The sequence below is a fragment of the Dermacentor variabilis genome, chromosome 8 (genome assembly GCF_050947875.1).
Source record: "Dermacentor variabilis isolate Ectoservices chromosome 8, ASM5094787v1, whole genome shotgun sequence".
NCBI lineage: Eukaryota > Metazoa > Arthropoda > Arachnida > Ixodida > Ixodidae > Dermacentor > Dermacentor variabilis.
Genome location: NC_134575.1, coordinates 66591879 through 66874996, shown reverse-complemented (window position 1 = coordinate 66874996; position 283118 = coordinate 66591879). Strand labels below are relative to the sequence as shown.

Here is a 283118-nt window from a genome sequence, read left to right as displayed (position 1 = left end):
TGCTTTGCTGGTTTCGAACTGATATAGTTCTAAAGATCGTGTGATATTTTCTTTACTTATTAAATAGACAAAAACATGGAAGCATTGATATCAGTTAGTTTGTGCACAATTTCTGGCACATGCGAGTATATCTCTTAATTAAAAAATACATATATTACTTGTTTTGACAGTGCGTAGCGTTCAAGAATTCGTTTGCAGCATCTTTGACAATGGCAATAGACTTATTATTCATTATTTTTTTACCCGTCTTGCTTCTTCTCTCAGCAAAACTATTATTCTACACCTAACTTAACGGGAAGCTTTAGCTCCTACATGGTAAATCAACTATCCTTTCTTCTTACAACCACTGGACCGTAATTCATGAGTTATGTGGAACTCAAGAGAAACAGTTAAAATTAGATTTGGAGGAAGCGAATTTTTATTTAGCTTCCACTTTCTTAAATTCTAAAAAAATTCAAAATTTAAAGAAGCAATATTCGAAGTATACGACTCTGTACCTCAGCAACTAAAAACGATATCGGAATTCTGTAAGCTGCACCTAATATTTCATTTCATGAGGAGAAAAATGATATATCATATGGCACCCTGAAATACACCACTAACTCGTGAATATGGAATTCGCAGAATCTTTACAGGCATTGTAACAACTTAAGTTATAAATTCATGTACCTAGTTTGCGCGATTGAGATTCTCCAAGGGATGTAGTTTAGAGGGATGCGATATCAGTTTTTATCCCAACTAACGCATTTGTAAACTTCCTACTTCTATTCTTCTTTCAGATTCGCCGATTTCCGATAATTCGTGTCAATAATACAATGGCCTAAATCAAAATTATTATTGCAGCGATCACTGTGATCTAACGCTCTCTATTGAATCCAACAATTCTCATTCATATCGGTTAAACGGTTCAGCGATTTTCTCATAGAATCATTTATGCGTTTTACATGTATTGGAGCAGCCGGCATCGAAGAAGGGCCCTAGCTAAAGCTTCCTCTTATTAAATCACATCGGTTCTTAGGAAACACACGAAACATAACGCTGACCATACGGAAGCCCGCGGCCGCCGTCGCGCACAAGAGAAAAAACAACGAAGAAAGGGAACCCAGCGGAAGCTTTGCAGGAGCTGTTATCTCGGCCAGACATCTCACCCGGAATGCCGACGAGCGGTCTGGCAAGGTGTCTAGCAAAATCGTCGATTCATTCCAAGTCGAGCGAGTAGCAGGCTGCCTTCAAGATAAGGCTGATACATAAGCGCGATCGTTTCCAAGTGCCGAGGTCAACCAGCAGTCTCAGGGTGCGCTTCTTTTTATTACGCTTTCTTTAGTTGTGCGTCATGGGTACGTCACGGCGCGAATTTCAAATCTTTAAGTCATCGTGAGGCTTATAGCGCGTGAAAAAGACAAGGACGAAAGTGAGACGTGACACACACAGGGGCTGTCTTACCAACAAGCCCAAATCGCTGCTTGACAGCAAATCTTTAAGGTCGATACGCCACGTGGTGGCGAAAAGAGAAAATAAACGCATGTCCAGAATTCCTGGTTATGTATGCGCATCTCACTGGCTGGCAAGCTAGTGCCGTCTGGTGTCACATTTCAAAATTAGCCCCCTACTTCCGGTAAGTATGCTTCCGCTGTCCCGCGCCAACAATCGAAAGCGATAACATTGAGAGCTTCAGACGAGATCAGCGGCTCAAGATAGCAGAGAATTTGCAGCCACAAAGCGGTAGGCTTCGCACCTAGATTAACAGAGCGTTTCTTTTTTTAAAGACGCACAGCGTAGAGTACTGTATAGATAACGACTAAATGCTAGCATTCGATACATATATTAACGCCAAGTTAGCTCACGCAGGCTAGCTAACTGTCGCGGCCACGATTCATTCGAACGTAATTCCATCAGCAACAGTAATCGTCATCATCATACCCGCCGGCTGCAACGCACAGTGACCCGCCGCTTTGGAACAGTTTTGGAAAAAGCGCTGAAGCGGCTTCGAAGAAAGTACAACGACTCTTTGAGTACGTCGGTGTTCGTTTACTTCGTGCGCTAAGGAATGGGCGGTAAGTGGTCTGCATTTGAGTCATCGCGTGCGTCTGCACCAGCAGTGCTGCCTACCTAGAAGTTCCGTGTCGCCTTTGTTGTTCTTTTCTTGTCTGTCTCTTTTTCTGTTGTTTTGTTGCGAGAACAATCATTTGGGCACTCCAGGCGCATTCCTACCGTCGGCGTGTATAGCCATGACATTCACTTAAAGGCCAAGGTAAAATCGACGCCGCGTGCCATATGCTGTACGTGAGAGTGAAAGCGTGCGAGGGTGACTCGCCCATCGAGGCTCGATCTCGCGCACACAATGGCGGGAAGCGGGGAGGAAGCGCGCCGTCTTCCGTCGCGTGCAAGGCTCCGGGGGAGGATAGGGAAAGGGGGGGTTCTACTCCGGGCGGCCCGAGCGTGTTTCTATTTACGCCCAAGCCCAGTAGTGGACCGCTGCGCCGCCCGCACGTACCACCTTTCTAGGTACTTTTTCGCCGAAGCGCCACGGCACGCGCCCTAGAACCTTCAAGGCATTTGGTTTTGCATTCCTGGCTGTGCCTGGGCGCGCAGTCTACTCGTGTGAGCCCGCATTTGCATAGTTTAGGCGGTGTAGGTAAGTTTTAATTTTAAACGCCTAAGCATTTGTATGCTTAACCAGCGGGAAAACCGTCCCTTCTGCCGTCCCGTAATAAGACGGCCGCTTTCTAGATAGCGCGCGCAGCAGCGTGCGAATTTGCCTTTGCGCTGCCTCCCGCTTCAACGCCAACAAAGTGGGGAAAACGCAGTGCTGACGGCGCTCTCGGCAAACGCCACCTCTGCCACTTTCGCAGATCGCTTTCAAGTTACGAGCGCGCGCCTCTTCAACACTAAAGCCGAGACCACACGTAAGCTCGCGTCCGCGTGCCTAGCGCCTGCCGCGCCTCGCGAGTAATGGAGGTTTGCACCCACAAATACGCGCAACAGCGCGCGCCCACTGTGCTCACGCTTTGGCAGGCGCCGCGTCGTACCTTGTTATCGACAGTGTTTCAAATGCTTCGATATCTATAAACGTACTTGTTATATTTTTATAACTGTTAGATCAGCGCAAAAAGGAAAGAAACATTTTCTTGCCTGATGCAAATCTGCTTCACTGAGAGTTGAACGTTCCGCGCCGTAGCTGCGTTGCCAGGCGCGCCGACGCAAGGTAACTCAAGCGCGCGATAACAGAGAGGAGCTGTTCCCCGAGATCACGCCGCATTTCGACGCGTGCGAGCCATGCGGCACCGTCTGCGCATGCGTGGGCGCGTGAACGTGAGCTTGCGCGCGTCCGCAAGCGTACGTGTTGTCTGGGCTTAAAAGTAAGCTGCGAGAACACATCGCGCTATGAGCAGTCGGTGCTCTTTGTGGGCATCGCAGGTCACTTGCAAGCTGCGCCCGCGTGGCAGTGCCATAAGAAGCCGCCGCTTGAGTACGTTCACGGTTGAATAATGGTTCAACGCGGATGGATAAGGCGCTAAAGAGCGATAACGGCTTGCAATGATCGGCACGTCATCAGCGCACCTGGCGGGCCCACCTGCAGTAATTTGCGTGCGTTGTCAATGCTCCTTGCATTGCCGTCGGCACCAGTTCCTGTCGCCACTGAGCTATCGTTAGTACTGGCCTAATCAAGTTTCATACGTTACTTGTGTGCTTCATTGCATGAAACGACGTTCTGTTAACAAATTAGCTGGAACGCCAATGCATTTCTCCGCAAAGTTCGGGAATCTATATCTCAAAACTGGTGTCATCTTGAAAAGTCATTCCAAGAGGGTCCGCCTTGCGAACTCCAAGGCTATTGTTTGTAAATTGCAATATGAGCCATATTATAATTAGTTAAAAACAGGGAATGTTTATTAATTAGTCAATTTTGAATCTCAATTTTTTTGTGCAAGTATTGTCCGCCGCTTCGAGTAGAACAGTACAATTCGAGTAGAATTATGATATTTGCCACAGGCAACGTTTAAAGATTTTTGAGTGTTCGCTGAAATACCTTGTATGTTTAAAAAAACGCAGTCTTAGTAGTAATAAACAAATACTCTAATACCGCTTATTTCGTCTATGAACCCAGTTGCGGAAATTTCGACCTCAGAGTTCCATAATCCTCAGCCGGAACTTCAAGACGACTCATTGAGCCTGATAAGCAAGAAACTTTTAACACAACTGTCTAATCTTAAACGTTGATATGCAAAAAAGGAAAACATGATTTTTAAAAATGGGGATACGGAAACATTACGTCTCGGACGTCACGCTTCCGACACATCGGGCAGGCAGGTGCTTGAATGGTGTCCTACTTATGAAAGCAGCAAATATAGTTGTGGTTCACAACTTCTCGAGACTTCTTACACTGAACACAAAGTAACCTCTTCACGATGACGCACAAAATAAGGGGAAAAGATCGTCCGCACCAAGCATGAAATCTAGGATTTTACATTCTTGAAGGCATGTAAAAGTTGCACATAGACCGCAGTTATTATTTTATTAGACCAATTCTTTGCTTTGTGTACGACCGACGACCGGCAACATGAAATTAGCGCAACATTTTATTTTGATACTTTATTTCTTGACAAAAATATTAAACCGATAAACACATCTTGATCTGCCATGCAGTTGCAAGATGCACACATTACGCTTGTAACCTGCAGAGGAAGGGTGATTTAACTGTTCATATGACATAACTATGAAACGCAAACTCATATTAGCAAATGCACAGGCATGTTCAAAACAGTAAGCGTATGCAAAGCGCCTCTGCAATTGTAATTCCATACAGCAGCCGTCATATTCGATGCCGGTGCATAACTCGCTGCTTGACAATTCAGAGTTCGTAGATATAAGAACCGTTTCAGATTCGCATCGTGCTCGAAAACCGCAACAGGAGACATAAAATCAGACTTATAATCACACATTTCAATACATGAGCAAAAACAGTTCAGTCTTAGGGCTAAACCCCATGAGAGCGATTTAATGCGCGACGGCGACGAGCGACGGCTTCTAGCGACAAACGGGCCGTCGCTTGAACTGATCGCTCGGTTCTAGAATTCTAGAAGTCGTCGCTCGTCTGCCAGAAGTGCTGTGAGCGACTAGCCAACAGCCGGAACTGGATGTACATCACTCAAACACTAGCGATTGTCGTGCGGAACAAACAAACGATTGAATTTTTTATACGTGCAAGGATAAGAACCTACTGCAAGACCTTCGGAAATATTTCATGCTACCGTTTACAGTAAAATCAACTTGAATTACTAAAGCACGCGTCACGCTTGTTTCGACGCGTATTTGCAGCCCTCATAGCGGCAAAATCGGGGAGACGTCGCTCAAATTTGTCGCTCGCACGGTGTACGACTTGTAGGGAGGAGCGAACGTGACAGCCGCCTCCATCACATCGCTTGTCGCTGACACGCGCCAGATCGCTAATATGTGGGTTATACTTTATTCAGTATAAAACGCGGATTCCTCATGCGCTTTCAGTAAGTTCATGATAACGCGCCTAACTGACCTCTTACAGCATGCAGCTGATTGTGTGCGGCGAAGTTTCTAACTAGCTCTGGCGCTGCACGTAACTTCAGTGGTCGCGATTACCCATTGGCGAAAGACACCGTCAAGCGCGCGGCTTATTTATAACGAAAGCATGCCGCCAGCGAAATGACTCCTTCTGTTATGTGACAGGAGCTTTAAAAAGATTATCAAGCATGCACAAACTAGGCCCACAGGAAGTTCTTCTGAATAAACGCTCGCCTTGTGGTGTGTGTGTGTGTGTGTGTGTGTGTGTGTGTGTGTGTGTGTGTGTGTGTGTGTGTGTGTGTGTGTGTGTGTGTGTGTGTGTGTGTGTGTGTGTGTGTGTGTGTGTGTGTGGAAACTTTATTTGACAGGAAGATATATTAAAGAGGGGTGATCGGAACCCCCCGTCCACGCGCGGCTGTTACCCCAACATAGCGGCAAGTGATAAAATCACATGCAGTTATCGCGACGACTGGTTTTTTCGATTGACATCGAGAGACGCAGCGCGCTTGCCAAGTCCGTTGTCAATCGCGTCGGCTAAGCGCCGCGAAGACTTCCTGGCGATAGCATGTCATATACACAGAATGTGCACCTAACTTAAAATTCAGTTACCGTGGAGGATTTGTTGTATCGAACGAATGACGAACGGCACACGATCTCCCTTGGAGAGCCTTCGTTACAGCTCGCTGGAGATCACCTTTCTCCTGTGCTGTGCTGTTCCGCAATGTTGAGGGCGTGCGCGGTGGAGCAACTCCGAGTGAAAAAGTAGAACGCTCACTACGCGTTCCTGTGAACTGTAGCTGCCTGTTCTCTTAGAATCAAAACGATGTGTTCTTTGCTCAGCGTGCGTGAGTAATACATTGCCATGTTCGGGGCCAGCCATCTACAGTTGAAGCAGAAGATTACACCACGTTTTGTTCTCCATTGCCGCAAGAGTTAAGCGGGCATTCTGCTCTCTCTCAGAAGGGCAGAGTGAAAAGCGCATTTCACTCTCTCCTTGGTGATGGAGTGAACAATGCATTTCACTCCACTCGGCATTTTGCGACAGTAAAACAACGCTTTGAAGAGTAAATCGGCCGCTTCACTCCTGTGATACCCTTCCTAGTTTTTAGTGTAATACAAGATTTTTGTCGCGATTTCATGTTTTCTTAAGCGAAACACTGGTGTTCTCCCTGCCAATTTTTGCTTTTCGGTCGACATTCACTTTAGGTCAACTTGAGCATCGAAGCCTGCGAAAACAAGCTTACCACCGCACAAGGCTCCTTCATTCCACGTTCAAATCTACGATAATCACACAGTAAGCACGATGTACAAAGAGGGCAGGTCGTACTCGTCTGTTATAAGGATTTTTCACACCAATCTGTAATAATAAGCAAGGAAACGTTGCGTTTCAAAATCACGTTGCCTAAGGAGTCCTCAAAAGCACTAAGTCATTTCTATTGCACTTTTATTCAGGTTCAGCGAAGGAACCGCCAATCTTTGCTTCTTAACGGAAAGACATTTGATGACCATCAATTTCAGGCTTTCACGAGCTTATTATGAACATATTTGCCTCCCGTTGGCGAGACGTTGAAAATCGTACTATAGTAGCGGTGTAACTTCTAAAATCGCGGGAAGCTCCTGTGAGTTTGCAAATGGGGCAGCACTGTTGAGCCACAGGTGCAGGCACTGCCTGGATGAGAAGCTCCAGAGAAGGTGGCCTACGTGAAACCAAAGCCGTTATATTTTCTTTGCGGTTACGCTCTGGAGTGAGCCAATTCCTAATGTTCCTGTTCAGTTCTGGATCGAGCAAAACTTTTTTTTTTGCAGTTTTAGATTTTCGGTTCAGTTTCGGTTTTATATCCGGACTTAGATACGGAGGGTATGAATGCCCTACAAGCAAGCCCGTGCATGTATTATAATTCCACAGCACGCATTACGGAATTAAAGTTCTGTGCAGCACAAATCAGATGAAGTTTCATGTTATCCATTTCCAGAACACTCTTTACAATTTAAATATATTTCCAAACATTTCTGTTCTACAAATCTTGCATTGAATTAATGCAACATTATATGATCGCACCCCGCGGATAAACACTCTAACCGCTAGGGTCTCCGCCCTCCACCCCCGCACTCGCATATAAAAATAAAGAGCAACAGAAAATAAATACATCGTCTTCAGTGTGGGAACGGACTATGTACTGTTGCATAAGTGATTTAAAAACCGTAGGAATAGCTGAAGTCAACTGATCGGGTTTTTTTTTCTTTTTTCGCTTGCAGTTGAGTACTAGCTACGCTTATTTTTTCCCCACAGTCACAAAATATTTATCATAGAGGACAGCGTTTACTCGGAACTTTCGGTGGGCCTGGTTGATCCATACTTGACAATTTTTCTAAAGCGCAAAAAACACACGGCACAAAAAGTCACACAGGACAGGAGCTTTAAAAAGATTATCAAGCATGCACAAACTAGGCCCACAGGAAGTTCTTCTGAATAAACGCTCGCCTTGTGGTGTGTGTGTGTGTGTGTGTGTGTGTGTGTGTGTGTGTGTGTGTGTGTGTGTGTGTGTGTGTGTGTGTGTGTGTGTGTGTGTGTGTGTGTGTGTGTGTGTGTGTGTGTGTGTGTGGAAACTTTATTTGACAGGAAGATATATTAAAGAGGGGTGATCGGAACCCCCCGTCCACGCGCGGCTGTTACCCCAACATAACTCCGTCATTTAAAAAAAAATGAGTTTTAGCGCCGCTGTCCTGCACCTGGAAAGTATGTCGCGTGCGTCTGCCAGTTTGGTGACTTTCGTTCTGGAACTATTTTACGAGAATGACAGCCCCCACATTGGTCTCGGCACTCGCGAACATGCGCAAGCACCTGGGAAAGTACGCAAGTACTTCGCACCAAACCACGCTGCCGCCGCGCCGCCCTTATCGCCGCCGTTTTCGCAGATATCGGGAACACGTCGACACGTTCCGGCGAACGATAAAGAATACGGCCGTAGTTGAGCCCTTGCACTGCAGCCTGTAGAGCTGCAGGCACAACTCGAATACGGGAAAGGACCGGAAGTATATGCGCATCGCCTTCCAGCGCAGCACTCCTAGATTTTTTCGACTTCGCCCTAGTGGAGATGCTGTTCACCGAGTGCCATTGAGTTACTGTAGCGTTACCGCAAACACTAAGGCGCATTGAGATCCTTATATCTATATGACCAAAGGGCATCAGTAGAAGGCGTACCACAGCGGCCGCCCCCGCTCGTTCACTGCGCTGCACTTGGAACACTTTTGGATAGCGCTGGAGCTAAAGAATGGGTGGTAAGTGGCCAACGATGCTTTTCATTAGGCTTTTGCGTCGGCGCACCAGCGGTGCTACCGAATGAAAAGTTGCGGGGTCTCGGGCTTCGGGCCTCGCTATGGCCGCACGCCCGAGCATGCATTCTGAAAGCGGAGCCCAGTCGTCCGCATGCTTGTCAAATGGAAACGATGACAGGTAACTGTAATTAATAACGCGATAGTTTGGCCTATTGTTGATTGTTAGGCATACTGAAATAGAGAACGAAATCATTTATTGAGTACACACACGCACACAGACACACACCAATAATTTTGAGCACAAGTTCTTAAAAAGTAATTAGGTAATGTCAACAAATGTCATTAAAAGGATATTACAATTTCGCTGAACCATCATTTGAATACTCAATTTCAAACGTAACTGATTTATTAAACTGTCTTGAACATTAACTTTGAAAGACCAATGAAATATACTTGAAGCAATGTTTAACGTCATAATCGAGAGCCTCTTGAAGTTTTGTTGAAGCTACGCTGAACGTCAGTATTGAAAGAATGTTAAATGTCCACTGAAATATGTTCTCCGTTTTCCTCGATAGTGTTGTAATTGAACGAAACTTTTCATTGAAATATTCAGTTATGGCTTGTCGTTTAGCTGAACCACTGATGTCTTATTGATACGGCCGTAACGCATTAAAGGCCAGGGGGCAAATTTAATTGAAGTTGCTTTCGTACTGCAGGTCCTGGAAAGGTCACAGAGCATGTCGGCGTATATTTTGCCTAGAGCGTGCATTCACTCTCAATTGAAAAACATGATCTTGCGACAGTCTATATTAAACCATACTTTAGATTTGCTAGCAGAAGTGTTAGGATGGTTTTATCAGTTAACAAAGCAAAGTCAATGTTCCCTCTCGAAATAAACAGCGCAAAATCGACGCCGACAAACACATAACGACAGGACGAGCCCTTGTTGCATTCCGCTCCCTTTGGAAATCGGCCGCTGCAGCTGCCCTAGAACCTGCGAATATGGTAGGTTTGTGCTCACTAAGACGCTACCATAATAAAGTAGGTGATGGAATATACTGTATATATGCTCTAGCCAAGCCATTCAGTTGGTTCTCGCATTCGGCTTAAAAATTTTAGTAGTATAGCATTTACCATTTTAATACCTGAAGCTTCTTTGGCGAGCTCCCCAGCCCGGTCACGCGAAAATTGTAATTCCTTGTATCTGCACAGAAATGCGTAATTTGCAGACATTTAATCTTTATGATAGTGTAAATGTAGATAATTAGTAGCTTTTAAGCGATAATGAAATTTACGGGTGCGCCCATTTGAAATATGGGGTTTTCGGACAAGTTGAATTTGGATATGGGCAAACTTGAAATCTATAGGGCGCGCCAACTTGAAATCTTGGAGTTGGCCAATTTAAATTTTGGGATGGGCCAAATTGAAATTTTGCGGTAGACCGACGTATATTTAGGGTTAGGTCAACTAAAATTTGCGTGTGGGCAAACTTGAAATGTTGGGGTGGCCGATGTCAAACTGAACGTTGCTAGGCGTCCTTCCAGTTATTAACACCTCGCGGGCAAGCGAGCACGTTGAGCGTACGCTTGGGCGCTTTCATTTGGCCTCACCAAGGCGCAGTCAGAACAGAACGGCACCGCGGAGTGGCGTTGCCGCACCGGCGTGGGAGCCGGTGTAGCCGGCGTGGAAGCGGAGTAAAATTTCAACCAGCGGGTTTACATCTCTCCAATGCCTCCTTCATACTGCCTTGGATGCCTGCTGCATTACACGTGTTTGCGCAGGTTTCGTAGCGCGCGCGTGTGTGTCTGTGCGTGGACGTTTCATTCGAAGGACATGTACACGATGTACACGCTTTGATCTGCCCTTAAAGGGCCCCTCACCAGGCCCCATAACAAGCTTTGGTCATACGCAGAAGGTTGTCACATGTTCTCTAGGGAGCGTTATGCCGCAAATTTGTTTTCAAATCGGCTCAATAATAGCCGAGATAGAAATATTTCAGTGCCGCGAGCCCATGATTTCATCAGAGCTGGCTCCACTGCTAAGCTAGACGCTCTCTCCACTCGCCCCGTCTAGCCTCCGTAAGCGAAATTCCTTCCCTGCGTTCCTCCATACCGGACCTCGAGGATCGCGTGACGCATACGTCACAGGACCCGTCTTCATTTTCTTTCTCCTCACTTTCTTTTTTTTTTGTGGCGCTACGCACTTCCGCTGACATCGCCACGCGCGAGCTGTTGTCTCGTTCGCGCAGCGCACGATTTTGCGCGCTGTGCACAAGGACATATGACTAGTGGTATAATTCAATGCTACACGAATACTAAGGCCGAACAAGCGGATCGTACTGCATGATCACGCGCTGGAGCATGGTAGAAAATGGCATGGTTTCAATACCTGCGCACGTGACTGCACGACCGTGGGAACAAGCAGACGAAGCGGAAGTACATCTCTCTTGCTTCAGCGCGAAGTAAAACAAAAAACACGCCGACATTCCGTTTGCGCGTTTTATTATTTCTCTAAACTTGAATTCGTCCATTCAAATAACAGATCACAAAAATAACAGATGGTGCTTTGAATAATTCTCGAAGTCGCGTGCCACCGTGAGCGACGTCACACTGCGGATCCGACTACGTAGGCGCAGGGACGCGAGTACGTCACCGTCCGGCCTGGAGCGCAGCGGCCGCGAAAAGGGAACATGGCATTAGGATTGAAATTTCATCTTTTCGCGGCGCGTAGCGGTGTATTTCTTTGCAAACACTGTCGTTGGCGCGCATTGTATGCTCTGCGCCTGTCAGCTCAATATGGCCAGACCTGGTGAGGGGCCCTTTGAGAGTACCTGTGCGGTTGATGACTGCTTTCGTGGCTGCAATGCGGCGAAAGGGCAGCGTCTGCTTAGCCATTCAGGTGACGCGGAGCACTTAATGAGAAGCGACATCGTATGTGCCGCCGGAAAAATCTTCGGCACATACGATGCGTGTTGGCTAAATTCATTTTTTGAGTTTCCCACAAAATATCTGCTACAAATCCGTGCTATCTCTGTTGGCGACCGCGGACTTGCATCGGCACTGTGGGGAAATGTACAAAATATATGACCGCGTAGCACGATTACGACATACGTACACAACTTTAACTAGTACGTCCCCTGCAATATGGTATGGACAGCAGCGTAAATAGCTCCGGGATATTTTAAGTGGTCAAGAGACAGAATTTGAGAGCACTAGTATGATTTCTGCTTCAGCAATGCCGGCGCGACTAAGGCGGGGGCGTGTATCATCCAGTAACTCGATAAATAGGTGCAGTGGTGATTCAGGAATGAACTCCGGCCATGTTCAATGCATCGTACACATTTTCAGTTTCAAGGCACGCATATGAACTCCGATTACTGCCAGCGCATGCATCAGAAGTTGTTCCCATTCTTGAGGGGCGCACACAAACGAAACACGAGAAAGAAGACACAACAAGCACTAGTCTAACTGAATGTTTCTGTTTGAAAGAAAAAGAGATTACCCAGTAATCATGAAATTAACTTGTATTACATGTAAAAATCATACACTCACGAGTGATCAATAAACGACACTTTTAGTTTGCCAGTTTACTTATTTTGTTCGGCGCATCGCCATAATCTCTCTTCTCGTCTGCATTCTCCCTACCATTTCCTTGGGACTCAGTAGAACTTCACTGCTGACATCCACCCTTTCGTGTTTACAGTGCTGTTGTGGCCAATACTAATTTCTAGTCTGCCGAAGAGGCGCCATCGCAAACGAGAGACATTCCGCGCGCAGCGTGAGCTAAATGCCAGCGCGACCTTACACCCATAGAGAAAAGTACACCCGTAGGTAGCGTTATGATTGGGGGCTCAATCCCATCGCTCGTAATCAGTTACCAAGATTGGAGGCGGGCATGAATTAGAAGGTACCTAGCGCATGCCGTCGTCCAACTTATCCACGCTGAGAACGTTGTTGAAGGGAAGGACTGCTTCTCATCGAGAACCAGTTCGACCAGTCTTCGTAAACAAGTCGCCTCTCTGCGCGAGGGATTACACTCACACTCACTCACACTCACTCACACTCACTCACACTCACTCACACTCACTCACACTCACTCACACTCACTCACACTCACACTCACTCACACTCACTCACTCACACTCACTCACACTCACTCACACTCACTCACACTCACACTCACTCACACTCACTCACACTCACTCACACTCACTCACACTCACACACACACACACACACACACACACACACACACACACACACACACACACACACACACACACACACACACACACACACACACACACACACACACACACATTCTTTGCGCGAGGTTCACGGTCTTCAACCGACGTCAGACGGACTTCGTAGAACTCGGGGCTTAGTTCAGGAAAGGCGCCTTTTATTCCCCGTAGCGCAGCCGGTTGCCCATTGTCTTGCGTTTTGAGCGGCGCGTTGGAAGTGGCCTCTGAAGACGTTCCCTCGGCAACTCCCCCGCTCGTAGCAGATCGGGTCGGTCGTGGCGGGTTCAGTCACAAAGCCTGCTTCGTCGAACTCATCTTGGCTCCAGCGACGGAGAGTCGACGGTGCGCGTATTGTTCTCCACACACAGTCGACTTAGTGACGCCGTGGCTAGAGGTTTACGGTGGCGTTCTGGGAAAGTTGGGCGCCGCTGTCGCAACTGGCTGGCAAAACTTGCACCTCAGCTGGGACGTTCTTAACAGTAGCGAAATCTTTCAGCCAGTGGATAAACGGATAAACGTGCACGCGCTTGCGAGAGCGACAGCGAGGGTGACAGTGCATCGCGACGATGCACTCTCCCCTCATGCAACGCCTCACCGGCTACTGCGGCAGCTGGTGTTCCCTTTCGACCGCTCTGCTCCGTCGAGCAGTGCTCGTGTCCGGCATTCCGGCTCAAATGTTACGATTGCATTGAAGGCGCCGGATCAGGCGAAAAACTGACAATCGTCTACGAAAGCCTCGGCATGCTTGCCACCGGAAAGGCCATGGGTAGACGCCCATAAGCTAGGAAAAGCAAGTAAGCAAAACTAAGCAAAAACGAAGTCAAAGACGAGCGAAACGATTCTTACGCATTTGTAGACAATACTTGGAATTTCTGTACCTTTTTCGTAATAAAGCAGATTTCCATACGCGGCTGTTATTGGCTAATAGCTGACGTCAAAAAAGAACCCCGCAGGGATCCGTGATCTCACCGATCCTTTTCAACATTGCAATGATTGGGATAGCCCGGAAGCTGGAAGAGATCGACGGCATACATCACGCCATTTATGCCGACGATATCACCATCTGGACAAACCAAGGCTCGCTCAGCCAAAAAGAACTACAAGCCGCAGCAACATGCGTGGAAGAATGTTAGGGAAAGAGGCCTCGCCTGCTCGACGGAGAAGTCAGAGCTCCTGCGAGTCAGAAGGGGAAAACGCTCGGAAGAACAAATCAGCATCACCCTAGAAAGACAAAAAATACCAGAAAAAGAAGCCGCCAGGATTCTGGGAATGTGGGTGCAGAGCAATCAACGCTGCACACACACCATTAACCTACTCAAGCAAGCGACGACACAGGTGGCACGTATGATCACCCGCGTCTCGCAATAAAGAAGCGGCATGAAGGAGGAAGATAGTCAAGTTGGTTAAGAGCCTCATAATCAGCCGGATTACGTACGCCCTCCCATATTACAACACAAACAAAGGCGAACGGGACCCGGCCGACGCCATCATGAGGAAATACTACTTCAAATTGGCAATTGATGGCTATATTTGGTCATGCATTACCGAAGAATATGCAAAACTGTTCAAGCTGAAACTGACATTTTCAATAATCAAGCAGCAAGCCCTTCTCCGCGATTCTATGAAAAGAAAATTTTGTTGAAAACCGTGGCACTTAACAAAGCACTGGGTTTTTTGCAACCTCGAATTCAGCCCGCCCGATGCTATTAGTCCACGCTTCTCTTCTTTGTGCGTTGAGCTCGCTGGGGGTCAACAAACTATTGCACTTTTGCCGGAAAGGGGAAGTATCGATTGTTATAGCAAATAAGTAACTACCGATACGAAATAAGGACGTGAATTTTATGGGCCGTATAAGCTTGTAAACATTCGCCTACCCACTAAATTAACAAGCACGGTGTCACATGCTCACAGGTAAACATGAACACATCTCGCCCCATGACCGCGGAAACTCGCTGTCAAAACGCTGGAGTGAGTGATTACGGCAGCAGTACCGAGCGAATTGATCTTCGTTCATCTTTCGCTTCAACGCAAACGAAATGTCAAAAGCACAGGGCATACGGAGCTACCGGCACTACGTGCCCTTTGCAAGCGTCGCAGATCGCTTGCAATGCAATGAGGCCCGCGCGGGCGCGCACTTTGCCTACGTCACACATGGCTTTCAAGATGCGGCGCCCGCACAACCACGCCTAAGCAGCAGACACCCGCGAAGAATGCCCCCCCCCTTCCCACGCCTCACCCCCGTGCCTCGCACGCGACAGGAGAGGGCGCGCTTCCGATTGACCTTCCTCGCTCGCACACGTGACATTGAGCCGCGTTCGCCGGCTCAACCTCGCACGCTTTCATCCGCGCATACAGTATACGGCGCGTGGGGACAATTTTATCGCCCTTGGACTTTATACGGAACCTCACGGCGACGGCGACACAGGCGGTAGAAATGCGCTGGAGTGTCCATATAATTGTTGTCACAATAAAAACACTTTCGCCCCCGCCTTGTCGGTTGCGGCAACCGAAGGCTCAGCACTGCATCACAATGTTCTCGTCCCTAACACATTTGATTTGTTACACTAATGCACTCAATAGAGAGATTTAGATTAGAGGAAGTGGCTTGCATACGCATGAACAAGGGGCAGCGGTACTGCGCATGCGCACACTCAAACGTAAGGGTCTGCACATGTGCAGTACCATGGCCTCTAGTTGCGTACCCAAGCCGCTTGCGTCCCCTAACCTAAAACTCTCTAATCAATCTGTTTGCGCGTACTATCGTAGCACTGTGTCAGATATGCCGGTGAAATCGCGCTGGGAAGAAAATAATATACAAAAGCGAAACGGTGTGCTTTCACACGGCACGGATTAGCCAATGGGGGAGTGGAGGCGGCTGGAGGCGACAAGGAGGAAACGCCGGTGAGAGCGATGTGGCGGAAATATCTGTTAATAGCGCTACTTACGAAAGATTAAGGGGCTTTAATCCCCAACGTAGCTAAGTGCCATCTGCCGAGCATGTGGGGAGACCCAAGAATGCGTGGTGGATGCCATAGGCCAATGTGCTGGGGTGTCGCCAACTCACCTTGAGGACACAACTTTTCGACAAGCGTTAGACTTCAAGGCCCACGACAGCATCGCGATGTCCACGGTTGTGGCGACAACCAAAGAGAGACTACATCAGTGGTACTGTCTGACCCGACAGGTCAGATTCGGAGATGCTAGAGAGAAGAGTGCGGTCCTCGGTTTTCTTCTAATTTTCAGTTTTCTTTCAATTTTTTTTTATGTACTGGCTAGGCTGGAAAACTTGCGCCCACCCAATACAAAGGGGAAAGCATCATCATCATCATACCCTGCTCCACTTCTACAGTGGCAAACCATGCTAAAGCCCACAAAGATTTCCCGCTGCATCTACTCTCGAATTTGGGGTGGTAAGCGAAGGGGAGGGGTATATATCTCCTCATTGTCGCTGCTACTGTTAATTTCCTTTAATTTCTCCCCTCATCTCAAATAAATTTGTCATAGCAACAAGAAGCCCATATATGTTCATTTTACATGGCTGGCACTTCAGCCTCCTAGGGCCTATAACTATTGTCATCCTATGCAGCACCGATGGTGCCTTGTGAAACGCGCAGTGAGATCAGTATAAACAAATGTCGCGCACCAAATGCCTGAGTGTTCAGTGTTCAGTATTGCGTGTTTTTCGTGACTTTGGCTTCCATAAAACAGAGCGTTGCCTTGATAAACTTGTTTTCCCTTTGGTATCGTTTCTAGAATACTGCTATCAGTGTGGAACCAGGAGCAAGTCGTGCATTCAATGCCGCCAGCTGTACTGCCGAGAAGTTTCGACGCAGACTGATGAAAGCCGTTCAGAGGTAACCCACTTAAGGTGACACACAGAAGCAACACGTTAAATTAAGGTGAACGCGTCAACAATTAATTTATTGCGTCAACGTGGCCAAAGTTCCTCTTTTACCAACATCGTCGCTGGAACATTTAGTCCGCATTATGGCTGTAAATGACGTTCTGTAATTTTAGTGATGATTATACTTCAGTTCCGGCAAGCGCTGAAGTAAATAATACAAACATAACTTTGGTGTGCGGAAAAATGGCGTAAACGTACAAGATTGACGCCGCTACTGTGAAAACATGGCAGGAGGTCCCAGGATGGTAACATGTCCTCATTGTTCTTGTGGTCAATTGTAATCAACCTAATGACAAAAAAAGGTTAAGGATGGTGCACTTCAATCTTAGTAATACCCGGGTCACACGGAAACCCGCGAACTCCTTTAGGATAAGCGAGACCCCGCAGGGGCGTCTGCGTCAGCAGGCGTTTGGTGTGTTGCGACACCACGTACCCGAGCACACGAGGGTTGGACCCTCCCGCGTGTAGCCGTGCGCGGCTTAGCCGTGTCTGGGGAAAGGGGGATCCTGGAGGTTGAGCCGATGCTGGGTGTTTGGACCTTTAAGGCCCCCCGGCGGAGGCAACACACCTCTTTGGCCTCTGCTTCACATAGACGGCACCCCCGGACTGACCCACCCGGGGGAAATCGGTAGTTGCCTTTTCCTGTCTCTCTCTCCCTACAACCTTCGTCTTTTCCTTACTTTCCACCTTTCCTGTTTTTTTCTAGCTTCCTTTGATTCCAATTTTTTCAGGCAGCAAGGGTTAACCTTGTGTGAGTAGCCAACCTTGGTTATGTCATATTTGGTTATAGTGGTAATGTACAGCTGGCGTTAGCATGCCGTGTTTCACAGGTCCTGCAGCGTCCCCTTGTAGGACTCTACGGTGGGTGGCTGGCGTTACTGCCGAAATATCACATATATTTATGGAGAGCTCCTTTCCTCAACTCCCTGATCGCCCTGAGAAAAGAGGGCGCACCGATGAAGTTTTTCAGTTTTTCGGACACCAAGTCCACAACTTCCCACGTTTCCACGTATTTCACTCTGAAAACCCAGGCAAACTAGTTCGAACCGTCTCACCATTTCTTGTTTCGAAGTCGTTAACTGAAATGTTTGGTCCAGGATATAAGGTGTCGAAGATGGCAAGCGGTGATCTCCTCTTGGAGCTCCGCGATCAGAAGCAGTATGAGAAACTGCCAAAACTAGTGTCATTTGGGGAAACCCAAGTAATCGTAACCCCCCACCGTACTATGAATACCACCCATGGCGTAGTCTCAGATGATGATCTTTCGTAGTTAACTGAAGCGGAACTCTTGAAGGCTTCAGTGAACGGAATGGGATCAGTGTTAAAAGAATTAAGATGAGGCGAGATGGTAAAGAAATCCAAACGAAGCACTTGATAATTACCTTCGGTTCAAGTATCCTGCCCGAGTCAATCGAGGCAGGGTATATTAAGCTCCGCGTTAGGCCATATGTGCCGAACCCCCTGAGATGTTTCAAATGCCAACGTTTCGGCCACAGCTCGCAGAGCTTCCGAGGCCGCCAAACCTGTGCGAAATGCAGTGCCCACGAACACACCTCTGAAGCTTTTGAGAACTCTCTCCACTGCGTGAACTGTGATGGGGAACACGCCGCATACTCGCGGTCCTGTCCATCATGCGAAAAAGAAATATTCACAATCGAAGTTAAGGAAAACATATCGTTCAAAGAGGCACGCAGGCGGGTAGCATACCTGCCAAAGAAAAGCTTTGCCGAAGTGGCGCGTCAGGGGGCAGCGTCACAACGGCCTCCGGCGGCTGTCCGACCCACAAACCGTGAGTCGGCAGTTACGCCGTCTGCCCCCACGGTGGTTGCAGCTAGCGCTGCTCCGCCAACCGAGCAGAAGGGACCATCGACCCCGAAGGTGGGCGCAGCTGAGGCTGCCCCAACCTCCCCGGCCTCTTCCAGCGCTAGCAACAGCCGGCGCAGCCAAATCCCTCAGGGAGCCCCATCCACCTCCGGGCTAGTGGGCGCAGGGGTCTTGCCCTCCAAGGCGGGACTCTCTCTGAAAACTTCTCGCTCGCAAGAGCACGTGTCAGGAGCTTCACTACAGGCAATGGACACTACACCTGTCCTCAAGGCGCACCAAACGCCTAAGGAGCGGCGAGGCTCCCCGAACGCTCCAGAAAGGGCAAAACCCCGGTTACAGGGCCTCGAAAGAGCTCTGTAATAATTCCGTTTCCGTACACACAGCACCAATTTACTATTAAAATGGATACACAAATTATTCAATGGAATGTCAGAGGTCTTCTTAGCAACTTCGATGATGTGCAAGAACTCATCCACAAACACAATCCAAAAGTGCTGTGTCTGCAGGAAACAAAAATGACAACACACAAACTTTCTTCGACAGTATACTTTTCGCAAAGATCGCGATGACGCAATCGCATCATCGGGTGGTGTTGCAATTATAATTCAAAAGAACATAGCGTGTCAACATTTACAGCTACGAACGGCCCTTGAAGCAGTGGCGGTTCGAGTTGTTTCGCTAAACAAACTAACCACTATTTGCTCGCTTTATATACCCCCCCCCCCCATTACAAACTTAGCAAACATGAATTCCAGTCCTTTACAGATGAATTGCCAGAACCTTATATTGTTCTTGGCGATTTCAATGCACACAACTACCTGTGGGGCGACCCTCGTATAGATGCGCGAGGACGACTTGTTGAACAATTCCTTTTCTCTTCTGGTACGTGCATTCTGAATAAGAAAGAACCCACATATTACTGTCTTGCCAACAAAACCTTTTCTTCAATCGATCTCAGCATAGTTTCTCCTTCTATTCTGCCTGAACTCGAGTGGGAAGTTACAAACGATCCTTACGGAAGCGACCACTTCCCCATACTGCTACGAACATCTAAAGAAAACTAATATCCACCACAGGCTCCTAAGTGGAAGATTGATACAGTTGACTGGGGGAAATTCCGAACTCTCAGTAGTATTTCATGGGATGACATGTCCTCGTTAGGAATTGGTGCTGCTGTGGAATATTTTACAGCCTTCATAATAGAGGCCGCAACTAAATGTATATCACAAGTAAATGGCTTGGCATGCAAACGGCGTGTCCCGTGGTGGAACGACGACTGTAGGATCGCTCGTAAGAAACAGAACAAAGCGTGGGGGTTGCTACGCGCCTCTCCCACTGCGGAGAATCTGTTCAACATTAAGAAAGTGAAATCGCAAGGCAGGCGAACACGCTGACAGGCTAGAAGCGAGAGTTGGCAGAAGTTTTTATCCGGTATCAACTCGTATACAGATGTGGCCAAAGTCTGGAGCAGGGTTAATAGGATAAAAGGGCGACAAACATATTCACTTCCTTTGGTAAACACACAAGGTGAAACACTGAAAGATTAGGCAGACTCACTTGGGGAACACTTTGAGAGCGTGTCGAGTTGAAACCATTATTCGCAATCCTTTTGAAATACAAACAAATAGAAGAATGTAAGCCAATAACACGAAAATCCAGACAGAATGAACCTTATAACCGGCCTTTCAGTATTGCTGAGTTGAGAGCTGCCTTGAACACATGCAAAAGCACTGCACCGGGACCTGATAGTCATGTATGACATGATCAGAGGCTTGCATACTGACACCAAACTTACACTACTCACACTTTTCACCGCTCTTTGGGCTACGGGATACCTCCCATCCACATGGAAAGAAGCGATTGTGGTCCCTGTTCTTAAGCAGGCTAAAGACCCTTCCTTGGCGGCAAGTTACCGTCCGATAGCTCTTACAAATTGTCTTTGTAAGCTTTTTGAAAAAATGGTTAACCGGAGACTTGTACATTTCCTTGAACTCAACAATATGCTCGATCCCTTTCAGTGTGGCTTCAGAGTAGGGCGGTCCACAACCGATCACCTTGTGCGCATTGAGGGAAACATTCGCGACGCCTTCCTACATAAACAATATTTCCTATCCGTATTCCTCGATATGGAGAAGGCGTACGACACAACGTGGCGCTATGGAATCTTGAGAGACTTGTCGGGAATTGGCATCCGTGGCAATATGCTCGTCCTTATAGAAAGCTATTTGTCCAACCGTACATTCCGCGTGAAAGTCGGCAATGTATTGTCGCGACCTTTTATACAGGAAACTGGTGTACCTCAAGGAGGTGTACTTAGCTGCACGCTCTTCATCGTGAAAATGAACACCCTTCGGGCTTCGTTACCGCCAGCCATTTTTTATTCTGTTTACGTAGACGACATACAGATAGGTTTCAAATCCTGCAACCTCACAGTATGTGAGAGGCAAGTACAACAGGGCTTGAACAAAGTGTCCAAATGGGCAGAAGAAAACGGATTTAAAGTGAACCCCAACAAGAGTTCTTGCGTGCTTTTCATGAGAAACAAAGGGCTCATTGCAGAACCCAGTATCGAAATGTATGGTCAGCGAATTCCTGTGAACAAAGAACACAAGTTCTTAGGCATCATACTTGATTATAAATTAAGTTTTATTCCACACATAAAGAACCTCAAGGTCAAATGCTTAAAAACAATGAACTTACTTAAAGTGTTATCCCACACAACACGGGGCAGCGACAGGAAATGTTTAATGAATCTTTACAAGAGCCTCATCCGATCACGGTTGGACTACGGTGCCGTGATCTATCATTCTGCAGCCCCGAGCGCGCTAAAGATGCTAGATCCCGTCCACCATCTAGGAATCCGACTGGCCACTGGAGCTTTCAGAACAAGTCCCATTGAAAGTTTATATGCAGAATCAAATGAGTGGTCACTTCATCTGCAGAGAACATACATCAGCCAAACATATTTTCTGAAAGTCCACTCTAATCCTGAACATCCGTGTTTTAATACCATTAACGATATGACATATGCTACACTTTTTCATAATCGTGCTTCCGTAAGACAGCCTTTCTCGCTGCGTGTGAGGCAGCTTAGTGATGAAATGCATGTCCCACCCCTCGAGCTCCGCCTAATGCATCCAGCCAAGCTGCTACCTCCTTGGGAGTGGCAGCTGATACAATGCGATATATCTTTCGTGCAAGTCACAAAGCATGCTCCAGAGATTGAAATCCAAATGTATTTCCGGGAACTCCAATACAAGTACTCCTGCACGGAGTTCTACACAGATGCATCGAAGTCATGCGACGGGGTGTCCTATGCAGCCGTCGGTCCGTCCTTCTCGGAATCCGAGGTACTGCATCCGGAAACAAGTATCTTTACGGCTGAGGCCTACGCACTGTTGTCAGCTGTAAAACATACAAATAAATCAAAACTCCAGAAATCAGTTATATATACGGACTCCCTTAGTGTTGTGAAGGCCTTGATGTCATTCTGTAACCACAAAAATACGGTAATTAATGAACTCTACTCTGTCCTGTGCAAAGCATATATATCTAACCAACACGTGATTATATGCTGGGTGCCTTGACGTAATGGCATCGAGGGTAACGTTCTAGCGGACCAGATGGCCACATCAATTTCATTGCATGCAGTTAATCCTACTGCTTCGGTCCCTGTCACAGACCTGAAGCCTTTCTTAAGAAGAAAACTGCGAAACTACTGGCAACGCTTGTGGGACCTGGAAACAAATAGTAAGCTGCATGTAATAAAGCCACAATTAGGTTTCTGGCCTCCTGTAACAAATTCACGCCGGACAGATGTCCTATTCTGTCGTCTAAGAATAGGACACACATTTGGCACACATAATTTTTTACTTACGGGAAACGAGCCTCCAACCTGTGGTAGATGCGGGGAGAGGCTGACCGTCCTCCACGCCCTCCTGAAGTGTCGGGCAGCCGAATCTGAGAGAAGGAAACCTTTTTCTCTAGCATACCGGCAGCACATCCCCCTACATCCCGTAATGCTACTCGGCCCAGTACCTTTATTTGACACCAACGCAGTCCTAAGTTTTCTGAAAGATGTCTTGCATGTTGTTAGCCCCACATGTTCGTAGCGGGTCCTCTCTTCAGAGGATGCCGCTGTGATAGCTCTTTCGTATAGCACATACCTCTAGGCCTTTGTTTCAAGGGCTCTGACGAGGTAGCAGTGCTCCAAGTAATTTTACCATCTTATATATTTTCTATTTTGCATAATTCTTCTACGATGGATTTTAATGTTCATAGTATTCATTAGTCATCGCCATAATTTTATAGCACGTAGATTTTACGCACTTTACAGCGACTATGTTTAGGCCCCTTTACAGCGAAGTCTCATCTTCATCGCAGAAATCATCATTCCACCGCGAAATCACTAACACCGTCTTGGCGCTCTTTGGCCATATCTGGCCCTTGCGCCACTAAACCACACACATTCATTCATTCAGGATGAGCGAGCGCCAGACTTCGTAAGGGAGTTTGACTTCAAGAAAGTCGCGGTCGTGGCACACGGCCAAAAACTGGATGACGCTTAAGCGTCGCCTTCAAGAGTGGAACGCGATAGCGTTATCGCACCCCGTTCGCACCGCCCACTCATTCGCTCGGCATGCTCTTGAGTCGGCCCCAATGCGTTCAAACGAGACGAAAGGGAGAAGCGGGCGAGTGGCGCGCCACCCGTCGGGGCTGCGCCGTACATTTCGAGGAGGGGGTCTTCTGTGTTTGCCGCAAGATGGCTGTGTGTGTGCGCCAAGCGCAGAAGAAATATAGCGGAAACGTACTTCGCTACTCGTTTAACTGCGACGTCTGTAATTTACATGCTCATAATTACCGATATACACCACAGTATAACTTGCTACAGCACGTTTCTAAGACAACACCGCATTCACCAGAGGCACTTTTGTCGCGCTTTGAACCATCGAACTCATGGCTGCGCTGTAGCGTCTCCGCATCACACTCCGGACACTCTGGTTCGATTCCCGCCCAGCCCATCTTGCAAGTTGTTTTTATTTATAAATTGCATTCCGGGATTTTTCGCTTACGGCGAACGCCGCCGACACCGGCTTTTCTGCGACACGATATCTGTAACGCTGTGGCGTTAATACAGAGCTATTAAAAGAAGCCGCCAGAGGCGCGTTCGGCGGTGTTTGGTTTTTGTACGAGTGCGAAAATGTAGCTTCTAATTACGCTCTCAGCTATTATTGGGGGCGAGAACTTACGGAGTCGCCATCTGTCGGAAGCGCCCCCCTTGCGTAGTACGAGGGATCACGCGGCGCGCTCCTGACAGGTTTCGCTTACGGCGCTCAATAAAAACAACATGCGGCAGCCCTCCTGGACATATATGTAGGTACTGTCAAAACGAGGGAAGTTTTTACTGTCGAAATAATAATCTTGGGCAAACTGAAAGGACATAATGGTTCACAGACGCTATCTCTTCACCGAATACGTACAGAGAACGCCAATGCGCGCGGTCGCCGCGATGGGGTCTCCCGAACTGATTTCTTGCGTGAAAGCTAGGCAAACGCTGTGAGAAAACCATGTGAAGTATGTTCTTATAGTGGAGGAGGAGGAGGAGGAAAGAGAAAAGTAGAAGGCAGGGAGGCTAACCAGAATAACGTCCGGTTGGCTACCCTACACCGGGGGAATGGGAAAGGGGAAAACAAAGATAACAGGGAGAGAGAGGAGGGAAGGAAAGAAGGAAACTGCGGCAAGTTCGCTGACGCGTGTGGTTTTATAGAAATTGCAATAATAGTCACAGATGGTCGCACAAACCCGTCGTTCTTAAACACAAAAGCGCCTTCCCCGCTTTATGGGCCGACAGGCGATGGGGGCGGTGTTCCAGCAGCACCTGCACAGAAAGCGGCCGATTGTCCAGTTTTTGGAAGGCTTTGGCAAGTTCTTGTCTCTCTAGGGCATATCTTCAATGGCACAGCACGTGGTCGATGTTTTTTTCGGTGCCACAGACCTCACATGCTGCTCTGTCAGTCACTCCAATTAATGTAGAGTATGCCTTTGTGAAGGCAACTCCTAACCAAAGGCGACAGAGAAGCGTAGCTTCACGTCGAGGAAGTCCGAGTGGAGGTCGGAGTTGCAGGGAGGGGTTTAGTCGATGAAGTCGTGTAAGTCGTAAGTTTGGCGAGTTCCACTCGGTCACTGTGAGACTGCGTGCCAGGTGTCGAAGCTGCCTTGCAGCGTCAGTCCTCGAAAGTGGAATTCGAACGCTGTGCTCTTCTTGATGTGCTGTGCGAGCAGCGTTATCGGCGGAATCATTGCCACTGATTCCACAGTGGCCAGGTACCCATTGAAAAACGACCTCGTGGCCTTTTTGTTGGACATCATGGTAAAGTTTCACGACTTCGCATGTCAATTGCTCATGACATCCGTGTCGGAGAACTGACAGCGTGCACTGTAATGCCTGTTTTGAATCACAGAACACAGCCCATTTTCCAGGTCTTTCAGGATCAATGAATTCCAGCGCTCGACGCAGGGCCGTTAGTTCTGCCGCCGTTGAGGTCGTGACATGCGATGTCTTGAACCGCAGTGTCATTCCTCGCGTTGGTATAACCACGGCACCACCAGAACTGCACGGCGTAGTCGATCCATCGATATAGATGTGCACGTGGTTGCTGTACTTTTCATGCAGAAGAAGTAAGCTCAGCTGTTTTAGAGCAGGGGCCGGTAGATCTGTCTTCTGTAGTCCTGCAATCATTATATGTACTTGTGGACGGCTCATACACCACGGAGGAAACGCTGGCTCGGCCGCAGGTGCGTACCCTGAAGTAAACGATGCACGATGTGCACTGACAATACCGCTAAATGTTGAGCAGGGCCTTGCAACAGTGAGGCTCGCCAAGTGGTGGGAAGGGGTCCTAGCATAATCCCCGAGATGCATACGTATTGTCTCAACGGTAATGTGCGTCGTGATTGTGTAATCCTGCGCAAGGGCAATGGTTTCAGCCGTTGATGCACTGCGTGGTAAGCCAAGACATATCTTAAAGGCTTGGGCTTGAATACTCTGAATCGTACGCAGGTTAGTCTTGCAGGCGCTAGATATTGCAGGCAGGCTGTATCGCAGGAATCCAACGAACGACGGCATGTACAACTGTAACATAACGTGTATAGATACTCCCCAACTTTTTCCTGCAAAACCTGAACAGGTGACAGATAGCAGTCAGCCGCTTTTTCACGTAACTGACGTGCGGAGTCCAAGACAGGTCTCTGTCAATTACGACTCCCAAGAACCTGTGACTTCTGCTGTATGGTATAAGTTGTGCGTTAATAGATACGCCGTAACCAGACATTGGCTTCCTCGTGAATGCCACCATTGCGCACTTTCCGCATGAAATTTCAAGTCCTTGTTCACGAAGGTAGCAAGATGCCATTGTGGCTGCCTTCTGAAGCCGAGCGCGAAGCTGAAGTCGTGTCACACCTGATGCCCAAATTCAGATGTCGTCCGCATAGATGGAAACACGTACGGTGCTTGGCGGGTTGTAAACTAATCCACTGAGGGTGAGATTGAAAAGAGTCTGGCTAAGCACTCCGCCTTGAGGGACTCCTCGGCTACCGTAATGCTCGGATGTCGGGCCATTTTCTGTGTGCACGTAGAATGGTCTTTTCTGTAAGTAGTTGCACACCCACATATACATCATACCACCAAGTCCGACGGCTTCTCACGTGCTAAGGATGGCTTCATGGGTGACATTATCATAAGCTCCTTCAACGTCTAGAAAGAGAGCAGCAGATAGTCGCTTACAGGCCTTTTGGTGTTGCACAAATGTTATCAAGTCAACAGCGCTGTCTGTTGACGAACGGCCCCGTCTGAATCCGGCCATAGCATGTGGATAGATTTCATAGTACTCTAAGTACCATTCCAGACGTGTTAAAATCATTCTTTCCGTTGTTTTTCCGACACAGCTGGCAAGCGCGATCGGACGGTAGGAGGAAATGTCCAAAAGCGACTTGCCAGCTTTGAGAAGTGGAATGAGGCGACTTGACTTCCACTCTTGCGGAACCGTACCCGTCTTCCAGGAGTCGTTGTACAAGAGCAAGAGTGCCTTCCAAGCTTGGTCTCCTAGGTTACACAGGGAACGGTATGTAATACCGTCAGGTCCTGGCGCTGAAGAACGCCTGCACAAAGCCAACGCAGCTTCTAGTTCTTCCATAGAAAGAGGGCATTCCATGCGGGGATCGCGTGAGAACAGTGGGTGGTCGAGCGTTCCCGTACCCGTCCCATCGGAATTTTCCTCGCCAGCAATATTTCTGCAGAAAGAGTCAGCGACGTCAATACCTCTACATTGTAGATAAAGTACCAGAGCTTTAAACGGGTGGCCCTGACCAAAGGTTGTGCGAAGGCCACGAAGTCCTCCATATAAGCGACAAAGGTTTTCGCGGATCCAGGGACTCGCAAAAGGATGTCCATTGTCGCGAAGCCAGCTTGTTCATGTGACGCTGTATTTTCTTTTGTGTTCGTCTAGCCAATCTCAAATCATGATTGGATTTCGTGCGTCTATATCTTCGCTCCGCACGACTGCGAATTGCTCGAAGTTTTGCTAGTTCGATGTCGAAATCGGTGCGGGAAGAACTCCTCGAAAGCAAATGCGTGGTTGTTTGTATGGCATCCTTTATCGCGCCCTGTAGGTTATAAGAGGTGCCGTCACGACAACAGTCTTCCATTATTATTTTGTATTTAGGCCAATCGGTGCACTGGACGGTTCTGGAGAACTTGGAGCTGTCAAACCTTCGATTTTCAAATAGGTTGGGACGTGGTCGCTACCCCGTGTTTCTAAATCGGAAAACCAGTGCACGTTTCTCGAAAGCGACCGTGAAACGAAGGTTAGGTCCAAGCAGCTGCTATACGCTGATCCACGCAGATACGTAGGGCTACCATCATTTGTCAAGCAAAGGAGGAGGAGACAAAGGAGAGGAAAGACAGGGAGGTTAGCCAGTGTAAGTACCGGCTGGCTACCCTGTGCTGGGGAAAGGGGTAAAGGGAATAAAAGGAGAAAGAAGAAGAGGGAAAAAAATGGAAAAAGAAAGAGAAAATTCACACAGTAGCGCGAAACTACGCGCTACAACGTTCAAAGGCGGTCGCACAATTCGCAGTTCCTTAAAAACTTCTACAGAGCCCTTAAGGCCTTCAGTGCCGAAGCCCGTCTGGACCAATGTCCTAGAGCTTTTTCCTCTGTAAAGGGGCGATTGTCCAGTTTTGCGAGAGCGGTCACGAGCACTTTTCTTCGCACTGCGTAACGGGGACAGTCACATAGGAGGTGTTGAATCGTCTCCTCGCAGCCGCAGGTGTCACAAGTAGGGCTGTCGGCCACGCCAATGCGGAATGAATATGAGTTCGTGAATGCCACGCCGAGCCACAGGCGGCACAGAAGTGTTGCTTCCGCTCGTGGCAACCCTGGTGGTAGGCGGAGTTGCAGACGTGGATCCAATTTGTGGAGACGTGCGTTCGTGAAATCACTGGTGTTCCACAGATTCTGCGTAAGCTCGCGGGCGAGGGAGCGAAGACTTGTGGCTGCGTCTGTTCTTGACAGCGGTATGGGTATAATCTGGGCACCATCATGAGCCGACCGGGCAGCGTCATCCGCACTGTCATTTCCTGAAATTCCACAGTGTCCCGGTATCCACTGGTAGATGATGCTGTGTCCCTTGTTGATTGCGTGATGGTGGAGCAGTCGGATGTCTGCGACTAGGTGCTCATTTGGTCCATGGTTGAAAGGAGACATCAGACACTGAAGAGCTGCCTTGGAGTCACATAAGATGGACCATGAATGTGATGATTTGTGAACTATAAACTCCAGAGCAGCACGGATAGCTGCGAGTTCTGCAGCCGTCGATGACGTAATGTGAGATGTCTTGAACTTGAGGGTGACGCACTCTGCGGGAATCACCACTGCTCCAGCAGAACTATTAGAGGATACAGAACCGTCTGTGTAAACATGGATGCGTCCTCTGTGCTGTTCATGTAGCACTGAAAGCACGGTTTGTTTGAGGGCGAAAGTGGACATCTCCGTTTTCCTTTTGATACCGGGAATAGCAAGAAGAGCCTGGAGTGGATGGAGGCACCACAGCGGTTGAGGTGGTCGTGCTGCAGGCGTGAAGTTTGATGGTAAAATTCCATGGTTGGCGGCAATAATCTTGCTAAACGCTGAACGAGGTCGAGCGGCAGGAAGGGAGGCGAGATGACGCGATGGAAGGCGGGCGAAGTGCCTGATATGCATCCTTAAAGTGTCGACTTGAAGATACGTGTTGATGGGGTGGTCATGCGCGATGGCTATTGTTGCAGCCGTGGACGCACATCTGGGAAGACCAAGGCAAATTCGCAGAGCTTGCGCTTGTACAGATTGGAGGGCACGGAGGTTGGTCTTGCCGGTCCCACCCAGTACAGGTAAGCTATAGCGCAGGAGACCGAGGAACAGTGCGTTATAGAGTTGGAGCATCGCACTCACAGACGCACCCCATGACTTGCCCGCAAGAAATCTGAGCACGTGGGTTATCATGACTAATTTCCTTTTTAGGTAGGATATTTGAGGACTCCAGGAAAGGTCGCGATCTATTATCACTCCTAGAAACCGGTGCGTCTTCTCGTAGGCAATTGGCTGTCCATTAATTCTTATAACGTACGGTTTCATTGCTTTACGCGTGAAAGCGACTATAGAGCACTTCTCGCAGGACAGCTCCAGACCTCGTGCTCGAAGATAACCTGATGTTAGTGTGGCCGCTTTTTGAAGTCTGGCGCGCACCTGAGGACGCGTCGCTCCTGATGACCAAATGCATATATCGTCTGCATAGATCGACACATGGACGGATTCCGGAAGGGTATGGACCAGGTCGATGAGCACCAGGTTAAATAGAGTGGGGCTCAAAACTCCGCCTTGTGGTACGCCTCGGTACGTGTTGCGTTGTGATGACGCACCGTCCTCTGTTTGCACAAAGAATGACCTGTCCTTCAAGAAGCTGGATATCCACCGAAAAACAAGGCCGCCTAGGCCGACCTCACCCAAGGCGTCCAGGATGGCTTGATGGGTTACGTTGTCATATGCGCCTTTGACATCCAGGAACATCGCCGCTGACAGTCTCGTGAGGCTTTTTTCGTGCTGAACAGACGAGACAAGATCTATAACGTTGTCTATAGAAGAGCGTCCGCGTCGAAAGCCTGCCATAGCGTCAGGATATAACCGGTAGTGTTCTAGATACCACTATAGACGCGTCAGCACCATCCTCTCCATCACCTTTCCTAGACAACTGGCCAGAGCAATGGGACGATAAGACGCCACATCTAGGGGTGATTTACCTGGCTTGAGCAAAGGCACAAGGCGGCTGGACTTCCATGCAGCCGGAACTTCTCCATCACGCCATGAATTATTGTACACGTCTAGAAGTGCATGCCGGGCTGTGTGGCCGAGGTTTCCAAGAGCTGCGTATGTCACCCCGTCAGGCCCAGGCGATGAGGAACGTCTGCACGCTGCCAACGCCGCCTGCAACTCCTCGATGGAAAACAGATTGTCCATACGAGAATCCCGCGAGATTGGAACATCACGGGGATCACGTATAGCAAACGATGGCGGTAAACCAGCAACTTTGAAACAGAAGTCCTCCGCTACGTCGATCTCTCTGCGACCTTGGTAGAGAGCCAGGCATTTGAAGGGGTGGCGTTGTTGCGGTGATGTTCGAAGACCACGCACTGTTCTCCATATATGTGACAGGGGTTTACGTGGATCAAGGGTATCACAGAAGGTCTTCCATCTTAGAGACTGCAGGGAGTTAATCCGACGCTGGATCTTCTTCTGTATGCGTCTCGCCTCCCGTAGGTCGTAGATGGACTTGGTGCGCCTGTACCTTCTTTCCGCGCGACGGCGGATTGCTCGAAGCCGCTCCAATTCAGCTTCGAATTCAGAAAATTTAGGAATAGGCCTGAAAGATCTTGTTGCTTCTTGAGCAGCAGCGTTAATTAGCTTCTCGATGTTGCCAGGCAGACAGTCCTGGATCTCTTGGCAATTCTTCTCCATGAGCAATGTGTATTTAGGCCAGTCGATGTGATGAAGAACTGTAGTAGAGTGTGACTTGCGTATGCCGTCGATTTTGACATATGTTGGAACGTGGTCACTACCATGCGTTTCGTTGTCCGTGAACCATTTCACACTGGCACTGAGGCATCTTGAAACAAATGTCAAGTCCAGGCAGCTGCTGTATGTCAATCCCCGCAGAAAAGTGGGACTGCCATCATTTAGGCAGCAGAGCTCATGGTCCGACGCGAAGGATAGTACACGTCTGCCTCGACAGTCCATCTTTAAGCTTCCCCATAGCGGATGATGCGCATTGAAGTCGCCGGTAATAACCCATGGTCCAGGTGTCGCTGTTAAAATTGCACCCAGTCGTGCGTTGTCAAATCGACTATTAGGTGAAATGTAGGCACCTATGAGCGTGAGTGCGACGTTCTTGCATTTTATAGTCAAACACACATACTGATTGTCGTCATCAGGTGCCACTGGGTGTAAAACATATGTGAAATCGCATCTGATATAAACAATGACTTTGCTGCGGTCGGTACAGGTGGCAGACATGAAAGCTGCATATCCTGATAGGCGGATGGCGCTCTCAACGTTGGGTTCACAAATGACGATGATTGGAAATTTGTTCTTAAAAACAAACGGACGAAAGTCCGAAATACGCGATTTAATGCCTCTGACATTCCATTGGAAGATAGACGCTTCCTTGACCTCTTTAAGGAACGAATGTAGAGGAGCAGCCATGGTGCTTCTCAAGACCGGACAGTACCGGATACAGGGCATCCAGTATTTGAAGTGCGCCTCGAGCCGCCGGAGTGTGTATGGCGGTCAGCAGTGCTCGTAGCGTGTTCATAAGGGCCCTTATCATGGTGACAACTTGTTTGTCGTTGTCTTGGTTGCTGCCAGAAGGTGAAGCATGATTCGGCGAGCGTGCTACATCTTGTCGCTCCGCTGGTGGATCTAGCCGTGGCAATGGCGGCCACTCCTCGCTTGAGGCAATGATATGGGAGACATTCTGCTGAGGAATCTCATTGCTGCTATTGCTAGTTGTATGCAGAAGTTGCTGGACTGTCAGTGGACGCGGTGCATCCTTAGCAATAGCAGTGGGTTTCCTAGATCTCCGGCGACGTGAACGTCGACGTCGCACCTTAGCGGCAGCCTCCCTGTGCGAGGAACCATCCCTGACCATTTGCCTCAAGACTTTCGCCTCATTTTTCACATGTGGGCAATTCTTCGATGTTGCATCGTGAGAGCCCCGACAATTTGCGCACTTTTGGTTTTCTGCACGACAGGCGTCGGAGCTGTGCGGGCCAGAGCACCGTGAGCATACGGCAGCGTTTGTGTAAACCGCACTAACGTGCCCTATCCTTTGACACTTCCTGCACTGAAGCGGCTTTGGCACAAAAGGCCGTACAATGTGTCGGAAGTGACCGACCTTGACGTGGGACGGTAGGCTGTCTCCTTTGAAAGTTAACTTGACACACTGCGAGTTTCCCAGGCGGCGGGCTTGCAATATGGCAATTCCCTCTGTCGCCGGCTTGATGAGTATATGCAGGTCAGCATCGCTTATGGAATTATCTACGTCATACACAACGCCGGCCGTAGAGTCATGATGGTCTTGTTTATAGCAGCGTACGTTGATGCTATCCAGCACCTTAACGTTGCTCAGAATGTCTAGCGCGCTGCGGTTTGTGACATCTATAGCGAGGATGTTCTTACGGCCGTTGATCCTTATATCTTTGATCTGACCCGGAACAAGTGCCTCGAGCGATACAGATGTGGCTTGGCGGTTGATCCGGTTCAGATTGTCGCTAGCAGCCACAGGCACATATAAAATGGTGAGGTCTGATGGCTTTCGCGTCGGGATCACAGTTGCCTTACTTGTGGAAGGAGACGTCCTGACGAGCCTTCTCTTTGCTTTGTGCTTCGCTACGGGCACGAAATCGCTGTCATCCGAGGTTTCATCACTGGTCCCTGAGTAGATCACAGTGTCCTCGCTGTAGGTGTCACTCGGGCGACTAGACCGCTTTCTCGGTGCGGTCGCTGTTGACGTAGAGGGACCAGGAACCTCTCCAGGCGACTCCACGTCCATCGCCGTAGTTAAGGGAGTGGCGTCTCCCACAAAGTAGCTTTAAATTCTCAGAGACAAAAAGGCAGCGTTCCACACAGGACACTTCGTCGTCGTCGTCCTCGTCAAGCAATCTTCAAGCAAAATTCGTGTTCAGAGGCAAAGGACACCAATGTTCTGCCTCTAGAGTTAAGTTTGGAGCTTCCCCATAGTTAATGGTGGGCGTTAATGTCACCAGTGAGCACCCACGGCTGTGGAGTCGACGTCAAAATTCCCCGTAGGCGCTCACAATCTAGACGGCTTGCTGGAGATGAATAGGCTCTAAGAATTGTAAACGTGAGCGTTTTCTTCTTCACTGTTAAGCAAACGTATTGATTTGCTTCGTCAGGAGGCACTCGGTGATGTACATAAGTCAAGCCACGGCGTATAAACACAGCAACCTTGCTGCACTCTCCGTGGGTACACTCATACCCGGACAGTCTGATGGGAGCTGACAGGTTGGGCTCGCAAATCACGATAATGGGGAACTGGTGCGTCAAGACAAACTGTCTAAAGTCGGACATGCGTGACTTAAGCCCTCTGGAGTTCCACTGAAACACTGATGCATTCTTGACTTCCTCTTGAAACGACGGCATCTCTCGGGCCGTGGTTTTACCCTAGAGCCGCAAGCACCGGACTCAAGGTGTCCTGCACCTGCAGTGCGCTCTGTGCCGACGGGGTTTTCACGCTGCTCAGTAGAATGCGCATGGCGTCCATAAGTGACTTCAGCATCACTATGACTTGGCGATCCTCATTTGTCGTCCCATCCGCCGTTCGTGAGGTCATTGAGGGTGGCGGAATTTGATGTGACTCCGAGGCAGGTTGTGCTCGTGGAAGTGTAGGCCACTTTTCAGGAGGTGCGCGACTTGCCCCTTTTTTCGTTTTCGCAGTGTCTGTCTTTGTGGAAGTCGGCGTTGATACGGTAGCCGCTTTGCCGGAAAATGGTGTATATCTTTCAGTAGACGTAACTCTTCGTGCTTCTCTTCGGTGCCTATGTCGTCGTCGCCTGAGAGTAGCGGCAGCCTCTTTGTGTGTTGAATGGTCCCGTACCATACGTTTGAGTACTGCTCGCTCGTTCCGCACCCGCGGGCAATCATTGGATGAGGCCTCATGAGTACCATGGCAGTTAGGGCACATTAACACAGTTGCGCGGCAGGCATCTGCTGAATGAGATTCGGCGCACCGTGGGCACACGAGGTTATTCCTACAGACACCTTTTACGTGTCCCATCTTGCAGCATTTGTAGCATTGCAGGGGCTTTGGTATGTATGGGCGGACTGGATGGCGGACGTGGCCAACTTTGACATGTGAGGGAAGGCTGTCTCCATCAAACCACAGCTTCAGGCAACGGGTGTTGCCAAGTCTTGTGATGTGCGGAATAAGAGTGCCTTCTGTAGTTGGCTTTATTAATATAGGTAAGTCGTCGGTTGGTATAGAAATATCGACATCATAAATGACGCCGATAGTCCCATTGCAGCCAGTAGGTATCATGGATCGCACTTGTACTTTGTCGATCTCCGTTACGTGCCGCAGGCTTTGCAGTGCACTACGGTGTAGAACATCTACTGCAAGGATATTCTTCCGTGCGTTTATTCTCACGTCCTTCATCTCATTTGGCGCGATTCCCTCAAGAAACGCAGAAAGGACTTGCCTGTTTAGGAGTCGCAGATTTGACAGTGGGTCCACAAGTATGAAGAGCATAGTGTGCGGCCAGCGCTGTTGTGTTGTCTTCACGGTGGAGACACTTGGCGACGATGACCTCCGTAGCACTCTTCTTTTTGTGGTTCGGCTCATGGCAAGCTTGAAATCGTCGTCCGACGAGTTGACGCTGGTCGAGTACAACTCGGTTGCCTCACTGTCCGTGTCACTTGACGCATTTCCACGTTTCCTGGACTGATGGCTTGGGTCTAGGAAGGTCTTCGAGGGCTGCTTCGTCCATTGCCACAACACGGGAGCGGCAGCTCCCAGAGTTTGGAAAGAAACAAAGCGAGACAAAGGTACAAGCGTTCTATGATAGAAACACTTCGTCGGCGTGCCCTTCTTATAGTGGGCTGTCTGTATAACTAAATGGAGGATAACAGAATGAGGCCTCAATGCAGCGATCGCACGGGTTCGCGGTGACCGACTGCGCGCCTGCATCCATGCATGTGCGCGTAGAATATTTCCCTTTCGCTGCGAGCACATTTTCGCATCGTGCCGTGAACTTTAGGCAGCAGCATATGAGCATTTGACAGCCCACAAGCAACCAGTGTTGCGTGGAAACTATCAGAGCTGCTCAAAAATAATTTCGTTACAACTACGGACTTCTACACCTATCAGGACGACTTGGTATATCCCGTCGCGATCATTGAATCTTTCTTTTTTCTAAGGTCTTGGACGTTTAAATACCATTATTTCTCAAGGTGCCTCGCACTGTATGTTTGTCGGTCTTCTCAGCGAGCATTATGACGCAGCTAGCGACCAGGCAGAAAAAAATTTGTATATTTAACTTTCCCGCTATGACCACATCAGCACTGCGGCACACGTACACTCATCACCGTTTTGTTCATTGGTTTACGGCGGTTTACAAGCTATATTGTATTAACATTATCTATGTACTCTAGTAGTGCAATTTGCCGGCAGTCGTTTCGTCGTTTCAAAAAACTCAACCAGAAAAGTCCGGTCGGCACAGTTCTTATATTGATTTAAACAATAAGTTATATATTAGTATGGCTCCCATGCACGGGTAACGGCTGCTCTTTTTCACGTAGTTAATAAACGAAGTAGAATAAACACTACTAATTAAGGTTTTATAAGTTCTTGCACTGATTAATATAAATGAGCAAACATCACTTGTTTTGTTGCGCTCTAGCTAACATTTCGGACTGAGAAAGTCATTTTTGTATGCATACCGCTGCTGCAGAATTATGCTAGCTAATATTGTGTAGCGAGATATGAAACTAAATCTAACACCTTGCAGGGTATCACTGCAACAAAACAAAATCAAGCAGTAGAAAACGTAACGGAACTAAGATATATGTGTCTTCCTCGAAAGGACAAACAGCTCTCAGGCAGCGAGCGAATACGCTGCTCTTCAGTGAAGTTTCCCAGCTGACGTCACACGCGAGAGTGCAGCACTCATACTTCTCGTGGTGATCGCTGCATCTGTCGCTGCGAAATTAGGCGACGTCGTCGCACATCGTCTTTGCGCCACTCGTTATTATTATTATTTTTTTTTTGCAGGTCTCGTTGTCCAAGTCTCTCGAGTCCGGCGACCTTGCTGATGTGGAGTTCTATGTTGAATGCGGGCATTTCCCAGGCCTGCGTGAAACCTTCAAGGCGCATAAGATGATCCTGGCTTTACAGAGTGAAGTGTTCAAGGCCATGTTTTATGGCGACTTCGCCAAGGAGGACCGCATAGTCATCACTGACTTGCACCCAGAGGGTTTCCGTGGCCTCTTGCGGTAAAGTTCCCTCTTCTTTGTTGTACTTCTTTGCTTGAGAGCAGAAGTCTACATATCCCGATCCAGGGCCAAATCTGACCAGCGGACTTCTTCTGATTGGCCAACCAAGTACTGCTGCTCTGGTAATGGTGGCCATCCTGTAGTGGAGCTTATTCACCGTGAGACAGTCGCATAGCATGGGTGCTGTAACTTAAAGCTATTCTAATCAGTTTCTATTCCATTTTCTTCATTACACTTCCACAATTGGTCCAGGATTTCAGGGCAACGCCCGCTTCACCAGCTTGCCACGAGACGTCGCGAAAACCACGAAAACTTATTTTGCCTCATTTAGCCGAACAAAGGAAAACACTTCTTTACGGTTCTACGCCATTGTGACAATTAGCCTTCCGCAATTGGTGGAAATGTTTTCGGCCCACAACTAGTTTGTTTGTCGCGACATCACAAAACCGGCTAAGGTCACGACGTCACTAAAGGTGAATATATTCTGAACAAGACTTTTCGTAAAATAGCCAGGCACTGTCCCTTTCCGAAAAGAATACGTGATGGTTGTTCGCTGATCGCTCTGGCCCTGCGTACTCGGAGCTTCTGGCAAGAATCAGTTTCCTTGCGCATAGCAAAATTTTTCGCGTGCCAGTGCAACGCTGCCGAGCCTTTTCGACACGCATACAACTTAGCTCTGAAGTGCGGCTCCGTGCTGCTCGCTGTCGCGGCGTGCTGGCTGCCCGCTGCTGGGTGACGGCCGACGATTTTTCGAGATCAACGTATCGCAATCAAGCTTGTTGAGTGCGTTCTTCTGCACGCTTCCGTCATTTCTTGAAAACATCAGGCTTGTGAGTTGAGCAGATTTTTTCACAAATTAATTTCGTTCGTTCTCTCGAAAAAGCTGTCTTTCCTGCTCCTCAGCTATTCGCCACATTGCGTTATGACGTAAAACGAGGTTTACGCAGAGCATGCTGGGGATGAATGGCAGACGGCAAGGCCGAGGAGTGAGCTAGTGTTTGGCGTGAGAAATCGCTGTCGCGAAAAGTTTCATCCTGTGTGGACGAGCAAGAGATGGGAGGCGAGGGGTGTCGGTTGCTGCACCAACTTCAGTCCTCGCCATCTGCTCACATAGTAGAACGGACGCAGTCGCTAAACGAGTGAATCAGTCTTGCCACTTTTCGCTCGCAGTTCTCATTCAACGGGAAGGGAGCGGGATTGGAAAAAGGTGACGTGAGAAGGCAAGTAGACGCTACTACTATAGAAAGGACAGTGGTTGCTGGGAAACGGGGTAAATTCAAGTTAAAGATGGGGTGCGCTACGTTTCTGATATTTCTGAAAAATAAACACGATGCAAATATGTCAAGTGGACAGCTTACACAGGGCGTGCAGGAAAGGTGCTGCATTAATTGAAGCACACCACACGGTCTACTCGACACCACGGAAGTGTCGGAACGTCAGATCAAGACCTCTGTGCCGACCGCGGTAGCTTTGCGGCTATGTCATTGCTCGAAGTCGCGAATTTGATCCCGACCGTGGCAGCTGCATTTCGATGGGGTCCGAATAAAAAACGCTCATACACTTAGATTTACGGACGCGCTAAAGCACACCATGGTGTCAAAATTAATGCGGAGTCCACCACTACGGTGTGCCTCATAATCGGACTGTAGTTTTGGCACGTACAACCCCAAATTCAATTAGTTTAATGCTTCTGCCACGATGCGATGTGTCATGTGAGGTAATGACAATACTCAACCCTATCAGAGGTTAAAATATGGCGCACTACAATGCGTCAAGCAAACACCTCTCCCTGTGTGTTCTGCGCACTACGCAGACAAACAGCAGGGGCGCGCGCAAGGTAACCTTTAACGTTGCTCCAAACTTTCGCGTTGGACTGAACGTTGAAAAAAATGAAACATTCGCCGTCAACATCACCGCTAATTATCGTTAGTCAAAGCAAACAGCACAGAAAGCTTTGCTTACATCGATTCCCACATTGCGTGGGATCTGCGTAATTTTTCTTTCGATCCTACTACCTGATGTTCTCGTCGATGGGCTTGATGGATTCCTGGCCCAAGCGCCACATCGAGCCGCAACGCTTCCAAGTGCGTCGGTATGGGCGCCCGTGTCCTTACTGACAGGCAATTAGATTCGCAGAGCGGATGGATGACTAAGTGGTGGTGTCCCGCAAGGGTGGGTGGCTTACCGGGTCTTTTTGAGAGTAGGCAGTGTTGTCCCGGCGGTTTTCTGTGCGAAAAGCTGCGGCTTAGAAGGGTCATGGCCTCCCAAATCGTTTGACTTCACTTGCAATTTTGTGGCCTCGGCTATTACATCCGAGGCGCGAACTAGCCGGTTAACGCAAGCAGACCGACCAACGAAGTGCAGCCCATTTTTAAATACATTTAGAACCACTGCAACCATTTTTATCTTATTGCGGCCGTTAGCGCGGTACTTCAACCGCTTATTCAATCACAAGCGCGAAGGTAATTGCTTGTGATGGGAAATTTTCTATGATAAATCGTTCTGGTTTAACAAGGCCGTCCTTTGTAAGTGATGCTGGTCGCATACATCTGCCCCCAAATTATAAGACATCAAAATTGTCATTTTGTTTCATACCGCCTATTTTGGGTCAGATTTTCTGCTCTCTTGGGGAGATAGGCTTAAATTTGGGGGCAAGGGAAGGGGCGGCCGCCCCCGAAGAGAAACAATTGCATATTCATTTAGCCACGTCATACTTAAGCATGCGATGAAAACCTTAAAAAAGGTCACAGTTGCGCCCTAAATACAACACATTCAACAACACACTCATATGCAACACAACACATTCATATGTGTTGTACTCATATGTGTTGTTGTATTCATATGTGTTCATATGTACAACACATTCATATGGTTCAGATATATTCACTTTTTGCAAGCGGGGGTGTTTAATCCAGCAATCTACAAAACAATCATTAATGGCTTCCGCATGTGGACGCAAATGTCAGTTTGTCGACAACGGCACGGAACAGCCCTTTTTTCCAACCAGGTTTTGACACCAAGAGTTGCTGAACGTATTTTAAAGAAAAAGTTTCCATCCATGGAGTAATGTGGATTGCAGGGTTGCCGTGTTATTGTGGGACATTCTCCAAATGACACTTGAAAATTATTTAGACATCACACCATACGCTTTTCGTTCCCTACCTTGAAAGGTCCCGGTGACCCATCACATGACATGCCCACATTACTTGGCCTGCATAGCCTTTGGCCCAGTAGAATGTGCGACAGGCCCGCTGAACCACCGCGAAAAACTCGGTCGTTTCTCCAGTAATCCGTTGCCTACGTTCGTAGTGTGTACGCTGCACAAGAAACAGCGCAGGACTAGATGTCTTTATTGGACGCTTGCGCGTGCATGCCCAACTTTTGAATGCGTTTCCAGTCTCCTTAAATTTCTGCAGCGCTTTGTTTTTCTTCCGAAAAATTCTGCACCCATGTAATGAAGAAAAGAAGATGGCTGTTTAGCTCAGTGGGTAAGACATTGGGCTCCTGAGAGTGGGCTCGTAGGTTCGAAACTCACCACAGCCGACAATTTTCTTTTTAACGAATTTAGGTTTGTGCCCGCCGTTGTTAGCCCCACCAAGGAATAGTATGTTAGGTATGAATGCAGTAGACCATAGTAAATTTGAAGCTTAACATTCCATAAAATGTAATACCTTAGTCTATTTAAAATGCCGATTATTAAGGAAATATCTTTTTTTATCGCGTCAGTGTTGGAGGACCAAGAGAGATGTCCGTGAAATTGGGCTCCTCAGAATTTTATTGTAGTCGACTGCTGAATCTCGCCGTCCTGGAACTAAATTGGTTTGTATGGAGTGTTTGTTACTCCTTTAGGTTTGAAAAGCAGGTACTTCGTTTTAGCGATGTCTAACTGAAGTTTGTTTGCATTTAACCACATATTTAACTCACCCATCCACACATTAGCTTCTTTTTACAGTTCACATGCCTTTGAACCTGGGAAAATTAGATTTGTGTCATCAGCATAGAATACTATCTTCTTATGTCCCTCAATATTTGCAACATCATTAATGAAACACGGGAATAAGACAGGTCCAAGGATGGGTCCATGTGGGACATCATATACTCAATGAATTCAACTTGAGATTGTATATTATTTAGAGTAGTGTACTGCTTTCTGAAAGCTAGGTAACATTGTATCAGTTGCAACGTGGTACCGCGAATACCGTAGTACGGAAGTTTCCGTAAAAACCGGTCGCCATGTATGTTGCCATATGTCTTCCTGAAACCCAGAAATATCCCTAGTGTATATATTTCGTTTTCAACTTCGTCTAGAATGTATCCTTTAATACGAAGTAAAGCGGTCTCTGTAGATTTCTATTTGCAGAACCCATACTTCTATTTTGCAATTATGCTGTTTGTCGTTAAGACCCGATATTCTCTTGTTTATTTTGTTCGGTTATTTTTACAAATACAGAAAAGACATATATTCTCCTGTAGTTGTTGAGCTTGTCAAACGATGCGCCTTTATAAATCGCAGACACGCTAGCAAGTTTAATTTGATCGGGAGAGATGTTTAAACTTAGTATCAAATTATAAATGTGCGTCAGAGGTGTAGCTATGGGGAACCAGCGCTGGAGTTTTCACGGCGCCTGCAGCGCCGCCCTGGCGGTCAGAACGTCACAATGCAGCTTCCCCCGCGGACGAAAATTGCGTTGCGTGCCCTTAAAGTCGAAGGAAAACAAAAGGGCGCCGACGATACTGTTGCGTATACAAGTGCCACAACTAAGTTGGGATGAGGGAGGATGTATCCTTCTGCGTCTTTCCATCTAAACCCTACGAACAAGAACGGAGGCGCCGTTGGATCCAAGCAGTCAGACGAGCGGAGTAAGCTCCCGTCTTGTCGCCCTGTCAAGCGGTGTCGGGCTGGTTTCTAAATCAAATTTTGCGTGTATCCTTGGTTTATTCGATAGTGAAGACAGTCAGCCATGGCAGACAGTACCAAACAGCAGAATCTGCTGTCGGTATTTCGTCGGAAACAAAATGAGCAATAGCATGCACCATCCGGCATATGTACCATTTTTCCTTCGCAATGCCACCGCCAAGCCCCTTCCAACGCCACCGCACCAAGTGAACGATACGAAAGGTAAAAATTATCCATTCATTGCCAAGAATTATGTAGGAGGGAAGCTGCCTTGTAATACGAGTTGTATGCGCATAGTGCCGGCGCACGCGCGACTAAGCCACCTATGTGTTTATAAATATGCGCATACGGATGAGGACTCGGCGCTGAGATGCATCCGGCAAATTAATGTAATTAGTGCTAAATGTAGCCAGAATTGTTACGGATCAAGCAGCCGAGCACTCAAACCTTTGCTTGCGCGAGTCAGCTGATGCGATAAAGCTTTCTTCTCCATTGACTGCTGTGGCGAAGTAACATCAGAATTTTTTATGTCTGGCCAGAGAAATATGGAATATCTTCAGGCCAACTAATACTTCCGAAACCATAGCGCAGCACGACCGGAGCCATAACTGCTAGATTTGCGAGGCAGGCAGCCACGCAAGCATGGCATCGATACACGACGCAACCGTTAAAGAAACACACGTGCTCGCCGCGACGCACTGTGAAAAATGTATAAAGCTTAAAACGCTTCTTTCGTCATTTCTTCACTTGATGGCGCTAGCTTCTTTACAAAAACTCCACTTGAAGCGGCGCGAAAACGGAAACATACGAACTATAATACGGCTGCGTATGCGTGTGTCGTCTGGTTGTGTGGCTGGAATATGCTGCGTTTCGTCGCCAGGGCGGCGTGCAACGCACTTTTTTGGACGCGCCGCCTATCCAGCGCTGGTTCCCCATACTATGACTCGTGGCTCTTAACGGCGTCCCCCGCAGGGGCGTCTGCGCAAGCAGGCGTTTGGTGTGTTGCGACACCACGTACCCGAGCACACGAGGGTTGGACCCTCCCGCGTGTAGCCGTGCGTGGCTTAGCCGTGTCTGGGGAAAAGGGGATCCTGGGGGTTGAGCCGATGCTGGGTGTTCGGACCTTTAAGGCCCCCCGGCGGAGGCAACACACCTCTTCGGCCTCGGCTTCACATAGACGGCACCTCCAGACTGACCCACCTGGAGGACATCGGCAGTCGCCTTTTCCTGTCTCTCCCTCTTCGAATCTTCGTCTTTATCTCCCACTTTTTGATCTTTCCTGTCTCCTTCTCTCTTCTTATTACTTCTTTTCTCCTGGCGGCAAGGGTTAACCCTGTGTGGCTATCCAACCTTGGGTACACCATATTCGGTTATAGTGACGGCGTACGACTGGCGTCGTGCAGACTTGCATGCAAGCTCTGCCGCGTCCCCTTGTTGGGCTCCGTGGTGGGCGGTCGGCGCTGTTGCCGAATTTTTATATATTTCATGGAAACTTCTTTCCCTTCCCTTGCTGATCGCCCTCAGAAACGAGGGCGCACCGAAGATGTCTTCAAGTTTTTTGGACGCCAAACCCAGAATTTTCCCCGGTTCCACGTCATTCACTCTGAAAAGCCAAACAAAGCAGTGCGAAACATATCACCATTCCTTGTCTCAAAGTCCTTGACTGATGTTTTTGGACCAGGTTACAAGGTGTCCAGGATGGCAAGCGGTGAGCTCCTCTTGGAGCTCCGCGACCAGAAGCAATATGAGCAACTACAGAAATTAGTGTCATTCGGGGAGACCCACATAACAGTAACGCCACACCGTACAATGAACACCACCCGTGGTGTTGTGTCAGATGATGATTTGCTTGAGCTGACTGAAGCGGAACTCCTGGAGGGCTTCAGCGAACAAAATGTGATCAACGTCAGAAGAATTAAGATCAGGCGGGATGGTAAAGAGATTCAGACGAAGCACCTAATAATTACTTTTGGATCAAGTATCTTGCCCGAGTCAATCGAGGCCGGGTACATCAAGCTCCGCGTTAGGCCGTACGTGCCAAACCCACTGCGTTGTTTCAAATGCCAACGCTTCGGTCACAGCTCGCAGAGCTGCCGAGGCCGCCAAACTTGTGCCAAATGTAGTGCCCAAGAACACACCTCTGAAACATGCGAAAACGCTCCACACTGCGTGAACTGTGATGGCGAGCACGCCGCGTACTCGCGGTCGTGCCCCTCCTGGAAGAAGGAAAAAGAAATAGTAACGATCAAAGTGAAAGAGAATATATCGTTCAAAGAGGCACGAAGGCGGGTAGCATACCTGCCAAAGAAAACCTTTGCCGAAGTGGCGCGTCAGGGGGCAGCGTCACAACGGCCTCCGGCGGCTGTCCGACCCACAAGCCGTGAGTCGGCAGCAACGCCATCTGCCCCCGCGGCGGTTGCAGCTAGCGCTGCTCCGTCAACACAGCAGACGGGGCCACCGACCCCGAAGGTGGGCGCAGCCGAGGCTGCCCCAACCTCCCCAGCCCCTTCCAGCGCTGGCAACGGCCGGCGCAGCGAAATCCCTCAGGGAGCCCCATCGACCTCCGGGCTGGTGGGCGCAGGGGTCTTGCCCTCCAAGGCGGGACCCTCGCTGGTAATTTCCCGCTCGCAAGAGCACGTGTCCGGCGCCTCACAAGAGGCAATGGACACTACACCTATCCCCAAGGCGCACCAAGCGCCTAAGGAGCAGCGAGGCTCACTCGAACGCTCCAGAAAGGGCAGAACCCCTGTTACAGGGCCTCGAAAGAGCTCTGTAACCTAAGGCATCACCTGTTTCCATACACACAGCACTTTTAACCTTCAATATGGATACACAAATTATTCAATGGAACGTTAGAGGTCTTCTTAGGAACCTTGATGACGTGCAAGAGCTTATCCAAAAACACAATCCAAAAGTGCTGTGTCTACAGGAAACACACTTAAAACCACAACACACTAACTTTCTCCGACCTTATGTTAAGTTCCGCAAAGACCGCGATGATGCTGTCGTATCATCAGGCGGTGTTGCCATTTTTATTCATAAAAGTATTTCCTGTCAACTTTTGCAGCTACAAACGCCTCTCGAAGCAGTGGCGGTTCGAGCTGTACTCCTAAACAAACTCATTACCATTAGCTCTCTTTACATACCCCCACATTACAAATTAACGAAGCATGAGTTCCAATCCTTTATAGATCAATTGCCAGAACCTTATGTTGTTCTTGGCGATTTCAATGCGCACAGCTCTCTATGGGGCGACTCTCGTGTAGATGCGCGAGGTCGTCTTATTGAACAGTTCCTTTTTTGTTCTGGTGCGTGCCTTCTGAATAACAAGAATCCCACATATTACTGTCTTGCAAACAACACCTTTTCTTCAATTGATCTGAGCATGGTTTCCCCGTCCATACTGCCTGAACTCGAATGGGAAGTTACGAATAATCCTTACGGAAGCGACCATTTCCCCATACTATTAAGAACACTTAAAGAAGACGAATATCCACCACAGGCTCCTAGGTGGAAGATTGAGACAGCAGACTGGGAGAAATTCCGAAACTTAACTAGTATATCATGGGATGACATGTCCTCGTTAGGAATTGATGCTGCTGTGGAGTATGTTACAGCGTTCATAATAGATGCCGCATCTAAATGCATATCTGAAGGAAGTGGTTTGGCATGCAGACGGCGTGTCCCGTGGTGGAACAACGAATGTAGGATTGCTCGTAAGAAACAGAACAAAGCGTGGGGGTTGCTACGCGCCGCCCCCACTGCAGAGAACCTTATCAACTTTAAGAAAGTAAAATCTCAAGGCAGGAGAACCCGCAGGCAGGCCAGAAGAGAAAGTTGGCAGAACTTTTTATCAAGTATTAACTCGTTTACAGATGAGGCGAAAGTTTGGAACCGCGTAAATAGAATTAGAGGGCGACAAACATATTCACTCCCTCTTGTAAACACACAGGGTGATATGCTGCAAGACCAGGCAGACTCACTTGGGGAGCACTTTCAGAGCGTGTCAAGTTCAACAAATTATTCAGAATCCTTCCTCAAATACAAACAAATAGAAGAATGTAAGCCACTAATAGGAAAATGTCGAAAGAATGAACCATACAACTGTCCATTTAGTATTGCCGAGTTCAGAGCTGCCTTGAGATCATGCAAGAACTCCGCACCGGGTTCTGACAAAATCATGTATGAAATGATCAAAAACCTACACAATGACACCCAAGTTACACTACTCACAATTTTTAACACTATTTGGGCTGCAGGATACTTTCCAACTGCATGGAAAGAAGCAATTGTGGTCCCTGTTTTGAAGCAGGGGAAAGACCCATCCATGGCGGCAAGCTATCGTCCGATAGCTCTTACAAGCTGCCTGTGTAAGGTTTTTGAAAAAATGATAAATCGGCGTCTCATCCATTTCCTTGAACAAAACAAAATGCTTGATCCCTATCAGTGTGGCTTCCGAGAAGGGCGCTGCACAACCGACCATCTTGTACGTATTGAAGGACATATTCGTGACGCGTTTGTACACAAACAGTTCTTCTTATCGATATTCCTCGATATGGAGAAGGCGTACGATACGACCTGGCGCTACGGAATCTTGAGAGATTTGTCAGAAATGGGCATTCATGGTAATATGCTAAACGTAATAAAAAGCTACTTGTCCAATCGCACCTTCCGGGTAAAAGTTGGCAATGTGCTCTCACGTCCTTTTACACAAGAAACTGGTGTACCCCAGGGTGGCGTGCTCAGTTGCACACTCTTTATTGTTAAGATGACAACACTTCGTGCTTCCTTACCACCGGCCATTCTGTATTCTGTCTATGTGGACGACATTCAAATAGGTTTCAAGTCCTGTAACCTCGCAGTCTGTGAGAGACAGGTACAGCATGGTTTGAACAAGGTGTCAGGGTGGGCAGAGAAAAATGGATTTAAAATCAATCCTCACAAGAGTTCTTGTGTGTTGTTTACAAGAAAGAGATGCCTGGTTCCGGACCCTTCCTTAGAACTGTGTGGACAACGGATACCTGTAAACAAAGAGCACAAATTTCTAGGTGTTATACTTGACAATAGACTCACTTTCGTCCCACACATTAAACATCTGAAAGAAAAGTGTCTGAAAACAATGAACCTAATGAAACTTCTATCCCAGACTACGTGGGGTAGTGACAGGAAGTGCCTAATGAATCTCTATAAGAGCCTAATCCGGTCACGATTAGATTATGGTGCCGTGATATATAACTCTGCCGCCCCGAGTGCGCTAAAGATGCTAGACCCTGTTCACCATCTAGGTATCCGTTTAGCCACAGGCGCTTTCAGAACAAGCCCGATTGAAAGCCTATATGCCGAATCCAATGAATGGTCTCTCTACCTACAGAGGTCATACATCAGCTTTACATATCTCCTTAAAGTACACTCTAATCCTGAACATCCATGTTTTGATACCGTTACCGATATGAGGTGCGCTACACTTTTCAGCAATCGCCCCTCCATAAGACAGCCTTTCTCGCTGCGTGTGAAGGAGCTTAGCGATGAAATCCATGTCCCACTCCTCGAGCATCGCTTAATGCACCTAACCAATCTCTTACCTCCTTGGGAGTGGCAGGTTATACAATGTGACATATCCTTTATAAAAATTACAAAGCACGCTCCTGAGGCTGAAATCAGAATGCATTTCCTAGAGCTGCAGTACAAATACTCCTGCGCAGAGTACTACACAGACGCTTCGAAGTCAAATGCCGGGGTATCCTATGCAGCCGTCGGCCCATCCTTCTCGGAATCCGATGTACTGCATCCGGAAACCAGCATTTTTACGGCCGAGGTCTACGCATTAGTCTCTGCTGTGAAGCATATTAGAAGATCAAAACTTCCAAAAGCAGCGATCTATACAGACTCTCTAAGCGTCGTGAAGGCCCTAATGTCACTCTACAAACATAAAAATCCCGTATTCAATGAACTGTACTCGGTATTGTGTAAAGCGTACACATCTAACCAGAACATTATAATATGCTGGGTACCTGGCCACAGTGGTATCGAGGGCAATGTACTGGCTGATCAAATGGCCACATCACTCACATCACTAAACACTTCTTCTGCAGTTGCTGTCCCGGTCACAGATCTGAAGCCTTTCTTGCGTAAGAAACTGCGACAACACTGGCAACGCATGTGGAACTCAGAAATAAACAATAAACTGCACGTTATAAAGCCACAGCTAGGTTTTTGGCCCTTCCCATCAAAATCACGGCGAACAGATGTCCTATTTTGCCGCCTCAGAATAGGGCACACATTTGGTACACACAATTTTCTTCTTACTGGAAACGAACCGCCAACCTGTGGTCGATGTGGTGAGAGGCTGACCGTCCTCCACGTCCTCTTGGAGTGTCGCGAAGCCGAACCTGAAAGAAAGAAGCATTTTCCTCTTGCATATCGTCATTGCATACCTCTTCACCCAGCTATGTTTCTTGGTAAGGAACCGCTTTTTAACACCAAGGCAGTCCTCGACTTCTTAAAGGATGTAGTTCTACATGTTATAAGCCCAATAAATTCGTAGAGCATCCTCGCTCCAGAGGATGCTGCTGCGATAATTGTTCTGAATAGCACATGCCTCCAGGCCCTTGTGTTTTCAAGGGCCATATGGAGGCAGTAGTGCTCTAGCATTTCTTATAATCTGCTATATTTTACCTATCGTACCATTCTTTTTAAATGCATCTAAATGTTCATAGTACAAGTCATACGTCATCGCCATAATTTTATTGTACAGATTTTACGCACTTTATTGCGTATATTTTAAGGCCCCTTTACAGCCACGTCACACCAACCTCATAGTAATCATAAGTACATTGCAAACCCATTAGCACAGACATGGCGCTCTTTGGCCATACCTGGCCCTTGCGCCAAAAAAACCCCATACATCATCATCATTAACGGCGTCGGCTTGACGCCATCTGGGTCGCATGCACAGTTATCCTTTAATGACAAAATTAAATTTTCTACTTCATGCTGCTCATTCGGAAACAGGAAAATGCAGCACGGACAGTCTGTGAGTCTATAGTTCTGGCAAAGCGTTTGCAAGTTGTCATTTCTAAACCCACCTAGAGTTAGAAAGTACTTATTGAAAGTATCTGCGATTTCTACGTCCCTCATGCCTGGCTTTTGGAACTTGATTCATCTTGTCACTGCCTATCATTCCCCTCTCCACGAAAAAGCAAAGCCTAGATAACTGTCATTTTCTCCATTTTGTATCCTTTAAAATGTGATAGCGTCTTTCTGCTCTAAGCTTTGCACTTTCTCTCGAGCTTTTTTTCTAGCTGCACTCCTCTCCGGTTTCTCTCTCCGACTGTATATGGGAACTCTGTCGCTCAATTATGCCTTATTGCTCCATTGTGGCTTCTTATGAACCTGTTTACCCTGTGTTTCCTTGCTCTTGTCTTCATTCAATTATCCCATAACTGTTGTTCGTATATAGTTGCTATTCCGTGTTTCTTTTGTTTCTCTGCGTGTTAGTATTTAGACCTCTGCGGTTGTTCCTGGGCACATGAAAGGAAGATTTATTTATTTATTTATTTATTTATTTATTTATCATTCACGCAAGGCAGGTACTTCTACAGCGGCCACCTGGATGTGGCAAACGTGCACCAGGCCGCCTGCACCCGCACCGCTGCCTCCAAGTACCTCCTCCCGGAGCTGGAGCGGAGATGCATCGAATTCGTGCACCGCTGCATGAGACTCGACGATGTGTGTCCTTTCCTGGACTACGTTCTGACCATGGGCGAAATATATCTAGACGCTCCCGCCGGTGACCTCATCCGCAAGCAGAGTGCCGACGTGCTTTCCTCTTCAAAGTTCAAGTCCTCCACCGAGGCCACCGTGAAGTACGTGCTCGAACACGTTGCCAATGTCTCGGAGGAATCGGTGCTAAACGCCGTCTACGCCTGGACACGTCAGCAGTGCTCCAAGCGATCCTCGGGTAACGGTATCCCGGCTAATGTCTTTCGGTCCGTCATGATGCCACTGTTCCCCCAACTGCGGTTTCTCGCGCTGACGGCGACGCAGTTCGTAGAAGGTCCCAGCACGTGGGGAATCTTTACCGACGCCGAAGCACGGGCCATTCTTAGCAATATCGTCAAAGATCGCTCGATGCCTATGCCAAAGGGATTCTGCGAGATCCGCGAGCCCCGCGTGGTGAAAATCAAATCAAATCATACCAAATCAGATGAGATTCAGTTTTGCCGTACAAAGCATGGGGGGAGGCACCAAATCAGATGAGATTCATCTTTTCCGTAAAAAAACATGGAGGGAGGCCTGAACTAAAAGTGAGAACTAGTTCACCTTACGAAGGTACAGGCCCCCGTTTACATGACAGGCATCCATGGTGACCAGGGAAAAAATGCACTTAGTAATACAATTCATTCGTAATCTATCGGGCAGCGCATTAACTAGCGATAGCAGCGCAGAAACTCTTTTCTGTCCTCGTCTTTTACGCAAAAGGTTGCGTTCGTGTCCTACCCAACATGCCGGAACAGTCGCCACCTTCGATACCCATATTCCAGAAGACAGGGCATTCGCACATCACATATTTTACGCGGTTTCACTCGATCGCCTCACACAACACTGCCAGTGCGTCTGTTGTTTCCGTCTACCTCTCTGCTTCATTTTTCTTTTTTTTTTTTGCACTCTAAAGCGTATATATGATGTACCTTTGCGCAGCAACGCGTTTCCCCGAAACTTTGTCGCAGGTGTCTTTTTTTCCTTCTCTTGTGTGCAAGTTACACATCTGTAACGTTTCATCTCTTTGGAGAGTTAGAACGTATTGTTGCACATATAATTTGAAGAGCTCGAAACGTCTCTTTATTGCATATGTCTAATACAGTGCCGTGTATGACGCATATAATTTTAGGTTGCGCATAGGAAACAATGGTGTCAGAAAAGCTTTGATACTTCGAGTGATAATTACCTGCCGGTCAACAAATCGCCGACCAGCGCACTTGGAGCTACATGTTGTCAAGGGAAACACTAGCATAGCGAGTATATTTTTACGCCAACCGACGCAATGACTCTTTTCTCGGAACAGGATCGAGCGCCGGGAGACGTTCTCCAGAAAGGCAAAAAAATAAATAATAAATAAAAAATAAAGTTTAATGAACTTGTATGATGCACTGTACTGTTTTTCTATTAACATGCCCTCATTAGGTTCCCATTATGGATGAGTAAACGTCCTGAATAATGCGTTACGGTGACACAGTAACTTATCCGAACAGTGACGGAAATTGTCTTTGAGGGTACGGATAAAGGCGTATCTTTCACAGGGACTGCACTGGCGGATAAGGTTAATCAGCATTTCTTACAATGTGGCGTGTCTGATGCGTTTGACGCTGATAGGCCAACTTACAGGTCTTATATTCCATGCAGTATGAGCAGGTCGGTATTTCTTGCACCAACAGTTCAGGCTGAAATAAGTGACGTATTTCTAAAGCTAAAGAATTCCACAGCATGTCGTGTGGATGGCGCAAAGGCAGAACCGATAAAAGCTGTGGTGCTGCATATTTGTAAAGCAATGTCCCACACATGCAATTTAATTTTGTGTACTAGCGCATTCCCCGATGAATGAAAGATTACACGCGCATCGGTATAGATTTTGAAGGGGGAGACAGGAATGACGTGAACAACTACAGGCAGATTTCATTCTCCCAATCTTTTCCAAAGTAGTAGAGCAGGTCATTAACCAAAGAATATTAAATTTCCGCACCCAAAATATGATTATAACAGAAAAGCAATACGGTTTCCTAAAACACCGATGTACTGAAATGGGGTTGCTGCACATCAGAGAAAAAATAAGCAACTTTGAGGACAAGCTGTACAGAATAGGAATATTTATTAACTTTAAGATGGCATTCGATTCCACTAAACACGATATCTCGTTACAAAGGTTAAATGAGTACGGCCTTAGGGGAACAGCTCTTAACGTTATTACAAATTATTTAGCCAACCGTACAGTACACATACATTTGTCATTCCACATCAGCAATGGGTGAAATCAGATACCGTGTTTCGCAGGGGTACATCCTAGGGCCACTTCATTTTTTGTTATACATTAATGACGTCAAAAACGTGCCTCTGACACCTGACATAATCATGTATGCTGATGACACTAATATCCTTTTTTTCTGGTGGAAACTTGATTACTCTCGAGCAAGAAGCGAATATTTTGCTTAATAATCTTTCAGACTGGCTTAGAGCAAATAAGTTGGAAATGAACACTAAAAGGACAAAATACATTAATGTTTCGGCCTCGTAACAAGAGTATTGATGATGTCTTAGTATTACAATTCCGTGATGAATTCATTATGCGTTCTACGTCCCAGAGGTTTCTTGGTGTTACGTTTGAAAAAAATTTAAACTGGTCGAGTCATGTCGGCAACATTAAAACCAGCATTGCAAGATCCATCGGTGTTATTAATAAATTAAAACATATATTACCTTCAAGAATAAGAAACTATTATACTATAGCCTTGTGCATTCGCGCCTCCAATATTTTTTTATCTGTCTGGTGTGCCACGACGAAAACTAACATCCATAGTTTACTTATCTTGCAGAAACACATGATTCGTCTAATTGAGAATGGAGCCTATAGAAGGCCGCTCCGCTCCGCTTTTCAAGAATTGCATTTTAACAATAGAAAACGTTATTAACAAAAAATAACCATTGCAATATTTGAAGAGTTAAGACGAAATGAAAGCGCCTTTCTTAGACCATACCTCCCGAATGAACATAAATACAACACAAGCGAATAAGCTTACAACAAGGGCAAGATTCGTACAAATTACGGCATGTAAAAGTAGGCATTCATAGTTGCTGATTTTCTGAATCATCACCCTGGCTTACTCACTATAATAAATGAATCACCGTCCCTAAACACTTTTAAAAAAGTCAACATGTATTTGTTGTCGCTTGAGGTATGACTGTTCATTCTTTTGTACACAAATCGCATTCAATATTTCTGTTACGTATTTCTAATGCTTTTCATTTTTTTGTGTATGTATCCACGTTGTGTATCATGCTTACCTTGAGTGCTTGAGTGTTTTATGCACTGGGAACGGGTCGGGGAAAGGAACTGACACTTAGTCAGGCATTCGTGCCTTTTCGTCAGCCTCCTTGAATGATTCTTTGTATTTTTTTTCTGTCAAAGTAAGCATTCCTTGAGTATAATGAAAAAAGCAGCCGGAATTCTACATTATGTCGGTTTCCGCTCTGTTACCTAAGGTCAAGCCACACGAAGTCTCTCAAAGGTAAATTCACATGAGCAGATGCGTGGGCGTCAAGGAAAAGTTACAAAATTCGTGGCTTTAGTTTAACAGTAGTGAAAGACAATGGCACCGCACGGGCAAGTGACGTGACCTCCTTTTGAACCAACCAGCTCCCCACTAGCCCAAGATCGCACGACACGCAGGTAAGTGAGAAAAGCTGACAGTCACTTTAGCGTACGCTAAAGAGGATGAACGCGAAATCCTGCCCGCTCACGAGACATTACTAAGTATGGACAGCTGGGCTAGTTGGTTGTGATTAGCATTATGAACCATCGATCCAGCGCACAAATGAACAAGGACGAGAAGAGAAAGACAACACGAACGCCAGACTTCAACTGAATTTTTATTCATGGAAAACAGGGCTTTATGTACACAGGGGGAGGGAGGGGGGCTGCTAATGCGCGCTGGTCATTTAGCCGACCACATTCGCCGTTGCTCGCACAAGCCAGCATGCAAGGCGTTTTTCGAACGAACACGTGAGTTGCGCAAATATAGCAATCCGAAAAACCGGGAAATTTTTGAAGCATTTTGTATCTCCAATGAAAACGATTACTGTGTCAGTGCTCCTTCTGTTGTACTCGGGAAAAAAGAACTTGATTATCTCCGGGAAAACGGGTGTGTCGAATCAGCTAGGTAGGGCGGGAGATGAGCAAGATTGCACTGAGTGTTGTAAACAAGAGTGGGAAAGGTTTTCTTAACCTTTTTTCACTTTTTGCTTTTATTCCTTTCTTCTTTTGGCTTGACACTTCTGATGACTGTTGCCTGAACCAAGGAAATATTTTTGGGTGGTCCTGCGCACTAGCAGCACCCCCTCCCTCCCCCTGTGTACATAAAGCCCTGTTTTCCATGAATAAAAATGCAGTTGAAGTCTGGCGTTCGTGTTGTCTTTCTCTTCTCGTCCTTGTTCATTTGTGCGCTGGAACGATGTTTCATTATGCTAATCACGAGACATTACATTACCTGACATTTTCATTTTAATGCGTAAAACTTCCTATTACTTGTTTTCTCCCACCAAAGGTCACGGGTTCGAGTGCCCTAATTAACTATGACATAATTAATTGTTCCTTCATTACCGTTGCCGTAATTAACACCAATAGTAGTGGCTTCGACTCGCAACCTTCAAGTTGGAATTCAACTTAGAGAGGTCGCCGGTTCGCCCATATCTCCAGTGGTTTCGGCTCCCACCAAGGGTCGTGGGTTCGAGTGTCTTAACCATTTATGCCCTGGGTCTATTAACTCTTTCCTTGGTATTAATGTTTATCTTCTAGAATTAAACGTGTGTCTGCTAGCCAGCGCCACCACTCGCGGCCTTGACGGCGGATATGGAACAGCCTGTATCCTGCAGGCTTTCCGTGTACGTGACTTTATGGGTGTAGGTAACGGGTTAATAAATCCACACATGCTATCTGAAGGCATAAATGCTACCAGATTCGAGACCTCATTATGTAATGAACAAAGGAAACCGGAGGCCCGATTTGTATTCGTCACGTCATAAGAAGCCAAGAAATAATGGAATTTTCGCAGTAACTTTTCAGGCGTCTTTGTGGTCGCGCTTCCACCTTGCCTGGAAGGGGAGAAGGTGGCGCATTCGTATTAGTGTGCGGTTAGAAAATCCGAGAGGCGGCTTGCACGAACGTTTAATCATGGCAATAATGACTTTACTAACGCGTTATTAACGTCGTTATATCGCCAAGAGTTTATGAAAAATATTGGGAGGGAAACTTGACTTAAGGGCAACTCCGGCGATTTTTTGACCATGTCAAGGTAATGGAACATTTAGGTTCCCGAGACCCCCCTGTCACGCCTGATAGTAGAATTGTTCCGCACATTCGAAAATATAATTAAATAAGCAAAAGAAGCGCAACACGAAACCTGACCAAGCAGCCGAACGAGCCCCTTCGTGTGACGTCATGAGTGTCCCCAGCGGAGAAGGAAGGCCTGTCTCGCCCGGCGGGTGAACGAAACCAGCAAAGAGAAGACGCTCAGCTGATCCGTCACCGCGTCGGACCTTCGGGTGACAATGTCAGCTGTACCAGCTCTTCGGATCTGTCAAATATTGATAATTATGATTCTGACGAATTCAGTAGCCACGAATCGCCGTTCACATTCGACCCGCCACCACGAGAGCCAGCGCCCATGCGCTACATATCGTGCTGCAACATAAGACCGAGGGTAGCCCTAAGCACTGGTTTTATACGTGCTGCTTGCTATTTCAGGTGTTTCGACCCTTCTCATGGAAGCGCTTCCCATGCTCACGGTAAGATGTGGAGTCTGACTTGCCGCATTTGTATCCCGCAAGGCCGCTGACAGCCCAAAGTACCGATCGGTGCATTTGTTTACATACGAAAGTACATCCACTAATCGCCGTTCGCTTGAGATGCATAATACTAGCTGCTCATCGTTGACATCAATTAATGTCAGACCATATCAAAAGAGGCAGATTTTGTGCATGTAAGCACCGTTGCATTACTCTGAATCGCATTGATATGAGCGACCACACATCTTCGAAAACAATTAGAGGGAGACCGCTGTACGGGAGCATTGTTATGCTGCCTATTTATCATTCTTCATATTGTCTTCATGTACACAATATGTTCCATAAGGTAGACACAGATGAGGACTTTGCGTATATGATCGTTCATTTAGAGAACACGTAATTTCATCTCGGAAACGCCGATACCAGTATTGACGCCGCTGGCAGCTGAACGAGGCGGCTCTTTACGCTGCTGTATAAAAGGGCCCTACTCTTGCTGCCCATTTGGGATACGAGGCAAACAGTGCGCATCGGAAGCTAAATAACTAGTCTGCATGACAATACGTGAAAATACACCCATGTTCATAGTCGCACTTAATTTAGGGCAGGGCCGGTGACTGCGACTGGCAGCTTTCCGTCGAAAGCGGCAACGTACCGATGTCGATACTGCTCCGTGTCGTCGCTTCTCGCTTTTTTATGTGTACTTTGCGCATTTGAATCCTTTTCTCGATTCGCATAGTCAAAACTTATCTGCACAAGGAGTTTTCTTCTTCCTGATGGCTTAATTAGCTTCAGGTCAGTCGCTCAGATCGGCCAGCAGCAGACGCATGCACTACGCGGCTGTGACATATAGGCTTAACCTCCGCTGAACGGGATCGGCATCTGCTCAAACTGTGTGCGCGGATGGTGAGGGCTGAAGTTGGTGCCGCCAACAACGCAACACCACTGTCCTTCAATCGCCTGCCCGTCTACAGGGAACGCAACTTCTCGCGACAGCAACTTCTCACGCCATGCACTAGCTCACAATAGTCGACTCCTCGACGCTCTCGTCGCTGTCGTCTGCATGATCCCGGCATGCTCTGCATGGAATACTCCTGACGTCATGCACAAGGTGGCCTGTAACTGAGGAAGACGTAAGTTGGAGTGTTCGAGGCAATTTAATTTATTTGCAAAAATTTGTGCCACTCTCAAACCTGCTTTTTTGAGGACATGAGAGAAGTGTTCAGAGAAACTACGTACCCGGCGAATTTAATCGATATGCGTTCATATCGAAAAATCGCCGGAGTTGCACTTTCAAAAGGTCGCCTCTTGATGACAATATTGTGGAACTCGGCCAACAAATTTAGAACGAACCAGCCATATTGCAGAGTAAGAATTAAATTTAAATGATGCTTTGCCGTGTAATAAAATGGTACAGTTTTGCCGCGAAGGCGAAGCACCGATTGCGATAGCAAATTCGCTTACTAACTAAATTAACAATCATAGAATGTGTAAGCGCGACTGAACGAGGACGTAGGAAGAAATACACACAGCGCTGCCTTTGTGTTTGCTTCTTTACACGTCCTTGTTCAGTCGGGCTTACACGTTCTATCATGAATTCAAACGAACTAGCCCGCCAGCGTGTTTTACCTAAATTAACAAGCACAGTGTTACGCGTGCACAGGCATACATAAACACATATTTCTCGATGACCGCGGATACTCGCTATCAAAAGACTGGAGTGAAGAACTGCGGCAGCACCAGCGAGCTAATTGACCTTCGTTCAGATGTCCCTTCAACACGAACGAAATGTCCAAAACACAGCGCTTACGAAGCTACCGGCCCTACGCGCACTCTGCAAACATCGCGGATTGCTTTGATGATGAGGCCTGTGCACTCGCACATTTTGGCCACGTCACCGATCATTTTCAAGACACTGGAGCGGTGGCAACTCGTCCCTACGGCGTCCGCCAAAGGCGTCTACTACCGCATCCCCCATTCGCATGGCCAACGCCGTAGCATACTCCACTCTCTACGGAGCAGCGGGCGAGGTGGACCTCGAGGCACCCAAACAGCCGACGGTAAAGAACGCCCCTCCTCCCTCGCCTGAGGCCCCAGCCACGCGCGCCACAGGAGAGGATACGCATTCGGGACGCCTTCCTCGCTCGCGCACGCGAGGTGGTCCACCGTTCGCCAGCTCACCGTCACACGCTTTCACTTTTGGTGACGAGTGACCACGTAGACCGGTAAAGTCTCGAGTTCTCCCAGGAGAGGAAGAACCGACACTCGATCTCTTGGAGTAGCATTCTCTTTTTTAGTCTCCTTCGGAACGCTAGCCCGTGCCGGAGCGTGCCAGCCGCTCGTGCCTCGTGTAAACGCGAGCGTCTACGTCATCCTCGTGCGACGCCGATGCTGCTGCCGCTACAGAGGGCTCCCCCCCTAGAGAGGAGGAAAGTTCGACGAACGATGGAAAGTCCATGTGACGCGGCGTGTCTTGGCGTTGGTCTGGGGTGTCACGTACGCAGGCGGCGGCGAAGGATGCAGCAGGGTCGCGTCGCATATTGGTGGAGCTGATGGCGCGGGTGCTTCGATGTAGGCGCGTTTGAGACGTTCCAGGGCAATTATGTCTGATCGGCCGTTGACATTCACGACAAACGTCGCCGGACGGCGCTCTAGAACACAATATGGCCCGGAGTAGTGTGGCTGCAAAGGCTTCCGCACGGCACAGTTACGCACGAAAACGTGGGTAGCAGAGGTGATTGCGGGAGAAAGGTACGGGGACCTTGCTTCTTGTGAACGTGTAGGCACGGGGCGTATCTAGCTGAATAAAGCTTGCAGTTCGGCAACGTAGTCGGCAGGTGATGGCATAGGGGTTTTGGTGGTGGCGACAAAGAAATCGCACGGAAGGCGTAGGTGAGTGCCGTAAACTAGCTCAGCACAGGAGCAACCTAGGTCGCTCTTGAGGGCGGCTCTGATGCCAAGTAAGACGAGGGCCACATGCAGGACCCACTTCTCCGGCGATTCATGTGCCATAAGGGAGGCCTTGAGATGCCGGCGAAATCGTTCAACTAGTCCATTGGACTTCGGGTGGTAAGCAGTTGTGCGAAAACGTGTCGTTCCGAGTAGTTTGAGTAGCTCGTTGAAGAGTGCTGAGTCAAACTGCCGACCGCGATCTGTGATTATTGTGGATGGGCAGCCGAACCTTGCGGTCCACGTAGACACGAAAGCTGCTGCACCAGTGGGCGCTGAGATGTCAGCTATAGGTGTAGCTTCTGGCCACCGTGTATAGCGGTCGGTGCATGTCAGTATGCAGCAGTAACCTTTCGAAGGTGGGAGAGGGCCGACGAGGTCCAGGTATACGGTGTCAAAACGAGCATCTGGTGGAAGAAAAGACTTGGCAGGCAGAATGCGGGTGACGCTCGGTGTTCGACCGTTGACACGACAAACAGCAGCGAACCCAATCGCGAACTTGCGCGTTTAGCCGAGGCCAAACGAAACGACTGGAAAGAAGCTTCTGTGTCGCGCGTATGCTAGGGTGCGACAGGTTGTGCACGGATTCGAATATACGTCTGCGAAGGGATGCCGGAATGTATGGTCTGGGTGTGTCGTTAGAAGTGTCGCAGAAGACGGACGTACCATTTGGTGTCACAACGACGTCTTCCAATTTCAGGGACGTTGACGAATTCTGGAGTGTACGAAGTTCTTGTCGTCACGCTGTTGACTGGCGAGTAAGTCGGCCTCGATGATGAAAGGTTCCGATGTAAACGTGGAAACGACATTGACACGACTCAGAACGTCGGCTGTAACGTTGTCGGTGCCCTTGATGTGGCGGAACGTTGTTGTAAACTCGGAGATGTAGGAAAGGTGTCGAATCTCGCGGGGCGAGTAACAGGACGCCGAACGATTCGTTGCGTGCATAAGGGGCTTGTGGTCAGTCAAGACAGTGAATGCACGGCCTTCTAGGAAATGGCGAAAATGTTTGATAGCCAGGTAAACAGCGAGTAATTCACGGCCGAACACGCTGTAGCAGGACCGCGCAGGCTTCAGTTTCTTGGAGAAAAAAAGCGAGTGGATGCCACGCATTGGTCGATGAATTGCTGCAGAACAGCACCAACGACGGTGTTTGAAGCGTCTGTCATGATGGCAGTGAGTGCGGCTGGCTTTGGGTGTCTAAGCAGCGTGACGTCGGCGAGGGCAGACTTGGCTCTTGTTTAAAGCGATGGTGGCCTCTTCAGTCCACTGAAGCGCTTGTTTGCGTTTGTTTACCAGGAGAGCGTCTAGCGGAGCCATAAGTCGTGCGCACTCGGGAATGAATCGGCGGAAGAAATTGACGAATCCGAGAAAGTGGCGAAGCTTGGTGTGTGTGGTCGGTCGGGGAAGGTTTTCGATGACGAGAATCTTGGACGGCAGAGGTCGAGTTCGGGAACTCGAGTTCGGGTTGACCGAATTCACTCTTGGCGGCGTTGATGACAATTCCTTTACTGGCAAGGCGTGAAAACAACAACCGCAAGTGGTGAAGATGTTCTTCTGCCGAAGAGCTTGCGGCGAGAAGGTCGTCAATGTATGCAAAAACGAAAGACAATCCTCGGGCGACGGAATCGATGAAACGCTGAAAGGATTGGCCCGCGTTCCATAAACCGAAAGGCATACGGAGAAATTCGAAAAGACCGAAGGGTGTGGTGAGGGCGGTCTTGGTAATCTCTTCTTCAGCGACCGGTAGTTGATGGTAGGCGCGAACGAGATCGATCTTAGAAAAGATCGTCGCACCGTGCAACGCTACCGTGAAGTCCTGAATGTTCGGTAGAGGGTAGCGATCAGGAACTGTGACGTTGTTTAGTGTCCGGTAATCGCCGCATGAGCGCCAGTCGCCCGTCTTCTTAGGCACCATGTGAAGTGGTGATGCCCTGTTACTGGAGGAAGGGCGGATGATGCCAAGTTGCAGCATGCGTTCGAACTCCGCGCGAGCGATCTTGAGTTTCTCCGGGGACAAACGCCGTGGTCGGAAATAGACCGATGGGCCGGAGGTGACGATGTGATGGCACACGTCATGTTGCACCGGTTGCGTCCAGTTCGGCAGGCGCGTCAAAGCGGGAAACTCGCGTAGGAGCGCGGCGAAAGGTTCGTTCAACATGGCAGAAATAGGCACTATGGGCGATGTGGCTTATGATGAGACGCCGGGAACGGATAGCTGGGTCACGAAGTCGATGAGACGGCGTCGTTGGATGTCCACAAGGAGTCCGTAGTTATGCAAGAAGTCTGCTCCAATGACTGCACGACGCACGTCTTCAACCAGGAAAATCCAGCGGACGGCTCGTCGAAGGCCAAGGTTTAGCATGACGGAACGTGACCAGAAAACTGAAATCCTGGTGCCGTTGGCGGCTTGCAAAAACGACACAGGTGTCGCTTTTCGGTCGGAGTGCTGGGCGGGGAGAATGCTGGCGTCAGCACCTGTGTCGACTAAGAATCGTTGTCCCGTAACTCTGTCCGTCACGTAGAAAAGGCGACTTGTGTGTTGGGCCGGACCACTCGTCGCCGTTAGAGGTCGGCCGGCCTGTTTCCCTGCCAAGCGCAGGGACGCCGACAGGGACGAGCGTCGTTTCCTAAACGGCGGTGGTGGTAGTAGCAAACGCCAGGCGTTATAGTTGAGGTTTCATTGCGGGTGCCCGTGCGTCTTGATCTGCTGGAACTATGGCTGCGTGGGCGACGAGATGTGCGGCGATGTTCCGCTCCAAAGATGATACGTTCCAGGCGCTCACACAAGGAGTCGAGCGGAGATTGCACTGCGGAAGAGCAGGGAAGAGTTGGCAGAGCGGTTGTATTGTCACCCGGAGACGGTGACGTGGCTGCGATGGTTGGGGTTGCTACTTCCATGACTTTGTCGGCCAAAGCGGCAAGTCCGGAAACGTCCATGGTAGAGGCTGTCGCCAGAACCATCTGCACGTTTGGCGGGAGTCGTTGCAAAAACAATTCGCGCAACAGCGTGACGCCGATGGATCTCGCGTTGTCTCCGAGCAGCTGGCTCATTCGGCGAAGAAGTTGACGAGGGCGTCGGTCGCCGAGTTCTTCAGCGGACAGAAGCTGCTGGATGCGAGAACGCTGTGAAGCTGCTGTGCGCTGTAGCAGTGCTGCCTTGAGATCGGCATAGGCGGCGGCAGACAATGGGGAGCTCTACAAATCTGCTACTTCGTCAATGGCGGTGGGGGAGAGCGCTGCGACGGCGTAATGGAACTTCGAGGCTTGAGAGCGGATACTAGCCACTTGAAATTGCGCTTCGCCCTGAAGAAACCACGCCGAAGGATGCTGGTCCCAGTACTGTGGTAGGTGGACAGCGATGGCGGAGCAGGAGGGCTCACCGCGTTCCTCGGAAGGGTTCTGGCCTTGAGCTCTCGTAGCGTTGGTCTGGTCCGTGGTCGTCTCTACCACAGGAGCGTATGGCAGTATCACGTCCGGGTCACCAAACTGTGGGGACGACCACGTAGACCGATAAAGTCTCGGGCTTTCGCAGGAGAGGAAGAACCGACACTCGATCTCTTAGAGTAGCATTCTCTTTTTTAATCTCCTTCGGAACGCTAGCCCGTGCCGGAGCATGCCAGCCGGTCGTGCCTCGTGTAGACGCGAGCGTCTACGTCATCTTCGTGCGACGCCGATGCTGCTGCCACTACAAACTTACACGGAACCTCATGGAGGCGACGGCGGGGGCATAAATGCGCCTGGAGTGTCCATCTAATTGTTATCGCAATTATAAGCGCTGACGGAGCGGTCCATCGTTAGCGTGGTAGCGGTTTGCCTGCTTGCACCTAATAAAGCCGCCGATTGCTTAAAAACAATTAAATTATGGGGTTTTACGTGCCAAAGCAACATTCTGATTATGAGGAACGCGGTAGTGGGGGACTCCGGAAATTTCGACCACCTGGGGTTCTTTGACGTGCACATAAATCTTAGTACACGGGTGTTTTCGCATTTCGCCCCCATCGAAAAGCGGCCGCCGTGGCCAGGATTCGATCCTGTAACCTCGTGCTTAGCAGCCCAATACCATAGCCACTAAGCAACCACGACGGGTATTGCTTCAAAGCGATTGTCTTGGCTGTGTGTGTATAATATGACGGACTTATTATATGCGTTTGCGCTCGTCGTACGGTAACGTATCGCTCATGTTTACCATGCAACATGCGTTCTACGCACTCTACCCGTACATCGGACTTCTCCGGGTGCAATGAAACAATCGCGCACCTTCTTTAACAGTGCTCTCGTTTGAACCCGCAAAGAACAGTCCTCTCAGCCACCCTAGACAAACTGGACAAGCGCCCGATGACAGAAAACAAGATCCTTGAAAACTGGCCTACGCGAACATCAGCGCGATCGACTATGAAGGCGCTGTTGCGGTATTTAAAAGACACTGGACTTTCTGACAGATTGTGACTTCACTGTGTGACGCGGGATTGTACGGTGACACTGCCTAACACTAGGAACGCCTTTGCGGGCTGCGTGGCAGTGCCCACGGAAACAGTTTGTGTGTACGTGCGTGTGTGTGTGTTCTTTTTTCTTCTTTTTTTTAAATCCTTCTTTCTCACCTATCGCATCCTCTTGCCCCTCCCCCAGTACAGGGTAGCCAAACGGAGATAATCTCTAGTTAACCTCCCTGTTTTTCCTTTGCCTCTCTCTCTCTCTCTACCCGTACAAGGAACAACAATTCCCCAATTGTTGACTACCGTGCGTTGTCATCTGATGAGCATTGATGCGTTGACGCTGAGGCTCTGAAGCTCGTCTTGTTGAAACTATAACTTTCACGTAAGCGCGGTGCTCGTAAGTATACCAGCGTAGTGTGTTGTATAAGTGTTGGATGTCGGAAACGTAGAATGCTTTCTCACGACACGCACACCACTTTACGTTTAGGTGTCTAATTGGTGGATGTCTGATTTTCATTTCATTAATTACTTCTCACCACCTTGCTGGTTTCCGCAGAACTATTACGTCAAACTCTTGCCTTTGCTTCGAGTTGACAAATATTCGTCTTCGTCCTGCGATCTGCTAGGTGCCTGGTTAGCTGAAATGGTAGAATGGCTGCCCCGGAAACGCGGTGGTCCCGGGTTCGAAACCCGGACCAGGACGAACTTTAACTTCGAGGCTTTTCTTTCGAGGAAGCCATATGGGCTTCCTTTGTAGCAATTGCTACGAACGGGCGGATGTCTGATTTTCCCTTTATTAATTTACGTGTGTAATGTTCGCGTAAGAAAATTGTGTATACGGCTCTAAATTGTGCATACTACTCCAAATAGAAACGTTTCTTTACCAGATTCCTGGCTCTGCCTTTTCGTGGGCTATGAAGGTGGCATAGCCAAGACCACACATGTTGCTTGAATGAGTGCCTGGTATAAATCACTCTTTCTGCTAAACTGCTCTTTCGTTCTCGGTCAAATTCGAAACAAAGAAGGCATTTTGTGGTGCATGGATTTCAGTGCAACATTTGGATGCACTACAGAGTGCATGCACTAAGCTCGACCGCGACGTTGCGCAGCGGTGCCTCGGCTCCGCTCACCACCAAAATACAGGCGGAACGCGAGGTATGCACGGCTCTTCTGATAAAGCCGCTGGCTCGTTTGCACTCATATTTCGTAGTGGACACATTCTAATACCGCGATTGAGTGTATTGCGTTCCTGCAGGCGACCGCTTACTACAGCGCCTAGCAGAACGTGTAGAATTTTCTATAACGGAACAGTGGCACCATCTGGCGAAGGCGAAAACATAGGCTACGTTTCTGTTTTTTTAAACCACCTTGGGGGAAATAAAGCCTGCGCCATGTTTTGCCATTATAACGAAAGACGGCACTGTCACTCCATTACCGCAGTTTAAACACTTTGTATTTAACAAATAAGTAGTCAACGTGTATTCCGACTTGAAATTATGGGGTTTTACGTGCCAACACCACTTTCTGATTATGAGGCACACCGTAGTGGAGGACTGCGGAAATTTAGACCGCATTGGAGTTATTTAACGTGCACCTAAATCTAAATGCAAGGGTGTTTTCGCATTTCGCCCCCATTTAAATGCGGCCGCCGTGCACGGGATCCGATCCCGAGACCTCGTGCTCAGCAGCCCAACACCATCGCCACTGAGCAACCACGGCGGGTGCGTATTCCGATTTAACCTGAACGAGACAAGAAATAGCGTGTATAGACTAAACCTCGGGCGCGACGTGACACTGCGCGGCCTCGGCCCCGGTCGCCAGATTTCTATAGGCAACAACACTTAGCTATTTTCATTAGATTGCTCAGTTCTTTTGTTATGGGGTTGTCAATAATATTCTAACCTCCACAGCCTCCTTTACTTTCATTCATCCCTTTCATCACTTTATCTATATATACATTAATTTTTGCACGAGCACCATTTCCTGCCGCTGCACTTATTCTCTATTTCAGAGAGACGATAGCTAGTCTTAGTGACCTCCAGCGGAACAGATAATCCCCTCCCTCCCCCGTCGTCCAGGCTCCTTCCCCATAAAGAGGAACCTACAGTGAAATGTCATCCGGCTGGCACCCACGGTGCTACCTTACATTCCTCCACCAACGTTCAGTAGCGCATCCTCTTTCTCATTTCTACACCCTCGCCGCTAACACACCCTCCATCACTACCTCACCCATCCGCCTTACCCTCTCTCTCTCCTATATAAGAGCCGTACCAATATATATTGTGCCGAAGAAAGCATATGCAACCTTGTAGAAGACAAATACACTTTTCCGAACACTGGCTCCTGCTTTCTTATTGTTCTCGTTTACCCAATCGTCTTGAAATTCCATCTTCCGCCGGAACACTCACACTGCGCGTAACTTTGACAGACTGCGTGAATGTACCTCCTTTTTATTCATCTTTCTTTCCTTGATTTTTTCTAGCCACTTTTTTACCCACCCAGTACAAGGCAGCCAACCGCATGTGTCCTGTGGCTGACCTGCATCTCTTTTCTGTCTCTCTCTCTCTGTGTAAACAGAGTTTTTACATTGTCCCGCAATGCAGGTACTTCTAGAGTGGCCGCCTCGATGTGGCGAACGTGCACCAAGCCGCCTGCACCCGCACCGCAGCCGCTAAGTACCTAATCCCAAAGCTGGAAGAAAGATGCCTCGCCTTCGTGAACAGCTGCATGAAGCTCGATGACGTATGTCCTTTCCTGGACTACGTTCTGACTATGGGCGAAGAAGATCCCCCCGCCCGCGCCAGAGCCCTGATCCGCGAGAACAGTTCCGTCGTGATTTCCTCTACGAGGTTCAAGTCCTCCACCTTAGACACCGTGAGATACGTCCTTCGTCACGCGACGAATGTGTCCGAGTCATCGGTGATACAAGCTGTGCATTCATGGGCCCTGCAGCAGTGGCTGACGCCATCTTCGGAAGACGGTGAACCGGCCAATGTTCGGGCCCTCATGCTACCACTGTTCTCCGAACTGCGCTTCCTAGCGCTTACAGCGACAGAGTTCGTCGAAGGGCCCAACGCGTGGGGAATCCTCACTGACGCCGAAGCGCGGGCCATCCTGAGCAACATCGTCAAAAAGCGCTCGATGCCCATGCCAGATGGATTTTGCAAAGTCCGGACTGGCCGCGTTTAGACTTGACAATCCCGGACTGTACAGATTCCCCATGACGTACTCGCAGTTCCGTTGTTACAAGACTCACCTGAGGACGGCACTGTTGGCGCTTTGCTTTAAACGGGACTGTGAATGATAAAGGTTTTTCTTGACTTAAATGATAACTAAAAATGATGTTCAGATATCTTTCAAAGCCGATACCCGTGTTCCAGCGGTAAAGAAGAAGATCGCGCATTGCATTGCGTTTTCTGCGTAGCTTAATTCGACAGCCTTCGCAGAACGCTGTCACTCGTTCTGTTGTTTTCGTGTGCCTCTAAATTTCTTACGGTAATACGTATGTATGTACCAGCAAAGCGTGTTGCTTCTCTTAAGTTCCATTGATTCCCAGGGTACATCGAAATACATAGACTCAGCTACGCTTCGACTTTACACGAACGCGTATATGTTTTAGTGCACAGCTATCTTATCGCGGTATCAAGTATGATTTGCCGCAAAATTTCAGTTATGTTTTGACATCGCCCGCTTTTCTCTGATCTCCTTAACATTTCTACTTTCACAGAGGTTAACCTTTTATTTTAGTCTGGTAAAAGCGCTTATCTGGATAAATTGCCCATATTTTCTCTCATATGTTGCCTTCAGGTTATACGCGTCTAACATTTTCCCTCCAAACAGGAGTACACCCCAAGTCGCACTTGCAATTTTAACTGACCATGCGGTCGAATATCTTCGACACACAGCCGAAGATGACGTAGAGACTGTTTACTTCTGCATAGGGATCACATGAGTTAAAGGAGTAGGCAGTGCTAAGTCGCGACGCTTGAATAAATAAATCCGGTTAATAACCATTGTGTCTAAACGTGCATTGGAATGCACAGAAAACATTCAACTATACGAATTTTTTACGATACTGAGAAGGATTCATGTCAGCCGAGATCCGTATTTCTTAAGAGACCACATCAGCATCACGGAAATCACGTCATCACGTCCCTGCCGTGTAGAGGTACGAGCGAAAGAGCCGGAAATCCGGGAAGCGAAACTACGGGGACCGAAACCCCGGAGGCGATACTTAAGGAAGCGTGACTGCATGGTCTGTGTGACTAATAAGGAACAGCGGCGCACCTCATAGGTTGGCGCTAGTTAGCAAAAGCGGGAGTGGTGCGTGGGTGGAGGGGCTTTAGTCTCAGAGTCTGTATGGAGCGAAATGCCTTGCGGTAGTTACCCGACAATATTGCGTTTTTTATGACAATAATACTGCATATCATCTGTCTATGGGATTAGTACTTTATTCATTACGAAGGAGCCGCATGATGGACAGAAATGCCTCGCCAACTCGCTCGAATTGGTCCATCTGTCCAGAAGAAGCTGCTCACGTGCGTAGTGGGGTTAAAACCTTTGACCCCGCTCTTGAGTGGATTTCGCATCTAAACGCTCGTACTTGTTTGTCCGCTTTTCGAATTATCATTACACTGCGTAGCCTGTGTGCGTTTGTTTTTCGTGTGTGTTTCTAAATGTAATGTAAATAATGTTTCCTTCACATTACTCATTTTTCCATGCAATCAAGCAAAAAAATTGCGCGGTGGCTCGACTTCCCAGTTGCACATGGCTTCCTTAGCATGGGCTAAAATATGTCTCAGTGAAATCATCATTGTGAGTCGTCGATGTCGACAAAAGTCTTCGTCAGAGTAAGAGATTGGTGGACAGGCGGATAGAAAAGGCAAACGTAATTGCGAGCAGTTAGCTGCCGTTGCAGTAAAACTATGGTCCTTCAGTGGGGCTTTTCGTCTGATCATGAACCTTCCACGTAACACTATGGGAGAACATCATATAGCGCCCGCAATGGACACGCCACGGCGCTGGCGCAAATAGAAGGAAATAGCAAGAGCTTGGTGGCGCAACCCACCACCCCGTTCCAAAGGAAACGCTCATAACGTCCGTCCGTCCGTCCATCCATCCATCCATCCATCCATCCACCCGGTACGCTGCAGCGATTGCGCGAAGGCCGACCGCTGGCTGTATCGAAGTGTGAATATCGTCGACACAGCGTGCAAGTCGCCGCCCTGTTTCTGTACAGTGTTCAGAAATTTAAACGCAAACAATTTCGAAACCACTAGAACGTATAGTTCCGTTTCCAGGTTCAACTGCGTTCGTAACAGCGGCTTAATTCATAATCCATATTGCTCACTTGGACTAGTCTAGCGTTAGAAACCGACTACAGAGCAAGTTCACGTCTCACTTTTATGTAATTGCGCGTAAGCAAACCTGAGCTTCAAACTAGGAAAGCTAACCAACTGATTATTAAACAAATTACTAAAATTACCCAATTACCATAATTACTACTAATTATTACTAAGTCATTGTACATTATTACTAATTAACCACTAATACTAAACTCACAAAGCTAAGCAACAGACTGACTAATAGTATGGTTGCTTACTGAACTACTTATCGAACTAATAACTAACTAACCTGACTTACTAATTATTCTAACTACATTAAAGGGACACTAAATGAAATTATTAACTCAAGCTTATGTGATAGATTAATGCTGAAGAACGTCTAAGGCGTTAATATTATCGCGAACAAAGCTTTAGTAACATAAATTAAGGTAAATAGAGGACACAATTAGAGATTCCTCGGGATGTTCAAGTACTAACCCGATGACGAAACACTCCAAACATTTTTATTTCACTATACTACTCACCCACTCGCAATAAAAAGAACACTGTATTACATTAAAAGACGAAAAATATGCTATTTATTCATTTATTTATTCATTTACCTCACAGGCTCCCGAAGGAGTATTGCGTGAGGGGAGGATACAGGGAATTAGCAAAAAAAAAAAAAGGAGTAAAAAGAAATTATACATTGTTAGCGAGTAAACATGAAAGAACAAATATCTAACAATATAAATAACGGGATAAATGAAACAAACGACTGTGTGAAGTAACAAAAAGGAGTACCAAGAAATTGTACAAATGGTAGCAGGTGAAAGTGAAAGAACAAGTCTGTAATAGTGTTAAAGCAATTCAAAACAAAAAGAAAAACCTATACAACTTCGTTACGAGTATTTACTTAGGTGCGCAGTATGGTTTAGTTGTGACGAATTATGGAAATAATATGCAAAAGCGTGCTTTGAAGGATACTGGGTCAACAATGTCAACTATGTCGTTTGGTAGGTTATTAGAATATTGAATGGCACGTGGTAACGCGGAAGAATTGAAAGCATGTGTTCGGCCAAAGATACGCTGGAAACTGAGATAATTATGCAAACGCCGAGATGTACGAGATGGACGAGTGAGCGGCAGAGTGGACGGGCGCGTGCTATGGATCATCTTGTGAAATAGACAAAGCAATCCTATGGTTCTTCGTGATTCAAAAGATGAGAGAGATAAAGATGACTTAATGCTAGTCACGCTAGAGTCGCGGTGATAATCTCTGACAATGAAGCGGGCGGCGCGGTTTTGGACCGATTCGAGAGATGCGATTAAGCAAGCTTGGCGAGGCGACCAGATGGGGGCTGCAAATTCCAGTTTTGGCCTTACAAAAGTCTGATAAGCGATTTGTCTGGTGAGGACAGGAGCATCACGAAGGTTGCGTTTAAGATTGCCGAGCGTACGCGAAGCTTTAGCAGTTATTTTTTCGATGTGCGCAGACCATGACAGGTTAGGTGTAAGGAGAATGCCGAGGTACTTGTATGAGTTGGTGCGTGTGACGGGGTTGTTATCAAGTGAGTAATGGAAAGCGGAAAATGTCTTTTTGCGGGTGAATGTTATTAGTTTGCATTTATGAGTGTTTAGAGTCATTTGCCAAGAAGAGCACCAGTTAGTAATACGGTCAAGATCTCGTTGGAGAGCGACGTGATCGGAAGGTGAGCAGATTTCACGATAGATCACATAATCGTCTGCGAACAAGCGAATGGATGATGTTATTTCGGATGGAAGGTCGTTAATATAGATCAGAAAAAGTAATGGTCCTAGTACGCTTCCTTGTGGGACACCAGATATTACATCGCTGATACTGGAAATAAAGTTATCGACGACGGGGAATTGCTTACGGAATGACAAGAAATTTCTTATCCAAGATACTGTTAGGGAATCGATGTTTAAGCATGGGAGTTTAGCTATGAGACGGCAATGAGCAACGCGATCGAAAGCCTTAGCGAAGTCTATGAAAATGGAATCTGTTTGTATGCCCTTATCCATGTTTAGGAAAATATCCGCAGTCAATTCGAATAGTTGCGTTTCACATGATAGTCCTTTTCAAAAAACCATGCGGATGTTTAAAGAAGAACTTGTTAGTTTCCGAGTGATTTGCTACGTTTGAAAAGATTATGTGTTCTAGTAACTTACCGGGAACGCTTGTTAGTGATATTGGGCGGTAATTGTTAACAGCGCTTTTATCGCCAGATTTAAAGAAAGGTATAACTTTACCGACCTTCCAGTCATACGGAACTTCCCCTGTTGAGAGGGACTGTTGAAACAAGCAGGAAAGGACTGTGCTAGAGGAAACTATAGTATATTTTAAGATTTTTGAGTTTATACCGTCCATGTCGGAAGAAGTTGACATCTTGAGGTTGTTGATCAGCTCAGCAACACCAGTGGTTGTTATATTGATGTATACCATGTATGTACAATCGAGTTCGATGGGTGTTCGTATATTTGAATGGTCTTCCTTTGTAAATACGGACGTGAAGTAATTGTTAAAGATAGATGCTGAAAGCTCTCGTGCAATCGGCAAGCCATAGCTATCAAGTAGTTGTGAAATGTCGGAATCTTTAACGGGAGAGATCGTTTTCCGAAATTTTTTTTGGGTTGTTTTGAAGCAGTGATTGCAGATCGCAAGAGAAATACTTTTGCTTGGCTTGACGCAGGGCATTACAGTATAGGCTGCATCACAAGACTTGTGTTTGCTCCAAGACGCAGGTGTGTCAACACGTTTGGCCGTCCTGTAAAGACGCTTCTTTTTATTCTTTAGAGTAAGAAGAGCTTTAGTGAACCATGGTTTCGATGAGCTAACGCGAAATGAAACCTTTGGTATATGCTCATGTGCTAATTCCGTTAACTTTTCTTTGTACAGGCACCAATTCTCGTTCACTGTCCGCTCAGAAAAGGGTTGCTAAGAATGAGGACGTGAAGCTTTCCATACCATTGTTTATAGCGCTGACGTTTGCTCTTTTGTAATCAAATGCTTGTTTAGTTTTCAGGTGACGTGAGCGTGAAGGTGTATGAACTGTGAATTGTAACAACCGGTGGTCACTGAACCCATCCGTAAAAGTGATAGCGTTAACCCTCTCGGGCGCGGATGATAGAACAAGATCTAAAATATTGTTGATACGAGTAGGCTGGTTTATTAATTGCACAAGTGAAAAATCAAGTGTTAGTTGAACGAACTCACAAGATGCACGTGATTGGCCTCGCAAGTTTTGCCAGTCAATGTCTGGAAAGTTAAAGTCACCAAGAAGAAAAATATCAGCTTTGTTATATTTGGATCGAATAGACGTAATGTTATCGTGTAATTCGGAAAGGAAATTGTAGGAGCTATCGGGTGGTCTGTAGCATAAACCATAAATTGTATTCGATTGGGGAAATGTTACGCTGACCCACAGAATTTTGAGACTGGATGACATCGGCACAAGAAATGACGGGATATGTTTTTTTTTTTTTTTTATGGCGAGCAATACCCCACCACCTCTTCTGTCGTCCCCATCTCTGCGATAGATAGTGTAAACATTAGAATCAGGTAGAACTTCGCCATCCGTAATTTCAGAGCTGAGCCAAGTTTCCGTAAGTGCTAATACATCACATTCGCAGTCGTCTAAGTATGACGAAACTTCATTGCGTTTAGGAAGAATGCTACGAATGTTAGTTAATGATATAGATAGGTGCGAGGGCACGATAGGCTCGTGTAGTGGATTGCGGTTTTTCCTAAAGGCACGTGTTCCCAGCCTAGGTCTTTGCTATCTGGGTAGGTGGATTACAGCGGCGGACGCTGCATCGTATGTGTACACATTGTTATCGATTCTTAGTTTATCGAGGGTTAGCTTAAATTGCGCGTTTTTGGTTTTTGCGAAGTCAATCAGTTTGCGCCGAGCGATACGGGTTTGCAAAGAAAAATCCTCACGATTAGCTACTTTTCTAGTTCTATTCAATCTTTAGAAAAGAGAAGAACTCGTTGACGTCACCCTTGATAATGACGCCGGCGGCCGAAAGGTTTCGTTCAGTCCCCTCTGTGCCACCCACGCTTTCACCTTTCAATAGTTTCATTATCGCGTCTTGCGACGCTGGTTTTGACGGCTCGCGAAACTCACATTAACCGCATTTATTAATTAAACCGCATAAACCGCAGAAGGCCACGTCCGTGTGGTTTCGGGGGATTCCGGAACGGTCCACGCCATTTGACCAAGAGCAGCTGTAGCGGTGAATCCAACGCTCTGTCTGGACTCGGTTTCTCCATGGCGGCGCGTTTGCGTTTTTCGCAGAATACCATATTGCCATCTGTCGGGCGCCGTTTTACTTACAGACGGCAGTAAAGAGCAGTGATTGCGAATGCAACGTCACCAATCCCCGCTCGGGGGGCGGGTGATTTGAATTGCACTAAAGGTATGCGGAACTATCACACGCAATTTTCTCGTAAACTGTCTTAGCACGAAACAAGCGCTGCGAGGTTTCTGGAGGGGTATTTTAAGTCTACGTCGACTTAGCATTTGCCTTTGATGTCATTCAACTAACTAAATTCCATGATAAATATCGTAAGAAGCTAAAGTAATGAACGTAGCTCAGCCAATGAAGTAGTTGCATTATAATAACTAAGTAATACTCCAACTAAACTAACTAAATAAGCTAGCTAACGAAACTAACAAACTGATGAAATTAGCAAACATAACCAACTAAATAAATAAGGTAGCTAACGAAACTAATAAACTGATGAAATTAGCAAATCTTTTCAACTGATTAACTAAGTTATCTAACTGAAATAACAAAATTATTCACTAATAACCTACCTAACTGCAATTATTAAACAAATATAATTACATTCCTAACTAATATCTAACACACTGCACTAGCTAACCAAATATACCTGACTTATCCAACTAGCTAGCTAGACAAAGTGGAAATAGAGTCAGCCGAACGAAGCAGTTTGTGCATGGAAGGCTACTAAGTAGGAGGCGGTCGACGTCAATCATAAAACAGTGCCGCGTCTAATTTAAACACAAACGCATCGCACATATAAATTATTTTGCCAGAAGTTCCCGATGCATGTTCACTCTACATACCTGGTGAAATAAATATGGGAGCGGCGCGTTTCCTCCTGAAAGATTTGCATCATTGCGTAGGTCGGCCATATGCAGCTGCAGATTGTTCCCCTTTTACTTATGCCAGCGCCTCAGGTGCAACCTTCTCTCCCCCAGTGAAACTTTCAACTTTCAGGGAAGTTTCATGGTCAGATGAAAAGTATTACGGACCGTGGTAAAACTGACAAGGCAGCTGTGTATAGATAGAGTTGGTGCACTTCTGTGAATTATAACAATGTGCACCGACATCGTAAGCACCATTCCTTTTGCGTGCGTGTGTGTGTGCTTGCCAGAACCTGTTTTACTCTGCCTTGCTGAGCTGTCTTAACCTTTTAGTGAACAAATACCATTAATAAATACTATTTCTGCAGGTTTTTACGAATGTGTCAGAGCGGTGGCCCTAAAAATGAATTAGGATATGAAACAGATTTTTTTTGTGTGTAAATATCGCGCTATCTCCACAGGAGTTTACTTCACCTTCTCTAAGTCAGGAGAACATTTAGAGCAGAATGTCACAGTCGTAGGTTAAGCAGATACATTTTAAAGCATTTTATGGTAATGAAGCGAGCGCTGTCCTTGAGTGCAAATTTAAACGAAGCTGACAGGCTGCAAGTCGATAGATGGCGCTTGACATTCTCAACATAATTTCGAGTACATCGAGATTTACAAGTAAGGCAAGAAATCACGAGAGAATATCTTTACGATAACACAAAGGGCACTACTGTTTTGTTATTGGAGACCTGAGCTGGCAGCCTGATGACGAAAACATTGCCGGAGTCATTATTCGCAACAATGTGAGGCATGCGTCTGCTGCAGCGAAATTCCGGAAAAGATTCAGCAAATCGCACGGGGATGCCAAAATACGGCATTCGTATTCGCCCAGCAAGACCCGTTGGGAACGTCCATTTTCTATAAACGCTGTGATTCAAAGCAATTGGAAGCACTAACTGCTCGGCGGACGAGATAATCAAAAGACGTTTAGAGTACTGATGTAATAAAAGCAGTAGGGAAGAGATCGAAGAACAGGGCCGTTCCAGCCATATATAGTCCTACAGTATAGGCATAGAGGTTTCAATAAAGAGAGAAAAGATTGAGGCTGCGATCGGGGTAGTAAAACCTGATTAGCTCAGCAGGCTAGGGGACTTTATCGCCGCGCCGTTTCGAAGGCGATGCCAATAGAAGTAATCACCATGATCATGAAATTCTAGTGAGCCTTATTTGCTGGTCGCTTTTTCCTTTTGTTACGTTTCCGATCAAGAGACTGAGTGACGCGCACATGATGCAAATGGGAAGATCACTGTTATCATCACAATCTTCTATTATTGGTTTGAAACTAATTGACATCACCACATGTTTTTTTTTGAAACGTTGCAGTTCCCGTTATCGGAATTTTTCGAATCTGGCAACCTTGCGGACGTGGAGGTCTCTGTCGAGTCCTGCTTTTTCCCAGGTCAGCGTGAAATTCTTAAGGCGCACAAGATGATCCTGGCTTTACAAAATGACGTGTTCAAGGTCATGTTTTATGTTGCCTTCGCCAATAAGGACCGTATAGAGCGCCCGTGATGTCGTCGTCTTTCGTGTCTGTGTTGTTTTTTGGCGCAAAATCTTTTCAGTATGCAAGATCACCAACTAGCCCAGCAGTTAACTCTCCTAAACCGTATAGTCATCACCGACTTGCACCCGGAGGGCGTCCGAGGCCTCTTGCGGTAAAGATTCCTTCTCCTCGCTGTATACTTCACCGCTTTTAGATAATAATATTAGGTCTTTCTTCTAATCACCCAGGTGCTTATTTAGATCAGTGTTTCCACTTACATTTAGGCGACTTCACCAAGGAGGACCGTATGGTCATCACCGACCTGCACCCGGAGGGCCTCTTGTGGTAAAGATTCCAAGCGGGCCGGCGGGCAGTTAAGCAGGCAGGTATCATAAGAATGCTGAACACATTATAATAACAGTAAAGAATCAAATCAAAGCAGAAAAGTTCCTATAATTCAAAGGGTGGCGCAACACTGTTCGAAGCGCCACGTGAGAATGTTGAAAGGAAGATTTTTTGCGAGTAAATTTGCCGACGGTTTTTGTGTAGTGTGTTTAGATATCGCGGAAGCCGTAGGGCATATTTTGCCTTCCTGTCGCAGTATCCATTCAGAGATCAATAAGGAAGTAGTGACCTTGCCTGAGACAAGGGGTTTCAGGGGTAGCAAAGGAAACCTTAATGAACCGGCGGTAAGCAGTAAAGAGTTTTAGTTAACTTTAACGTAATAATGGGGTGAAGGGAAATAGCATTTCCGTTCCGCAAACGAACTTTTCAGGAAGCGACTTTTAATATTGCGTGATAGCATACTTTCCGTGTAGTATGCTATTCAACTATGCTTTAAATTGCGCATACAAAGTGCACATAAATGATTTTATCGGTTCGCCAAGCCTTGCGTGTGCGTTTGGGGCGAAATCAGTCCATCGCCCCCGAGATCTCCTGGTCTCAGAAACTTTATGCCCTCGCACATATCTCTCGACTTTGCCTATAGGTGGCGCAGCCATCCCCGAAGTTTTTGTCGTTAGGCCTCGGCGCGTTCAGAACAACAATCGATCTCGAAAAATTCGAGAGGTAATCGATATTACTTTGTTGTCGAAGTGGCTGCGACTAAGCGAAAGCCGTCTACACAGCCACTTGCTACCAACGAAGGGATTTCTACAAAAGCAATGCCAAATTCACTTCGAAGTGAGCGGCCGAACCGCCGCCGTGTTTTTACATAAACTACGTAAATCGCCAAAAGACGGTAAGCGTGCGTATGCTAAACCCTGAGTCGTTTAGCGTACTACGCATGGGCACTTTACTGCTGATTTTCCGCTAAGCCCGTTATTACGCCAGTAACGCCAAACTAAAACTGTCTAATACTAAATGACTGGATTATTGTTGGCGTAAGAGCAAGGAGCATAAAAAATAGCGCTTACAGAACGAATTTATTTCATTGTCAATGGTTTGTGAACGCGAGCCATAAGCCCCAAAAACTGAAAATGGGCTCAGAAGAAAGGTAAGACATTGCTGGCATCCGCTACCACCCTGTTTCAAAGGGAACGCGTATAATACCCATTCGTCCATCGATCCATGCTGCCGACATGTGGTACCTGTTTTCACTAGCGATGACAGCACGTTAAAACTATACCTAGTTCACTCTGGCTAGAAAGTTGGTCTCGGGGCGCAGATCTGAGCAGATGTCTGTATGAATAGCATTTGTTGTATGCGTGTTCTAATGGGTGTGAGCTATTTGTCTAGGCAGCACCCACAGTCAGTAAAGCCGGGGAGTGTTCACAAAAAAAAGAAAGGTTTCCTTTAAAAAATATGGTATACTATTTCATGAGTGCCAGTGACCGGCGCTGTTGCCTACCTTTTTACACAATGAAGCAAGTGGCACTTAAACCCCACAAAAACAAACATATATATATGCCTTCAAGCGTGTCAGTTAAGCGTGCCTTCAAGATTGTGTGACGTTATGGACACACTCTTCCGTTATGTCCTGTTACGTTTCGCCTACTACGCGCGGTATAGCCGGCGCGGATGCAACGGACGCCGGGGCTTTGTTCAAAGCGGCAGACATTTTGGCCCGTTCGGCGCCGCCGCTACGCCTCCCCGCCAAGCGCGTCCAGGCATGTTCCAATGCCACGCGTCTTCGTGTGCGTGTGTGTGTGTGTGTGCATGTTGGTGCCCACGCTTGTCGAAGCGCGGCAGCCGGGGAGAGGAGCTCCCCCAACTGTGAAGCGAGGAGGTCTGACCGCCGCCGGCCCGGCGGATGCGTCACCTACGCGTCCCAACGTTCCCGAGCGGCGCCGGCCCGGCGGATGCGCCACCTACTCATCCCAACGTTCCCGAGCGGCGCCGGCCCGGCGGATGCGCCACCTACTCATCCCAACGTGCCCGAGCGGCGAAGTCACGTGCGCGTCTATAGAGGCGTTCCTTCTTGCCCTCAACTGCGAGAGTATAAAAGCAGCTGCCCCCGGACGCCAAGAGGAGAGGCTCCGATTTCTTCAGTTGAGTTACGTGCTCTCCCGTCTCTCCACTTCGGTCGACCTGACCGCCCGCTCTTTAACGATGCTAAAATAAACAAGTTGTTCTGTTACCAGTCGACTCATGCTTTGCTCGGACCTTCGGATGCTTCCAGTTGTGCCCAGGCCGCCAGGCCAACGCTACCCTTGGGGCTTGCGACCCAGGTGCAACAACGGGCGTCAGCGCTGAGTTCCCAACAACTGTCTGCCAGCGGTGAGATCGCGACAACGGAGGCCAGCAGCGAAGATATGCAGTTGACTGTATGCTGAGCAGCACAACGGCCATCCGGGAGCAGTGCAACGAGCCCTGTGTGATGACTGGTTGCCTGCAGCGGAACGACTGCGCTGAATTCTTGACTGCGAGGTTTGGTGAGTGCGGGACTTTCTTCTTCTGAGTTTTGCCAGGCTTTTGTTAGTGTCAGAAACAGAGCTGGTAATTGTGGTTGTCGTTGCTGCCGGGTTAGTTTGCGGCAAGACAATAGTAGGCAGTAGAGAAAGCAGCATTCAGAACAGCCATGGATTTGAAGTCGTTGCGCAAACCGAAATTGCTGGAGGTTGCAAGAGAGTTGGGTCTGGATGTCTCAGACAAACTCAGAAAACCAGAACTGCTAAGGGCTATTCTTGAGTTAGAAGCTGAGGATGACGAGCTGCCGGAATGCCTTGAGACCATTGAGGAGAGGGAGACTGCAAAAAGACAGGAGCGCGAACTTAAAGAGCAAAAAGAGAAACAGGAGCGCGAACTTAAAGAACAAAAAGAGAAAGAAAAAGAAGAGCGCGACCACGCTTTGGAAATGAAGCGTCTCGAGGTAGAGATGGAACGCGCTCGTAATGGAAGTCAGGCACACGGTGCAGGACAACGAGTATTGTTCAAAATGACTGATCTGATGCGGCCGTTTAAGCTTGGAGAGGACATTGGTTTGTTCCTGGTTAACTTTGAGCGAACGTGCGAGAAGCAGGGGTTCTCTCGGGAAACGTGGCCACAGCGCTTGCTCACTTTGTTACCCGGCGAGGCGGCCGACGTAGTCGCTCGCTTGAATAGAGAGGAGGCAGAGGATTTCGACAAAGTGAAATCGAGTCTGCTAAAAAAGTACAGGCTGTCAGCGGAGGCGTTCCGTCGGAAGTTTCGGGAAAATGAGAAAGGCAAAAGTGAGTCATATACAGAGTTTGCCTACAGGCTTATGTCAAACATGCAGGAGTGGCTCAAAGAAGAGAAAGCGTTTGGTGACCACGAGAAAGTTCTGCAGTGTTTCGGGCTGGAACAGTTTTATAGTCGGTTACCCGAGAACGTGCGGTACTGGGTCTTGGATAGGCCAGACGTTAGTACAGTGGCTAAAGCCGCCGAGCTAGCCGAGGAGTTTGTGACGCGTCGGGCTCGCGGAGCTAAGGACGGTCAAAAGGGTGAATTTGGCTCCAAGTTTGAGAGGCCAAAGTTCACACCCATGAGAGCAAAGGGGAACACACGTAGTGCGGATGCGAGTGAAAGCAGTCCGACCGAACCTAAGGAGACGGCGGCAGCCGAAGCCGAACGCAGAAAGCGGTTCGAGACGAGGCAAGCGCGCGTGTGTTATACGTGCCAGAAGCCGGGTCACTTTTCGGCGCAGTGTCCGGAAACAAAACCAAAAGTTGTGTTTTTGTCATTATGCAGCACTGACGAGAACATGAAGCTTCTCGAGCCTTACATGCGAGACCTCCTCGTGAACCGGAAAGAGTGCCGAGTGCTTCGCGATTCCGCAGCTACAATGGATGTAGTTCACCCCTCTTACGTAGAACCCCATATGTTCACGGGCGAGTGCGCATGGATCAAGCAAGCCGTGGAAGCTCATAGCGTGTGTCTGCCCGTAGCAAAAGTGCTTATTGAAGGACCTTTCGGAGCGCTTGAGACGGAGGCCGCAGTGTCATCTATGCTGCCCCCCCCCCAGTACCCGTACCTATTTTCGAACAGGTCCGATCACCTCCTGCGGGAGAAGGGGCTTTTGTTTGGTGAGGCTAGCGTTCAGGCCTTAACCAGATCGAAGGTTCGGGAGCTCGCTGCAACGGCGGTAGTTGCGGCGCCGACGTTGTCGAACAATGAGAAAGGGTCAGAGGCGCAGCAAGCTGATATTCAGAGCACGCCCGAACTGAATAAAATTGAGCCTGTAGCGTTGAAGGCGCCAGATACTGGAGAGGAAATGCCCGATAAGGGAAAGTTAGAAGAGCTATCTGCAGATTTGCTCATCGCGCCTACGTCAGACGGACTTGATAGGTTGCTAAAAGTCAGCCGGTCGGCTTTGATAGCCGAGCAAAAGATGGATGGCAGCCTAGAAAACATACGCTGCATTGTCAAGGAAGGTATCGCCAAGAAAAATGCTCGCTTGATGGAAAGAGGTGGGGTCCTGTACCGGAAGTATCTAGACCGCAGGGGAGTGGAATTCGATCAGCTGATCGTGCCTCAATGCTATCGTCAGGATCTGTTGCGCTTGTCGCACGGGGGTTCGTGGTCCGGACACCTAGGAGTTAAGAAAACTAAGGACCGTCTCTTGCAAGAGTACTATTGGCCAGGGTGTTTTCGGGACGCAGACCATTTCGTGAAGACATGTGACACCTGTCAGCGGGTGGGCAAACCAGGGGACAAATCGAGGGCGCCGTTGAGATTGGTACCTATCATTACGGAGCCTTTTAGACGGCTCGTTATTGATACAGTGGGACCTCTGCCGGTAACAGCCACGGGGTACAGACACATTTTGACTGTGATCTGCCCAGCGACAAAGTTCCCTGAAGCAGTGCCGCTTAAAGAACTCAGCTCAGTTGAAATAGTCAATGCACTACTGTCCATATTTGCGCGAGTTGGTTTTCCTGCGGAAATCCAATCAGATCAGGGCACAGTGTTTACTAGCGCTTTGACGACAACTTTTCTCGAAAGGTGTGGGGTAAAGCTGTTACACAGCTCAGTGTACCACCCACAGTCGAATTCCGTTGAGAAGCTCCACTCCGTCATGAAGCGCGTGTTGAGAGCATTGTGTTTTGAACATCAAACTGACTGGGAGCTGTGTCTGCCAGGGGTGATGTTTGCATTACGGACCGCGCCGCATGCGGCTACGGGGTTTTCGCCAGCTGAGCTGGTGTACGGTCGCTCGCTGCGATCTCCGCTCCGCATGCTTCGAGAATCGTGGGAAGGCAGGGGCGACGACCCAGTCGTGGTGGAGTACGTGCTTAAGCTCCTCGAACGCTTAAGAAGGGCACAGGAGTTGTCAGGTGAAGCAATGGCAAAGGCCCAGCAGAGGGCCAAGGTTTATTATGATCGGACAGCCAGGGCCCGTCGTTTTGAGGTAGGCGATGAGGTCATGATATTGCGCACATCGCTACAAAAGAAACTAGACGTGCAGTGGGAGGGCCCAGCACGAATTGTTCAAAAACTGTCGGACGTCAACTACGTGGTGAGTCTGCCAGGAAAGCGGAAAGCACAGCAAGTTTACCACTGTAATCTGCTCAAACCTTATAGACAAAGGGAAGCAGTGGTGTGCATGATGGTAAACGTTCCCGAAGAGCTTCCGGTCGAGCTTCCGGGACTAGGCTCAGTGACGAACAGGAAAGACACCGATCAGGTCATTAGTGACTTAGTCAGTGGAGCATCGCTGTCGCCTGAGCAGAAAACCGAACTACACCAGCTCTTACAAGAGTTTCAAGGTCTGTTCTCTGAGAGGCCTGGTAGGACTTCTGTCCTTACTCATGATATAGAACTTACCTCACCAGAGCCAGTACGATCCAAGGCGTATCGGGTGTCACCCCGCCAGCACGATATTATGGAGGCTGAGGTAAAGAAAATGCTACAGCTCGGTGTTATTGAGGCAGGTGAGAGTGATTATACCTCCCCTTTGATTTTAGTTGAGGTACCGGGCAAGGAACCTCGTCCTTGCGTCGACTACCGCAGGCTTAATTCCATCACTAAGGATCAAATTTATCCGATCCCTAACATCGAGGAGCGCCTTGAGAAAGTTAGTAGCGCTCAGTTTATTTCCACCCTAGATCTTGTCAGGGGTTATTGGCAGGTTCCACTTACAGAAGAGGCTAGTAGGTATGCGGCGTTCATTTCACCAATGGGAACATTCCGTCCTAAAGTGTTGAGTTTTGGTTTGAAGAACGCGCCATACTGCTTTTCAAGCCTCATGGATAAAGTGTTGCGGGGACAGCAAGAATTCGCTTTACCGTATTTAGACGACGTAGCGATATTCTCCGCATCCTGGTCTGAGCATATGGCACACTTGCGGGCAGTGCTAACCCGCCTGCGCGAAGCGGGCTTGACAGTCAAGGCTCCTAAGTGCCAGTTAGCACAGGCCGAGGTTGTCTACCTCGGTCACGTGATTGGTCAGGGTCGTCGCCGCCCCTCTGAAATAAAGGTGGCCGCTGTGCGAGACTTCCCGCAACCGCGCACGAAGACCGATATTCGGTCGTTCTTAGGTGTCGCCGGCTACTATCAGAGGTACATCCCCAGGTACTCTGATATCGCGGCTCCCCTGACGGATGCTCTAAGAAAGACAGAGCCGCAAACAGTCGTCTGGGACGAGACAAAGGAAAGAGCTTTTAGCGCCCTAAAGAGTACCCTAACAAGCCAGCCTGTGCTACGATCGCCAGACTATACAAAAGGGTTCGTTGTTCAGTGCGATGCTAGTGAGCGAGGCATGGGCGTTGTACTGTGCCAACGGGAAAATGGAGAAGTAGAACACCCCGTCCTGTATGCTAGTCGTAAGCTGACCAGTCGTGAGCAGGCGTATAGCGCCACCGAGAAAGAGTGTGCGTGTCTCGTGTGGGCCGTTCAGAAATTGTCATGCTATCTAGCCGGCTCGAGGTTTATCATTGAGACGGATCACTGCCCTCTCCAATGGCTGCAGACCATCTCTCCCAAAAATGGCCGCCTCCTGCGCTGGAGCCTCGCTTTGCAACAATATTCCTTTGAGGTGCGTTACAAAAAGGGGAGTCTCAACGGTAACGCCGATGGCTTAAGTCGAAGCCCCTAACGTAGGAATCAGCCTCAAAATTGTTTGTTACTGATGTTTTTCTTCCTGAGGCAGGATTTTTAACATATTGCTTTTGTGTAGTGTTTCAAAGTGATGATGTGCTTTCTAGTGCAATTTTCCAATTTGTGGACGCGTTCTGAGTGCTGCTAGACTACTGTAAGGAACTAGGCAGTGGTATAGAAGGGGAAAGAGCCTGGCAGGGCTTAGTGAGGGTTGTGCCGTGCTTGCTGACTGAGCGGTTGAGTTTCGGCGTAGTTCTAACGCTTGCCGGGAACGAGAACAAAAATGTGAACTCTCCCGAAGTCACTTTGCAGTGTCCTGTGTGAACCTGAACGAGAGAACGAGGCCTTCTCTGTGCGCTGCGCTCGAGAAACGTCGAGGGACGCCCGACTTCGGTTATGAGCATCATCGAGCGACATCCCTCCGGACAGCGGATGCAGTCCCCTGACCTTCGGGATCTCCTTCCCCCGGCGGGGCGGTCTGTTACGTTTCGCCTACGACGCGCGGTATAGCCGGCGCGGATGCAACGGACGCCGGGGCTTCGTTCAAAGCGGCAGACATTTTGGCCCGTTCGGCGCCGCCGCTACGCCTCCCCGCCAAGCGCGTCGAGGCATGTTCCAATGCCACGTGTCTTCGTGTGCGTGTGTGTGTGTGTGTGCATGTTGGTGCCCACGCTTGTCGAAGCGCGGCAGCCGGGGAGAGGAGCTCCCCCAACTGTGAAGCGAGGAGGTCTGACCGGCGCCGGCCCGGCGGATGCGTCACCTACGCGTCCCAACGTCCCCGAGCGGCGCCGGCCCGGCGGATGCGCCACCTACTCATCCCAACGTTCCCGAGCGGCGCCGGCCCGGCGGATGCGCCACCTACTCATCCCAACGTGCCCGAGCGGCGCCGGCCCGGCGGATGCGCCACCTACTCATCCCAACGTGCCCGAGCGGCGAAGTCACGTGCGCGTCTATAGAGGCGTTCCTTCTTGCCCTCAACTGCGAGAGTATAAAAGCAGCTGCCCCCGGACGCCAAGAGGAGAGGCTCCGATTTCTTCAGTTGAGTTACGTGCTCTCCCGTCTCTCCACTTCGGTCGACCTGACCGCCCGCTCTTTTACGATGCTAAAATAAACAAGTTGTTCTGTTACCAGTCGACTCATGCTTTGCTCGGACCTTCGGATGCTTCTAGTTGTGCCCAGGCCGCCAGGCCAACGCTACCCTTGGGGCTTGCGACCCAGGTGCAACAACGGGCGTCAGCGCTGAGTTCCCAACAGTCCTTGTATGTTATTGCAGTAGGGCCAAACGTTCTTTCTGCGAAGCAGTCAGTTCGGGATTTATTGCGGCCGTTAAGGCAGCGGTCGCATCATGATCATCCGTTGTGGTAGGCAAAGGCGGTGGTTCGGTGTGAATGGGTACTGGCGAAATAGTTTCAGTGTCAGTAAAGCAAGTCACAGCGGTGCCCTGGGACAGCACAACTGGAGAAGTTCAGCGATCAACACTCTGCCGTCGTGAAACCGCACCCGGCTAGGAACAATGCTAAGCCCACCAGATATGCAGTAACCACTCGGTGCACAGAACACATCACCATTGTGAATGGTGTCGGAAGTCAGCGTTAGAATATGCTCATTGCCCGGGCGAATGGAACAGTCGGTAGATGTGTCGAAACGCAGGCTGCGAGCATCTACATCGGACGGAGATTCAGTCTCCGTGATATGAATAATTCGCTGATGGCAAGATAGTAAAGCTGATGCTGAGGACAGGAAGACCATCCAAAAATCATTGCATCGGTACGCAAAAACAGCATGGCAAACTCAATGTGTTGGAGGATGCTATCAATGAAAACACATGCAGTGCAAACAACGGAGGACTGAATAAAAACTAAATTAGCGCAACGAAAGGAGGGCCATTATATGGTGTCTTCACCTTACACAAGCGAGAACACAAGTCAGTACTAATAACGGGTAGCGATAGATATACCCGTGTCAACCAAGGTGTCGGTCCGTACACCTTCAACACACAGAAGTACCTGCCGCCCTCAGAAATTTCGGAGCACGGAAAATGAGAGTGAAATGTATGTCAAGAATGTGATGATTGTATGGAGAAGTATCAACTCTACCTGTCGGTTGAAGGACTCGTGCCTAGGCAACGAGGAAATTTAGGTTTTACTCGGATCGCGTGTTTCGACAACTTTTGAGGGAGGGGCTACAGTTGACGGACGCTCTGCAGGAGGTTCACGTTGTCCAAAGCATGCAGCTTTCCCTCCTGGAGCTGCACTATTTAGGTTTCCGCCGGTGATCGGAGGTCGAAGTAGCCGGTGGAAGAGGGGAAGAGGAGCACCGTATCGGTGAAGGGGAGCGACGATGCGGGAAACGCAATGAACCGGTAGCGTTGAATTCCTGCGGCGATAGGGAACGTCGTGGATAATTGTACGAGCGCCGACGTTGTGGTACAGGGCCAGAAAACTAATCCCTTTCAAATCCGTCATAGCGACGCCTTTCATCTTGTTGACGGCGTTGGTAAAAACTTGAAATGTGGCCACGGATGCCACAATACTTGCAAACTGGTCGAGGTGGGATCCAGGCGTTGTATGATTGAAGCGGTGGTGGTCCTGCTGTGACAGGATTCAGGGAACCGTGCATTGCAGGTGCCTGTAGTGAGGGTGGCACTATAGTGGTAAGTTGAGCGTAAGCTGGTGTAGGTATGGGTGTGGGCTTGGGACTTGCGGGCAGGTCACGGCAACTATTTCTTCCCTCGCGATATGGCGTAGGCCGCCACCAGGAGGCGCTATATGGACCTCAGGAGGGATTGACAAAACTTGCGTGTGCAGTTCCTCTCGGATGCTAGAGCGAATCAGTGCACCTAGCTCGCTATCGTTGGACGTCCTGAAATCAGATGTGTCAAGGTGTAAGCGGATCATGTGAAGCTCATCGAGGCGCTGACAGGTACTCATGATGTCTTCGATGGTAGTGGTGTTCTGCGTTACTAGTGAATTAAATGCCACAGTCCCAATACCCTTGAGCATTGAATCTGGCGTAGGTGGTGTTTAAACGTGATCCAGTTAACGAAATTGAGCTCATGGTTCTAAAACCAAGTTTTTGCGACGCCGGTTAGATAGGATGCGACGTGCGTAAGTTTTGCAGATTCATCCCAGTAGGTAAAGGCATGAGCTCGTACTGTTCCAAGCAGTCTTCAACGTCTACACCACGAAGTCCAGCAAACACCGGTGGATTGTTCGGAGGGGTGGGTGGCGACCGTCCAAGAAGGGGTTTCCGCCGGAACAGGCAAGGCGGATGTCGCGGCCCTAGCCTGCTTGTCGTGCGACATGGTCGAGTGTAGCTTGTTGATAAGGCGTCCCGAGCGGAGCTTCAGGGATGTAGTGTAGCTGAAGCTGGAGAGAGAGCGCGAGCGAGAGGATTCAGGAACGGGACAGCATACAACACCACTTATGAGACAACGTCAGACTCTATTCTCCCGAGCGAGAGCCCCATGAAACAGGCCGAAAACGGTGATGAATATGTACAGAAGGGAAGAAGCAGCGTATAAATTATGCTAGTATATATATATATATATATATATATATATATATATATATATATATATATATATATATATATATATATATATATATATATATATATATATATATATATATATATATATATATATATGCCTGTGTGTGTTACTACGTTACATCATATGCAGAGGGGCGCTTACAATGGTGTTAGCACAACGTTATTTGTACGAGATGTTTTAGAGCGCAGCTCTTAAAGGGCCCTCGCCAGGCCACATAGCAAATTTTCGTTATACGCTAGAAGTTATGTGCACTCTAGGGAGCGCTATGCCGCAAGAAGATTTGAAATTGTCTCATTAGTAGCCGAGATAGAAATACTTCAGTGCCGCGAGCGTAGATAATGGATCTACGTGAATAAAATAGTGGTAACCAGCAAAACAATAACAAACAACAAAAAGACAGTGCTCCTTCGTACAAGTTGAAAAGCCTGTATTTATTTAAAGACCGTCTTCCAGCAATCGTGTGGCGAGAAAAGCGGGACCACACCGGGCAGGCGCAGCAAACACAATTCGATATAATGCTGCCGTTAACCACTGTACAAGGCTCCCTGCTAGGCGTTTCGGCTAGCTGCATTTGTTATTGGCTCAAAACATCGAAAATATTTTTCTAACATCCTTGCTATGAAATACCATACGTCTTTTTCGGTGCAAAATAAATATGATAATATGAAAATACGCTTAGCTCTCTTAAAATTAAAAATGCCACTTCACGTTGCATCTCTACTTAGAGGTGAAGCGTTAAAGCTATGTAATCTGCAGCCAAATATAATAATTATAATTAAGAGGACACGGTTGCAAAAAATGGCGTCAACCTTTTTGACAGTATTGAAAGTATACGTATTAAACAGAGACGTTGAGCTCCTAAATGTACATGTGCAGACTGTATCTCTCCCAGAGCTGTGCATTAAAGGCACCTAATCTTCAGTTAAGAACGAGGGACAGAGCAAATGACAGCAATTATGCCAAGATTAACGATTCTACACGATGAACAAAAATAACCATAACTTCTAAAGAAGTACAAATGTTCCAGGGATATACAGAAAGCGGGAGCTATTCAAGGACAACTGAACTTTCGCGGCAAATGTAATGCAAGCTGTAAGGTAGCCCTGCAGTGTGTACTAAAAAGCTACGCCTTTGTGCGAATACAATTCGAAACACAGTCTATGCATTTCGGTGTAGGCTGGCAATGGATCAACGGAAATTTTAGGAAGGCGCGTTGTTGCGCAGAGAAAAAATTTATGACGTACACGCACTACAGCAAAGCAAGAGGCAGAGGCAAACAACAGAGGCACTGGCTACGTCCTGTGAAGTCGCCGAATGAAACTACGCAGGGATCGTAACGTTATCTGCTGGAATACGGGTATCGACTGTGAGGTTATAATAATAAAATAATTGTTGCCTTAACTTCAATCCACATTTAGGGTCGTCCAGTCAAAGAGGTATCTAGCGCAGGCTGGTTTAAATCAGCCCGTGCCGTTACAAACACTGCTGTCCGCAAGTACGTTTTACAATAACGATGCTACGAGCACGTCATGCGGTATCTCCTGGAGCTCAAGATCGTGCACAGGTCTACCCTCGAGCCGTGCGGATCTCACAGAACCCTTTCGGCATCGCCATTGAGCCTTCTTTGACGATGTTGCTCAAAACTGCCCTTGCTTCGGCGTCTGTGAAGATTCCCCACGTGTTAGGACCGTCGACGAATTCCTTCGCCGTCAGCGCGAGGAACCGTAGCTCGGGGAATAGTGGGCGCATGACCGCACGAAAATCGACCGGTTCGCCTTCAAGCCCGTGACGTTCATGGCGTAGACGTATGCTGTACGAACGCTCAGCGCGCGTGAGGCAGTGCTGCCCCCAACCGTGCACTGCTTTTAGCACTGATGCCTCGGGAACATTGGCAGCGTGCTTGAGAACATATCTCACGGTCTCCTCGGTGCAAGTCATAAATGTCGCGGAGGAGAGCACCCTGATGCTGTCTTTGACGATGAGGATTGTGGCGGGGGTGGCCAAGGCTTCATCGCCCATGGTCAGAACGTAGTCCAGGAAAGCACACACCTCATCGGTAACCATGCGTTCGTTAATGAACGCGAGGCATCTCTCCTGGAGCTGGGTGTCGAGGTATTTGGCAGCAGCAGTACGGGTACAGGCGGCCTGGTACGCGGTTTGTACATCCAAACGGCAGCTGTAGAAGTACCTGCGTTGCATGAAAATGAAAGCACATTGTTTAGAGAGGTATAAGAGAAATATGTTGAGAAAGTTAACGAGATGATCTCAGGTTGGCTAGCCTGCAGTGCAGAAAGCAAAATGGGTAGGAAATATGAAAAGAGACAAAATTCACCAACGATTACGATACTCGCTTATGGGAAATTTGAGCGTGCCAAGGCAAAACGCGCGGTCGAGACAACGGAACAACGCGAAGAACGCCTAGCGAAAAGATCGCCAAGAAGCTCAACGCCGTGCTGTGGCCTCCCAACAACAGCGGCACGATCAAGACAGTGTCACAGACGATCCCAAGACTTGTCGGTGCACCGTACCTTTACGCTACGTATATCCTGGCATAGCTGAGCTAAGCTACTGCCAATTTTTCGCTATGCGCAATGAAACTTATTCTTGCCAGATGCTACGAGTACGCGGCGCCGGAGCGATCAGTGAACAACCATCTTCTATTCTGTTCGGAAAGGGGCAGTGCCCGGCTATTCTACGAAAAGTCTTGTTCAGCATATATTCATAATTAGTGACGTCGTGACCTTAACGCGGTTTCGTGATGTCGCGACAGACGAACTAGTTGTGTACCGAAAACATTTCCACCAATTGCGGAAGGCTAATTGTCACAATGGCGTAGAACCGTAAACAAGTGTTTGCCTTTGTTCGGCCTAATGAGGCAAAATAAGTGTGCGCGTTATTTTGAGGTGGGGAGTTTTCGCGCTTTTCGCGACGTCTCGTGGCAAACTAGTGAAGCGGGCGTTGCCCCGAAATTGTTTGACCAATCGTGGGAGGCTAACGAAGAAAATGGAATATGAATTGATTATAGAATAGCGTTAAGTTGCAGCATCCATGCTATGCGGCCGCCTCGCGGTGAGTAAGCTCTATTACAGGATGGCCACCATTAGCAGAGCAGCGGTACTTGGTTGGACAATCAGAAGATGTCCGCTGGTCGGATTCGGCCCTGGATCGGGATTTGTAGACTTGTGCTCTCAAGCAAAGAAGTACAACAAAGAAGAGGGAACTTTACCGCAAAAGGCCACGGACGCCCTCTGGGTGCAAGTCAGTGATGATTATGCGGTCCTCCTTGGCGAAGTCGCCGTAAAATATGGCCTTGAACGCGTCACTCTGTAAAGCCAGGATCATCTTATGCGCCTTGAAGGTTTCACGCTGGCCAGGGAAATATTCGCATTCAACATAGAACTCCACATCAGCAAGGTCACCGGACTCGAGAGACTTGGATAACGAGAGCTGCAAAATAAAACAAGAAAAAAAAACCGAGAGGAGTAAAGAGGACGTCCAGAGACGTCGCCTAATTTCGCAGCGATAGATGAAGCAATCACCTCGAGAAGTATGAGTGGTGCACTCTCGCGTGTGACGTCAGCCGGGAAACTTCGCTGAAAGACAGCGTATTCGTTCGCTGCCTGAGAGCTGTTTAACCTTTCGAGGAAGACACCTAGCTTAGTTCCGTTACGTTTTCTACTGCTTGATTTTGTTTTGTTGCAGTGATACCCTGCAGGATGTTAGATTTAGTTTCATATGTCACTATAAAATATTAGCTAGTATAATTCTGCAGCAGCGGTATGCATACAAAAATGACTTTCTCAGTGCAAATTATTAGTTGGAGCGCAACAAAACAAGTGATGCTTGTTCATTTATATTAACCAGTGCAAGAATTTATAAACCCTTAATTAGTAGGCTTTATTCTACTTCATTTATTAACTGCGTGAAAAAGAGCAGCCGTTACCTGTACATGGGAGCCATACTAAAATATATCTTTTTATTTCAATAAATATAAAAGATGTGCCGACCGGACTTCACTGATTGAGTTTTTGTAACGACTAGACGAGTGCCGGCAATTTGTACTACTAGAGTGCGTTGATAATTGTAATGCAATATAGCTTGTAAACCTCCAAAAACCAGTGAACAAAACAGTGATGAGTAGAGTTGTGCCGCAGTGCTGCTGTTGACATGGCGGGGAAGATTAAATATAATTATTTTTTCCACCAGGCCGATAGCTGCGTCATATTAACACTTTGCACTTCACTGAAGGACAAATTCCGCTTCTTCTACCATAATCAAGTAACTTTATTCCGGCGGCGACCGCGTATACCGGAGCTGAGTGCGGCCGCAGAGTCTTCAATGTGATCTGCGATGAATACAGAGTCTAGATGCGCCTAGGGCTGATAGCTCGGTGTGCGCTGTGTGGTCGCCGCATTCTTAGCATTGACGAGAGAGGCGGCACGAAGGACAATCCGCTCAATGTTGCTGCCGCTCTTCCTCACGCCAATGTTTTGACAGCGAGTGTCCGCGGTCATGTGTGAGATGTGTTTACCTTTGCTTGCGCGCGCGTGACACCATGCTTGTTCATTTACTTAGCAAGAGAACGTTTACGAGCTTTTACGGCCGATAACGCTACTATCCTTACTTCGTATAGGTTTCTAATAATTTTCTATCGCAATAGATGCTTCGCCTTTCCGGCGAAACTGGCACATTTTGTTCTACGGACCTCAGAGGTCCCAACCTCCCTGGCGCTACTTCCCTGCTTCAAATCAGAGGTCCTCCCCTTCCTTACTACACGACCTGTGACTCTAATACCACGTGATATCGATGCACTGCGTCGGCTGTGATAGATATCTTAGCAATTTGGGCCCCTATACCGCCTCCCGGCGCATCCGTTCCCACTCCGCAGCTCTACCGCCGCTTCCACAACTACTCCTCCTCATCCCAAGCAAATTGTGACGCTTCGCGTTCTGCATTTTTCTAGGTCATTGCTACGCCTCTCCTCTTCCGCGGTGACTTTTGACATACTTCGCATGGTGTCTTGCGTCGAAACGAACCGCGAAGACCCTCAACTGTCACAGGCAATGCTATTGCAATATAATTTGCAAGTGCTTTACGTTTATTAAGTCGGGAGCTTCAGTTCAGATGCTGAAAGCTTCGCTAATTGATTACTGCCGCTACAAAAGATGCTTACAGAACCAGGAAAAACGAACGAACAAATAGATAATGGTCGGATATAAATACGAGCGCTGTTCCTGCTTATGTCCTGGTGTTCCCCAGCGCTTTAACCATGTCTCATTTCGGTCAAATGGCAACGATGCTCTGATATGCTGGCTACATCTGATCAAGAACTCCTCCTGTTAGTGCTATGTACCTCATGCTTGGTAGCTGACGCCCGCCGTCACGATCAGCACCAACTCCTTTGTCACTGTAACATGCGAGGAATCTAGAAGCTATACCACTTGCCTTTCCTATCTTCATGGCCTTCTTCCCCATGGGCTTTCTCATGATTTATCGCTGGGCTTCAATATTGTCGCGTTTTTCTTTTCTTTCCTCCGAATACGTCCGTAGTAAGATAGCGCCGAAAAATCCAAAATGGGTTTTTATAGATAATATATATAAAGCCGGAATTGGCAACGAAGAAATAAAACCTTAACTTTTGCCAGTGGAGAGTCAATAGACTAAGATTAGGTTAAAATAGATGCAAATTTTAACATTTCTCAACACAATGCTATAGATTGTCTAAACGAAGATGATGAGATAAAACCAATAAATTATCACTGCCCAATAAAGAAAGAAAATATATATACGTAATCGTCCGCATATCTGCATTTTATACCCCTGTCACACGGGCACCAGCAAATTCCGTTTAACTCCGTCGTCTTTATCTCGAGGGAGATCTGCTCGGTGCCAACGGTAGTCCATTCGCTAAGGAAGTTTAATGGAGATTTCGGTCAGGGGAGATCGCCGATCTCCCTCGGCGGCTGACGCGAGTACTCTCGTACCCATACTGGTCGTTGTAAAACAGTGAATTTACATATTATTTGCATTAAAACTAATCTTGCGCGTATTTATAACATTTCTATTAAATTAAACCGCATTTCTGCAACGGTTATACTTGCTGCTGCCAAACACTCTCGACTTCGGTCGCTTGGCCCTACGTTTTTCTCGTCTTTCACGGTCACTCAGTCCAGATCACAGACCCCGACTCACTCTGGTAGCTTTCAAATATCATATCCCCAGTGGACTTTCTCTTCTTTTAATCTTTCCGTCCCCTTTCCCAGTGTAGGGTAGCCAACCGGGCTCAGCTTTGGTTCGTCTCCCTACCTTTCATTTATCATTTGCTCTCTCTCTCTCTCTCTCTCTCCGTCTTTCAGGGCGTTTTCATGAACCCGACAGACGCGGGTGGAGTCGGCTTGTTGGGCTGGAATATGCCTGTCCAGTTCGTGTAAACACCTGCTGGTTGGACCGAACAAGCGTCGAGTCGAGCTCAGTTATCCCGCATAGGCTAGAATGATCCAGCTTGACGAGTTTCTAGTGTGCACACGCAGACGGATCCCGTCCGCCATAGGCCCGCCGGCGCCGAGACTTGGGCAGGATCATTTTGACGTCGTGATTTAGGCACCAGCAGCGGGAATAGTATCCGGACACGGCCAAGACATGCGCTGCACAGTGCAACCTCATCGGGGCGATGGAACAAATAAAGACGACAGCGGGAACCAGAAGCACAGTTTGAACACGATTATGTCTCGGCTCGACGCTGTGTGCCGTCGTTGTCCAGACTCGTCAGGAGCGAGGTCATGTAAACGCGGCCACGTCGGGTTCGATCAGCCCTATGTCTCGATCCTTTCGCGTCGAGTTCATGTAAACGTAGCCTTTGTCGTGCTAGCCGTGCAGTTGTCGCTGTGGTCACTGATGACGGACCCCGACACAGTACACAAAATAAAAGGAAACCTCAAGAGGCCAACGTGCACGAAATGTGTTTTGAGTATATATAGTTTGCAGTGGTTCGGGTCACAGATCGCAGAGCCTACTCGCCAGGCCACAAAGAAACGCACGGATAAGTACAGGGTGGCTGGCGTCGCTGTCAGCACTTCTATGTTTAGCGAGCGCCCTTTTACTCTTGACGAGTTGTATGTTTTTGCTTCAAATATATTAAATAATATGTGTTTAACAAAACACCACCGAACGCGCGTCTGTCGGCTTCCTTTAATGACTCGGTATTGGCCGTGTGACACGACCCCAACTTCTTTGAAGTCAAACTCCCTTAGGAAGTCTGGCGCTCGCTTATCCTAAAGAAGCTCGCGGGTGCCCGTGTGACACGGGTATTACTCACATTTAAATGCATCCTCGTTAATCTTTTTTGTCATTAGGATGATAACATTTTACCACTTAACCATAGCGGGCATGTTACCATCCTGGGACCTCGTGCCATGTTTTCACAGTAGCGGCCTCAATAATCTTGTACGTTTGTGCCATTTTTCCGCTCACCAAAGTTCTGTTTGTATTATTTACTTGAGCGCTTGCCGCAGCTGAACTATAATCACTAAAGCTACAGGTCATTTACAGCCATAATGCGTACTGAATATTCCAGCGATGATATTGGTAAAAGAGGTACCTTGGGCATGTTGACGCACTAACTTAATTGTTTACGCGTTCACCTTAATTTAACGTGTTGCTTTTGTCTGTCAAATTAAACGGCTTACCTCTGAACAACTTTCATCAGTCTGCGTCGAAACTTCTCGGCAGTACTTGTGGCGGCATCGAGTGCACGGCTTCCCCCTGGTTGCACACCGATAGCAGGATTCTAGAAAGGATACCAAAGGGAAAACAAATTTATCAAAGCAACGTTCTATTTTAAGGAAACCATAGACACGAAAAACACGCAATACTGAACACTGAACACTCAGGCATTTGGTGCGCGGCGTTTGAATATACTGATGTCACCGCGAGTTTAAAAAAAATTAAATTATGGGGTTTTATGTGCCAAAACCACTTTCTGATTATGAGGCACACCGTAGTGGAGGACTCCGGAAATTTCGACCACCTGGGGTTCTTTAACGTGCACCTAAATCTAAGTACACGGGTGTTTTTCGCCCCCATCGAAATGCGGCCGCCGTGGCCGAGATTCGATCCCGCGATCTCGTGCTCAGCAGCCTAACACCATAGCCACCGAGCAACCACTGCGGGTACCGCGAGTTTCACTAGGCACCACTGGTGCTGCATATGATGGCAATTGTATAGCTGCTAGGGGGCTGAAATGCCACCCATTCAAAATGAACATCTTGTTGTTGCTGTGACAAATTCAGTTGAGATGAGAGCAGAAATAAAGAAATTCACAGCAGGAGTGACAATGAGGAGATATATACCCCTCCCCTTCGCTTCGCTGACTCCCCCCCCCCCCCTCAATTCGAGAGCAGATGCAGCGGGAAATCTTTGTGTGCTTTAGCATGGGTTGTCACTGTACAAATGGAATAGGGGATGACGACGAGGATGATGATGATGATGTGGCTTTCTCCTTTGTATCGGGTGGGCTGAAGCTTTGCACCCTAGCCAGTACATAGAAAAAATTGAAAGAAAACTGAAGTGAAGAAGGGAATGGACATGGGGCACGCTCTCAACGCGGATAACTTGTGAGTCAGTGACACTGGGGACCGCACTCTTCTCTCTAGCGTCTCCGAAGCTGGCCTGCCGGGTCAGCCAGTAACACTGGCGTAGTTTCTTTGGTTGTCGCCACTACCGTGGACGCCGCGACGCTGTCGTAGGCCTCGAAGCCTATCGCTTGTGGAAGAATGGTGTCCTCAAGGCGAGTTGGCGACACCCCAGCACATTGGTCTATGGCATGCATCACGCATTCTTGGGTCTCCCCACATGCTCGGCAGATGGCACTTCGCTACGTTGGGGATTAAAGCCCCTTAATATTTCAAAAGTAGCGCCATTATTAGATCTTAACGCCATCGCGCTCTCACCGGCCTTTCCTCCTCGCCGCCTCCTGTCGGCCCAGCCTCCTCCGCTCACCCATTGACTAATCCGTGCGGTGTGGAAGCACACCGTTGCGCTTTTATATATTATTTTCTTCCCAGCGCACTTCAACCGCCATTTCCGACCCAGTGCGATGAGAGTACGCGCAAACGGATTGATTAGAGAGCTTTAGGTTAGGGGACGCAAGCGGCTTGCGTACGCGAGAACTAGAGGCCATGGCACTGAGCATGCGCAGACCCCTACGTCTGGGTGTGCCCATACGCAGTACCGTTACCCCTTGTTCTTGCGTACGCAAGCCACTTTCACTAATCTAAAACTCTCTATTGAGTGCGTTCGAGTAACAAATCAAGTTTTTTTTTTCATTTATTTACCCTAAAGGCCCAGCTTGGGCATTACATAGGAGGGGGGGGGGAGAACAATTGATAATTGATACACAATATACAACGATATACGATATTTACGAAGGTTTCATGAAGTGCTTGTTTGAATATAATATGGTCAGTTATTTCAGCTATATTACTTGGGAGATGATTCCATTCCGAAATGGCTAAGCGCAGACATGAAAACTGCAATAGTTTAGTACGTGCAAATGGCTGTTCGACCTTAAGTTCGTGATCAATTCGTGAGAATTTCCTTTTGGCTGGTAAGATGTATGCCTGAGAGAATATATTTGGGTGATGAAAAAGCTGATGGAAGAAAGTTAGGCGAGATATCTTTCTTGTAGTCTGCAATGGGATGAGTCCTAGGTCATGTTTTATTTTGGTTATACTTGAATGTTGTGAATATTTACCTGCAATAAATCGCGCTGCCTTGTTCTGAAAAGATTCTAATTTGTTAATAAGATGCGTTTGGTCGGGTTTCCATATAAATGAGGCATACTCAAGCTTTGAACGAAGTACGGTGGTATATGCAAGAAGCTTGGTATCACTATTAGCCTGACGAAGCGTTCGACGAATGAAGCCAAGAGATTTCCATGCAGCGAAACAATACAACTCACATGATTATGCCAAGACAAAGTCGGAGAAAGATGAACACCTAGATATTTAAATGATTCTGCAGTTTCTAGAGCCTCACCATTAAGAAAGTATGTGTGTTTCGTAATTTCACTGCAAGTAGTAAATCTCATAAGTTTAGTTTTCGAGCTATTTACGCTCATATGCCAGTCTGAGCACCATATTTCAATCCTGTTCAAGTCATTTTGTAATTTATCACAGTCATCCTCACATTTTAATGGCCGATACAGAACGCAATCGTCGGCATATAACCGGATTTCTGAGTCTATACCCTGATGAATATCATTTATGTAAATTAAAGATAGAGTGGGTCCCAAAACGGAACCTTGAGGCACACCGGACTGAACAGGTTGAAATGACGAACAGACATTATTGATTACGACAGCTTGTCGTCTGTTACTTAAATATTCTTTAACCCAGTTTATTACTTTTTCGTCAACATTAATCAGCTTCATTTTATATATGAGGCAGTTGTGAGCCACACGGTCAAAGGCTTTAGCAAAATCTATAAATATGGCGTCAGTTTGTGTAAGTTCGTGAAGGTTAAGGTGAATGTCTGTAGTTAGTTCAAGAAGCTGGGATTCACATGACCGGCCTCGTTCAAAACCATGCTGGTTTGCAAATAGAATGTGGTTGCTAGCCGTGTGCTGCATGATTTGAGAAGATAATACGTGTTCAAATAGTTTGCATACAACAGACCCAAGGGATATAGGTCTATAGTTTGTTAGCTTGTTTTTGTCGCCGGTTTTATATATTGGTATGACATGTGCCAATTTCCAGTCGTCTGGAATTTCGGCGGTGTCGAGAGACTGTTGAAACAATAGTGTAAGTATAAGAGCAGAATTGTGCTTTGTCATTTTTAGTGGCTTAGTACAAATACCGTCAGGACCTGGATAGAAAACGATGGTAAACGCTCAATAGCTTTCACAATACCGTCACTTGTCACAGTTATACATTCCATAAATGGAGAACTATCAGAAAACTGTGTTGACTTATCTAGGGGATTTTCGTCACTAAATACGCTACAAAATAATAAGTTAAACCGTTCAGCAACATCCATGACATCAATTGCAGCACCAGACTCAGTGTCAAAAACAGGTAACTCTTTTGTAGGTGCGGGAGAAATGACTCTCCAAAACTTCTTGGATCTGTTTTTAGAAATTGCCAAATATCCTGGTTGAAAAACTTATATTTGGCAGCCTCAATATGTAATGCACATTCTTTAGAAAACGATAAATATTCTGACTGAGCTTCAACAGATCTTGCGCTTCTTGCCTTTCGAAACAAACGTTTCTTTTTATTCAGATATCGCTTAATCTCGCGAGTAGACCATGGCTTGTCTGCTGTTTCATAGATCCATATTTTTGGAATGTATTTCTCCCGGAGTCTTAACAAGTCGTCCCGAAAACAAATCCAGTTATCTTGCAGCGAACAGTTTTCATACGTTTGCATGAATGACAGGTAAAATTCAAGAAGCTCAGAGTTGAAGCTTTCGGGATCTGCTTTAGAATAGTCATAAATATTTTTTTTTTTTTGGCGCGGTTTCCTCACGGTCTGCGTTATAAAGGTACCACAGGGTGTGTTAGGGACGAGAACTTCATTGTGATGCAGTGCTGTTGCGCCTTCGGTTCCCGCAACCGACAAGGCGAGTGCAAAAGGGTTTTTTATTCTGACAGCAATTATATGGACACTCCAGTGCATTTCTACCGTCTGCGTAGCCGTTGCCGTGAGGTTCCGTATAAAGTCCAAGGGCGATAAAATTGCCCCTGCGTGCCGTATGCTGTATGCGCGGATGAAAGCGTGCGAGGCTGAGCCGGCGAACGCGGGTCAATGTCACGTGCGCGAGCGAGGAAGGCGAAGCGGCAGCGTGCCCTCGCTTGTAGGGCGCGAGGCTCTGGGGTGAGGCGAGGGAAGGGGGGCATTCTTCTACGGCGTCTGCTGCGTAGGTATGGCTGTGCGGTCGCCGCATATTGAAAGCCATGTGCGACGTAGGCAGAGTGCGCGCCTGCGCGGACCTAATTGGATTGCAAGCGATCTGCGACGCTTACAAAGGGCACGTAGTGGCGGTAGCTCCGTATGCCCTGTGCTTTCGACGTTTCGCTTGCAGTGAAGCGAGAGATGAAAGAAGATCAATTCGCTCGGTATTGCTGCCGCAATCACTCGCTCCAGCGTTTTGACAACAAGCTTCCGCGGTCATCGAGGGAGATGTGTTCATGTTTACCTGTACGCACGTGACACCGTGCCTGTTTATTTAGTGGGTAGGCGAATGTTTAAAAGTTTATACGGCCCATAATAGTCACATCCTTATTTCGTATCGGTATCTACTAATTTGCTATAGCAATCGATGTATCCCCTTTCCGGCGAAAGTGCAATAGTTTGTTGACCCCCGGCGAGCGCAACGCACGAAGAGCAGCGTGGGCGCATAGCATAGGGTGGGCTGACTTCAAGGAGGTTGCAAAAGAACGCACTGTTTCGTGAAGCGCCAGGGTTCTTCATTACCTACTTTCTTGAACTTAGATCCGTGCTCCATTTTGAATTTTTTAATCAACATAACACAATTTTCTCTCTATAGGATCGCGGAGAAGAGCTTGCTGCTTGATTATTGAGAATGTCAGAGTTTCAGCTTGAACAGTGTTGCATATTCTTCGGTAATGCGTGACCAAGTATAGCCATCAATTGCCAAGTTGAAGTAATAATTTATGAACTGCTCATCAGTCAGAGCACAAAACAACTTCAAATAGATGATAAGTGCACTGTAGCCTAGAAAACCACTAAAATTGTTGCTCCGCATTGAAAAGGAAAAAGGATATTAATTCATAAACTTTGATTGTCTTGCCTATATTTATTAGCACCTATAATAATTTCTAATTGCTTTACACGCAGTATCTATTCATATCAACCTTGTACACCATTTCGTTTAAAGATACAGCTAACTTTATTTTGTTACGTTGAACAGTTTTGCCGGGACAGCAGTACAAAGGAGGCTAGCTAAAACGCCGTTTTTTGCTCACACTGTATTGATTACCTTTAGGTAACGCTTCAGGCTAGGCAATAATGCTAGGTGTCATTGCAAAGCACAGACAGTATTCCTTCCACTGCAATGTAATTCATATCTGTCCAATGTCTAATGAGCGCAGAAAACACAGTGCGTCCGCAAACAATGACTAAATTGCGGAGCGCGTGCCGCCGGAGTGGGCCATCCACCTCAAAAAAGTGCATGCGTATGTGTCCATGCTGTGTGCGGTTGTTAGCACGTTTGACTTTTTTCTAATAAGATCGCATTGTTGCATTGGAGCTCTTTAGCCACGGAAGTGCTCGCACCTGCAGCAGGCGCGTGGCATAAAAGCCACCCTATTCTGCTCCACAACAAGTTAGCACATTATCGACGCTTTTGCAAGGCTCATTAGGGTTTACGAATGCTGTCTTTTAGCTTCAATGTACGCCCGCATGTATTGATTTGTGGCGTTTAACGTTTTTAACGTCCCGAAGCGACTAATGCTATGAGGGAGGTCGTAGTGGATGGCTCCGGATGACTTTAAGCCGGCCTCGCTGTCGTCCATGGCCAAGCCATAGAATAAAGACCAACTTTAGAGAAGGGAAACTGTACCTTCCGCAGTGGTTCGAAAATAATCAGCGGCAGCGCATGGAACTTACCTAGGTGGACGCCAGATGACGCTGCTAAAACAGAAAGCGGAAATGCGCATTTTTTTTAGAGCATTATTCAATATGGCCGAATTTTGCCGGTCGTGTACGCTTGTATCCGCTCGTACGCGCCGTATATATACTCGCCTCGGCTGCCGCGTAGCCGGTGCGTTCTAATTGCCAGGAGACAAAAGAACCTCTACTGACGCCAATACAAACAAGCCACAGGTAAGTGAACAGAACGTGCGACTTTATTGGCAAAAGACAAGCAGTGTATGTACACTCTCGTGCAATAGCAGAAATAAAAATTGTATGTCGAGATACACTGGAATCTTTGACGCGAGCTCGTAAACGGCTCACCGTCGTCGTCGCACATGGCGGTCTAGTAACGAGCGACAACCAAGCGGCGCATGCAGATTGGACAGTGTCCCTCCTGTTTGCAGCGGCAGTCGCCGTTAAAGATGAGCAACTTGCATTGCGAAGCAATCGGGTGAACCAGGCATTTGCTGCCGCAGCCAACACAGCGACATGGACTACCCGGCATTTTAGCCTTAACTCCTTTCCAACCTGCACGTTACTTTTCTTTCGGGGGCCGCTAATGTGTGGCTCGCACTTGGTGTCCCACATTGTCTCACTATGGACAAGTCGCGTTCGTGGGCATCACCTTCATCAGCCACTTTTGCGGTCCTTTGCACCCAACTTCACACACGTCGGACCATGTAAGCATGTATGCCGGTCTCCGTTCGTGCTTAATCGCGGCCGAGAAAGGCAACAGGCACAATTTTGCCCATGGCTGCAGCAGGAAAGGCTGATCTGGGAGCACGAATCACGGTGTGTAAATTGGGAGTCTATATCGCTGTGCAGATTGCAGGAGCAAATGGCTACTTCGAGAGAGTGCTTTCCAATGCAACTGACCAGGCCGCCACATCCGATAAGCGTAACACGGCGACCGTAACCAAGTGAGATAACAGCAAAAATAAACGGCAATCATTCACCACATAGTGTTCAGACAATACATTATACATTGGATACGAACCATATGGCAACAGTGAGCATTCACATATACGGGTCTCTTAGGATACATTCAGCGGCCTACTTACAGGCATAATGCTTGCCTTCGTCGCATGTGGTGGTCTGGTAACGAGCGACAACCAGCAGTACAAACAGATTGAACAGAGCGTCGCACCTGTTTGAACCGACAGTTGCCGTTGAAGATGAGCAACTTCCATTGCGAAGCAATCAGGTGACGCAGGCATCTGCTGCCGCAACCAACACAGCGAAATGGACTATCCGGCATTTTAGCGTTAACTCCTTTCCAACCTGCACGTTTCTTTTCTGTCGAGGGCCGCTAATGGTGTGGCTGACATTTGGTGTCCCACTTTGTCTCAGTATGGACAAGTCGCTTTCGTGGGCATCACCTTTGGCAGCCATTTTTTGCGGGCATTTTCACCCATACGGCTATCAACTTCATACACTTCGAACCATGTAAGCACATATGCTGGTCTCAGTTTTGAGCAAATCATGGCCGAGGTAGGCCACAAGTACCTGGCCATGGCTGCAGCAGGAAAAAACGAACGGGGAGCACCAGTTATGGTGTGTGTACACTGGGAGTCTATGTCGCTGTGCGGACTGCAGGAGCACATGCTTACCTCGAGAGACTGCTTACCAATGCAACTGACCAGGCCCCCACATCCGAGAAATGTAACACGGCGACCACAACCAAGTGGGGCAGCAAAACGAGATTCTGCAATCTATCATTCAGTGTAGCTTGCGCAAAGACCCAGGCTATCGAGGAAGAAGAGCAATCATCAACGAGACTAGGAATATGGAAAATGAGAAAGCTTGCATTCAAGAGAGAAGCCACTCTGCTCTGCAAGCATTGAAGGCCAAAAACATCAAGAAAAGTAAAATGGTGCATAGCAAACAGTGCGTAGGTTAATGCAAGACACATGTCGATGTTGCATCAGCTATTTCAGGAGAGCAATTGTGCATGACAACATGCACTAATAGGTACTGCTACAGATATGTTATGATACTAGACAGTGACTGGTATTAAGTATCAGCGAAGAATCTGTTGACCTTTATGTTCGGATGACGATGAATGATCGCTAACGAGAATGGGCAATGAAAAAGCTTGCATTTATAGAAGAAAAATTACACTTGGCACAAATGGAATTGACATGGCCAGGAAGCTGATTAAGTGCAAACTGACGGAACTCTTTTGGCCAGCGTCGTCCGTGCTTGATCAGAAGTTGCAGGTGCATCTGAAGACGAAGAATTTCTATAAAGTTCTTTTTGAGTTACCTGGATGACTCAGCCAATTTGTCCGTGCTGGTGGAATGGTGGCTGAAGCTCTTTTCAGTCTTGACACAGTGCTCTGCAGACTTGATATCTCATGCAAATTCTTCTGCATGCGCTTGTTTGTTCGTGTTTTTAAAATCCTTGCAAATTCAGCTCCAGCCCCTTTCTGTTGGTGTGGATAGGAGCTCCTGTGATGACCAAGGTATGCTTGGCATGGACTCTGTTGGGGCAGAACGGTGACACATGAGATACAGCACAGATTAGCCAAACTCATGTGTGTGTTTTCTTTTATGTTCGAACCAATTATACTGAACCATAAACATGAACAAATATTCATTTCTGCTGCAAAAAAATGACATGTATCTCAAGACTAGCAAGCCAATACAGCATATATCAGGCATATTTATTTCTGAACCACATGTTGTTTACCTTGTAGTAGCAGCCAATATCCACACAATGGTCTTGTTGTAGCAGGCAGCAGCTTCTGTTTAGTGTGTGGAGTGTGTTGCTTTATACTGGTGCCATCCTCATTACTGAATGTCTGGAACAGAAATTTTGACTGAATCAGCAATTGAAAAAGCACAATTTTGCAATATGAAATGCAAAAAAGTGTGACATATATATATTGTAATGGTTTGCGACTACAGAACACATGCAAATATACCCTGTCTGTTCTAGGGCGCTTAAGCAGCACGTTAAATAAATATTTCTATTGTGCATAAATTTATGTCTGCCTGACTATACAATGCATGTAAACAGTTTAAGTATTATTAAGATCACAAATGAGAACATTTGTGCGTTCATTTATACACTGGAGGAGATCACACTGCTGGTTCCACAAGCAAATGCATGAACGTCATGAAGCTATTAGAACTGATGCATTATTTTTCTGCACGAACGTGATGCACTGCTGCACTACTGCAAAAATAAATGCCATACGGTAAACCAAACTGAACAGCAAGAACATTTGGAACCAACAAGTACGAAATATGAGTGAATTATCACGCTTGGAACTGTTTAATACATTAAATTCTGTACTTCCACATCATTTTACCAAAGGATTATACGGTTTTGTGGACGAAAAAGTTGCCGGCGGACTCGAAAACAAGTGTTATATGTATATTGTTAAGGCTACCCAGTCACCTATGGCCACCGCTACAACAAGATGAAAAATGAGGCGCGCGTTCCGATGTCGCTCTTTCTTTCCCGATTGTGTGTGCATAACGACAGCCTCGCAAGTAACGGTTCATTTAGGAAACAGCAACGGAGGATCCCGACTGCCATTTGTTGTGCAGGATCTAGTTCGTTAACTTGTCTCCGGCTGTAAGTTAATGAGACGAATATTATATAAAGATTCATGCAGCGGTGTTAAACGACTCACCGTTATTGCCGTTGTCAGCGGCACCAGAATCCAGCTCCCGTTTCGATGCAGACGTGTTCCGAATGGCTCACGACCGATACCCAACTTTCGGGCTTACATGTCCCCTTGCAAACACGTCCACTTCACCCCAGGTTAAATAACGCGAGACATCGAAGCGCAATAAACTAGTTTTAGCAAAAAAGAAGCAACGAGTCAGTGCACGAACGAATGAATCCGTGCCGCCATGCACTCGAAAATACCGATAAAAATTTTAAATCCAGGCCAGAGGACACGTGAAAGATCGATGATGCTGAATGCTATTTGCGTTTATAGTGGCAAAGAAACAATAAACTTACAAAGAATACGATATCAAATTAGCAATGATAATTTCGCCCTCTTTTTTGTGTAATAAACGTGCTTCGTTAATTGTAGGAGAAAGTTTGCAAGAAAAAATTGCGCTTGTTACGGCGCCTTTAGCGGAAAATGTTCAAACTAACGTAAGCATCCCGAAGTGATTCTACTATGCTGGTTTTGTTAGCAGCAGCGCGCGGTCGATTTTTTCGCCCTCTGTGGCCATTTGTTGAACTTGAGAGTGTGCGGGACCTAGCCAAGCTCGCACTGACTGGGCGAGCGCGGCGCTCCTCTTAGCATAGAGTTAGTAGAACAACTCTAGAGGAAAAGCTGGGCCGGAACTCTAGGGCGCCGCCTTGTTGCTCCTGGTCAATGTGGCCAGCGCAATTACTATTGAAAGAGCTGAAAACAAGTACATTGACCTTATGCTTTGTCATCTAAAAACGCATACCTGATGGCCTTATGAACGTGGTGCGTTAATATTAAGTTTACAGAAAGCGATCGCTAAGTCCGTGACTTATGTAAATTGCGATGCACGCATTCATGAAATATAGGATGACGCGAATTTCGGTTTCAAATCTGTTTTTTGAATGCGTAGTAGTTTCGTACAGTTTAGATTTGACATGCGATCGCGCGTCGACATCGGACGCTATGGCACACTCGTGCGTTATGTGCCACCCAAGCCCCGAAGTGCTCTGGCATATACCTTCACATGTAAGTAAACGAATGTATCTCCTTGTTGAGAATATCATGCGAGTAGGCAGCTCGAGTGGTGCATCACAATCGTTTGAGAAGCGTCACAGTAGAGCCGGGGGTTTGATTGTTGTGTTCATAGGAGGTTGTGGCCAAGTACTGCACCAGGGTGGCCAATCCTGCTCTGGTGAGGGAGTGCGTTACCGGTTCTGGTCACCGGGATCAGGCCACACTCCAGGCCTGTTTGTGCAATTTTTATCAACACGCGGATTTTTTTTCTTTTTTTTTAATCCGGTGGAAAATTGCCGGCATCGGGATTCGAACCACGGACTTCTTGCACGCGAGGAATTGCACGAGAGGAATTCGAAATCCCGAAGGTAACGCCAGAAGAAGAAAGCCTTAGGAGATATGCGAAGGGTGAAGGCAGCTGGGGAGGATCAGGTAACAGCAGATTTGTTGAAGGATGGTGGACAGATTGTTCTAGAGAAACTGGCCACCCTGTATACGCAATGCCTCATGACCTCGAGCGTACCGCAATCTTGGAAGAACGCTAACATAATCCTAATCCATAAGAAAGGGGACGCCAAAGACTTTAAAAATTATAGACCGATCAGCTTACTGTCCGTTGCCTACAAAGTATTTACTAAGGTAATTGCAAATAGAATAAGGAACACCTTAGACTTCTGTCAACCAAAGGACCAGGCAGGATTCCGTAAAGGCTACTCAACAATAGACCATATTAACACTATCAATCAAGTGATAGAGAAATGTGCAGAATATAACCAACCCTTATATATAGCTTTCATTGATTACGAGAAAGCGTTTGATTCAGTCGAAACCTCAGCAGTCATGGAGGCATTACGGAATCAGGGTGGAGATGACCCATATGTAAAAATACTGGAAGATATCTATAGCGGCTCCACAGCCACCGTAGTCCTCCATAAAGCAAGCAACAAAATCCCAATAAAGAAAGGCGTCAGGCAGTGAGATACGATATCTCCAATGCTATTCACAGCGTGTTTACAGGAGGTATTCAGAGACCTGGATTGGGAAGAATTGGGGATAAAAGTTAATAGAGAATACCTTAGTAACTTGCGATTCGCTGATGATATTGCCTTGCTTAGTAACTCAGGGGACCAATTGCAATGCATGCTCACTGACCTGGAGAGGCAAAGCAGAAGAGTGGGTCTAAAAATTAATCTGCAGAAAACTAAAGTAATGCTTAACAGTCTCGGGAGAGAACAGCAATTTACAATAGGCAGCGAGGCACTGGAAGTCGTAAGGGAATACATCTACTTAGGGCAGGTAGTGACGGCGGATCCGGATCATGAGACGGAAATAATCAGAAGAATAAGAATGGGCTGGGGTGCGTTTGGCAGGCATTCCCAAATCATGAACAGCAGGTTGCCATTATCCCTCAAGAGAAAAGTATATAATAGCTGTGTCTTACCCGTACTCACCTACGGGGCAGAAACCTGGAGGCTTACGAAAAGGGTTCTACTCAAATTGAGGACGACACAACGAGCTATGGAAAGAAGAATGATAGGTGTAACGTTAAGGGATAAGAAAAGAGCAGATTGGGTGAGGGAACAAACACGAGTTAATGACATCTTAGTTGAAATCAAGAAAAAGAAATGGGCATGGGCAGGACATGTAATGAGGAGGGAAGATAACCGATGGTCATTAAGGGTTACGGACTGGATCCCAAGGGAAGGGAAGCGTAGCAGGGGGCGGCAGAAAGTTAGGTGGGCGGATGAGATTAAGAAGTTTACAGGGACGGCATGGCCACAATTAGTACATGACCGGGGTTGTTGGAGAAGCATGGGGGAGGCCTTTGCCCTGCAGTGGGCGCAACCAGGCTGATGATGATGACAGTAGAACATTTTTCTACATGCGGAGCGGTGTTTTTATTTGCGGGTTTCCCTTCAGTAGGAAATTGCTGGACAGGCGGACCAGCGCACCGGAATTGTACTGGCGAAGCCACAAGCAACTCAAAGAATCTGTTTAATTGTTGCACTTTGAACAATCACGCTTCTACAAAGGCCACAGCAGAAAAACAGCCTGATGCCGAGTATTTCTGTGCGACGAAGTAATCAAGAGGCGAGTGCCTAATGCGGACGAAATCGAGTGCATCGAGACTTAGAACGACGGAAAGCTGAGCTAGTTGGTAAGGATTCATTATGCAAAACAGAGGTGAGGCGTGCAGACAAGACACAAGAGTAGAGAAGTGGGCGGTGCTCGTGTTGTTTGCTTGTAAATACTCTACTCTTGTGTCCTGTCTGCACGCCTCACCTCCGTTTTGCATAACGAGTGCATCAACCTACATATTAATAGCGTAGGCGTTTTCTTAACTGTGCAATATTTTCAACACTTCCTTGCATGCCATTTCATGTGGAATATCTTTTCTGGTCACAAATTTGTGCAGCGAATCTATTTGCATGATCGACGCCGGGCCTGTGGGACCGTTCACTTGCACTTGATGCTGAGTCTTTTTTACATGTATCCATAAACTGCAGATATGCGCATCAGATCCCTGCGAGCATTTTCAAAATTCAATTATTTTAGACAACAGGCACCATATGCAATACTGACATAATCTCAAATATCATTAAGCAGCTGGGGCACATTATTGTTGACTATATTCGCAGGTAAGATAAGTAGATCATGTGGACAGTTCCAGCTCATTTTCCTTAAATCAGTGTGTACAAGGGGTATGCAAAAATATTTTTTTTTCTCGCGCACCGATTATTTTGCTGTATAAGCAAGAGAACCCACCAGGTTAGTGTAACGAGTCTTGTACATCACACTAATATGTGCTTTAATTTACCAAGTGAGATGAGTTACTTTTATGGCTCATTCAGTCATATCACACTGCAAGCTGCATTCATCAATCTTCAATTGGATTTTGCAAATGTTTAATGAAACATGTTTCCCTTTTATGCAGATATGCAATGGCAAGCCCTTCCGTGTGTTCCAAAGGTAAAATTTAAGCTCTAAATTAAAGAAGTCATTTCTAGTCAGAAACAAGCAAAAATGGTGAATGCAGAGTATCAGAAGCCCAAGGTACAGAAATTATGAGAAGTGCTGAATGATTTTAAGGAAAGAGTGCTATTTCAAAATGCAAGACTCTTTAGTGGAGGTCAAGCAAGTCACTATAGGTAGAATACTCTGCAAAATTATGCGAGTGAAGGGATGTCAAACAATGGGTCAGGAAGTGCATTGTTTTTCTGCAAAACAAAAGCTGACTGTCATTACATGAGTCACTTTCGCATCAAGACACTGCTGCTTGATAAATTCAGAAATAAACCAAAAAACAAGACACGCAACAATAAAAACAATTTAATGATGCTCTCTCCACATTGGGATAAACAAAAAACAAACACATCACATCTAATGTGGACATATGTTACGCTTGTGAAACACTAAAGGAAAAATTCAGTTTCAAGCTATGGCACTTGCCGCATAGATGTGGGGGGCCTTGCAATAATAGTGATAGTTACCACTGCATTTAGAAATTGAAAGCATTCATGCAGACAAGGGTGATTCTTTATATTTTGGCTACCACTTCAAATGCCTCCACCAAGTGTTACAATGCTGCACGCAGCCATACTAAGGATCTCGCAGCAACACCTGCACGTAAAAAGCAGAAGCAGTCAAAGTGCTTGTGTGTTCTGGACACTATGTTTGAGAACTTTTAGGCAAGAAGAATGCAAGAAGTAGACATAACTGCATTTATTTCCATAGTTCCCCATTTTAATTGCCTTTTCTTTTGCTTAGACAATGCCTACGCCTAGCCACAGCAGCTCCCTCATACAGACTCCGCAAGCCAAGAGGCCGTGGAGGCAAATGCAGGTAAGAGGCAAGGAGCAATAGCACTGGTAACGACATTCATCTAATTTCTTGCTTTTTTTCGTTTAGGCAGCCAGCACACCTCGAACAGCCACCTTGACTGCGGATGTGTCACCCTAGTCACCAAGGAAACATTTGAGGGAAAGCGACAGACAATGTGGACAGCCACTTCTGCGTGTAAACGATACTCTTTCTCTCGGATGACTCCTACGCCTCGCCACGCCAGCACACTTGTGCACAATGATGCCGCGGAGGCACATGCAGGTCAGAGGCAAGAAGCAGTGGTACTGGTGTGGACATTCACCCAGTTTGTTTTTCTTACACTGAGGCAGCCAGCACACCTCGAACAGCCACCTTGACTGCGGGTGTGTCAGTAGATTCCTGTTGTACATATGCTCATAATAAACTTCAGTAAACTTGAACTTGATAATAAACTTGAAGGCAAATGGGACATTGATGCAGTTTTTTTTAACATTTATTGTACACTTACAATACATATTATACTTTGCAGTGCTACAGAGCGTATTTTGAAGCTTCCACCAATATTTTGCACGTTTAATTACGTATGTGTTGTGTGGCCCTCAATGCAGTTCATGTTGTAGCAGCTGCTTTGTCTGTATATCGCACATTGGCTTAAGCTCGTGATATCCACATACTTCTCTCACATATACAAAATAAAGTTCTATGTAGTGTTCAGTGTTACAACAAAAAATGAAAGTAAACAATCCGATCGTGGAATTGTGTTTATTAGAGTGATTCCTATGACAGTTACTGACAAGTTGACAACTTGAACTGGTCAATCCGTCCATAGCCTCCTCTATCCTTCAAAAATAAAGGAGGCTATGATCCGCATAGGCAAGGAAATGTATGTATACATAAAAAAGGGGGTATGTGTGTGTGTTTGTAGTGGGGGGTATAGTGGGCGGTACGAAAAAAATGTACCAGCACCGTCCTCTAGACCCATTCCGTTAAGGTACCGTAACAAAACGTATTAAAGTTCATACAACCAACTCTGATAGTATTACACACGCCAGGCGACGCGAGCTACATTTGCCATGACGCATTCGCGACTACACCGGATGCCCTCCATATTATGCTCTTTAATCGTGCTCACTGCACCGAGGCAAAGAAAGATCATGGGCGCAGGTGCCTTTAAAGTATCTCGACCTTGCGAGGCACTGCTGCGCGTGCCAGGGGAGCTGTCCGTGCGAACACTCCCGGGCACACACCTGCCTCGGCGGCCCCAACCTACGTACCGTTCTGCTTCGAGCTTCGATCCCCCCACTGTCCATTGGGTGCCCTGGAGTTCCTGCGCCGCCTGCTTTATTATTATCTCAGGTGCTCTCCCGAGACTTCCGTTTGTCGATTACATGCGCCCTACAGCTGGATCAGTACTTATAATAATAAAACAACCCGATCTATCGTCGCGACGATAGATCGCGAAAGCGGCTTTTGCAACATACCGCGCCCGTGCGAAGAGAACTACCCAATGCCAACGAGGAATTTGACCACAGCTTTGAGCTCGTAACCTCGTCGAGTGACACTCCTGCAACAGGCGTGACCGCTGAAAACCGCATACCACCGCAAACTTGAACAGGATCATCCCTCGGTTGCATAACTGCCACCTGTACGGCCAACATGGACCACACCCACACCGTCCCGCAACATAGAATGAAGAACCAACTTATAAAGCCCAAACACACGGCTGCACGCACATATCACGACACTACAAGTGAGACGCCATGCTGTTACGCTCTACGGTTGCCGGATTAAAACTGACTACTGTCACCAAGTCTAGCAAGCGTCTCACGAGCTGGCAACCTCCGCGCGTAGCAACATGGCGGCGCTCTTGCGGTTCCCGATTTCAATGCATGGGCCCTATGGGTAGCTTGTCCTCTAGAGTCAGTATGGTAACTCTCTGCCTCTTAGCCAGGCGTGCGGCGAGTCACGTGGTCAGGCGCCGCCCCAGCTGCGAAGAGCGCATGTGCCAAGCCGGCGTCGGCGCCGGAGTACGCCACCATAGCCGGAGCTCGCCGCGGCGAGTCACGTGATGAGTTGCCAAGGCTACGGCGCAGCTGCGGTCAAATGAAGGTCAAATTCGCGGCGGCGGCGAAACTCTGATCGACGTGGTTAGTAAAGCGAACCGCGACGTCTGCGATACACCGCGCCCGTGCGAGAATTACGGAACGCTAATGAGGAATCCGCCCACGGGCTTCTACCATTTCTGCTCTATCCCGGCTGCTGTCGGACGCGTCCTCAGTATTAGAGGGATGAGCAGCAGCTATTCGCACGTTTTGTGGGCAGGACTACCATAGCAGAGAAAGGCCACAAAGAACCACAGGCCCGCTGATAAGGATTATAATATTTGACATTACATGTTCATGCGTCCGATTAAATAAATAGGTATCGCATTCGCCATATGCACTGTACGTTTCCTTCTATCTCTTGCCGCAAATAACTTCGCGGTTTTTGATTAATGAACGCGGACGGAGTTGCCGTGGAAGCTAGGCGTCGAGCAGTTATGTAACTTTGCATCGCAGTATCACGAGAAGTATTAGTGCACCTCTTGTAATTCAGTTTAATAATTATTCCTTTTTCCTTCGGGTATCATTGCTTGTGCGAGCCTGACAGCTCACTGGACTGTGTGTACTTGTGCTTATAGTTCCTTGTCGGCAAGACTGTGATAAACACATTTATAAACCCATTTAAATACTGTTTGGTCTGATAAACATTGTTATTTCTCTCTCTATGCTCCCCGCGGTAGCTTAGCGGCCATGGTGTAGCGCTGCTAAACACGAGATTAAATTAAATTATGGGGTTTTACGTGCCGAAACCACTTTCTGATTATTAGGCACGCCGTGGTGAGGGACTTCGGACGTTTAGACCACCTGGGGTTCTTTAACGTGCACCTAAATCGAAGTGCACGGGTGTTTTCGCAGTTCGCCCCCATCGAAATGCGGCCGCTATGGCCGGGATTCGATCCCGCGACCTCGTGCTTAGCAGCCCAACACCATAGTCACTAAGCAACCACGGCAGATTGCGGGATGTAATCACGGCCACGGCGGCCGCATTTCGTTAGGGGCGAAGTGCAAAAACGACCGTGTCCCGTGCATGGGGGCACATTAAGAACCCCAGGTGGTCAAAATTAATCCAGGGTACCCCACTACGGCATGCCTCATAATCAGAGCGTGGTTTTGACACGTAAAACCCAAGGATTAAATTTGCTTTCTCCGCTATAGGGCTCGAGTTATAGGGACACTGCATCCCTGCGAAAACTTACAACGCAAAAGAATGCAGACGCACGCAGTATACAGATATACAATTCGCACTTCAATAATAGTGTTACTGGTGCGAATGGGAGGGGGTAGGGGATAAATCATTATTTTCGGAACCCCTGTCCAGTTTTCCCATCAAGTTCGTTCTTGCTATCAAATTCCATCCTTTTGCACTGTAATAAATATATAATTTTAAGCGGATGGCCACTAGGAATGGCATTACGTTAGTGTCTTCGGCGCCGAGCAAACTGGCTAGGTTGTGCAAAAACATCACAAGAGAGAAAAAAAAAGATGCGAGTAGTAGCTGTCCAAAAAAGCATAATACTTTTTTCACAAAAAGTGTGCATCGTCAATCGTGTATCACATATACTTCCCTCATGTGGACTGTCCTATGTTGGCCAGACAGGTCGTTGTATCAATGATCGCTTGCGTGAGCATTGCTATTTGCTTCCTACTGGTACAGGAGGGAAACATACCCTTGCACTGCAAGAAATTACGAATGCCGACCACTTGTTGATAGTGTATCTAGTGTGGGGAAAGAGCGCAGACAACTGCAAAAAGAAATGAACGAGGTGTTGGAATGCCAACAGTCTTCGAAGAAAGTGTGCTGACTTTCGTAAACTGCTTCTGCAACACAACTTTCCAATACTTTGCATTCAAGAGGCGGGAATCAATGACGACTTTCGCATCTCAAATTATGTGATACCATACAAGACTTCTCGTCAAGGTGCTGTTAGCAGAGTGCTCCTGTGCGTCAGAAAAGACCTACCATCTTATGAAATTAAGTTCAGTGACTCAGACTTCCCGGAATTCATCGCATGTAAACTATCTTTTGGCAAGCTCGGCATAACAGTGATTAATCTATATCTACAACCTTCAAAAAGGATTTCAGCAGAAACGCTAGTGGATATCTTCAAAATAGCTCATTATAATGTATTTATATGTGACGACTTCAATCCACACATCACCTGGGGCAGTGATCATTGTGATGCACGTGGTAACGTTATTGAGTGCGCCATAGATAAATGCAACTTGACTGTTTTAAACGATGGGTCGGCAACATTTCTTCGTGGGTATAATTATTCAAGCTTCATAGATGTTACCCTGTGTTCACATGATCCAGTGAATGGTGTGGGATGGACAACAGATATGGAAACGCGCGGAAGTGATCATTTTCCCATCCTTGTAAATCACCCTAGCATGCACTATGATATGAGGCGTTACAGCAGACTAACCAACTGGCAAGCTTTCCGGTACCGCCTAACGGATGAAATTAATCAACATGCAACAGTGGAAAGATTTATAGAACTTTTGCAGGATAACATGAACATACGCACAAAGAAGGTCTCAATTCCAAAAGATTATGCTGCATTTGACGCAGAGTGTAAACACCTAAAAGCCATCAGACGCCGATCCGAAAGAGCGTACCGACGCAGCGGAAATTTAATAGCACACAGAAACGCTCAGAAAATAGACAAAGTAATGCGGAGACGCATGGAAAATTTAGGCAAACGGCGCTGGCGCGATTTCTGCGGCACGCCGTCTCCTCACACGGCTGTCCCACGAATTTTTCTAGTAATTCGTTCTTTAAGCGGACCTGTAACACAGAGCTTCCCATTTCGTGCTCTCGCTGTAGCTCGGGACGCGTGTGAGATAATAGTCGCAGATGAATTTTGTGAGCTTATTTCCAGACCTGCTTTTTCATCGCAATGTGCACAATTTTATATTTCAGTAGTGTTAGCTAAGCAGAAAATTACTGCTTGCTACTGGGCCCAACATCCTCAATTAGATCATACTTTCACATTAAGCGTGCTTCAATGTGCAGTTGCATCATGTCGCCAAATGTCTGCTGCTGGGCCGGACGGCATTACGTACAATATGCTAAGAAACCTCGGACCGACAGGTACAAATTCTTTCTTAGACATCTATAATAATTTATGGATAGAAGAAATTGTACCCGACTCTTGGAAAGTCGCTCGAATCATACCAACTATAAAACCGGGTAAGACGACAAGTTGTTTATGGAAAGTAATGGAGAAAATAATTGACGCGCGACTTCAATGGTGGTGTAATGAAACGGATGTGTTGTCCAACTATTTAGTAGGTTTTAGGAAACAGACGCACAATCTCCCTGTTGCCTCCCTGTCGCCAAAGCGAACGCTGGCTTGTGCCTGGGAGAGCTGCCCGGTGTAGCTGCGCAGCATCACGCCCGAAGCCTCGACGGACACGCCGGGGAAAGTACGCTTGAAGAGTTTCTCGGCCATTACTGACACGCTGGCCCCTGTGTCCAGCTCCATAGAAATGGGGTGCCCGCAGATTTCGACGGTCAGCATGTATGGCGGCACAGACGACGGTACAAAGCCTGTGTGCCACATGTCGAAAATCGGCGGGTCCTCGGCCACGAGGTGGAGCCTGGCCGAGGAAGAACTTGAGCTTCCTGCCGCATGCCTCCGCCGCATACCCTTGCGACGGCTACCCTGGCCGCGGGCTTGTTGTACCTGGGCTTGAATCAGGCTGCTGCTTGCGGTTCGTCCTCCCCCTTCGGCATACACGTGCCAGTTGCCCAGTTTTCCCGCACGTAAAGCATTGTGCTTGAAAGAACTGGCACTGTGAAGGGGAGTGGGAACCACCACAACGACCGCAGGTACTGCTCTTTGTCGCGAACTTGTTGACCGCCGCTTCCGCCGACGGTGAGCCAGTCGCACGGGAAATCTCGCCGGCGTCCTTGGCGGCAGCTTCCATTGCCAGCGCTGCCTTCGCGGCGTAGTCCAGCAACGGGTCGGGAAGCTCCAGGAGTCACGTCTGCATGGCGTGGTTGTTGATTCCGCAGACGAAACGGTCCCGGAGCAGCGAGTCCAGTTGGTCCCCGAAGGCGCAGGCACTCGCTACCCCTCGTAGCGCAGCAACGAATTGCCCGAGGGTCTCTCCTTCCCGGCGGCTCCGGTTGTTGAAGCGGAAACGCTCCATTAGTGTGGACGGTGCTGGGTTAAACTGCGAGCGCAGTATGGCAAGCAGCTCACCCAGCGTCTTAACGTGCGGTGTGGCTGGCTTGAGAAGGTCGAGCAAGAGGCTGAAGACGCGAGTCCCGCAGCTGGCCAGGAAAATGTCCCGCTGTTTGGCCTCGGGTGTGTCGTTTGCCCGGAAGAACACGTGGACTTGCTCCTCGTAAATTTGCTAGGCGGACCCAGCTCCCTCGAACGGCTCGAGCCTTCCGTACAGCGGCATGGCGGCAGCAACGGGGGGCGGTGTTTCGCCGCTCGCGGCGGCGTGGGACGCTCCGTAGGTACTCGTCGCCAGAGACACGAGGATACCATCCTCGTCGCCAGTGTCACGATCCACCCCGGGTCGTGAACAAGGGAGGGCTTGTGGCACCCTCCGTTAGACGGACGCTTCGCAGCGTGGTGGTGCTGAACGATGACTGACCGGCGAGCAGCCGTGCTCGTCGGTGTTTATTGTGGTGCGGTGACCAATGTTGCCTGCCGAGCTTTAGCAGGCCACCGAGCTTGGCGGGCGAACCAAGATTATGCCCGAGGGGGCGTCACATACTTGCTACATAGATATAGATTAGATTAGTATAGTATAGTGTAGCAAGTATGTGACGCCCCCTCGGGAATAATCTTGGTTCGCCGGCCATGCTCGGTGGCCAGCTAAAGCTCGGCAGGCAACATTGGTCACCGCACCACAATAAACACCGACGAGCGCGGCTGCTCGCCGGTCAGTCATCGTTCAGCTATAGAGGCTAGAACCTTCTAGCCTCTATAGTTCAGCACCACCACGCTGCGGAGCGTCCGTGAACAAGGGAGGGCTTATGGCGCCCTCCGCTGCTCCGGCTCCCGCTGCGTGGGATATACCACTTTTGTCGGCGCCTGTACATCATGTACACGACGCGTCTGGCCGTCTGACACTTACAGATCAGGTTTACATGATCACCACCTGTGCTCGGCGCTGTTTTTGTGCTTAAGCGTTAGTTGTTTTACTGGGCACAAGTTCGCCCAAATGAGTCCGTTTTCTTACTCGCAGTTGTGCCAACTGTTGTTCTTAACCCTCACTAGACAATGCGACATCTATTGCTTCCGCACGCACGCACACTGTCCTTCAAGAACCACAAATTAGGATATAGTTAAAGACTGATGACAGGCGGTTTTGGAGGAGAAATGTCTGTTTTTATTGAACTTCAAGTATGTTTTAGTCAACGCCATATACGTTTTCTCGTTGATGCGCTGAAATGTATTCTAAGCTATCCAAGTATAGTTCGCAGATATGAGAGCGGGCTTAAGACTAAATACACAAATATCATCCACATAATTCATTTGTTGCCTTGATAACGACATGAAAACAATTATTAATCTGTAAAGCTTTGGTTTGGGCTAGCTGGTTCACAATGAAAATAGAGGCAGGGCAGCGCGGCAAAACTAGCACAAAGGGAGACGTAAGCAGGACTGCGTTCGTCCTGTTAACGTCTCCCTTCTTTGTCTGTCTGATTGCACACTTCCCCACCGATTCTTTCCTGTAGTAAAAAATTCAGAATTACAATTCTGATAGCGCTCTGGTTTATTAGTAATTTGCAGATAAATGTGGCACTAGATTGTGCGCACGGAAAATTATCACTTGTCAAATACCTCACTTAAAGTATATTGCTTACTGGGTCTCCCACGCGAGGACGTTTGATCGGCTTAGAAAAACATTGAAAGTGTTATATTAGAAAAAAAACTTTTAATCAGAAAAACAATGGTTAGAAATATAATAACGACACATAACAAAATACGTAACAAAATACAGCTTGCTAATAGGCAACAATGAACAATTTCAAGTGTTGATAAGACTAGAAAGAAATGATGACATGACATCCAAAACTACTGCATCACAAAAAGCTAGTTTTAGACAAGCAGAAATAATTTTTTCAGGGCACACAGCTTTTGTAAGTAGTTTAAGCGCTTATGTATTTTACACCCCCCCCCCCCCCCCCCCCCCCCCCCGCTGTCTTGCTCGGGCCGTCATTGCTGAAGCAAACATCATTGCTAATGCTTTCAATTTCCACTGTTACCAATGGCCACTGTTAAAAATCATGAAGCTATTTACGGTGATGCCTCCATTTCATATTGTAGGGGACGTATTAAAGTTGTGTACGCATGTCGCAGCAGCCTGGTGAAGAAGACCGGTGCTACTACCATCGACGCTTCGGGCACAGACCACGACATTGTCGACAACCCTGCTTCCGCTGGACATAAGGGAAACAGCGACGGCAGCTCATAGACACGGCTGCTAGCTGCCAAACTGGAGGCCGTTGCATCTTCGTCACCGACCAAATTACAAAGCAACGGTTCTTTGTCGACAGCGGTTCCGACATTTGCTGCTACCCACGAGGCCATCTTCAAGGTACCCGTCTTCCTACGTCTTTCGAGCTCAACGCGGCAAACCGGTCCACAATCAAGACTTACGGCTCACTCGGCCTGCACCTCCAGCTTAAAAACCTACGTCGTGACCTTCATTGGAATTTTGTCATCGCCGACGTCATCGAGCCAATCATCGGCTCAAACTTTCTGGCGCACTACAACCTCCTTCCGGACTGCCGCCACGACCGTCTCATCGACGCGACAACGGGACATTCTTCACCAGGACAGCGAACGACTAGCCACCAGCCAAGCATCAAAGTACTCGGTGTTGAAAATCATTCACCGTGCCACGCCATCCTCGCCGAATTTCCCGGTTTGACGCGCCCTAGCGGGTTGCCACGTGATGTGCAGCCCACCACTGTGCACGATACATCCGTGCACGCACATTTTTCTCCGCGACGACACCATCCGCCGGCCTTTCCAGCCACCTTACAGCGGACCCTACATAGTTCTCCGTGACGACGACAAATCGTTCACCCTGCGCATTAACGGGAACGATGTCTGCCTCTATATCGACCGGCTGAAGCCAGCATACATCGATTCCGCCAAACCAGGAAATACCAGTGCACCCACAGGCGTCCGTCCCTGACCCCCGACATCGCAGCCTGCTTCTGTCACTACACGCTATGGACGTCGGGTACACTGCACATATTTTTACAAACCGAGGGCTCTCATATACCGCGCGGGGGGGGGGGGGGGATGATGTGGCCACACACTCTGCGCATATTTCCGCGCAGCCTCCACCTTGTTAACATCCGACCCAGCGCAACACGGCTACACGCTGGACTGCGTTACCGATAAAACATAGCACCACCGCTGCGTCACCCGAGGTATGCGTCACCGACTGTGGCTACAAAAACAGGCTGCCCGGCTGGGAAGAGTTGCTTCTTTTTCCTTCCGCCACCGAGACGAGCCTAGCGTTGGTATGCTCGACCGCTGCCATTCCTAATCGAATAAGCAGTTACGTTTTATGTTGGGATTCGTGCTTCAGCAGAAACGACATCCCACATACTAACTGAATTAACGAGCGTGGTGTTACGCACGCCCAAGCAAACATGAACACATCTCACTCGATGCCCGAGAAATCTCGCTGGCTGAACGCTGCAGCTAGAAAGGGCCGCAGCAGCAGCGAGTTAGTTGACCTTCTTGCTACGACTCGCATCAGCGCGAACTCAGCTGCAAAAACAGAGCGCGCGGACACTGTACCCGTCGCAGATAGCGTTCAAGATACAGCGGCTCCGGTAAGCGCGCTCGGCCGCCCGGGCCGCCCGGAGAAGAACGCCTCCCCCCCCCCCCCTCGAGCCTTGCACGCGACGGAAGGCGGCGCGCTTCCTCCCCGCTTGCCGCCATTGCGTGCGCGAGATCGAGGCGCGATCGGCGAGTCAACCTCGCACGCTTTCACTCTCGCATACAGCATATGGCGCGCGGCGACGATTTCACCTTGGCCTTTAAGTGCACGTAATGGCGACGCCGATGCTAGAAATGTGCCTGGAGTGCCCATGCGATTGCTATCGCAATAAAAGAACAGCAAAAAAGACAGACATGAAAAGAAAAAAGAAAAGGCGCCGCGGAACTTCTAGGTAGGCAGCACCGCTGGTGCGGACGCACGCTATGACTTAAATGCAGACCACTTACCGTCCATTATAGCGCGGGAAGTAAACGAACACCGACGTAATGAAAGAGTTGTCGCACTTTCTTCGAAGTCGCTTCTGCGCTTTCCAAAACTCTTCCAAAGCGGCGGGCCCTGTACGTTGCAACTGGCGGGTATGATGATGACGATGGTGGTCGCTGATGGAATTACGTTTGAAAGAATTGCGGTGGCGACAGTTTCCTAGCTTGCGTCAGCTAACTGGGCGTTAATATATCTATCGCATGCTGGCATTTAGTCGATATCTATACATTATTTTATGCTATGCGTTTTTAAAAAACGCTCTATTAATCTGCGTACGAAGCCTACCGCTTGGCGGCTGCAAATGCTATTGGCCTCGAGCTCCGCCACTGGAAAAGCTGGCGCCACCGTCGGCGTGACGTGTTAGGAGGGATCACGTGGACATAGCGGCCGCGTCGGCTGCTTCGGGCGCGCCGAAGCGAGCTGAAAACGAGTTTAAATTCCCTCGTACGCTGCGGTCCTCATGTAGTGGCGAAATTTTCCCGCTTCGAGTGTCTCCTTTACAACGCTTCAAAGCACTACAATAGGTAGTGGCTGCCTTTGAAGGCGCGCAACATGGTAGGCTACTCCTCGGTTCCGCAGGGCCGGCCGCAGGTAACGGAGGCCGGTGTCAGCCTTATTCACAAGTAGCCGCAGGACAAGAAGCTGCGTGAAGCTTGGCTCGCGAAACATAAAACCGGCAAACAGTCATCGGCTACAACTCGGGTATGCAGGAAGCACAGACGCGAGGAAGATTTCTGCTACGTCGCCCGGTCTGCGATGTTCTGAAAACCGCGCACTGAGGCGTTTGCCCGAGTCCGCTGCCCGACTAATGTCATGACGGTTTGGTATATGAACTTGTCGATGCTATAGATGCTCGCAAGTTCAGTGGAGTGGAAAGGCAGCGGTAAGAAGCACATTTAAAAAAAGCATGGCATATGGTCATGTTTGTGTTATGAATTAATGCACTGGATTACAAAAAAGGAGCAGCGGGAAATTGCACGCTGAGAACACCGATAAACATACAGTGCGACGCAACTCGAGAAATAATATTGAAAGGTCAAAGAATTTAGAAGAAAAAAAGATTGAATCGTCGCGACGGGACATCACAGTCCCCGTAGGCGTCGAAGTCTCTACAATGAAATTATTTTTGAACAGGTCTGATAGCGCCCACGCAACAATGGTTGCTTGTATACTGTCAAATGCTCATATTCTGCGGCCTAAAGCTCATGGCACGGTGCGAAAACGCGCGCGCGGAGAAAGCGACACAGTGCGCGGACAAGCATGCAGACGCGCAGCTGGTCGCTGCGAACCTGTGCGATCGCTTCATTGAGGCTTCATTCTACTACGCTCCATTTAGTTATACAAACACTATAAGAACATATTTCACAGTTTGCTCTCAGCGTTTACCTACCTATCACGCAAGAAGCCGGTTCGGGAGACTCCATCGTGGCGACCGCGCGCAGTGGCGTTCACTGTACGTATTCGGTAAGGAGATAGCGTCTGTAAACGATTGTGTGCTTTCAGTTTGCCCAAGATTATTATTTAGACAGTAAGAAACTTCTCTCGTTTCAAAAGTATTTATAGAAATGTCCGCGAGAGCTCGCGCGTGGTGTTTTCAGTGAGCGCTGACAGCAAAACTTATGAGGAGCGCGCCGCATGATCCCTCATACTACGCCAGCGAGGCGCTTCCGATAGATGGCGACTCTGTAACTCCTCGCTATTGGCCTCGAGCTCCACCACTGGAAAATCTGGCGCCACCGTCGGCGTGACGTGTTAGGAGGGATCACGTGGACATAGCGGCCGCGTCGGCTGCTTCGGGAGCGCCGAAGCGAGCTGAAAACGAGTTTAAATTCCCTCGTACGCTGCGGTCCTCATTTAGTGGCGAAATTTTCCCGCTTCGAGTGTCTCCTTTACAACGCTTGAAAGCACTTCAATAGGTAGTGGCTGCCTTTGAAGGCGCGCAACATGGTAGGCTACTGCTCAGTGCCGCAGGGCCGAACGCACGTAACGGAGGCCGGTGTCAGCCTTATTCACACGTAGCCGCAGGACAAGAAGCTGCGTGAAGCTTGGCTCGCGAAACATAAAACCGGCAAACAGTCATCGGCTACAACTCGGGTAAGCAGCAAGCACAGACGCGAGGAAGATTTCTGCTACGGCGCCTGGTCTGCAATGTTCTGAAAACGCGCACTGAGACGCTCGCCCAAGTCCGCTGCCCAACTAATGTCATGACGGTTTGGTCTATGAACTTGTCGATGCTATAGATACTGGCAAGTCGAGTGGAGTGGAAAGGCAGTGGTAAGAAGCACATTTAAAAAAAGCATGGCGTATGGTCATGTTTGTGTTATGAATTAATGCACTGGATTACAAAAAAGGAGCAGCGGGAAATTGCACGCTGAGAACACCGATAAACATACAGTGCGACGCAACTCGAGAAATAATATTGAAAGGACAAAGAATTTAGAAGAAAAAAAGATTGAATCGTCGCGACGGGACATCACAGTCCCCGTAGGCGTCGAAGTCTCTACAATGAAGTTATTTTTGAACAGCTCCGATAGCACCCACGCAACAATGGTTGCTTGTATACTGTCAAATGCTCATATTCTGCGGCCTAAGCGAAACAGTGCGCGGACAAGCACCCAGACGCGTCGGTCGCTGGGAATCTACGCGATCACTGCATTGAGGCTTCGTTCTATTACGCTCCATTTAGTTATACAAACACTATAAGAACATATTTCACATAGCTTGCTCTCAGCAATACTTTGTTAAGCGCAAGAAGACAGACACAAGAAAGACGACAGGACAAGGCGCCTTGCTCTCAGCGTTTACCTACCTTTCACGCAAGAAGCCGGTTCGGGAGACTCCATCGCGGCGACCGCGCACAGTCGCGTTCACTGTACGTATTCGGTAAAGAGATAGCGTCTCTAAACGATTGTGTGCTTTCAGTTTGCCCAAGATTATTATTTAGACAGTAAAAAACTTCTCTCGTTTCGAAAGTACTTACAGAAATGTCCGGGAGAGCTCGCGCGTGGTGTTTTCAGTGAGCGCTGGAAGCAAAACCTATGAGGAGCGCGCCGCGTGATCCCTCATACTTGCCAGCGAGGCGCTTCCGCTAGATGGCGACTCCGTAACTCCTCGCCGCCAATATGTATGCGTTTGTCCCCTAGACATGCCGGCATTGCGCAGTGTGGTCGAGTTGGTTTACGCTCCGCCGCTCGCTGCCCGTGCGGTGAGACAGTGGGCACGGATGGCCCATTTGGTGATCGCGGTGTGTGAAGGGCAGTTCTGACTGGTATTGTATAAGTCGCGGGTTGCTTTTTTCGTCGGGAAGATTGGATTTTTTACAAGCACTGCTCCAGGAGGGCTCATATGTAGCCGGCAAACGGAGGCCCCAGGAGAGCACCTGAGGTTATAATAAAGCAGGCGGCGAAGGATCTCCAGGGCAGCAAAGAGGCAGTAGGGGGGGTCAAAGCTGGTAATAGGGCTGCCCGTGGGCTGGGGCCGTGGAGGCCGAAGCGTTGCAGGGGGTGTCCGCATGAAAAATTGGCTGTCCGCTGTCGCGGACAGCCGATCTTATACACCCCTGGCACTGGCAGGCCTCGGCGAGCCCCAGCCCACATACCAGTACGGTTTCTAGCTTTAGTGTCCCCGTTGCCGTTTGGTATCCTGGAGGCGCCGCCAATAATGCGAAATAATGACACGTTGTTACAATTAGTAAAAAAAAAACACGATTGAATAAATATTGGGGGCGTGCTCCACCACTGGAAAAGCTAGCGCCTCCGTCGTCGTGAAGTGGCATGAGGGATCACGTGGACACAGCGGTCGCGTCGTCTGCTTCGGAAGCGCCGAAGCGAGCTGAAAACGAAAGTTTAATGTCTCACCTGCGCCGCGGTTCTGATTTAGTGGTGAGGCTTTACCGCCTTGGATGTCTGCTTGACAACATTTGAAAGTACTATAATAGGTAGTGGCTGCCTTTGGAGGCGTGTAGCATGGTAGGCTACTCCTCGGTGCCGCAGTACCGGACCCACGCAACGGAGCCCGCTGTCAGCCTTATTCACACGTAGCCACAGGGCAAGGAGCTGCGTGAAGCTTGGTTGGCGAAACTTAGAACCGGCACACAGCTATCGGCTACAACTCGAGTGTGCAGCAAGCACAGACGGGAGGAACATTTCTGCTACGGCGCCGGGACTGCGCCATGTTCGGTGAGTAGCAGAAAACGCGCACTGAGACGCTCGCCCGCGCCCGCTGCCCGGCTAATGTCATGAAGGTTTGATCTATGAACTTGTTGATGCTAGATACTGGCAAGTTCACTGGAGCGGGAAGGGAGCGGTAAGGCGCACATTAAAAAAAGGCACGGTATATGGTCATGTTTGTGTTATAAATTAATGCAGTAGATTACGAAAAGCACGCAGAGGGAAATCGCACGCGGAGAAGACCGATAAACATACAGTGCGGCGCAACTTGAGAAATAATATTGAAATGTTCAAGAATTTAGAAGACAAAGAAAGATTGAATCGTCGCGACGGCACGTCATAGTCGCCGTAGCTAGGCGTCGAAGTCACTATAACGGAATTATTTTGCAGAGTTCTGATAGCGCCCACTCAACAATGGTTGTTAGTGTACTGTTAGATGGTCATATGCTGCGGCCTAAAGCTCACGGCATGGTGCGAAAACGCGCTCACAACGAAAGCAAAACATTGTGCGCGGACATGCTTGCAGACACGCAGTCGGTCGCTGCGAACCCGTGCGATCACTGGACTGAGGCTCCGTTCTGTTATGCCCCATTTGGTTATACAGACAGCCCACTATAAGAACATATTTCACCTAGTTGACTCTGAGCATCTGCCTACTTTTCACGCAAGAAGCCGGTTTGGGAGACTCCATCGCGGCGACCGCGCGCAGTGGCGTTCACTGTACGTATTCGATAAAGAAATAGCGTCTGTAAATGATTATGTGCTTTCAGTTTGCCCATGATTATTATATCGACAATCAAAAACTTCCCTCGTTTTGACAGTACCTACATAAATGTCCAGGAGGGCTGCCGCATGGTGTTTTTATTGATCACCATAAGCGAAACCTATGAGGAGCGCGCCGCGTGATCCCTCATACTACGCAAGTGAGACGCTTCCGACAGATGGCGACTCCGTAACTCCTCGCCGCCAATAGGTAAGTCCAGCCGCCAACTTGGGGCGCTAAATTCAGCACTACCACGCCCCGCGACTTCTGTAACACAAATTAGAACTTTGCCTCTGAAGGTACGTTGCACAGACTTTCTCGCGCCTGTGCACTAGTGCTAAGTCAGTCATCGTCACCGGCGGCCTTTCAGCCACTTGCGTTCAACCGCCGTTGCTAAGGCATTCTGCCTTCTAGATTTTCAAAACAGCCGGCCCGGGCTCTACTACGGCATCAAGACGGCATCTACTACGGTCGCCACTACTCCCGCAGAAACATCTGTGATGTTCTTTACAGGTCACATCGCCGTAAGGCACGAGAAAGCTATGATCCGCCGCAACTGACTTAGCACGAGCGCAGCAGGTGCGAGACAGTCTGTCCGACACGGCGGTCGCCAAATCGGGCGTCAGTGCCCGCTGCATGACCCGCTCCTTCACCTGTTTTACCGCGCTGGCTGCCAACGCCCGAGCGTAAACAAACTCGACCCCACTCCGCAATGCCGGCACGCCTAGGGACAAACGCCTACAACACACGCTAAAAAACCACCTCCGTAGTGACTAGGCCGAGGAGCAAAAGGCCCCACATTTTCTCTCTCATGTCAGCTTTTACTCGCGCCTGCGCACAAACGGCTGGCGATCCCTCAAATGAGCGTCTCGTCTGAAGGTCTCAATCTCTCAATGGTATCGCTTTCCGATTGTTGGCGCGGGACAGCGGAAGCATGTTCACCGGAAGTAGGGGACGGCGCTAGCTTGCCAGCCAGTGTAGAGTTACTGTATGTGCTACCTAGCATATACAGTAACTCTAAGCCAGTGAGATGCGCATACATGTAAACGGAGGTGCATCAGCGGAATACGATACGGCAAGGTAATACAGTACGCTTCTACCGTATTCATGTAAGGGCGAGGGTGGTGCCACCATAGCGCATCCGCGGTTGTCTCGTAACTAGAGACAGCGATGCGGCTGGCAATGTCGGTGCACAACATCATTTCTCTGTGTCAGTCAACCCGTACTTCTTCGGCGGGTATCAGCGCTTGCGTGGGTATGAGCGTGGCTCTGTTTGAGTTAAAATAACTCGGGCTGCACGCCATTGCAGTGGAGGTGAATATCTCGGGGCATGTAATCAGCCCCGTCATGTTCTGTAGGTCCGTCATCAAGGGCACTGGGAGCGCCGACGAATGGTCGTGTTTCGTGGCAGACCCAGGCTAGAGTTGAATAAAGCGACGTCTTATCTCCCCGGGGTTCTCCTTTGGGTCAGGCAAAGAGCGCAGTCTGGTAACACCCGTGATCCGACGTATCCGCTGTGGCGTTACGTGCAAATGGTGCAAATGGTGCAATGGTGCAAATGAATGGCACCGAAGACCTCAGCGAATCCTTCATAATCCAATTGTCTTCTCCGCTGGGGCAGGCCTTGAGTTTTCGAGACGAAAGCTGTTGGCAGTTCCCTGCTTTGGTCATCCTGGAGAGCGAGGACTGCGCCTGCAACATACGGGGATACTTCGCACGAGAGAAGTAGTGGTTTGGTTGTGTCGTAGTGCGCGAGAAGGGTCTTTCGCAGCAGAAGGTCATTACCCTATGGAAAGTCGTGATATGTCGCGGTTCCAAGTGGCCTTGTGTACTCGTTGCTATCAGTTCATATGACTAAGTCTTTCACTCGTGTTCTCGGTTTTATATATGGGAACAAGTCGCACTATGATGCCATTCCTGGGGACAACTGAAACGCTGCCTTTGATGTTGGTTTTGTGAGATCTCTGATGGTATCTATAAGGTTTTTTTCATCTGTCGCTGTCACACCGTTATAATCGATCTCGTGGCCCAGAAAGGCAACCTGAGACGTTCCAAATAATCACTGGTTTATTTTAGCCCGTAATGTTTGCGCAGTACTGAAAGTTATCAGAACAAGGACGCCTCAATCTGCGGTAATGTTAACTTTTAAAGGAAACACAGCTGTTTAGCATTCAGGCCAGCAAATTTAAGAATTTCTCAACTTGAGTGCCGATCAAGTCTGGGGTCCTTGATGCTCTAGGCAGGCATTTCTGGATATATTCGCGTGTGTGTGTGTGTGTGTGTGTGTGTGTGTGTGTGTGTGTGTGTGTGTGTGTGTGTGTGTGTGTGTGTGTGTGTGTGTGTGTGTGTGTGTGTGTGTGTGTGTTTGTGTGTGTGTGTGTGTGTGTGTTTGTGTGAAAGAAGGCAGGAATGCTAACCAGTCAAGAGTCCGGCTGGCTACCCTACGCGTTGGGCGAAAGGGAATAGAAAGAAGAGAGAGTGTGAGAGAAAGGAAGAAGACGTGCACGGCATTTGTGGATAATAAAGAATATTTGGCAGCTTTCTCTCCACCTATGCGCTGTAACAAGGGTTCGGAATGCTAATTAGGTGTTTTCTATAAAAATACATTATACTACACTGGTTCATTACAATTTGAGCAAGTCCTTTTGTCAGGTGATGGAGTTTAGATGAGAGTTATTCACAATCACACCATTAGCGCCGGCCCTACTCAGCAGTCAACGCAACCGAGGAAAATCGTCATCCCCTAGAAAGTCCATATCACTCGAGGGCAGCCTTGGAAACGGAGACAAACCGCCGAAGCGAGTCCAGGGGCTGTCAGCGACATTGGCAGGTCGCAGGGTGGTGTTGAATTCACCTTCCTGCATGATCCTCGCTAAACGCTGAGGCCTATTCGTGATTATGCCATCCACGCCCCTCCTGAAACAGAAGTCAACGTAGACAAGTTAGGAGACCAGTGAGAAGCAAATATTTGGGTGCATCAAAGACTATCCGTGAAATTAATTCTGATCAGCTTAAATAATGATTTACCAACATTTCTCGGGGCATTTATCGGTATCTATTAGCGAGCATGTCTCTAGTGGTAGTACGGGGGGGGGGGGGGGAGGTGCTTGAGCCTTGCCGGCTGACAATATTCGGCATACAGCGAGCCCCCTCCTTCCTGCTCTCTCTATGTTTTATGAGAGAGAGTGAGAGATTGAACGCAAAGACAGGAAAGACAGGGAGGTCAACCAGAAGAGCACCCGGTTTGCTACCCTACACGGGGGATGGGGGAAAGGGGAATAGAAAGAGGAAAGAAGGGAGAGAGTAAGCACTGAGTGCGTGTGGGAGGGACGCTATACACAGGGACATTATAAATGGTATCTTAAACCGGTGCACTACAGGTGTTGCACTAGTGCACGAATCGCTTTTCGTGCCAGTGACGTCTGTGGCCACAGTCCGAGTATCTTTGACTCGGTGAACGGTTTTCAGACCAGTCGATGGTAGCCCGCAGAGAGAGGCGCTGTACATCGTAGCGCGGGGAGGTACACAGTAGGTGCTCGATGGCTTCCTCGCGCCCACAGGAGTCGCATATCGGGCTCTCGGCCATTCCCAAACGATAGGAGTATGCGTTCGTGAAGGCCACAAGCGGCACAACAAGGTTGTTTCGCCGCGGGAAAGGCTAGATGGCAGTTGTAGCCGTAGCGTGGGGTCCAGTTTATGTAACCGGCAATTGAAGGCACTTGAACTCCAGAGATCTTGTGAAATTTTGCGTGCAAGTTCCCCGGCAGCGTCCAACCTCGCCAAAGGTGTTGGACGCGGGCTTCCAGTTGGACAACACCCTGGATCCGCCTCTGATTTCTCCCAGTGCAGATGCACTGGCAGAAAGTTGGCTTACAAAAGTTTACCTTCAATATACGAGCAACTAATGTGCCAGGAAAAGCTTAACATCAATGAGGCGCCATCATCATAAATCACAAAAATGACGCAGAACTCGTCAATGATATGTTGAAGGACTCTGGCAGAACTCGGAATCTGTCCGGACCCACTCTGGTTCACCGAGTTTGGACATTCCGTGACGCAAAGAGCTCGCGCCTGGGTTAGTACGTTTGCAACCTGTAGCACGTTTTGATCATTGCAAGAGATACAAAGCATTACATCGTATAACAAACTGCAAGCACGTGTGTGCATTGCGCTTGTACGTTACAGTGCTTCGCGTTACTAAAAGCGCCGGGTGCGTCGAATATGTTTGTTTCTTCACAGTTTCGGAGACTGACTTACATACCGCAATACACTTGTCTCTAAGGAGCGATGCTGACATGCTCTCCCGGCGAAATTTTGTAGCACTTGTATAGCTCGGTTAGAATCAACGATGCTGTGAAATATATATATATAAAAATAAACATATTCTAATCGCTCTATTGCCAGTACTGGTGCGGAATGACACTTTACAAGGACTGTCGAACGACAAGACTCGGTCAACCGCACAAAAGCTCACCACTTTCGTGAGACACACGGCCTTAAGGGGGCGGATATAAGATAAAGTCGCAGCTCTCCTCACACACAGAGAAAACAAAACGCACCACCCATAACTGGGACCAAATATATAAGGCGAATGCGTTATCAAGAAAAAGAAAAATTCCACAGCGCACTGGTTAGTTGAGCATATACTTAACCAGCTAAGCCGCTTGCGATATCTGTGCTGTGTCTGTGTGCACTTCAGCGTGGCTTTTCTGTAATTTTTTTTGCACAAATTTAGGTAGAAATTAAAAGGCGGAAGCTATGCAACGAATTTGACTGGATTTTGTTAGGTAAGCTGTTGTAAGCTACGATCGAATTGATTTGAGTTTGAGTAACTCTTTCTGTTGCTGAACTCACTGAATAGAAAGTACTTGCAACTATACTAATTGTCTTAAATTCAGGCACAGTCCCCAAAAATTGAAACGCGTACAGTAACAAGCAGCACTGGACGCCTTTCACGCGTAACACTACGACGAGCGACGTGTAATCACTCTCAAGTCAGTTTCTAAGCAAGGAGTAGTCACACGTGTAAGCTATCGAGTTTAAAAAACACAGCTGTTACAAGAAAAGGTGAATTTGGAATAGAAATGACGCATCGGAGAAGCTGCAATATTGTTCGGGTTTCAATTTTTAAGCACTCTATGTGAAATGGCGCAAACACCGAGAAAAGCCTAGTGCACGTTTGATATTTCGATTATACTCACACTCCTCCACTGATAACTTTCGTCTGTATAGGGGTTAAGGAATTACACGCGCTCGTATGCAACAACACTTTCGGGCGCTCAAATTTTGCTGGTTTCATAAGCCGTAAACGTTTGTCGGAGTTTGTCGAAAATGATCGAGTTGTGGGCTTTCGTCCGCCGAATGGCGTGAGCTCTTCTGCCTCAACGCTTTGTTTTTGTGTGAGCGTTATTCCCACGTGCTTTAGTCGAAGTAACCCCTCTCTCCCTCCGTCTATAAAGAAAGCGAGGATGTTAGTGTACGTCAAAAAAGCGGTGGTTCGTTCTCTCCGACGATACGGCCTAATATTTTTTTTTGGCCACTTGACCATTATACCTGAGCGAGCGACGAATCTGTTTCGGCAGGTCCACCGTCCATTGGTAGGCCTTCTCAACGTAGCGGCCAACTTGCTCAGAGTCACGGTTGTCGATGACGTTCTGGATCCTCGCGGCTGGCCGCAGGTAAGACAGGCAGTTTGAGATGCCGTCCCCTTGCCAGCGGTGACCTTGAATGCCGAGGTCTGTGTACAGGCTTCGTATGGTGTCCAGCTTGTCGTTGTTGCTGATATCGAACCCTGTGCGAAGAAATGTCATGAACGTAATTTTTCTCAGCAATCTACACGGTATATGTCGTAACCTTAAGCACAATGTCATCTTAAATTACATACGGGTTGAGAGTTGGCTCCACTAGTTAAGGCTTGCGTGACATTTGATGTACTAAGGCAGGAATGTAATTTTGCTGCCTCTGATACGGGTCGCATTTTCGTACAAGATAACGCTGAAGGTTGTGTCTTCTAAAGTTTGGACAGGCAACGGTTGCTTTGAGGTAATCTTAAGCTTCCAACTAGAGAGTGTGTTATTGCATGCGATTCTTGTTTTCTCGTAACGAATTGGTTGAAATTTGCTGTGCTTCGACTTCATTAGTCATCCATGCTGCGCACATTTTTTGCATTGTTTTGGCGTCCTTCAACAGTACGTCAACCTAAACTGAAATCATGTGACTGACAGCAATTCCCTGTGGTAATTCAGCCACAGGCACCGACTACGAGGTGCTCGGGTGGCTCGGGGGGCTCTAGCCCGTGCCAAATTTTACGGGGGGAGGGGGGGCAGGATCCCTCCTCCCTGCTCTCCAATTTGTCATTTTCAAGCCGGCGCCCACCGTCTAAGGTTTCCTTCAGGTTTTTCAGAAATATTCATTTGTTATTTTTTTTTCAATTGACGAAAACCTTGTTATTTAATTATTCGTGAGGCGTGATCCGCTTTCTATTAATTAGTATTTTTGCTTAATTTCTCCGAATGCTGATAACCGCGAAGGCTAATCTCATTAAAGTGGAATTTATCAATACAATCTTCACTTATAAAGCTATACGGGCAGCTACCTAGCAAGTAAATAGTTTTCCTAATGTTCACATTGCTTACAACATTTGTCTGCAAGTATTTACAGCGACTTGAAAACGTTTTATGCTTGTTTAATGATATCTTGGGAGAACTAGATCATTCACGAAGTGTACATTTAGATCTTAAGACGTACTGATAAGCTAGTTGGTAATTCATGACCTATATATAGGAGCGAATTTAAAAAAAAGACGGACGCAATAAATGAAGACACCCAAGGTATTGTGAATTTCTGTCACGGCTTCAGTTCTTGGTTTCCGTGTTTTTTAATGTGCTCTGTCTATATAACTAAGTAATATTTATTTGGAATGCGGGGAATATTACGGGTAATATTCGTGTTTTGGCTGTGTGGAGACGCTATTAAAACGCTTACAAAGTTTCCCCGCAAATGTGGCAGCAATCCTATATCTCCGCGAAACGGGTGCCATGTTATGGGTGAGGCGTACTGAAAGCTTTGCAAGCATATTTTACCAACTACATAGGCAGCTTGCAATGTCTAGAAAGAACGCAATGTGCCACAAAGTTGGCATTCGGAGGCTATAGCGGGTATACTATGCGTGATGCGTGGACAACTTTTCAGAGAGCGCCAAGTAATTACGTTAGTGCTCGAAACCGTCCTATGGCGATTTTCATCGATGTTTCCATGTTTCGCGAGGTAATGCTACGTCACACCAAGTTTACATTTGATTTAAACAGAGGGTGGTGTTAAGTGTAATGTGTGGCGAAAGTTCATGGTTTTTGGCTTGATTATGAGTTTTGCAAATAAATACTTTACCCTCTTTCTTTCTTTATTTTCATACTTTGTACGACGTTTGTAATCAGTTTATCCGATATCTTCGGTGAATTAATTGAGCTACTTCATTTATAATTTGCCAAAATGAGAGAAATGTTCTGGCAATATGTAGGCGAAGTAGGAAGTTCAGAACACGTCGGCGTGCATCTGCAACATTCTGTGTTCCGAGCGCTATATTCCTTCATCAAATGCTCGAATGCGTTGTATACTGCAGTAACTAGCTTGTTTCTCAATGTCTTGAAAGGATTCTACGTATAGACAGCGTATACAGAGAGGGCATGCACATTTAGACAACTGCCACAAGGCACCAATAAAAAAAGCTAATTAAGGAATTTTTATTAATTAGTTATTTGAAACTCACGTTACTAGCGGTAAAGTATGTCCGCCTAGAAATCGTCTGCAAAACACCACCTTCGTTGCGCTGATTACATTTTGCACAAAAAAAAAAAAGCTGTATGGTCTTAAAGATAAGTATCCTGCATAGAAAGAGAGAAATTGGGGGAGGAAGGAAGGGGTGTGGTAAAAGTCGTCGGTCCTCTCCCCCCCCCCTTCCGCCATCCCCCCTGAGAAAATAGAAAATTTCCACCTATCATTATAACTGTTTATTTTTCTATCTTCCTGGTATGCGAGTGCTTTGTTTTGTTGCTGCATAAATTATTCAGTGTTTTTCACTTATCTTCCTGCTAACGCCCATACGCAGATAGGAGTATCAGGACAGTTTACACAATGATTACCTATCTTGTCCAGCATGATCGGCGAGAAACGTGAAACGGTGTGGACTGCTCCTCGCAGCACCTCTTTGTCGGAGACGCTGGGAACGGACAGCAGGACGTTCACCGCTTGCCACGTAGGAACTGCGTGGAACGCAGGAAAGAAATCGGCAGCTGTATTTGTTTGTTTCGTTATTCACGGCATTGGATAATATAAAGGAATGTTACAGGAGTGGAAATACAGCTCACGAGAACTGATAGAGACAATTTAACATGCATCATTTCAAAGCAGCTAACAAAGCGTTGTACTTATTGCGTTGTGCATATCACGCAGTAGACATATAAACTGAATACAAAGACATCGTCGCAAGCACTGCAAAGTGCAATAAAATTAGCCGGAGACACTTAAGACTGCTTACGTGTGGGAGTGCGAAAGCATTATAGTAGCTTTTGCGAAGTGCTTTTTCCGCGTGTTCCTTGTCCGCGCAAGTTTTTCCCTGCGTTTTAACTGCGCCTCGGTGAAACTAAGTTAAAACGCGCCAAGCGTCTCAGCGCACTCGCTTGCCCGCAAGAAGTTAGTTCACAACTCGAAGGAAATTAATGCTTTTCCGCTCATGACGTGGCGCCACCTCCCACCCATTGGCTGCGCCGTCACGTGACCAACGACGGACGGTCTAGGCCACAGTGAGCCATATGACTACGACGTGACGTGCACAATGACGCACGCACTCGGCACACATTTAGTCAACCAGAACCGCGGAGCCGCCGTGGCGTCGGGGAGGCGCATGCGCGTCTCGTACCACGAAGGCCGAGGTTCGATTACCGCCCAGACCAAAGTTTCCCTCATGCTCTTTTCAATAGCACTGATATACTTTGTTTACAGGAACCTCGCTGAGAAATTTGACGTCAATTGGGGTAATTTTTTAGGTGGTCTTAGTTTTTGGCGTCGGCCATTTTTCGTGCCATTGTTCGGTCACACCGCCGACTACAACGGCAAATATTTCGCGTAATGGGGCATATGATGCTTTCGCATTAGACATAATTCGAATTACGGCTTTACCGGAGTATATAAATGCGTGTAAACTGTTAAGAATGTGGTTAAATATAGTGAACTTGTTTTAGTACGTTTTAGTAAACAGAAGAAAAGTTCCATTCTCTAATTACACCTTGAAAAACTGAACTATTGAAGGGAAAGTTTAGTGTCGTCACTGTGCAGCGTACTTCACATGATTTATCGTGTGACTTTATCGTACTCTTACTTTATTTTATCGTACTCTCTCGTGATGATACCACGTCACAGTTTAGAGGACTGTGCATAACGGAAGTGTTCTAAGCTTGTTTAGCCGCAGTATACGCCTCGTGGCATTCCTAAAGGTACTTTGAATAAGCGACACGTACACGTTTATGTATTATTATCTGCGCATTGGAGTGTTCAAGAAACATGTCATCTGCTAGGAGTGATTAGTGTTGATCTACGTTTTGGTATTTCTGGTATTAACCAGTGGAACAATTCCTATATAACTGTCCGCGTAATTCTTTCAAATAAGCAAGTGAAGGAGTCATCGCCCGCCGACGATAAACTCTTCTATATGGTTGCATTCATGCCGAAGGTTATGTACATAAATCAGACAGTATAAATATATACATACTGATAAATAAACTTACCATGGTACCAGAGGTCACGCAGAAGCTTTCGCCCGATGTCAACGCCTGCCCGGTATTTTTCTTTTTCTTCGACGTTGCCTACTTTGAGGTCCAAGAAGAGAAGCGCTAGTCGATCGCTGTATTTCGCTCCACCTGAAAGGCAGGCGTGAAATATAGTGCGAAGCCATGCATTGCAGAGCCCGTGCTTTGGCTTACGTTTATATGCACCTCATGCTGAATACTGATTTCCTTTCATTTATTTTCCCTAAAGGCAGAGCAGAGGGCATTACATAGGGAGAGGGAGGGGGCATAGTCGAAACACAAGGAACTAAAAGGTAACAACCTAAGTACAAATGTTTAGAACAAGCCCGACAGTCGAAGTAACTAAAAGAAAGGGATGATGAGCAAAACTGGTACGTAATAATCTGACAGCATCAAATTGAAGCACGGAAGTCGAGGGATTAAATGCGATGTAATAAACGGAAAGCAAAAGAAGATCACCAAAATAAGCCGGATAGGATAGGATAGGAATAAACTTTATTTGTCCAACGGTTATTGATGTTGGTGCCCGGGGATAGGCTGCCAGGGGTCCATCGCCCGAGGAAAATCGTTCGAGATCCTCGGCAACGGCCCTGGCCCGCTGGAAGGCCCACTCCTGGTCTTCGGGTGCCTCGCTGAGGAGGGCGGTTTAATTGCCATCTCTCAGCGAGGCGCCCGCTTCAGAGGATTCTGCTGTTGTATTCCCCCTTCCTCTTTGTCCTTGTTCCACGTGGCGTTGGCATTCCCAAAGCACATGGGCCATATCGGCCCGTTCGTGCTCGCACCACGGGCAGCCGGGCGACGGGTGCAGCGCGGGCCACAGGCGGTGCAGGTGGTAGGGGTTGGTGAAAGTGCCCGTCTGCAACCGTTTCAGGTCGACCGCCTGGGACCTGTCTAGGCGCCCATGGGGTTGTGGATATTTTCTTCGTTCTTTCCTATAGTGGCCAAGCACCTCTCTGTACGTTGCCGGAAACTGATTGACATCGCAGTCGGCGTCCGCGTTATCCCCAGCTCCGTCCGCCGCGATTTGTGTTGTGTTGATAACGACAGCGGCCGCTCCAGATGGGGTGGCCGCCGCCGTCGCCGTCACTCCTCCGCTGGGGTCCCGCACAACAACGTCAGCGGCTGCCCTCTGGGTGACCGCGTCGCGGCGGGTAAGCTGTCTCGCGACGAGGTGGGCGCGCTCGTTGTGGTTGGGTGGAGTGTCGGTGCGTCTTCGGTTAGCATTGTTGTTGTCATTATTGTCGCGGCTGTTGTTGTTACTGCCAAGCTCCCCGACGTGCCCGGGGAACCACTTGAGGGACTTGTTTGTAATTGTGCCGGATCCGAAGTCCCCTGCCCGGGCGTTGAGCGTGCGCGCTACATCCGCGGACACCCAACCTTTGGTGTAGTTCCGAATCGCTGATTTGGAGTCGCTGATGATGAGGTTATCCTCCGCACCTCCGTGGAGTATCGCGAGGGCTAAGGCCATCTCTTCCGCTGCTTCGGCTGACGGCAGCCTCGCTGATGCCGTGACTCGGATCGTTCATCGTTCCCTTTGTACCTACGACTTTCATGGAGAAGGCGGGCGCCGCCGTCGCCGGCCTGCCGTGTCGATGTTGCCATTGTTGCTGCTGCCGTTTTTGTCGTAGTAGTAGTAGTGATGGTGGTGCTGGTAACTGCGGTTCGTCTCGCGCATTCCCTTGTAGCGGCGGTGGTGGCCGACGTCTTTCGTCGCCAACAGAGTCACCGTCTGGCCGCGGGTACCTGGCTGCATCGACGAAGAGGACGCCTTCTCGTCTTCCATGCTTCTCGAGGATTGCTACCGCCCTGCGTATACGTCTTCGCACGTCATGCACCGGGTGCATATTATTCGGCATGTTTTCCGTCTGTATGGCGTCCCTGACTTCCGGTATCAGTGATTCCTTCAGTCCACGCGCCTCGTGATATGGAATCCCGAGCAAGTCTAGGATTCGTCTTCCCGTTACGGTGCTCGACAGCCTCTCCAGCTGCGCGATTCTCTGCGCCTCGGCGATCTCCTCGAGCGTGTTGTGTGCGCCCAACTCGAGGAGCCTGTGGGCTGGCGTGCACTGGGGTACTCCCAGGGCGGTCTTGAACGCGCTGCGGATCGCCACGTTCAGGTTGTCGGTTTCGCTATAATAAGCCGGAAAACATCGCCTTGTTAATGGGTAATGCCGATCGAAAAGAATACGGACTCGTTATCGTAGCTATGTTTGGCGGTAATGAGTTCGACTTAGCAAGCGACAGAAAAATAGGAAATTCCTTTTTCTTTTTTCTTTTTTTCTTTTTTTTTCGGAAATTCAAGTTGACCTTTATGCGCGTGATCTGTGCGAGATGAGACATGAGACATGCAAAGATATGACTACGGGCAAAAGAGGCATCATTGTGATGCAACAGAGAGAGAGAGAGAGAAAGGAATATAGGATATAGGAAGGCAGGGATGTTAACCATTCAAGAGTCTGGTTGGCTACCCTACGCTGGGGGAAGGGATGAGGAAAAGAGAGAGAAGGGAGAGAGAAGGTGTAGGTGCGTGTACGGACAGTACTTGAGTTAAAGCCGCTCTCGCAAACCCGACGTTGTGAGAACGCACAAAAGTGCCTTTACTGCCTTCTGAGCCGACGATCGGTGGGGACGGTGCTCTAGTACTCTCTGTTCACTCAGAGGACGATCATCCAATTTACTGTGATACAATGAGTGCAAAAAATGTTAGGCGGTTAAGTTTTCCGCCCGTGTCTAGTAACTCAATGGGGATTCATTTTTCGTCCGGCCTCGTGCATCTGTGGCGTGCAAGCAGTAGTAGGCACCTGTTGCGTTAGATGGGGTTGACTGAAACTTACGTATATAATGACTCAAGGTGTGGAAAATATTTCTCAACAACAAGATGCCCGCTCTCGCGCTCTATACGTAACGCAGTGAAATATAAGCTTCACTGCCAAGGAATTCAATCAGTGAAATAAAGGTTGACTTTACGTACATATAATGGCACGCAGTAACGCACTTACGCTCGGTTTGTCCTCCAAACAAATGAAACAGAATGTATTCCAAAAAAAGAAAAAAATACGAATTCTGGATATGTATGGAAGAAATAATCACTTCAGGGCACATAATGATCGGTAAAATGAAGCAGGTGAGTTCTTAGGGTACACTCATATGAAAGAAATTTCGTAACTATAGCTCTATCTATAGATGAGCACCGTCAGACTTGTGGCCACATGCACTGTTTCACAAACTTCTTTCTTTTTTAACAAAACGCCTCTTAAGCAGTAGAGCATGAAGTTTTTTCTGGGACACAAGTGCATTTGGTCGCACAATATTGTTATGCATATCTTAAATGTATAGGCAGGACTTCAGTATTCTTCGACATGGATACGGCCTTGGGAGCTCCTCGACTCCAGTCCGTAAATTGCAGTAGTGCCGTAACGTTGTTAGCTTAAGAATGGATTAGTAGAATTATGCGGATTATTAATTCATTAATTTCGTTTCACAAGTAAATAAGATCTGCGTTTTCAAGCGACGGTGTCGAGCTTAAAAAGCAGAATTGCCTGTCACTGGCGAGTAGTATCTCAAACATTTTCTGAAGATTGCAAAAAACAACTGGCATATTTATAAGCAATATCGCATAATGAAATGTTTAAGTTAAGAAATTAAACTGGTTAAATGCCGACGACGTTTCCGTTCCAAAGCTGTAAAGAAAGTCAGAAAGAATCAAAGATAAGAAAGAAAGAACGAGGGAAAACATAATAATAAGTGAAGTCTACTTCTACGAGGAGTAGACGAAGCGCGCTGTTGACAGTTTATTTCGAAGCTCGTTAGCGCCAAGTGCGCCTATAGTTAGCGCCAAGTGTGTCTCAATTCTTTTATTGTCCTTGTCCGCAATGTGCCACGCCTAGTGCTCGCGATAAATCACTGACAAGCCAGAATCGCCACCTTAAACTTACGGCCACTCGTAGTTTTGCGGACGTACTGCAAGAAACGGGGCACCTCCTCCTGGATGTCGCACGCCCGGAAGCAGTCGCAAGGCACACCGTGGAACAACCTGGTCGCGGTGCCGTTGTCCGCAAAGCTGACATCCGCTTCGACGGAGTTCGCGCCGTCCTCCATGGCTTCGTCTAGCTTGGCTATAGAGTTGACCATGTGGGCGATGTTGTACACGGGCCTCCGGTCAATGGCTGCAGCCTGGGAATTCAGCGGTAAACAATGGGGTGACCGAAGGTTCGAAACGAGACTTACACAGCGCATAATTGGATTAGGATAAGAGAACACAATTAGGACCACGCTTTCTATAGACGCATCGGACACTGGTAGGCAGTTGGCGTTGCTAGAAGCCGCTGCCTCTTAATCCCGCGATACGACGAATTCTGCGGATCGCAAATGTCTCCAACTCGAACGTTACGCTCGAGCGGTGTATGCGCACTGTGTGACACTGTATGTACGAGAGCTCGAACTGCGCACCTCCTGTATGCGTCAACACAGCGTGAACGCTTACTGTGCACGTGGTGCTGTGCAAGGCGGGCATAAGAACTAATGTATGTTTGGCATAGAGCAGGCGCAACACTAAAACGAAGACGAGAGAAAGTTGAATGGTATCTGGAAGCTATAGTCCATCTCACAGCCTGGTTGCAGCCGGGTGGAAGCTACGAAGCGCTCGGCAGTGGTATGCCGGCGTGGCGCAAAATAGTGCGCTCATTTCACGTACTGTTGCTTGGTCTATTCACTACAATAGGTATCGTTGTGCGCATGGATGGAATTTAATGCCCACTAGGAGGCCTTCATCTTGATTATATTAAGCTCCTTGGCTTTAGTATTGCAATTTGTTTTTTTTTTTTACTTTCCGCCTTTGGAGAAATAGCAACTTGCACATTCGAATATTATGTTGCGAATATGCCAGAAGTCAATCCACGCGTTCGGCACTGATTTGAGCCATTTGTTCAGAAAGTAATGAGAGCTTTTTTTGCATGCAGTTAAGCGAATGTACGAAGCAAACGAAAAAATTCGCAGCCATTCCACCCCGAATGTGGGCTACCTGTTCGTCTTCGTGCATGAGCTGCTGTTGCCCGGAAGCGTGAAAAGCAGTGAGGAATCTTTGAAAGCTATCGCATTCGGCTCTTAAAGGCGAAGCTTAAGCGACCTACAAAATGTTTACAGCTCCGACGTTAGCCCAGATTCACAAAGCGGAATGGCTGCGAATATTTTTAAAATTTTGTATCAGCGAGAGACGGTACATGTTTTCTTGAAGTGTAGATAAAAGGTTTATGCTAAATGTAACCCTGCACAACGCCAAATAACCGTTTTTTTCTTCAGAACTTAAACACGAAAAAATATTGTAATCTATGTGGGTTCCTTGAAAAAGTAAGTAGTTTGTACAAGTTGGTATGTCGTGGCCTTTCCGTAAAGATTCGTTGCAAAGACGGTAGCAATCGGTACGACCTTCACTTTGGGATAGATGGTGAATTCTTGAACACGTAACAAGGCATCGCGAAAAAGAAAAGACACAGTGCCGTTCCACTCTGTGAATAAGGATGACCAGCGAAGCTGTGCATGTGCGCCCTTTATTGGCGAACTGCACGAGCACTCCACCGCTGGTCGCCCCTCCATTGCACTACCTCCTGGATTTTGTGTCTACACGCTGTCGCGATCCTGGGGGAAGTAGCCCTTAACAGCTTCGCTGTAAAAGAAATAGCAGCCATTGCACTCTGAATGTGGGCTACCATCGGAGTTGTAAAAAAGACAAAGCAGACCACTCAGTGCACTTATTTTGGAGTTTTTCTCTTCCGCGTCTGTAGAACACTCTGCGAACACGCGCGTGATCGTTACTATACTTGGTCGTGAATATTTCGCTGCGCCTGTTAGGAAAAGAGGTTTTGCGATCACCGCTGCACTGTTCTTGCTTACGTTTTGCAGAAAGATCGCATATGAAGTCTATGTCGTTTAGTATAACACTTGGCACAGTTAACTGCCTGGTTTTTAGCAAAAGTACAAACTTGCCCGCACTTATGGGGATGCGAGCTGCTGCCGCGACAGCCAAGCATAAACTTTGTTTGGTCGCCTGTCGTCAGTTGCAGAAAGCAGCGTTTCAGGGAGGGCTGCCACGTGTTGTCTCCCTCTGTGCTGATCGCCCAGAAGCCCTTGAAAAGGGGTCGAAACGAAAGATATGTTTCTTTCTCTCTCTCTTGCAAAGTCACTTAACTGTGCTTTAGGAATGTTTCTTCAGTTCTTTGCCTCACGATAAGTCGCTAAACAGCGTGGTTTCCCGAGCAGCACACGTCTGAGTTTGTTATGCCGCTCACCTGCACAGCGCAAGCCTTCTGCGCAATGTGGGCGTGTACAGATGGCGTGCCTCCCGCGCGTCAAATGCTAGAGTGCGTCGCGGCGAGGCTCGTAACAATCCTCGCTGCCCAGGCAAGGTGTACCGTAGAGAATACCTTGCTTGCGCAACGAGGATCGTTATGTGCCTATATGTTTTACTGCATACCGTATACGCAATAAGCGAAAGCATTATTTACGTGACCGCTGTACTCAGAAAGGAAATTTGAACGAAAATGTGGTTCTGTTGGGTTTTCGAGCTTGCAGTGGAAAATGCCTGCTTTCAGGGGGGGGGGGGGGGGCGACATACTTTGTGCCCCACTTTTGACAGTTGAGTTTGCAAGTGCTCCCCCTTGCCCCTCCGGCAGAGACGCCCGTGAAAGAGGTGCAGGTCGTAACTAGTTCCTAGCAATACCTTTAGACGGATTTCGCTCGGTTTATTAAACTTAGGAACTTTCTCCGTCGATTGTATTCTATCTTAAGCATTCGAGTGCAACCTCACATTTTCGGTGCCCGATAAGCTGCGTTCGGTTTTGTGCAACTGACTAACAAGTTAAAATCATAATCACTATTTGAGAGGATCGAGCGAATGAAAGAACGAGGAATGAAATAATTAGGACTGGATAAACAAAAATAAAAAGAGGCGTGGTTATTGTACTGCCTGCTCTGTCACGATTGGACGATGACTGGGTCAAAAATAGAGGCCGTTGCTGCTATCGCTTACTGAGGGCAAATAGACAAAATAACGATCAGAGCCAGGGCGTGCTCAAAGCAAGGCTGAGCGAAGCGAGAATCTCCAGCAGGGAAAGTAAGCAATCATATGTAAAATGAAGGGGCCTATACTCCAGGTAACAAGGCAATCGGGAGTTTCTTACCTGCCAGGAGGCAATGGCGAGAATAACGAGGACTGCTGCGCACGTTGGGGTCTTCATCCGCGCGAGGTCCATTGCTTAGGCTGCTTCCTTAACCGCCCTGTCGCAGATCGCGTGCGAGTGCAGTCACACGAACGTAAGTAGCAAGTTTGCGTGCAGTCGACCTCAGGTTCTCGGGTGACCGCCTCGCTTCGGCGTAACGCCGAATCACAACGACGCGTCAAATTATAGACACACACACACACGCACGGGCTTCAGAGGCAAGGAACTTCCCAGCTCGTGTCACCGTGCACCGCAAAGAGAGAATGGCTAATGGGAACTCGCAACGCAGGCGCAACAACCTCTTCGCTCTTCGTGCCCATCCGTTCAAAACTTCGCTATTAGTTACAACGCCTGCGGTCTCGATTCAAGGTCGCACAGCGTGGCCATCGAAACGTCGGAGTACCTTTCTTTCTCGACCTTGAAGGCGCGAGGAGCGCAAGAACGGTGCGTGTCGGCGTCCTGAGCAACGTTGAGAGTTCCTTCCTTGGGGCACTTTTTTTGTTTATTTTTCCCCAAGGCAGCGTTGCTGCAAAAGTTATCTTGGGCGCTCACGGAAATCCCATTGCGTGGCTCTGTCGATTTCCTTTCTGTGAGCGGGAATTTTATATCTTTACTTTTGTACCTATTTTCTATCTTTACTCCTAGAAAGGAAAGGGGGGTAGGGAAGCGGAGTAATAAGATTAGAACGAAAAAGGCATTTAGCACATCAGTCTCACTACTTCCTACGCGCGAAAAGGGTCCTTACGAACTTTTTATGTACTTTTATGAACTTTTATGAACTAACTTTATGTCGAACAAAAACGGCTGCTCCGTAGTGGAACTTTCAGATCTGCATGTGACGCCCTTTTCATGTGATGCCAGTTAAAGCCGTTTGTATGAATCTCTTTTGAGAAGAAAAAAAAAAACAAATACACGAGAGGTACTTGTGCACTATCCTTGTCAGGTCACCTGAACAGCCCACCTGAAATTGAATTAGTTCGCTTAGTTTGACGAAGATAATAAAGAAAAGAAAGCTACATGCCTCCGTCGATGTTTTATGCGTGAAAATGCCTGTTAGAACGCTGACAATCCCAGACGAATGAGTGAGTTGTAGTTGACGCAGCTTTTTCTCATTCATCAGAATGGCAAGACCTGTCCTGCGATTTTTCCGTTTAAAAAAACACAAGCAAAATTACTTATTTAACAAAATATCCGTATTACATGGACACTTCGGCAAGACCGGTCCTCAAATTATTCAATGAATCGTTTCAAATCGACACACCCACGGAGTCTTGGATGTGAAAGCGAAATTATAATCTCAAAATAGTCCTTTGCTGAGCATTATGGCTTCAGGTGGACGAGGCAAACTAAAATAGAAGAACTTATATATATATATATATATATATATATATAAATATATATATATATATATATATATATATATATATATATATAATAAAAGAACAATGATTAATCGCAACAAAAGTTTTAGTTAAATCCAAGTATGGTTATTTATGTTTACATATTTCTTTACATGAATATTTATTGAATTCTTTATCATCCGGCCTCTTACGCTGCCCCTGATTGCCAATCAGGCCCTCTGTCAAAGCGTATGGAGACCCCTGCTCTAGAACCTGAACTTTGCGCCGGCGTAACCTTATCGCGCCCGCGTTAAGCCCCAAACCGACGTACGTGATAGAACGCGTCCGCGCGCGCCGTACCGCGTCTGGGCGCGTACGTCGTGTTTGAATCGCACCGCTGGAACGAGTTGTTGTGGTCGTACCCGCTGGTACGATTTGTTGGGAACTCGGCGCTGACGCCCGTGGTTGTACCTGGCTCGCAAGCCCCAAGGGTAGCGTTGGCCTGGCGGCCTGGGGTACAACTGGAAGCATCCGAAGGTCCCGGCAAAGCATGAGTCGACTGGTAACAACAAAACAACTTGTTTATTTTAACATCGCAAAGAGTTGGCGGTCAGGTTGACCGAAGTAGAGAGACGGGAGAGCACTTTACTCAACAGAAGAAATCGGAGCCCTCCTTTTTGCGTCCGGGGGCAGCTGTTTTTATACTCTCGCAGTTGAGGGCAAGAAGGAACCCCTCAATAGACGAGCACGTGATTGTACAATGGGCTAAGGTGACCCACACTGTCGTAGCGCCGCCGGTCGGGCACAAAGACTGGGAGGAGAAGGTAACTTCGGCTCTCGTAGCGCCTCTGGTCGGGCACAATGACTGGAAGGAGAAGGTGACCCCCTGCTGTCGCATCGCCGCCGGTCGGGCACAATGGCACATACACTCACACACGCACATGAAGACACGTGGCATCGGAACATGCCTGGAAACGCCTGGAAACGCCTGGAAACGCCTGGAAACGCCTGGAAACGCCTGGAAACGCCTGGCGGGGAGCGTAGCGGCGACGCCGAACGGGACAAAATGTCTGCCGCATTGTTGCAGTCGCGCCGGCTAAACCGCGCGTCGTAGGCGAAACGTAACAGACCGCCCCGCCGGGGGAAGGAGATCCCGATGGACAGGGGACCGCATCCGCTGTCCGGAGGGATGTCGCTCGATGATGCTCATAACCGAAGTCGGGCGTCCCTCGACGTTTCTTGAGCGCAGCGCACAGAGAAGGCCTCGTTCTCTCGTTCAGGTTCGCACGGGACACTGCAAAGTGACTTCGGGAGAGTTCACATTCTTGTTCTCGTTCCCGGCAAGCGTTAGAATTACGCTGAAACTCAAGCGCTCAGTCAGCAAGCACGGCACAACCCTCACTAAGCCCTGCCAGGCTCTTTCCCCTTTTATACCACTGCCTAGTTCCTTACAGTAGTCTAGCATCACTCAGAACGCGTCCACAAATTGGAAAATTGCACTAGAAAGCATATCATCACTTTGAAACACTAAACAAAAGCAATATGTTAAAAAAAATCCTGCCTCAGGAAGAAAAACATCAGTAACAAACAATTTTGAGGCTGATTCCTACGTTAGGGGCTTCGACTTAAGCCATCGGCGTTACCGTTGAGACTCCGCTTTTTGTAACGCACCTCAAAGGAATATTGTTGCAAAGCGAGGCTCCAGCGCAGGAGGCGGCCATTTTTGGGAGAGATGGTCTGCAGCCATTGGAGAGGGTAGTGATCCGTCTCAATGATAAACCTCGAGCCGGCTAGATAGCATGACAATTTCTGAACGGCCCACACGAGACATGCACACTCTTTCTCGGTGGCGCTATACGCCTGCTCACGACTGGTCAGTTTACGACTAGCATACAGGACGGGGTGTTCTACTTCTCCCTTTTCCCGTTGGCACAGTACAACGCCCATGCCTCGCTCACTAGCATCGCGCTGAACAATGAACCCTTTTGTATAGTCTGGCGATCGTAGCACAGGCTGGCTTGTTAGGGCACTCTTTAGGGCGCTAAAAGCTCTTTCCTTTGTCTCGTCCCAGACGACTGTTTGAGGCTCTGTTTTTCTTAGAGCATCCGTCAGGGGAGCCGCGATATCAGAGTACCTGGGGATGTACCTCTGATAGTAGCCGGCGACACCTAAGAACGACCGAATATCGGTCTTCGTGCGCGGTTGCGGAAAGTCTCGCACAGCGGCCACTTTTATTTCAGAGGGGCGGCGACGACCCTGACCAATCACGTGACCGAGGTAGACAACCTCGGCCTGTGCTAACTGGCACTTAGGAGCCTTCACTGTCAAGCCCGCTTCGCGCAGGCGGGTTAGCACTGCCCGCAAGTGTGCCATATGCTCAGACCAGGATGCGGAGAATATCGCTACGTCGTCTAGATACGGTAAAGCGAATTCTTGCTGTCCCCGCAACACTTTATCCATGAGGCTTGAAAAACAGTATGGCGCGTTCTTCAAACCAAAACTCAACACTTTAGGACGGAATGTTCCCATTGGTGAAATGAACGCCGCATACCTACTAGCCTCTTCTGTAAGTGGAACCTGCCAATAACCCCTGACAAGATCTAGGGTGGAAATAAACTGAGCGCTACTAACTTTCTCAAGGCGCTCCTCGATGTTAGGGATCGGATAAATTTGATCCTTAGTGATGGAATTAAGCCTGCGGTAGTCGACGCAAGGACGAGGTTCCTTGCCCGGTACCTCAACTAAAATCAAAGGGGAGGTATAATCACTCTCACCTGCCTCAATAACACCGAGCTGTAGCATTTTCTTTACCTCAGCCTCCATAATATCGCTCTGGCGGGGTGACACCCGATACGCCTTGGATCGTACTGGCTCTGGGGAGGTAAGTTCTATGTCATGAGTAAGGACAGAAGTCCTACCAGGCCTCTCAGAGAACAGACCTTGAAACTCTTGTAAGAGCTGGTGTAGTTCGGTTTTCTGCTCAGGCGACAGCGGTGCTTTACTGATAAGGTCACTAATGACTTGACCGGTGTCTTCCCTGTTCGTCACTGAGCCTAGTCCCGGAAGCTCGACCCGAAGCTCTTCAGGAACGTTTACCATCATGCACACCACTGCTTCCCTTTGTCTATAAGGTTTGAGCAGATTACAGTGGTAAACTTGCTGTGCTTTCCGCTTTCCTGGCAGACTTACCACGTAGTTAACGTCCGACAGTTTCTGAACAATTCGTGCTGGGCCCTCCCACTGCACGTCTAGTTTGTTGTTTAGCGATGTGCGCAATATCATGACCTCATCGCCCACCTCAAAACGACGGGCCCTGGCTGTCCGATCATAATAAACCTTGGCCCTCTGCTGGGCCTTTGCCATTGCTTCACCTGACAACTCCTGTGCCCTTCTTAAGCGTTCGAGGAGCTTAAGCACGTACTCCACCACGACTGGGTCGTCGCCCCTGCCTTCCCATGATTCTCGAAGCATGCGAAGCGGAGACCGAAGCGAGCGACCGTACACCAGTTCAGCTGGCGAAAACCCCGTAGCCGCATGCGGCGCGGTTCTTAATGCAAACATCACCCCAGGCAGACACAGCTCCCAGTCAGTTTGATGTTCAAAACACAAGGCTCTCAACACGCGCTTCATGACGGAGTGGAGCTTCTCAACGGAATTCGACTGTGGGTGGTACACTGAGCTGTGTAGCAGCTTTACCCCACACCTTTCGAGAAAAGTTGTCGTCAAAGCGCTAGTAAACACTGTGCCCTGATCTGATTGGATTTCTGCAGGAAAACCAACTCGCGCAAATATGGACAGTAGTGCATTGACTATCTCAACTGAGCTGAGTTCTTTAAGCGGCACTGCTTCAGGGAACTTTGTCGCTGGGCAGATCACAGTCAAAATGTGTCTGTACCCCGTGGCTGTTACCGGCAGAGGTCCCACTGTATCAATAACGAGCCGTCTAAAAGGCTCCGTAATGATAGGTACCAATTTCAACGGCGCCCTTGATTTGTCCCCTGGTTTGCCCACCCGCTGACAGGTGTCACATGACCTCACGAAGTGGTCTGCGTCCCGAAAACACCCTGGCCAATAGTACTCTTGCAAGAGACGGTCCTTAGTTTTCTTAACTCCTAGGTGTCCGGACCACGAACCCCCGTGTGACAAGCGCAACAGATCCTGACGATAGCATTGAGGCACGATCAGCTGATCGAACTCCACTCCTCTTCGGTCTAGATATTTCCGGTACAGGACTCCACCTCTTTCCACAAAACGCGCATTTTTCCTGGCGATACCTTCCTTGACATTGCAGCGCACGTTTTCCAGGCTGCCATCCTTCTTTTGCTCGGCTATCAAAGCCGACCGGCTGACTTTTAGCAACCTATCAAGTCCGTCTGACGTAGGCGCGATGAGCAAATCAGTAGATAGCTCTTCTAACTTTCCCGTGTCGGGCGTTTCCTCTCCAGTATCTGGTGCCTTTACCGTTACAGACTCAATTTTATTCAGTTCGGGCGTGCTCTGAATATCAGCTTGCTGCGCCTCTGACCCTTTTTCATTGTTTGATAACGTCGGCCCCGCAACTACCGCCTTTGCAGCGAGCTCCCGAACCTTCGATCTGGTTAAGGCCTGAACACTAGCTTCACCAAACAAAAGCCCCTTCTCGCGCAGGAGGTGATCGGACCTGTTCGAAAATAGGTACGGGTACTGGGGGGGCAGCATAGATGACACTGCCGCCTCCGTTTCAAGCGCTCCGAAAGGTCCTTCAATAAGTACCTTTGCTACTGGCAGACACACGCTATGAGCTTCCACGGCTTGCTTGATCCATGCGCACTCGCCCGTGAATATATGGGGTTCTACGTATGACGGGTGAACTACATCCATCGTAGCTGCGGAATCGCGAAGCACTCGGCACTCTTTCCCGTTCACGAGGAGGTCTCGCATGTAAGGCTCGAGAAGCTTCATGTTCTCGTCAGTGCTGCCTATTGAAAAAAACACAACTTTTGGTGTTGTTTCCGGACACTGCGCCGAAAAGTGACCCGGCTTCTGGCACGTATAACAAACGCGCGCTTGCCTCATCTCGAACCGCTTTCTGCGTTCGGCTTCGGCTGCCGCCGTCTCCTTAGGTTCGGTCGCACTGCTTCCACTCGCATCCGCACTACGTGTGTTCCCCTTTGCTCTCATGGGTGTGAACTTCGGCCTCTCAAACTTCGAGCCAAATTCACCCTTTTGACCGTCCTTAGCTCCGCGAGCCCGACGCGTCACAAACTCCTCGGCTAGCTCAGCGGCTTTAGCCACCGTACAAACGTCTGGCCTATCCAAGACCCAGTACCGCACGCTCTCAGGTAACCGACTATAAAACTGTTCTAGCCCAAAACACTGCAGAACTTTATCGTGGTCACCAAACGCTTTTTCTTCTTTGAGCCACTCCTGCATGTTTGACATTAGCCTGTACGCAAACTCTGTGTATGACTCACTTTTGCCTTTCTCATTTTCCCGAAACTTCCGACGGAACGCCTCCGCAGACAGCCGGTACTTTTTTAGAAGACTCGATTTCACTGTGTCGAAATCCTCTGCCTCCTCTTTATCCAAGCGAGCGACTACGTCGGCCGCCTCGCCGGGTAACAAAGTGAGCAAGCGCTGTGGCCACGTTTCCCGAGAGAACCCCTGCTTCTCGCACGTTCGCTCAAAGTTAACCAGGAAGAAACCAATGTCCTCTCCAAGCTTAAACGGCCGCATCAGGTCAGTCATTTTGAACAATACGCGTTCTCCTGCACCGTGTGCCTGACTTCCATTACGAGCGCGTTCCATCTCTACCTCAAGACGCTTCATTTCCAAAGCGTGTTGACGGTCACGCTCTTGTTGCTCTCGCTCTTTCTGTTCTTTACGTTCACGCTCTTCTTTTTCTTTCTGTTCTTTACGTTCACGCTCTTCTTTTTCTTTCTGTTCTTTAAGTTCGCGCTCCTGTCTTTTTGCAGTCTCCCTCTCTTCAATGGTCTCAAGGCATTCCGACAGCTCGTCATCCTCAGCGTCTAACTCAAGAATAGCCCTTAGCAGTTCAGGTTTTCTGAGTTTGTCTGAGACATCCAGACCCAACTCTCTTGCAAGCTCCAACAATTTCGGTTTGCGCAACGACTTCAAATCCATGGCTGATCTGAATGCTGCTTTCTCTACTGCTTACTATTGTCTTGCCGCAAACTAACCCGGCAGCAACGACAACCACAATTACCAGCTCTGTTTCTGACACTAACAAAAGCCTGGCAAAGCTCAGAAGAAGAAAGTCCCGCACTCACCAAACCTCGCAGGCAGGAATTCAGCGCAGTCGTTCCGCTGCAGGCAACCAGTCATCACACAGGGCTCGTTGCACTGCTCCCGGATCGTTGTTGAGCTGCTCAGCATACAGTCAACTGCATCTCTTTGCTGCTGGCCTCCGTTGTCGCGATCCCACCGCTGCCACGAGTTGTTTGAATCGCACCGCTGGTACGAGTTGTTGTGGTCGTACCCTCTGGTACGATTTGTTGGGAACTCGGCGCTGACGCCCGTGGTTGTACCTGGGTCGCAAGCCCCAAGGGTAGCGTTGGCCTGGCGGCCTGGGGTACAACTGGAAGCATCCGAAGGTCCCGGCAAAGCATGAGTCGACTGGTAACAACAAAACAACTTGTTTATTTTAACATTGCAAAGAGTTGGCGGTCAGGTTGACCGAAGTAGAGAGACGGGAGAGCACTTTACTCAACAGAAGAAATCGGAGCCCTCCTTTTTGCGTCCGGGGGCAGCTGTTTTTATACTCTCGCAGTTGAGGGCAAGAAGGAACCCCTCAATAGACGAGCACGTGATTGTACAATGGGCTAAGGTGACGCACACTGTCGTAGCGCCGCCGGTCGGGCACAAAGACTGGGAGGAGAAAGTAACTTCGGCTCTCGTAGCGCCTCTGGTCGGGCACAATGACTGGAAGGAGAAGGTGACCCCCTGCTGTCGCATCGCCGCCGGTCGGGCACAATGGCACATACACTCACACACGCACATGAAGACATGTGGCATCGGAACATGCCTGGAAACGCCTGGAAACGCCTGGAAACGCCTGGCGGGGAGCGTAGCGGCGACGCCGAACGGGCCAAAATGTCTGCCGCATTGTTGCAGTCGCGCCGGCTAAACCGCGCGTCGTAGGCGAAACGTAACAGTCGTCAGGCGCGGACGTCGTCTTGCGTGTTGACGAGCGGGGGCGTCGAGACCTAGTGCTAGTACTACTAGATTTTTTACGCCCGCACCGGCCTGTACCATATGACCGGCTTCCGACACTTCATACACTATTTCCCACTTTGGCACTCCTAATGCTAGAGCGTTAAAACAAACACAACTTACATGGCTCTACCGGTGACCTGCCTTCTCGAAAGCTCGAGGTCCTCGCAGTCTCTGCGTTGGGGTGGATTAACTGGTCAAGTTCACTGGCGTTAACGCGGGGTTGTATCTAAGACGTTGACATTTCATTATTTATTATTTTTGTTGCTCTGTAGCCGTATAATGTGGCAAAATAAAGCTCACTCTGTTGAGCTTGAACATCAAATGCGTTTCCTTAATTCGTGCGCAGGCACATCCGTAGGCATAGTGCCCCTGTTATCGACTGCTTCTAGAAAAATATTGTCGGTATCTGTATTGGATGCAGCTACATGTTGAAGAGCAGGATGTGCAAGTAGTGCAGCACGTTTTAGCGACAACAAAATTTGTGTTGACGTTGACTCGTTGAAACGTTAACCGCAAACGGGGGTTTCCCATATTCTAATTGATAGTAAAGGGCCCTTCACCAGACCACATCGCAAATTTTGGTTATATGCTGGAAGTTGTTACGTGCCCGCTAGGGGGCTTTCTGCGGCAATAATTTTTCAAATTTGTTTATTAATAGCTAAGGTGAAATAATTGAATGCCACGAACCCATGATTTCAAGAGGCGAGGGCCACTGCCAAGAGATACTCTCTGTACACCCGCCCCGCCACCGCAAGCGAAATTCCTTCCCTGCGTTCTCCGATGTCGGAGCCCGAAGATCACGTGACGCATACGTCACGGTCCCCGCCTTCATTTTTTCTTTCTCCTCACTTTTTTGCTGCCCGGCGCACTTCCGCTGGCAGCGTCGCGCGAGAGCTGTCGCGTTTGTCTCGCTTCGCGCAGCGCACAATTTTGCGCGTTGTGCACGAGAACACCAGGCACAAGCGGATCACAGAGCATGATCGCGCGCTGGAACGCGATAGAAAATGACATAGTTTGGTTGTCTGCGCGCGCGACTGCATGAAGTGAGAACAAGCAGACGAAACGGAAGTACGTCTCTCCTGCTGCGGTGCGAAGTAAAACAAGAATACGCAGACATTCGGCTTGTGCGTTTTATTATTTCTCTGAACTTTATTTCGTCTACTGAAGCGACAGATTACACAGATAACAGATGTTGCCTTGAATAATTCGCGAAATCACGTGTCACTACGAGCGACGTCACAGCAGTGCGATGTACGTAGGCCCGCTTGTGCGATATGCGTCGACTCTCCGGCTGGCAATCACGGCGCCCGAGAGGAGAAGGGCAAACGGCGTTCGGTTTGAAATTTCAGCTCTTTGCGCGGCACGTAGCGACGTAATACTTAGCAGACACGATCGTTAGCGCGCATTGTACGCACGGCGCTTGTCAGCCCAAAATGTCCAGCCCTGGTGAAGGGCCTTTTAAGGGGAACAAATAAAGTAGCGCAGACCTTTTAATCCGAAAAGCTGAAAACATGTGGTCTTCTGAGGTAAGAGAATGTGTGCTAAGGGAAGGCAAGCGCACCCTATTACAGCCGAAGATCAGATGGCATGATGAAATAAGAAAAATTTGCAGCCAGGAGGTAGTCAGCTAAAACAAGACCAAACATTTAGTAACCTTATGCACACTGGTCCGAATGTGCAGCGGTATATCACATGATCGACAGCACAGAAAGCGTTAGTTTTCCTCTTTCTTTAATTGAGGCAGACCGTATGAAATTATAGAGGAGTACACGAAGCATCAATACCAATGTTTCAACTGGCGGCAAGGGATGCATTCACCTGCTGAAAATACAAAAACCCTGCAAGCGTCGAGTCAGCGCTTTGGCATATGTGCGCATGCCCTTCAGAATCAACGACTTCGCTCGCATTAGCCCGTTTTCTGCTATTGTGTCTCTTTCTGGTGGCCACATAAACAAATTGTAGTCAACCTCCCTGCTTTTACTGACCCTCTCGCCTCCTCGCTAGCCAGGATAGAATGGGTCTCATCACACACCCGGCCGTATGCGCGCAGCCACCTTGAACACTTGCCGGCCTCAATTCTTCATTTAAAACATATGCTCTTACTTTCATAATTAAATTTCTGAGTACATTTCAGATAAGCATCCTGTAACTAACTAACTAACAAACTAACTAACTAACTAACTAACTAACTAACTAACTAACTAACTAACTAACTAACTAACTAACTTTCAGATAAGCATCCTGGGAAGGGGGTAGGACTGCGGCGGAGGCGATGGAGAAGACGGAGGAGGCGACGACGACGAAGAAGCGATAAAAGACGACAGGGACAGACTGGTCACGTACCACGACATACTGACACACTACACGAAACAAAGAGCATACCCACAACCCCACAAACAACTCGACAGGTCTCAAGAAACAGATTGGAGAAGATTGCAAACCAGAACGTTCCGAAACCCAGTACACTTAAACAGAATAAATTCAACACAATATCCAGACGCAAGCTGCAAGCTCTGCAAACACGACCACGCAGACATGGCACACATCTTGTGGAAGTACACACAGATCAGTTCAGTATACGTAGAGGACAAGATAGAACCGGACCTTCTCGAGGAGCGATGGCGAAGCGCTCTGACTAGCTCAGAGCTACACGACCAATTATGGACTATCCAGCGGGCCCGGGCAGGGGTGGAAAGGCTATGCCTCACCGCACACAATGCCCGGGTGGCCTGAGCCCGGGCTGGCAACCTCGCAGGTCCTTTTTCCATTAAAGTTTCTTCCGTCCGTCCTGTAACTGAATATTGCAAAATTCAGTAAAGAAGGTATCGGCAAAGAAGCCAGTTTATCTCAACTGCCAATGTTCGAAGCATTATTTAGAATGTACTGAAAGATTAAACATCCTGATAGAAACTCGTCGCACATTCTGGTACGCGGTACGGTGAAGGTTTACCATAAATCGTGCACGCTATATTGGTAACACCTTAACCTGGCAAACTTATTATTTATGATGGAGGATGTCACATTCAGCTTATAACTTCACTCAGGCTGGACTAAAGCAGTAGTACAGAGTCCATGGCTTGTGATCAAAAAGCACAAAAATTCAATTCGAAGCTAGGAAAAAGTGAAATGAAAATGGCAACGCAGGACGCTGCTTTGAGCAAGGAATTTACTTTTCGAGCTTATAAGAACATACGATCCGTTGTTTTTATTAGAACACATTTTTTAATGACAAAACCGGAACGTATCCGCAATCTGTGAATACTGGTTGGTTGGTGAGACGGAGAAGGCTTGTGCGTGTATCGTTACTTTCTGATGAGCACATAGCAATTTCACGGAAGTTAGAGCGACGCGCTCCAAAAAGGTTGAGCAGGAGGCGTGAAAAATGAGGATGTTTTGCTCAACACTGCTTATTATTCTGAGAGGCTAACGTTTATGAGACTACTTATATTGTATACCTTTACTTACCACCGCAGCATTACAGCCAGCTCTGACAAGATCATCTTGGACTGGAAAGAAAATAAGCCCGGAGTGCAAATGTAGTTATTGCACGAAGATCTTCCCTTCTCGCACTAGCAACGCTTTTATATATATTTTAGTTACACAAACGCTGTATTGGCGTTAAAGAGCAAGAGACAGATGGATAAAGAAAGGAAAGATGGGTAGGTTAACCAGACGAACGTACAGTTTGCTACCCTACACAGAGCAAAGGGGATATAGGGATAAAAAGACAGATGGGGAAATGAAGAGCACTAGGGGCGCGCATACATGAATGCAAGTCTATAAACGGTTGCAGGGACTTCTAGGCTTTGGGTATTTCGGGAATGTTTGCATCCCTTTCTGCTAAAATATCCGCTGAATAGCTTGCAACGGACATTACAAGGCTGTCATATATTGTCATTTGAAGACTGCCTTGCCCATTCGATGCGATAATTAGGGTTGACTTGTTGTTCACTTTAAGTCGCAGTATGATAACACATGTTGACAACACACCTCCAGAGCCTATTGAAACTTGTCATTATGCTCGCTATCAGCTTCGTTTACTAGCAGTTCTTTGTCATCGTTTCGGCGTCGCGCTCTTCTTAAGTAGAAGTACATAGAAGCGAAAGTAACCGCACACAACGCAACAGTCGCAAGACCGACATAAAGGAACACGTTAGGGTCACTGTCCAAAAATTGGCCTACAATGACCGGTGCCGTCATTGATCCGATGCCTTCGGTGACAGCAGCTATAGACATCATCTTGTTGTTTAGACTTATGTGCCCGGACGTCCAGGATATTAAAGCGGCGTAGATCGGTCCTTGTCCGACACCAAAGAGGGCGCTGGAGAGCCAGAGCACCGTGGACCTGCTGTAACCCAGTAGCATGAGCGTCACGGCCGTGGGTAGGAGAATGACATGCGCTGCAACTAGGATCCAGAACGCGGAAAGTTTGATTGTAATGAGGCTCGCGGTGAGGCGGCTAGCGGCGAAGGAGAAGAAGAACACGGATTCGACGCGAGAAGCCAACGACTTCGAGAAGTGCAGCTGGCTCTTGACTGCAAACGAGGCCACCATCTGGGATGTGGTACACTCGAGTGCTACGTAAATACCTATGTAGACGCACATTGTTGCCAGAATGATTCGGGTAAAGCGGGCAGGGTTACGCGGTTCTTCAGCTGGCGTGAAGCCCTCGCCTTCAGGTACTGCAGGTTTGAAGTCCGCATTGTCTATAATGTAAAGGACGATCATAGAAACAGTCAGAACCAAATAAAATGCACCGACGATGCCGAATGCGTAGTAAACGCTCGACTCGCCCGTGCCATTTTGAGCGGCGGAGCTGTTGGCTAGATCTACCAGGTCGACGGGCGGGTAAGCGATGCTGTTCTGGGTCGGGTATGCGTTGTCGGTAGTGTTCGGTGCTGTCGCATTGCCACCGTCGCTGTTAGACAGGAACGGTCGCGCGATGAACGGACCCAGGAGACCGCCGATACCAAAGGCCAAGTGGAAGAGTTGCAGAGCCGGGCTGCTGTTATCTGTCCACATCCTGATGATCCAGACGTTCGCACCTGCACCCAAAGTACACAACAGTTTGGTGTCCTGGTATCGAAATGAGTGTTCTTGCATTGTATTTAGCGGCCTCCTTGTTAATACACCATAAAATAAAATTGTAATGTATTACGGGGAATACTGTGACACTTGGGGCAGCCACACTAGTGTCCTTTTTAATGGAACAAGATCGCAAAACTGCCCACTGAATTATGAGAGCCGCCACAGTGGTGGGCTCCGGTCTAATTGAGACCCTTCGTCTTTGATTTCTTAGTGTTGACTTCAAAAAACAAGTGTTTTTGCCCACCGACAACATCGGGATACAGCCGCAGCTGCCGGGAACCGAAACCGCGACGTCGTGCTTAGCAGCACAACGCCATTGCCAAAATGTGGTAATCGCCTACCTTTAAACATATTGTTAGCTTTCTCTACCAATGCACACAAATATGGCGAACCAAAGTCGATCTGATCGGCGTACAATGTACTGCGATGTGCAATCCATTATTCACTTCATCACGAGTTCTTTGACTTTCTGGCGCTGTGGGTTGCTATAGCGAAATTAAATGTGTAACCGGCTTTCGCTTTCCATCGTCTTCCTTCACTACATAGTTTATTCTATGGAGAAAACGACAGTAACCACAAAAATGCATTGCGATTCTTAGCATATCTTTGCATTAGTACAAAGTGAATGCTGGCAATAAGTTTTATGGGAATTATTTCTTGCTGCACATTCAACTCCATTTGCTTGTTGCATATTCAACTGGTACTACCAAATGGGGAGCGGTTACTCTGCAAGTGCCTAATCAGAGGGAACGTACTTCATTTGAGAATACATGAGAAGTGAAACAGATGAAAAAAAAAATATTGTCGGTTACTTCCGCGAAAGAGTTGCCAGATCGCGCTAAAATTGTTTTTAGAGCGCGCCTATATGAAGCGTATTTCCCGCTCACATTGTTCTGATGCTCACCAGTCGCAAACGCAGCCACGCTCAGTCCACAGAGAAACATGGTAACGTGTGCCAGTGCTAGGATGCCGCTGAGTGGAATCATGGTCGCTGTGACGCAGGTCGCTGCCATTGCCATGATCGAGACCAACTGTGTGTTGTACGTGTCGTGTAGCTTGCCTCCTGTGAACGAGTGAATTGAAAGACAACAATGAAACAAAGAACGTTGCAGGATTAAACAATAAGTGAAGCAAGTAAGCTCTGAGCTATGTAATGCTTGTAAAATGGGCATATGTTTGCGGTCCATTTTTGACACTGCAGTCGTGAAGTGTCAGAAGATAAATTGTTCAGGCGAATTTTTTTCTGTTTCATAAGTTTAGTCAAATAGAAATGTAAACTACATTAGAATCAATCAGTCTAAAACACAGTGAAGAAAGGAACGCTACAATTTTTTTCAATATAGCGCAGTCGTGCATAGGCTCAACAGAGACACAAAGCTTACGGAAGAATGGGAAATCGATACCAAGAACAGAAAGAAAGCCAACAAGAGAAGCGTCTAGTAATAACATGAGTAAAGGAATGGAAGTTCATAACACTGCAATAAATGCACTTGTTCAAGTGAAAAAAAAAAAGACAGCTGAATACATGGTGCACGAGAGAAAGAACACGACGGCGCAAAGCTGGAGATATAGCAAACACACACACTCGCCCAGACGCAAACATTTGGTTTACTAGCCAAGAAAACTAGGAGCAAACATTCGGTATAAGCATAGTGCGCCACAAAAGTGACAAACATAAATCAAAACAAATAATTATTAGGTTGCCGTCTGTTTAACGTGGTGTGAGTTTGGATCAAGTACTTTGGCTACAGAGAGAAAGCGTGAGTCTAACTGGCTCAAGTTCTGGCGTAAGTAGTGTGGTTGATCATGATATTGTGAAAACTAAACGAGAGATAATGCATGCTTGCGTGCGTGCGTGCGTGCGCGTAGGCGCGTGTGTGTGCGTATGTTTATGATAAACAGATTACCCACGCCAATAAAAGAGAACGTAAAGATAACTGAATCTTTTTAACTCACTGGCGGACACACTTTCGTACCACGATTTCTGTCTAGCACACAGAACGTGAAAGCTGATCAGGAAGTGCAATAGCGTCTCCAAAGTCATTGGGCTGACGCATTCTGGAGAGTGCACCGTGCCGCGAACAATGCTCAACACTGGACTCGCATCAAACTTTTATTGCGATTAGTGTTCCTAGGATACCTCACGCACTTTGTGCGGGCTATATACCCGCTACAACTCTCTAGCAGTCTCCAGCCGTTTTCCCGTCAACGTCGATCACTGGGTACAGTCCATGGGGTTCGCATTGCATTGCTGTGACAAGTGAACAGGTTTCAAAACCAACCGTCGGACCAGCCAACTTCTATCACTGGGTTTATGCCACTGGGGCTTGTGCCACTGTTCAATAAACCTCTTTCACGCCAACTTGGATCACTGGGCATGTGCTGCTGTGTGATCCGCTCTTCAATAACAATAAAGATACTCAAAATTTATCGGGTGCTGGGCGAAATCGAACGCACGCCTTATCTGAATATGTATTCATAGATGCGTCATGCGTGGACTTCATGGTGGCGCCGCTAGATGGCGCAGCGTGTTCAGTGAGAAGAGAGGAGCCCGGCTGCATACGCGCCTCATGCTTGGCTCGTTTCGGCGTTGGCAATGCGGTGTGTCACTTCACTGCTTCACTGCTAATCGCATTACTGTCGACATGCGGCGGTAGATGGGCTCCAGCGGAATTTTTTTCAAGCCATGATTAGTCCTAGAACACAATGCATGGATAACGAGCATAAAGGAAAAAGGTAAACTTATTATTTTTATATACCTATTCTCTGCCCTGTTTACTTGCTAGCAGCGAGCTGATCCGTGCTTCTATCGCGCCCGTGAGACACTATCACGGAGCCAGTGGCGTAGCCAGAAATTTCGTTCGGAGGTGGGCTTACATTGAATCTTGGCCTCCTCCTTATAAAATTTATCAAGGGATGAAATACATGAATAATAACTGTATTGCCATTGCCAAAGATACTGCAAAGAAATTCTTAAACGCTACGCCCTGTCAAGACAAGTAAAATATGTATTTTTTTCATAAAAGTTTATTCTCTTGTGGCCCAAGAATTGAGCCCGAAATAACTGATATCAATGATTCCATGTTTTTGTCTATTTAATAAGTAAAGAAAATATCACACGAACTTTAGAACTATATCTGTTCGAAATCAGCAAAGAAGTGCATGCGCTGATATGTAAAATGTAAAGGCTGTGAAATTAACAAGTTGAGGACGCATGTTTTTATGAAACTTTTTCATTCAAGAACCTTGTCTACATTTTTGTACATATGCAACAGCCCGGGAGAAATGACGCTGTCCTTTGTTCCAATGTATTGCGCAGGAGCAGCTGTCACTGGTCGTGTAGTGGGAGCAATTGCACCGAAAATATAGTCGCAACAGAGAGCACATATGAAAAGCAGGAGTTCTGCAAAATACACAAGGTCGAGTCAAATGAAAGTGAGCAAAAGCGAGCGTATGACAAACGAGATACTTCATTTAAAAGTAGTCTCTGTGAGCATTTACACATTTGTCCCACTGGCTAGCGAGTCATGCGATTCCCGTCTCATAAAAACTCATTGCGTTGCAGCTTCAAAAAGCCTGTAACTGACTCTTTTACGTCATCGTCCGACACGAATCTGGTTCCCTTGAGCTGTGTTTCTTCAATTGCCCCAAAGTGCCCCATTCGTGAACTTTCCACGTCATTTGCTCTTGATTGCGGCATGAAGCCGATCCGACGTTTCACAATATCGGAAACGATTGATAGTATCTCCATATTTAGCAAATTCGATCAGTAATGGCTCCTTACGATCGCAAAAAAAAAGTCAACAACATATTTCCGGCGTAAATCGTTGCCTTTGCTTTCTTTGGGTGTGGTGAATTCGAATGTTTCAACTTAAGCCTTGTCGTCGCGTTTGAGGCCTCGTAGTAGTGGCACCATGATTTGTTCCTGGTCACAATTGCAGACAAGAAGTCGTCACCCTCATTTTGATGTTGGATCAGATGAGTCAAGGCAGCGCCGAACCTCTCCGTCTTCTGGCTGTGGTTCAAAATCTTTGGAATCCATTGCGCAGACAAGAGCCGATAACCGAGATGCTCATGAATTATGGTGTTAACCGAACCGTGATTGATGTTCACATGCTCTGCCAGTTCATCAATGCTTATACCCTATTCTGGTACTCAGCTCATCAACTTTTGCAGTTGTGTTGGGATGATTGCACGGTGGCTTTGGCCCGGTCTTGGATCGTCTTTGCAACTTTCACGTCCTTCTTTGAACAGACTGCTCCAAAGCTTCACAGTGGCCAATGAAATGCAAAATTCAACCTACACGGCATCCATACGGCGACTAATTTCTTTTTGGGAAACATCTTCAGCTGTGAAAAACCTCACGACACCACATTGTTCAATATTTGGAGTGTCTATTATGCCACGTAACCATGTTCAACCCACTGTATGAGAGCATTAAAGAGCCTTTATCCTTAAACCTGCATGTCACTTTTGTAAATGAGAGTTTTTTTTATTGAAGTGAATGTTAGGAGAGGTTGGCGCCTTTATGTGGTGGCACCGGCTACTCTTTGTCACTTGGCTGACGAAACAAATTTGCGCAAAAAGGGAGAATAGCGACACTAAATATAATACTCAGTAGAACACCGGATCAATAAAAAACATACAGTGCAACAGTACATGAGTCGCAAAGTTCTGTGCATGAGTTCAGTCCACGTACGCATATATGAAGTCCGATGTTTTGAACAGCCAAAACACACAACAACACTTGTAATACACTCCAAGTACAGGACAGAATTATACGTATTGCGTAAAAGTTGCGATCACCACATAAACCAACTACGCACCACGAAGAACGTTTATGTAACTCATTTAGCGTATTCGGATCATCGAATACTTAATATTTCCCCAAAATGTTGGTCTCCTCTAAAAACTCTTTCAGAGCAAGAAGCGCCCTTTTTTGAAGGCCCGCAGTTGGCCATGGGCCAAGTATCTTTTTTAGAGTGAATGGTCTTCTGTCTAATATAAGCAAATTAGCTTGCAGTACCGTTCTTTGTGTATCGTATTTCGAGCACTCGAGAAGAAGATGATGCACATCTTCGTCTGGATGGCCACAAGAACACTGCGGACTAGAGACACGTTTTATTCTGTACAAGAAGTGTCTCGTAAATGCAGTACCAAGACGCAGCCGGTGTACCAAAGTTTCAAATTTTCTGTTGTCTCTTAGAGTTTCCGGCATTGATAAGTTTATACATGGGTCTATTGAGTATAACTCCGAGTTCTTAGTTTGCTGGTCAAACCAGGTAGTTATGCTGAGACGACAAGAAATCTGTCTCAGGATCAGACGGACTTCACTACGCAATAGGAGAAGATTGGTTGTCTCTGCGTTATTGTGCGCTCGATTCGCAGCTGCGTCCGCTGCAGTATTACCAGGAATATTGCAGTGCCCAGGAATCCACTGAAATGCAATTACGTGGTTCATTGCGCTTGCTTTTGTAAGTTCTTTGAGCGTCTCATACAATATCGAAGTGTTCAAAGAATTTTTCATATTGCTCTGTAGTAATGTGAGAGCGGCTTGCGAATCGCTAAAGATAACCCATTTTTGCGAATGTTTTTCTAAAGTTATTGCCTGTGTGCTACGCGCATCCTTCGCAGATAATGAACTGAACCATTATTGCGCGGGGTGGGTTGGCTCACTTTCATTTCACTCGTCCTCGTACATTAGAAATGCGAAGATACAATGAAATGAAGTTGAGAGTATGACGGAAGCCCGTCTGGTCGGGATGATGCATACTGAAAAGGAAGAGGTCTGGACACCGACCAAAAATGGTTTAAAATAGTTATTTACGTTTGTGAACAAGGCTCCCGTGGGGGAGCCCAAACGTAAATAACTATTTTAAACCATTTTTGGTCGGTGTCCAGACCTCTTCCTTTTAAGTAAACAATGGAATATACAAATGCGACGAAACAGCTTGAAAAAGGGCAAAAATGTGTCACTGGAAACAGAGTTCACTGCACGTATACACAAAATCTCGCAACAAGATATTTAAACATACCTGTAGGCCTCCAATGAATCCACGTGTCTAAGAAAAAAAGTCACTGTATATAATCCGTCAAACGCGGCAAATAAACATGTTGCGCAATCGCAGATTCACAGATCACAGAATCCTAAGGCCCGTCACCCGCTCCCTCCACACACCCCTGATGTATCGCGCGCGACGGAAGGCGGCGCGCTTCATCCCCGCTTTTCTCTCTTGCGCACGCAAGACGAGCCACCATCGTTGGCTCACCCATGTCCCCATTACCCGCCTACGCTTTCACTCGCACATACAGCATGCGGCGCGCTGTAATGGTATTACATGGGTCTTTACACGGAACATGACGGCGACGGCGATGGAAGGAATGCACCTGGAGTGTCCATATAATCCCTATCGCCATAATATATTAAGAGTATCTGGCAACTGAAGCGTCCCGTGGGCCATTACTTTCCGCAAAAAAAGAAGCAACAAAATCGAACTTTCTCCATGCGGGAATTTGGTGCGACGCAACAATGGCTTTTTTTCCTTCTGTGGAGCGGGGGCACCGAAATTTAAAAAAGAAAAGCCGCAAAGGAAAGCATGTCGCCCACAATCGGACGCCTACTTTGAGTACCTCTAATATGGCTACCGAATGAATATCGAAGAAAACGTGAGACGCCTGGTCCACAGAGAAGCATATGTATACTCTCGGTATCCTACACCGGCGAGACAAGGGTTTCCGGAGAGGTTGCACTCAAGCGGACGCGTTGCGATCCGTCGAGTCCCCACAGGGAAGCCGGCGAGCGATCATTGTTTCTTTTTCTCGTCTCCTAGCCAGAAAGCGTCCAAAACGCTGCCAAGCGAAAATGCACTCGGCCAGAGAAAAACGAACGGGCACCGAAGTGCGCACCGCAGTGGTCGGGGCAAAATGAGAAAGACGATTGCGCTTTAGCTGGCTCTGGCAGCCCGCGGGTAGCGATAGCAAGAAAATCGAAGGGGCTCATTGTGTCCTCGCGAACAAAAGTCAAAGTAGAAAGATAAATAAGAACGTAATTACCTTTGCTGGATTTAGTGTCTTGACATGGCTGCTTTGGCGCAGCTAAAAAAAAAATTTGATATTCTTTTCTGTGACATGACGGCACGAATGAGCCATCATAACGCTTCGTCTCATCGGACCTCGCTGCGTGCTTTGTCAACTTGTGTCAGCGTGTTGATTTGGCTTGTCTCGTTGTATGGTCAGATGTACGACTTTAGAAAAGTCAACTCACCTTTGGCATCAAATATTTATAACAACATTAAACCAACAATGTTCCGGAATTGAAAATTGAAAGCACAACTTTGGACATGTCTCTGCACCTTTCGCATCAAAAGTTTGAGAACTTTATATCCATAAAGTTTCGGGATCGAAATCCATGCGCTCAATATATTCCGCGGCCTCCGCGAGATGCCGCGACGAGCCCGCTCGCCATCAAAACACCCTTGAAACTTTGTGCTCAAATGGGGCTTCTTGCGTCATGTGACTCCTGATGCATGGGCGTTACCGTAAATTCCAGCCCGAGTTCGCAATGGTCCTTTTCGTTCGCAATGGTCTTTTCGAGCGTCAAATGGACATTCAAGACAAAATTCAGAATGATTTCCGGCGCCGTGGGTTGATTTGGTCGGCGGTGGATGACAGCATGAAAAACATTTTGGGGGAGGGGCTTCAGCCCCATAGAACTCCCCTCCCCCTGGCTACACCCATGCACGGAGCGTCATGCATCTGGCAAGTAACTCACGTTTTGCATGTGACGAGCGTAATTATCTCTAATAACACTAAGGGCCCAAAGTTTTGTTTAATGCAAAAAGTATTGACCGTCTCATGCGTGGACAGACGCTTCAACGTGTGCATGTTTAAAATAATACACAAACACATACTAAATATAAATGGGCAAGAAATCGGTTTAGGCATAAGCATACCAAGTAGAGAGCCGATGAGATTGCCCACGCCGCAAGTGGTGATAAGGTAGGATATGCTGGCGATGCTTGTTCCATATATCTCAGCCAGGTCCAGCAAAGCGACACCTCTTATGCTGATGAGAAGGCCCTTCGCAAGAAATGCAAAAAAAAAAGTGAGCACATTCAAACTATGCTGTTCACTAATTATTGCTATAGGATGGTTGGTTTGCACTTTTTATGGTGTGAAAGCGTGCGAAAAAAATGAACTTTCGCGTTTTTTCTATTCCATCCCTAGTTCAAGGCACTCTTTCTTGTCCTGTAGTTACTTCAAGGCGCTCGTTCCTGTCTTTGCTTCACGAAACTCTCTCCTTCCCTGATTTCAAAACACTCTTTTCTCCGCTGTCATTGCCTCGACACAGGCTTTCCTGTCCTGTTCCTACCCTGACACGCTCTTTCCTTTCCAGTCCCTACTTCAAGGCACTAGTGCCAGTCATGTCACTACTTCAGGACGCTCTATGCTGTCCTGCTTTACTTCAAGACGTTCTTTCCTGTCCTGGCCTGCCTTGAATACTTTCTTTCCTCTCCTCTCCTGACTTCAAGACACTCTTTGCTATACTATTCTTCATGGCGTTCTTTGCTGTCCTGTCACTGCCCCATGACCTTATTTCCTGTCCTGGCTTCAAGATGTGCTTTTCAGTCCTGTACCTACTTTAAGACACTGTTTTCCTTCTTGCGCCTACATCAAGACGTTCCTTCTTGTCTTGTTTTTACCTAAAGATTCTCTGTCTTGTACTATCCCAACTTCAAAACGCTCTTTCATATCTTATCCTTACTCAAGAGGCTCTTTCCTAGTCTGTCCAGATTTCATTTAGTTTTACGTCCTATTTGCACCATAAGATGTACTGTTGACATTGAATCTAAATGGTGGCTTAGGAGTGAGGCACCAAATTTGCCCATGTTAAAACACCTGTAGTAAGCATTACGTTAATAAAAGAATGATGCAGGAACATTGATAAGCATCGAAAGCTTATTGCTCTTTAATTACGTTGAACCGATATCATAGACTGCATTCTCATGCAGAAAAATAAAAGAAAAGCTTGTCATTTTAAAAATTAACTGCGTCTCAACCCTTCGTCTTTATAAATTATTTAAATACTCGCAAATTGATCTACAGCTGAAGTGGAAGCTTGGGCGAGATGGTGCAACGTACTTGGAATTTTAAAATAGCACAAATGACGGGAGACCAAACGAAGACCTAGGCACACAAGTAAAGTTTATTTATCGTAGCAGCGTACTATGTACTTGCGCAGTCCATGACGAAATAAAGTGAAATAAGGAGATAAAAGTTCTAGAAAACACAGTTGCTCTATACATGCACAGAGAGTGTGCACAACCCAAGTAAAGTCAAGAAACAAAATGTGGTTTCGTTTGGCTGAGTAACCGAAGGCTCGCTAACACACGTGCCACCTAACCTGGCCATTTCCAAGGCCTCGGGAATTTCTCGTGTCAGCTGGTCCCAGTGGCGTTTAACAAGCCTACATCACTGAAGTTCGGGCATGCTGCCTTAGTCACGGCAGTGAATACCAAATGCGCCAGATGTCGCTGAAGGTACGCTATATACGTGTTTCTTTAAACGCTCATCAAAACAGTGTCCCATTGGCCGATATAACGCTTGCCGCATGACCACAGGAGTGAATACACCACCCCTTCAGTTCAAGTGGCAAAGTAACTGCGCTGTTTCGTCTTTCAGGCCGTAGGTTCATTGGTAGTGGAGTTAACAGGCCTACACACTAGGCAGCTTGTCAGTGGCCGTGAGAAATACATCTACACCGTATTTATTAAAGGGAAAATCAGACATCCACCCGTTCATCGCAATTGCTACAAAGGAAAGCCATACGGGTTCCTCGAAAGAAAAGCCTCAGAGTTGACGAAAAATTCGTCCTGGTCCGGGACTCGAATCCGGCATCACCGCCTTTCCGAGGCAGCCGCTCTACCATCTGAGCTAACCAGGCGACTAGCAGATGGCAGGGCGAAGTCGAATTTGTCGACAACACGAAGCAAAGGCAAGTGATGGACGTAGTAGTTCTGCGGAAACCCGCAAGGTGGAGAGAAGTAATTAATAAAGGGAAAGTCAGACATCCACCCGTTCGTAGCAACTGCTACAAAGGAAACCCATACGGATAGAAAGAAACCCATACGTTAGAAAGAAAGTAAGGCGGTCCCGGGTTCGAGTCCCGGACCAGGACGAATTTTACTTCAATTCTGAGGCTTTTCTTTCGAGCAACCCGTATGGGTTTCCTTTGTAGCAATCGCTACGAACGGGTGGATGTTTGATTATCACTTTATCAATTACTTCTCTCCACCTTGCGGGTTTCCGCAGAACTACTACGTCAATCTACACCGTATCTGTCTGCGATTCGTGTGGGGTTGTGGGCCTCGCCGTGAATATCCGGAAAGACAGCAAGCTTTCTTCTATCTAGCCATTTGTCACCTACGCGAGCATTACCGCCCGCCACAGAACTGACTTTGGCTTGCGCTATTAAACCCCATACATCATCTCAAAGCTGACTTTGGTTTCCTTGAGCAAACGCACAGCGACCGCTGTCAATACATGGTTGGGGAAACCAACCATTCTGAGGCGTTCAGTTTGCTTGTCAAAGCTCTACTGCAATTTGTGATAGCAAAACTTTCGTAAGGCCATGTATGTGTAGCAAGTCCTCGCAATCAGCTGCTTTACAATTTTCGAGTGCACAGGCTCAATTGAAAACGAAGGCTTGACCACCATGCAGTTCGTGCGCCCAACTGACGTGGCCTGGACACAACGTAAGAACTAAATCTAAGAATCTAATTCATCTATTCTCAGGAACTTCCGAATTAAGAACAAGCGGCGAACGACAGTTACAGAAAATGCCCCAAATTGGAGTCATCGAAGCGTGAAAAGAAGAGCCATCAGTTTCCAACAGTGCTAAAAAACTTCTGACCATAGCGGAAGGCCTTTGCAACTATTAACTCTTCTAGACTTTCTTGGGTGGGGTGGTCGAGGATCCGTAAAACATAAGGCGGCTATGCATGAGTCTATGTTAACCCCTTGTCGTTGCAGGTAAGCGTGGTCATTCCAAGTTGCAAAGGTCGACGTCAAGTACAGTCAGCCACACGATTTTACGGAACGCGAAATCTGAGAGAAACCTCAATATCTGTGCAGCCTCACAACGCAGGTTAGTAACGGCATTTAAAGCCTCTCCCAGTATTTGTGAACAGCCTTGTAATGTTCGGCTTCACTTACTACCGTTACAGACTGCTCGGAAATTGAACGTTTTCTGAGATACCGTCATCTGTAAACTATTGTGGTTTACAGTACATGCCCAGCGGTTATATAAAGCCGTCAATCGATGGCCCTGCAACATTCTAGTAAGCAACAACGCGGACTATGCCAAGCAAGTCGTGCATACGGAGAAGTTAATTGTGTGGCAACTAAGGATATAAATCTTTAATGTCAAACGAACAGCTCATGTACACAACTTGCTGGTTGTCTTTGAGGGAGGCAGCCACCTCAGCTGAGCTCTTCGCATGGAAATGGTGGTCAATAAATTCAATTTTCAACGGAAACGTCAGTGGGACCAGCTGACACGAGAAATTGTCGAGTCCTTGTAAATGACCAGGGTGGGTGACACAGGTGTTAGCAAGCCTTCGATTGCTCTTTCAAACAATGAGAACGACTTTCTTGTTTCTTGACTTTACTTGGATTGTACGCACTCTCTGTAGTTGTTCATAGCAACGGTGTTTTTTAGGCATTTATCTTTTATCTTTATCTTTATTTGCCCTTCTTTTGTCGAATGCCTGCGCAAGTATATATTGCGTACGGTGCTAATATCAATAAACCTTAATTGTAAGTCAGCGCTGTGTCTGTATCTTCGTCCGGTCTCCCTTCGTTTGCGCTCTCTTAAAACGCCAAGCAATCTGCAGCGAACGAGAAGCTACGTTTACCACGTTAGCCCCTGAAGTCTTCAAAATATTGTTTCTTACTGAAAGTACGCAAAAGATAGACCTATGTCAAGCACTTAAGTAAAAAGTACTGGGATATTAAGTGCGGTATATTGTAGGAGCACAAATTGTAATGAACTTGTTAACTTACAGTTATTTCCGGATAAGCTTTTATTTAAAAAAGAAAAATTCTTTATATCAATTAAATCTCTAAACGGACAAAGATTTGGTTTCAGTTTCAGTTTATTATTCTTTAAATACAATGAATTGGTAAGAAACCATTTACATGCGAGGGTCCCAAAGTCAGACTGCAGTGGGACCCTCGTTGCTGTCTGCAGCGATAAAGGTCAATTTCTTTAACCTGTTGGTATTTATAAATTAAAAGCGAGGTATTCAGTTTCGCACCATAGATCTAACGTTTTGATAAGAATGAACATTACGAAAATATTTTGCCCCTAAAGTTTGCCTTTCCAACTGTGTATATCTCAAATTGACCACAAACGGGTGATAACTTCTTATTTAACTTATTCTTTATATTTAGGTAAGGTTCTAGGGAATTTCTCAGGGTCTCAATTTTTTGCAGATTGATACGTTATTCCAATTACCCCTGTCCAGCTGCGCCAACTGATTCCAATTTGCGCTTGCGAATTTCCTAATTTCATCAACCCACCTAGTTTTCTGCTTCCTCGGCGGCGTTTTCCTTTCCTCGGCACCCATTCTGTAACTCTAATGGTCCACCCGTCAACCATCCTACGCATTACATGGCCAACCCAGTTCCATTTTTTTTTCTTAATGTTAATTAGAATATCGGCTATCCCCGTTTGTTCTCTGATCCACACCGCTCTCTTCCCGTCTCTAAACGTTACGCCTAAGATTCTTCCTTCCTCCGCTCTTTGCGCGGTCCTAATGACTCCTACAGTTGGGCTTTACCATGACACAGTGTTACATGGCGGACTATACTGAGCGACTCGTGATCTTTGTCCCATATCCGGCGTTCGCTGTTCACCTAGTATGCTGTTTCGTTTAATGATGTTGAGACAGCATGGAGCAGCTAAGAAACCTTCCCTTCGCACTGAATCACTGTGGTGCGACCCCGAGTGCTAGATTGTAAATGTGTAAAAAGGGAAGCAACTTGAAAATAGTAATGTATACATACACCTATGTAAGAGAAGCCGTGCTGGTATGCACTGTTCACTGCTTTTGTATTCTAGTACATTTTTGCAATACATCCTGTTTGCAGAGCAAGGCCAACGTTAATTTGCAAGCCGAAATATCGATTACCGGCGCTAAACTAGCTGAAAAGTTTTCGGGAACAATTCTACAAAACACAGTGCACTAAACAAGCGACCAGATGTGGCGGTAAGGATTCTTGCTTTGTTGTGACCGAAGCGATGCACATCTCGGGGAGGGCGAGAAATTCGTTTATGTCACCTATACACCGGAACAACAAAGGAACGCACCTCCTACCATTCCCAGATTTCCGAGGCTCAAGTTGCACGTACGTCCCAGATCGAGCCACAGCTTGCTGCGGGAAGGCATATTCAGCTGGACTTGCGGTCACTCGTTCCAGCGATATCTGCAACGAGGAGCCGTCCGCCGAAGTGGAGACGGCCATGCCTTTGGCAACCTTGCCTCCGTGATTGCGACAAAATGTTTTATCTCAACTCGCTCTGAAGAATAGAAAGATAAGCGCTTTATTGATCCTGCTGCCAGTTTGAGTCACGGGATAGAACTGTTACGCGCGTGGGTGATAGCAGCCCTTTTGTATATGTGCGAAATTAAAACCGTTCGATTGCCCCTATTCCACATGCACATGTTCCACAAGCTAAAGGTTTTATCTGAATACTTTTGTAAAAAAGTTTCTTGTAAAGATACCGGCGTAGTCAAAGAAAGTGGTGTCTTTATGTGAGCGTAAAGTACTTGAATACTTGAATATAGCAAACGAAAAGTTTTGCTTGTATTCTCCCGCTGTGTTACCTCACGTAAACTCAAGCAATCGAGGAAAACATTACGTAAAAATACCTCATACCCTCGTCAAACACAAGAGGCAGGTTAAGGATGTGCTTCTGCATATAATTAACGAAAACAAAGCGCGTAACCTTCTTTCTACTACCCTATAGGTGGTGTTCAAAACACGACGTCCATGACGTGTTTCAAGCTTCTGCATTCGCTTCGGGCACATACAGCGAGCAAAAGCATGGAATTTGAGATGTGCTTCAGTTACCCAGTGGAAGCCGTCGCAAGACAGGGATTTGGACACCACCGGCGAGTTTTACGTAAAAATAAATTGTGCAGATCGTAGGCATTGTGTAAATCGATGTTATACGAAGCATATTTTCAGGTTGCTGGCCACATAGAGTTTCATACAATAATTACGAGAAGATACTCTGGCTCTAATGTGTACGGGAGCTGAATGGGAGCGATTGGGCCAGCATGGGAATTATGGGAAGTACATGGATTTGCCTAAACTTTGCCCTTCTGGCTTCAAACGGCTTCGTGGCTTCGTAAACTCTTCATTTTCAACAATATAGTGAGTAATAAATAATTAAATAAACATTAATAAAATCTCCGACGGCACAATTCAAACACAGGACCTCTAATCACAGACGCCCGATATTTAAACCATTACGCATGAATTTATCACGGGCAAGCCAGTGCCTTGGGACGCTTGACGCGTTTCGATCTGGCCACTTCGACAGGCTGAATCGTTGCAATTAGTGGCGATTGTGCGTTTTCGCAGCGTGGTCTGCACTTAGGAAAGTATAGATTGTTCTGCTATTTACGACAATGAAGGCATACAAAGCGTAATAGACGAATCCACAAGAACTTCTGAATCCGCAAGCACGTAGATTAGACAAATCCATGTTGCTTCCCATCATTCCCATGGTGGCTCAATCATCGCAGCACCAGAGTTCCCTCTAGTATATTATAGGAAACTCTGTGACTAGAGGGACTTTGGCGCTAGTGCCCACAGGAGCTGCAAGCAGCATGGTGGTGGTGGTGAGTTGTAGCAACAGGCAGGTTTAGCCTGGCGATCATGGGAATGATGGGTGACGCATGAATTTGCATAAACTTTGTCCGCCTGACTTCAATCGGCTTCGTAAACTCGTAATTTTCAACAGAGTACTGTGTAATAAACAATGAGATAAACATTAATAAAATTTCACGATGGCAGGATTCGAACAAATTACATCTAGCACACAAGCCCGATATTGAAGGTAACGAATCGGTTGAAATTTGCTGTGGTTCGACTTCATTGGTCCTCCATGCTGTGCACATTTTTTGCATTGTTTTGGCGTCCTTCCACAATACTTCTGCCTATACTGAAATCATGTGACTGACAGCAATTCCCTGTGGTCACATAGCCATAGGCGCCCACTACGGGGTGCTCAGGTGGTTCGGGAAGCTCCAGCCCGCGCCAAAATTTTACGGCGGGGGGAGGGGGGCAGGATCCCTCCTCCCTGCGCTCCAATTTTTCATTTTCAGGCCTGCGCCCACCATCTGAGGTTTGCTTTAGGTTTTTCGTCAATTTTCACTTGTAAATTCTTTTTTCAATTGACGGAAAGCTTGGTATCTAATTGTTCGTGGGGGCGTGATCCGCTTTTTATTAAGTAGCGTTTTTGCTTAATTTCTGCGAATGCTGATAACCGATGACTAAGCCCATGAAAGAGGAATTTAGCAATATAATCTTCATTCCTAAGCTATACGAGCAGCTACCTAGCCTTTAAATACGTTTCTTAATGTTCGCATCGCTTCCGACATTTGTCTGCAAGTATTTACAGAGAAGGAGACGGTGCGACTTGAAAATGTTATATGCTTGTTTAATGATATCTTGGGAGAAGTATATCATTCACCAAGTTTACATTTAGATGTTAAGACCTACTGATAAGCTAGTTGGCGATTCATGACTTATTTATAGGAGCGAAATTGAAGAAAAGAAAACGGACGCAAGAAATAAATGAAGACAACCAAGGAGCCGTGAATTTTTTTCAGCGCTTAACTTCTTGGTTTCCGTGTTTTTTATTCTGCTTTGTCTATATAACTAAGTAATATTTGGTTGTAATGCGGGGAACATTACGAGAAATACACAGAAAACATTTCAAGTGTGCTGGTTAATTAATGACTAAATGACTATTATTAAATATTCGTGTTTTAGCTGTGTGGAGACGCTATTAAAACGCTTACAATGTTTCCCCGCAAATGTGGCAGCAATCCTATATCTGCACGAAACAGGTGCCATGTTATGGGTGAGGTGTACCGAAGGCTTTGCAAGCATATTTTGCCAGCCACATAGGCAGCTTCCATTGTCTGGAAAGAACGCAATGTGCCACAATGTTGACATTCGGAGGCTATAGCGGTTATACTATGCGTGATGCATGGACAACGTTTCAGAGAGCGTCAAGTAATTATACTCTTTGCGAAAAATTTCTTAAGCTTGTGCTCGAAACCGTCATATGCCCATATTCAGCGATGTTTCCATGTTTCGCGACGTCATGCTACGTCAACATTTGATTAAAACAGAGGGTCATGTTAAGTGTAATGTGTGGCGAAAGTTCAGGGTTGCTGGCTTGATTATGAGTTTTGCAAATAAATACTTAACCCTCTTTCTTTTCTTTATTTTCATACTTTCTACGGCGTTTGTAATCGGTTTCTCCGACATCTTCGGTGAATTAATTGAGCTACTTCATTTATACTATGTCATAATAAGAGAAATGTTCTGGCAGTATGTAGGCGAAGTAGGAAGTTCAGGACACGTCAAGTACATCTGCTACATTCTTTGTTCCGAGCGCTTTATTCCTTCATCAAATGCTTGAATGCGTTGTATACTGCTGTAACCAGCTGTGTTTCTCAATGTCCCGAAAGGATTCTACGTATCGACAGCGTATACAGAGAGAGTATTCACATTTAGACAACTGCCCCAAGGCACTAATAAAAAGCTCGTTAATGAATTTTTGGTAATTAGTTACCTGAAACTCAGGTTACTAGCGGTAAAGTATGGCCGCTTAGGAAATCGTCTGCAAAACACCACCTTCGTTGCTTTCACTACATTTTGCAAAAAAAAAAAAAAGAAAAAAGAAACAGTATGGTCTTAAAGATAAGTATCCTGTATAGAAAGAGAGAAATTGGGAGAGGAAGAAATGGGTGTGGTAAAACTTATCGGACCCTTCTCCCCCCCCCCCTTCCGCCATCCCCCGGTAAGATTGAAAATTACCACCTAATATTCATCATCATCATCAGCCTGGTTATGCCCACTGCAGGGCAAAGGCCTCTCCCATACTTCTCCAATATTCTCCAATACTTCTCTAATATTATAACTGTTTGTTTATTCATATCTCCGTGGTATGCGAGTGCTTTGTTTTGGTTCTGAATAAACGATTTAATGTTTTCCACTTATGTTCCTGCTAACGCCCATACGCAGATCAGAGTATAAGGACAGTCTACACATTCGTTACCTATCTTGTCCAGCATGATCGGCGAGAAACGTGAAACGGTGTGGACTGCTCCTCGCAGCACTTCTTTGTCGGAGACGCTGGGAACGGACAGCAGGACGTTCACCGCTTGCCACGTAGGAACTGCAGGGAACGTAGGAAAGAAATGGGCAGCTGTATTTGTTTGTTTCGTTATTCACGGCGTTGGATAATATAAAGGAATGTTACAGGAGTGGAAATACAGCTCACAAGTATGATGGAGATAACTTAACATGCACCATTTCAAAGCAGCTAACAAAGCGTTGTACTTATTGCGTTGTGCATATCACGCAGTAGACATATAAACTGAATACAAAGACATCGTCGCAAGCACATGCTAAGCGCAATAAAATTCGCCAGAGACACTTAAGGCTGCTTGCGTGTGGGAATGCGAAAGCATTATAGTCGCTTTGGCGAAGTGCCTTTTCCGCGTGTTCCTTGTCCGCGCAAGTTTTCGCCTGCGTTTTAACTGCGCCTCGGTGAAACCAAGTTAAAACGCGCCAAGCGTCTCAACGCACTCGCTTGCCCACAAGAAGTTAGTTCATAACTCGAAGGACATTAATGACTTTCCTTTTATACGCTCATGACGTGGCGCCACCTCCCACCCATTGGCTGCGCCGTCACGTGACCAACGACGGACGCTCTAGGCCACACGCTTAGTCAGCCAGATGACTACGACGTGACGTGCACAATGACGCACGCACTCGGCACACATTTAGTCAACCAGAACCGCGGAGCCACCGTGGCGTCGGAGAAGCGCATGCGCGTCTCGTACCACGGAGGCCGAGGTTCGATTCCCACCCAGACCGAAATTTCGGTGTTCTTTTTAAAGACATTGACATATTTTGTTTACAGGAACTTCCCTGAGAAATCTGACCTCAATTCTAGTGTTTTTTATGTGGTTTTCCTTTTTTTCCGTCTGTCATTTTAGTACCATCGTTCGGTCACACCGTCGACTACAACGACAGATTTTTCGCGTAATGGGGCATATGATGCTTTCGAATTAGACATAACTCGCATTACGGCTTTACCAGAGTAAATAAATGCGTGTAACCTGTTAAGAATGTATTTAAATATAGTGAACTTCTTTTAGTACATTTTAGTAAACAGAAGAGAAGTTCAATTCTCTAATTACACCTTGAAAAACTGAACTATTGAAGGGAAAGTTCAGTGTCGTCACTGGGGAGCGTAATTAGTAGTTTCCTAACCAACCCACTTTATCGTACTCTCTCGGGATGATACCACATCACAGTTTAGAAGACTTTGCATAACGAAAGTGTCCTAAGCTTGTTTAGCCGCTGTATACGCCTCGTGGCATTCCTAAAGGTACTTCGAATAAGCGACGCGTACACGTTTATGTTTTATTATCTGCGCATTGAGTGTTCAAGAAACATCTCATCTGCTAGCAGTGACTAGTGTTGATCTACGTTTTGGTATTTCTGGTATTAACCAGTCCAACAATTCCTACATAATTGTCCGCGTAATTTTTTCAAATAAGCAAGTGAAGGAGTCATCGCCCTCCGACGATAAACTCTTCTATATGGTTGCAATCATGCCGAAGGATATGTACATAAATCAGACAGTAGAATTAGATAAATGCTGAAAAATGAACTTACCTCGGTACCAGAGGTCACGCAGAAGCTTTCGCCCGATGTCAACGCCTGCCCGGTATTTTTCTTTTTCTTCGACGTTGCCTACTTTGAGATCCAAGAATAGAAGGGCTAATCGATCGCTGTATTTCGCTCCACCTGAAAGGCAGGCGTGAAATATAGTGGGAAGCCATGCATTGCACAGTCCGCGCTTTGGCTTACGTTTATATGCACCTCATGCTGAATACTGATTTCCTTTCATTTATTTTCCCTAAGGGCAGAGCAGAGGGCATTACATAGGGAGAGGGAGGGGGCATAGTCGAAACACAAGGAACTAAAATGTAACAACCTGTAAGTACAGATGTTTAGAACAAGCCCGATAGTCAAAGTAGCTAAAGGAAAGGGATATGATCAGCAAATTCAAGGTAACTGGTGCGCAATAATATGACACTATCAAATAAAGCCAACGTATCGAAGCACAAAAGTCGAGGGATCAAATACGACATAATAAACGGAAAGTAAATTGAGATCACCAGAATAAGCCGGCAAACATCGCCTTCTTAATGGGTTAGTAATGCCGATCGAAAAGAAGATGGACTCGTTATCGTGGCTATGTTTGGCGGTAATGCGTTCGACTTAGCAATCGACAGAACAAGAGAAAATTCCTTTTTCTTTTTTCTTTTTTGTTCTCGCAAATTCAAGTTGACCTTTATGCGCATCATCTGTGCTAGATGAGACATGACGTGCTGCAAAGATATGACAACGGCGAAAAGAGGCATCACTGAGATACAATGAGTAAATGTTAGGCGGTTAAGTTTCCCGCGTGTGTCTAGTGACTCAATGCGGATTCATTTTTCATCCGGCCTCACGCATTTGTGGCGTGCAAGCAGTAAGTAGTAGGCACCTATTGTGTTAGATGGGATTGACTGACACTTACGTATTTAATGACTCAAAGTAGGGAAAATAATTCTGAAGGACAACATGGTCGCTCTCACACTCTATACATAACGCATTGAGATATAAGCTTCAATGCTGAGCAAACCAATGAGTAAAATAAAGGTTGACTGTGCTCACATATAATGGCACGCAGTAGCGCACTTACATTCAGTTGGTCCTCCATACAACTGCAAGAGAACCTATAAAGAAAACTTAATTCTGCAATGTATGGAATAAATAATCACTTCAGGGTACATACTGATTAGTCAAATGAGGCAAGTGATTTCATAAGGTACAATCATATGAAAGAAATTTCGTAACCATAGCTCCATTTATAGATAAGCACCGTCAGACTTGTGGACATATGCATTGTTTCACAATTTTTTTTTAACAATAGGCCCCTCTTGAGCAGTAGAGTATGAAGTTTTTCTGGAACACAAGTGCATTTCGTAGTGCAATATTGTTATGCATATCTTAAAAGTATAGGGAGGACATCAGTATTCCTTGACATGGATACGGTCTTGGGAGCTCACCGGATCCAGTCCGTAAATTGCAATATAGTGCCGTAAAGTTATTGGCTTAAGAATGGATTATTGGAATTAATTGTGCGGATTATTAATTCATTACTTTTCGTTTCACAAGCAAATAAGATCTGCCTTTTCAAAGGATGATACCGAGCTTAAAAAGCAGAATTGTCTGTCACTGGCGAGTAGTATATTAAAGATTTTCTGAGAACTGCAAAAAAAAAAAAAAAACCTGGCATATTTATAAGCAATATCGGATAATGAAATCTTTAAGTTAAGAAATTAAATTGGTTAAATGGCGAAGACGTTCCCGTTCCAAAGCTGTAAAAGAAAGTCAGAAAGAAGTGAAAGAGAGAAAGAAAGAAAAAAAAAAGAACGACGGAAAAGATAATAATAGGTTAAGCCTACTTTTGCGAGGAGTAGACGTAGCGCGTTGCTGGCAGTCTATATCGAAGCTCGTTAGCGCCAAGTGCGCCCATACTTAGCGCCAAGTGTGTCTCAATTCTTTTATTGTCCTTGTCCGCAATGCGCCACGCCTAGTGCTCGCGATAAATCACCGACAAGCCAGAATCGCCACCTTAAACTTACGGCCACTCGTAGTTTTGCGGACGTACTGCAGGAAACGGGGCACCTCCTCCTGGATGTCGCACGCCCGGAAGCAGTCGCACGGCACACCGTGGAACAACCTGGTCGCGGTGCCGTTGTCCGCAAAGCTGACATCCGCTTCGACGGAGTTCGCGCCGTCCTCCATGGCTTCGTCTAGCTTGGCTATAGAGTTGACCATGTGGGCGATGTTGTACACGGGCCTCCGGTCAATGGCTGCAGCCTGGGAATTCGGCGGTAAACAATGGGGTGACCGAAGGTTCGAAACGAGACTTACACAGCGCATAATTGGATTAGGATAAGAGAACACAATTAGGAGCAGGCTTTCTATAGACGCATCGGACACTGGTAGGCAGTTGGCGTTGCTAGAAGCTGCTGCCTCTTAATCCCGCGATACGACGCATTCTGCGTGTCGGAAATGTTACCAACTTGAACGTTACGCTCGAGCGGTGTGCGCGCACTGTGTGACACTGTATGTACGAGAGCTCGAACTGCCCACCTGCTGTATGCGTCAACAACACGTGAACGCTTACTGTACACGTGGTGCTGTGCAAGGCGTGCATAAGAACAAATGTATGTATGGCATAGAGCAGGCGCAACACTAAAACGAAGACGAGAGAAAGTTGAATGGTACCTGGAGCCTACAGTCCATCTCCATTGGTTGCAGCCGGGTGGAAACTACGAATTTGCTCGGCAGTGGTATGCGGCGTGGCGCAAAATAGTGCGCTCATTGCACGTACTGTTACTTGGTCTAATCACTACAATACGTATCGTTGCGCGCATGGATGGAATTTAATGCCTACTAGGAGGCCTTCATCTTGATTATATTAAGCTCCTGGGCTTTACTATTGCAATTTGTTTTTTACTTTCCACCTTTGGAGAAATAGAAACTTGCACATACGAATATTACGTTGCAAATATGGCGGAAATCAATCCACGCGTTCAGCACTGATTTGAGCCAATTGTTCAGAAAGTAATGAGAGCTTTATGGCATGCAGTTAAGTGAACGTAAGAAGCAAGCGAAAAAATTCGCCGCCATTCCACCTTGAATGTGGGCTACCTGCTCGTCTTCGTGCATGAGCTGCAGTTGCCCGGAAGCGTGAACAGCAGTAAGGGATCTTTGAATGCTATCGCGCTCGGCTCTTAAAGGCGAAGCTTAAGCGACCTACAAGATTTTTACAGCTCCGACGTTAGCCCAGATTGACAAAGTGGAATGGCTGCGAATATTTTTAAAATTTTTTATTAGCGAGAGACGGTACATGCTTTCTTGAAGTGTAGATAAAAGGTTTATGCTAAGTGTACCCCTGCACAACGCTACATAACCGTTTTTTTTTCTTCAGAACTTAAACACTAAAAAACATTGTAATCCATGTGGGTTCCTTGAAAAAGTATGTAGTTTATACAAGGTGGTATGTCGTGGCTTTGCCGAGAAGAGTCATTGCAAAGACGGTAGCAATAGGTACGGCCTTCACTTTGGCATAAATGGTGAATTCTTGAACACGTGACAAGGCATCGCGAGAAAGAAAAGACGCAGTGACCTTCCACTCTGTGAAGAAGGGTGACCAGCGAAGCTGTGCATGTGCGCCCTTTATTGGCGAACTGCACGAGCACTCCACCGCTGGTCGTCCCGGCATTGCACTACCTCCTGGATTTTGTGTCTACACGCTGTCGCGATCCTGGGGGAAGTAGCCCTTAACAGCTTCGCTGTAAAAGAAATCCCAGCCATTCCACTCGGTGAATGTGGGCTACCGGCGGACTTGTAGACAAGACAAAGCAGACCACTGAGTGCATTTATTTTGGAGTTTTTCCCTTCCGTGTCTGTAGAACACTCTGCGAACACGCACGATCGTTACGATACAGGGTCCTGAATATTTCGCTGCGCCTGTTCGAAAAAAAAAAAAAGGTTTTGCATTCACTGCTGCACTGTTCTTGCTCACGTTTTGCAGAAAGATAGCATCTTGGAGTCTATGTCGTTTAGCGTAACACCTGGCACAGTTAATTGCCTGGTTTATATTAAGAAAAATGTTCAAAGTTGCCCGCACTTATGGCGATGCGAGCTGCTGCCACGACGGCGCAAGCATAAACTTGTTTCGCCGCCTGCCGTCAGTTGCAGAAAGCAGCGTTTCAGTGAGGGCTTCCACGCGTTGTCTCCCTCTGTGCTGATCGATTACTCGCTCAGAAGCCCTTGAAAAGGGGTCGAAATGAAAGAAATGTTTCTTTCTCTCTCTCTCTTGCAAAGTCAGTTAACTGTGGTTTAGGAAGGTTTCTTGAGTTCTTTGCCTCACGATAAGTCGCTGAAACAGCGTGGTTTCCCGAGCAGCACACGTCTGAGTTTGTTATGCCGCTCACCTGCACAGCGCAAACCTTCTCCGCAATGTGTGCGTGTACGCATGGCGTGCACCCCGCGCGTCAAACGCTACAGTGCGTCGCGGCGAGGCTCGTAAGAATCCTCGCTGCCCAGGCAAGGTGTACCGTAGAGAATACCTTACTTGCGCAACGAGGATCGTTATGTGCCTATATGTTTTACTGCATACCGTATACGCAATAAAAGAAAGCATTATTTACGTCACCGCTGTACTCAGAAAGGACATTTGAACGAAAATGTGGTTCTGTTGGGTTTTCGAGCTTGCAGTGGAAAATGCCTGCTTTCAGGGGGGGTGGGGGGGGGCGACGTACTTTGTGCCCCACTTTTGACAGTTGAGTGTGCAAGTGCTCCCGCTTGCCTCTCCGGTGGAGACACCCGTGAAAGAAGTGCAGGTCGTAGCTAGGCCCTAGCAATACCTTTAGACGGCTTTCGCTCGGTTTATTAAACTTAGGAACTTTCTCCGTCGATTGTATTCCATCTTAAGCATTCGGGTGCAACCTCACATTTTCGGTGCCCGATAAGCTGCGTTCGGTTTTGCGCAACTGACGAACAAGTTAGAATCATAATCACTATTTGAGAGGATCGAGCGAATGAAAGAACGAGGAATGAAATAATTAAGACTGGATAAACAAAAATAAAAAGAGGCGTGGTTATTGTACTGTCTGCTCTGTTACGATTGGACGATGACTGGGTCAAAAATAGAGGCCGTTGCTGCTATCGCTTACTGAGGGCGAATAGACTAAATAACGATCAGAGCCAGGACGTGCTCAACGCAAGGCTGAGCGAGGCGAGAATCTCCAGCAGGGCAATAAGCAATCATATGTAAAATGAAGGGGCCTATACTCGAGGTAACAAGGCAATCGGGAGTTTCTTACCTGCCAGAGAGACGCTACCAGCGCGCGTAGCGAGCGGACGCATGGGACATCGGCTCCGGAGATTTTCGACCGTGGCGGCGGCCCAACGCGTTTGATCCCGACAATTTTGGACTTGACAGGACCAGCAGGTCAGCCGGCACGCAGGGAGACCACTCCCAATCCGGTGGGCCGATTTGTTGACCTTTTTAAGCGTTTTTCCTCCCATCCGCCATAGCGCCGCGACGCAGCCTCAAGGCTGAACGCCGGCGTTCGGCGGCGGGGAGGCCGCTTCAAGCCAACATGGCAAGCGCAAACCAGCAACGCGGCTACGACCCGGAAGGCATGGCATGGACAACTGTGCCGCAGACCAGTCGGGACCAAGCCTGCAACGCTAATGTGATCCGGGCCTTTGAAACAAGAGCCCAGAAACTCCAAGCCTGCGCACAAGGGAAGGCCACGTCAGCTCACGGAGGCCACCATGCGCAACCCGACAAGGCATCCGATGAGCGCGCAGCCGGAGGCCCAAGGCAAGTCAAAGCTGCATGGAAACCCAAGTTTCTCTGCAGATTTAGACCAGACGATGTGGTGCTAATCATCAAACCATTAACGGCGACAAGCTTGAAGAACTTACAACACGGTGAGCTAGGCCTAGCCCTACGACAGCGAGTCGGGGAGGCCGAAGCGGACAACTTTTACTTCACAATATCCCCGGACCAAAACCTGATCATCGTGGGCACGTCGAGCATCCACGCGGCAGACAAACTGGTCGGGGACTTTGCGATAAAAATCCAAGAAGGAGCAGACCTCCATTTGCACGGGCACGTAAAACAGAGCGAAGACAACGTGATTCACGGAGTCATCACAGTGGCCAATCTGGAAACCACCGAGTCCCTGCGAGGGAAGGTGAAAAGCTTTCACGGAGAAAGCACCATCCTGGAGATCCGAAAGTTCGGAACTTCTAACAAAGCCAGAATCACCTTCGAAGGCAAGTACAAGCCCAGAGCTGTACTGTACAACGCGCAAGTCATACCGGTAGCAAGATACCGCCGCACCATACCAGCGTGTAACTTGTGCGGCACGGTGGGGCATAGGCCAGATACCTGCCCGACACCGAGACAAGAAAACTGCGGACTCTGCGGAACGCTAGCCCCGTTTGTGGAGGGGGTGCGGTCCCCTCACCTGTGCAACCCAAAATGTGCGGTGTGTGGCGGCGAACACGCCACGAACTCCAGAGACTGCACGGCGAAATTTCGCACGAACGCGCAGCAACAACCCAGCAATCAGGAGAAAAGGAGGAGGAAAAAGAAGAAAAATAACAAGAAGACGAAGAAGGGAGGAAGCGGGAATCGCCCGCCCCCTCCACCTAGCAGGGAGTCGACTTCTGATCAACCCAAGCAAAAGAAGACCTGGGCCAGCATAGTCCAGAACGGGATGCGGCAGGTGAGTGGGACCGCCTCTCCTCCTCCTCCTCCCAAACCTTCCTCTCCACCCACACCCAACCCAGTAGAAACAGAGTTACGAAACCAGATAGCAGCCCTAAAAGCGCAGATCGCGGTGCTAACGAGCAAACTAGAAAGTGCGCTAGCTAAACCCCAGCCACCTCAGCAAGAGGAGACGATGGAAAGCGACACAGAACCTAGTCTTGAAAATAAACTAGAAGCTATGATGCGAAGGGTCCAAGAATCCATTCCCACCATAGTCTCACAACAGATAGCGAAAGCGATGACGGTTCGCAAATACGCTAACACGAGGAGACTCCAGACTCCCCGAGCCTACAGGATGCGTAGGGTGATAAGCGAGGACGAGGAGGAAGACCACCAGGAGCAATTTCCCCTCCAGAATAACAACAATCTCCAGATACAACATGGCGAGACAAACTAAAAAGAGTCCCATAACATTAACGCAGTGGAATAGTCGAGGCTTGAAATCGAGGACTAAGAGAGCGGATCTTAGGATGCACCTGTCTACGTACGAGCATACTCCGGCAGTAGTGGCCGTACAGGAACCTGGCGGGAACGTGAGCCTCCCAAACTACAAAACGTTCCAACTCGACCCCCTAACGTGCATCTTTGTGCACAAAAACTACACTGCAAATTTGGTAGATCTAGAATTACAAACCAGCTTTTCGCACGTGATGGTGACTCTTCTGCCACTGAAAAAGGAGGATTCGCCGCTACACATCCTGAACGTGTACTGCCCACCTAAAGCAAAAAACGTAACCTTCTCCACACTCCTAAGCAGAGCTATCAGGGAAGCAGGACGAGACCCGTTACTAGTAATGGGAGATTTCAACGCGCAGAGTCCCTCATGGGGCTATCATCGAGAGGACATACGAGGACGGAAGCTAGCGGAGGCGGCGTCCGCGTTAGGTCTAACCCTACACACTGACCCGGCGTGCCCCACGCGGATAGGGAACTCGGTGCAGAGGGACACGTGTCCCGACTTAACCTTCACGAAAAACGCGAGGCGAGTGGAGTGGACGAATACGGAGGAAACTCTCGGTAGTGACCACTGCCTGATCACCATAACGATCCGTACGAAACCCCTTACCAGGCCTACGGGGCACACTATGCTGCCGGACTGGACGAAATTTAGAAAGGAATACGAGGTAAGCTCCATCCAGGAGCAGGGATATCAAGCCTGGACAAAACAGCTGCTGATCAACCTGCGTTCGACGGAAACGCAGGTAAAGCTCTCAGAGGCGGTGACGGACGTGGACACCCACCTCCTCCACCTCTGGGCAGCCAGACGCAGCATGGTCAAAAGATGGCGTAGACAGAAGCATAACCGCAAGCTAAGAGCTCGGATCGCGGCAATCACTAAAGAAGCGGCGGAGTACGCGGCGCAACTCGCGGACGCGAACTGGGTAGATAGGTGCAACGCGGCCGCTGGGCAGATGTCTAGCAAGAACACATGGCGCCTCTTCCGGGCACTCATAGATCCCAACCAGACGCGCACCGAGACGCACAAGCACCTGCAGAGAGCGGTACATGCATTTCAAGGAAATACGGCCCAGCTTGCACTGAAGCTTCGGGACCAGTACCTGACCACAACCCAAGATCCAAGGGGAGACGCTTACAGATACAATGGAGCCCAAAATGCTGAGCTGGACGAACCTTTCAAAATATACGAACTCAAGGCCGCTCTAGCGAGGATGAAACGCGGGACCGCGCCAGGAAGGGACGGGATCTCGGTAAAACTCCTAGCCAATCTGCCGGACCGCACATACGAATCCCTCCTAGAACACTTTAATTCGATTTGGGTGGGCGAAGCTCCATTTCCCACGGAGTGGAAGACGGCGCTGATAACTTTCATCCCCAAGGCGGGCAAGGCCATAGATACGGATAACCTAAGACCTATTTCTCTCACCTCGTGCGTGGGCAAACTGATGGAAGCTATGGTCAGAGACAGACTATCTGAGTACCTAGAAAACAAGCGAGTCTTCGCCGACTCGATGTACGGCTTCAGGCCAAATAAATCGGCTCAGGACATCCTGCTGCAGCTCAGCAGGGAGGTACTAAACCCGATCGAACATCCGAACGGGGATAAGATAGTGCTGGCCCTAGATCTGAAGGGAGCCTTCGATAATGTGACACACGAGGCGATCCTCACACACCTATCAGAGACGGGATGCGGCAGGAACGCTTTCGAGTATATAAAACGCTTCCTCACGGACAGACAGGCCTACGTGAAGATCCAGAACGCGGAACACGGCCCCTTTCTATTAGGCACGAGAGGGACGCCACAGGGAGCGGTGCTATCCCCCTTGCTTTTCAACTTGGCAATGAAGAACCTGCCGGTCCACTTGGAGAAAGTCCCGGGTGTGCAACACGCGCTGTACGCGGACGACATCTCCATTTGGGCCACGCAGGGCTCTCTCGGTGAAATGGAGGCCAGCCTGCAGGAGGCGGCCACCGCGGCGAACGAGTACGCGAAAAGATGTGGCCTTCATTGCTCCCCTCAAAAATCCGAATTCGTGCACATTCGCCCCAACAAAAAATGCACAAACAAGATAGAATTGAGACTTGGATCGGAACCGATACCCGAAAGAAAAGAAATTAGAGTCCTAGGTCTTTTCATCCACCAGCGTCGGCTGGCGACGACCACGCTCGACAAACTAAAAAAGGTGGGAGATCAGGTGGGCCGAATGGTCCGCAGAGTCTCGAACAAGAAAGGGGGACTGCGAAGCAAAGACGCCTTGCGGCTGGCCAATGCCTTTGTAACAAGCAGAATCCTGTACTCGACCCCCTATCTCCGCCTGAACAAACACGACCAGAACATCATCGAGGTGATAATACGCAAAATGGCGAAGAAGGCCCTCGACCTCCCGATAACCACGTCTAACCTGAGACTCCAAGGTCTGGGTATGACGAACTCCTTCGATGAACTTAGAGAAGCCCACCTCACAGGTCAATACACGCGATTATCGCAGACGCCGTCAGGACGCCGCCTTTTGGCCCGTCTGCACATAGAACACACGACTCTCACCGAGGAGAGAGTAAGACTCTCTCAGGAATGGCGTTACGCCCTGCACGTAAGACCACTCCCAATTAAGATGTCCAGGGACGACCACGAGGGTAGACGCAGGGCCAGGGCAGAGGCCTTAGCTCACCACTACGGAAGGAAACTCGGGGTATACTATGTGGACGCATCCGGCCCGCACCATGGCGGGTGGTACACGGCGGCAGTGATCCACGAGTCCAAAACGGTGAACGGGCTCACCTTCAAAGCCCGAAGCGTCACTCAAGCAGAGGAAGTCGCCATCGCTTTAGCGGCAACACACTCCGATTCCAAGACAATCATAACCGACTCGCGAGGGGCGTGTCGGAACGTCCAACAGGGCTGGGTCCCGTACCTGGCCTACCGGCTACTGCAAAATAGCTCGTACGTGGGAGGTCCATCCCACCGCTTCATAGTCTGGGCTCCGGCCCACTCGGGGCTAGGAGGAAACGAGGCAGCAGATGCAGCCGCCCGCGCGCTCTCTAACCGGGCAACCTCGTCCCCCGCCTCCTCTGAAGAAGTAGCGGAAGCCACGCCGACCTACACTTACAAGGAAATAACACAATTATACAAAGATAGACATAAACTGTACCCCCACCCGTGTAAAGGATTAACGAGAGCGGAGGAACGCCTGTTCCTTCGCCTTGTCACGAACACCATGATGTGCCCGGCCTCGCTAACGCACTTTGACCCTGCCTTTTCCGGGGAGTGCCCGCAATGTGGGGAGAGGTCCTCGGACCTCTACCACATGGTGTGGGCGTGCCCCTCCAACCCTGCTTTTACTCCACACCCAAACCCCACCCGGGAGGACTGGGAGGCGACCCTACTCGCCTGTTGCGACCTGAAAGCCCAAAAGGCGATGGTCGAACGAGCTATGGCGGCAGCGGAAGCCACTGGGGTCCCGTACTAGGGACTCCACCTAGTGTTTGTGAGGGGAAGGGCACTAAGCCTGACTCCAGAGCACCCTCCATGTAACTCCCTCTTTTCAGAGGAAATAAACGTTTTTACCACCACCACCTACCTGCCAGAAGGCAATGGAGAGAATAACGAGGACTGCTGCGCACGTTGGGGTCTTCATCCGCGCGAGGTCCATTGTTTAGTCTGCTTCCTTAACAGCCCTGTTGCAGAGCGCCAGAGAGTCCAGTCACGGGAACGTAAGTAGCAAGTTTGCGTGCAGTCGACCAGGGCTCTCAGGTGACCGCCTCGCTTCGGCGTAACGCCGAATCACAGCGACGCGTCAAATTATAGACACACACACACACGCACTGGCTTCAGAGGCAAGGAACTTCCCAGCCCGTGTCACCGCGCACCGCAAAGAGAGAATGGCTAATGGGAACTCGCAACGCAGGCGCAACAACCTCTTCGCGCTTCGTGTCTCTCCGTTCAAAACTTCGCGATTAGTTACAACGCCTGCGGTCTCGATTCAAGGCCGCATAGCGTGGCCATCGAAACGTCGGAGTACCTTTCTTTCTCGACCTTGAAGGCGCGAGGAGCGCAAGAACGGTGCGTGTCGGCGTCCTGAGCAACGTTGAGAGTTCCTTCCTTGGGGCGCTTTTTTTTGTTTATTTTTCCCCAAGGCAGCGTTGCTGCAAAAGTTATCTTGGGCGCTCACGGAAATCCCATTGCGTGGTTCTGTCGATTTCCTTTCTGTGAGCGGGAATTTTATATCTTTACTTTTGTATCTATTTTCTATCTTTACTCCTAGAAAGGAAAGGGGGGGAGGGAACCGGAGTAATAAGATTAGAACGAAAAAGGCATCTAGCACATCAGTCTCACTACTTCCTACGCGCGAAAAGGGTCCTTACGAACTTTTTATGTACTTTTATGAACTTTTATGAACTAATTTTTTGTCGAACAAAAACGGCTGCTCCGTAGTGGAACTTTCAGATCTGCATGTGACGCCCTTTTCATGTGATGCCAGTTAATGCCGTTTGTATGAATCTCTTTTAAGAAGAAAGAAAAAAAAAACAAATACACGAGAGGTACTTGTGCACTATCCTTGTCAGGTCACCTGAACAGCCCACCTGAAATTGAATTAGTTCGCTTAGTTTGACGAAGATAATAAAGAAAAGAAAGCTACATGCCTCCGTCGATGTTTTATGCGTGAAAATGCCTGTTAGAACGCTGACAATCCCAGACGAATGAGTGAGTTGTAGTTGACGCAGCTTTTTCTCATTCATCAGAATGGCAAGACCTGTGCTGCGATTTTTCCGTTTAAAAAAACAAAAGCAAAATTACTTATTTAACAAAATACCCGTATTACATGGACACTTCGGCAAGACCGGTCCTCAAATTATTCAATCAATCGTTTCAAATCGGCACACCCACGGAGTCTTGGATGTGAAAGCGAAATTATAATCTCAAAATAGTCCTTTGCTGAGCATTATGGCTTCATGTGGACGAGGCAAACTTAAATAGAAGAACTTATATATGTATAAAATAGAATATATATATATATATACATACATATATATATATATATATATATATATATATATATATATATATATATATATATATATATATATATATATATATATATATATATAATAAAAGAACAACGATTAATCGCAACAAAAGTTTTAGTTAAATCCAAGTACGGTTGCTTATGTTTACATATTTCTTTACATGAATATTTCTTGAATTCTTTATCATCCGGCCTCTTACACTGCCTCTGGTTGCCAATCAGGCCCTCTGTCAAAACGTATGGAGACCCCCTGCTCTAGGACCTGTACTTCGCGCCGGCATAACGTTATCGCGCCCGTGTTAAGCCCAACCCGACGTACGTGATGGAACGCGTCCGCGCGCGCCGTACCGCGTCTGGGCGCGTACGTCATCAGGCGCGGACGTCGTCTTGCGTGTTGACGAGCGGCGGCGTCGAGACCTAGTACTAGTCCTACTAGACTTTTTACGCCCGCACCGGCCTCTGCCATATGGCCGGGTTCCAACGCGTCACACACTATTTCCCACTTTGGCACTCCTAATACTAGAGCGTTAAAACAAACACAACTTACATGGCTCTACCGGTGACCTGCCTTCTCGAAAGCTCGAGGTCCTCGCAGTCTCTGCGTTCGGGTGGATTAACTGGTCAAGTTCACTGGCGTTAACGCGGGGTTGTATCTAAGGCGTTGACATTTCATTATTTATTATTTTTGTTGCTCTGTAGCCGTATAATGTGGCAAAATAAAGCTCACTCTGTTGAGCTTGAACATCAAATGCGTTTCCTTAATTCGTGCGCAGGCACATCCGTAGGCATAGTGCCCCTGTTATCGACTGCTTCTAGAAAAATATTGTCGGTATCTGTATTGGATGCAGCTACATGTTGAAGAGCAGGATGTGCAAGTAGTGCAGCACGTTTTAGCGACAACAAAATTTGTGTTGACGTTGACTCGTTGAAACGTTAACCGCAAACGGCGGTTTCCCATATTCTAATAGATATTAAAGGGCCCTTCACCAGACCACATCGCAAATTTTGGTTATATGCTGGAAGTTGTTACGTGCCCGCTAGGGGGCTTTCTGCGGCAATAATTTTTCAAATTTGTTTATTAAGAGCTAAGGTGAAATAATTGAATGCCACGAACCCATGATTTCAAGAGGCGAGGGCCACTGCCAAGAGATACTCTGTACACCCGCCCCGCCACCGCAAGCGAAATTCCTTCCCTGCGTTCTCCGATGTCGGAGCCCGAAGATCACGTGACGCCTACGTCACGAGCCCCGCCTTCATTTTTTCTTTGTCCTCACTTTTTTGCTGCCCGGCGCACTTCCGCTGGCAGCGTCGCGCGAGAGCTGTCGCGTTTGTCTCGCTTCGCGCAGCGCACAATTTTGCGCGTTGTGCACGAGAACACCAGGCACAAGCGGATCACAGAGCATGATCGCGCGCTGGAACGCGCTAGAAAATGTCATAGTTTGGTTGTCTGCGCGCGCGACTGCATGAAGTGAGAACAAGCAGACGAAACGGAAGTACGTCTCTCCTGCTGCGGTGCGAAGTAAAACAAGAATACGCAGACATTCGGCTTGTGCGTTTTATTATTTCTCTGAACTTTATTTCGTCTACTGAAGCGACAGATTACACAGACAACAGATGTTGCCTTGCATAATTCGCGAAATCACGTGTGACTACGAGCGACGTCACAGCAGTGCGACGTATGTAGGCCTGCTTGTGCGATATGCGTCGACTCTCCGGCTGGCAACACGGCGCCCGAGAGGAGAAGGGCAAACGGCGTTCGGTTTGAAATTTCAGCTCTTTCCGCGGCACGTAGCGACGTAATACTTAGCAGACACGATCGTAAGCGCGCATTGTACGCACGGCGCTTGTCAGCCCAAAATGTCCAGCCCTGGTGAAGGGCCTTTTAAGGGGAACAAATAAAGTAGCGCAGACCTTTTAATCCGAAAAGCTGAAAACATGTGGTCTTCTGAGGTAAGAGAATGTGTGCTAAGGGAAGGCAAGCGCACGCTATTACAGCCGAATATCAGATGGCATGATCAAATAAGAAAATTTGCAGCCAGGGGGTAGTCAGCTAAAAGAAGACCAAATATTTAGTAACCTTATGCACACTGGTCCGAATGTGCAGCGGTATATCACATGATCGACAGCACAGAAAGCGTTAGTTTTCCTCTTTCTTTAATTGAGGCAGACCGTATAAAATTATAGAGGAGTACACAAAGCATCGATACCAATGTTTCAACTGGCGGCAAGGGATGCATTCACGTGCTGAAAATACAAAAACCCTGCAAGCGTCGAGTCAGCGCTTTGGCATATGTGCGCATGCCCTTCAGAATCAACGACTTCGCTCGCATTAGCCCGTTTTCTGCTATTGTGTCTCTTTCTGGTGGCCACATAAACAAATTGTAGTCAACCTCCCTGCTTTTACTGACCCTCTCGCCTCCTCGCTAGCCAGGATAGAATGGGTCTCATCACACACCCGGCCGTATGCGCGCAGCCACCTTGAACACTTGCCGGCCTCAATTCTTCATTTAAAACATATGCTCTTACTTTCATAATTAAATTTCTGAGTACATTTCAGATAAGCATCCTGTAACTAACTAACTAACTAACTAACTAACTAACTAACTAACTAACTAACTAACTAACTAACTAACTAACTAACTAACTAACTAACTAACTTTCAGATAAGCATCCTGGGAAGGGGGAAGGACTGCGGCGGAGGCGATGGAGAAGACGGAGGAGGCGACGACGACGAAGAAGCGAAAAAAGACGACAGGGACAGACTGGTCACGTACCACGACATACTGACACACTACGCGAAACAAAGAGAAGCATACCCACAACCCCACAAACAACTCGACAGGTCTCAAGAAACAGATTGGAGAAGATTGCAAACCAGAACGTTCCGAAACCCAGTACACTTAAACAGAATAAATTCAACACAATATCCAGACGCAAGCTGCAAGCTCTGCAAACACGACCACGCAGACATGGCACACATCTTGTGGAAGTGCACACAGATCAGTTCAGTATACGTAGAGGACAAGATAGAACCGGACCTTCTCGAGGAGCGATGGCTAAGCGCTCTGACTAGCTCAGAACTACACGACCAATTATGGGCTATCCGCGGGCCCGGGCAGTGGTGGAAAGGCTATGCCTCACCGCACACAATGCCCGGGTGGCCTGAGCCCGGGCTGGCAACCTCGCAGGTCCTTTTTCCATTAAAGTTTTTTCCGTCCGTCCTGTAACTGAATATTGCAAAATTCAGTAAAGAAGCTATCGGCAAAGAAGCCAGTTTATCTCAACTGCCAATGTTCGAAGCATTATTTAGAATGTACTGAAAGATTAAACATCCAGATAGAAACTCGTCGCACATTCTGGTACGCGGTACGGTGAAGGTTTACCATAAATCGTGCACGCTATATTGGTAACACCTTAACCTGGCAAACTTAGGCATATATTTATTTATGATGGAGGATGTCACATTCAGCTTATAACTTCGCTCAGGCTGGACTAAAGCAGCAGTACAGCGTCCATGGCTTGTGATCAAAAAGCACACAAATTCAATTCGAAGCTAGGAAAAAGTGAAATGAAAATGGCAACGCAGGACGCTGCTTTGAGCAAGGGAATTACTTTTCGAGCTTATAAGAACATACGATCCGTTGTTTTTATTACAACAAATTTTTAATGACAAAACCGGAACGTATCCACAATCTGTGAATACTGGTTGGTTGGTGAGACGGAGAGGGCTTGTGCGTGTATCGTTACTTTCTGATGAGCACATAGCAATTTCACGGAAGTTAGAGCGACGCGCTCCAAAAAGGTTGAGCGGGAGGCGTGAAAAATGAGGATGTTTTGCTCAACACTGCTTATTATTCTGAGAGGCTAACGTTTATTAGACTACTTAGATTGTATACCTTTACTTACCACCGCAGCATTACAGCCAGCTCTGACAAAATCATCTTGGACTGGAAAGAAAATAAGGCCGGAGTGCAAATGTAGTTATTGCACGAAGATCTTCCCTTCTCGCACTAGCAACGCTTTTATTTATATTTTATTTCCACAAACGCTGTATTGGCGTTAAAGAGCAAGAGACAGATGGATAAAGAAAGGAAAGATGGGTAGGTTAACCAGACGAACGTACAGTTTGCTACCCTACACAGAGCAAAGGGGATATAGGGATAAAAAGACAGATGGGGAAATGAAGAGCACTAGGGGCGCGCATACGTGAATGCAAGTCTATAAACGGTTGCAGGGACTTCTAGGCTTGCGGTATTTCGGGAATGTTTGCGTCCCTTTCTGCTAAAATATCCGCTGAATAGCTTGCAACGGACATTACAAGGCTGTCATATATCGTCGTTTGAAGACTGCCTTGCCCATTCGATGCGATAATTAGGGTTGACTTGTTGTTCACGTTAAGTCGCAGTATGATAACACATGTTGACAACACACCTCCAAAGCCTATTGAATCTTGTCATTATGCTCGCTATCAGCTTCGTTTACTAGCAGTTCTTTGTCATCGTTTCGGCGTCGCGCTCTTCTTAAGTAGAAGTACATAGAAGCGAAAGTAACCGCACACAACGCAACAGTCGCAAGACAGACATAAAGGAACACGTTAGGGTCACTGTCCAGAAATTGGCCTACAATAACCGGTGCTGTCATTGATCCGATGCCTTCGGTGACAGCAGCTATAGACATCATCTTGTTGTTTAGATTGATGTGCCCGGACGTCCAGGATATTAAAGCGGCGTAGATCGGTCCTTGTCCGACACCAAAGAGGGCGCTGGAGAGCCAGAGCACCGTGGACCTGCTGGAACCCAGTAGCGTGAGCGTCACGGCCGTGGGTAGGAGAATGACGTGCGCTGCAACTAGGATCCAGAAGGCGGAAAGTTTGATTGTAATCAGGCTCGCGGTGAGGCGGCTAGCGGCGAAGGAGAAGAAGAACGCGGATTCGACGCGAGAAGCCAACGACTTCGAGAAGTGGAGCTGGCTCTGGACTGCAAACGAGGCCACCATCTGGGATGTGGTACACTCGAGTGCCACGTAGATACCTATGTAGACGCACATTGTTCCCAGAATGATTCGGGTAAAGCGGGCAGGGTTACGCTGTTCTTCAGCTGGCGTGAAGCCCTCGCCTTCAGGTACTGCAGGTTTGAAGTCCGCATTGTCTATAATGTAAAGGACGATCATAGAAACAGTCAGAACCAAATAAAATGCACCGACGATGCCGAATGCGTAGTAAACGCTCGACTCGCCCGTGCCATTTTGAGCGGCGGAGCTGTTGGCCAGATCTACCAGGTCGACGGGCAGGTAAGCGATGCTGTTCTGGGTCGGGTATGCGTTGTCGGTAGTGTTCGGTGCTGTCGCATTGCCACCGTCGCTGTTAGACAGGAACGGTCGCGCGATGAACGGACCCAGGAGACCGCCGATACCAAAGGCCAAGTGGAAGAGTTGCAGAGCCGGGCTGCTGTTATCTGTCCACATCCTGATGATCCAGACGTTCGCACCTGCACCCAAAGTACACAACAGTTTGGTGTCCTGGTATCGAAATGAGTGTTCTTGCATTGTATTTAGCGGCCTCGTTGTTAATACACCATAAAATAAAATGGTAATTTATTACAGGGAATACTGTGACACTTGGGGCAGCCACACTAGTGTCCTTTCTAATGGAACAAGATCGCACAACTGCCCACTGAATTATGAGAGCCGCCACAGTGGTGGGCTCCAGTCTAATTGAGACCCTTGGCCTTTGATTTCTTAGTGTTGACTTCAATAAACAAGTGTTTGTGCCCACCGAGAGCATCGGGATACAGCCGCAGCTGCCGGGAACCGAAACCGCGACGTCGTGCTTAGCAGCACAACGCCATTGCCAAAATGTGGTAATCGCGTACCTTTAAACATATTCTTAGCTTTCTCTACCAATGCACACAAACATGACGAACCAAAGTCGATCTGATCGGCGTACAATGTACTGCGATGTGCAATCCATTATTCACTTCATCACGAGTTCTTTGACTTTCTGGCGCTGTGGGTTGCTATAGCGAAATTAAATGTGTAACCGGCTTTCGCTTTCCATCGTCTTCCTTCACTACATAGTTTATTCTATGGAGAAAACGACAGTAACCACAAAAATGCATTGCGATTCTTAGCATATCTTTGCATTAGTACAAAGTGAATGCTGGCAATAAGTTTTATGGGAATTATTTCTTGCTGCACATTCAACTCCATTTGCTTGTTGCATATTCGACTGGTACTACCAAATGGGGAGCGGTTACTCTGCATGTGCCTAATCAGAGGGAACGTACTTCATTTGAGAATACAGGAGAAGTGAAACAGATGGAAAAAAAAAGATTGTCGGTTACTTCCGCGAAAGAGTTGCCAGATGGCGCTAAAATTGTTTTTAGAGCGCGCCTATATGAAGCGTATTTCCCGCTCACATTTTTCTGATGCTCACCAGTCGCAAACGCAGCCACGCTCAGTCCACAGAGAAACATGGTAACGTGCGCCAGTGCTAGGATGCCGCTGAGTGGAATCATGGTCGCTGTGACGCAGGTCGCTGCCATTGCCACGATTGAGACCAACTGCGTGTTGTACGTGTCGTGTAGCTTGCCTCCTATGAACGAGTAAATAAAAAAACAACAATGAAACAAAGAACGTTGCAGGATTAAACAATAAGTGAAGCAAGTAAGCTCTGAGCTATGTAATGCTTGTAAAATGGGCATATGTTTGCGGTCCATTTTTGACACTGCAGTCGTGAAGTGTCAGAAGATAAATTGTGCAGGCGAATCTTTTTCTATTTCATAAGTTTAGTCAAATAGAAATGTAAACTACATTAGAATCAATCAGCCTAAAACACAGTGAAGAAAGGAACGCTACAATTTTTTTCACTATAGAGCAGTCGTACATAGGCTCAACAGAGACACAAAGCTTACGGAAGAATGGGAAATCGATACTAAGAAGAGAAAGAAAGCCAACAAGAGAAGATTCTAGTAATAACATGAGTAAACGAATGGAAGTTCATAACACTGCAATAAATGCACTTGTTCAACTAAAAAAAAAAGAAAGACAGCAGAATACATGGTGCACGAGAGAAAGAACACGACGGCGCAGAGCTGGAGACATAGCAAACACACACACTCGCCCACACGCAAACATTTGGTTTACTAGCCAAGAAAACTAGGAGCAAACATTCGGTATAAGCATAGCGCGCCACAAAAGTGACAAACATAAAGCAAAACAAATAATTATTAGGTTGCCGTCTGTTTAACGTGGTGTGAGTTCGGATCAAGTACTTTGACTACAGAGAGAAAGCGTGAGTCTAACTGGCTCAAGTTCTGGCGTAAGTAGTGTGGTTGATTATGATATTGTGAAAACTAAACGAGATAATGCATGCTTGCGTGCGTGTGCGCGTGCGTGCGCGTGGGCACGTGTGTGTGCGTATGTTTATGATAAACAGATTACCTACGCCAATAAAAGAGAACGTAAAGATAACTGAATCTTTTTAACTCACTGGCGGACACACTTTCGTACCACTATTTCTGTCTAGCACACAGAACGTGAAAGCTGATCAGGAAGTGCGATAGCGTCTCCAAAGTCATTGGGCTGACGCATTCTGGGGAGTGCACCGTGCCGCGAACAATGCTCAACACTGGACTAGCATCAAACTTTTATTGCGATTAGTGTTCCTAGGATACTTCACGCACTTTGTGCGGGCTATATACCCGCTACAACTCTCTAGCAGTCTCTAGCCGGTTTTCCGTCAACGTCAATCACTGGGTACAGTCCATGGGGTTCGCATTGCATTGCTGTGACAAGTGAACAGGTTTCAAAACCAACCGTCGGACCAGCCAACTTCTATCACTGGGTTTATGCCACTGGGGCTTGTGCCACTGTTCAGTGAACCTCTTTCACGCCAACTTGGATCACTGGGCATGTGCTGCTGTGTGATCCGCTCTTCAATAACAATAAGGATACTCAAAATTTATCGGGTGCTGGACGAAATCGAACACACGCCTTATCTGAATATGTATTCATAGATGCGTCATGCGTGGACTTCATGGTGGCGCCGCTAGATGGCGCAGCGTGTTCAGTGGGAAGAGAGGAGCCCGGCTGCATACGCGCCTCATGCTTGGCTCGTTTCGGCGTTGGCAATGCGGTGTGTCACTACACTGCTTCACTGCTAATCGCATTACTGTCGACATGCGGCGGTAGATGGGCTCCAGCGGAATTTTTTTTCTAGACATGATTACTCCTAGAACACAATGCATGGATAACGAGCATAAAGGAAGAAGGTAAACTTATTATGTTTATATACCTATTCTCTGCCCTGTTTCCTTGCTAGCAGCGAGCTGATCCATGCTTCTATCGCACCCGTGAGACACTATCACGGAGCCAGTGGCGTAGCCAGAAATTTCGTTCGGGGGTGGGCTTACATTGAGTCTTGGCCTCCTCCTTATAAAATTTGTCAAGGGATCAAATACATGAATAATAACTGCATTGCCATTGCCAAAGATACTGCAAACAAATTCTTAAACACTACGCCCTGTCAAGACAAGTAAAATATGTATTTTTTTCATAAAAGTTTATGCTCTTGTGTCCCAAGAATTGAGCCCGAAATAATTGATATCAATGATTCCATGTTTTTATCTATTTAATAAGTAAAGAAAATATCATACGAACTTTAGAACTATATCAGTTCGAAATCAGCAAAGAAGTGCATGCACTGATATGCAAAATGTAAAGGCTGTGAAATTAACAAGTTGAGGACGCATGTTTTTATGAAACTTTGTCATTAAAGAACCTTGTGTACATTTTTATACATATGCAACAGCCCGGGAGAAATGACGCTGTCCTTTGTTCCAATGTATTGCGCAGGAGCAGCTGTCACTGGTCGTGTATAGGGAGCAATTGCACCGAAAATATAGTCGCAACAGAGAGCACATATAAAAAGCAGGAGTTCTGCAAAATACACAAGGTCGAGTGAAATGAAAGTGAGCAAAAGCGAGCGTATGACAAACGAGATACTTCATTTAAAAGTAGTCTCTATGAGCATTTACACATTTGTCCCACTGGCTAGCGAGTCATGCGATTCCCGTCTCATAAAACTCCTTGCGTTGCAGCTTCAAAAAGTCTGTAACTGACTCTTTCACGTCATCGTCCGACACGAATCTGGTTCCCTTGAGCTGTGTTTCTTCAATTGCCCCAAAGTGCCCCATTCGTGAACTTTCCACGTCATTTGTTCTTGATTGCGGCACGAAGCCGATCCGACGTTTCACAATATCGGAAACGATTGATAGTATCTCCATATTTAGCAAATTCGATCAGTAATGGCTCCTTACGATCGCAGAAAAAAAAGTCAACAACATATTTCCGGCGGAAATCGTTGCCTTTGCTTTCTTTGGGTGTGGTGAATTCGAATGTTTCAACTTAAGCCTTGCCGTCGCGTTTGAGGCCTCGTAGTAGTGGCACCATGATTTGTTCCCGGTCACAATTGCAGACAAGAAGTCGTCACCCTCATTTTGATATTGGATCAGATGAGTCAAGGCAGCGCCGAACCTCTCCGTCTTCTGGCTGTGGTTCAAAATCTTTGGAATCCATTGCGCAGACAAGAGCCGATAACCGAGATGCTCATGGATTATGGTGTCAACCGAATCGTGATTGATGTTCACATGCTCTGCCAGTTCATCAATGCTTATACCCCATTCTGGTACTCAGCTCATCAACTTTTGCAGTTGTGTTGGGGGTGATTGCACGGTGGCTTTGGCCCGGTCTTGGATCGTCTTTGCAACTTTCACGTCCTTCTTTGAACAGAGATCTCCAGCGCTTCACAGTGGCCAATGAAATGCAAAATTCAACGTACACGGCATCCATACGGCGACTAATTTGTTTTTGGGAAACATCTTCAGCTGTGAAAAACCTCACGACACCACATTGTTCAATATTTTGAATGTCTAATATGCCACGCAACCAGGTTCAACCCACTGTATGAGAGCATTAAAAAGCCTTTATCCTTAAACCTGCATGTCCCTTTTGTAAATGAGAGTTGCCTGTGTGTTACGCGCATCCTTCGCAGATAATGAACCGAACCATTATTGCGCGGTGTGGGTTGGCTCACTTTCATTTCACTCGTCCTCGTAATTAGACATGCGAAGATACAATGGAATGAAGTTGAGAGTATGGCGGAAGCCCGTCTGGTCGGGATGATGCATACTTAAAAGGAAGAGGTCTGGACACCGACCGAAAATGGTTTAAAATAGTTATTTACGTTTGTGAACCAGGCTCCCGTGGGGGAGCCGAAACGTAAACAACTATTTTAAACCATTTTTGGTCGGTGTCCAGACCTCTTCCTTTTAAGTATACAACGGAATATACAAATGTGACGACACAGCTTGGAAAAGGGCAAAAATGTGTCACTGGAAACAGAGTTCACTGCACGTATACACAAAATCTCGCAACAAGATATTTAAGCATACCTGTAGGCCTCCAATGAATCCACGTGTCTAAGAAAAAAAGTCACTGTATATAATCCGTCAAACGCGGCAAATAAACATGTTGCGCAATCACAGATTCACAGAATCCTAAGGCCCGTCACCCGCTCCCTCCACACACCCTTGATGTATCGCGCGCGACGGAAGGCGGCGCGCTTCATCCCCGCTTTTCTTTCTTGCGCACACAAGACGAGCCACCATCGTTGGCTCACCCATGCCCCCATTACCCGCCTACGCTTTCACTCGCACATGCAGCATGCGGCGCGCTGTAATGATATTACATAGGTCTTTACACGGAACATGACGGCGACGGCGATGCAAGGAATGCACCTGGAGTGTCCATATAATCCCTATCGCCATAATATATTAAGAGTATCTGGCAACGGAAGCGTCCCGTGGGCCATTACTTTCCGCAAAAGAAAGAAGTAACAAAATCGAACTTTCACCATGCGGGAATTTGCTGCGACGCAACAATGGCTTTTTTTCCTTCTGTGGAGCGGGAGCATCGAAATTTAAAAAAAACCGCGAAGGAAAGCATGTCGCCCACAATCGGACGCCTACTTTGTGTACCTCTAATATGGCTACCGACTGAATATCGAAGAAAACGTGAGACGCCTGGTCCACAGAGAAGCATACGCATACTCTCGGTATCCTACACCGGCGAGACAAGGCTTTCCGGAGAGGTTGCACTCAAGCGGACGCGTTGCGATCCGTCGAGTCCCCACAGGGAAGCCGGCGAGCGATCATTGTTTCTTTTTCTCGTCTCCTACCCAGAAAGCGTCCAAAACGCTGCCAAGCGAAAATGCACTCGGCCAGAGAAAAACGAACGGGCACCGAAGTGCGCAGCGCAGTGGTCGGGGAAAAATGAGAAAGACGATTGCGCTTTAGCTGGCTCTGGCAGCCCGCGGGTAGCGATAGCAAGAAAATTGAAGGGGCTCAATGTGTCCTCGCGAATAAAAGTCAAAGTAGAAAGATAAATAAGAACGTAATTACCTTTGCTGGATTTAGTGTCTTGACATGGCTGCTTTGGCGCAGCTAAAAAAAAAATTGATATTCTTTTCTGTGACATGACGGCGCGAATGAGCCATCATAACGCTTCGTCTCATCGGACCTCGCTGCGTGCTTTCTAAACTTCTGTCAGCGTGTTGATGTGGCTTGTCTCGTTGTATGGCCGGATGTACGACTTTAGAAAAGTCAATTCACCTTTGGCATCAAATATTTATAACAACATTAAACCAACAGAGTTCCGGAATTGAAAATTGAAAGCACAACTTTGGACATGTCCCTGCACCTTTCACATCAAAAGTTTGAGAACTTTATATCCATAAAGTTTCGGGATCGAAATCCATGCGCTCCATATATTCCGCTGCCTCCGCGAGATGCCGCGACGAGCCCGCTCGCCATCAAAACACCCTTGAAACTTTGTGCTCAAATGGGGCTTCTTGCGTCATGTGACTCCCGATGCATGGGCGTTACCGTAAAATCTAGCCCGAGTTCGCAATGGTCCTTTTCGTTCGCAGTGGTCTTTTCGAGCGTGAAATAGACATTCAAGACAAAATTCAGAATGATTTCCGGCGCCGTGGGTTGATTCGGTCGGCGGTGGAAGACAGCATGAAAAACATTTTGGGGGAGGGGCTTCAGCCCCATAAAACTCCCCTCCCCCTGGCTACGCCCATGCACGGAGCGTCATGCATATCGCAAATAACTCACGTTTTGCATGTGACGAGCGTAATTATCTCTAATAACACTAAGGGTCCAAAGCTTTGTTTAATGCAAAAAATATTGACCGTCTCATGCGTAGACAGACGCTTCAACGTGTGCATGTTTAAAATAATACACAAACACATACTAAAAATAAATGGGCAAGAAATCGGTTTAGGCATAAGCATACCAAGTAGAGAGCCGATGAGATTGCCCACGCCGCAAGTGGTGATAAGGTAGGATATGCTGGCGATGCTTGTTCCATATATCTCAGCCAGGTCCAGCAAAGCGACACCTCTTATGCTGATGAGAAGGCCCTTCGCAAGAAATGCAAAAAAAAAGTGAGCACATTCAAACTATGCTGTTCACTAATTATTGCTGTAGGATGGTTGGTTTGTACTTGTTATGGTGTGAAAGCGTGCGAAAAAAATGAACTTTCGCGTTTTTTCTATTCCATCCCTAGTTCAAGGCACTCTTTCTTGTCCTGTAGTTACTTCAAGACGCTCGTTCCTGTCTTTGCTTCATGAAACTGTCTCCTTCCCTGATTTCAAAACACTCTTTTCTCCGCTGTCATTGCCTCGACACAGGCTTTCCTGTCCTGTTCCTACCCTGACACGCTCTTTCCTTTCCTGTCCCTACTTCAAGGCACTAGTGCCAGTCATGTCACTACTTCAGGACGCTCTATGCTGTCCTGCTTTACTTCAAGACGTTCTTTCCTGTCCTGGCCTGCCTTGATTACTTTCTTTCCTCTCCTGTCCTGACTTCAAGACACTCTTTCCTATACTATTCTTCATGGCGTTCTTTGCTGTCCTGTCACTGCCGCATGACCTTACTTCCTGTCCTGGCTTCAAGATGTGCTTTTCAGTCCTGTACCTACTTTAAGGCACTGTTTTCCTTCTTGCGTCTACATCAAGACGTTCCTTCTTGTCTTGTTTTTACTTAAAGATTCTCTGTCTTGTACTATCCCAACTTCAAAACGCTCTTTCATATCTTATCCTTACTCAAGAGGCTGTTTCCTAGTCTGTCCAGATTTCATTTCGTTTAAGTCCTATTTGCACCATAAGATGTACTGTTGACATTGAATCTAAATAGTGGCTTAGAAGTGAGGCACCAAATTTGCCCATGTTAAAACACCTGTAGTAAGCATTACGTTAATAAAAGATTGATGCAGGAACATTGAGAAGCATCGAAAGCTTATTGCTCTTTAATTACGTTGAACCGGTATCATAGACTGCATTCTCATGCAGAAAAATAAAAGAAAAGCTTGTAATTTTAAAGATTCATTGCGTCTCAACCCGTCGTCTTTATAAATTATTTAAATAGTGGCAAATTAATCTACAGCTGAAGTGGAAGCTTGAGCGAGATGGTGCAACGTACTTGGAATTTTAAAATAGCACAAATGACGGGAGACCAGACGAAGACCTAGGCACACAAGTAAAGTTTATGTATCGTAGCAGCGTACTATATACTTGCGCAGTCCATAACGAATAAGGTGAAATAAGGAGATAAAAGTTCTAGAAAACACAGTTGCTCTATACATGCACAGAGAGTGTGCACAACCCAGGTAAAGTCAAGAAACAAAATGTGGTTTGGCTGAGTAACCGAAGGCTTGCTAACACACGTGCCACTTAACCTGGCCATTTCCAAGGCCTCGGGAATTTCTCGTGTCAGCTGATCCCAGTGACGTTTAACAAGCCTACATCATTGAAGCTCGGGCATGCTGCCTTAGACACGGCAGTGAATACCAAATGCGCCAGATGTCGCTGAAGGTACGGGTTCGAGTCCCGGACCAGGACGAATTTTTCTTGAATTCTGAGGCTTTTCTTTCGAGCAACCCGTATGGGTTTCCTTTGTAGCAATCGCTACGAACGGGTGGATGTTTGATTTTCTGTTTATTAATTATTTCTCTCCACCTTGCGGGTTTCCGCAGAACTACTACGTCAATCTACACCGTATCTGTCTGCGATTCGTGTGGGCTTGTGGGCCTCGCCGTAAATATCCGGAAAGACAGCAAACTTTCTTCTATCTAGCCATTTGTCACCTAGGCGAGCATTACCGCTCGCCACAGAACTCAATTTGGCTTGCGCCATTAAACCCCATACATCATCTCAAAGCTGACTTTGGTTTCCTTCAGCAAACACACAGCCACTACTGTCAATACATGGTTGGGTCAACGTGGTACAACGTGGTCATTCCAACCATTCTGAGGCGTTCAGTTTGCTTGTCAAAGCTCTACTGCAATTTGTGATAGCAAAACTTTCGTAAGGCCATGTATGTGTAGCAAGTCCTCGCAATCACCTGCTTTACAATTTTCGAGTGCACAGACTCAATGGAAAACGAAGGCTTGACCACCATGCAGTTCATGCGCCCAACTGACGTGGCCTGGACACAACGTAAAAACTAAATCTAAGAATGTAATTCATCTATTCTCAGGAACTTCCGAATTAAGAACAAGCGGCGACGACAGTTACAGAAAATGCCCGAAGTTTGAGTCATCGAAGCTGAAAGGACGAACCATCAGTTTCCAACAGTGCTAAAAAACTTCTGACATAGCGGAAGGCCTTTGCAACTATTGGGTGGGGTGGTCGAGGATCGGTAAAACATAAGGCGGCTATGCATGAGTCTATGTTAACCCCTTGTCGTTGCAGATAAACGTGGTCATTCCAAGTTGCAAAGGTCGACGTCAAGTACAGTCAGCCACACGATTTTACGGAACGCGAAATCTGAGAGAAACCTCAATATCTGTGCAGCCTCACAACGCAGGTTAGTAACGGCATTTAAAGCCTCTCCCAGTATTTGTGAACAGCATTGTAATGTTCGGCTTCACTTACTACCGTTACAGACTGCTCGGAAATTGAACGTTTTCTGAGATACCGTCATCTGTAAACTATTGTGGTTTACAGTACATGCCCAGCGGTTATATAAAGCCGTCAATCGATGGCCCTGCAACATTCTAGTAAGCAACAACGCCGACTATGCCAAGCAAGTCGTGCATACAGAGAAGTTAATTGTGTGGCAACTAAGGATATAAATCTTTAATGTCAAACGAACAGCTCATGTACACAACGTGCTGGTTCTCTTTGAGGGAAGCAGCAACCTCAGCTGAGCTCTTCGCACGGAAGGGGTCGTCAATAAATTCAATTTTCGATGGAAACGTCAGTGGGACCAGCTGACACGAGAAATTGTCGAGTCCTTGTAAATGACCAGGGTGGGTGACACAGGTGTTAGCAAGCCTTCGATTGCTCTTTCAAACAATGAGAACGACTTTCTTGTTTCTTGACTTTACTTGGATTGTACGCACTCTCTGTAGTTGTTCATAGCAACGGTGTTTTTTAGGCTTTTATCTTTTATTTTTATCTTTATTTGCCCTTCTTTTGTCGATAGCCTGCGCAAGTATATATTGCGTACGGTGTTAATATCAATAAACCTTAATTGTAAGTCAGCGCTGCGTCTGTATCTTCGTCCGGTCTCCCTTCGATTGCGCTCTCTTAAAACGCCAAGCAATCTGCAGCGAACGAGAAGCTACGTTTACCACGTTAGCCCCTGAAGTCTTCAAAATATTGTTTCTTACTGAAAGTACGTAAAAGATAGACCTATGTCAAGCACTTAAGTAAAAAGTACTGGGATATTAAGTGCGCAATTTTGTAAGAGCAGAAATTGTAATGAACTTGTTAACTTACTGTTATTTCTGGATAAGCGTTTACTTAAAAAAGAAAAATTCTTTATATAAATTAAATCTCTAAAGGGACAAAGATTAGGTTTCAGTTTCAGTTTATTATTCTTTAAATACAATGAATTTCTAAGAGACAATTTACATATGAGGGTCCCTAAGTCAGACGGCAGCGGGAACCTCGTTGCTGTCTGCAGCGATAAAGGTCAATTTCTTTAACCTGTTGGTATTTATAAATTAAAGCGAGGTATTCAGTTTCGCACCATAGATCTAACGTTTTGATAAGAATGAACATTACGAAAACATTTTGCCCCTAAAGTTTGCCTTTCCAACTGTGTATATCTCAAATTGACCACAAACGGATGATTACTTCTTATTTAATTTAACTTATTCTTTATATTTAGGTAAGGTTCTAGGGAATTTCTCAGGGTCTCAATTTTTTGCAGATTGATACGTTATTCCAATTACCCCTGTCCAGCTGCGCCAACTGATTCCAATTTGCGCTTGCGAATTTCCTAATTTCATCAACCCACCTAGTTTTCTGCTTCCTCGGCGGCGTTTTCCTTTCCTCGGCACCCATTCTGTAACTCTAATGGTCCACCTGTAAACCATCCTACGCATTACATGGCCAACCCAGTTCCGTTTTTTTTCTTAATGTTAATTAGAATATCGGCTATCCCCGTTTGTTCTCTGATCCACAACGCTCTCTTCCCGTCTCTAAACGTTACGCCCAAGATTCTTCCTTCCTCCGCTCTTTGCGCGGTCCTAATGACTCCTACAGTTGGCCTTTACCATGACACAGTGTTACATGGCGGACTATGCTGAGCGACTCGTGATCTTTGTCCCATATCCGGCGTTCGCTGTTCACCTAGTATGCTGTTTCGTTTAAGGATGTTGACACATCATGGAGCAGCTAAGAAACCTTCCCTTCGCACTGAATCGCAGTGGTGCGACCCCGAGTGCTAAATTGTAAATGTGTAAAAAGGGAAGCAACTTGAAAATAGTAATGTATACATACACCTATGTAAGAGAAGCCATGCTGGTATGCGCTGTTCACTGCTTTTGTATTCTAGTACATTTTTGCAATACATCCTGTTTGCAGAGCAAGGCCAACGTTAATTTGCAAGCCGAAATATCGATTACCGGCGCTAAACTAACTGAAAACCTTTCAGGAACAATTCTGCAAAACACAGTGCACTAAACAAGTGAACAGATGTGGCGGTAAGGATTCTTGCTTTGTTGTGACCGAAGCGATGCACATTTCGGGGAGGGAGAGAAATTCGTTTATGTGACCTATATACCGGAACAACAAAGGAACGCACCTCCTACCATTCCCAGATTTCCGAGGCTCAAGTTGCACGTACGTCCCAGATCGAGCCACAGCTTGCTGCGGGAAGGCATATTCAGCTGGACTTGCGGTCACTCGTTCCAGCGATATCTTCAACGAGGAGCCGTCCGCCGAAGTCGAGACGGCCATGCCCTTGGCAACCTTGCCTCCGTGATTGCGACAAAATGTTTTATCTCAACTCGCTCGGAAGAATAGAAAGATAAGCGCTTTATTGATCCTGCTGCCAGTTTGAGTCACGGGATAGAACTGTTACGCGCGTGGGTGATAGCAGCCCTTTTGTATATGTGCGAAATTAAAAGCGTTCGATTGCCGCTATTCCACATGCACATGTTCCACAAGCTAAAGGTTTTATCTGAATACTTTTGTCAAAAAGTTTCTTGTAAAGATACCGGCGTAGTCAAAGAAAGTGGCGTCTTTATGTCAGCGTAAAGTACTTGAATACAGTTCTGCAGTTGCCAAGGTAAAAAGAAAAAAAGACAAGCAAACGTAAAGCTTTGCTCGTATTCTCCCGCTGTGTTACCTCACGTAAACTAAAGCAATCGAGGAAAACGTTACGTAAAAATACCTCATACCCTCGTCAAACACAAGAGCCAGGTTAAGGATGGGCTTCTGCATATAATTAACGAAAAGAAAGCGCGTAACCTTCTTTCTACTACCCTATAGGTGGTGGTCAAAACACGACGTCCATGATGTGTTTCCAGCTTCTGCATTCGCTTCGGGCACATATAGCGAGCAAAAGCATCGAATTTGAGATGTGCTTCAGTTACCCGGTGGAAGCCGTCGCAAGATAGGGATTTGGACACCACCGGCGAGATTTTACGTAAAAATAATTTGTGCAGAACCTAGGCATTGTGTAAATCGATGTTATACGATGCATATTTTCAGGTTGCTGGCCACATAGAGTTTCATACAATAATTACGAGAAGATACTCTGGCGCTAATTTGTACGGGAGCTGAATGGGAGCGATTGGGCCAGCATGGGAATTATGGGAAGTACATGGATTTGCCTAAACTTTGTCCTTCTGGCTTCAAACGGCTTCGTGGCTTCGTAAACTCTTCATTTTCAACAATATAGTGAGTAATAAATAATTAAATAAACATTAATAAAATCTCCGACGGCAGAATTCAAACACAGGACCTCTAATCACAGACGCCCGATATTTAAACCATTACGCATGAATTTATCACGGGCAAGCCAGTGCCTTGGGACGCTTGACGCGTTTCGATCTGGCCACTTCGACAGGCTGAATCGTTGCAATTAGTGGCGATTGTGCGTGTTCGCAGCGTGGTCTGCACTTAGGAAAGTATAGATTGTTCTGCTATTTACGACAATGAAGGCATACAAAGCGTAATAGACGAATCCACAAGAACTTCTGAATCCGCAAGCACGTAGATTAGACAAATCCATGTTGCTTCCCATCATTCCCATGGTGGCTGAATCATCGCAGCGCCAGAGTTCCCTCTAGTATATTATAGGAAACTCTGTGACTAGAGGGACCTTGGCGCTAGTGCCCACAGGAGCTGCAAGCAGCATGGTGGTGGTGGTGAGTTGTAGCAACAGGCAGGTTTAGCCTGGCGATCATCGGAATGATGGGTGACGCATGAATTTGCATAAACTTTGTCCGCCTTACTTCAATCGGCTTCGTAAACTCGTAATTTTCAACACAGTACTGTGTAACAAACAATGAGATAAACATTAATAAAATTTCACGATGGCAGGATTCGAACAAATTACATCTAGCACACAAGCCCGATATTGAAGGTAACGAATCGGTTGAAATTTGTTGTGCTTCCACTTCATTGGTCCTCCATGCTGTGCACATTTTTTGCATTGTTTTGGCGTCCTTCCACAATTCTTCTGCCTATACTGAAGTCATGTGACTGACAGCAATTCCCTGTGGTCACTTAGCCATAGGCGCCCACTACGGGGTGCTCAGGTGGCTCGGGGAGCTCCAGACCGCGCCAAAATTTTACGGCGGGGGGGGGGGGGGGTTGCAGGATCCCTCCTCCCTGCGCTCCAATTTTTCATTTTCAGGCCTGCGCCCACCATCTGAGGTTTGCTTTAGGTTTTTCGTCAGTTTTCACTTGTAAATTCTTTTTTCAATTGACGAAAAGCTTGTTATTTAATTGTTCGTGGGGGCGTGATCCGCCTTTTATTAAGTAGCGTTCTTGCTTAATTTCTGCGAATGCTCATAACCGATGGCTGAGCCCATGAAAGAGGAATTTAGCAATATAATCTTCATTCCTAAGCTATACGGGCAGCTACCTAGCCTTTAAATACGTTTCTTAATGTTCGCATCGCTTCCGACATTTGTCTGCAAGTATTTACAGAGAAGGAAACGGTGCGACTTGAAAATGTTATATGCTTGTTTAATGATATCTTGGGAGAAGTAGATCATTCACCAAGTTTACATTTAGATGTTAAGACGTACTGATAAGCTAGTTGGCGATTCATGACTTATTTATAGGAGCGAAATTGAAGAAAAGAAAACGCACGCAAGAAATAAATGAAGACACCAAAGGAGACGTGAATTTTTTTTCAGCGCTTGATTTCTCGGTTTCCGTGTTTTTTAACCTGCTTTGTCTATATAACTAACTAATATTTGGTTGGAACGCGGGGAATATTACGAGTAATACACAGAAAACATTTCAAGTGTGCTGGTTAATTAATGACTAAATGACTATTATTAAATATTCGCGTTTTGGCCGTGTGGAGACGCTATTAAAACGCTTACAATGATTCCCCGCAAATGTGGCAGCAATCCTATATCTGCACGAAACAGGTGCCATGTTATGGGTGAGGTGTACCGAAGGCTTTGCAAGCATATTTTGCCAGCCACATAGGCAGCTTCCATTGTCTAGAAAGAACGCAATGTGCCACAAAGTTGACATTCGGATGCTATAGCGGTTATACTATGCGTGGTGCATGGACAACGTTTCAGAGAGCGTCAAGTAATTATACTATTTGCGAAAAATTTCTTAAGCTTGTGCTCGAAACCGTCATATGCCCATTTTCAGCGATGTTTCCATGTTTCGCGACGTCATGCTACATCAACATTTGATTAAAACAGAGGGTCATGTTAAGTGTAATGTGTGGCGAAAGTTCAGCGTTGCTGGCTTGATTATGAGTTTTGCAAATAAATACTTAACCCTCTTTTTTTTTCTTTATTTTCATACTTTCTACGGCGTTTGTAATCGGTTTCACCGACATCTTCGGTGAAATAATTGAGCTACTTCATTTATACTATGTCATAGTAAGAGAAATGTTCTGGCAGTATGTAGGCGAAGTAGGAAGTTCAGGACCCGTCAAGTGCATCGGCTACATTCTTTGTTCCGAGCGCTTTATTCCTTCATCAAATGCCTGAATGCGTTGTATACTGCTGTAACCAGCTGTGTTTCTCAATGTCCCGAAAGGATTCTACGTATCGACAGCGTATACAGAGAGAGTATTCACATTTAGACAACTGCCCCAAGGCACTAATAAAAATCTCGTTAATGAATTTTTGGTAATTAGTTACCTGAAACTCAGGTTACTAGCGGCAAAGTATGGCCGCTTAGGAAATCATCTGCAAAACACCACCTTCGTTGCTTTCACTACATTTTGCAAAAAAGAAAAAAGAAACAGTATGGTCTTAAAGATAAGTATCCTGTATAGAAAGAGAGAAATTGGGAGAGGAAGAAATGGGTGTGGTAAAACTTATCGGACCCTTCTCCCCCCCCCCCTTCCGCCATCCCCCGGTAAGATTGAAAATTTCCACCTAATATTCATCATCATCATCAGCCTGGTTATGCCCACTGCAGGGCAAAGGCCTCTCCCATACTTCTCCAATATTCTCCAATACTTCTCTAATATTATCACTGTTTGTTTATTCATATCTCCGTGGTATGCGAGTGCTTTGTTTTCGTTCTGAATAAACGATTCAATGTTTTTCGCTTATGTTCCTGCTAACGCCCATACGCAGATCGGAGTATCAGGACAGTCTACACAATGGTTACCTATCTTGTCCAGCATGATCGGCGAGAAACGTGAAACGGTGTGGACTGCTCCTCGCAGAACCTCTTTGTCGGAGACGCTGGGAACGGACAGCAGGACGTTCACCGCTTGCCACGTAGGAACTGCAGGGAACGCAGGAAAGAAATCGGCAGCTGTATTTGTTTGTTTCGTTATTCACGGCATTGGATAATATAAAGGAATGTTACAGGAATGGAAATATACAGCTCACGAGAACTGATAGAGACAATTTAACATGCATCATTTCAAAGCAGCTAACAAAGCGTTGTACTTATTGCATTGTGCATATAACGCAGTAGACATATAAACTGAATACAAAGACATCGTCGCAAGCACTGCTAAGCGCAATAAAATTCGCCAGAGACACTTAAGGCTGCTTACGTGTGGGAATGCGAAAGCATTATAGTCGCTTTTGCGTAGTGCCTTTTCCGCGTGTTCCTTGTCCGCGCAAGTTTTTACCTGCGTTTTAACTGCGCCTCGGTGAAACCAAGTTAAAACGCGCCAAGCGTCTCAGCGCACTCGCTTGCCCACAAGAAGTTAGTTCATAACTCGAAGGACATTAATGACTTTCCTTTTTTACGCTCATGACGTGGCGCCACCTCCCACCCATTGGCTGTGCCGTCACGTGACCAACGACGGACGCTCTAGGCCACAGTGAGCCATGTGACTACGACGTGACGTGCACAATGACGCACGCACTCGGCACACATTTAGTCAACCAGAACCGCGGCGCCACCATGGCGTCGGAGAAGCGCATGCGCGTCTCGTACCACGGAGGCCGAGGTTCGATTCCCACCCAGACCGAAATTTCGCTGCTGTTCTTTTCAAAAACATTAAGATATTTTGTTTACAGGAACTTCCCTGAGAAATCTGACCTCAATTCTAGTGTTTTTTTATGTGGTTTTCCTATTTTCCGTCTGTCATTTTAGTACCATCGTTCGGTCACACCGTCGACTACAACGGCAGATTTTTCGCGTAATGGGGCATATGATGCTTTCGAATTAGACATAACTCGCATTACGGCTTTACCAGAGTATATAAATGCGTGTAACTTGTTAAGAATGTATTTAAATATAGTGAACTTCTTTTAGTACATTTTAGTAAACAGAAGAGAAGTTCAATTCTCTAATTACACCTTGAAAAACTGAACTATTGAAGGGAAAGTTCAGTGTCGTCACTGGGGAGCGTAATTAGTAGTTTCCTAACCAACCCACTTTATCGTACTCTCTCGTGATGATACCACATAACAGTTTAGAAGACTTTGCATAACGAAAGTGTCCTAAGCTTATTTAGCCGCAGTATACGCCTCGTGGCATTCCTAAAGGTACTTTGAATAAGCGACGCGTACACGTTTATGTATTATTATCTGCGCATTGAGTGTTCAAGAAACATCTCATCTGCTAGCAGTGACTAGTGTTGATCTACGTTTTGGTATTTCTGGTATTAACCAGTCCAACAATTCCTATATAATTGTCCGCGTAATTTTTTTCAAATAAGCAAGTGAAGGAGTCATCGCCCTCCGACGATAAACTCTTCTATATGGTTGCATTCATGCCGAAGGATATGTACATAAATCAGACAGTAGAAATAGATAAATGCTGAAAAATGAACTTACCTCGGTACCAGAGGTCACGCAGAAGCGTTCGCCCGATGTCAACGCCTGCCCGGTATTTTTCTTTTTCTGCGACGTTGCCTACTTTGAGATCCAAGAATAGAAGGGCTAGTCGATCGCTGTATTTCGCTCCACCTGAAAGGCAGGCGTGAAATATAGTGGGAAGCCATGCATTGCACAGTCCGCACTTTGGCTTACGTTTATATGCACCTCATGCTGAATACTGATTTCCTTTCATTTATTTTCCCTAAGGGCAGAGCAGAGGGCATTACATAGGGAGAGGGAGGGGGCATAGTCGAAACACAAGGAACTAAAAGGTAACAACCTAAGTACAAATGTTTAGAACAAGCCCGATAGTCAAAGTAGCTAAAGGAAAGGGATATGATCAGCAAATTCAAGGTAACTGGTGCGCAATAATATGACACTATCAAATAAAGCCAACGTATCGAAGCACAAAAGTCGAGGGATCAAATGCGACATAATAAACGGAAAGTAAATGGAGATCACCAGAATAAGCCGGCAAACATCGCCTTCTTAATGGGTTAGTAATGCCGATCGAAAAGAAGATGAACTCGTTATCGTGGCTATGTTTGGCGGTAATGCGTTCGACTTAGCAATCGACAGAACAAGAGAAAATTCCTTTTTCTTTTTTTTTTTGTTCTCGCAAACTCAAGTTGACCTTTATGCGCATCATCTGTGCTAGATGAGACATGACGTGCTGCAAAGATATGACAACGGCCAAAAGAGGCATCACTGAGATACAATGAGTAAATGTTAGGCAGTTAAGTTTCCCGCGTGTGTCTAGTGACTCAGTGCGGATCCATTTTTCATCCGGCCTCACGGATTTGTGGCGTGCAAGCAGTAAGTAGTAGGCACCTATTGTGTTAGATGGGATTGACTGACACTTACGTATTTAATGACTCAAAGTAGGGAAAATAATTCTGAAGGACAACATGGTCGCTCTCACACTCTATAGATAACGCATTGAGATATAAGCTTCAATGCTGAGGAAACCTATGAGTAAAATAAAGGTTGACTGTGCTCACATATAATGGCACGCAGTAGCGCACTTACATTCAGTTGGTCCTCCATACAACTGCAAGAGAACCTATAAAGAAAACTTTATTCTGCAATGTATGGAATAAATAATCACTTCAGGGTACATACTGATTAGTCAAATGAGGCAAGTGATTTCATAAGGTACAATCATATGAAAGAAATTTCGTAACCATAGCTCCATTTATAGATAAGCACCGTCAGACTTGTGGACATATGCATTGTTTCACAAACTTTTTTTTTAACAATAGGCCCCTCTTAAGCAGTAGAGTATGAAGTTTTTCTGGAACACAAGTGCATTTCGTAGTGCAATATTGTTATGCATATCTTAAACTATAGGGAGGAAATCAGTATTCCTTGACATGGATACGGTCTTGGGAGCTCAGCAGATCCAGTCCGTAAATTGCAGTATAGTGCCTTAATGTTCTTGGCTTAAGAATGGATTAGTGGAAATAATTGTGCGGATTATTAATTCATTACTTTTCGTTTCACAAGCAAATAAGATCTGCCTTTTCAAAGGATGATACCGAGCTTAAAAAGCAGAATTGTCTGTCACTGGCGAGTAGTATATTTAAGATTTTCTGAGAACTGCAAAAAAAAAAAAAAAACTGGCATATTTATAAGCAATATCGGATAATGAAATCTTTAAGTTAAGAAATTAAATTGTTTAAATGGCGACGACGTTCCCGTTCCAAAGCTGTAAAGGAAAGTCAGAAAGAAGTGAAAGAGAGAAAGAAAGTAAGAAAAGAAGAACGACGGTAAAGATAGTAATAGGTTAAGCCTACTTTTGCGAGGAGTAGACGTAGCGCGTTGCTGGCAGTTTATATCGAAGCTCGTTAGCGCCAAGTGCGCCCATACTTAGCGCCAAGTATGTCTCAATTCTTTTATTGTCCTTGTCCGCAATGCGCCACGCCTAGTGCTCGCGATAAATCACTGACAAGCCAGAATCGCCACCTTAAACTTACGGCCACTCGTAGTTTTGCGGACGTACTGCAGGAAACGGGGCACCTCCTCCTGGATGTCGCACGCCCGGAAGCAGCCGCACGGCACACCGTGGAACAACCTGGTCGCCGTTCCATTGTCCGCAAAGCTGACATCCGCTTCGAGGGAGTTCGCGCCGTCCTCCATGGCTTCGTCTAGCTTGGCTATAGAGTTGACCATGTGGGCGATGTTGTACACGGGCCTCCGGTCAATGGCTGCAGCCTGGGAATTCAGCGGTAAACAATGGGGTGAACGAAGGTTCGAAACGGGACTTACACAACGCAGAATTGGATTAGGATAAGAGAACACAATTAGGAGCACGCTTTTTATAGACGCATCGGACACTGGTAGGCAGTTGGCGTTGCTAGAAGCTGCTGCCTCTTAATCCCGCGATACGACGCATTCTGTGTGTCGGAAATGTTACCAACTTGAACGTTACGCTCGAGCGGTGTATGCGCACTGTGTGACACTGTATGTACGAGAGCTCGAACTGTCCACCTGCTGTATGCGTCAACAACACGTGAACGCTTACTGTACACGTGGTGCTGTGCAAGGCGTGCATAAGAACAAATGTATGTATGGCATAGAGCAGGCGCAACACTAAAACGAAGACGAGAGAAAGTTGAATGGTACCTGGAGCCTACAGTCCATCTCCATTGGTTGCAGCCGGGTGGAAACTACGAATTTGCTCGGCAGTGGTATGCCGGCGTGGCGCAAAATAGTGCGCTCATTGCACGTACTGTTACTTGGTCTAATCACTACAATACGTATCGTTGTGCGCATGGATGGAATTTAATGCCTACTAGGAGACCTTCATCTTGATTATATTAAGCTCCTGGGCTTTACTATTGCAATTTGTTTTTTACTTTCCGCCTTTGGAGAAATAGAAACTTGCACATACGAATATTACGTTGCAAATATGGCGGTAATCAATCCACGCGTTCAGCACTGATTTGAGCCAATTGTTCAGAAAGTACTGAGAGCTTTTTGGCATGCAGTTAAGTGAACGTATGAAGCAAGCGAAAAAATTCGCCGCCATTCCACCTTGAATGTGGGCCACCTGGTCGTCTTCGTGCATGAGCTGCAGTTGCCCGGAAGCGTGAAAAGCAGTAAGGGATCTTTGAATGTTATCGCGTTCGGCTCTTAAAGGCGAAGCTTAAGCGACCTACAAGATTTTTACAGCTCCGATGTTAGCCCAGATTCACAAAGCGAAATGGCTGCGAATATTTTTTAAATTTTGTATCAGCGAGAGACGGTACATGTTTTCTTGAAGTGTAGATAAGAGGTTTATGCTAAGTGTACCCCTGCACAACGCTACATAACCGTTTTTTTTCTTCAGAACTTAAACACGAAAAAATATTGTAATCTATGTGGGTTCCTTGAAAAAGTATGTAGTTTATACAAGGTGGTATGCCGTGGCTTTGCCGGGAAGAGTCATTGCAAAGACGGTAGCAATCGGTACGGCCTTTACTTTGGCATAGATGGTGAATTCTTGAACACGTAACAAGGCATCGCGAAAAAGAAAAGACGCAGTGCCGTTCCACTCTGTGGAGAAGGGTGACCAGCGAAGCAGCGTATGTGCTCCCCTTAATGGCGAACTGCACGAGCACTCCACCGCTGGTGGGCCCGGCATTGCACTACCTCCTGGATTTTGTGTCTACACGCTGTCGCGACCCTGGGGGAAGTAGTCCTCAACAGCCTCGCTGTAAAGGAAATAGCAGCCACTCCACTCTGAATGTGGGCTACCAGCAGAGTTGTAAAAGAAGACAAAGCAGACCACTGAGTGCACTTATTTTGGAGTTTTACCCTTCCGTGTCTGCGGAACACTCTGCGAACACGCACGATCGTTACTATTCAGGGTCCTGAATATATCGCTGAGCCTGTTCGGAAAAAAAGGTTTTGCGTTCACCGCTGCACTGTTCTCGCTCACGTTTTGCAGAAAGATAGCATCTTGGGGTCTATGTCGTTCAGTATAACACCTGGCACAGTTAATTGCCTGTCCTTTTTTTTTTTTTTACGATAGAAGTTCAAAATTGCCCGCACTTATGGCGATGCGAGCTGCTGCTGTGACGGCGCAAGCATAAACTTGTTTCGCCTCCTGCCGTCAGTTGCAGAAAGCAGCGTTTCAGTGAGTGCTGCCACGCGTTGTCTCCCTCTGTGCTGATCGATTACTCGCCCAGAAGCCCTTGAAAAGGGGTCGAAATGAAAGACATATTTCTTTCTCTCTCTCTTGCAGAGTCACTTAGCTGTGCTTTAGCAATGTTTCTTCAGTTCTTTGCCTCACGATAAGTCGCTAAACAGCGTGGTTTCCCGAGCAGCACACGTCTAAATTTGTTATGCCGCTCACCTGCACAGCGCAAGCCTTCTGCGCAATGTGGGCGTGTACAGATGGCGTGCCTCCCGCCCGTCAAATGCTAGAGTGCGTCGCGGCGAGGCTCGTAACAATCCTCGCTGCCCAAGCAAGGTGTACCGTATACCTTGCTTGCGCAACGAGGATTGTTATGTGCCTATATATTGTACGCATACCGTATACGTAATAAAAGAAAGAATTACTTACGTGACCACTGTACTCAGAAAGGAAATTTGAACGGAAATGTGGTTTTGTTGGATTTTCGAGCTTGGAGTGGGAAATTCCCGCTTTCAGGGGAGGGGGGGTGAAGGGGGAGGACATACTTTGTGCCCCACTTTTGACAGTTGAGTGTGCAAGTGCTTCCCCTTGCCCCTCCGGTGGAGACGCCCGTGAAAGAAGTGCAGGTCTTAACTAGGTCCTAGCAATACCTTTAGACGGCTTTTCCTCGGTTTATTAAACTTGGGAACTTTCTCCGTCGATTGTATTCCATCTTAAGCATTCGGGTGCACCCTCCCCTTTTCGGTGCCCGATAAGCTACGTTATATTTTGCGCAGCTCACTAACAAGGTAAAATGACAATCACTATTCGAGAGGATCGAGAGAATGAAAGAACGAGGCATGAAATTACTAGGACATTATAAACAAAAATAAAAAGAGGCGTGGTTATTGTGCTGTTTGCTCTGTCACGGTTGGACGATGACTGGGTCAAAAATAGAGGCCGTTGCTGCTATCGCTTAGTGAGGGCAAACAGGCTAAGTAATAATCAGAGCCAGGACGCGCACAACGCAAGGCTGAGCGAAGCGAGAATCTCCAGCAGGGCAGCTAAGCAATCATTCGTAAAATGAAGGGGCATATACTCAAGGTAACAAGGCAATCCGGAGCTACTTACCTGCCGGAAGGCAATCGTGAGAATAACGAGGACTGCTGCGCACGTTGGGGTCTTCATCCACGCGAGGTCCATTGTTTAGGCTGCTTCCTTAACAGCCCTGTTGCAGATCGCCTGCGAGTCCAGTCACGGGAACATAAGTAGCAAGTTTGCGTGCAGTCGACCAGGGCTCTCGGGTGACCGACTCGCTTCGGCGTAACGCCGAATCACAACGACGCGTCAAATTATTGGCACACACACAAACACACACTGGCTTCAGAGGCAAGGAACTTCCCAGCCCGTGTCACCGCGCACTGCAAAGAGAGAATGGCTAATGGGAACTCGCAACGCAGGCGCAACAACCTCTTCGCGCTTCGTGCTTCTCTGTTCAAAGCTTCGCGATTAGTTACTACGCCTGCGGTCTCGATTCAAGGCCGCGCAGCGTGGCCATCGAAACGTCGGAGTACCTTTCTTTCTCGATCTTGAAGGCGCGAGGAGCGCGAGAACGGTGCGTGTCGGCGTCCTGAGCGACGTGGAGAGTTCCTTCCTCGGGGCGTTCTTTTCTTTTTTTGTTTGTTTGTTTTCCAAGGCAGCGTTGCTGCAAAAGTTATAGTTCCTTCCTCGGGGCGTTCTTTTCTTTTTTTGTTTGTTTGTTTTCCAAGGCAGCGTTGCTGCAAAAGTTATCTTGGGCGCTCACGGAAATCCCATTGCGTGGCTCTGTCGATTTCCTTTCTGTGAGCGGGAATTTCATATCTTTACTTTTGTACTTATTTTCTATCTTTACTCCTAAAAAGGAAAGGGGGAGGGGAAGGTGTAAGGTCGTTGTGAATGTTCGCCTTGGTTAAGCTCATGTGCGCATTCTCTTTGTTTGGTTCAAGTGCGTGCTTGCTCGACTTCTCTGGGGTCCACTCTGTTTTTGTGTATCTGTTCCATTGCAATGATGTGCGGTTGGCTTGTACCCGGGCCGCTTCCAGAGAGCGCCTGCTTTGGGAAGGCGGTGGCCGGAGGCTGTTGGGCGAAAAAGGGAGCGGCAGGGGTTCTCGCGCACTGGTTCTGGAGAGCGCCATAAATCGCGCAGCGAGCGGCTGTAGCGGCACCTGGAGAAGGGAGTTTTTGGGGAGAGTTTGGGTCGGGCCGAGGCGGCGCTGGCGGCTCGGGTGGTCCGAGCCCGGACACAAGGTCCAGCGGCTGGGGGTTAGAATCTGCGCGGCTGAGCGGGCAGTGTGGTCTGAGACTTGAGAGACAACGGACCGATCTCGTCAAGTGCCCGATCGGGGCGACGGACTGCCCCGAGGCCTTTGCTCTGCCGCATTCGTTAATGTGAACTCGCTTTCCTTGTTTACTATATTCCCAGTGTAAGCCATTAGTCATCATCATCATCATCATCAGCCTGGTTACGCCCACTGCAGGGCAAAGGCCTCTCCCATATTTCTCCAACAGCCCCGGTCATGTACTAATTGTGGCCATGCCGTCCCTGCAAACTTCTTAATCTCATCCGCCCACCTAACTTTCTGCCGCCCCCTGCTACGCTTCCCTTCCCTTGGAATCCAGTCCGTAACCCTTAATGACCAACGGTTATCTTCCCTCCTCATTACATGTCCTGCCCATGCCCATTTCTTTTTCTTGATTTCAACTAAGATGTCATTAACTCGCGTTTGTTCCCTCACCCAATCTGCTCTTTTCTTATCCCTTAACGTTACACCTATCATTCTTCTTTCCATAGCTCGTTGCGTCGTCCTCAATTTGAGTAGAACCCTTTTCGTAAGCCTCCAGGTTTCTGCCCCGTAGGTGAGTACTGGTAAGACACAGCTATTATATACTTTTCTCTTGAGGGATAATGGCAACCTGCTGTTCATGATTTGGGAATGCCTGCCAAACGCAGCCCAGCCCATTCTTATTCTTCTGATTATTTCCGTCTCAAGATCCGGATCCGCAGTCACTACCTGCCCTAAGTAGATGTATTCCCTTACGACTTCCAGTGCCTCGCTGCCTATTGTAAATTGCTGTTCTCTTCCGAGACTGTTAAACATTACTTTAGTTTTCTGCAGATTAATTTTTAGACCCACTCTTCTGCTTTGCCTCTCCAGGTCAGTGAGCATGCATTGCAGTTGGTCCCCTGAGTTACTAAGCAACGCAATATCATCAGCGAATCGCAAGTTACTAAGGTATTCTCCATTAACTTTTATCCCCATTTCTTCCCAATCCAGGTCTCTGAATACCTCCTGTAAACACGCTGTGAATAGCATTGGAGAGATCGTATGTCCCTGCCTGACGCCTTTCTTTATTGGGATTTTGTTGCTTTCTTCATGGAGGACTATGGTGGCTGTGGAGCCGCTATAGATATCTTTCAGTATTTTTACATAGGGCTCGTCTACACCCTGATTCCGTAATGCCTCCATGACTGCTGAGGTTTCGACAGAATCAAATGCTTTCTCGTAATCAATGAAACCTATATATAAGGGTTGGTTATATTCCGCACATTTCTCTATCACCTGATTGATAGTGTGAATACGATCTATTGTTGAGTAGCCTTTACGGAACCCTGCCTGGTCCTTTGCTTGGCAGAAGTCTAAGGTGTTCCTGATTCTATTTGCGATTACCTTAGTAAATAGTTTGTAGGCAACGGACAGTAAGCTGATCGGTCTATAATTTTTCAAGTCTTGGGCATCCCCTTTCTTATGGATTAGGCTTATCTTAGCGTTTTTCCAAGATTCTGGTACGCTCGACGTCATGAGGCATTGCGTATACAGGGTGGCCAGTTTCTCTAGAACAATCTGCCCACCATCCTTCAACAAATCTGCTGTTACCTGATCCTCCCCAGCTGCCTTCCCCCTTTGCATATCTCCCAAGGCTTTCTTTACTTCTTCCGGCGTTACCTGTGGGATTTCCAATTCCTCTAGACTATTTTCTCTTCCATTATCGTCGTGGGTGCCACTGGTACTGTATAAATCTCTATAGAACTCCTCAGCCACTTGAACTATCTCATCCATATTAGTAATGATATTGCCGGCTTTGTCTCTTAACGCATGCATCTGATTCTTGCCAATTCTTAGTTTCTTCTTCACTGTTTTTAGGCTTCCTCCGTTCCCGAGAGCATGTTCAATTCTATCCATATTATACTTCCTTATGTCTGCTGTCTTACGCTTCTTGATTAACTTCGAAAGTTCTGCCAGTTCTATTCTAGCTGTAGGGTTAGAGGCTTTCATACATTGGCGTTTCTTGATCAGATCTTTCGTCTGCTGCGATAGTTTACTGGTGTCCTGCCTAACGGAGTTACCACCGACTTCCATTGCACACTCCTTAATGATGCCCACAAGAGTGTCATTCATTGCTTCAACACTAAGGTCCTCTTCCTGAGGTAAGGCCGAATACCTGTTCTGTAGCTTGATCTGGAATTCCTCTATTTTCCCTCTTACCGCTAACTCATTGATCGGCTTCTTATGTACCAGTTTCTTCCGTTCCCTTCTCAGGTCTAGGCTAATTCGAGTTCTTACCATCCTGTGGTCACTGCAGCGCACCTTGCCGAGCACGTCCACATCTTGTATGATGTTAGGGTTAGCGCAGAGTATGAAATTTATTTCATTTTTAGTCTCGCCGTTCGGGCTCCTCCACGTCCACTTTCGGCTATCCCGCTTGCGGAAGAAGGTATTCATTATCCTCATATTATTCTGTTCCGCAAACTCTGCTAATAACTCTCCCCTGATATTCCTAGTGCCTATGCCATATTCCCCCACTGCCTTGTCTCCAGCCTGCTTCTTGCCTACCTTGGCATTAAAGTCCCCCATTAGTATAGTGTATTTAGTTTTCACTCTACCCATCGCCGATTCCACGTCTTTATAGAATCTTTCGACTTCCTGGTCATCATGACAGGATGTAGGGGCGTAGACCTGTACAATCTTCATTTTGTACCTCTTATTAAGTTTCACAACAAGACCTGCCACCCTCTCGTTAATGCTATAGAATTCTTGTATGTTACCTGCTATGTTCTTATTAATCAGGAATCCGACGCCTAGTTCTCTTCTCTCCGCTAAGCCCCGGTAGCACAGGACGTGCCCGCTTTTTAGCACTGTATATACCTCATTTGGCCTCCTAACTTCACTGAGCCCTATTATATCCCATTTACTGCCCTCTAATTCCTCCAATAGCACTGCTAGACTCGCCTCACTAGATAACGTTCTAGCGTTAAGCGTTGCCAGGTTCATATTCCAATGGCGGCCTGTCCGGAGCCAGTGATTCTTAGCACCCTCTGCTGCGTCGCAGGCCTGACCGCCGCCGTGGTCAGTTGCTTCACAACTGCTGGGGACTGAGGGCCGGGGTTTGATTGTGTTGTTCATATAGGAGGTTGTGGCCAAGTACTGCACCAGGGTGGCCAATCCTGCTCTGGTGAGGGAGTGCGTTACCGGTGCTGGTCACCGGGATTAGGCCACACTCCAGGCCTGTTTATGCAATTTTATCAACACGCGGACTTTTTCTTTTTTTTTAAATCCGGTGGAAGATTGCCGGCACCGGGATTCGAACCACGGACCTCTTGCACGCGAGGCGGGTGTTCTACCTCTACGCCACCGCTGCAAGCCGTTAGTGTCTGCCTGTAAATAAATTCAGTTCAAATTATTGACATCCAGCATCTTTAGTCGCGGAATACCGAAGCAGAGAACAGTGCAGAGGCTTAGGAAACTCCGAGAACGAACGAAAACAACAAGAAAGAAGAATCCGGGGGAGGAGGAAAATCTTACTGAAGGCCACTGGAGTAGCAAGATTAGAACGAAACAAGTATCTATAGCAAATCAGTCTCACGACTTCCTACGCGTGAAAAGGGTCCTTACGAGCAAGTTTTGTGTGGAACAAAAAGCGGTGATCCGTAGTGTAGCTTTCAGATATGCATGCGACGCCATTTTCATGTGGTGCCAGTTTATGCCATTTGACAAAAGGGAAACAAAAACAAAACAAGAAAACACGAAAGCTACGTGTGCCCTATCCTTGTCAGCTCACCTGGAAAGCTCACATGAAATTCAATTAGTTCACTTAGTTTGACGAAAATAATAAAGAAAAGAAAGCTACATGCCTCCATAGATGCTTTATGCGTGAAAATGCGTGTTAGAACGCTCACAATCCCAGATGAATGAGTGAGCTGTAGTTGGCGCAGCCTTTTCTCATTGATCACAATGGCAAGATCTTTCCTGCAATTTTTCTGCTTCGAAAAAAAAAAACAAAACAAGAACAATGTTATTTATTTAACAAAAGGCCCGTATTCCACGGATAATTCGGCAGGACCGTTCCTCGAATTATTTAATTAATTATTTCGAATCGGCACACCCACGGAGTCTCGGTCATGAAAGCGAAATTCTGATCCCAAAATAGTCGTTTGCTGGACATTATGGTATCAGGTGGACATGTCAAACCAGAATAGAAGAACTTATGTATATATATATATATATATATATATATATATATATATATATATATATATATATATATATATATATATATATATATATATATATATATATATATATAAAGAACATCAATTAATCGCAACAAAAGTTTTAGTTGATGCCCAGTACGGTTACTTAAGTTTACAGATTTATTTACACGAATATTTATTGAATTCTTTAGCACTGACCCTGGTTGCCAATCAGGCCCTCTGTCAAAACGTATGGAGACCCCTGCTCTAGGACCTGAACTTTGCTCCGGCGTAACCTTATCGCGCCCGTGTTAAGCCCCAACCCGACGTACGTGATGGAACGCGTCCGCGCGCGCCGCACCGCGTCTGGGCGCGTACGTCGTCAGGCGCGGACGTCGTCTTGCGTGTTGACGAGCGGCGGCGTCGAGACCTAGTACTACTAGACTTTTTACGCCCGCCCCGACCTGTACCATATGACCGGGTTCCAACACTTCATACACTATTTCCCACTTTGGCACTCCTAATGCTAGCGCGTTAAAACAAACACAACTTACATGGCTCTACGGTGACCTGCCTTCCCGAAAGCTCGAGATCCTTGCAGTCTCCGCGTTGGGGTGCATTAACTGATCAAGTTCACTGGCATTAACGTGGGGTTATATCTAAGACCTTGACATTTCTTTATGTATTATTTTTATTGCTCTGTAGCCATATAATGTGACAAAATAAAGCTCACTCTGTTGAGCTTGAACATCAAATGCGTTTCCTTAATTCGTGCGCAGGCAAATCCGTAGGCATAGTGCCCCTGTTATCGACTGCTTCTCAAAAAAAAAATTGTCGGTATCTGTATTGGATGCAGCTACATGTTGAAGAGCAGGATGTGCAAGTAGTACAGCACGTTTTAGAGACAATAAAATTTGTGTTGACATTGACTCGTTGAAACGTTGACCGCAAACGGGGGTTTCCGATATTCTAATTGATATTAAAGGGCCCTTCACCAGACCATATAGCAAATTTCGGTTATATGCTGGAGGAGAGGAGGAGACAAAGGTGAGGAAAGACAGGGAGGTTAGCCAGTGTAAGTACCGGCTGGCTACCCTGTGTTGAGAAAAGGGGTAAAGGGAATAAAATGAGAAAGAAGAAGAAGAAGAAAAAAATGGTAACCAGAAAATTCAAACAGTAACGCGAAACTACGCGCTGCAACATTCAAAGGCGGTCGCGCAATTCGCATGTCCTTAAAGACTTCACAGTAAAGCCCTTAAGGCCTTGAGTGCCGAAGCCCGTCTGGACCAGTGTCCTAGAGCTTCTTCCTCTGTAAAGGGGTGATTGTCCAGTTTTTCGAGCGCGGTCACGAGCTCTTTTCTTGGCACTTTGTAACGGGGACAGTCACGAAGGAGGTGCTCAATATGCTGGAAGTTGTTACATGTTCTATTGGGAGCGTTCTGCCGCAAGAATATTAACGCGATAGCGTTAAGGAGCTCGTGTCGCAGAAAAGCCGGTGTCGTCGGCGTCGGCGTCCGCGGCGTTGGCCGTGAGCGATAAATCACGGCAAACACTTCATAAATAAAAAGCAACTTCCAAGATGGGCTGGGTGGGAATCGAACCAGGGTCTCCGGAGTGTGAGACGGAGACGTTACCACTGAGCCACGAGTTCTTTTCTTTTCTTTATTTTTTGATCCTGAGCCACGAGTTCGATGCTTCAAAGCGGTACAAAAGCGCCTATGGTGAACGCGGTGTTGCCTTAGAAACTAGCTGTTTCTAAGGCTCAGGCGTGCGTCGCTTACTCAGGCGCACATTTCGTTGTCGCGCCGAACGCTGCGTTGCTCGACGCTCACCGCGTCCGATGCGGGGCGCGTAGTCGCTGCGCCGTAGCCCATTGTCTTACACCCCTTGGCGGGTCGACGGGAACGCTGTCGCGTTCCACTCTTGAAGGCGAAGCTTAAGCGTCCTCCAATTTTTTTCAGATTGGTTAATAATGACCAAGCTGAAATATCTGAGTGCCACGAACCCGTGATTTCAGGAGGCGAGGGTCACTGCCAAAAGAGACACTCTCTCCACTTGCCCCGTCTAGCCTGCGCAAGCGAAATTCCTTCCCTGCGTTCTCCGATGTCGGAGCCCGAAGATCACGTGAAACATACGTCACGGCCCCCCCCCCCCGCCTTCATTTTTTTTCTTTCTCCTCGCTTTCTTGCGGCCCGGCGCACTTCCGCTGGCGGCGCCGCGTTTGTCTCGTTTCGCGTAGCGCACAATTTTGCGTGCTGTGCACGAGAACACCCGACACAAGCGGATCACTGAGCATGATCGCGCGCTGGAACGCGCTAGAAAATGACGTAGTTTCGTTGTCTGCGCGCGCGACTGCACGACGTGAGAACAAGCAGACGAAACGGAAGTACATATCTCTTGCTGCAGTGCGAAGTAGAACAAGAACACACAGACATTCGGTTTGTGCGTTTTATTATATCTCTAAAGTTTATTTCGTCTACTGAAGCGACAGATTACACAAATAACAGATGTTGCTTTGAATAATTCGCGAAATCACGTGTCACTACGAGCGACGTCACAGCAGTGCGATGTACGTAGGCCTGTTTGTGCGATATGCGTCAACTCTCCGGCTGGGAGCACGGCGCCCGAGAGGAGAAGGGCAAATGGCGGTCGGTTTGAAATTTCAGCTTTTTCCGCGGCGCGTAGCGACGTAATACTTAGGAGACACCATCATTAGCGCGCATTGTACGAACGGTGGTTGTCAGCCCAAAATGACCAGACCTGGTGAAGGGCCTTTTAAGGGGAAGAAATAAAGTAAGGCAGACCTTTCAATCCGTAGAGTTGACAACATGCGGTCTTTTGAGGTAAGAGAATGCGTGCCAAGGGAAGGCAAACGCACCTGATTACAGCCGAAGATTAGATGGCATCATGAATTAAATAAAACAATTTGCAGCCATAGGGTGTAGTCAGCTAACACAACATTTAGTAACCTCAAGCAGACTGGCCCGAATGTGCGCGGTATATCACATGATCAACAGTACAAAAACCGTTAATTCTTATTTTATTCTTATTTGACGCAAACCGCATAAAATGATAGAGGAGTACAGAAAGCACCAATAACAACGTTTCAACTGGCGACAAGAGATGCATTCACCTGCTGAAAATACAAAACACCTGCAAGCGTCGAGTCAGCGCTTCGACATATGTGCGCATGCCCTTCGGAATCAACGACTTCGCTCTCATTAACCTGTTTTCTGCTACTGTGTCTTTTTCTGGTGGCCACGTAAACAAATTGTAGTCAACCTCCCTGCCTTTACTGACCCCCTCTTCTCCTAGCTGGCCAGGATAGAATGGGTCTCATCCCACACCCGGGCGTAGGTACGCAGCCACCTTGAACACTTCCCGGCCTCAATACTCCATTTAAATCATATGCTCTTACTTTCATAATTAAATTTCTGAGTACATTTCAGATAAGTGTCTTGTAGCTGAGTATTGCAAAATTTCCTACGCGGGTTCGTGTAAATATATTATTGGCGAAAAAGCCAGTTTATCTCTACTGCCAGTGTTCGAAGCATTACTTAGAATGCACTGAAAGATTAGACAACCTGATACAAACTCGTTGCACATTCTGCTACGCGGTACGATAAAGGTTTAACATTAATTGTGCATGCTATATTGTTAACACTTGAATGTGGCAAACTTATATAGGCATATATTTAGTTACGGTGGAGGATGTCATATTCAGCTTATAACTTCACTCAGGCTGAACGAAAGCGGCAGAACATCTTTCATGGCTGGTGATAAAAAAAATACATTTCGAAGCTAGGAAAAAGTGAAATGAAAATGTCAACGCATGACGCTGTGTTGAGCGAGGAATTTACTTTTCGAGCTTGTAAGAACATGCGAGCCATTGTTTTTATTACATAACATTTTAATTGACAAAACTGGAACGTATTCCAAATCTGTGAATGTTGGTTGGTTGGTGAGGCGGAGAGGGCTTGTGCGTGTATCGTTACCTTTCGATGAGCACATAGCAATTTCATTAGGGTTAGAGTGACGCGCTGGAAAAGGTTGAGTGGCAGGCGTGAAAAATGAGGACGTTTTGTTGAAAATTGGTTATTATTATGAGAGGCTAACGTTTATAAGACTTCTTAGGTTGTATACCTTTACTTACCACCGCAGCATTACAGCCAGCTCTGATAAGATCATCTTGGACTGGAAAGAAAATAAGGGCGAAGTGCAAATGTAGTTACGGCCCGAAGATCTTCCCTTCTCGCACTAGCAACGCTTTTATTTACATTTTATTTACACAAACGCTATACTGGCGCTAAAGAGCAAGAGGCATGGGGATAAAGAAAAGAAAGATGGGGAGGTTAACCAGACGAACGTGCAGTTTGCTGCCCTACACAGAGCAAACGAGATATAGGGATAAAAAGACGGATGGGGAGAGGAAGAGCACTAGTCGCACGCATACGTGAATGCAAGTCTATAAATGGTTGCAGAGTCTTCTAGGATTGCGGTATTGCGGGGATGTTCGCGTCACTTTCTGCTAAAATATCTGCTGAATAGCTTGCAACGAACGTTACAAGGCTGTCATATATTGTCGTTTCAGAACTGCTTTGCCGATTCGATGCGAAAATTAAGGTCGACTCGTTGTTCACTTTAGGTCGCGGTATGATAACAGATGTTGAGGCAAATCCTCCAAGGCCTATTGAAACCTGTCGTTATGCTCGCTATCAGCTTCGTTTACTAGCAGTTTCTTGTCATCGCTGCGACGTGGCGCTCTTCTTACGTAGAGGTACATAGAAGCGAAAGTAACCGCACACAACGCAACAGTCGTAAGACAGACATAAAGGAACACGTTAGGGTCACTGTCCAGAAATTGGCCTACAATAACTGGTGCGGTCATTGATCCGATGCCTTCGGTGACAGCAGCTAGAGACATCATCTTGTTGTTTAGACTTATGTGCCCGGACGTCCAGGATATTAAAGCGGCGTAGATCGGTCCTTTTCCGACACCAAAGAGGGCGCTGGAGAGCCAGAGGACCGTGGACCTGCTGTAACCCAGTAGAGTGAGCGTCACGGCCGTGGGTAGGAGAATGACGTGCGCTGCAACTAGGATCCAGAATGGGGAAATTTTGATTGTAAGCAGGCTCGCGGTGAGGCGGCTAGCGGCGAAGGAGAAGAAGAACACGGATTCGACGCGAGAAGCCAACGACTTCGAGAAGTGGAGCTGGCTCTTGACTGCGAACGAGGCCACCATCTGGGACGTGGTACACTCGAGTGCTACGTAAATACCTATGTAGGCGCACATTATTGCCAGAACGATTCGGGTGAAGCGGGCAGGGCAATGCGGTTCTTCAGCTGGCGTGAAGCCCTCGCCTTCAGGTACTGCAGGTTTGAAGTCCGCATTGTCTATAATGTAAAGGACGATCATAGAAACAGTCAGAACCAAATAAAATGCACCGACGACGCCGAATGCGTAGTACACGCTCGACTCGCTCGTGCCATTTTGAGCGACGGAGCTATTGGCCAGCTCTACCAGGTCGACGGGTGGGTTAGCGATGTGGTTCTGGGTCACGTATACGTTGTCGGTAGTGTTTGGTGCGGTCGCGCTGCCGCCGTCGCTGTTGGACTGGAAAGGCCGCGCGATGAACGGACCCAGGAGACCGCCGATACCGAAGGCCAAGTGGAAGAGTTGCAGCGCCGGGCTGCTGTTCTCTGTCCACATCCTCATGATCCAGACGTTCGTACCTGCACCCAAAGGACACAAGAGTTTGGTGTCCTGGTATCGACATGAAGGTTATTGCATTCTATTTAGAGGTCTACATCTTCATACACCATCACAATCAAAGACAATGACAATTCGTTATGGGTACTACTGTGACACTTGGGGCAGCAACAGTAGTATACTTTCTCAATGGAACAAGATCGCAAAACTGTCCAATGAATTATGAGAGACGCCGCAGTGGTGGGCTCCGGTCTAATTGAGAATGTTAGCCTGGGATTTCGTGGTGTTAACTTCAATAAAAAATTGGAGGACGCTTAAGCTTCGCCTTCAAGAGTGGAACGCGACAGCGTTCCCGTTGACCCACCAAGGGGTGTAAGACAATGGGCTACGGCGCAGCGACTACGCGCCCCGCATCGGACGCGGTGAGCGTCGAGCAACGCAGCGTTCGGCGCGACAACGAAATGTGCGCCTGAGCAAGCGACGCACGCCTGAGCCTTAGAAACAGCTCGTTTCTAAGGCAACACCGCGTTCACTAGAGGCGCTTTTGTAGCGCTTTGAAGCATCGAACTCGTGGCTCAGTGGTCCTTGTACAGTGGTAACGTCTCCGTCTCACACTCCGGAGACCCTGGTTCGATTCCCACCCAGCCCATCTTGGAAGTTGCTTTTTATTTATGAAGTGCCTGCAGTGATTTATCGCTCACGGCCAACGCCGCGGACGCCGACGCCGACACCGACACCGACGCCGACGACACCGGCTTTTCTGCGACACGAGCTCCTTAACGCTATCGCGTTAATAAGTGTTTTTGCATACCGACACCATCGGGATGACGCCGCCGCTGCCGGGAACCGAAACCGCGACCTTGTGCTTAGCAGAACAACGCCATCGCCGAAATGTAGTTATCACGTACCTTTAAACATATTGTTAGGTTTCTCTAACTATGCACACAGACATTGCGAACCGAAGTCGATGTGATCGGCGTACAATGTACGGCGATGTGCGATCCATTATTCACTTCACCACGAGTTCTTTGACGTTTTCGCGCGGTGGGCTGCTATAACGAAATGAAATGTCTAACCAGCTTTCCCTTTCCATCGTCTTCCTTCACTACAGAATTTATTTTTTAGAGAAAACGACAGTAACCACAAAAATACATTGCTATTCTTAGCATATCTTGGCATGAGTACAGAGGGAATGCTGGCAATAAGTTTCACTGGCATAACTCTTTGCTGCACATTCAACTCCATTTGCTTGTTGCGTACACAACTGATTTTTGCATATTAAACTGCTACTACCAGACGGGGAGCGGTTACTCTGCATGCGCCTGATCTGAGGGAACGTACTTCATTTGAGAATATAGGGGAAGTGAGACAGATGGAAAAAAGAAGATTATCGGTTACTTCCGTGAAAAGAGTTGCCAACTGGCGCGAAAATTGTTTTTAGAGCGCGCTTATATGAAACCTGTGAGCTCGGCATTTCCCGCCCACATTTTTCTCATGCTCACCAGCGGCAAACGCAGCTACGCTCAGTCCACAAAGAAACATGGTAACATGTGCCATTGCTAGGATGCCGCTGAGTGGAATAATGATCGCTGTGACGCAGGTCGCTGCCATTGCCATGATCGAGACCAACTGCGTGTTGTACGTGTCGTGTAGCTTGCCTCCTATGAACGAGCAAATAAAAAGACAACAATGAAACGAAGAACATTGCACGATTAAACTATAAGTAAAGTCAGAGAGAAAGATAAAGGAAAGGCAGGGACGTTAACCATAGATTATCTCCGGTTGGCTACCCTGTACTGGGGGAGGGGATGCGATAGGTGAAAGAGAGAAAAGGATAAAAAAATTTAAATACTTACACACACACCTAGACACGATGCACACGAACTGTTTCTGTGGGCACTGTTAGGCAGCCTACAAAGGCGCTCCCAGTGTCACCGTACAATCCTACGTCACACAGTGTACAGTCACAATTTGTCAGAAAGTTCCGTGTCTTTTAAATACTGCAGCAGCGCCTTCATAGCGGATCGCGCTGATCTTACACACGAACTGTTTCTGTGGGCACTGTTAGGCAGCCTACAAAGGCACTCCCAGTGTCACCGTACAATCCTACGTCACACAGTGTACAGTCACAATTTGTCAGAAAGTTCCGTGTCTTTTAAATACTGCAGCAGCGCCTTCATAGCGGATCGCGCTGATCTTACACACGAACTGTTTCTGTGGGCACTGTTAGGCAGCCTACAAAGGCACTCCCAGTGTCACCGTACAATCCTACGTCACACAGTGTACAGTCACAATTTGTCAGAAAGTCCCGTGTCTTTTAAATACTGCAGCAGCGCCTTCATAGCGGATCACTCTGACCTTCGCGTAGGCCAGTTTCAGAGGATGTTGCTTTCTGTCATTGGCCACTTGTCCAGTTTGTCTAGGGTGGCTGAGAGGACGGCCCTTTGCGGGTTGAAATGAGGGCACTCATAAAGAAGATGCGTGATTGTTCCATCGCGCCCGTAGAAGTCACAAAGTGGGCTGTTGGCCATTCCGATAAGAAAGGAGTACGCATTTGAAAATGCTACTCCTAGCCATAGACGGACTAGAAGGGTGCAGTTACGTCGTGGAAGCTCGGGCGGAATACGGAGCTGTAAATTAGGGTCCAGGGTATGAAAATAAGTTAAGCATGTGCTGTAAGCCTTACGAGCTGTGCATAGCTTGTAAAATGGGCATATGTTCGCGGTCAACTCCAGTCCTGAAGTGTCAGAAGATAAATACTTTGGTTGATTTTTGTTTATGTTAAATACGTTTAGTCAAATGGAAAGGTAAGCTATATTAGAATCAGTCAGCCCAAAACACATTGAAGAAATGAACGCTACAATTTTTTTCATTTTAACGCAGTCGTGCGTAGGTACAACAGAGACACAAAGCTTACGGAAGAACAGGAAATCGATACCAAGAAAAAAAAGAAAGCCAACAAGAGAGGCGTCTAATAATAATATCCCCCCCCGTAAAGGAATGGAAGTTCATAACACTGCAATAAATGCACTTATTCAATTGAAAAAAAGGGATAGCAGAATACATGGTTCACGAGGGAAAGAACACTACGGTACAAAGTTGGATACATGGCGAACACACTCGTCCGCACACAAACATTTGGTTTACTAACGAAGAAAGCTAGGAGCAAACATTCGGTGTAAGTGTAGTGCGCAACAAAAGTGGCAAACGTTAATCAAAACAAATAATTATTAGGTTGCTGTTTGTTTAACGTGGTACGAGTACGGCTCAAGTACTTTAGCTACAGGAAGAAAGCGTGAGTCCAACTGGCGCAACTTCTGGCGTTAGTATTGTGGTCGATCACGGTATTGTGAGATAGATAGAACAACTTTACTGAAGAATAAAACGCTCAATGGTTGGAGCCCCTAGACAAGGGCCCCACTGGCTTCCGCACGCTGTTTCGCTTGTCGGATGATGGCCCTTTGGACCTCTTCCTGTGAGCTGGACAGCGCCGCCTCCCATTGTGTATGATCCGTAATTTCTGTGTTTGTCTTTTGTGTATATGCCGTGCATGCCCATGAGATGTGGTCTAAGGTTGGCGTGGCTCCACACCATGGGCATGTGTCCGCATATCTTTCAGGGTGGATTTTATGGAGAATGTGCAGGTTGTTATATGTATACGTTTGCAGCTTTCTCCATATAACCTGTTCTTCCTTACTGAGGTTTTTATATGGGGGTGGTAGTTTCATTCTATTTCCTCTGTGGTAGTTTAAAATTGCAGAGTAGTTCTGGTCAATCGGGATCAGGTCTTCAGAGGTGTCCTGTGAGCACCCGTGGTGTGTAGCATGCGCACGAGCTACTCTGTCAGCCTCTTCGTTTCCCTTGATTCCCTCATGACTGGGTACCCATAAAAGGTGAAATCTGGCTCGGGGTTTTATATCTCGTAGAATCCTATAGGCTGCGGTGCATACTTGTCCCCTGAGGTAGCTTCTGCATGCCGCTTGAGAGTCTGATAGGATGGTTATTTGTTGTTGGATTGGTTCCGTCGCTTTGATAGCAAGGGCTATTGCGATTTCTTCTGCTTCCACGATAGTGGTGTTGCGAGTGGAGGCGCTAATGATTTCTCTGCCCAAATAGTCAGTGACAGCAGCTACCGTTCTTTTCTGCCTGCCTGGGTATCTTGCCGCGTCCACGAAGCGGGAGTTTGGTTTGTCGCCGTGCGTTTTCTCAATGTATGCAGCTCTGGCTTCTCTTCTGCCTGCATGTAGAGTTGGGTCCATATTTCTGGGTATTGGCGCCACTTTGATGCTGTTTCTGACTATTGTGGGGATGGGTTTAGCTTGGTTGTGTTTTTCTAGGAACTCGTGATACCCGAGTCTGCCAAGGAGTTTCCTACCCGCGGTCGTTTGTGCAAGTCTGTTTCTTTGAGTTATCAGTTGAGCTTCTGCCAGTTCTTCGAATGTATTATGAATTCCAAGAGACATGAGCTTTTCGGTTGAGGCGCATTGCGGAACTTGTAGGGCGATCTTGTATGCTTTCCGTAAGCACGAATTGATCGCATCCCTCTCTGTTTTCGTTAGCTCGTAATACAGCAAGCTGTAAATGAAGCGGCTAACCACCAGACTTCTGATTAGGTGAAGGGTGTCTGATTCCTTCATCCCCGTCCTTTTAGTGGCTACCCGCTTTATCATTCTTGAGACTTGTTGTGTTGCCGTCTTGATGAGGTTAAGCCCTTGTTGACAGTGTTGATTTGATTGTAGCCACATGCCCAGTACCCGGATTGTGGTCTTCTCAGGTATTGCATCATTGCCAAGTCTGATTTCCAGTTTAAGGGCAGGGTCCGTCGGGACGTTACGATTCCCTTTCCCTCTCCAGACTCGTATAATCTCAGATTTCTCTGACGCGCATTGCAGCCCTCTGGCTCGCACGTATGTCTCGATTTCACAGGCAGCTGCTTGTAATCGTTCTTCTTTTTCACGTAGCGACCCGGTGACACACCAGACTGTAATATCATCCGCATATAGGGCGTGCTGGATACCTGGGATGGCTTGTAGTTTCCTTGCAAGGCCTATCATCGCCACGTTAAATAGCGTTGGCGAGATCACTGCGCCCTGGGGAGTGCCCTTGTTGGGTGCCTTGAAGGTCTTGATTTCTACTGCGCCAAATTTAATCTCAGCGGTTCGTTGGTTTAAAAAGCTGCGAACATAGTTGTATATCCGCTCTCCGCAGTTTGTTTCAGCCAGGCCATCGAGTATTCCTTGATGGCTTACGTTATCAAAAGCGCCCTTTATGTCGATGGCCATGACAACGTGTTCGCTTGATCTTGGTATATTTGTTAGGACTTCTTCCTTCAACTGTAGGAGGATGTCTTGAGTTGAGAGCTTGGGTCTGAATCCAAACATAGTGTCTGGAATGATTTCATTGTCCTCTAAGTAGTTTTGTAATCTAGAATTCACAATTCTTTCAAATCGTTTCCCCAGACAGGAAGTTAGGGAGATTGGTCTAAGGTTACTAATTGCTAATTTCTTGCCAGGCTTGGGAATTAAAACTATTTGAGCGTGCTTCCACTCCCTTGGAAAAGTACCCTGTTGCCAATGTTCATTAATAAAGGTAGTATACGCCTGTAAAGCCTCATCGCTTAGGTTTCTAATCATGGAGTTAGTTATCTGGTCTTTGCCTGCCGCTGTGTTTCGGGTCATTTTCGCTATGGCAGCTCTAACTTCTTCGATGGAGATGGGTTCATCGAGTTCAGGGTGAGGCGCTCCCCCGTATTTCCTCTCACAGGGTGCGGGAGATGGGTCTGTTCCGAAGCACTTGTTATATAATTCTTCTTTGAGTTCTTGTTCTGTCCCTGGGTACGTATGGATTAGCCGTTCCACCGCTTTACAGCCCTCGTTCTTGGTTTTGGTTGGTTCCATAATTGCTCTTAGTATGCGCCAAGTTTTTGCGGTACTCAGTGTGCCATTAAGGGAGTCACAGAAGCGTTCCCAATTGGACGTAGCTAGTTGCGTTGCGTACTCCTCCGCTTTGCGGGTGATTTCTGCAATGCGTACTTTTAGCTTCCGGTTCTGTGACTGTCGCTTCAATCTTTTTGTTAGTCCTCTGCGTGCCTCCCAGAGATGCAGTAAGTGAGGGTCTATCTCAGGTATATCACATGTGCGGGCTAGTTTTTTGTGACTTTATCCTTTTGTGTTCTTAAATTTTCACACCACTTACTTAAATCATCGATTGTGGTGCTTTGTTGGCTTTGCATCCGGCGGTATTTCACCCAGTCGGTAATTTTGGCTATTCCTATGTGTCGTTTGATTTTCCCAGTCCGAATTGTGGTGCTGATGATGTAATGGTCGCTGCCTAAATCGTTTAGGGTGTTTATCCATTGCGCATCTTCACAATTCTGCACTATCGTGAGGTCAGGGCTGTTGTCCATGCTCACACTGTTGCCCTGTCTAGTGGGCACTGCAGGATCCGTTATAATTGTCATGTCGAGTTGTTCCGTTTGTTCTAGAATGTTTCTGCCCTTAGCGTCCTGTTTTGGGTATCCCCAACTAGGATCTTTGGCATTGAAATCACCTACTATCACGAGTGGTCTTCCCTTTACCAGGCGGGCAGTTTCCTGGAGGAGGCTGTCAAACTTTGTATTTCTCTGGCTTGGTGGACTATAAATGTTTAGTATAAAGGCACTCTTTTTGTTCAGGCCTTTATATATGATTTCTATTAATAAATGCTTAATATCCGTGTCAGTAAAAGGATCATGTTTGATTGCGGTGATCGATTTCGCTACCAAAGTAGCTATTTCTTTCTCCGAATCCGGGTGTGTGTACACCTCGTATCCCTGAAGGTTTGGAGGGGATCCGACTTCCTGAAGGGCTATGACAGCTGGTGGCTCACTCTGTGAGCTCACCAGCTGTGTCAAAAGTCCCCTTTTCCGTCGGTATCCACGACAGTTCCACTGCCAGATTTCGCAATTTTCCGTAATAGTTGGTTGATGTTTAGGCATGGTTGCTTTCCTGTGCAATGGCTACTAGCCCTGGTCTGGCGTATGGCTTCTCGGCTCTCTCTCTAATGTTAGCTCCGGTAATTTGCTTACGCACCGTTTTCATGATTTCAATTTGCAGAGCCTGGAGTTTTTTGTCGGACTTCACTTCAAACTCAGACATTTGTTGCGTTAGTTGTTGTGTTATTTGGACTGACACCTGTTGGGTTATCTGTTCTGCTAATGATGGTAACAGTTGTTGGAAAGTCTCTTGGATTCGTGTCTGGAGTGTTTCGACCGACTGTAATCTAGGGCGCTTTTGGGGTGCTGGTACAGCTTGCCGCGAAGCTTGCTCTGACTGGTCCGGTTTAGCCTGTGTGTTCTGTTGCTGCGACTGCATTTGCTTTAGTATCGCATTCTCACGCTCTAGGTCGCCTAAGCGAACTCTCATGAGTTCCAGCTCTCGTTCTAGGCGCGTTATCTGTGCAGTTGTTTGAGGTGTGGGTTGGGAGGCTATTGCTGACCAGCTTACCTTGTTTTTGTCGCCTTCATTCTTCGGACATTGTTTCTTGTTCTTCTGATGGTTGGTGCTTTGCTTCTCCTCTTGTTTTCTGCCCTGAGAGTTGGATCGGCCTCGGGAGGTCGACCTGGTACGCGAGCGGGATCTCTCCCGCGAGTCAGAGTTCTCTCGATCCGAACTGAGCCACCTCTTCTTGGGGGTCCCTGTCACGTGGTTACGTTGTCTCATGCGCTGTCTTCCCCTTTGCGGGACGCGCTTCAGTTTTTTGGTGCACTCTTGTGCCGCTGTAGGATGAGCTCCCCCGCACAGGGCACACTTGGGCTCACACTCATGGTCCGCTGGTGGGTCGCGGAGGCCACATTTCGCACAAGCCTTGACAGTTGGTGTTGGACAGACATCCGTCCTATGTCCTTGATTTTGGCATATCTTGCAGTATTGTCGAGTGGGTTGGTAGGGTATACATGGCGTCTCACCACCGTAGTAATGTACGTAGCGTGGCACGATGGGGCCCACGCTAATAAAACAGAACTTAAAGGTAACTGAATCTTTTTAACTCACTGGCGGACACACTTTTTTACCACTATTTCTGTCTAGCGCACAGAACGCAAAAGGGGCTCGGGAAGTGCGATAGCGTCTTCCAAGTCATTGGGCAAAAGCATTCGGGACAGTGAACCGTCCCTCGACACAATTGTGCAACACTGGACTCGGATCAAACATTTATTGCGATTAGAGTTCTTAGGGTACTTCAAGCACTTTCCGCGGGCTATATATCCGCTACAACTCTAGCAGCGTCCAGCCGTTTTTTCGTCAACGTCGATCACTGGGCATAGTCCATGGGGTTCGCATTGCGTTGCTGTGACGAGTTAACACGTTTCAAAACCAACCGTCGGACCAACCAACTTTGATCACTGGTTTTATGACACTGGGGCTTGTGCCACTGTTCAATGAACCTCTTTCACACGAACTTGGGTCAATGGGCATGTGCTGCAGTGTGAGTCGCTCTTCAATAACAATAAAGAGAGAGAGTGAACTTTAATGAGCATCAGCAGTTCAGTCGGCTGGGGCTAGGCCTCCCACGATGGGACGCGAGGTCTTGCCTCTTCGCCGCTTCCTAGGCCTGCTGAGTCGCCCAGAGTTGGTCGTCTAGATGGGAGCTGCGCAGGGCGGCGTGCCATCTCGACAAGAGGGTCACGGGATTAAGGTCTGGGTATTGATGTTTGCACTCCCATAGCATGTGGGGGAGTGTTGCTGATTCACCTTTACAGACCTTGCACGTCTGGCTCGGGTAGATGTCGGGGTATATGGTGTGGTAGCGTGTGAGGGAGGGGTATGTATTGGTCTGTAACAGGCGAAGGGTGGTTGCCTGTGCTCTATTTAACTTGCGGTGAGGAGTGGGGAAGGTTCTTCTTGCGAGGTAAAATGACTTCACAAGGTCGTTGTATCTTGTAAGGTGGTCGCGTCCTGCGTGTGCACCTGCACCGTCTCCGGCATGGTTCACTAGTCCTCGTGCTACGGAGTGTGTAACCTTGTTGAGGTTGGTGAGGTGCAGGTGGACAACGCCGGCGTGTGCTGGGATCCAGAAGACGGTGATTTGATTTTCAGACGAATGCGGGGCTTGTTGTAAGATATGGAGTGATTGCTGAGAAATACGACCCTTGATGTAGTTGTTGATTGCTGTGCGAGAATCGCTCAGTATGGTGTGACACGCTGGGTCAAGAGTGGCCAGGGCGATGGCCACTTCCTCGGCCGTCTCGGCATTTTGAATAACGATGTTGGCAGCATGTCGGAGCAAGCCGCCTGCTGGGGTAACCGCCGCAAAGCGCCGTCCATCTTGTTACTCAGCTGCGTCGACGAAGGTAACGCCCGCGGTGTTGGCATAAGCTTTGATGAGGGAGGTAGCTCGTGCCTTCCTGCGTTCTTTGTTGTGGTCTGGGTGCATGTTTGTCGGAGTAGGGTAGGCGTGTATCCATTGCTTCATGTCGCGTAGTATTCGGTGTTTGTCTCCATGTTGACGGTGGTAGGTGATATCAAGCTTGGTTAGAATGCTGCGGCCCGTTTCCGTGAGGGTAAGCCGCTCTAGTTGAGATCGACGTTGGGCTTCGATTAACTCGTCTAGCGTGTTGTGGATACCTAATTGTAGCAGAAGTTCGGTGCTGGTGTGGTTGGGTAATCCTAAGGCCTGCTTATAGGCTCATTTGATGATGATGTCCAGTTTAGTCTTTTCAACTTTCTACCAGTTGAAAAAGGGCGCTACGTAAGTAATGTGACAGATGATAAAGGATTGGACAAGGCGGATGAGGCTTTCTTCATTCATACGGCCTCGTCTATTGGTCACTCATTTCAGCAGTCTGGATGTATTAGCGGTCTGTCGAACGATCTTGGAGATAGCCGTAGAGTTAGCTCCTTTGGCTTCTATGGTCATACCAAGAACGCGGATGCTAGGGACCACGGGTATGGGTCTGCCATCCCTCAGGTTGAGCTCTATTTCCTCGTATTGGCGTTTATTCGTGGAGCCCCGTTGGGGGCGTCCACGGAGTGTGGGGCGGTATAGGAGAAGCTCCGACCTTTCGGGAGATTCAATAACAATAAAGATCCTTAAAATTTATCCGGTGCTGGACGGAATCTAACACACGCCTTATCTGAATATATATTCACAGATGCGCCATGCTTGGACTTCATAGCGGCGCCGCTAGATGGCGCACTGTGTCCAGTGGGAAGAAAGAAGCCCGGCTGCATACGCGCCTCATGCTTCGCTCGTTTAGGCGTTGGCAGTGCGGTGTGTCACTACACTGCTTCACTGCTAATCGTATTACTGTCGACATTCGTCGGTAGATGGGCTCCAGCGGAATTTTTTTCAAGAAATGATTACTCCTAGAACACAGTAGATGGATTACGAGCATAAAGGAACAAGGTGTACCTATTCTCTGCCCTGTTTCCTTGCTAGCAGCGAGCTGATCCGTGCTTTTATCGCGCCCGTGAGACACTATCACGAAGCCAGGGGCGTAGCCAGAAATTTCGTACGGAGCGGGGGGGGGGGGGATTACGTTGCAGCTCAACCTCCTGCTTATAAAATTTGTCAGAGGATCAAATACATTAATAATAACTGCATTGCCATTGCCAAAAATGCTGCTAAGAAATTCCTAAACGCTACGCACTGTCAAGACAAGTAAAATATGTATTTTTTCATAAAAGTATCTACTCATGTGTCCCAAGAACTGTGCCCGAAATAACTGATATCAATGTTTCCTTGTTTTTCGTCTATTTAATAAGTAAAGAAAATATCACACGAACTTTAGAACTATATCAGCTAGAAATCAGCAAAGAAGTGCATGCCGCTGGTATGTAAAATGTAAAGGATGTGAAATGAACAAGTTGAGGACAGGTGTTTTAATGAAACTTTGTCATTCAACAACCTTGTCTACATTTTTGTACATATGCAACAGCCTGAGAGAAAGGACGCTGTCCTTTGTTCCAATGTATAGCGCAGCAGCAGCTGTCACCGGTCGTGTATTGTGAGCAATTGCACCGAAACTATAGTCGCAGCAGAGAGCAGATATAGAAAGCAGGAGTTCTGGAGGATACACGAGGGCGAGTCAAATCAAAGTGAGAATATGCGAATTTATGATAAACGAGATACTTCATTTAAAAGTAGTCTCCATGAGCATTTACACATTTGTTCCACTGACTAGCGAGTCACATGATTCCCGTCTCATAAAACTCCTTGGATTCCAGCTTCAAAAAGTCTGGAACTGACTCTTTCACGTAATCGTCCGACACGAATCTGGTTCCCTTGAGCTGTTTTCTTCAATTGCCCCAAAATGCCCCATTCATGAATTTTCCGCTTCATTTGTTCTTAATTGCGACACGAAGCCGATCCGGCGTTTCACAATGCCGGAAACGATTGATTATCGCTCCATGTTTAGCAAATTTGATCAGTAATGGCTCCTGACGATCGCAAAAAGAAAGTCAACATCTTTCCGGCGGAAATGGCAGCCTTTGCTTTCTTTGGGTGTGGTGAATTCAAATGTTTCAATTTAAGCTTTGCCGTCGCGTTTGAGGCTCATAGTTGTGGCACCATGATTTGTTCCCGATCGCAATTGCAGGTAAGAAGTCGTCACGCTCATTTTGATATTGGATCAGGTGAGTCAAGGCAGAGCCGCACCTCTCCGTCTTCTAGCGGTGGTTCAAAATCTTTGGCATTCATTGCGCAAACAAGAGCCGATAACCGAAATGGTCATGAATTATGGTGTTAACCGAACCGTGATTGATGTTTACACGCTGTGCCAGTTCATCAATGCTTATCCCCCATTCTTGTCTAATCAGTTCATCAATCTTTGCAGTTGTGTTGGGGGTGATTGCGCGGTGGCTTTGGCCTGGTCTTGGATCGTCTTTGTAACTTTCACGTCCTTCTTTGAACAGTCTGCTCCAACGCTTTAGTAAATTTAGTAAATGAGAGATGCCTGTGTGCTGCGCGCATGCCTCGCAGATAATGAACCGAACCATTATTGCGCTGGGGTGGGTTGACTCACTTTCATTTGAGTCGCCTTCGTACATTAGAAATGCGAACATACCATGGAATATACAGCTTGATACCATAGATACAGCTTGATAAAGGGCAAAAAAATGTCACTGGAAACGAAGTTCACTGTGCATATACAAAAGACCTCCCAACAAGATATTTAAATATACCTATAAATAATAAATCTACGCATCTAAGATATATAGTTTAGAAGAACTTGTTGTTGGGTGAGTTGGTAGATATTAGCGAGCATTGTTTAACTGCGCGAACAAACGAACCACAAAGACAGCGAGGGACAAGGGCGGGCGCCCGTCCTTGTCCCTCGCTGTCTTTGTGGTTCGTTTGTTCGCGCAGTTAAACAATGCTCGCTAGCATCTAAGATAAAGTCACTGCATAGGATGCGTCAAACAAGGCAAATAAACATGTTGCGCAACCACAGGTTCACAGATCACAGAACCCTAAGGCACCCCTCCCCTCCCTCCACTCCCTCGATGTACGGCGCGCGACGGAAGGCGGCGCGCTTCCTCCCCGCTTTTCTGCCTTGCGTGCACAAGACTGAGCCACCATCGTCGGCTCGCCATGCCACCCCCCTTACGCTTTCGCTCGCACATACAGCATGCAGCGCGCGGTCTGTGCGCCGCATACATGAGGGTGACGGCGATGGCAGGAGTGCACCTGGAGTGTCCATATAACTGCTATCGCAATAATAACTGCTATCGCAACGACTTTGGAAATGTCCCTGCACCTTTCGCATCAAAAGTTTGAGAACTTTATATCCATAAAGTTTCGGGATTGAAATCCATGCTCTCCATAGAATCGGCGGCCTCCGCGAGATGCCGCGACGAGCCCGCTCGCCATTAAAACACCTTTTAAACTTCCTGCTCAAATGGGGCTTCTTGCGTCATGTGACTCCCGATGCATGGGCGTTACCGTAAAATCCAGCGCGAGTTCGAAATGGTCTTTTCGAGCGTGAAATAGATATTCTACACAAAATTCAGAATGATTTCCGGCGCCGTGGGTTGTTTTGGACGGCGGTGCATCACAGCATGAAAAAAATTTTGGGGGAGGGACTTCAGCCCCATAAAACCCCCCTCCCCCTGGCTACGCCCATGCACAGAGCGTCATGCATATCGCAAATAACTCATGTTTTGCATGTGACCAGCGTAATTATCTTTAATAAAAATAAGTGTTCAAAGTTTTGTTTAATGTAAAAAATATTGACCGTCTTACGCGTAGACAGACGCTTCAACGTATGCATGTTGAAAATAATACACAAACCAAAACTTAAAATAACTGGGCAAGAAATCGGCTTAGGCATAAGCATACCAAGTAGAGAGCCGATGAGATTGCCCACGCCGCAAGTGGTGATAAGGTAGGATATGCTTGCGATACTTGTTCCATATATCTCAGCCAGGTCCAGCAAAGCGACACCTCTTATGCTGATGAGAAGGCCCTTCGCAAGAAATGCAAAAAAAAAAAATTAGCACATTCAAACTATGCTGCTCACTAATTATTACTATAGAATGGTTGGTTTCCACTTGCTATGGTGCGAAATGGTGCGAAAAAAAGAACTTTCGCGTTTTTTTCTATTCTATCCCTAGTCAAGGCACTCTTTCTTATCCTGCAGTTACTTCAAGACGCTCGTTTCTTTCCTTGCTTCATGAAACTCTCTCCTTCCCTGATTTCAAGACACTCTTTCCTCCGCTGTCATTGCCTCGACACAGGCTTTCCTGTCCTGTCCCTACTCCGACACCCTCTTTCCTTTCCTGTCCCTACTTTAAGGCACTAGTTCCAGTCATGTCGCTACTTCAGGACGCTCTCTGCTGTCCTGCTTTACCTCAAGACGTTCTTTCCTGTCCTGCCATGCCTTAAATACTTTCTTTCCTCTCCTATTCTTACTTCAACACGCTCTTTGCTATACTATTCTTCATGGCGTTTCTTCCAGTCCTGTCACTGTCTCAAGACCCTATTTCCTGTCCTGTCCTTGCTTCTGTATAGTTGAGTTGAGTTGTTGTAGGCTACTGGTGGGATTAGCCTTACAGTTGCTGCCGGCAATTGCTCCACCGTAGCGACACTTAAAATAAATAAATCACATAATCAGACACAGACCTCACAATTACAAATGGTCACTCCTCAGTTCACTATTTAAAAGAAGGCGAGAGACCTCCTTCCTACACAACCGGTTCCTGCGCGGGAACCGGTTGTGGGCAGTCAAGAGTGGGTAACCAAGAGTAAATGCTCTTGATTACTCTTGGGCAACCAAGAGTAAATACTCTTGGTTACCTGGGTCTTGACGCTAGAGGTCGAACTAAGAGGTTGAAACCACCTTGGTCATTCGCGAGCCTCGATTGTTCGTTGACAATTCCTCACGTACGCACTAAGCGGAGTTCTCCTCTGGCGGCAACGCGTTCGCTGGTACTGGAACATCTTGAGACTGAATATGCACGTCATCTTCAAATCTTTACTGATGGCTCTGTGGGCAAGGTCAAAGGATCTAGTGCAGCTCCTTTTCACATTCACTCTTTGAAGTATGATTGGTCTGTTCGCTTCACTGCAGTCGTGTCTTCCACAATGGCCGAAAGCGTTGCTTCTGTATACTCTTTATTATCCTGTCCTGGCTTCAAGATGTGCTTTTCAGTCCTGTACCTACTTTAAGGCACTGTTTTCCTTCTGGCGTCTACTTCAAGACGTTCCTTCTTGTCTTGTTTTTACTTAAAGATTCTCTCTTGCACTATCCCAACTTCAAAACGCTCTTTACTCACGAGGCTCTTTCCTAGTCTGTCCTGATTTAATTTCGGTTTACGTCCTATTTGCACCATAAAATATACTGTTTACATTGAATTTAAATGGTGGCTTAGAAGTGAGGTCCCAAATTTTCCCACGTTAAAACATCTGTAGTAAGCACTAAGTTAATACAAGAATGATGCAGGAACATTGAGAAGCATCGAAAGCTTATTGATCTTTAATTACGTTGAACCGGTATTATAGACTCCATTTTCATGCAAAAAAAAAGAATAAGTTTGTAATTTTAAATATTCACTGCGTCTCAACCCTTCGTCTTTAGAAATTATTTAAATACTGTCAAATTAATCTACAACTGAAGTGGAAGCTTGGGCGAGATGGTGCAACGTACTTGGGATCTTAAAACAGCGAAAATGGCGGGAGACCAGACGACGACCTAGGCACACAAGTAAAGTTTATTTATCGTAACAGCGTATTATATACTTGCGCTCTCCATGACGAAATAAGGTGAAATAAAGAGATAAAAGTTCTAAAGAACACAGTTGCTGTATACATGCACAGAGAGTGCGCACAACCCAAGTAAAGTCAAGAAACAAAATGTGCTTTCGTTTGGTTGAGTAACCGAAGGCTTGCTAACACACGTGCCACCTAACCTGGCCATTTCCAAGGCCTCGGGAATTTCTCGTGTCAGCTGGTCCCAGTGACGTTTAACAAGCCTACATCGTTGAAGTTCGGGCATGCTGCCTTAGTCACGGCAGGGAATACCAAATGCGCCAGATGTCGCTGAAGGTACGCTATATACGTGTTTCTTTAACCACTCATCAAAACAGTGGCCCATTTAGCCGATTTAACGCTTGCCGCATGACCAGAGGAGTGAATACACCACCCCTTCAGTTCAAGTGGAAAAGTAACTGCGCTGTTCTGTCTTGCAGGCCGTGCATTCCTTGGTAGTGGAGTTAACGGGCCTACACAATTTAGACAGCTTGTCAGTGGCGGTGAGAAATACATATACAGCGTATTTAATAAAGGGAAAATCAGACATCCACTTGTTCGTATCAATTGCTACAAAGGAAACCCATACGGGTTCCTCGAAAGAAAAGCCTCAGAGTTGAAGAAAAATTCGTCCTGGTCCGGGACTCGAATCCGGGACCACCGCATTCCCGGGGCAGCCGCTCTACCATCTGAGCTAATCAGGCGGCTAGCAGATGGCAGGGCGAAGTCGAATTTGTCGACAACACGAAGCAAAGGCAAGTGATTGACGTAGTAGTTCTGCGGAAACCCGCAATGTGGAGAGAAGTAATTAATAAAGGGAAAATAAGACATCTACCCGTTCGTATCAATTGCTACACAGGAAACCCATACGGGTGGAAAGACATCCATACAGTAGAAAGAAAGGTGGCGCCGAGTTCGAGTCCCGGACCAGTACGAATTTTTCTTCAACTCTGAGGCTTTTCTTTCGAGGAACCCGTATGGGGTTCCTTTGTAGTAATTGCTACGAACGGGTGGCTGCCTGATTTTTTCTTTATTAATTACTTCTCTCCACCTTGCGGATTTACGCAGAACTATTACGTCAATCTACACCGTATCTGCCTGCGATTCGTTTGATGTTGTGGGCCACACCGTGAATATCCAGAATAACAGCAAACTTTCTTCTATCTAGCCATTTGTCACCTACGCGAGCATGACCGCTCGCCACAGAACTCACTTTGGCTTGCGCCATTAAGCCTTATACATCATCTCAAAGCTGACTTTGGTTTCCTTCAGCAAACACACGGTGACTACTGTCAATACATGGTTGGGTAAACCAACCATTCTGAGGCGTTCAGTTTGCTTGTCAAAGCTCTACTGCAATTTGTGATAGCAAAACTTTCATAAGGCCATGTATGTGTAGCATGTCCTCGCAATGACCTGCTTTACAATTTTCGAGTGTGCAGACTCAATTGGAAATGAAGGCTTGACCACCACGCAGTTCGTTCGCCCAACTGACTTAGCCTGGACACAACGTAAAAACTAAATCTAAGAATCTAATTCATCTATTCTCAGGAACATCCGAATGAAGAACAAGCGGCGAACGACAGTTACAGAAAATGCCCCAAATTTGAGTCATCGAAGCGTGAAAAGAAGAGCCATCAGTTTCCAACAGAGCTAAAAAACTTCTGACATAGCGGAAGGCCTTTGCAACTATTAACTCTTCTAGACTTTCTTGGGTGGGGTGGTCGAGGATCGGTAAAACATAAGGCGGCTATGCATGAGTCTATGTTAACCCCTTGTCGTTGCAGGTAAGCCTGGTCATTCCAAGTTGCAAAGGTCGACGTCAAGTACAGTCAGCCACACGATTTTACGGAACACGAAATCTGAGAGAAACCTGAACATCTGCGCAGCCTCACAGCGCAGCTTAGTAACGGCATTTAAAGCCCCCCCCCCCCCCCGCTTATTTGTGAACAGCATTGTGATGTTTGGTTTTACTTACTACCGTTAAAGGCTGCTCGGAAATTGAACGTTTTCTGAGATACCGTGATTTGTAAACATTTGTGGTTTGCAGTATATGCCCAGCAGTTTTATAAAGCCGTCAGCTGATGGCCTTGCAACATTCTAGTCAGCAACAAGACCGAATATGCTGAAGCAGTTGCGCATACAGAGAAGAAATTCATTGTGTGGCAATTAAGGATATACATCTTTAATGTCAAACGCACAACTCATGTACACAACGGGCTGGTTGTCTTTGAGGAAGGTAGCAACCTCAGTTGAGCTCTTCACACAGAAAGGGTCGTCAATAGATTCAATTTTCAATGGAAACGTCAGCGCGACCAGCTGACACGAGCAATTGCCGAGTCCTTGTAAATGACCAGGGTAGGGGACACAGGTGTTAGCAAGCCCTCGATTGCTCTTTCAAACAAAGAGAACGATTTTGTTGTTTCTTGACTTGGATTGTGCGCACTGTCTGTAGTTGCACATAGCAACGGTGTTTTTTAGGCCTTTATCGTAAAAGTTTTATCTTTATTTGTCCTTCTTTCGTCGGTATACTGCGCAAGTATATATTACCTACACTGTTCAGATGACTAAACCTTAATTGTCAGTCAGCGCTGTGTCTGCACTTTTTTCCGGTCTCTGCTCGTTTGCGCTGTCTTAAATTCCAACAATCTGCAGCGTGCGAGAAGCTATATTTACCACGTTGGTCCACGAAGTCATCAAAATATTGTTTCTTACTGAAATTACGGAAGAGGTCGACCTATGTCAGCAGTACTGGGATTAATTATTAGGTGCGCTATTTTGTAGGAGTAAAAATTGTAATTGTTAGCTTACTAACCCTCCGTTGTTGCTCAGTGGCTATGGTGTTGGGCTGCTGAGGTCGCGGTATCAAATCCCGGTCACGGCAGCCGCATTTCGATGGGGTCGAAATGCGATAACACCCGTCCAATTAGACGCACGTTCAAGAACCTCAGTTCTTTACCTCGGGTTCAACCACCCAGATGGCCGAAATTTCCGGAGTCCCCCACTACGGCGTGCCTCATAATCAGAAAGTGGTTTTGGCACGTAAAAGCCCAGAAGTTAATTTTTTGCAAACTTACTGTTATTTCCGGATATGCCTTCATTTAAAAGAGCAAAATTCTTTAAATGAATGAAATCTCTAAACGGACAAAGATTAAGTCTGCAGCGATAAAGGTCAATTTGTTCAACCTGTTGAGTTATCAGTTTCACGCCGTATAGCCAACGTTTTGATAAGAATTAACATCAGGAAAATATTTTGCCCTGAAAATGTTGCTTTTCCAACTGTGTATATCTAAAATTGACCACAAACTGTTCACAACTTTTCATTTAACTTATTCTTTATATTTAGGTAAGGTTCTGGGGAATTTGTCAGGGTCTGAACTTTTTTAAGATTGATACGTTGTGTAGAAATCTCCGAGTATCTTACTGTATGGCCGTAATTATACATTATTCATGCTGCACTTTTTTGAATTATTCTGGCGCTCACACCTTTTGCTGTCGTGAGAAACTGGGCTTTCATCATCATCATCATCATCATCATCAGCAGCAGCAGCAGCAGCAGCAGCAGCAGCAGCAGCAGCAGCAGCAGCAGCAGCAGCAGCAGCAGCAGCAGCAGCAGCAGCAGCCTATTTTATGTCCACTGCAAATGACGAAGACCTCCGCATGCGATCTCCAATTACCCCTGTCCAGCTGCGCCAACTGATTCCAACTTGCGCTTGCAAATTTCCTGTTTTCATCACCCCACCTAGTTTTCTGCCGTCCTCGGCTGCGTTTACCTTCCCTCGGCACCCATTCTGTAACTCTAATGGTCCACCGGTCATCCATCCTACGCATTATATGGCCAACCCAGCTCCATTTTTTTTCTTAATGCCAATTAGAATACCGGCTATCCCCGTTTGTTCTCTGATCCACACCGCTCTCTTCCCGTCTCTAAACGTTACGCCTAAGATTCTTCCTTCCTCCGCTCTTTGCGCGGTCCTCATGACTCCTACAATTGGGCTTTACCATGACACAATGTTACACGGCGGACTATAGTGAGCGACTCGTTATCTTTGTCCGATATCCGGAGTTCGCTGTTCACCTAGTATGCTGTTTCGTTTAAGGACGTTGACACAGCATGGAGCAGCTAAGAAACCTTCCCTTCGCATTGAATCACAGGGGTGCGACCCTGAGTGCTAGATTGTAAATGTGTAAAAAGGCAAGCAACTTGAAAATAGTAATGTATACGTATACCTATAAAAGAGAAGTCGTGCTGGTAGGCACTGTTCACTGCTCTTGTATTCTAGTACATGTTTTCAATACGTCCTGTTTGCAGAGCAAGGCCAGCGTTAATCTACAAGCCAAAATATCGATTACCGATGCTAAACTAACAGAAAACCTTTCAGGAACAATTCTACAAAACACAGTGCACTAAACAAGTGACCAGATCTGGCGGTAAAGATTCTTGCTTTGTTGCGACAGAAGCGATGCACATTTCGCGGAAGGAGAAAAGTTCCTTTATGTCACCTATATACCGGAACAACAAAGGAACGCACCTCCTACCATTCCCAGATTTCCGAGGCTCAAGTTGCACGTACGTCCCAGATCGAGCCACAGCTTGCTGCGGGAAGGCATGTTCAGCTGGACTTGCGGTCACTCGTTCCAGCGATATCTTCAACGAGGAGCCGTCCGCCGAAGTGGAGACGGCCATGCCTTTGGCAACCTTGCCTCCGTGATTGCGACAAAATGTTTTATCTCAACTCGCTCTGAAGAATAGAAAGATAAGCGCTTTATTGATCCTGCTGCCAGTTTGAGTCACGGGATAGAACTGTTACGCGCGTGGGTGATAGCAGCCCTTTTGTATATGTCCGAAATTAAAACCGTTCGATTGCCGCTATTCCACATGAAAGCTAAGCTAAAGGTTTTATCTGAACACTTTTGTAAAAAAGTTTCTTGTAGAGATACCGGCGTAGTCAAAGAAAGTGGCGTCTTTATGTCAGCGTAAAGTACTTGAATACAGTTCTGCAGTTGCGAAGGTAAAAAGAAAAAAGAAAAGCAAACGTAAAGCTTTGCTCGTATTCTCCCGCTGTGCTACCTCACGTAAACTCAAGCAATCGAGGAAGCCGTTACGTAAAAATACGTCATACCCTCGTCAAACACAAGAGCCAGGTTAAGGATGGGCTTCTGCATATAATTAACGAAAAGAAAGCGCGTAACCTTCTTTCTACTACCCTATAGGTGGTGTTCAAAACACGACGTCCATGACGTGTTTCAAGCTTCTGCATTCGCTTCGGGCACATATAGCGAGCAAAAGCATGGAATTTGAGATGTGCTTCCGTTACCCAGTGGAAGCCGTCGCAAGATAGGGATTTGGACACCACCGGCGAGATTTTGCGTAAAAATAAATTGTGCAGATCCTAGGCATTGTGTAAATCGATGTTATACGAAGCATATTTTCAGGTTGCTGGCCACATAGAGTTTCTTACAATAATTACTAGAAGATACTCTGGCGCTAATGTGTACGGGAGCTGAAGGGGAGCGGTAGGGCCAGCATGGGAATTATGGGAAGTACATGGATTTGCCTAAACTATGCCCTTCTGGCTTCAAACGGCTTCGTGGCTTTGTAAACTCTTCATTTTCAACAATATAGTGAGTAATAAATAATTAAATAAACATGAATAAAATATCCGACGGCCGAATTCAAACACAGGACCTCTAAGCACAGACGCCCAATATTTAAACCATTACGCATGAATTTATCACGGGAAAGCCAGTGCCTTGGGACGCTTGACGCGTTTTGATCTGGCCACTTCGACAGGCTGAATCGTTGCAATTAGTGGCGATTGTGCGTTTTCGCAGCGTGTTCTGCACTTAGGAAAGTATAGATTGCTCTGCGATTTACGACAATGAAGGCACACACTGCGTAATAGACGAATCCACAAGAACTTCTGAATCCGCAAGCACGCAGATTAGACAAATCCATGTTGCTTCCCATCATTCCCATGGTGACTCAATCATCGCAGCACCAGAGTTCCCTCTAGTATATTATAGGAAACCCTATGACTAGAGGGACAGGAGCTGCAAGCAGCATGGTGGTGGTGGTGAGTTGTAGCAACAGGCGGGCTTAGCCTGGCGATCATGGGAATGATGGGTAACGCATGAATTTGCCTAAACTTTGTCCGCCTGACTTCAATCGGCTTCGTAAACTCGTAATTTTCAACAGAGTACTGTGTAATAAACAATGCGATAAACTATAATAAAATTTCACGATGGCAGGATTCGAGCAAAATACCTCTAGCACACAAGCCCGATATTGAAACCATTGCACCACGAACGCGTGCATCGACGAGCGGCATAGAACGCCGTATGAGTATGGGATAGTATTCCTTCAAGCCGCTCCTGTGGCTTTATTCCCTAACCTTCTCCATTTTTCAAACGAAGCTTGCATTGGCTGACAAGTGGCGTTGTCGTGGTCACGCAAGAAACCCAGTTGCTCCCAGAGCAGCTGCGGGAAAGGGTGGTTTGATGAGGTTGCAGCTGCGCCGGCGCTGGAGCGTGAGTCATTAACATAGGCGCGCGCTCACGCCATGCGCGCTACCAATCAGAGCCGTTTCGCTTCCGCCGGGGAGGGAGAGTGCAGGAAAGCGTTTCGTCCACACTGCGCGGGCTTCGTTTCCGTCTAGTTCAGTCTCAGAAAATGGATGGGACGGTCACGCGTTGTGCGTTCCCCCGAGGAATAGGCAGGCTTCGACGAGCGGCGGTGAGAACTCGCCCGTGAAAGGGTTCGCCGTTGGCGCGTCGATCCAGCCGTTAGAGCCGCCCGAGCCCAGGCAATTTGACAGCAACGAGAAGATCCCGAGCTGACGGAGCGGGAGACTGAAGCAATCCGGCACCGTTAGCTGTGGGTTACTAACCGTGACGAAGGTCAGGTGCACGCAGGACAAGTTTCGCTTACCCCCATTTTTCCGTAGGGGAAGGGTTGGTCATTTTTTATGGGAACAATAAAGAAAGAATTTCTCGCGGGCAAGCCAGCTTGTGACGCCTGGCGCGTTTCAATTTGGCCACCTCGACATGCTGAGCCATTGCAATTACTTGCGATTGCGCGTGTTCACAGTCTTCTGCCCATAAAGAAGTGTAGATTGCTCTGAAATTTAGGACAATGAAATCAGCTATATCGTAAAAAACCAAGCCACAAAATCGTGTGGATCCACAAGCCCGAAAATCTGTCATGTCCATGGACTACCCACCATTCATATGGTGGCTGAACGATTGCAGCGCCAGAGTTACTTCTAGTAATTATTGTAGGGAACGTTATGGATGGCTATCCGGTATTGTTTGGGGTATTGTTTGAGCCCTACAAGGCAGGCTAATGTGTTCGTATAAATCAAGTAGTTGTGTTTGTGACACGACACCACATGTGTAACAACAGAACCAAGATGACAACATTGGTGACGACAATTGTATGACGGCAACGACATGATTACTGTGAAGCAGTGTGTGTGACGGGGATTGGTAACCCATCATAAAAACAGCGCAACAGCCGACGGAGGACTGAAATAAAGAATAAAAGAACACAAGCGCTGACTTCCAACTGAGGGTTAATTCCAAATGGGATATATATATATATATATATATATATATATATATATATATATATATATAGCAGCGCGCGCAGGTGCGTGCGCCCCCTCAATAGGATAACGGCGTATTGGAGGAAAAGACGACGAAATGATGGCACGTGTTTTCGCCGCACGCACTCGCATCGTGTGCAGCGGTGACGTAGAGGTAGAACACCCGCCTCGCGTGCAAGAGGTCCGTGGTTCGAATCCCGGTGCCGCGAAATCTTCCACCGGATTAAAAAAATAGAAAGAAATCCGCGTGTTGATAAAATTGCATAAACAGGCTTGGAGTGTGCCCTGATCCCGGTTACCAGAACCGGTAACGCACTCCCTCACCAGAGCAGGATTGGCCACCCTGGTGTTGTACTTGGCCACAACCTCCTATATTAACACAACAATCAAACCCCGGCCCTCAGTCCCCAGCAGCTGCGAAGCAACTGACCACGGTGGCGGTCAGACCTGCGACGCAGCAGAGGGTGCTAAGAATCCCTGGTTCCGGACAGGCCGCCATTGGAATATGAGCCTGGCAATGTTTAACGTGAGAACGTTATCTAGCGCGGCGAGTCTAGCAGTGCTACTGGAGAAATTAGAGGGCAGTAAATGGAATATAATAGGGCTCAGTGAAGCTCAGAGGCCAAAAGAAGCATATACCGTGCTAAAAAGCGGGCACGTCCTGTGCTACCGGGGCTTAGCGGAGAGACGAGAACTAGAAGTCGGATTCCTGATTAATAAGAATATAGCTGGTAACATACAGGAATTCTATAGCATTAACGAGAGGGTGGCAGGTCTTGTTGTGAAACTTAATAAGAGGTACAAAATGAAGGTTGTACAGGTGTACGCCCCTACATCCAGTCATGATAATCAGGAAGTCGAAAGCTTCTATGAAGACGTGGAATCGGCGATGGGTAGAGTGAAAACAAAATACACTATACTGACGGGCGACTTCAATGCCAAGGTAGGCAAGAAGCAGGCTAGAGACAAGGCAGTGGGGGAATATGGCATAGGCACTAGGAATAGCAGGGGAGAGTTATTAGTAGAGTTTGCGGAACTGCATAATATGCGGATAATGAATACCTTCTTCCTCAACCGGGATAGCCGAAAGTGGAAGTGGAGGAGCCCGAACGGCAAGGATAGAAATGAACTCCATACTCTGCGTTAACCCTGGCATCATACAAGATGTGGACGTGCTCAGCAAGGTGCGCTGCAGTGACCATAGGATGGCAAGAACTCGAGTTAGCCTAGACCTGAGGATGGAACTGAATAAACTGGTACGTAAGAAGCCGATCAGTGAGTTAGCGGTAAGAGGGAAAATAGAGGAATTGTGGTTCAAGCTACAGAACAGGTGTTCGGCTTTAACTCAGGAAGAGGAGCTTAGTGTTGAAGCAATGAACGACAATCTTGTGGGCATCATTAAGGAGTGCGCAATAGAAGTGGATGGTAACTCCGTCAGACAGGAAACCAGTAAGCTATCGCAGGAGACGAAAGCTCTGATCAAGAAACGCCAAGATATGAAAGCCTCTAACCCTACAGCTAGAATAGAACTGGCAGAACTTTCGAAGTTAATCAACAAGCGTAAGACAGCTGACACAAGGAAGTATAGTATGGATAGAATTGAACACGCTCTCAGGAACGAACGAAGCCTAAAAGCAGGGAAGAAGTAACTAGGAATTGGCAAGAATCAGATGCATGCGTTAAGAGACAAAGCCGGCAATATCATTACTAATATGGATGAGATAGTTGAAGTGGCTGAGGAGTTCTATAGAGATTTATACAGTACCAGTGGCACCCACGACGATAATGAAAGAGAGAATAGTCTAGAGGAATTCGAAATCCCACAGGTAACGCCGGAAGAAGTAAAGAAAGCCTTGGGAGCTATGCAAAGGGGGAAGGCAGCTGGGGAGGATCAGCTAACAGCAGGTTTGTTGAAAGATGGGGGGCAGATTGTTCTAGAGAAACTGGCCACCCTGTATACGCAATGCCTCATGACCTCGAGCGTACCGGAATCTTGGAAGAACGCTAACATAATCCTAATCCATAAGAAAGGGGACGCCAAAGACTTGAAAAATTATAGACCGATCAGCCTACTGTCAGTTGCCTACAAACTATTTACTAAGGTAATCGCAAATAGAATCATTAACACCTTAGACTTCTGTCAAACAGACCCGCCGTGGTTGCTCAGTGGCTATGGTGTTGGGCTGCTGAGCACGAGGTCGCGGGATCGAATCCCGGCCACGGCGGCCGCATTTCGATGGGGGCGAAATGCGAAAACACCCGTGTGCTTAGATTTAGGTGCACGTTAAAGAACCCCAGGTGGTCAAAATTTCCGGAGTCCTCCACTACGGCGTGCCTCATAATCAGAAAGTGGTTTTGGCACGTAAAACCCCAAATATTATTATTATTATTCTGTCAAACAAAGGACCAGACAGGATTCCGTAAAGGCTACTCAACAATAGACCATATTCACACTATCAATCAGGGGATAGAGAAATGTGCGGAATATAACCAACTCTTATATATAGCTTTCATTGATTACGAGAAAGTGTTTGATTCTGTCGAAACCTCAGCAGTCATGGAGGCATTACGGAATCAGGGTGTAGACGAGCCGCATGTAAAAATACTGAAAGATATCTATAGCGGCTCCACAGCCACCGTAGTCCTCCATAAAGAAAGCAACAAAATCCCAATAAAGAAAGGCGTCCGGCAGGGAGATACGATCCATCCCATGCTATTTACATCGTGTTTACAGGAGGCATTCAGGGTCCTGGATTGGGAAGAATTGCGGATAAAAGATAATGGAGAATACCTTAGTAACTTGCGATTCGCTGATGATATTGCCTTGCTTATTAATTCAGGGGACCAATTGCAATGCATGCTCACTGACTTGGAGAGGCAAAGCAGAAGAGTGGGTCTAAAAATTAATCTGCAGAAAACTAACGTAATGTTTAACAGACTCGGAAGAGAACAGCAATTTACAATAGGTAGCGAGGCACTGGAAGTGGTAAGGGAATACATCTACTTAGGGCAGGTAGTGAAGGCGGATCCGGATCATGAGACGGGAATAATCAGAAGAATAAGCATGGGCTGGGGTGCGTTTGGCAGGCATTCTCAGATCATGAACAGCAGGTTGCCATTATCACTCAAGAGAAAAGTGTATAATAGCTGTGTCTTACCAGTACTCACTTACGGGGCAGAAACCTGGAGGCTTATGAAAAGGGTTCTAATTAAATTGAGGACGACGCAACGAGCTATGGAAAGAAGAATGATGGGTGTAACGTTAAGGGATAAGAAAAGAGCAGATTGGGTGAGGGAACAAACGCGAGTTAATGACATCTTAGTTGAAATCAAGAAAAAGAAATGGGCATCGGCGGGACATGTAATGAGGAGGGAAGATAACCGATGGTCATTAAGGGTTACTGACTGGATTCCAAGGGAAGGGAAGCGTAGCAGAGGCGGCAGAAAGTTAGGTGGGCGGATGAGATTAAGAAGTTTGCAGGGACGACATGGCCACAATTAGTACATGACCGGTGCATTTGGAGAAGTATGGGAGAGGCCTTTGCCCTGCAGTGGACGTAACCAGACTGATGATGATGACTCGCATCGTAGATGGCCATTGACAGCGTCTTCAAGAAGAAGAAGAGGTGAAGCGACGCTCGAGTGAGAAGAAGGCATAGAGGCCTTTGCCCTGCAGTGGACGTAACCAGACTGATGATGATGACTCGCATCGTAGATGGCCATTGACAGCGTTTTCAAGAAGAAGAAGAGGTGAAGCGACGCTCGAGTGAGAAGAAGGCATTCTTGATCTCCTGTTCAGAACGCGGCTGCGCTTTTTATTTACCCCCAGGGCGCAAGTTAGCCCACAATAAATTGTTGTGTCTGGACTCCCTTAATTGTTCGTTACAATTCTGGTGGAGGTGCTGGGTAATGATTTCCAGCCCAAGTCGAGTTGGAGAAAGCAGCCCGGAACCACGCCATCTCAGACCCAACGAGTTCACGCCTGTCCACGAGCGCACGAGCCGTCGCCTACGTGGTGAGCCGCCTGAGTTTCCTCTTTTGCCGGAGCAAACTATAATAGCAGCAGCAGCCAATCCTGAAATGACATCCCAGACAGCCTCACCCCGCATCGTCGTCGATCAGCCGCGGACGCCCGAACCTTTTCACGGCGATACCTTCGAAGACGCCGTGGACTGGTTGGAAGGCTTCGAGCGCGTCGCTGACTACAATGGATGGGACGAAAACCGGAAGCTCCGCAGCGTTTACTTCGCGTGGCGAGACTGTGCGCGAACGTGGTTTGAAAACTATGAAGCTGTCCTCCGGTTGTGGAATGACTTCCGACGGGAGCTATTGGCCACGTATCCGAGCACAGACCGCCGGGAAAAAGCTGAAGCCGCTTTGGAATCAAGAAGTCAAGGAAACAACGAAAGCGTCGCAATGTATCTCGAAGATATGTCCCGCTGATTCCGCCGGGCCGATCCGAGCATGAGCGAGGACAAGAAGCTTCGGCACCTGATGCGTGGTGTGAAGCATGAGCATTTTGCCGGTTTGGTTCGCAGCCCTCCACGCACCGTCGCCGAATTCCGCTCCGAGGCGCAACTATGGAAAGGACTCTTAAAACAGCGAGCGAGACTCTACAACCGCGATATGAACGTCGCCTCTGTGGATGCGATGTTGGCAATGTTCGGGAACAGCGTCGAAGTCTTACCAGAACTAGCAAAATCTGTGGTTCGAGAAGAGCTCCAGAGACAACAGCTGAACAACGGCCCACAGCGGTCTTTTCATTAGCAGAAGTAGTTCGCGAAGTGAGACAAGCAGTCCGCGAACAGCACCCGCAAGCACAGCCACAAGCGTCGTCACCGGTACGGTCGACGGTATCGTACGCCGAGGTACTCAGAGGATCTCCAGGACGTACTTTCGTCGCGGCAACTACGCATGTACCCGAACCTCGGTTCTTGCCGTATCCGCCGGAGACGAGATTCCGGAAGGCTGACATATGGCGCACTCGTGATAGAATCCCACTGTGTTCCCACTGCGGCGAAGCTGGTCATCTCTAGAGGATGTGCGAATACCGCAGAGCGGGACTTCGGGGGTTTCCTGTAAACACTCCTTGCCCAAGAAACGGTGAACGCCCTTTCGAGATCCAGGAGTATTTGTCAACGCGCCAAAGCCCGCAGACTTCACAGCAGCATCAACCTCGGTCAACAGTGCCGCTGAGGTATCGATCACCGAGCCCGCGTCCATCCTCAAGCTTCCCAAGGCGACGCCCCCAAAGCCCACGTCGGGAAAACTAATACCGGCGACCTGTGGAGTTGAGGCCGCTGTCGACGCAAGAACAGAGCCTCCAGCGCTGAACGACGGACGCGAGAGCAGCTGCGAAAGGAGTGACGTTGCTTCCGATTTATGTGTGTTTATAGACGGCTACGAAATTACTGCTTTAGTAAACACAGGCGCAGACCACTCCGTTATGAGTAAAGTACTTGCCAGAAGACTGACAAAAGTGCTGACTCCTTGGAGAGGACCGCAAATTCGAACCGCCGGAGGACACCTTATCAACCCGGTGGGCAGGTGCACTTCTAGAATCGGAATACACGGCTTTACATACGTCGGCAGTTTCATTGTCCTGTCAGAATGTTCAAGGGATTTAATTATTGGAATGGACTTTTTGCAGGCGAACGGTGCCGTTGTCAACTTTCAGGAATCCTGTGTGTCGTTCTCAACGAAGCACGCCATCGCGACATTCGAGTGTGAAGAACAATTTGATGCTCTTCAGATTATAGACGACGTCACGATACCCCCAAGATCCAGCATAGCTGTCGCCGTAAGAAGCACCGTATTCAGGTACTATAAAGGAATAGCAGGCAGTAACACTGGGATCTTACTCGAAAAAAGGATCTCTATGGCAAGGGGTCTGGTTCGGCTGCGTCACGGGTGTTCGAATGTCTTCCTGACAAATTTTGAAAATGAAGTCGAACATGTTGCGAAGGGAACCGTCATTGCCCGCCTTAACGATTATGAACAGATTACGGATTTGAGTCCTTCCGATGCTGCACTATTGTATACTAACAACGTAGACTCCATACTCGCAGCCGTCAACATCGAAGCAGCACTATCACCGAGCCAGAAGCAGCACATACAGAACCTTGTACGAGAATTCGACTCGTGTTTCTCACCGACATCGAAAGTCCAGAGAACATCCATCGCCAAACACCGTATCATTGTCGACGAAGCTGTGAGGCCTATTTGCCAGCATCCCTACCGAGTTTCACCGAAGGAGAGAGAGATCATCAGCAAACAAGTCGAAGAAATGCTTGGAGACGACGTAATTCAACCATCGACGAGCCCGTGGGTTTCGCCTGTGGTGTTGGTAAAAAAAAAGGATCAGACCTTGCGCTTCTGCCTTGATTATCGGAAGCTAAACATCGTCACAAAGCGGAATGTCTATCCACTTTCGAGGATCACTGACACCCTCGATAGATTACGGGATGGGAAATTTTTTTCCTCTCTCGACCTCAAAAGCGGATACTGGCAAATAGAAGTGGATGAACGAGATCGTGAGAAGACAGCATTCGTCACACCAGACGGACTATACGAATTCAAGGTACTTCCGTTCGGCCTCTGTTCTGCACCTGCCATCTTTCAGCGGATGATGGACACTGTGCTCTCCGAGTTAAAGTGGCAGTCCTGTCTGGTTTATCTTGACGATGTCGTGATTTTTTCTACCACCTTTGCTCAGCATGTGGAACGACTAAGGACTGTGCTAAAAGCGATTAGTTCAGCAGGGCTGACGATAAAGTCACAAAAATGTCACCTCGGCTTCCATGAGCTCCTTTTCCTCGGCCATGTGATTAGCTCCGAAGGCATCCGTCCTGATCCTGAGAAGATCGCAGCAGTAGAAAAGTTTCCTAGACCAACTGATAAAGAGGCCTTTAGGCGATTGCTAGGACTTTGTGCATACTACAGGCGCTTCGTCAAAACTTTTTCTAAGATTGCCGAGCCGTTAACGCGATTAGCGAAAAAAGATATGCCTTTCGTCTGGCAAAGTAAACAACAAGATGCATTCAATGAGCTACGACGGCGACTCCAAAACTACCCGGTCCTTGCGCACTTTGATGAGGAAGCGGAAACAGACATCCACACAGACGCCAGCAATTCAGGACTCGGTGCCGTCCTCCTTCAATGGCAAAACGAAGAGGAAAGAGTGATTGCATACGCCAGCCGCACTCTTTCGAGGGCTGAAACCAACTATTCAGCCACAGAAAAAGAATGCCTCGCGGTAATATGGGCCATAGGAAAATTCCGACCATACTTATACGGTAGACCGTTCCGAGCAATCAGCGACCATCACTCATTGTGCTGGCTTGCAAACTTGAAAGATCCTTCTGGACGACTTGCTGGATGGAGTCTGAGGCTGCAGGAATACGGCATAACCGTCATGTACAAGTCAAGTCGCAAGCACAGTGAAGCTGATTGTTTATCACGTGCGCCGGTCGAATCTGCTCCTGTGAAAGATGTACACGACTTTCCGCTTCTTGGAGCCGTGGCCACATCTGAGATGACCGAACACCAACAGTCTGACGCCGAGTTGCTCCTACTCATCATGCGGGCACCTCGAGGGGCACCCCGTCCATGTTCCGCGAGTTTTCTGCCGGGGATTGTCATCGTATGTGATGAGAAATGGCGTCTTGTACAAAAGAAATTTTGAGCACAGCACAGAGAAATTTCTACTCGTCGTTCCTTGAGCTTTGCGATCCGAAATCTTGGAAGCCTGCCATGATGACCCATCAGCAGGGCACCTCGGAGTGAGCAGAACGTTCGCCCGAATTCATGCTAAGTGCTACTGGCCAAAGCTATTGACTTCAGTACAGCATTATGTACGAACATGTCGGGATTGCCAAAGACGCAAAACGCCTCCATTAAAACCCGCAGGCCTCCTTCAACCAATAGAACCCCCAGGAGCCCCGTTCGAACAAGGAGGAATGGACTTGCTCGGTCCCTTTCCGACATCATCATCAGGGAGACAATGGATTGTAGTAGCCACGGATTACGTAACCCGATATGCCGAGACATCCCCTCTCATCAGTGCAACGGCTGTTGAAGTGGCTGAATTCTTTGTCACCAAGACAGTATTACGACACGGTGGCCCTGCAGTTATTATCACGGACCGAGGTTCTTCGTTTACAGCCGATTTGATGCAATCCATTGTGAAACGGACTCATACCAGCCACAGAAAAACAACTGCCTATCACCCTCAAACAAATGGGCTAACCGAGCGATTGAACAGGACGCTGACCGATATGTTGTCAATTTACGTAGACTTAGAGCACCGTACATGGGACAAGATACTACCCTATGCAACATTCGCCTACAATACCGCATTGCAAGAGACCATTCAAGTAACGCCATTCCAGCTTGTTTTTGGTCGAACAGTTACTACACCCTTGGATGCAATGCTGCCTGTCAGCGACAGTACAGAACAGAACCCTGACATCAGCGACTTTACACAGAGGGCCGAGGAAGCACGTCAGCTGGCGCGACATCGCATTCAACAAAGGCAGCGCGCATCGACGCGGACCGATACAACCTGCGGCGAAGGGAAGTCAAGTATGCCCCAGGCGACAGAGTACGGGTGTGGACTCCCGTGCGGACGCGCGGCCTGTCCGAAAAGCTTTTGCGCCGTTATTTCGGCCCTTACCGAGTACTTTGCCGCATCAGTCCCCTGAACTACGAAGTTACGCCAGAAGGACAAGTGAACTCATCATGATGCCGGCGTCGCACAGAAACTGTACACGTGGTCAGACTGAAGCCATATTATGACAGGCAGTGAATATTCAACCAAACATCTATTCTGTGCCATATACCACTTTAGTATGGACAACAGCTTGTGAACAATTTAGTCGCTTTACATCGGGACGATGCGTTTTGGAGGGGGGATAATGATACAAGGCAGAAACATATTTAAACAACGCGCGCCGGTTCGTGCGCCCCCTCAAGAGGACAACGGCGTATTGGAGGAAAAGACGACGAAATGATGGCACGTGTTTTCGCCGCACGCATTCGGATCGTAGATGGCCGTTGTCAGCGTCTACAAGAAGAAAAAGAGGTGAAGCGACGCGCGAGAGAGAAGAAGAAGGCATTCTTGGTCTCCTGTTCAGAACGCGGCAGTGCTTTTTATTTACTCCCAGGGCACAAGTTAGCCCACAATACATAGTTGTGTCTGGACTACCTTAATTGTTCGTTACAATATATATATATATATATATATATATATATATATATATATATATATATATATATATATATATATATATATATATATATATATATATATATATATATATATATATATATATATATATATATATATATAAGCATAATCGAGCATGCGCTCGCTGTAGTAATGGAACAAATGCTAACCGCAAACATAATCACTCATCGTTCATTTGTGCGAAAGTGAGGTAGATTTGCAGCGAGAACCACATAACTACTCTGCGCAATCAAGGTATGTCAATTCTTCGTCAGACAGGGCACTTGAAGGCTTTCTAACACAGTCACCCTTGGGGATGACTGAGGCCTCAATTATCATGCTTGTGCAAATGCTCCTGTGTATCGCTCCGACCGCAGCCGGGTGAAACATCGGATCGCAATCACCATGATTACAATGCAATGCGCGAACGACCCCCCCCCCCCCCCCCCCCACCGTGCTGCATCTTGAAATTGTGTTTCTGTAGCCTGACGTTGAGGCATCGGCCAATCTGTCCTACGTACGCCATTCCGCAAGAAAAAGGAACTTTATACACAACTTCAGGCTGCTTCGCTCAAATTCACACTGCTTCAATGGCATGGGCTCATACCCCACTGGAAGCAGCTAGCTGTGGACAAGTTATCTTCTTCTTCTTGTGAGATGGCGCCTGAGTCGAAGTGGTGCCTGACGACGACAAAGAAGGTAGCTGTGTGTCGTTGATGACGACGACGGTGGTCGTTGTCCCAGGGCCCATTGATAATTAGTAATATTTTCTTAAGTCTTTTGCCGTCAAAGTAACCCGCTGTGGATATGCAGGCTCCAATTAGTGTAAATTACACAGCCTTCTTTTTGACAAGAGACATACCGATTGTCGTCATGAGGCTCTACGGTGTTAGCGACATATGTAAAGTCTCTGCGGATGTTGATGATTACTTTGGTGCGCGCACCCCATGTGGACGAGGTGAAAGATTCGTAGCCAGACATTCTGAGTGGAGTGGATGTATTTGGTTTGCAAATGACTAGTACGTGGAAGTGATTCATAAAAACGTCGAAAGACTGCTATGCGGGTCTTGAGACCTCTGACGTTCCATTGAAAGAACGAACTACTTTTAACTTCAGTTTGAAAGGGGACTGTTGGTCGAGCCATGGTGTTTAAACGATGCTAGCAAGCACTGGATTTAGTGCATCCAATATTTGCAGAGCATTTTGAGCTGCTGGTGTTGGCAGCTTTTCAGTATCATGCGGGTTGTATTAATTAGAGATAGCAGCATTACAGCCACCTGTCTGTCATGGTCGCACAAATCACTAACAATAGAAGCCAGGGGTTGTTCACCAGAAGTTTGCTGAGATTCTGTTGGTGAATGCTGTCGTTTTGGTACGGCCGGCCAAGATTCGGCAGATGTGGTCTTCTGAGTGGCGTTGTTCTTCGCGGTCCTTTCCACAGCGCCTGGCCTGGGCGGCAGAGGAGGAGGTGGTGTTGTAGGAAGTGGCATGCGCGTAGCAGAGCCTACAGCCTTCCTTTAGGAGCGTCGGCGACGGGAACGTCGCTTCCTGATTTTATCGGCAGCTTCGCGATCAGATTAATGATCTCTCACCATATCTTTCAAGATGATCATTTCCTTCTTAATACTCAATGAAATTTGGTCAGTTAGAACATTGCTTCGGGAAATGGATATTGTCGTTTCTTCAATTGACTGTGGCCTTTCCAAAGTGCCTGAACCTATCGAACACTGCCTCATTGACGGTAAAGATACGATTATGTTCTGTTATGTCCTCCGTAGAAATTTACAAAATGAGTTTGATCAAAATTTGCACAGTACGAAATATTTTCTTCTACCATGTGACGGCGACAATGTGATACGTTTTTATGAATAGGCCTGCACCGCCTATGGAACACTCATATGCAAGACAGAAATGCAGAAACAGGGGTTTCCTCAAGAGTACATTTCAGTCAAATAATAATGCTCCTGAAGGGCATTTACGAACAAGTATGTCTTGCGAATGGGTACACACTCTTGATTAACTGTCTAGCCTTTCCTCTGTAAGTTTTAGCGAGATTAAGAGTTTTTCTTTGTACAGCGTTAATTTTCTTGAAGAGCGGCACATAAGAACGGCAAATAATTCTCACGTACACAGTCACCTAAGCTGGCGCAAAATATGTTCACTGAACAGCGGCACATAGCGAGTGTCATATACCCAGTAACCCAATTTTGTGCCACGGATGGTTTCGCCGTTCCCAGAGCACACAATGTCATGACCTACTCAATTGACTATGAATTGCCCACTGACGCAAGTTGTCGGGAAAATTCGTAGATAGACAGGCAATAATGCAGGCAGATAGGCAGACACCGGAAAATCTTGAAATATACTAACAATGTTATTTCCAGCAGCAAGGTAAACAAACTCATGGCGCACTATAGACAGCACTATATTTACACGCGCTAAAGCAAATCTTGAAGCATTATTGAAGCCTTTCGTTATGCTCACTATCAGTTTCATTGACAAGCAATTCCTTGTCATCGCGTCGGTGTCGCGCTCTTCTTATGTAGAGATACATGGAAAGGATACAGAGAACGCATAACGCAACGCTCATAAGACAGACATACAGGAACACGTTAGGGTCATTGTCCAGAAATTGGCCTACAATAACCGGCGCTGTCATTGATCCGATGCCTTGCGTGACGACAGCTAGAGACATCATCTTGTTGTTTATATTTATGAGCCCTGCCATCCAGGATATTAAAGCGGCGAATATTGGTCCTTGGCCGAAACCAAAGAGAGCGCTGGTTAGCCAGAGCACCACGGAGCTGCTAGAACCCAGTAGCACGAGTGTCACGGCCGTGGGCAGGAGAATTACGTGCGCTGAGACTAGCACCCAGAAGGGAGGAACTTTGAATGTAGCCAGACATGCGGTGAGGCGGCCAGCGGCGTATGAGAAGAAGTACACGGATTCAACGCGAGAAGCCAACGATTTCGAGAAGTGGAGCTGGCTCTTGACTGCAAACGAGGCCATCATCTGGGCCGTGGTACGCTCGAACGCAGAGTAGGCAACCATGTAGACGCACGTTGTTGCCAGAATGATTCGGGTGAAGCGGGCAGTGTTACGTGGTTCCTCAGCTCCCGCGGAAATCTCCACGTTAGGTGTCGCGGGTTTGAAGTCGACGTTGTCTATAACGTAAAGAGCGATCATAGAAGCAGTTGGAATCAGTAAAAGTGCACCAGCGATACCGAACGCGTAATAAACGTGTGACTCTCCCGCGCCATTTTGAGCGGTGGAGCTGTTGGCCAGCGCTACCAGGTCGACAGGCTGGTAAGCGATGCTGTTCTGGGTCAGGTATGCGTTGTCGGTGGTATTCAGTGCGGTCGCATTGCCACCGTTGCTGTTGGACAGGAAGGGTTGGGCGATGAACGGACCGACGAAGCCGCCGATACCGAAGGCCAAGTGGAAGAGTTGTAGTGCCGGGCTGCTGTTCTCTGTCCACATCCTGATGATCCAGACGTTCGCACCTGCACGCAAAGGACACAACGGTTTTGTCTCATGGTATCTACATGAAGTCCCTCGAATTCTATTTAGAGGTCTACATGTTCGTACACCATCAAAGACAATGACAGCAATGTTTCGGTTCTGACGTAAACGCTGCTGTAACGCAGCAGGGAGGTTACCACTAACTGCCGTAGATGCTTATGCTATTAGAAGAAAGTACCGTCGCGACGTTGCTAAATGTAAGTTATTGGTTGTCTGCAAATCTTTTGAAAGATAATTTCTTTAAAATGCTGTCCACTCAGTCACGGTGCATTAGGGTGAAGTCATGGCTACGAAATTTTTTCAACGCAAAGACAAGGAACAAAAGAAAAGATGGCCCAAAACGAGTTCTGCCTCACAACCGAACTTCTATTGGGATCTACCAAGAATATATGCACATACCAATTGGGAAAAAAACAAAGCAAAGCAGCGCAATAAACCAGAATCAATGAATCAAGATCCCAATGAAAATTCACTCGTGAGACAGCGCTCGTGTTTTGCACTTCCTTTCTTTTGACCCTTGCCTTTGCGCCGAAGTGTCGCAACCACGAATCCAGCATTCCAACTAGTCCAATTTGGAGTCTTGATTAGGCTGAAGTTCGACACATGGCCGAAGGAGCAACGCCAAAAATGCCTGGGCATGCAAGTCTGGTTTTGAGAGACGCTGCAGTCTCGAGCACTGGTTTAAATTACGCCATTCTCATTAAATAAATTAGCACGCACTTAAATTAATTTGAGTGTCTTTGCATTCTGCCACCGTCGGATCGCGGCCACCGTGGCAGGGAACCGAAACCGCGACCTCGTGCTTGATGCAACAAAGTCACATCCCATCTACCGCTGCGGTTATCGCGTACGTTTGAAAACGGTGTTAGCTTTCTCTCCCAACGTGCGCCCACGTGGAGAACCGAAGTCGATCCGTTTGGCGTACACTATACGGTGATGTCCAGTTAGCTTCATCATGAGTTATTTTACTTTTTTGAGCTTCGGATGAATATATAGCAGTGAATAAATTTTTGAACCGGCTTTCCTAAGCCTCGTTTGAGCGTCTCTTGGGGCCCTATAACGTAAAACTATTCCAATCAATCTTTATTCCAATTTCCTCGCGTCAAATTTAAGTAACCGCCGATCAAAGCATAAGGCGGTGACCCGCAGCGTTGTCTGAACAGATGTCCTTGTTTATAGGAGGTCACTTTTGCTTGCTTTAAGAACGAATAACATTGCCTACACTGAGCCGTTTGTTTTTTTACCTAATTGGCTGACAAGAGGCGAGGAGAGAGAGAGAGAGAGGAGAATTCAGGAAAGGCAGGGATGTTAACCAATCAATAGTCTGGTTGGCTACCCTACACTGGGGGATGGGAGAAGGGGAAGAGAAAGAAGGGAGAGAGAAGGCGTAGATACGCGTACGGACAGCACTTCAGTCAGAGTCGCTCGAGCAAACCAGAAGTTCTGAGAAAACACAAAAGTGCCTTCACTGCCTTCTGAGCCGATGATCGGTCGGGACGGTGCTCTAATATGGTCTGTTCACTCAGAGGACGATCGTCTAGTTGCCTCAATGTGTTGGACAAAGACTGTCTTTGTGCTTGAAATTGTGGACAATGGCACAATAAGTGGTCAATGTTCTCCTCGCATCCGCAAACATCACATGCAGGAGTATTAGCCATTCCAATTAGTGCTGAGTAGGCATTCGTGAAGGCAACTCCAAGCCATAACCGACACAGAAGAGACGCTTCACGTCGGTGTAGACCCGCTGGAGGTTTGAGTTGAAGTGACGGGTTTAGTCTGTGCAGTCTTGTGCGCCTTGTATGTGCGGTGTTCCACTCTGCCAAGGAGATCGTGCGTGCTAGAATGCCAAGTTGCCTCGCGGCGTCGGTCCTTGAGAGAGGAATGGGGACGCAGCGGTCTTCTTGGTTTGACGTCCGAGCTGCCTTATCGGCGTCATCATTTCCAAGGATACCGCAATGACCTGGTATCCACTGAAAAGAGATATCATATCCTTTTGCTATTAAGTGATGAACAAGTTCCGCGATTTCGCACGTGAGCTGATCGTGAGTTCCATGTCGGAGAAACGACTGCACACATTGCAAGGCCGGCCTTGAATCGCAGAAGACGGCCCATTTTCTAGGACTTTCAGCGTTTATCACTTGAAGCGCGTCGCGGAGGGCCGCGAGCTTTGCAGCTGTGGACGTAGTGACATGGGAAGTCTTGAACCGCTTGGTTATTCTCATTGCTGGTATAACTAGAGCGCCGCCGGAACTGGTTGATGTAGTTGATCCATCAGTGTAGACGTGTGTGCAGTCGCTGTATTTCTCGTACAAGAGAAGTAAAGTTAGTTGCTTGAGCGCTGATGATGGCAAGTCCGACTTCTTCTGAAGGCCTGGGATTGTAAGGTTCACTTGAGTACGGCGCATACACCATGGAGGAATGGAAGGCCTTGCCGCAGGTGTGTAACCTGACCTGAAAGAGGCACAGTGCGCGAAGACAGTCGCACTGAATGTCGTGTGGGGCCTATCAACTGGGAGACTTGCTAGGTGGTGGGTAGGGGTCCGGGCAAAGTGTCGTATGTGCACACGCATTGTTTCAATGATAATGTGCGTTTGAATAGTGAAATCTTGAGCGACTGCAATAACCTCAGTCGTTGACGCACTCCGCGGTAGACCGAGACATATCTTGAGGGCTTGGGCTTGGATGCTTTGAATTATATTCAGGTTAGTTCTGCAGGTGTTGGACATGACCGGTAGACTGTACCGTAGGAATCCAATAAAGAGGACCCTGTACAGTTGCAGCATAGAGTGTATTGGTACTCCCCCAGGTCTTTCCTGCAAGGAACTTAAACATATGACAAATTCCTGTCAGGCGCTTTTTCACATAATTCACATGAGGGGTCCAGGAGAGATTTTTATCAAGGACCACCCCCAAAAATCTGTGACTCGTATTGTACGAGATCATGTGTCTGTCGACGGATATTATGTATGGAGACATTGATTTCCTGGTAAATGCCACCGCTGCGCACTTTTCGTATGATATACGAAGTCCTTGTTCTCTAAGGTAGGATGATGTTAAAGTGGCTGACTTTTGAAGCCGCGCGCGAAGCTGCAGTCGCGTCACAGCCGACGTCCAAATGCAAATGTCGTCGGCATAGATGGAGAGCCTAACGGTGCCTGGCAGGATGTCGGAGAGTCCAATGAGTGTTAGACTGAAGAGCGTTGGGCTGAGTACTCCGCCCTGAGGCACCCGACGGTTACTGTAATGCTGTGAGGTCGGGCCATCCTCGGTAAGCACGAAAAAGGATCTCTTATGTAGATAGCTACTTATCCAGAGATTGACTTTGCCGCCAAGTCCTACTGCCTCTAACGCGTTGAAAATCGCTTCGTGCGTTACGTTATCGTACGCTCCTTTAACATCCAGAAACAGGGCAGCAGATAATCTTTTGCAGGACTTCTGGTGCTCGACGTACGTCACTAAGTCGATAACGTTGTCTATGGAAGAACGGCCACGCCTGAAGCCGGCCACTGCATCTGGATATACCTGGTAATGTTCGAGGTACCATTCTAGCCGTGCTAGAACCATCCTCTCCATTAGTTTTCCGATGCAACTGGCAAGCGCAATAGGTCGGTATGATGCAATGTCTACAGGCGACTTGCCAGGCTTGAGTAGTGGAATTAGGCGACTGGTCTTCCATTCCTGCGGAACCGTACCTGTCCGCCAGGAGCTGTTGAACAAGAGCAGGAGCTCTTTTCGAGCCTCTTCGCCAAGATTACATAGGGCACGGTAGGTTATACTGTCGGGTCCTGGTGAAGATGAACGCTTGCACAAGGCCAGTGCAGCTTCGAGCTCGTCCATGGAGAAAGGACTATCCATGCGGGGGTCGCGTGAAACCGGTGAGTGGTGGAGCGTCGATGTTCCAGCGGAACTAGTTTCGCCAGCAATCCTCCTGCAGAAAGCTTCCGCTACGTCAATCTCGCTGCATTGTTGGTGAAGGGCCAAAGACTTAAAAGGGTGGCGCTGCTGAGGGGTTCCACGGAGACCACGAACAGTTCTCCATATGTGAGACAAAGGTTTTCGTGGATCCAAAGATTCGCAGAATGATTTCCATCTTTGCGATGCGAGTTTGTCCATGCGTCGCTGAATCTTCTTTTGAGTTCTTCTGGCCAACCTCAAGTCATGTACAGACTTCGTGCGCCTGTATCTTCGCTCTGCACGACGACGAATTGCACGAAGCTTCTCTAGCTCGATGTCGTATTCGGTGCGTGTATACGTTCTCAGAAGCGAATGTTTCGCAACCTCTAGGGCACCTTTTATGATGTCCTCTAGGCTAGAGGACAAGTCATCACGACAGCCGTCTTCGACAATTGACTTGAACATTGGCCAGTCGATACATTGTGTGACGCCGGCTAACCTGGAGTCCGTCAACCCTTCAACCCTAAGATAAGTGGGTAGGTGGTCACTTCCTCGCGTTTCAATATCCGGAAACCACCTGACCTTTCTAGTGAAAGAGCGTGAAACAAAGGTCACGTCCAGGCAGCTACAGTAGGCAGTTCCACGCAGGAAGGTGGGGCTTCCATCATTTAACAAGCACAGTTCTTGTGCGGAGGCAAATGACACTAATTTTCTGCCTCTCGAGTTTATCTTAGAACTTCCCCAGAGATGGTGGTGGGCATTAAAATCTCCAGTAATCACCAAAGGCTGCGGAGTCGCCGTCGTGATTCGCCGTAATCTCTCGCAGTCCAGCCGACTTGAGGGCGATATGTAGGCTCCAATTAATGTGAAAGTGAGCTTGCCTTTCTTTACTGTCAGACATACGTATTGGTTTTCTTGGTCAGGCGACACTGGGTGATGGACATACGTAAGATCACGTCGCATGAATACGATGATCTTGCTGCATTCTCCGTGGGTGGCTGACATGAAACACTCATACCCGGACAGTCTGATGTTATCTGATAAGGGCTCGCAGATGACGATGATTGGGAACTTATTCGTGAACACAAACTGTCGAAAGTCCAACATGCGTGACTTCAGTCCTCTGGCGTTCCACTGAAATATCGACGCGTTTCGGACTTCGTCACGAAACGACGGCTTCTGGAGAGCCATGATTTTAACCAAGAGCTGCAAGTACTGGACTCAAAGTGTCCTGCACCTGTAGTGCGCTTTGCGCAGACGAAGACTTCATGTTGGTAAGTATAACGCGAATGGCATTCATGAGCGACCGCAGAATGTTGATGACCTGGAGATCATCAATCAGCGTCGCTTCAACAGGTGCAGAGGCCGTGGAAGTCGGTGCGTTTTGAGGTAACTTAGCAGGGAGATGTGCGCTCGGTAGCTCAGGCCATTCTTCAGAACGGGCGAGCCTCCCCGCTTTGTTTTCTTTCCTTGTATCTGTCTTGGTGGTGCAGTGTGGTGATGCGGCAGTCCTTCTGACGGTAGCTGGCGTGTACCTATCTGCAGTTTCGGAATGTCGCGAACGTTTTCTGTGTCGATGCCGACGTCGCCGTACAGCGGTAGCAGCATCTCGATGCGTTGAATTGTCCCGCACCATTCGTTTTAGAATGGTGAATTCCGTCCGCATCCGCGGGCAATCCTTTGATGAGGCCTTGTGAGGACCACTGCAGTTAGGGCATTTTAGAACATGTGCGTTGCAGGCGTCTTCTGAATGAGACTCAGAGCACCGCGGGCACACGACGTTGTTCACACAGACACCCTTCACGTGGCCAATCTTGCAACATTTGAAACACTGGAGGGGCTTCGGTACGAATGGTCGTACTGGATGGCGGACATGTCCTACTTTGACGTGGGAAGGAAGGCTGTCTCCTTCAAACAAAATCTTCACACAGCGTGTGTTTCCCAATCTGGAAATCCTGGTAATGAAAGTGCCTTCTGTCGTTGGCTTTATCAACGTTGGCAAGTCGTCATTAGAAATGGCAACGTCGACGTCATAAATGACGCCCGCAGTACCATCGCCGCCTGTGGGGATCATTGATCGCACCTTTACATTGTCGATATCAGTTATATTACCTAGGTGTTGTAGGGCGCTGCGATGTAAAACATCAACTGCCAGGACATTCTTCCGCGAGTTTATTCGCACGTCTTTAATCTCATTTGGTGCGATTCTCTCAAGTAAGGAAGAGAGGACCTGCCTGTTGAGGAGCCGCAAATTGGTCGCCGGGTCCACGGGCATGAAGAGCACAGTGTGCGGCCAGCGCAGCGGTGCACTCTTCACGGTAGAAGCACTTGGCGACGAAGATGCCTGCAGTAGTCTTCTTTTCGCTGATCTACTCATCACGACCTGGAAGTCATCGTCCGATGAGTCGTAGCTGTCCGAACATATCTCAGTGGCCTCGCTGTCTGTAGCGCTTGACGCGCTTCCACGTTTCCTGGACGCTAGCCGACCTGACGGCTGCACATCAGGAAAGTCCTCGGAGATTTCTTCATCCATCGCCGCAAGGAGGGAGCAGCAGCTCCCAGAAATGCAGGAAAACAAAGCGAAAAAGCGGAGACAAACGTAGAAGCGTTCTATCAAAGAATTACTTCGTCTTCCTCTCAAATGTTGAGGGTGGCGAAGGGGTTGAGCCAGCTCAGTGAAAATACGTAACCGGTTGAGGAAGGTGGTGCCGGCGTCTGCGATTGATCCGCTACCCCTTAGCTTGCAGTAGCTGCTCGAAAATCACGGCGGCGTGCAATGACAGGTTTAGAATGCCGCTAAATAGGATACTCAGTAAAGACGAATTGAAAGAGCGATGTCGCATACGTGCCTAAAAGGCTCGATAACCTTGTAATGCCATAAAAAAGTATTATACAAAAATAAATCCATGCTCTGAGGCAGATGCAACTAGCCAGTCTCTAAACGATAGGCGGGCAGCCATCTTCTATTCCTTTCGGAACGGGGAAGTCTCAGGCTATTCTGAAAAAAAGAATTCAGTTTTGTTCGGCATATTGATGCATCTTTAACGCGTACACGTCACTTTGACGCGGTGAGTTTTCGCGGGTTGGTGACGTCGCGTGACAGACAGGCGAAGTGGACGCAGCCCGACACGTTTTGACAAATAGCAGAGGATTAATGGCAAAAAAGCGTCGAATCAGAAATAGAAGTTTTTCTTTTGTTCGTCCTAATCATGCATAGTCAGTGTGTGCACGTCATATCAGATGGGGAGCTATCGCGTTTTTCGCGACGTCGTGTCACAGGCAGGCGAAGTGGGGGTGCTGTGAAAATTTTTTGACCAATCGTGAAAGGTTGGTTGCCGAATTGGAATAGAAAGAAATTGGAATAGATTTGCGTTATAGCGCCCTTGGAATGATTACAATGGGAATACTGCTAATGAGTTTCATAGGAAACTGTGCTTGTTGCATATTGAACATTTGCTTGTTGAATACGCAACCAGTACTCCAATACAGGGAATGGTTGCACTGCATATATGCGTAATGGGAGTGAACGTACTTCATTGGAGAGTATATGACGACTAAGAAAACTGGATAATGGGTCAATGGTTATTCACGCAAAAAAAAAGTAGCCAATCGGCACTAAACTTGCTTTCAGAGCATGCTTATATTAAACCTATGGTCACGACCTCTCCCGCCCACATTCTTTTGATGCTCACCAGTGCAAAGTGCAGCCACGCTCAGTCCTCACAGAAACGCGGTAACATGTGCCAGGACTAGGATGCCGCCGAGTGGGAAAATGGTCACCGTGACGCTGGTCGCTATCATCGCCAAGATCGAGACCAACTGCGTGTTGTACGTGTCGTGTAACTTGCCCCCTGCGAACGGGTAAAGAAAAAGACAACCGCCAAACAATGGACATTGCAGGATTAAACAATAAGTGAAGCAAATATTTTAATCTCTGAGACCTGGGTAAACATTTTAACATATGGACATATTTTTGCGTTGCATTTTCGTGGCGCAGCCATGAAGCGTAAGAAGATAAACGGTTTAGATGATTTTGGCATTTCTTGTGCAGCCAACTAAAGAGATTTTCTAGCTGGCCCATCGAGATGCAGAGGCAAAACAACAATCTGCATTGGTCGTGACGAACTCGCAGAGAGCATCGTGTTCTTACAAGACCGGTACCGTCGCACACAAAATCCACAGAATGCAAGGCGCCACCCCAGAATGGCGCCACGCGATAACGTGGTGCCCGGCGCACTCTGGACTCGAGGGAAACGAGAGGGTGGACCGGATTTTTCGAAGAATGAGAATCCGAGCCCCAGTCGGTCCTTTCAAGGAACCCCCGATCCAGCCGCACGTCGCCCGCGAATACCTCTCCTCCCTCTCTCCCCCTCCCAAAAAAAATAAAGAAGACAAGTGAAAATACAGCCACCCACACCCCAACCTTACGGCATAACAAGCCAGGGACTGGCAGTGCATGCAGACAAACACATATCTACACCTCCAAATATTTAGTAAGATACACCCTGTGTTCTTGTGGCGGGGAGCGACCAGCTCTTGCACAGATAACGTGGACGTGTAAACTGTGGCCTCTAAATTCCAATTCGCCCCTTACGGCACAAATGCCCAGAAACAGACAGTGGGAAGTTTTGCTTGCTAGTGAAAATCTAGAGAGCGTCGGAAAGCTCTTCTCGATCAAGCCCAGCGAGCCAGAAGCCAGTGGAGCCCTGGACGGAGGGACCCACTCACTGCCCAAAACCCCTAAGAGAAATAAGGTCTACATTACTACTACATTAAAACCGGTTATTCAAAGAGACGATCAAGAACTTAACGCTACACTTCTATAATTATAACGCGCTCGTACATACGTACAACAGATACACAAGGCTTGCACGCGTCACACGCGTCAAACACACGCCTAAAGTGATGCAAATTAGCATACACACACACTCGCTCTCACACACATAAGCAAGCAAACTAGCGTTAGTCTTACTGACGAAGTAAACTTGAAGCAAACATTAATTATAAGTTGAGTGCGCAATGAAAGAGGCAAACATGAATTAAGGCGAATAAATGCTAGGTTGCTGTCTACAAAGACGCCCTGAGGCCGTCAACTGAGGACATCTATGTCTTCAGTTGGCATGACTGGGGACAAGTACTTTGGCTACAGAAAAAGCGCCTCTGTCCAACTGGGTCAAGTTCTGGCGTAATTAGTCTGAACATTTAGCATTCTGTGGAAAGTCGAGCTTCAGATGAGGGTACCTAAGAGTTGGAGCCCCCTAGCGCTTGAATACGTCATTGCTTGCGTACCCAAGTAGAAAAGTGTTATTAGTTTGGGTCTACAAGCGCAAGTTGCAGTGCCTTCAGCATGTAGTCGCATGCGGTCTATGGTCATAGAGTTACGCATACGGGGTTTGCTATTTAAAAAATTCAAAGCCATTCCACTCTGAGGAGGTGGATTACCAGCGGAGATGTATGTAACTATAGAGAAAACAAAATGAGACAACAAAACAATATAGCACAAATATGCATGTCGTTATGTTTATTTGTATTCGCGTTTATCTCGGGACCGCAGTAATTATGGCTTTATGGTTGCTATGCTAGACGGCCGTGGTATCTGTGACGGCACTGGAGATGTCCTTAGAGAACGTTAGGTCTACGCACGACCGATGGTGTGTCGTGGCGACGTTGGTCTTGGTGTAACATTGAAGGCCGAACCTTTCCAAGAGAAATGCCAAGAACCACTTTCTGTGGGCACGAGACACATCAATATTAAATTGAGCCACAAGGTCCCTCTTTGACGTTCCGTGATTAACGTGTACCGCGGCGACAACGATTCTGTCCCCAGTCTGCACGGCGCACGCGTTGACATATTCCACGGTGAGCCTCTCGCCCGTCGTCGGCGAGTCTTACCTGGGACTTCTTTGGGTCCCAGGTGGGACGAAGGCAGTTGAAGGGCGCGTTACAGGTCCCAGAGCCCACGGGGGTGTGTGCCATTGAGTTGAGACCCTTTCTACACATCACCAGGATCGGCCCACGTGATGATAGTTTTTGCCTACGCACATCACGAAACGATGGAAACTAGCCTAAGAGAGCTGCGCTGTAAAAATAATTATTGTGTACCATGTTCCAAAACCGTGATGTGTTTATCAGGCACGCCGCAGTGTGGGACACCGGAACAATTTTGACCACTTGGGGTTGTTTACCTTGCGCAAAGTACACGGGTGCACATTGCGGTGTACACGGGTGTTTTGCATTTTGTCCCTATTGGAATGCGGTATTTGTTCCCGCGCCCTCGGATTTAGCAGCGCAACACCAGAGCTATTACACTACAACGGCGGGTTGGGTTCTGCATTTCCTGAAACATAAAACTAACTATAAAATCAGAAACAATATCTTTTAAATAAAATATAGGTAATTTACATGCCAAATGTCTCTGTTGACACATAGTAAACGATGTATGAATGCATAGGCTGCGGTTAAAGCCGAGGCGAAGCAATCCACAACACTAGAAATTTTGACGGCTTCGACGACGTGTTCGCCGCGGAAGAGCATTTTGAGCAGATGCATTGCGATCGGTGGTTTGTCACCTTCACTTCTCCGAGAAGGAACGCTTCCGCAAGATTGATGAATGGGCCGTCGATAGCGTGTTCAGTACATGTTGCGAAGGCATGTCCTTTCTTTTTTTCGATCTGAAAGCATGTCTTGGCCACCTTTAGTTCACTTTCCGGAAGTTCTCGTTCACGGCGGGTGTAACGAGACCTCTGTGGAATAGCGACGTTTAATTCGAGCCAGCCGCTCCAAGGACCCATCACACGTAGGTTTCTGCGTGCGCACATTGCCGCATCCCCTACTTCTTGGGCACACAAGCCACTTGCGTCCCATAATCCAAAACTCTGTAATCAGATAATGCACGTGCGCGCGGGCCCGCGTGCGCGCGCAAGCGTGATTGTTTGAAATACGAAAAATTTGGAGGGCGCTTAAGTAGGGAGGGGGGGGGCGGGGAGGGCTTCACTTGGAAGAGTGGAACGCGATAGCATTCACAGATCTCTGACTGCTTCTCATGCTTGTCGGCAGCTGGAGCACATATGTAACCGTAAAGTGTACCGAAAAACGATGGTCGCGAAAGCTATGCACGAAGGCGGGCTTTGTGGCATAAACGTGGCATCTTGCGTGGGCCAGGATTCGGCGGATGCGAGTGCCATCTGGAGGTATTGCAAGGAACCGGGCGCGCAGCTCCGTGGCCCCCGAGACATCCACGTGGTGGAGCGCGCGAATGGTGGCAGCCACGGCCGGTCTGCAAATTGTTGAACGCTGGAGAAGGGGTTTCTTTGAGTTTTAGCACAACAGAATTGTGTTATCTCATATAGTCAAAGTGCAATCCGAGAGCTATTATATCTGTAGGTTGTGTGTATGTCGTAGTTTACGATTGTTCCACGTATTTTACCTTGAGAAATTCAATCAGTGCAGTAAATTCCTTTAGTCACGTGGGTAGCCTGGGTATGGGTGGTTCGAAAATATTTTTACCGAAACAATGCCCGAAGTGGGACGCCGGACGCCGACCCTATCGCTTTTGTAGATCACCAAGTAGCCCATATTAACGTGACAGCGTTAAGGGCCTCGTGTAACAGAATATCCGGCGTCGGCTTCCAGCGTCGTTGTCCCGCGTTGGCGTCGGACGTCGTGTCGGCAAAAATATTTTCGAACCACCAATACCCAGGCCCTCCATGTGGCGCAAGGAAATTACTGACCTGATTGAATTTCTAAAGCTAAAATACGCAGGAAAATTGTAAAGTACGAATTGCGCACAACCTACAGACATGATAGCGTCGGATTGTAAATTGACTATACGAGAAAACATAATTCTTTTATGCAAAAGCTCAAAGAAACCGCCTTTCCAGCATTTCTGTCATGCATAGACCGGCCACGGTGTCCGCCATTAGCGCGAGCCGCCGCGCGAGCATCTTGGGGGCCACGGAGCGGCTCGCCCGGTTCCTTGAAATATCTCCAGATGGCGCTCGCCTCAGCCGCATTGTAACCGCATCGCGGTCCACGCAAGAGGCCGCGTTTCTACCAGAGAGCCCGCCATCGTACATAGCGATCGCGGCCTGCGTTTCCCAGTAAACATTACGGTTACATACGCTCCAATGGCTGGGAAGCGTGAGAAGCCGTCAGGGGTCTTTGAATGCCATGGCGTTCCACTCTTAAAGACGAGGCTTAAGCGTCCTCCAAATTTTTATCACCGAGAACGCAAAGATAACTGAGATTGTTTTGTGATTGGCATTTACCACTGAAACCGACCCTGCATGTACCACTCACTGGCGGACACACTTTCATGGCACTATTTTTGTCGAGCGCCCACCACCTTTAAAATAATAGCCGCTCAGGAAATCATGCAGCATTTTCCTAGTTATTGAGCTTAAATGCAACGTCCTTGACACAATCTTCAAGCCTTGCCTAGGAACAAGCTTTTTAATGGCTAAGTAGTTCTAAGCAACTGCGCGTGAATTACGAGCTCAAAGGAAGAAGCTATACTTATTTTTGATGTGCCTGTTCCCTTACCTGTTTTCTTGCTAGCAGCGAGCTGGTCTCTGCTTTTATGACTCCCTTTAGACAATATCGCGGAGCACGATCCACATCGCAATTAACTGACATTTCTCATTGGACATCCCTAATTATTTCTAACAACATATTGCAGGATATTATTTTTACAGAAAAACATATCGAGCGTTTCGCACTTATTTATACTCTCGAACGTGTGAAAGTTCAAAATAACAAAACGAGACAAAACACTTATTTCAAATATATGCACAAAAATTTCCTTATAAACAGAAGCTTACCAAGGAGAGAGCCGACGAGAGCGCCCACGCTGAAAGTGGTGATGATGTACGATATGTTGCCGATGCTTGTTCCGTATATCTCAGCCAAGTCCAGCAAAGCGACACCTAGTATGCCGCCGACGATGCCCTTTGCAAGAAAGATAAACAAATATCTAGGCAAATTCAAACTCAAGCGTTTATTAATGGTTGCTGGGATAGTTGGTTGAAATTTGCTGCAGTGGAGATGCTGTCTCAAAAGTGAAGCTGAACCACCGCCATCTTACCATAGGCAAGTAACGTTAGCGAACAGCGGGGAATATAACAAACACTTTCTTCCCACTCCTTGCTATATAGGATGCTTAATTTAGCCGTACAGATATCGCTGGACGTCTTTCTTTTTGTCACTGCCTTCAGTAGGAAGCCTAAACGTTTCTTCTTTTTTTGAAATTTTACGGCACATCAGGATATCAGTTCGCAGTCAAAGATGACATTCTAACAGCAACTTCGAGCTTTTATTTTCAAATACCCCTAGCATTTGCAGTACCTGACCAAGAGGACGTGAGCTGTGAGAACTTTCAACTGTCGCGTCTCTCTTTCAGAATAGAAGTATAGGCAAACTCTGGCTTCACCTGTGCTGAAGAAACTACGGGGGCTGCCACTCCAGCTTATTTTTTTAAACCTCCTTGGTTGGTACCTGTTATGATCTAAAAGTACGTGAAACAAAATGAAGTATGGTTCTTTCCTGTCTTATTAGTGCTTGAAGACCCCTTTTTTAGCCCTGTCCATACTTCAAGACGCTGCTTCCTGTCCTTTTGCTTCAAGACGCTCATTTCTGCGCTTATTTCACGATGCGTTTTCATGTCGGGCCCATACAACAACGCACCACCTCCTGTTTTTGCTTCAAGGCAGTCGTACTTAGTTCAAGACGCACTTTGCTGTTCTGTCCATACTTCAAGGTCCTCCGTCCTACCCTTGCTTGAAGACAGTCTTCTTTCCTTTCCTTTCCTGGCTTCGAGATGCTCGTTCTCGTCCTGACCCTACTTCAAGGCGCTGTTTCCCCTCCTGTCCCTGCTTCAAGGCACAACTTCCTCTCCTGTCCCTAAGTTAAGACGCTACTTCATGTTCCGTCCTGAATTCAAGACACTCTTTCCTCTACTGTCCTCACTTAAGGATGGTCTTTCCTGCCCTATACCTCAAAAGGCTCTTTCTTCCCAAAATATCATGTATTCAACGCTAAATTTGATGCCTCAAAATGCTGATTTAAGCGTGGCAAACAAAGCAAAGTTAATACTGGCGTATGAATATGCTGGAGTGAAGTTTCAGTTGTTAGTAGTTTAAAAAGCTAATTACTAATTAAATATTTAGCACAGTAATTAGGCCATAGCTGAAAAGAACTTTCCTTTGAATTGCTTGTACAAATGCACTCTCATGACGAGAAGTAAATGTCAAGAATTCGTTCCAATTTTCCTTGATGAGGAAGGGTGTTTAGGTATTACAGGGTCAAGGCGCTCTGTCCTATCGTAGTTCAGGACGCGCGTTCCTCTCCGGTGTTGCTTTCAAATCGCCCTTTTATAACTGGTGTTCTTGGAATGCATTTTTAGGCAGATGAATAAAATATTTGACAACTTTAAAGGTTTTCTGTATCTGAACGCTTCTCCTTTGGAACTTATTTGAATGTTGTGAAATCAATCTGCAATATACGATAAGTTACATTTACTACGTTGACCCACAAGATTACCAAAATAATTTTTTTTCATTGAGATGAAGTAAACAATCGGCTCTAGCGTCGATGGTATTGAGATATTGAGTGGGCTGTCTTGTAGGAGTAGCGACCTGATTTAATTTCTTCCATTACTATTATTGCCGTGAAAGCTTTCCTGTAGAGTGGATTCTCTAAACCTAATAAATCTCTTAACAGGTCAAAATTAGATGTCTAAATAAAAAGTTCGTTTTTTATATCCTGTTGGCGCCATGAATCAAAAGTGAGGTTTACAGTTTAACACCACTTCATGAAAATTAACATTATGAAAACATTTTGCACCCGAGGCCTACTTTACCATTGATGTCTATCATAAAGTGACAGCAAACAGTTAAATTAATTCTTATGTTATGTTATGTTGTTTTTAGGCGCTGTTCTAGTGTTCTGTGAATGTGCGGTACTTTTCTTTTTTTGAGCACTGGTACGCCATGCACAAATCTATAAGAATCTTACCGTACGGCCATATTTCTTTATATAGTTTGTTCGTGCCACTCCTTCCTTCACTTTTTTTTTGTCACTCTCACCGTCTTCGCATGAAGAATTGGCCTTTACAAAGACACAATGCTACATAGGAAATTCGTGGTCTTTGTCCAATATCCGGTGTTCGACGCTCATTGAGTATGCCGTTTTGTACGAGAATGTTGACACAGTATGGCACAGCTACGAAACCGAACGCGAACTGAAAGCGAGGACAAGGGAGTCGACTGGACAATTACCCATCTCCATTCGTCTGTCTTGTCGTTGTTTTGACTTTGTGATCGTTCCTTGTCTATAACCACGTACCAACTGGTCCGACAGTTCGTTTTACCAGTGATACAGCCCTTCGCATTAAATGATAATGCTGCCACCGAGAGAGCTAAATTGTAAACACATTCAAACACGAGCAGCGCGAGAATGGTAGGCGATCCTAACCATTTATTTAGGTGTCTCTTAGCATCACTCGCACCTCGGTGTTGGTGTTGTGTAGGTTAAGCGAGCGAACGTCCTTCCCCAGGCAAGATATGTGGGCGAGGGCGAGGGAGGGCGAGGAGGAAGTGCAGCGCGCGCCACCTGGCGCGGCGTAGCCTCCTAGCGAGTGGTGCACGGAACGCACCTTACTGGTGCTGGCGTCAGAGCAGGTAACGAGCGCACGCGCAGCTGTTGCGAGCAAGCGAACGAGCGAGCAGGTGAGCCCCGGAAGAGGAGAAGCGAGAGAGGAGGCAGTGACGTCAAATTCGTTCTCCTTCGCACATGTTCAATCTATGTCAGGCAAGTGTTTACAATTAATTAGCCGTTTAAATATCATGCCACCTTCTTGTGTTTGACGTCAGTAGTGACGCCATTACTTCCGCTTTCCACTTCCGCGTTTCCAGAAATTTCGCCAAAGTTGTGCTCACATCGTAGGTCTCTAAAATCTACGATTCTGTCCTTTGGTATGCGGTAATAAGTAATTTCTAGGTAATTCTAATTATTCCAGACACTTCATTAACTCAACTTGTAACTAAAGTTATGCTCTGATATCACATTTATAATGAAACCCATGAATATTTTACTGTACTATTTTTCTTTTTGTTTTTTCTGAGTTATATTGAATTTCGTCCATGGTCGTTTCAGAAAGTGAACCTGAAACGCTGTGCAAGATACAAGAGTGTCGCTTGATGCTGGTGCCACTAAAAGATATCGCCGTAGTTATGCGCTTTTCGCTGTTTATGTACTTTAACACTCTTTTTTTTTTACCAATACGTCCTGTTTGCTAAGGAAGAACAACGTTAATAGAGAAGTCTAAATGCCGAATATCGGGTCAAAATAATCAAAGAATTCCCAGAAACAAGTCTCCAAAACACAATTCACCAAATAAGCGACCACAGCTGGTGGTGAGCGAAGCAAAAAAAAAGGAACAGTTATCGTTTATGTTACATATAAACCGAAGAACACAGGAACGCACCTCTTACCATTCCCAGATTTCCGAGGCTCAAGTTACACGTTCGTCCCACGTCCAGCCACAGCTTGTAGCGGGAAGTCATATTTAGCTGGGCTTGCGGCTGCTTGTTCGATCGACTTCTGTGACGGGCAGCTGACTGCAGCGGTGGAACCCTTCGTGCCTTTGACAACCTTGCCTCCGCGATTGTGGTAAAAGAATGTATTGCCCCTCTACCAGAAGAATAGAAAGATAAGCGCATTGTTGACTCTGCTTTCACTTCGAGTCACGAGATTAAAACGCCATGTCATGTGCGTGGGTCCTGACAACACTTTGTCTATGTGCGAAAGCAAAAACCACTCGACACACACACACGCGCGCACACACATATCTATGTGCGAAAGTAAAAACCACTCGATATATACGCACACACACACACACACACACACACACACACACACACACACACACACACACACACACACACACACACACACACACACACACACACACATATGTATGTGTGTGTGTGTGTGTGTGTGTGTGTGTGTGTGTGTGTGTGTGTGTGTGTGTGTGTGTGTGTGTGTGTGTGTGTGTGTGTGTGTGTGTGTGTGTGTGTGCTTGTATGTGTGTGTTCAAAATTAAGCTTTATTGTTGTCTTAGAGTTAGACACTGGGAGGCACGCGAAGACCACCTGTCCAAATAACCTATGGGGCCAGGGTGCCACAAAGTCAGATGATAATTATCGCTGTCAGCAGGCGAATTGAATAAAATCGAATAATTTACATTTTGTTGACTGTAGTAAGTGCTTATGTTCGTACTGAGAAGTTAGAGGCAGTCGTGTTTTGACACAGTATCAGTTGGAAGAATTCTAGCGTGTCTCTGCTACGAGATATCTGACTGCAAATTTTAATTGTCGTTCGCATGGTTACGTAATGCAGTGATTTGGGCTTGTTGGTAAGAAAGACATCGGGAGGCTTAAAGCGCGTGAAAAAGACAAGGATGAAAGGAAGACGTGACACACACAGGCGGTAACTTGTAACAATATTTCGAGCAAGGGACCCATACATATATACAAGACGACAAGATCCTCGAAGACGGAGGATCTGATCGTTGAAGCTTTCGGTCATCAGCTCCGACAATGACTCACATGATGCGTTGAGAAGCATGTCACAAAGACATGCTTGTCAAGCGCATTATGTAAGTCATGTCTGGAGCTGATGACCGAAAACTGCAACGATCAGATCCTCCGTCTTCGATTGGCAGGTTACCTGACACATGTACTTATCAGCGTTGCTGAGGGTCTGCTCGAATCTATCGAAATCGAATCTATCGAAGTCGAATCTATCGAAGAATTCCGCTAGCCTGCCTTGTGTACATAAGAGGAGCGTTGCTGTCATTCCATATATCCACGGCCTATCGCACCGTTTAAAGAAATTAGGTCAACGTGCGAATGTTAGAGTTGTGTTTTCAGCTTCTACACAATTGCAATGTCTGTGTAGACCACACACAGGCCTGCCTGCCTGCCTGCAAGGCCTGCCTGACAAGCGCACGTGAAAAAATAAACACCTGGAACCGTTTGTTTAATGTGTGGGAGCAGTTGTTTACAACACTCCTTTAAAATGTGGGAAGAACTACGTGGGGCAAAGCGGAAGGTGCCTCAACGGGCGTTTAAAGGAACACCGGTATAATGTAGCAGAAAAGCGGGGTGGGTTCCTTGACGCTCACTGCAGGCATTGCAAGTGCGCTGTTGCCGGGGTGGATGATGGTGGCCACTCGACGTGTGCTCCAGCATACAGAGACGCCTCCATTGTGGGAAGAGCCCGAGTTAGGATAACTCGCGAAATTATAGAAGCAGAAATTATTGATAGGTTTCGGGTTAACGGTGTGTCAAAACCATCAACTGCGCTTTCCCGAAAATAGTTACCTTACCTGCGCAATGGTGTGTAAGGAATTTTCGCAAACAGCGCATGTATGATGTACGCGAAAAAGTTGTATATATGTATGGATCCCTTGCTCGAAAGAAAGATACAACGGCGCGGACGCATAGGCAAAGATAACTGTTCCCCTTCCTCTCTCGGCTGACGAAATCAAACTATGACAGCGTGGTGTGCCGTGCAGTTGTTGCTCTTGATTTCAATAAAATTTACAATATTTGGAAATCAGCTGTCAATTTATTTGCGTACTCCAGGCAAGGACCACCCGCCAGCGGAGAGGGGAACGGGGACAGTTATCCAATGCAGTTAGTTGAAAGTTAGTTGCCAATGCCTTCGCATCGTTACTCAGTGCTAGAACGCACCTGTGCCAGCTAGCCAGTTTTTCGTCAAATTTTCATCAGTCTCTGGGGCGCTTTCCGCGTCCTGGCTTGAGGCGATGGACGCGGAACGTTCCGCAGGCTCGTGCAGCCAGAAGTTTGCAACTGCAAGCTCTTCTATGAGTCAAGGCACCTGGTCAACCACCAGTGAACGCTCAAGAGAGCCTCCTACTCCTGTGGCCATGGATGCAGAGCCTATTGCCGGCCCGTCTGGCCAGATCACTACATTGACAAGTTCCTCAAGGAAACGAGGCACCTGCTCCAGCACCAGCGAAGACACAGAGGTCTACTCAATCACAGGTGACGACTCATCCGAGGACAGCTTCGTGTCGGTGAGGAGCCGAAGGGCTAAAAGGAGGCTTATCAAGGCGTCGTCAACAGCGAGTACGTCAACCATGCAGGCAGGTAGTGAACGCTGGCCGCGCACCATCCTCTTCATGCCAGTGGATTCTTCCGTCAACCTTCGAGAATTGAACAGGCAAGCTCTCTCTGTTTTTCTTGAGGGAAAGGCGCCAAACGAAATCAAGGAAGTCCGGCTGAACACACGAAAGAATGTTCTAGCTGTCGACACAACCCGTGGAACCACGCTGGAGACGTTACGACAGGTAACAGAATTGGGGAACATAAAAGTACGACCGGTCATACCTATGGATGGGGCCTGCACTGCAGGTGTTATCTACGATCTTAACTTGGCTATTTCGAACTCGGACCTGCCAATTCTGATCAAACCGGCATACGAAGGAGTGATCATCACACACGCATGCCGACTCGGCAACAGCCGTTGTGTGAAGATTGTGTTGAAGGGGGATTCCATCCCTTCACACGTAAAGGTTGGTCACTTTCGACATGTCGTACGGCGGTTTGTCCCAAAGCCGCTTCAATGCCACAAGTGCTTCAAGATCGGACATGTTAAGGGCGCCTGCGCAAACTCCCGAATGTGCCCCCGGTGTGCGGAGTCACACACTGTAGATGTCTGCCGTGCAACAAACTTTAGGTGTGGCAACTGTGAAGGCACCCATGAAGCGACATCTAAAGAATGCCCAAGAATCAAAAAAGAGTTCGAAGTTCTGAAGCTAATGGTCAGGGATAACTCAACCCATAGATAAGCCTCAGAAAAGATCCGGCGTCGACGTCGTCATCGACGAAAACGCTCAAGACAGGGTGGAGTTCGTGCACCGCTTGCGCCAACGCCATCATCCTCAAATAGAACGCCCGAGAGCACAAGGAGGCCTCAGACGGGAAACGCTGCCTCCGGGAAAGAGTGGCCGGCGCTTGCAAGCTCTCGGTCTTCTAAGGAGCCTCCCCGCTTGATGCTCCCATCGAAGCCCGCTTCTGTTGGTGAGGCTTCAACAGTCGACTGCCAAATGATCCCGGTGCTGCGATCCCTTGTGAATGTCATCAGGGCCATGCTGACAAGCATTGACACTCCATCTGCTCGAAGTGGACTACAAGTGCTCGACACGCTGAGCCCCGTACTAGCAAGCCTTGAGTGAAGCCATGACTGACAATCACCAGTCATTTCGTAAGGAGGTCAGAGAAGCGTCGATCCTTCAGTGGAACGCGAGAGGTCTAAGATCTCGCATCGCCGATTTTCGTCAATTTGTTGTCACTAACCGATTTCCAATCATTGTCATCTGTGAACCAAGATTATCCCATCAAATAAGACTATCCGGCTACGAGACTATTCTCATCAAGCGACATCAAAAGTAGCAAAGTCGTCGTGTTTATTCGCCGTGAACTTACTTACGTCGTCCAACCGGTGCAACCTCATGACGACAATCAGTATGTGTGCATGACTGTTAAAAATAGGAAAGTCACCTTTGCACTCTTGGGGGTGTATCTGTCTCCATCAAGACGATTTGACACCAAAAGGCTAGAAGACATCTTAAAAACACAACCTAGTCCATGGATTATCACCGGGGACTTCAACGCACACCATACCATTTGGGGAAGCTCTAAGGTTAAGGCGACGGGAAGACGACTAGCTTCAGTAGTTTCTAACAATGGTCTCTACCTGCTGAATGACGCGAGTCCAACATTTCTGCGGGGAATAACGTACAGCAGCTGCCTCGATTTGACGTTCGTGTCCCACCGCCTCGCCGCACATGTAAAGTGGTTTTTGGACATTGAAACGCACGGAAGTAACCACATCCCCACTTACCTCAAGATCAAGGGAATGTCTAACACGTATACGTCCACCCCGATACGAAGAATAGATTGGACTGTCTTTAAATGCCACATTGAGGACGCTTGTCACAAAGGCCTCTCTTGTGGACTTCAACAAGCTGTCAAGGAAACGGCACAGACAGCCACGCGCACACTCACGTGTTCTCCAAGGTATTCTGAATTCGACCTGGAATTGGAGCGGCTTCGTGCGATTCGCCGTCGTGCCGAAAGAAGATATCGACGCACTAAGTCAATTCAGGATCTAAGAACAGCCAGGCGAATTCAAAAGAAGATACAACGCCGCATGGACAAACTAGAGGATCAGCGGTGGTCGAAATTTTGTGCGTCGCTAGATCCCCGCAAACCGCTATCTCAAATATGGAGAACTGTGCGAGGTCTACGTTCTGTTCCGGAACAGCGTTTCCCGTTTAAGGCCCTAGCACTATTCCAGCGCCGACAAGACATTGATGTGGCGGAAGACTTCTGTGCTATGATTGCGGGCCAGCCAACTCGTACAGATTCGCTTACATTGAACCGTATTCCAGATTCACGAGATTCACGCATGGATCTGCTATTCACGACGCAAGAGCTTGACGCGGCGCTCGCCCTATGTAATCGGTCGTCGTCGCCTGGTCCGGATGGCATATCTTACCGCATGCTATGTCACCTTGGTGAACAGGCACGAAGAGCACTCCTTAATATGTATAACGAGTCCTGGCAGGAGAGCAAAATTCCCCAAGATTGGAAGATCAGCCGCCTGGTACCGCTTAAGCCTGGCAAGTCTCCCTTAGAGATTACCTCATACCGACCAATTGCGCTGGCAAGTTGCGTTGGGAAGGTGATGGAGCGAATGGTTCTCGCCAGACTTGAGTGGTAACTTGAACATTACGAAATCTACCCGGACGCCATGGCTGGTTTTCGACGTCACCGATGTTCTATCGACAACGTTATCGATCTGGTAACCTATGTTCAACACCAAAAGACGTGTAAGAGGTTATCTGTCGCAATGTTCTTAGACATAAAGGGAGCCTACGACAACGTTCTTCATGACGCCATACTTGAAGCATTGGAATCGGTGGGCCTAGGCGGTCCATTATATCGTTGGACTCGCAGTTATTTACATAGGCATTCTCTCTTTCTTAACACTGAAGCTGGCCCAACCTCGCAATACTATACGCACCATGGAGTTCCACAATGCGGTGTCTTGAGTCCCACACTTTCCAACCTTGTACTCATTGGTCTCGTGGAACGACTTCCGAACACAGTTAAAATATCAATGTATGCCGATGACATCTGCGTCTGGACATCTGGTGTGACACGGCCGCAAGTACGCGCCAGGCTTCAAAAAGCTGCCACGTCAACATCGGCGTACCTAAATGAACAAGGCCTCAAGATCTCGCCAGCAAAATGCGCATTGGTCGCGTTTAGCCAAAAGCCAATGAGATCATACGATGTCTCTATCGATGGTCAAAGCATACCTTATGTCAGGACGCACCGATTCTTAGGCGTAATAATTGATCGTGACCTCTGCTGGAGTCCTCATGTGGCCTACCTAAAGAAGCGCCTGACGGATATCTCTAATGTGTTTAAGTTTCTTGGAGGAAATGTCTGGGGTACTTTAGTACATGCAATGATGCAACTGTACAGGACACTCTTTCTTGGATATTTGCGATACAGCTTGCCTGTGCTGACCAACACCTGCAGAAGTAATATCCGTACACTCGAAAGCGTCCAGGCCCAGGCACTTAGAGTGTGTCTTGGATTGCCGCGGTGTTCGTCAACGGCTGATGGTGGTGGTGGTGGTGAATTGTAGCAACAGGCGGGTTTAGCCTGGCGAACAAGGCCGGCAATTGCTCCGCCCGAGCGTCTCGCACAATACCGCTGAAGGGTTTCACCATAGGTCTATCAAGCCAGTCTCTCTTAAGAATTCGATGAGTAGACGTGAAGTTTCTTTGCGGGCTATAACTGATCCCTCTGGAAATATAAGGTGTTGCAGGCACGCATGCGGAAGGTCCTTGTTTTGCAGATTCTTCAGGAGAGTGTCTCTTTCATTTTGGAATTGCTGGCAGGACCACAAAAAGTGCTCAATGTCTCCTGTCTCATTGCATGCCGTACAGTTCAGAGAATTGATTCGCCCCGTTTTAAATAACCAGGCCGGTGTATTAGCAGATCCTGTCCTTATTCGATATAGAAGTGTCGCTTCCCAGCCAAGACCCATATAGTCATGGAAGCGCTCAGAGCACACGTAAGACGCCTTGCTCGAGCCCCTGCCCATCATCTAGCCTCACTGCCAGAGGATCGACCACGTGCTTCCTTTTGTGAAACAGTCCTGCCTTATCGTGCTTACCTTCCATCAGGTTATACAGCTCCAGCGAAAGTTCCGTTTCCACCATGGTGCTTGGCTCAAGCAAATGTTCGACTAATGGTACCAGGATTACGAACAAAAGCCCAACTCTCGTCTCCAGCACTCAAGCAGCTTTCACTGCTCTTGCTGTACGAGACGTACAACGAGCATCATCATCTTTATACTGACGCTTCAACCACGGTGAATGGGTCTGCAGGATCGGTGAACTTTCCTGCAAAACCTTCCACCATAAAAATTCGACTATCTCACCAGACTTCATCGACTGCCGCGGAGCTTGCTGCTATTCGTTGTGCACTTCGTGTAATTTCCGAAGAACTACCCAAGAAATGGAGCGTGTTCACTGACTCCAAGGCTGCTCTTCATTGTTTGGTTTCTGCCTTAAGCCGAGGACCCCACGAACAACTAGCTATGGAAATCAGACTGCTGCTTCACCACCTCGTCGAGCAAGGACACGACATCACGTTGCAGTGGATTCCAAGCCACTGTGGCATAATGGGCGATGAACATGCCGACGCAGCAGCACGATCTGCACACGAGGATGGCTTGCAAGACTCCATTCCATTCTCAACAGACGCTGCAACGAAAATTCGTGTGCTTGCAA

The 283118-nt window shown here is 47.4% G+C and overlaps 8 protein-coding genes and 1 long non-coding RNA gene across 15 annotated transcripts; 3 read left to right on the top strand and 6 right to left on the bottom strand.

Moving 5' to 3' along the window:
* The first annotated feature begins 1655 nt into the window (after positions 1–1655).
* On the top strand, positions 1656–64931 carry LOC142590303 (BTB/POZ domain-containing protein 6-B-like). Of its 3 annotated transcripts, none has more exons than XM_075702321.1 (4): positions 1656–2054; positions 16811–16911; positions 36159–36379; positions 64816–64931. In XM_075702321.1, exons 1-4 carry the CDS (start codon positions 2048–2050, stop codon positions 64823–64825), a joined length of 339 nt encoding a protein of 112 aa, XP_075558436.1. In that variant the 5' UTR covers positions 1656–2047; the 3' UTR covers positions 64826–64931. The 3 variants fall into 3 exon arrangements, with proteins under 3 accessions (XP_075558436.1, XP_075558434.1, XP_075558435.1); XM_075702319.1 differs by lacking the exon at positions 64816–64931 and adding an exon at positions 48866–51091; XM_075702320.1 differs by lacking the exons at positions 1656–2054; positions 64816–64931 and adding exons at positions 8490–8817; positions 48866–51092.
* An 8-nt stretch (positions 64932–64939) lies between these two features.
* LOC142590304 (uncharacterized) lies at positions 64940–65567 on the top strand. Its single transcript, XM_075702322.1, has one exon. The coding sequence runs from the start codon at positions 64940–64942 to the stop codon at positions 65399–65401; it is 462 nt and encodes a 153-aa protein (XP_075558437.1). The 3' UTR covers positions 65402–65567.
* A 21254-nt stretch (positions 65568–86821) lies between these two features.
* Positions 86822–90742, bottom strand: LOC142591429 (BTB/POZ domain-containing protein 6-like). Its single transcript, XM_075703756.1, has 3 exons — positions 90701–90742; positions 88482–88702; positions 86822–87443 (listed from the first exon to the last, which is right to left on the bottom strand). The coding sequence occupies exons 1-3, from the start codon at positions 90740–90742 to the stop codon at positions 86822–86824; spliced, it is 885 nt and encodes a 294-aa protein (XP_075559871.1).
* Positions 90743–106406: 15664 nt separating this feature from the next.
* LOC142591074 (uncharacterized) lies at positions 106407–107540 on the top strand. Its single transcript, XR_012830329.1, has 3 exons — positions 106407–106555; positions 107354–107428; positions 107495–107540. It is a non-coding gene; the product is annotated as an uncharacterized LOC142591074 (long non-coding RNA).
* Positions 107541–124746: 17206 nt separating this feature from the next.
* On the bottom strand, positions 124747–183613 carry LOC142591427 (uncharacterized). The gene is made up of 13 exons (XM_075703755.1): positions 183127–183613; positions 174372–174609; positions 172351–172482; positions 170720–170839; positions 166828–166936; positions 161307–161419; positions 154259–154417; positions 152449–153311; positions 136433–136670; positions 132477–132608; positions 130836–130955; positions 128251–128488; positions 124747–125613 (listed from the first exon to the last, which is right to left on the bottom strand). Exons 1-13 carry the CDS (start codon positions 183196–183198, stop codon positions 125412–125414), a joined length of 2736 nt encoding a protein of 911 aa, XP_075559870.1. The 5' UTR covers positions 183199–183613; the 3' UTR covers positions 124747–125411.
* A 2620-nt stretch (positions 183614–186233) lies between these two features.
* LOC142590302 (sodium-dependent glucose transporter 1A-like) lies at positions 186234–201872 on the bottom strand. 2 transcript variants are annotated; one of them, XM_075702317.1, is made up of 5 exons: positions 201739–201872; positions 196930–197056; positions 196032–196073; positions 191006–191164; positions 186234–190058 (listed from the first exon to the last, which is right to left on the bottom strand). In XM_075702317.1, exons 1-5 carry the CDS (start codon positions 201808–201810, stop codon positions 189013–189015), a joined length of 1446 nt encoding a protein of 481 aa, XP_075558432.1. In that variant the 5' UTR covers positions 201811–201872; the 3' UTR covers positions 186234–189012. The 2 variants fall into 2 exon arrangements, with proteins under 2 accessions (XP_075558432.1, XP_075558433.1); XM_075702318.1 differs by lacking the exon at positions 196032–196073.
* A 1347-nt stretch (positions 201873–203219) lies between these two features.
* LOC142591426 (dermonecrotic toxin SPH-like) lies at positions 203220–213098 on the bottom strand. The gene is made up of 5 exons (XM_075703754.1): positions 212657–213098; positions 209403–209640; positions 207385–207516; positions 205754–205873; positions 203220–203278 (listed from the first exon to the last, which is right to left on the bottom strand). The coding sequence occupies exons 1-5, from the start codon at positions 212726–212728 to the stop codon at positions 203220–203222; spliced, it is 621 nt and encodes a 206-aa protein (XP_075559869.1). The 5' UTR covers positions 212729–213098.
* Positions 213099–221888: 8790 nt separating this feature from the next.
* On the bottom strand, positions 221889–244628 carry LOC142591073 (sodium-dependent glucose transporter 1A-like). Of its 2 annotated transcripts, none has more exons than XM_075703439.1 (4): positions 243508–244628; positions 237061–237187; positions 225246–225404; positions 221889–223766 (listed from the first exon to the last, which is right to left on the bottom strand). In XM_075703439.1, exons 1-4 carry the CDS (start codon positions 243577–243579, stop codon positions 222721–222723), a joined length of 1404 nt encoding a protein of 467 aa, XP_075559554.1. In that variant the 5' UTR covers positions 243580–244628; the 3' UTR covers positions 221889–222720. The 2 variants fall into 2 exon arrangements, with proteins under 2 accessions (XP_075559554.1, XP_075559555.1); XM_075703440.1 differs by having other exon boundaries at positions 243501–243579.
* Positions 244629–258156: 13528 nt separating this feature from the next.
* On the bottom strand, positions 258157–275889 carry LOC142590301 (sodium-dependent glucose transporter 1-like). Of its 3 annotated transcripts, XM_075702314.1 has the most exons (4): positions 275700–275788; positions 272038–272164; positions 266911–267069; positions 258157–259305 (listed from the first exon to the last, which is right to left on the bottom strand). In XM_075702314.1, the coding sequence occupies exon 4, from the start codon at positions 259280–259282 to the stop codon at positions 258260–258262; it is 1023 nt and encodes a 340-aa protein (XP_075558429.1). In that variant the 5' UTR covers positions 259283–259305; positions 266911–267069; positions 272038–272164; positions 275700–275788; the 3' UTR covers positions 258157–258259. The 3 variants fall into 3 exon arrangements, with proteins under 3 accessions (XP_075558429.1, XP_075558428.1, XP_075558431.1); XM_075702313.1 differs by lacking the exon at positions 266911–267069 and having other exon boundaries at positions 275707–275889; XM_075702316.1 differs by lacking the exon at positions 258157–259305 and having other exon boundaries at positions 266914–267069; positions 275707–275889.
* Between the last annotated feature and the right edge of the window lie 7229 nt (positions 275890–283118).

Bases quoted from the DNA above. Each gene is read 5' to 3' on its own strand.
- LOC142590303 (XM_075702320.1), top strand. The intron at 16,912-36,158 runs GTAACCCACTTA...TTTTTTTTGCAG, and splicing joins CTGATGAAAGCCGTTCAGAG to GTCTCGTTGTCCAAGTCTCT. The intron at 36,380-48,865 runs GTAAAGTTCCCT...CACGCAAGGCAG, and splicing joins GGTTTCCGTGGCCTCTTGCG to GTACTTCTACAGCGGCCACC.
- LOC142590304 (XM_075702322.1), top strand. From the start codon at position 64,940: ATGAAGCTCGATGACGTATGTCCTTTCCTGGACTACGTTCTGACTATG.
- LOC142591429 (XM_075703756.1), bottom strand. From the start codon at position 90,742: ATGAGAAAGCCCATGGGGAAGAAGGCCATGAAGATAGGAAAG. The intron at 88,703-90,700 runs GCAAGTGGTATA...TTTATTTTGCAG, and splicing joins AGGCCATGAAGATAGGAAAG to CTCTCGTTATCCAAGTCTCT. The intron at 87,444-88,481 runs GTAAAGTTCCCT...CATGCAACGCAG, and splicing joins GGCGTCCGTGGCCTTTTGCG to GTACTTCTACAGCTGCCGTT.
- LOC142591427 (XM_075703755.1), bottom strand. From the start codon at position 183,198: ATGGACCTCGCGCGGATGAAGACCCCAACGTGCGCAGCAGTCCTCGTT. The intron at 128,489-130,835 runs GTAATCATTGTG...TTCTTCGCACAG, and splicing joins GATCATGCTGGACAAGATAG to GGTTCGATATCAGCAACAAC. The intron at 125,614-128,250 runs GTATAATGGTCA...CTTCTGTTTCAG, and splicing joins CAGATTCGTCGCTCGCTCAG to GAGGGGCGTGGATGGCATAA.
- LOC142590302 (XM_075702317.1), bottom strand. From the start codon at position 201,810: ATGCCTTCCCGCAGCAAGCTGTGGCTCGATCTGGGACGTACGTGCAAC. The intron at 196,074-196,929 runs GTATGCTTATGC...TTTTTTTTTTAG, and splicing joins TCTCATCGGCTCTCTACTTG to CTGCGCCAAAGCAGCCATGT. The intron at 190,059-191,005 runs GTGAGCATCAGA...CTTTGGGTGCAG, and splicing joins CGTGGCTGCGTTTGCGACTG to GTGCGAACGTCTGGATCATC.
- LOC142591426 (XM_075703754.1), bottom strand. From the start codon at position 212,728: ATGGACCTCGCGTGGATGAAGACCCCAACGTGCGCAGCAGTCCTCGTT. The intron at 209,641-212,656 runs GTAAGTAGCTCC...CTGAATTCCCAG, and splicing joins TCACGATTGCCTTCCGGCAG to GCTGCAGCCATTGACCGGAG. The intron at 203,279-205,753 runs GTAACCATTGTG...TGCTGCTTGCAG, and splicing joins GATCATGCTGGACAAGATAG to CTCCTGTGGGCACTAGCGCC.
- LOC142591073 (XM_075703439.1), bottom strand. From the start codon at position 243,579: ATGCCTTCCCGCAGCAAGCTGTGGCTCGATCTGGGACGTACGTGCAAC. The intron at 237,188-243,507 runs GTAGGAGGTGCG...TTTCTTGCGAAG, and splicing joins GCCTCGGAAATCTGGGAATG to GGCCTTCTCATCAGCATAAG. The intron at 225,405-237,060 runs GTATGCTTATGC...GCTCGTTCATAG, and splicing joins TCTCATCGGCTCTCTACTTG to GAGGCAAGCTACACGACACG.
- LOC142590301 (XM_075702313.1), bottom strand. From the start codon at position 275,778: ATGACTTCCCGCTACAAGCTGTGGCTGGACGTGGGACGAACGTGTAAC. The intron at 272,165-275,706 runs GTAAGAGGTGCG...TTTCTTGCAAAG, and splicing joins GCCTCGGAAATCTGGGAATG to GGCATCGTCGGCGGCATACT. The intron at 259,306-272,037 runs GTAAGCTTCTGT...CTTTGCGTGCAG, and splicing joins TCTCGTCGGCTCTCTCCTTG to GTGCGAACGTCTGGATCATC.